The sequence below is a fragment of the Eschrichtius robustus genome, chromosome 15 (assembly GCF_028021215.1).
Source record: "Eschrichtius robustus isolate mEscRob2 chromosome 15, mEscRob2.pri, whole genome shotgun sequence".
Classification (NCBI taxonomy): Eukaryota; Metazoa; Chordata; class Mammalia; order Artiodactyla; family Eschrichtiidae; genus Eschrichtius; species Eschrichtius robustus.
In genome coordinates this window covers 35,426,238-35,647,178 of record NC_090838.1, presented here as the reverse complement: position 1 = coordinate 35,647,178, position 220,941 = coordinate 35,426,238, and the positions used below count along the sequence as shown (strand labels likewise).

At 49.1% G+C, this 220,941-nt stretch overlaps 1 long non-coding RNA gene and 1 other non-coding gene across 4 annotated transcripts; both read right to left on the bottom strand.

The window, feature by feature from the left end:
- Positions 1–620: 620 nt before the first annotated feature.
- On the bottom strand, positions 621–208,549 carry LOC137777737 (uncharacterized). 3 transcript variants are annotated; one of them, XR_011076607.1, is made up of 4 exons: positions 208,186–208,549; positions 205,461–205,522; positions 125,233–125,413; positions 621–1,096 (listed from the first exon to the last, which is right to left on the bottom strand). It is a non-coding gene; the product is annotated as an uncharacterized lncRNA (long non-coding RNA). The 3 variants fall into 3 exon arrangements; XR_011076606.1 differs by lacking the exon at positions 621–1,096 and adding an exon at positions 25,543–25,647; XR_011076604.1 differs by lacking the exons at positions 621–1,096; positions 125,233–125,413 and adding an exon at positions 173,035–173,206.
- TRNAI-UAU (transfer RNA isoleucine (anticodon UAU)) lies at positions 208,084–208,176 on the bottom strand. Its single transcript is given in 2 exon segments — positions 208,084–208,119; positions 208,139–208,176. It is a non-coding gene; the product is annotated as a tRNA-Ile (tRNA).
- Positions 208,550–220,941: the final 12,392 nt, after the last annotated feature.

Here is a 220,941-nt window from a genome sequence, read left to right as displayed (position 1 = left end):
TTTTTTTTGGCCGCACCTCGTGGCATGTGGAAGTTCCCCAACCAGATCAGGGATCGAACCCGCGCCCCCTGCAGTGGAAGAGCAGAGTCTTAACCACTGGACCATCAGGGAAGCCCATCTCAATTTTACATTGATGAGGAAACCAAATTTTATAGCTCTCAGTACCACATTTTGAAGGACTGAAAATATATCCTGTGTCTAGTGGGCCATGATAAAGAAGGAGTATCTGTAAATTATATAAAATGGAAACAGATGAAGAAATTTGGAGTATTTTTTTCCTTCTCTTTCTTCCTCCTCCTTCTCTTCCTCATCCTCCTCCTGCCAGTTCTAGCAGGGAAACCTCTTTTTTTTTTTTTTTTTTTTGGCTGCATTGGGTCTCCCTGTCTGTGCGCGGGCTTTCTCTAGTTGCGGCGAGCAGGGGATACTCTTTTTTTTTTTTTTTTTTTAAACATCTTTATTGACGTATAATTGCTTCACAATGGTGTGTTAGCTTCTGCTTTATAACCAAGTGAAACAGCTACACATATACACACGTTCCCATATCTCCTCCCTCCCGCATCTCCCTCCCTCCCACCCTCCCCATCCCACCCCCCCAGGCGGTCACAAAGCACTCTTCATTGCAGTGCTCGGGCTTCTCAATGCGGTGGCTTCTCTTGTTGCAGAGCAAAGGCTCTAGACACACGGGCTTCAGTAGTTGCAGCACACGGGCTTCAGTAGTTGCAGCACGTGGACTCAGTAGTTGCAGCACACAGGCTCTAGGGCGCACGGGCTTCAGTAGTTGTGGCTCGCAAGCTCTAGAGTGCAGGCTCAGTAGTTGTGGCGCACGAGCTTAGTTGCTCCGTGGCATGTGGAATCTTCCGGGCCAGGACTCGAACCCGTGTCCCCTGCATTGGCAGGCAGATTCTTAACCACGGCGCCACCGGGGAAGCCCCCAGCAGGGAAACCTCTTGTTCTCTCTTCTGTGGATGAGAATCTTGGCAGCAGGAAGAAGTGTGTGACTTAAACTCAGGCTGGGGCCCTGGTCCTGATGCTGCCACTTCCTGGAAGGGTGACCTTGGGATGATCACTTGTCCTCTCTGAGTCTCAGTTTCATCACCTGTAAAATGGGGATAATAATGCACATCATGCTGGGTGGCTGGCAGAATCAAGGGAGCAAACGATTGAAGACGTGTTAATAAATTGCCAAAGAATCCCGACACCTCTAAAGTAGGATTGTCATTGCCGGGCTGGAGGAGGCACAGAACAGACTTTCATGGCAGGTGGCCCTGGGTTCATGTCCCAAGTACATCACTTACTGTGTGGCCTCAGGCGTGGGGTTTAAGCTTTATGAGCCTTGGTGACTTGGTCTTTGAAACACTGAGGAAGACAGTGTCTCTAACACAGAGTTGTTCTGATGATACAGGAGATCACGTTTGTAACATAAGTAGTATAGGGAGAGCCTGGATAGAGGAAATATTCAGAAAACAAAGCAACAGCAAACAGATGTTCACAAGCTGCTCCTAGATCATCGTTATCCTGTTATCATTTCCCGCACTACAGCATCGAGTCCCCCAGGGTAGAAACATGGAGCCAACTGGACCCTCCCTGAGGGTGGGAGCTCATCTCCCCCCTCTGGTGTGGGAATGGTGGCCACCGGTGCCACTCTGCTGCCTCCACACTGGTCCTGGCTCTGCAATGATTCCGCCTGTGTAGCCGAGCCTCATCCAGATGTGGTTGGGTCCTGACAGAGAGGACAGTGCCCATCAAGTAATTCACTCAGGTCGAGGCCCCTGTAGGGCCAAGCATACCAGAAGGGTCTCTGGAACCTAAGCACGAGCCTGAACCATACTCAGGGCCCCAGGGAGACTGGTCCAGGAGACGGGGCCTGGAGTGGTCCCACCACCCCTGACTTGCTCATGGGAAGACCGGTCTAGGAGAGGGGGGATCTGCAGTGGTCCCATCATCCGTGACTTGTCCACAAGGAATGCAACAGGGAGTGGTGAGTGGTGAGAAGGGGGCACCCCAGATAAGAAGCCATGCACAGAAGGGGCTTGCAAAGGAAGAGGCCCAGCAGCCTGGAAGCCTCCCTCAGGACCCCTCCCCCAAAGCACGTCTCCAGGCCAGCCCCCAACAGGAAGTTCAGTCTACTACCTACTGTCTGCCCAGCACTGCGGCATTTAAGGTAGAGCAGTGGACAAAACAGCTGCTGTCCTCACCTCAGGAAATAGCCTTGGATGGGACAGACAAGTCCCTGGAAATACAAGAGAGCCGTTCACTAATAGGTGTAAGGAATCACCTATGAGGGTGCCAACGTTACTGTGCCGGGTGCACACCTAAGCCCTTTTCCATATTATCTCACCGAATCATTGTCACAGAGTCTGGTTCTCAGACGGGGGCATGCCTGCTGAGGGCACTGATGGGGCGGCTCACCCAGGATGGGCTTGTGAGTGTGGAGGTGGAGAAGGCTTGCCATAGGAAGTGGCCTCTCAACCCAGTGGCGGGAGGGCCTGCTCTCTTCTTTCTCTAAGAAGATTTCCAGGGGCAACCTAGGATGTGCTCCACATTCCCAGACTTGACAGAGGGTTTCCCTTTCTAAGTTCTCACCCCTCACTGCCCCCTCGTCTCACCCTGCCCCTCCGCCTTTTACAAAATTTCCAAGCTGAAAGGACATCGGAGCTGCCCTTTGCACAGAGACCAGGAAGCGGAAACGTCAAGGGACTCATCCGAGGTCGCCCAGCTGGTCCTGGCTGAGCCTGGAGACCCAGACCTCCTGGGTCCCACTCCAACATTTTTCCGCCATGTGCTTCGTGGGGCTGCTGGTGAGGCTAGCTAGGCCAAGCTCCGGGCTTTGGGCTCTGGGGTAGAGACGATAGAGACAGTCCTTAAAGTCCCGGCTTTGAGCTGGGCTGGATGCAATAGGATCTGAGGCTTTTCCCACTGGTAAAGGCAGAGTTTTTCCTCTTCTGCCTTTGGTTGCTCTATTTTCTTCCTTCATTGTCTGAAACCATTTTAGCCTCTCTCAGTGTTGGTTTTGCCCAAACTCCTGGGGGAGGTGACTGTGCCCTGTGCGGTTTGTAATTGGGTGAGGGTATCCGTGTGGGTGTGTGATGAGCACATGTGATGGCACATCTGCCTCTGTCAGCATCTGTCTGTGTGGGTGTGACGTGACTCAAATGCTGAGGCTTACACTCTCCCCCTGCCACTCTCGAAGCAGCTGTATCTTGCCCCCAGGGAAAGAATGTCCCTGGCAGCTGCAAGGCCCACCCCAGGCTGGAATGGCAGCACAGGTGGGGCACCGTGTCCAGCTGGCCCTGTGACAGGGCCGCCCAGGAGGAGAAGCTGCCCCTCCAGTGTCCCCCATTAGTGCTGCCCGATGCAGCTGTTGCCCAGAGCGACCGACTGCCCTGAGAGGAAGTGCCTGGAGGCCGGGCAACCAGTCGACAGGAGCCCTCCTGTGTCCAGCCTGGAGCCTAGTCTGGGGCAGTGCGGCTGGCCAGGAACCCCTGGAGGGCAGGGCCCTGTAACATATGCATCCCATGGCGCCGCATCCGCAGATACGTCCCAGCACCTACAATGCGCCAGGAGCAGGGGCCTGGCCAGGGAGCTTTCAGTGAGGACAAGTAGAAGTTCCCACACTAGTCCTGAGTTGCCTGGCAGTCGTCTCTGGAGGGAGGGGATTGCCCCTTGGAGAGGAGTACTGTAGCTACTGCAGGTCCAAAATCACTGCATCGAGGGGATGGAACCCAGACACCATTCATTCACTCTCGTGACAACAGCAGGCAACCTGATCAGGGCTGTGAGAAAAGCCCAGGAACACAGTTTTGGTGATTTTGAGCGAGGCCCGTATGTGCTTTGGGGAAGGCAGGGTGACATCTGCGATGGGTGTTAAAGGGTGGGTGGGAAGCAGGGGAAGGTGGAAAGGGCAGAGGCACCGCAGTGGCAAAGCTGTGGCACTCAGGAGGGGCACTTCCGGCTTAGCAGAGGGACCAAACCTGGTGCCCAGCTAAGAGGCCAATAGGTGCCAGTGTATGGACAAACATCTCTTTGTGAGGGGCGGCAATTCTGGGGAGAGACACTTGGTGAGAACTGGTGGGGTCGGAAGGGCTTAGGGGAGGAGGGAAGAGCACTGCGGGGGGATGACATCCACGAACCCTGAAAGGCTCCCTACTCCCTGCCTTGACCTTAAAGGTCAGAGGCCCCGGGATGGAGGGCCAGGGGCACTGTATCCAAGAGCAGGGGCCCTCAGCTTGTCCCAGTGAGGGGTGGGCAGGGCTTAGAGCAGGGAAACAGGGGCTCAGTGTGTCTAAGGAGACCCAGCCTGGCTTCACCTCCCTCTGGCCCCTCTCCTTCAGCCCCCAGCAAGGTCCCTGCCCCGCACCGGCCACACCTGTGGAGCACAGAGCTGAGCAGATTGAATGGTGCTGTGTGACCTCACACAAGGCACTCCGCCTCTTTGGGCCTCAGTTTCCTCACCCCTAAACCCAGGGCGTTGGGCTCTGTGGGATCTCAAATAGTTCCCATGTCACCTGCCAGCCCTGACTAACTGGTAAGGCTAGGTGGAGGATTGTGATGCCAAGTCCAGGCTGGGAGGGACAGATGCTGTGATCCATTAGTGATGTCTGCTGTGGCCTCCTGAGAGGGCGGTGGTACACATGCCTTCTTCCTCCAGTCTTCATAACACCCTACGTTCTAACAGTGGGCAGAGGGGCAGGGGGTGGACCAACCTTCTATGAAGAAAGGTTCTCCCAGTCCTCGTGACAAATCTTCTGTGTATTCCCCAGGGCCAAACATCCAGATGGAAAGCAGGTGTCTCCAAGCACCCACCACTTGGCCTTGTCTAAACAAAGGCATAGGCACAGTTTCACGCGGAAGAAAAGGCAGGGTGAACGCTCCCACATCTGAGTTCTTGGTCTATTTGTTTTCCTGGCATTTTGAAAAATGTATGCCCAGCTGCATTTATTTATAGCTAATAAGAAGGAAAATTTTCTTGTTGTTGTTGCTTTGTTTGTTTTTTGCTGAAACAGAAAAAAAATCCATAAAAATTGTCAAGAAAGAAAAGGACAGGCCCAAGGAAGTTGATGAGTCATATAATTGGGTTTAAATGGAAACTAGAATCTTGAGAACTTGAATCAGAAAATAGGATGTGTTTGGGAAATGCATGTGTACCTGTGTGTGTTTGTGAATGTTGTGTATGTTTGTGAATATGTTGTATGTGTATAATGCATGTTAATGCACGAGGCATGTTCGTGTAGTGTAGGTGTGGCATGAACGTGTGTGTATATTTAGTGTGTTCTATGCAGCAGGTGTGTCTGTAGAGCATAGCAGTAGTTTGTGTTCTTTGTCAGTGGTGTGTGGGGTGTGTGCAGCGTGCCTGTTGTATATAGTGGACATCAGAATAAGTAGGTGTGGTGAGTGTGCAGGACGTGTGTGCATCACGTATGTTTGCGTGACCCATGACGTGTTCATTCTGGGTAGACCCGTGGCGTCCTTGCCCTGTGACTCACTGGCCTTGAGCAGGGCCTGGAGATGACGTGGAGTATCATCAGAGCTTGAGAACAAAAAGCCCTGAGTCTTTTATGGGGCTTGCTCTTCCAAGAAGAAATCAGGAATTTCTGGGGTCTGCTTTCCACACCCTGTGAAGTTCAGGCAAGCAGAAAGAGACTGGATCCAGTGGAAACCCAGCTGCCAGCTCGTGAAGGCTGATTAAAAAGCTTGCAGCTTGGCGTTTCCAAGAAAAATTGTTCATCAAACTTTTCAGAACTTTTCCCCACTTTGGCAAAGGTGGAAAAGGTTCCTGATGGCTTTCTACTGGAAAGTCGAGCAATTTCCATGATGGATTTGGGGCACATGTTTTTAGAAAGTGACCATGTGGTAGGGAAGAAGGTTGCCAGACAGCTGGAGCTCCCAGCACAAGTGTTCACAGTAAGAATTGTTTCCCCCAGCATAGAGGAGGCCACAAAATGTGGCAAATCAATCTCTTTTAGCTGCCCTCAGGCAAGATGTCCAGAGGATTTCATTCTCCCAGGCCAGGGGGCAGAAGGTGGAGTGAAGGCTGCTCTGCTGTGCACACTTGCAGAACTCATGGCACCTTCTTGGGCCTCTGACTTGTCAAAAAGCGTTGTCCATCGGAGCCCTTCCTGCTACTCAGGACTGTGGTGTGAGCCCAGAAGCCACAGTCGTGAATATTTTTGCCAAGTCGAAGGGACAGTCCCGAGGGGCAAAATTGTTCCTGGCACGGGGCCTGCCACTTAGTAGGTGTCCAGTAAATAGCCGTTGAATGAATGAGTAGCCCAGGAGGGACCATCCAAGAGAAACAGGCTGGTTTCCACCCACCGCCAAGCAGAGCTTCCAGGGCAAGGCTGGGGCGGACGTGTCTGCCTGTCCAGCTGTTGGGTTTCCCCTCCCCTTTTCCTGTCCCTCTCCCCATAACCTCGGCTGGTTCCCACGCCCTCGCTCAGGGGCTTCTGCTGTCATTGTTCCACTGTTATCAGGACCCAGGCCTCTGCCAGCCTAGACCCTTCACTGGACCAGGAAAAGGAGAGGGAGAAAGATTATGGGGAATGGGAGCTTCAGGGACCGATGAAGAAAGGAATCAAGTGTCAAATGCAGCTGATTAGCGCAGCCTCAGGTGAGGAAACCAAGGTTTAGCGAGGAATAGGGAAACATTCCCAAGGTTAGGTGGAAAGGGGGTAGACTAATAATGATCATTGTAATTATGGCAATAGTAGTATCTACCACATAGGATGGGATACACGGTGAGATAATATTTTAAAAAATATTAGCCAGTCTTTTCCCCCAATATTTTCTTGCACTCCCTAGCTTCGCCCACTTCCTGTAGTTAGTTTGTTTTGAGGTACGCATAGAGAATGTGAGTGCTCGCGTGGGCCCTGGGATAACTGGAGGGGACCTAGAGAGGCAGCTGGGGGCTGGAAGCGTCAGTCCCAGCATGCTAGGTGGGAAGCGGGAGCTTGACCGCTCCAGCATTTGTTGGCTCAGAGAATAGGCTAGAATTCTTGGATTTTGAGTTTCAAAAGCCAGACTGTAGAACTTCTAAAATAAAAAGAATAATCATTGAAATTTCAAACTCAGTGGGAGAAACAGAGCTAGAAAAGGAGATCTCAGAATTCACCCAAAATACAGCACAAAGAAGTAAGTAAGTGGAAAATAGGGAAGAGTGAGAGGTGTGAAGAATAGAATGAGATGGTCCAACCTATGTCACGCAGAATTTCAGAAAGAGAGGTTGGAAGGAACGAGAGGCAATCTTCAGAGAGACAACGGCTAAGAAATCTCTAGAATTGAAGACACGTAAGTTTTCACGTAGCAGAATCATGCCAGGTTCTGGGCCATCATGGTGCAATTCCAGACCTCAAAGAGAAGGCTTCTGGATCCCCTTGCTCTTAAAATCTTTCTCTTCTGATCACCTCAGCGCTAACCACAGGACCTTGGCTTGTGCCCTGGACTTTAGACTGCTTCCATTCGCCATTCTTTGGTGAGCAAATTTTGCCTCCTTCGTGAAACTGGGAGCTTCCTGAGGATAGGAGCCCTTCTCCCAGCCCCTGGTACTGGGGAAGGATAACAAGATACCTGGTCAGAGATCTGGCTAGAGTCCTGGGCAGGTAGCTCAATTCCTCATGTCCCATTTTCTCCACTTCTAAAATGGAATCAGAAATACCTGGTCAGGGCACTCTGAGATTATACACTAGACACCCTGTTCCAGTTCTGTTTAATCCATTGCTCTTTAAATTTCACTGACTATTTATATTTCTAGATTCCCTCCCCTCTCCCCCGGACCAATTTTGCCTATTTCTTTCTCTTTCTTCTTATATTCATGAAGAACCGTTAAAACAGTAGGTTTCGAACTTAGTTTTAGCAGCAGAGCCCATTCATCAAATAAAAGTGTATTGTTGGAAAACCAATTCAAGCAGAATACAGGACCTGCTGGTTGAATTGGGTTTGGATGGAGACCCAGAGTCCTGCTGGCTCATTTCCCCCTTTTGCCTTAGATCACCCTTGGGGCACCTTGGCTGGAACAAAGTTAGAAAACCCTCCCCATCAGAAGCTTTAATGAAGCTTTCCCCAGAATGTGCTTCTGGGAACTCTGCTTCATGGTGTTTCATGAAAAAAAGTGTTCCATGGTCAAATAAGCTGGAGAAACACTGAATTAACCAAAGTTAATTGGATCTCTTCAGGATTTTTTTTGAGACTTCAGTATTCACATTGTGCAGTAGGAGTCTTTGAGAGGGTAGCTGATGTGCCGAGTTCTATAAACCTACCTGCTTTATTAAGGATTACTCCTATAAGCAGAACACACTAGGGAAATGCTATGCTGGAGAATAATAACAAGAACAACAATAATAATAATTTTTCCTTTGTCTCCCCATCAAGATCTAGTATAGGGCTAGACACTGAAATGGGAGGGGAGGCAATAACTACTCTGGATTGAATATAAGCTTTGATCTCCCCCAACCCCAGAATCTAAAAAGGCCTGTGGGAAGCCCAGTGATTTCCAGGCTTTCTTTTTTCCTGCCTCTGTTCTGCAGCCACAAACACAGCCCAGCAGGCATGCCCATGGAGAGCTGAGGTTCCATTGGTCAGTTCTTCTGACACCTCTGGCTGGGACCCAGCCTCTGTCTCAGGGCTGAAACGGCCCTTTGGCCCAGGCAAGAGGCCCCAGTGCTCCAGCCTGGCCCGTGAGAGCTCTGGGAACCCTGGTTCCCACTTGCCCATCCCTTTCCCGGCAGCCCAAGAGGCTATCCCGGCTTCTCTTTCCTCTTCTAACTGGAGGAAAGAATTTCTGGAAATGCGGCTGGGCCAGTGACAATGAGGCAGGATGCCCCCCCTTCCTGCCTTGACCAGGCCAACCCCGCCAGCAGAACCCAGCGCCTCTCGGGGGCTGGGGCCCACAGAGGTAACCCTCTGCAGCCTGTCGGTGCCTCTGCAGAGGCAGGGGAGGGCCAGCTGAGCCCAACCCCTCCCTGGCTGCCCTTCCCCAACTCAGGCTCCGAGAACAGGACAGGCCCTCGCAGCAAGGCCAGAAAAGAGAGGCAGGTGCCCTGGAGCCTCTCCCAAGAGACCACACCCCATGGTGGGTCTGCAGGGTCTCCTACCCACAGTCTTTCCCTCTTTCCTTCATACGTTGAACAGACACTGAGGGGAGTGGCTGCTCCTACCCCAGGTGCTGAGATGCAACAGTGAACAAGGCTGGGGGTCCAGAGTAGAGTGGGGTGGTCCAACAGGCAACTCGAGCACGTTAATATAATGTTTTAGGGCTTTGACAGACATGCGCACGGCAGAAGCATTCAGTCCAGGCTGGATGAAGAATGTCTTCCGGGGCTGGTGGGGCTTTGCGGGGGCACAGTCTATTAAACAGCTTCCCCGGCTTCATGGCTAAGGATACACGAACTGAGTGAGAACCAGTCCTTGCTTTCAAGGAATTTCCTCTCTGGGTCACTCTGCCTCTCCCTGTCTTTTCCTCTTTTTTTCTGGTTCCCCTGGCTGGCTCTGTCCCGTCTTTCTCTTTGTCTTTAACCCCACATCTTCCTGACTCCCCACCATGCCCTAGGACTTGTATTCCCAGGAAAGGTAAATAAATACTAGAAATTCAGCAGCCCCCCTTCCCACAGCCCCCTGGCTTGGCGTCCCATCCCCGGGGTCTGGGGGGCTCAGAAAATCTTCCCCATTGATGCACCCCTTGGGTCCCCTAGCTTACTTTGTTTCTCTCCTCGGTGACTCTGTTACTATGGCTACACCCACATCAGCCAGCCATCCTTCCTGTGGGGGGAAGCTGGGCAGGAATTTCTGTACTTTAAAAAGTTGTTATTGGGGCTTCCCTGGTGGCGCAAGGGTTAAGAATCCGCCTGCCAACGCAGCAGACACGTTTTCGAGTCCTGGTCCAGGAAGATTCCACATGCCGCGGAGCAACTAAGCCCGTGCGCCACAGCTACTGAGCCTGCGCTCTAGAGCCCGTGAGCCACAACTACTGAAGCCCACGCGCCTAGAGCCCGTGCTTTGCAACAAGAGAGGCCACCGCAATGAGAAGCCCGTGTGCCACAACGAAGAGTAGCCCCCGCCCTCCGTAACTAGAGAAAGCCCGTACGCAGCAATGAAGACCCAACGCAGCCAAAAAAAAAAAAAAAAAAAAAAAAAAAGTTGTTATTGTCTGAGGGGAAGTAGCCAAAAAAAAAAAAGGTGTTTTTTTTTTTTTTTTGTTTGTTTATAAATTTATTTTTCACTGCATTGGCTACTCTTCGTTATGGTGCATGGGCTTCTCATTGCAGTGGCTTCTCTTGTTGCAGAGCATGGGCTCTAGGCGCGCAGGCTTCAGTAGTTGTGGAGCACAGGCTTCAGTAGTTGTGGCTCGCGGGCTCTAGAGTGCAGGCTCAGTAGTTGTGGCGCACGGGCTTAGTTGCTCCGCGGCATGTGGGGTCTTCCCGGACCAGGCAACGAACCCGTGTCCCCTGCGTTGGCAGGCGGCTTCTTAACCACTGTGCCACCTGGGAGGTCCCTAGGAGGTGTTTTACCTACAGACTGGACTTGGCTTTTCCTCACAAACTAATGGGATTTCCAAGGAAGGGATTCAAGGGTGTACTTGGGTCCAGAGGAGTGAGCAAGGGCCTGGGATGTCTGTCCCTCCCTTAGACTGACAGCTCTCTGATGCCACAGCCATGTCCCTCAGTCTGGGTTCCTTGAGGGCAGGAGCCCTGCCTCTGCCATCTGACTGGATGTGTGACGACGCAGAGGCCCTGCCCCACTCCCCAGGTCTGAGCAAGCACTGGGAGCCCAAGGAGGCCCCTGGATGTTGCAGAAACCAGTGTTCCTTGGGGCTTGCTGGTCAAGATCCACCTCTTCCCAGACTCATCTCTTCACCCATGGCTGGGCTACCCCATCCCCTTTCCTACTCTCCGGAGCCCCGGAGACTCTCAGGCCTTGGCTTTGGAGAGCCACTGCGAATCCCTCAGCCTGGCCCTGGCCCTGGCCCTTCGGCCTCATCAGCCCAGGCTCCCCTGCTCAGCCACGCCTTCAGCCTGCTTGCTCTCCAGCCCCCTCCCCATCCCACGTACAGACTGGGCTGCTTCCCACCTCCGTGCCTTTGCTCGGGCCATTCCCTGGGCCTGGAGCTCCCTTCCCATCTCTCCACTTCTCAGTTTCACCATCCTTCCTGGCCCAGGACTGGTCCCACCTCCCAGCAGCCTGCCCTGAGTGCCCCACCCCACGCTGGCCTCTCCTCCCCACTCTGCGGTCCCTCCACGGCCAGGTGCCTGTCACTTTACGGAGACCGACACCTCCACGCTCAGCCCCACAAAAACACACAAGCTGGGGGAGCTGGGGGAGGAGGGCCGGGGCCACAGGATGATGGATGAGGCTGCAGTGGCTCCCTTCCCTGCTGCGGCTGTGGTCAGGAGATCTCCCCTTGAAGAAGCCTGATATTTTCCAGGAATTTCCTGAGGGGAGGAGACCAAGCATTCTGGAATGAGAGCCAGCTGTGGGGTTGAGGCCTGGGGATGGGGAGGAGGGCGCTCCGGGCTTCCTGGCTGAGTCAGCGACCATCCCCAGGTAATTTATGGGCTGAGTCAGGGCCGGGGTGGAGGTGGGGAGGGTCGGGGGGGTGCCTTCTAGGAAGTCTGTCAAGGGGAGAGCAGCCTGACTGGCTGGAAGTGAGGCTGGCCGAGTCCAGCACAGACCCTCCCCTCCCCTCCAGCGCTCGCTCTCCTGCCTGGAGACTAGAGAGGCCACGGCCAAGAGAGGGAGGGAACTGCAGGGGGATGGACGCGAGGCAGCAGAAACAGGAAGCCTCTGGCAGGCCCTGGGGGCTCATGAAGACAGAGGGGGCACGGCTGGCAGGGAGCGGACCTGAGCAGGCCTCAGGGCTAAGTTGGAGGTGAGGAGAGCTGCTGCTTCCAGCACCCCAGCCTGAGAGCTGCCCATTCTTCCTTCCTTCCTTGCCCGACCCCTCTCCCAGCAGGCCTGGCTTGTGCTGAATAGCGGTTCTGGCTTCTGATCCCCCTTCTACCGTGGACCTGCTGGGCCACGCGGGCTCGGGGGCCTCCTCCTCTCTGAGCCTCAAGTCCTCACCTGGGCAGAATGGCCAGGCTCCTCCGAGCCCCCTGATATGGGGCTACTCAGCTACAGCCAGGGAGTCCAGTCCAATGGCGGTGGCTTGGAAAACAAGGCTGAGCAAAAGCAAGCCTGGGAGAGCTGCCCTCTGAGGGCCGCTGCAGGGCTCGGCCTTGAAGAGAGGTGGGGCTGGGGGTAGGAAGGCCAGCGGGGAGAGGCTGAGCCTGGTCACTGTCACCTCCTGATGGGAGGAGCTGCAGGGGATGCAGGGCAGGGTGTGTCATCACATGCAGGTACACACCCACACCCCCCAGAGTCCCAGGAAAAACCCGTTTCTGCCCACATCACCCAACATGGAGGCTTGGGTCCCACAGAAAGATGAGTCCTGATTTAAGCTCCTAGGAGGAGCTCCCTCCTGCTGACAGTGTGGTGGAAGCGTCCCTTAGGGCGAAGGGGCCCAGCTTTCCCATGTCATTCATGCACAGCTGTTGCATCGTCACATCTGTTGCGGAATCATCCCACGGCAGATTCCAAGCCCTGCAGTCTTGGGGCTCCACGGCCCTGGTCTCAGCATCTTGGAGAGGCCCCTGGATTGCTGAGTTTCTTGCTTTGGCTCATGGCTCAAAGTCCTCAAGCCAGAGAGGAGTCCCTATGAGGATGGTAGATTTCGTAAACCCTGAATTAGGACGTAAGATCTGAAGAAAAATTTGGGGCATTGTGATATTTTGTAAAGATATAAAAGGAATCTCATTTGTCCATGACTAATGAACGGTTTTTCTTGGTAAGACCAGCCAAGATGCAATCAAATCTGGACAGGAGGGTCCTGAACACACATGGGGGTCAGTGGCAGAGCCCCCATCACCACCCAGCTTTGTTCCCTGGCTGCTCTGTGGAGCAGGGGTACCACGTAGAAGGGTGTTGAAATTATCTGGGCAAGAAATGCCAGAACAGAAATGGTGAGAGGTGGCTGGGGTCTGGAATATGTTGGAATCCAGCTGACAGGATTCCTGATGGACTGAACATGGAGTCTAAGAGAAAAGATTCAAGGACAATTCCAAGGTTTTGGCCCGAGCAACTGAAGGCATGGAGTTGCCATGAACTCAAATAGAGAATGAGTTTTGTTGAACATTTAATAAATTTCTTTAATTGTCAAAAATCCAGAAATCAGGAATGGCTGGAACCAAGCAGGCCATCTGTGGGGTCCCCACTGCCCGCAGGGACCTCTGGCTCATCACACCACCCACCGCAGCCCTAGGGGGTCCCAAGGGGCCCTGGTAGAGAAAGAAGGAGGTTCACCTTCCTGCCTCGGGGCAGGGGAGGGGCAGCAGCCTGAAGGGGCTTGGCCTCCCTGAGTCCCCCGGGCTGACACAGGAGACCCGGTGCCCATGCAGGGGGTGGTATTAGAACAGGAAGGGAGGTGTGCGGGCCTCTGTCTGCAGAGACTCACCTCTGGCTCACAGAGGCCCTTTCTCCTCAAACCCGGTGTGCTGTTTCCAGAGCCTTCTGGAGGAGGTGTCCACAGGAGCTGAGGATGGCTGCTTTGGTTCTCCAGGCCACAAACCCCTGTAGGCCCGGCTGACAGAGGCGTGCCTGTGCATCCAGGGCAAGCAAGCGCCTCGGGACTCACGGCCAGAGAGCCTGTGAGGATGGCTTTGTGCGGCTCTCCGGTTGCCCGTGGCCAAGTCCCCCGGCCAGCAGAAGCCCTTTTGGCTGCCAAAGCTCCTGAATTAGGTTACCTGAGGAAGCAGACTTGTAGCCCATCTGTTTGTCATTGCTTCCCCTGCCTTGGGCCTGCTTGACCTGGGGGCCAAATTCCCTGTCCCCCCATATCTGCCGAGATGAGGGACAGGAAGCCAGTTCTGTGCAAAGAGCCAGGAGGACCACACTTGGTGAAGATACGGGTTCCAGGGCACCTCTCCAGACCTGCAAGGTCTGTGTCTCTGGGGGAGACACCTTGAACCCTGCGTATTTACAGAGTTCCCCGGGTGATCTGATGGGGGTCGGGAGCCGCACGCTCCCCATACTACATGAAGAGACACCAAACTCAGAGAGTCAAAGCTGTGACCTTCAGGACAGGTGGCAGGTGGCATTAGGAGGGGTGTTCTGGTTGTCTGAGCACAAGAGAACCCTGGATCTTTGAGGGGTCTCAAGGGGGAACTGGCAGAGTTTGAGCCTAAAACAAGGATAAAGCCCCAGAGAGGGGATTGCCGTACGGGCTCAGACAAGCCAGAAACCTGAGCAGGACTCCAGAAGCCAGTGCCAGAGAGGCCTCGCAGAGGCATCCAGCGCCCGGAATAGGGGTCAGGGAGACTCTGCTTCTCACGGCATGAGAGACTGAGGCATATCGCTCGGAACCCAGCTCCGTCTCTGAAGAGCAGAATCCTTGCTGCCAGCTCAGCTATGTGAATGGCTCTTGATGTTTCCTGTGCCCCAGGTTGGGAGGGAGGACTTGGGAGGCTGGAACTGGGGCTAGGGTCGGCCTGGGACAGGGGGAAGTGGGACCCCCTTTGGCCTTCATGGGGTGAGCTGGCTGCCATGACCTGCCCCTCCTCCCCGTAAACTCTTAACCCCGATCTGGAGAAAGGCGATCTCCAAGGGCGGGGGCTTGCCCGCCCAGAAATACATTAAATAAAGAAATGTGCTCTGCCCAGATTTTACCTCATCAGGATCCCAGAGCATAAGACAAACGGCCCCATGTCTGGCTGGGAGGTGTACTTCATTCTCTCAGGTGAGCCCACAGCCTGGGGGTGAGTTTGGGAGAAGGGAGGAGGATGGTTTGGACCACATGGATCATGCAGACTTGGGGGCTGGGTGGGCCCTGGAGCTTGGCGCAAGGCTCAGTGCCAAGACCTCAGAAACGCCCAGCCCTCCCTGGGGCCTGCTCAGGGACGGAGACAAAACGTAGCACCCTTTAATTGAGGGAGTTTAGTCCTGAGATTTGTTCTGGGGGGTACACATATGTGTAAAGACTTAGCTATAGGGTTGCTCTTTACTGTTATTTGTAAGCCTGAAAAATTGAAAACAACCTAAATATCCAATAAGAGGGGATTGTTTAATAAATTATGAACCATCCAGAACATAAAACACAATGCAGCCTTTAAAAGATGATGCTGTAGAAGAACATAGAAATAAGCCTAAAGCATAGTAAGCAGGAAAATAAAAAGCTGATAAATATAGAAAATAATCTGATTTATAAAATTTGTCAATTCATTAAGAACGTTGGAAGGATATACACTAAAACATTGACAGGTTGTAAGATAAGGAGTAATTTTAGATTTCTTCTTTTTCCCTTGTTTTGATTTTGATTTTGGTTATCTGAATTTGCATCTTTTTCTAGAATTGCCATGCATTTATTTATACACAGAGTACAAAAATGATTTAAAAATTATTATCAGTGTTATTATTTTACAAACCAGAACTTCTAAGGTTTGGCTCAGGAAGGAGAATTTCCAGGCAGGAGGGCCAGCTGGATCAAATAGCCCTAACTCTATCTCCCTCTGCTCACTCGCCCTTTTGGGTCACTCGCTTCATTCCCACTGCCTCTCCCTGCTTGCCCCTCAGGATGCCACTGTCCTTTCCATTCTCGGAACCAAGCATAGCTAGAAACCCAGTCTTTGGCTTCTTTAAGCAGAACACAGCTAAGAAACCTGTGATGATTACACTAGGTAGAGTTAATAAGCCCTACGGGGAGACAACAGGAACAGAAACACAGCACCCAGAAGAACTATAAAACTAATCAGGCTTCCTGCAGTGAGGGTTCAGGCTCCCTCCAGAGGCACCCAGGTCCTTCCCATCCTCTGTGAAGATCCATGAGGGGACAGGCTACACACCCAGTCCTCTGTCTCATCTTAATCTTTAGCATCTTCTTCCCAGGTTCACTTTCCACTTTGAAAAACCCATTCTTCCTCAGGTACTGGCTCTTGAGAATGACCTCCCTTCTCAGGAGGGACCCATCATGATGTATTGGGAGAGGGCACTAGACTTCAGTCCAGACTCCTGATAAAAATATCCCAGGGCACCACTAAACCACAGCACTCATTGCAGAGGACATACACCTTACAAGCATCAAAAGACTCTTGGGACTCGAGAAACTTCCAGACCCAAAGGGTAAATGCATGCTTGATATCCCCAAGCCTTTGTTAACACCACTCCATCCACATTCTGCCCCAGTGAAGCCGTGATAGGTAATCAGTGAATTATTTTTCTCCATCAAAAAAACTAATAGCATTTAGCTGGAGAGGGTGTGGAGAAAAGGGGACCCACCTACACTGTTAGTGGGAATGTAAGTTGGTGCAGCCACTGTGGAAAACAGTATGGAGGTTCCTCAGAAAGCTAAAAATAGAATTACCATATGAACCAGCAGTACAACTCCTGGGCATGTACTCGGACGAAACTATAATTTAAGAAGATACATGCACCCCTATGTTCATAGCAGCACTATTCACAATAGCAAAGACATGGAAACAACCTAAATGTCCATCGACAGAGGAATGGATGAAGAAGATGTGGTACATATATACAATGGAATATTACTCAGCCATAAAAAAAGACCAAAATAATGCCATTTGCAGCAACATGGATGCAACTAGAGATTATCAAACTAAATGAAGTAAGTCAGAAAGAGAAAGACAAATACCATATGATATCACTTATATGTGGAATCCAAAATATGGCACAAATGAACATATCTACAAAACAGAAATAAACTCACAGGCATAGAGATCAGACTTGTGGTTGCCAAGGGGGAGGCGGGAGGGAGCGAGATGGACTGGGAGCTTGGGGTTAGTAGATGCAAACTATTACATTTAGAATGGACAAACAACAAGGTCCTACTGTATAGCACAGGGGACTATGTTCAATATCCTGTGATAAACCATAAAGGCAAAGAATGTGTATATGTGTATAACTGAGTCACTTTGTTGTACAGCAGAGATTGGCACAGCATTGTAAATCAACTATACTTCAATAAAAAAAAAATGTGGCCAAAAAAACTAATAGGGACTTCCCTGGTGGCGCAGTGGTTAAGAATCCACCTGCCAATGCAGGGGACACGGGTTTGATCCCTGGTCTGGGAAGATCCCACATGCTGCAGAGCAACTAAGCCCGTGCGCTTCAACTACTGAGCTTGCGAGCCACAACTACTGAGCCCGCGAGCCACAACTACTGAGCCCGCGAGCCACAACTACTGAGCCCATGTGCCACAACTACTGAAGCCTGCACGCCTAAAGCCCGCGCTCCGCAACAGGAGCAGCCACTGCAATGAGAAGCCCGCGCACCGCAATGAAGGGTAGCTCCCGCTCGCCACAATTAGAGAAAAGCCCATGTGCAGCAACGAAGACCCAACACAGCCAAAAACAAACAAACAAACAAAAAAACCAATAGCATTTAAAAATTGTGATATGAACATAGGTTCATCGTAAAAAATATTTTAAAATTTAGAAAGGTGTAAAGAGTAAAATAAAAATACCCTATAATCATTACACTAAATGGAGATAAGCATTATTGGCATATTTACACACACATACACTTTTAAATAAAATCGAGATAATGTGTGTAGGTGTGTGTTTACGTACAAACACACGCACACAAAATCATGATTTTATAAATGGATATAAAATTATTCACACACACATATATAAAATTCTGATTTTTTCCCATATAAATTACATCATAAGAATTTTCATGGGTCATTAAAATAGTCTTTAAAAATGTAATTTTAAATGGCTTTGTAGTATCCCATTGTATAGCACACTAATTATTAAACCAATCTCCTATTATCAGACATTTAAGCGATTCCCAAATTGGTTGTGATCATAAATAATAATTTAGCAAACATCCTGATACACACACCTTTGCATACATCTCTGGTTATTTCTTTAGGATAAATTCCTAGAAATAGAATTACCACATCAAAGGATGTGAACGCCTGCAAAGCTTTTGGTGTCTCCCATCAATGCATACTCATCAAATTGTATGAATGAGAACAAAAGTAACAGGGAACCCCAGAGCAGTGCTTTACCATATTTGCTGCACATTCTGAGACCCATAGAAAGTTCCAGGGGTTCGGGTGCGCCCCCTCCACCCACCCTATGTGACTGCCTTTTGGAGCCTGGCTGGAGGCTGAAGCCAGCAGCCCCCAGTGCTCCCAGGCTGGGCCTGGCCCTTCCTGCCACCACACAGCTGCCCCCCCTCAACTTCTCAGAAATGCCCCAGAGTCCAGGGGGAGCTGTGGCCAGCCGAGCAGAGGGAGGTCGGGAGGGGCAGTTGCTGTGCTGGGCTTGGTGGTCAGTGCACAACTTGTTCAGGTCCCGCTGGGTCTCCCAGCCCCTGGTGTGGGGCACCAAGCCCTCTCGGAAGCTCCTCTATGGAGGTTTCCTTCCAGCCCATCCTTGTGGCCTTCCGGGGAGGATACAGGGCAGGGACCACGCTCTTCTTCTTCACACGGGGCATCCAAGGCTCAGAGGGGTAAAGAGGCCTGCCTGAGGCCGGCAAGGTGTGAAAGATGGGACAGGACCTGGGACTCCAAGACACGACTCTAGTTCTCTCTCCACCACCCAGCGTTGCCAAAGCACAGAGGGGTGCGTCCCATGGGAAAGTGAACCGGTACAACCTGAGGTAGAGGTCCTGTGAGGAGCATGGACTCACGCCTGTCATTTCCCACAAATAGTTACTCGGCGCCTTCTATGGGCCAATCACTGAGGAAAGAGGGGTGACCCAAAGAGGCAGGGCTCCTGCCCTCAAGAAACAACATTCTAGTGAGGGAACCAGGTAATAAACCCCAAAACATGGCCAATGGTGTTCAGAGCTGTGAAGAAAACAAAGCAGGGTAAAGTGGATGGGAAGTGATATGGAGAGGTGGGTAACTTACAGATAGGGTAATCCAGGAAGGCCTCTCTAGGTTGATATTTGAGCAAAGGCCTGAAGGAAGGGAAGGAGCAAGTCCTGTGGGTATCTGGAGGAAGACCACTGAGGCAAAGGGAATAGCAAGTGAAGGTCCTGAGGCAGGAGCAAGACTGGCATGCTTGAGTAGAAGTCAGGAAGCCAGTATGGCTGGAATGCAGTGACAAGTGGAGAATATAGGGAATGACGTCACAGAGCTAGCAGCATCCCCGTCAGAGGAGGGAGGGTACTATTTGTGAGCTTCCTCTGGGCCTCAGGTACCATACAGGACACTTGACATCGGTTGTCATGAAACTTTGAGGTTAAGGGGACCTTGCTGTGGCAGCCTGCTCTGGGGCAGAAGACATGAGAATGGCAGAGGGGCTGGGGTAGGGTTCTACCTCCTGGTCAGGTGTTGATACCAAGGCTGTGGGGAGGGAGAATGTTCTAGAGCTCCAGCCATCCCGCTGTGCTGGGTGCTGAGTGTCCACGGTTGATCAGGCCATAACTCTGCTTCTAAGGGTCTCACAGTCCCTGGGAGACAACAGATGGACACAGTCAACAAGTATATGGCAAGGAAATCCTGTCATTTGGGACAACATGGATGAACCTGGAGGACATTATGCTAAGTGAAATCAGCCAGACCCAGAAAGACAAATACTGCATGATCTCACTTACATGTGGAAGCTTAAAAAGTACAGCTCACAGAACCAGAGAGTAGAAGGGTGGTTACCAGGGGCTGGGAGGTGGTAGAAATGGGGAGATGTTGATCAAAGGGTTCAAAGTTTCAGATACGCAGTATGAATAAATTCTGGAGATCTAATGTATCGCACTAGACTATAGTTAATATATTATATACTTGAAATTTGCTAAAGCATAGCTCTTAATTGTTTCCACAAAGGAAGAAAAGGTAATATGTGAAGTAATAGATTGTTAATTAGCTTGGTTGTGGTAATCATTTCACAGTGTATATGTATATCAAAACATCATGTCGTACACCTTAAATATATGCAATTTTTACTTGTCAATTATACCTCAAAAAACCTGGATGAAAGAAAGAAGGAAAGAAAGAGAGGGAGAGAAAGGAAGGGAGGGAAGGAGGGGGAGAGAGAGAGAGAGAAAGAAAGAAAGAGAAAAAGAAAGAAAGAAAGGAAGGAAGGAAGGAAGGAAGGAAGAAAGAAAAAGAAAGAAAAAGAAAGGAAGGAAGAAAGGAAGGAAGAAAGAAAGAAAGAAAGGGAAAACGCATCTCTACCACATAGATTTGTTAAGTGAAACAAATAAGTTAATGTCAATAAAAGCTGGTCACACAATAGCCTATGAAAAATAAGTGCTGCTCGGGAACTTTCTGTATTTTCTGTTCAATTTTTCTGCGACCCTAAAACTGCTCTAAAAAATAAAGTGGGTTTTTTTTGGTGGGGGGGGGGGGCCGCACTGCATGGCGTGTAGGATCTTAGTTCCCCGAACAGGGATCGAACCCGAGCCCCCTGCAGTGGAACTGCAGCATCCTAACCACTGCACCGCCAGGGAAGTCCCAATTATAAAGTTTATAAATGAAAAAAATTTTTTTTTTAAAAAACAAGCATATGGCATGACAGGGAAGACTTCCTGGAGAAAGTGACGTTTGAGCTGGACCTTGAGGAATGAACAGGTGAACCAGATTTCAAACAGGTGGGGAAGGTGGAAAATGCACTTCAGATACTTGTTTACTGAGGAGGAAACAGGAGGGCCATTCAGCCATTGGCTATTAGGGTGTGGAGAACAGGACCTTGATTTAGGGTCATCACTGGGATGTGGCACCCCTAGAAAGCAGACAGTAAGAAGACAAGTGGATTGAGAAGAGAACCCTGGGGTACATGGCCATGTTGGAAGTGGGGAAGGAGAGCACTAGGACGGGCCTGAGGAAGAGGACCCAAGAGGCAGGAGGACCACCAGGGCAGTGGGCTGACACAAGATTTAAGAAAGAGCAATGTGGAAAATGTCAAACATTGCCAAGAGCAAGAGAGAGAAGTGCTGAGAAGGGCCCAAGGGTTGGCAAGAGTTTGGTCCCTGGAGACCTCGGTGAGGGCTCAGTGGAGGGGTGGACAGGGCAGAGGTCAGGAGGTGTACGACTTTCTTATTGCTGTGTAACAAAGCACCACAAACTGAATGACTTAAATAGTACAACTTTATTCTCTTCCAGTTCTAGCAGTCCAAAATCCAAAATCAGTCTCACTGGGCTAAAGTCAAGGTGCCAGAGGGCTGGCTCCTTACGTAGGCTCCAGGGGAGAACCCATCTCCTCGCCTCTTCAGCCTCTCGTGGCCGCCTCTATTCCTTGGCTTGTGGCCCCTTCCTCCATCTTCAAAGGGCATCACTCTAATCTCTGCTTCTGTCATCCCCATCGTCTTCTGCTCTTTGATCTCCTGCCTCCCTCTTAAAGGATCCTTGCGATTACATTAGACCAACCCAAATAACCCAAGATAATCTCCCCATCTCAAGGTCGTTCATTTAATCACACAGGCAAAGTCCTACATAAGGTAACAGGGACAGATTCCAGGGATTGGGACATGGACATTTTGCAGCAGGAGGCATTATTCAGTCTTCCACTATTCAGGTGGCAGGGGCGAAGAGGGAATGGAGAAGGTGAGTGGAGACAATTCACTGGAAAACGAGTGAGAAGGGAAGGAGGGATGGGACAGAGTCATCCAGACAAAGACCCAGCCTGGTTGGAGAGAAGTGGCTTTTAGGATTTTTTTTTTTTTTTTCCCATCCTGTTGTGTCTCCTTCTCTCCCTCCTTCCCAAAGCCTAATGGGAAAATTAGAAACATAACCCATGAGGAATCAACCGCTTCCCCTCACTCAGGATACCCACCCACCCAGGGGTCTTCCGAGCTCCATGAGCTGAAATCTGCATTTTGAAAAGATTGATTCTCATTTTATTTCCAATGGCAGGTTCTCCTTAATAAAAAAAAAAAAAAAAAAAAAAAAAGCTGATTATACTATTAATTTTCCAAGTTCAGATATTGATGTCCAGCTTAGAAAGGTGATGATTTAATTCACGTTCCTCAACTTCCACGTCCACTCAATACCTTCTGAAAAATTTTTCTCGTTGTGCAACTGGTTTTCATTCTCCAACTGATTTTATATGTAGCTTAATTTTTTTCCCCAGCTTTAGTGAGATACAAGTGACAAGGGATCTACATTTTTAAACCACAAGGAAAAGAAACCCAGAGCTACCAAGAATAATATTTTATTGACTTGGAACGGGTTTTGGAAGCTGTATTTTTAAACCAACTAGGTGATTTTGATGATCAGACAGTTTGAGGTGGTTTCCCCCCCCCGCCCCCTTTCCTCTTTCTCTTCCCTTCAGTAAACTGTTTTTCAACTTTGTTTTTCAGTGAAACCCATTTCCTCCTCACCGTGGACTTGATCCAGAGGCTGCGCCCATCTCTCCCACGTCAACAGTCCTGTGTCCTTGGCAGAGGACAGTGCTATCATTCTGGGCCTTTCCCTCCTCCTCAGCCAAACCCCTGCTTCTGCACCTCTGTGCAGCTAATAAAAAGGCTGAGTTCCCGGCTGCAGGGAAAGCTCCCACCTGCTGCCATTCTCAGGGATGAGGGGGATGTGCAGCTTTCTTTGCATTTTCCCAGAGCAGCTAGCTCTGTCCCAGGCCTCAGGCGTCCCCGGGTTGGAGTAGAATCTAGCCACAACCAATTTCCAGAGCCAAACAGTCCTGAGTGAACCTGCAGAAATGCAAGATCTGGGTGCTTCCTGAGTAAAGTTTTCCCGTGAGAGGGCATGAATTGATTTGGGACAAAAAGCACTTGATGGCCCAGGAACATAGGATTTGGGGGAGCCCTGTGCTGAGTGGAGGTGGGTGGGTATATTTCCTTGGGCCGCAGAGCCTCTTGTCGGGTGGGATCAGCCACTCCAGCCAGTCGCCACCTGGCCCAGCTTTGGAAGATGAGGAGAATGAATTTCACAGTGGTTTCCACGGGGCCATGGCACTGAAACAGCTGCAGGAGGGGACACAGCTGGCGCGGTCCCCACCCCTTCCCACAGAGCTGCTCTGGAGGAATGCCACCCTCCCCGTGGGGCGTGAGAGGGTCCTCCTTGCTGTGGTTCCAGGGGCCGTGGGAAGGTACCTCTCAGCTAAACCCCCATTTTTGAGGGCACAAGTTGGCCTTTATTAAAATAAAACCCCATCGTCACTTATTCCAGTAGCTCCCCAACCTAGATAAACATCAGGATCACCCAGGATGTTTATTAAAAAATAAAGATTAATAAAATTAGTGAGTTTGGGGGGGCTTCACTGGTGGCACAGTGGTTGAGAATCTGCTTGCTAATGCAGGGGACATGGGTTCGAGCCCTGGTCTGGGAAGATCCCACTTGCCGCGGAGCAACTAGGCCCGTGAGCCACAACTACTGAGCCTGCGCGTCTGGAGCCTGTGCTCCACAACAAGAGACGCCGCGATAGTGAGAGGCCCGCGCACCGCGATGAAGAGTGGCCCCCGCTTGCCGCAACTAGAGAAAGCCCTCGCACAGCAACGAAGACCCAACACAGCCAAAAATAAGTAAATAAATTTATTAAAAAAAAAGTAGTGAGTTTGGGAACCCATCCCAGACCTAATGAATGAGAATCTCTTTGAGGAGGGCTGAGGCTGGAATCGGTGTGATTCAGTTTTATCAGACTGCTTTCCTGGTTCCAGAAGTTTGAGCCCCTAGAATGAAGAGGGAATGGTGGGGTCCCGGTTGAGAGAAAATATTTAGAGTCACCGTTCAGAGGCATATCTATGTGCCAGAGAATTGCAAATTTCAGTTAAATAGGACATTATCTTATTTAGTCATCAAAACAAAGGTATGGCCAATGATTACCTCCATTTTGCTGATGAGGACATGGGAGCTCAAAAAGGTCACATGGCTCAGAAGAGGCAGAGCTGAAACTCAGATCCAGATCTTTCTCTTAGCATCTCTGCCATGGAAAGGATAATGTGAACCCTGGGCACCGCCTTAGGAGGTAGGGCAGCACATGACCAAACTGTGGCATCAACGCCAGTGAGGCTGATTTTGGACTTCTGACTTCCAGAACTGTAAGAGAATAAATTTGCATTGTTTTAAGTCACTTAGCTTGTGGTGATTTGTTACAGCGGCAACAAGAAACTCATCCACTAGCCTAGACATAGAGAACTAGCAAGCAGTCGAGCCTCTTCTGGACCCGCAGGCCCAGCTCTATGGAATCCCTGTCCCACACTGCTTGGGGTTCGGCTAGAAGTGCAGGTGAGGCCCTGAAGGGCCCCAGACAACATGGTTGGTGAGATACGGGCCTGTGGGAGGTGTGTGCACGTGCCTGTGTGTTAGAGCGAAGGGAAGAGCACACCTTCATGCATCGGGAATTTCTGGGTAGACGATCCACCAAAGCCATGTCAACATTTTTCTCTCCAGGAAAAAAATAACTCAGTCCCTATCAAAGAAGTCACGGTTTCACATGCACATACCTGGACGGACTTGTGGGTCCTAGGGAGAAGCAAAATAACCCTCCTGCTCCAGGCGTCTTTAATTTTCACAGGGCAGGGAGCACAGCTGAGGGAGGCTGGGGGAGCCATCAGCCAAGGGCTGTGGACACATTGTGACATCTGGATTTCCCCAAAGCTCTGGGGTCCCGTGGAGTGAGCATTCCACCCCTACCCCCATCCCCGCAGGGCTTCCCATTTCCACAAAATCTCTGGGAAAATTTGACACATTTTTTTCAGCAGCAGAGAGCAATTGGAATTTCCAGCTTAATTCCAGATGTGGTGCTGACTGTGCTGGGGAGTTTGGCCTTATAAAGCATCCGGGAGGCCCATCATCCCATCGGACACCCCCAGCACTGGCCTGTACAATTGTGCGCGTTCCCCTTCTTCAACTCCGGGTCTTGCAGTTGGACTTTTCTCTGGAGAGCTGGAGAGAGCCCATGCATGTGGTTTTCACACGTGTGGAGAGGGCTGGGTGGCGGCTGGGCCTGAGCCGGCAGGCTGGAGCCCAGAGTGCCTCTGGGGCAGGTAGTGGGGGCCATGACAGAGAAGGAACCAAGTCGTGAGGAGCGCTCTGGGAATGTGGACGAGGCCAGAGACTGGATCTGGAGCAGGCTGGGGAGGGGGCGGGGGGGCGGCGCTCAGGCAACCAAGGGGCCAGTCTGAACTGAGGTCATAGCTGGTGCCTGGCCAGGGGCTGCTGAGAGGGCAGGCAGAATGGAAAGGCCCTTAACCCAGCCAGCGTACCCTGGTTCCTGGGGCTCAGTGCCCCAGACAAGACGTCAGGACCAGACGGCTCCTCGGCAGGAGTGAGGGTCCCACTCGATGCTTCAGTGATACCGCGAGAGGATTAAGAATGTCACTGCCCCCCCACAAAAAAATGTCACCCCCCCCTTTTCACCTAAATGGGAAGGAAATCCAAAAAAGAGGGGAAGTATGTATACATATAGCTGAATCACTTTGCTGAACAGCGGAAACTAACACAACATTGTAAAACAACTATACTCCAATAAAAATTAATTGAAAACAAAATGTCACCCCCTTTTGGCAGCTTATCTATGATTGCCCTAGTTAGCAGATAGAATAATGCACCACCCCCCAAGATGGCCACATCCTAATTCCCAGAACCTATGAATATGTTACCTCACAGGCAAAGGACTCGGCTGATGTGATCATGTTACGGATCTTGAGATGAGGAGATTGTCCTGGAGTATCTGAGAGGGTCCAATGTAATCACAAGACTTCCTCCTAAGAGGGAGGCAAGAAGGTCAAAGTAATGGAAAGGCGATGCGACAGCATGATGGAGGAAGGGGCCACAGGGCAAGGAATGCAGGCGGCTTCTAGGATCTGGAAAAGGCAAGGAGATGGAGTTTCCCCTACAGCCTCCAGAAAGAACACAGCATTGCCAGTACTTTGACTTTAGCCTGGTGAGGCTGATTTTGGACTTCTGACCTCCAGTAATGTAAAATAAATTTGTGTGTTTTAAACCACTAAGTTTGTGGTGATCTGTTACAGCAGCGATAGGAAATGAATACACCCTCCCATCGTGTGGTGGGTGTCATGCTCTGCCCCGTTCCCTTAGACAAGTGTCTTTTCAACATGACACAGGGTGAGGGGAGTATCCCACTTGTCCTCCCCTAACGGCCCTGGCTGAGCACCAGCACAGACCACCACGAGGAGGCCGGGAGGGGCTGCTTCTCGCCAGCCAGGACTTCCAGCTGGTAGCAGAGCTGGGCCCTGTCCAGGACCCCAGGCTCCTGGGCCAAGATCTTCCCCCTCAGCCACTGCCTTCCTTCACGCCGTGGATGAGACAGCCACGGGCCTGCTGTTTTCTCCAGCCCTCTACCTTCCCCCCATTCTCTGGGGCTCTGCTCCCCACTGCCAACAAGGAGAACAACATTTTCAAGCTGCAAAAGAGGGAACCAGAACACACACACACACACACACACACACACAGCTCTGGAAGTACTTGCTTCCTGGGAACTAGACGTCAGCTACACCTGCTGTAAACAGGGTTCTAACAAACTCAGGTGCTGTGTTGAGCCAGGGCAGGAGGTGGTCCGGCAGGGTCAGTGTGTGTGGACGTGGGACAGTACAGAGGGACAGAGGGCCCCGCATCCCTGCCCCTGAGAATGTTGAGATTCCACAGCACCACCTGTCACTTATTTCTCTCCCCTCTCCTTACAAGGCCAAGCATAGACACCTATGCACGAGTCACACAGGCACCCGCATGCACAGAAACATACACAGGGACACAAGCGGTGCTGGCGTGTGCAAAGAGAAAATGGGCAAACACATGTGCATAGACACCACCCAACACACTTAAAAACAGGCAGTTGTCCCTCAGCAGGGCAGACATTGACACGCCCAGATACACAGATACCGTACACACTTGCACACACCCACAGGGGTGCACACACATACAGACACACCCATGCCCGAGTAAAGAGCACCTGTGCAGATGGACACCTGGACACCTGTGAGCAGAGAGGACTGTCCAGTGCTTCCCACACCTCCCTGCAGGGAGGGAGGTGGAGATTCCCTCCCCGACCCACCCTCCTGAGCTCTGCTCTGGAGCCCTCTGCTGGGGAGGCCAGGAACAGGCTGTCAGGCCCTCCTTGGCCCTGGAGCTGAGCTGGCCTGGATGGGGGGGTTTGGAGGGAAGGGGCATGAGGAGAGAAAGGGAACCAACCAGAGCCAGCCCCTGGGCCCTCAGCATCCTGCCCCCACGTGGTCCAAATGACTTTCTGCAGCCTCCAATCTGGGGCTGAAGGAGAGATTTCCCTCGCAAAGATTCCTCTTGGACCCCAGCCTCTTTTTGCCAGACTCCAGGCCCACCGTGCCCTTTCAGTGGGCACTGCTAGTATGGCTGCGTGCAGAGGAAGGGGCCCTGGCCTGGCAGCACCACACACCCCTCTCTCCAGGACGAGGCGGCTTTCCCCTCCCACACTCCAGGAGCCCAAGCTGACTCCACCCTACTCCCCTCACCCCACCTGGGCCACCTTGCAGTGGCACTGCTGGGCACCCAGCCCCCTTGCCACCCACAGGGTCTCTGACTCTGCTTGTTACAGCTGCCTGTTCAAACCTCCACCTCCTGTACTTCTTCATAGATACCACCCTCCTGCTCTCCACAGCTTTTTCTTTCCATTTTCTCCTGGGGGAGAGGGAGGAAGTGAAGAAGATCTGGGCTTTGGAATAAGATGGATGAACCCGAATTCAGATCTCAGCCCAAAGGTGGGATTTACTCACCAGCTATGGGCCTCTTGGGCAGCTAACCTAACTGCCCTCAGCCTCAGCTTCACCAGGTAGAATGGAGATCATGTTACTTAGGTGGCAGGGTGAGAACATTCTCAGTGCCCAGGACCAGAGCTGGTGTAAGGGGTGAGCCAGCCAGGCAGCTGGCTAGGGTGCCGTCTTTATGAGGTACTCAGTCATCACTGGACATATAAGGAGATGAAAAAACCACGTCTGGAACTCTTTTAAGGGTCAGTTGGACACTCTGCTTTAATGAGCTACTTGCAGTGGGGTGGTGGGGGGACCCCAAAAGAAGAGGCCAGAATAACAATAGTTGGTCTCTAAGCTGTTCCGTAAGGAGGGCGGGGCAAGGTCTCTAGAGAGTTTTTGTGTGTCTAATTGCAGCATGCAAGTTCAGCGTCAGAGCTGAACTGCTCAGAGGAGATGGAGTATTGCAGCAGGGGTCCCCTCCTCTGCCCACTCCCCCCTTTCTCCAAGCAGAGATCAGTTCCACTATATTAAAGTTGAACTGATAGTAAAGGAATACCAGTTTGATGGGACATAAAATGATTAGCCTGCTTGGGGGACCCACATGCTTCCCAATTGGGCCCTTCCTGACACGTGGAAGGTGATTAATAAATGTTAGTCAGGTCTGTCTCTCCAGTGCTTGGCCCGAAGACTTCTCTGCAGCCCCCTCCACTCAGCCTAGCCCTTCTCGAATCCTCTCTGCCTGGTCCTTGGGTCTACAGCATCACTTAGTTCTTCACCACACCCTTTCCCCCCAACCTTAGCCCACTGGCCCAGCCCATCCTGCAAGCCTCAAGGCTTCTAGCAGGCATCAAGATTTCCATTTCTTGGGAAGTCAGATAGCTCTTATACATTATCCTGTTTAAAACAACAAAAGGCAGCTGCTATCTTGCCCCGGAGGAAAGTATCTCCGTATCTTAAATGTCTACCATCAGGCAGTCCCCGCTTGCCAGTGAGTAACATTTCAAAACTTGGTTTCTGGGAAGTGGACTGGGGTTCCAGACAATGAGCCAAGAGAAAATCGAGGACTCAGCGTTATGAATGGGGCTCAGTTTTCCAGGTTGAGCCATAAATGCTCACTTAACGCATCACAAAGCTGGGCTGCCACACACCCACACAGGGGAAAAAAGAAAAACCCTACTGTTTCAAGACCTACAGGTAGAAATGGAAAATAACAATGTGGGTGTAGAAAATTGTTTATTTTTTCTTGAAAGCTGGTGCTTGAGGGAAAGCAGGTTTCTTAACAGGAGTATGAGGCGATGGGTGGGACATTCTGAAGGAAACTTTGAGGTGTTTTCAAGTGCTTTAGAGGCTGAAAGCTTTTGTTCTTCAACATTCTGATGACTCTTTCTGGCGTTCAGTCTGCCTTTTTTTTTTTGACACGGGGCAGTCCTGGCTCTATCCTGACATGCAGTCAGCCAGGATTGTTTGGGTTGAAAGAATAAACTGGGGAAAGGAACTCATGAGGTAACTTGGGTCAGGTTGTTAGAAAGGAGATGAAGGAAGTGGATTCAAGGGTGTGTAATGTGGGTTTTAAAGATGCCCTGAGGGGAATTCCCTGGCAGTCCAGTGGTTAGGATTCCACGCTCTCACTGCTGAGGGCCTGGGTTCAATCCCTGGTCTTGGAACTAAGATCCCACAAGCTAAAAAAAAAAAAAGGCCTGAGGAAGAATGAGCTGAACTGAACTGATTGTGGTAAAAAAACAAAGAACAAAAACAGAAAGAAAAGGGAAATTATGGTACATATGTGACCCCATCCTTCCAATCTCAAAAGAAACAAAAGGAGGTGGAAGCTGGACTGTTCCAAGGCTGGCCACCAGGTGACACCACAGGCCCAGGACAGCTTGGTTGCAGTCATGGCAGGTAGAGGGGACTCAGGAGGTCCCAGGGGACTGGGGGAGTCACAGATTTGGAAGCACAGGACATTCTCAGATTCCATCCTCCTTCGACTGAGTTGGAGAGAGAACGCTTATGCACATTCCCTTCCTTCCCCAGCTCCCATCCCATCTCCCCTGAGGGCTTTATGCTGGTATACTAGGTGGCATGGGGATGGATGGTGCCCAGAGGGATGGGGGCCCAGGACGGCAGGTGAGTGAAGAGACTAGGAAGATGGGGCTCAGGAAGGTCTTGGACAGAACCTTGATAGCGTGAGGGGGCAGAAGACCATGAACCTTTATTGAAAGTCCGCCTCCACTCACAGGTCCTGACACAGGGAAGCCCAGAGGGGAATCAAGCCACCCCACCTACAGGGCTGCCCACGGATGCAGGTGATTCAGAGTGTAGGTTTGGCTGATAACAGCCCCAGAAAAGCTGAGAATGAGCCCTTTGTGAGGGTGGCTGATCCTCAGGCCCCCTCCTCACAGCTGGGCCGGCTACAACAGGCCTGTGAGGGGAGCTGCCTTGCAGGAAACAGGACTGACTGGAAAAATGCAAAGAAACTGAACGTTCTCTACAGTGAGATGCTGTGTGAGAACTTTAGGATGCCTCGGGGCAAATGTGCAGGAGACAGATGCACCTTGGCTGGAGCCCACTTTATTTCCATCCAGGTTTTCAATCTCATCTGTGTCCCCTCCCTCCCACCCCCAAGTCCCCCAGAGAAAACGTTACTTTCAGTACTGTGTAAGTCAGGACTCTGGGTTGCAAATGGCCAAAACTCAGCTTGAATCAACTTGGTGAAAAGGGGGCATTGACTAACTGGATCAATCAGGGCAAGAATGGAGCTCACCCTGCTGGGACTCCCTCTCTGCATCTCTCAGAGGCTGGTGTCATCCTATCTTCTGCAGACAGGCTTTACCCTGCCTTGGCAGGGAAAACGACCATGGTCAGTTCAGGGTTTATGACCAGAAAGAAAATTATACCGTCTGCCACTTGGTTAGGGAAAAGTCCTGAGGAAGAACTCTGATTGGCTCGCCTTGAGTCATGTGCTCAGTTCTGGACCAATTGCTGTGGCCAGAGGGATGCATTACTGTGGTTTTCCCAGACTGAGTCACTTGCCCAACCCTGTGGGAATGAGGTACTGAACAGACACATACAATACAAGAACCTCCTTGCTGTGTACTTGGGGTCTCTTGAGGCAGAACTGTTAGTTGTTCCCCTAATAACAATCTCCCCTTTTCTCTAACAGAACAAAAGGTGCTTACTGGGATACATGGCTGCCTGGAATAAAAACTACATTTCCCAGGCTCCCTTGCAGCTAAGGATGCTCAGGCTGCTAAGAGTTCTGGACAATGGGATGTGAGCACAGCCAGGTGTGAAACTTCCAGATGGGGAGCATACTCTTGGCCCTCTTTCCCCCACTTTGTGCAGTCTGGAAGCCTATGTGATGGTGAACCACTTTGGATCCTATGGGTGAGAACAAGACCACAGAGATGGCAGAGTAACAAGTCAGTTAGAAGTCTGAGTCCCTGAAACCACTGTGGCCCCAAACTGTTTACGCCTGGACTGTTACACAGACATCTCTCTTGTTTAAGCCACTCTTATTTTGGGTCTCTGTTACATCAGCCAAGTCAATATCCTAAGTAATACATCTTGGGACCTTCTCTTGGTACCCACTGCTGTGGGCTGAAAATGCCATCTCTTGTATCCAGGACAGAATTTGTTCTCTGACCATGTATATATACCTCCATCCAAATCCAGAAAAGTCCTCCCAGTAACCAACCTATCGTTCGCTGGGAGTGTGACCAGACACATCACAGAGACAGATCTGTTCTCTCTAACCTGAGAAGTTATTTTCATTTCTCCCTGCACCCTGACTCCATCTCACTGGGCATGTTCCAAAGTGTTTTGTATGTGGGTTAGACCAGACTCTGTGTCAGCCCAGGGCTCCTATAGAGTGGAGGCCATGCTCCCTCATCAGACCGGGACTCCTGAGTGCTGGAGCCACAGAGAAGTATAAAGCCCAGGCCCTGCCCCCGGGATGCTAGCTGTGCCCCTCTCTTTAGGGTAAGGGCAGCACACAGATGGCCCATCTGCCTCTGAGGCAGGAAACTTGGGGCACAGAGTTACTGAGAGCCGAGCAGTGGAGGACTCAGGAGAAACTGCTGATTCCTGCCTCTTCTGCTGCCACCTGGGAGTGTTCTGACCTCGGGCTTCTCCTCAGATCTTCGAGGCCCATGGTCCTGAGGGAGGGAAGAGAAAGCACCAGCGGGGTAGGGGCTGGGTTTCTGGGATGGGGGAGAGGCAGTGGCTAGGTCATATCTGAGGTCAGTGTAGGAGATGAGGCACAGAAAATAATCCAGGGGCTTTGAGTCTAATGATCCCAGACCCTCATTCCAAGCTTTCATGGTTTAAGAAAGCTAATTGAGCTAATCCTAGGTGGGAAATCCAGAAGGAAAACTTGCCTCAGACCACAGAAACACAGGCTGGGCTGGGCTGGGCTCTTCCTTTCTTTCTGTACTGATTGTGTTGAGGAACAATGGTGGGCAGGCCCGCAGCTTTCTGAGAGCTGTCCTTGGCTCCCAAGCGGCTGGCTTCACCTCTTCTTCTTTCCCTCTGATCATCCTCCCGCAGAGCGGCCCCCCCTAAGAGCCAAGACGGTGTCTCTACACTCAGACTGGGGTCTGAAGACTTCTCATAGGGCAAGTTGGACTATCCCAGGGCCATAGGAGCCGGCAGGCCCCACCTGAACCAACAGGAAGGTGACATCAGGTGTCCAGGCTGCATCCCTGGATCTCCTTAGAGATGGAGGCAAGACCTCCAGCCCCACCTCTCTAACCAAGGCAGTTCTCTGCACTGGTTTCCCCTGACCCCAGCACTGGATCTAAGGGAAGAGTACTGACTTCCTGGCTCCCCTTCCCATGAGGTACATCAACCCTGAGAGACAAACAGGGCTGATGACACAATGGCATGGAAGCAAGATGCGGAGTGATGACCCTTCCACGCACGTGCCACAGCAAGGAGCACGCAGCGCTCCTAGCTGGTGAGAGAGAGCCAAGGCTGGCCTCCCCTCCCACCACAGCACGGCTTCCTCGCCTGCCTCGGCTGAGCCCTGATATGCTTGCCTGCCCTCCCCTGCAATCTGCCCTCCCTCTGCTCTCACACGATGCGCCCTGGAGCTCCTGCACCACAGGCAGCGCTCTCTCCTAGATCTTCAGCCTCTTCTTGGAATACATCCTCCTCCTCCTGGCCCTGAGCTACCACCTCCCAGCAGCCCTCTCAGGTGGAGGATATTTAGTCTCACATTCTCTGCACCTCAGGGTTAAAAGGTAGAGCTTGTCCTTATTATTCCTCGTGGTCACTTCCAGCCCATCACTCCCATCCTCTTGTAAAGCCCTGAACCATTGACACTGCTGCTTCCAGCTATGCCATCCTCCCTCCTCAGCCCTGTCATCTCCCAGCCTCCCAGGCCTGCTCCCTCCCCCACTGAAGACCCATGTTCCAGCCTCCTCATCTTCTCCCATACCCCCTCCTGCCACTATCCTAGACAAATAGAATAACCTATATCCACACTCTGACCTCTTGCTTCCATCACCTACATCTCCAATAATTCCCGCCTTAGCTATCCATTGCCACATTTAGCCCTGAAGACCTTATGGCCACCCAAAGCCTTACTTCTGAAATCAGAACTTCTCACCTTCCACTATCCATCCATCCATCCATTGCCTCCAAGCCTTTCTGCTCCCTGGCCCAGGTGGCCCTGCCACAGCTCTCTGGCCTCATAGAACTCCCCAGTCCACTGAGTCCTTCACTTTCTCTCTATCCATCAGCCCCCTCCTGCCTTCACGTCTCTCCTCTCCCAGCTTAGAGTCCATGGTTTGTGGATGAATAAACTGTGGGATATTCACACAATGGACTATCACAAAGCAGGTTAAATAAATGAGCCACAGCAAAGTAAATAAATAAATCTTAGCCATATACAATTAGGTAAAAAATGTAAGTCCCCAAAGATTGCATGGAGAACGATACCCTTTTAACGAGGTTAAAAACAATTAATATAAAATATATAATTTTTGGAAATATATGTAGATGCAATAAAACTATATGAAAAGGATATCAAGGGAATGTGGTACACAGGCTTCAGGATGATAGTTACTGTGGGTTGGGGGAGGTAGGGGGTTGGGATGGCGAGGAGGAATCATATGGAAAGATGTGGGTCATTGTCAAGGCTTTGGTTTGGGTGGTGGTTTTGCAGGAGCCTATTTAATCATTACAAATAACTAATTAAAAATATAGCACGAGTGGATCAACGATGAGTGCGTCAGGGAACAAAGGATGTGTGGAGGAGTCCAATGAAATCAAGATTCCATGGGTTATCATGGCACTACTCTCTTGCAATTATATTGAACCTCCCTCATCTTCCCACCACTAAATTCACAGATATCCCCGTGTCTGCCTCATTACAATGGAAGAAGCGTCCCAGTTTCTTCAGTGAAAGAAAAATTCCATCTCTTGTTCCCTGAATCCCATTCCTTCTCATCTTCTCAAGGGCTTTTTTCCTTCGGCTATCTCCCCACTCTCTTTCCTCATCAATCTCTCCCTCCTTAATGGGTTATTTCCACGAGCACACAACATGCTCTAGTCTCTCCCATTTTAAAAACAAATAAACTGGGAATTCCCTGGTGGTCCAGTGGTTAGGATCCAGCACTTTCACTGCCGCGGCCCGGGTTCAAACCCTGGTCGGGGAACTGAGATCCCGCAAGTCATGCGGCGCAGCCGGATAAAAAAAGGAAAAAACAGATAAACTTTCTGTGTTAGGATAACGTTAGGCTGCTGTAACAGAGAAATCCCCAAAGACTGTATCAAAGGTAGAAGTTGACTCTCACATGAAAAGCCTAGGAAGGCAGTGTAGGGGTGATATGGTAACTTCTTCTATCTGTTGCTCTGTCATCCTTAACTTGCAGCTTCTCTCCAAGATGGATGCCCCAGCCCTTGCCAGCACTTCAACCTCCCAGCCAGAAGGAAAGGGGAAAAGAGGAAGGAGGAGATAAAGCTACTTCCTTTGAAGGGCACGGCCTGGAAGTTGCATACATGTCCAATCACAAGGTACTGCCCTCAGACTTGGTCAAAACACACACCTAGTTGCAAAGGAACTTAAGAAATATGGTCTTTCGTTGGGCAGCAATGTGTCCACTTAAAGATTCCATCACTATTGAAGAAGAGGAGAATGGCTATTGAGGGAAAGCTGGCGATCTCTACCACCCTCTGCACCTTTGACCGCCCAAATAAATGCACGCTCTCTTCTCACACATGCAACATGCTAATCCCCTTCCCAAGCCCAAACCCACAAGGTTTCATCCATTACTGCAACCAGCTCAGAGCCCAGGCCTTCCTGACAATTGTCAGATCTTTATATGAAGTTCAGATGTTGGTCTGGTGACATACAAACTAAAAACCAAGTTATCTATTTGCTCCCCTTTACCAACCAGCAACACATACACATATGCTATACAAGGTAGAACAGGATAACCACAATTAATCTGCCATTTGGAGAGGGAAAAATAGAAAACACATAGCAGGAACATAGCAATTAACAGATCCCACTGGGCAGGAATTCCAAAGGTTCCCTATCTCAGAAAGGAGAATGTTCTTTGGTATCGAGTACCTGAAAACATTCTCTGTGGCTCTTGGCTCTGCCTTCTGGGCAGTACTTCTTTGTCTACCTGTCGTCCTCCAGGGCCACATCTGAAAAGGGCATTGGAGAATATACCCTTCTGGGTGGTGACGGTGCAGTGTTCACAGCCTGTTTCCTGGTGGTGCAGGTTTGGGAGCTCACAGCTTGCTTTAGGAGTTGAGCCATTCTAGAGTTGTACTGGCCAGCCTTGTAGACTTTTGCCAGTGACTTTCCCTCAAAAACTTAGCATAACATTAAAAAGTTAAATACAAAAAATAATTCAATTTACCATCATATAGAAAAGGATTAAATAGGAATAAATCGAACAAGGCTTATACATTGAAAACTATAAAACATCATTAAAATAAATTGAAGAGAAACTAAATAAATGGAAAGTCATCCTGTGTCCATGGATTAGAACGCAATATTGTTAAGATGGTAATATTCCCCCAAATGACCTACAGACTAAATGAAATCCCTATTAAAATTGCACCTGCCTTTTTTGCAGAAATTGAAAATGTATCTTAAGATTCATAAAAAATTGCAAGCATTGCATATGCTTGGTCCAGCTTAGCCAAGACAGTCTTGAAAAAGAAGAACAAAGTTGGAAGACTCACACCACCCTATTTCAAAACTTACTGCAAAACTATATTAATCAACACAGCCTGGTACTGGCATAAGAATAGACACATAAGTCGATGGAACAGAATTGAGACTCTGGACATGGAGACTTTGACACATGGTGAAAAAATAGTCTTTTTCAACAAATGGTCCTGGGACAACTAGATCTCCCTATTCAAAAGAATGTAATCAGATCCCTGCTTCACACCACATATAAAAATTAACTCAAAGTTGATTATAGCCCTAAATGTAAGAAAGAAAACTATAAAACTGCATGATCTTGGATTAAACGTTGGCTTTTTAATGTATGACACCCAAAGCACAAGAGAAAAGGGAAAAAATAGATAAATCAGGTTTCATCTAAATTAAAATCCCTTGTGCTTCCAAAAACACCGTCAAGAAACTTAAAAGACAACCCACAAAACGGAAGAAAATACTGGCAAATTCTATATCTGATAAGGAATTTGAATTCAGAATATATATAGAACTCTGGCAACTCAACAATAAGGAGACACATAACCTGATCTGAAAGATGGGCACAGAATTTGAATAGACATTTCTTCAAAGAAGATATACAAATGACCAGTAAACACATGAAAAGAGCCCAACATCATTAGCCAACAAAGAAATTCAAATAAAAGCCACAATGACATACTGCTCCGCAACCACTAGGATGGCTATCAATAAAAAAGGCAGATAGTAAGTGCTGGAGAGCACGTGGAAAATCTGGAACCCTCATATATTACTGGTGGGAATGTAAAATGGTGCAGCCACTTTGGAAAACAGTTTGACATTTCCTGAATAAGTTAAACACAGGACTACACTGTGGCCTAGCAATTCCACTCCTAGGTATACAGCCAAGAAAACTGAAAATAGACATTCACATAAAAATGTGTTCATGAACGTTCATACCAAAATTAGTCATAGTAATCAAAAGCGTAAAAAACCCAAAAGGCTATTAGTTGACGAATGGATAAACAAAATAGGATCTATCCGTAACAATGGAATATCATTCAGCCATAGAAAGGAATGAAATACTGGTGCATGCGACTACATGGATGAATCTTGAAAACATTATATGCCAAGTAAAAGAAGCCAGACACAAAAGATCATACATTGTATGATTTCCACTTCTATGAAATGTCCAGAATAGGCAGATCTATAGAGACAGAAAGTAGATTAGTGGTTGCCAGGGGCTGGGGGCACGGAGGTAGTAATGGGGATTGACTGCTAACGGGTACGGGGTTCTTTGGGAGGCGATGAAAGTGTTCGAGAATGAAGATAATGGTGCTAGTTGCACAACTCTGTGAATACACTAAAAACCACTGAACTGTGTAATTTAAAGGGTGAACTTTATCATAGGTGAACTATATCTCAATAAAACTATTTTTTAAAATTTATTTATTTTATTTATGGCTGCATTGGGTCTTCGTTGCTGCGTGCGGGCTTCCTCTAGTTACTGTGAGCAGGGGCCACTCTTTTGTTGCGGTGCGCAGGCTTCTTATCGTGGTAGCTTCTCTTGTTGCGGAGCATGCGGGCTTCAGTAGTTGCGGCACGTGGGCTCAGTAGTTGTGGCTCACAGGCTCTAGAGCGCAGGCTCGGTAGTTGAGGCGCACGGGCTTAGTTGCTCCGCAGCATGTGGGATCTTCCCGGACCAGGGCTCGAACCCGTGTCCCCTGCGTTGGCAGTCGGATTCTTAACCACTGCGCCACCAAGGAAGTCCCTAAAATTATTTTTAAAAAATTAGTATGACTACAGTCGATTTGTTTCTAATCTGTTCCATAAGCAAGTAACCCAGCCAAAAAAGCTGGTGCAGACATAGTTCTTAAACCTGAAGACACATTTATGCATATTTATTTCCCAGCCTCTATACTCTGCCCATCCTACCCTCTCTTAACTTTACAATAGTTTATCAGGTTACTTAACCTAGTAGGCCTGGGTGGAAAGGCAACACCCTGAATCTGCTCTGGGCTGTTGAACTGACTCCCATTGTCTGGCAGGGTGTTCTTTTTTTTTTTTTTTTTTTTTTTAATTAATTAATTAATTTATTTTTGGCTGTGTTGGGTCTTCATTTGTGTATGAGGGCTTTCTCTAGTTGCAGCGAGCGGGGGCCACTCTTCATCGCGGTGCGCGGGCCTCTCACTATCGCAGCCTCTTTGTTGCAGAGCACAGGCTCCAGACGCGCAGGCTCAGTAGTTGTGGCTCACGGGCCTAGTCGCTCCGCGGCATGTGGGATCTTCCCAGACCAGGGCTCGAACCCGTGTCCCCTGCATTGGCAGGCAGATTCTCAACCACTGCGCCACCAGGGAAGCCCTGGCAGGGTGTTCTTATCTGGAGCTAACTGGGAAAGGCTCGGGCCACAGTCTTGTCTCCTGGGAAAGCTGCCCCTTCAGGGCTCCTTCATGTCACTTCCTCAGTTTGGGGTACAAAAGCAGTTGACTTTCTCAGCACCTTTCCAAATACTGGATTCTTAGTCAGCTTACCTTATTGGCCGCAGGCAGGAAGAATCTCCATGAACAGAGCTCTGTTTATTTTCATCTGTGCTTGCAAACTGCTGTCTCTCTTCTGAGTTTTTCTCTCTTCCAGGACCTTGCTAAATGTGGGGAGAAGACTACCCACCAGCACTTGCACCTTTTCTAACCACTTCCTCTAGAACTAGAGGCTCTGTAGGCATGTGAACTGTCTTCCAAGATATCAGAGGAGATAGTGTTACCAACTGTTTTGCATAGCATGGGTCACCAGCGTTCCAACCTGACATACCTGCTCACTGTCTGACAATAGCACAACGCCTCATGTTTAAAATTTTGCCACGTCCAACATTCCACTTCTGGATATCAAATTCTATGTTAATCAGAATATGGTTTAGACTCCTGTAACAAAGGCCTCAAACTACACTGGCTTACACAAAATAGAAGGGGTTTTTTTTTTTTTTTTTTTTTTTTTTTGGTTTGTTTTTCTCTCATGTACCTTGATGGTTCAGGGCTGATATGGGGGTTTAGTGGTTTTGGAGGACTCAGGTTTCTTGTATCTTTTTACTTCACTACTTTCAACATGCTGCTTCCAGCACACAGTCTGAGACAGCTTCTGTCAGAGGTTGGATTACTCAGGAAACAGACTCTGAGACAGATTTGCAGCCAGGTGTTCTACTGGGGAGTGAACCCTGATGGCGGGGGGAGTGATGGAGGTAAAACTGGGCAAAGGGCAGAGCTGAGCTGTGATGCAGTCACAACAGAGGACTCAGCCAATCCCGGAGGAGCTCTGGAGCTGGGGTGGCCTTCATAGTTGTCTCAGTTAAAGCAAGGAACTAGGCTTGTTACCCCACAAGTCATTGGATACGGGCCCCCTTTTGATACCCCCAGGGAGGAAGCATAACTTTGCGCAAAGCAGTTTCTGGGGAAAGATTCAGCTGAGCTGTGAGTGGACAGTGCTCCTGGCAGCTGGGGGAAGGAGGGCCTCGGTTTTAGATGGGGCATCAGGCAGTGTCCACTGGTGTCCAAGGCTACAGAGTCCACGAGAGCTCCCAAGGTTCTCACCACCAGGTTTGCCCATCCAGTGGGAAATGGAAAAGCCCACACAGTACTTCCACTCACATCCCTTTAACTAGACTTAGCCACACGGTTGCACCTGCCTGGAAGGTAAAAACTCGAGAAAGAAAGCAAAAGTCAAGTCATTTGGAGTCATTTGGGAGTCTCTGCCACGTGTCCCTTGATTCCGTGTCCTTCTCTAGCCACTGTCTCATTCGTCTGTCCCTCCTCAGAACCTGGCTTCCTCCATTTCTGCATCTGTCTTTGCTCCAGAAGGCCCACCTGACATCTCTTGGATGCTGTGTTAGTCTTATTGGATTGTCTCTTTCAGTCACCTGCAAAAGTATTCAAACAAGCTCCTAGGGGAAAAAAAGATTTTATGAGGTCATGTATTGGATCAAAGAGAGGATCTACCTTCAGGCATGGATGGACCCAGAGGTTCCAATGATGTTACCAGAGCTGTCTCTCTCCATTTCCTGATCTGTCTACCCTCTGTGTTGGTTTCATTCTCTGGCTGAATGATGCCACTAACAGTGCCAGCCCTACATTTCCTTACAGCTCACAAGCTCAGAGAAGAGTGTAATCCTCTCTACTTCAGTGTCCCCGACGTGGGCTCACCCAAGGACCAATCTTTGTGTCCAGGGGGGTGAGTGCTCTGATTGGCCAGCCTGAGTCATGCCCTTCGGCATGCTTGGGGAAGTGAGGCCGTGTACGTGATAGCCCAACCAGAAACACTTGCTGGGGCGGAGGGATAGGCAGGGGGCTTCTACTGCTAAAAAGGAGGGAAGGGACGCTGATGCTGTTATAGCCTGGGCATCTCAAACTTAACATGTCTACAGCTGAACTCTTGGTTCCCCTCCCAGCTCCAAATAGGTGCTGTCTCCACTCTTCCCATATGGTAAATGGCACCTCCATCTACCTAGCTGCTTAGGCAAGATGACTGGAAGCCATCTTTATACCTCCTTCCTTCTTCACCCCACATCCCAACGTTCACTTACAGATTCTACCACTCAGATGCTCTTCAACCAGTCCCATTGTCCATCTTCTCCATCGCCAATATGTTGCACAGCCTCCATCACCTCATCCTGTGCTATTCTGATGGGTTCCCCTGTCTCTGTGTGCTCACTCTCTCTTGTTGCTGGTTGTTACATGGCAACCAGAGGCATCCTCCTGAAACCTGCACATGAGACTGAATATAACATGATGACTAGGGGTGTACCTGGAACAAATGGGCACCAGTGTAAAGTATCCAATTCTTATTTTCCACTGGAGAAGTCCCAGATTAGAATTCACTGTCACTCATCACAGCACTTGGCACCTGAAGACTGGTTCAGTACCCATTTCCTCCCCCAGACTGGAAGTTCTGGGAGGGCAGGGTTTTTGCCAATCCCATAGTCCACCTCATCTCAGGCACTGCTTGGAGCACACAGCCCTGGGGGCTCGGTGAAGCCAGGAAGATGTTCTTGGTACGAGTGGGAGGGGGTCTTGGAGCCAACTGCTTCCCCCAAGACACCTTAGATTTTCCAAAGAGGTCAGAGTCCTGGGGTGGGTTGGGGACCGCAGAGCTGCCATCCGAGCTCCCTCTATGGGAGAAGACCCAGGGAGAAGGAGGAAGATGGGAAGAGAGGCTGGGCCTAAGGAGGAGGAGAGCCTAAGAAAAAAGGCAGGAGAAAGCCAAAGATAAGAAGGGCACAAAACACTGAGCTGATCTCCCAGTGTTATGCAGCTGCTTCCCACTAGCTATCTATTTTGGGATAGGGAGGGTGGGAGGGAGACACAAGAGGGAGGAGATATGGGGCTATATGTATACGTATAGCTGATTCACTTTGTTATACAGCAGAAACTAACACATCATTGTAAAGCAATTATACTCCAATAAAGATGTTAAAAAATAAAAGAAGGGCAAGCAGAATGAGGGGGGTGGAGGATTCCAGAGAAAGGGGCAGCTAGGATCAGCAGGAGGTAGGCTGGGGGTGGGAGGTTTGCAGAGGAAAGAGAAACCATTCTTTTTGAATGGGTCAGGGTGTGTGTGTGTGGGGTCTCCCAACACACTGATTCCAAGATGTGGGAAGCTGAGATCGCCTGCCTTGTGCTGTGGTTTTCTCAGTCAGCCCAAGACCCCTGGGGAGGAGAGTGGGGGACACCCAGCCAGAGGCTACCCCAATCAGGAGCACCCACAGTCTATGGTGACTGTCCCCAGCACCTTAACTCACTGTTGAGCAGTGGCCCAAGCCCAGCAATGCTCTATCGGGACATGCAATTACAGGGGTTGGGTTACAGCTCCAACATTGGCAAGGGCTCGGTGGCCGGAGATAGGAAGGTGGCACCCGGAAGGGTTGTGTGTGTGCTGAACTGCAGGCTCCAAGCACCACCCCCAAGGCCGGCTCACAAGGCCTCCATTGTTGGGGGCTGGCTCCCAGCCCATCACCGGCCAGATAGGAGCTGCTGTTCTGACAAGGCAACAAAAGCACACCCCAAGTTCATACAGATGCCGTTACCCCATCCTTATCAGGCGGAGGGAAGGGAGCTAGCAAAGCTAATGTTGATTCAGAGAGAAAAAGAAAAAAGGCATATTAACAATCATGGCGAAAGTGAGTTCCGTCAGCAGGGGTGAGGATCATGGGTGCTAGTCTGGGGTTTTTATAACGAGCAGCTGGAGGCAGGGGTGGGACGGTGAGGAGTGTCCAGTGGGTGGGGGAGGAGCCCCCCCAGTGTGCCCGGCCCTGTGCCGGGGACAGAAGCCAAGCAGGTGCATTCTGCTGCTTAGAACTTGAAGTCTAGTTAGGAAAACAGGGCTCTTTTCTTCACCCAATATAATCAAGGGTCCACCGCTTGCAGGATCTGTTTATAAATGCCGGGGGTTCCCAGGGCTGGCATTCTAGTGGATTGTACCGGAAAATAAAGAGTCCTGAAGACTAGCACCTAGGGGCTCAGACAGAGAGAAGGGGTCTCTGAGATGGCAGGTCAGGAAAGGCACTGAGGGCTGGCCCTGGGCTGGGGGATGAGGGAGCAGAGCTCCTACTCCTGCTGCCTGCTTCTAGGCAAGGAACCTTGTCTCAATGAGCCAGTTTCTTCTTCTGTAAAATGGGGACAAGAGAAACTACCCAAGGGGATTAACATTGAGAATGGAAAGAGAACCCAGGTAAGCACGGAGCATGGTGGTAAATCACGATGAGCACTTGGTCAGTCAGATTCACAAAGGTGAGAGAGACGCAGTCACCACGTGCAGGGGGCCGACAGTCAAAAAAGGGAGGCAAGACATGGGAAAGGTGGGGTGGACCCGAGTCAGGGTGGTGGGCTAGGATTGGGTTAGCTGGTGAGGAGTGGGGAAGGCAGCTCTGAGGACAGGAAGAGCAGCAGCAAAGGAATGGCAGCCCAAAGGAGCCCAGCCCGTTTGGGGGTGGAGGTGGTAAGGGTGGGACCATTCACATACCATTGTCCCCTCCCCCATCCCATCCCCAGAGACCCCAGAGTCAGCACACCAAAGACGGTCACTCGTTGGGATCACCATTTAAAAATTCTGCTGTGCCCTTTGGGTATGCTTTAAAATATAGATTTGGGAAAAAAGCACTTTAAAGATGAAAAGTCCCTAGAAAATATCAGTCTGTAGAATCTGCTGCACTCGAAATAGAGACACAGATGCAGAGGACAAACGTATGGACACCAAGGCGGGGAAAGTGGCCGGGGGGTGGGGTGGGTGGTGGTGGGATGAATTGGGAGATTGGGATTGACATATACACACTAATAAGTATAAAATAGATAACTAATAAGAACCTGCTGTATAAAAAAATAAATAAAATAAAATTTAAAAAAAATAAAAAACAAAAAAGAATCTGCTTCCCTGAAGGCAGTGAGTAAAGAAGCCCATTCAATGGAGAATGGACTTGATTAAGAGGAAAGGGAATGGACTGCCTGGAAAGTTGGTTGCTGGGGAAACCTGCTATTAGAAAGGAGCCAGGGTTGTGGGGGGTGGGGGTGGGGGGGAAAGCATGTCCTGTGCATGTGTGTCATACACTAGCAGGAGTCTGAGACCAGGCTGCCATGGGCAGACGCGGCATGGGAGGAACAGAGAGGCTTATTTGTCCACTCGGGCTGCCAGAACAAAGTACTGCAGACTGGGTGTCTTCAACAACAGACATTTATTTCTCACAGTTCTGGAGGCTGGAAGTTCAAGGTTAAGGTGCCAGCTGATTTGCTTCCTGGTGAGGACTCTCATGGCTTGTAGATGGCTGCCTTCTCTCTGTGTCGTCACATGGCTTTTCCTCTGTGCAGGTGCAGAGCGAGAGAAATCTCTTGTGTCTCTTCCTCTTCTTATAAGGACATCAGTCCTATTGGATTCGGGCACCACCCTCATGACCTCGTTTAACCCTAATTACTTCCTTAGGGGCCCCATTTACAAATACAGTCACACTGGGTGGTGAGGGCTTCAGTATATGAATTTGCAGGGGGGGTCACAAACATTTAATCCATAACAGAGATCTCCTTTAGTCTGCAAGAGGCAAGAGAAAGTAGTGTGCTAGAAAATAAAGTTTTCCCTGGGATTAGCAGAACAGATCACAGATTTAGTCCTCCTCTTGGGGCAATTAATGCTGACAGCACAGGAAGAGCTACAGATGGCCCACTACTCCCTGGGAGTACTGAGAACACTTTCCAGAGAAATTCTTAAATTGGAATCAGGAAAACAGTTTTTGCATTCATTTGCGAACAGGAGAAACTTAATGATGGAAATACCTGACTGTACCCAGATATTAGTTTTTCTTTAGATCTTAACCATCGGTGAGTAACAAGTCTTTATGATTCTTAGTTTAAGAAAGGTTGTAAATACAGGAAATCTCACTGGGTTATTAAAAGAGTACGATGTTCCATCTCTTAATTATGAATACCTTAGAAAATCTTGGGACTTCCCTGGCGGTCCAGTGGTTAAGATTCCGCTTTTCCACTGCAGGGGGCAATGGGTTCAATCCCTGGTCAGGGAACTAAGATCCGGCATGCCACGCTGCGTGGCCAAAAATAAAAAAAAAGACTTAACTGGTTGGTTCACTTTATATAAATGTTGTTGCTCTTATTATTCATGTGATGACTGCTGTGTGAATAGCAGGTGTGGTGCTTGCAGGGAAAGAAAAATAAACCTTTACACAGCCAATTATGTGTCTGTTATTTTATTTACATCATCTCATTTAATCCTCCCAACAATCCTGCAAAATTAGCATTAGTTCCACTAATTTGTTGGTTTGTTTGTTTTAAGGTAAGGCTAGGTGGAATTTTCCCCATTTGGCAAAGAGGGAAACAGGCTCAGAGAGGTTACGTTAACTCAGTAGAGATTAACCAGCTAGTAAGTGATAGAGTCAGGATTCGAACTCGGGTGTTTCTAAAGCTGATGCTCACGCTCTATACATCCTTTGCTGCCCTAGTCTTGCAAACCCAAACCAATGAGACAATAAGAGATGTCATGCACTCAGGCACCCGGCCACTTCACCCAGCCGTACATGCTCACATGCATGTACATTCAGGTCTGTGTCTGGCCATAGCCCCCTCCCTCACATCCAGCCATGGGTTGGCTACCTAAGTCCCAGCTGGGGAGTCATACAGTGGAAGGGAGGATATCACGGTGGTTCCTGACACAAGGTCAAGGTGACACCTGCCATTTCCCCTTCTGAATGCCAAGCATTCAATCTGTAATTGATTCTGGGTCCTTCTTGGCCTCAGCCTTTTATAGAAAGCATAGGCTACCCATACAGTTGGAGTTTCCTATGTCTCTGTCTGCCCTGTCTGCATGCTAGCCTTGACTGTGGCTCCTCCAAATGCCTTCAGTCCTGTCCCAGTTGACCCCCCACCCCGGAAGAGAGCCATTTAAATGTGGGGCTGCCTGTGCCAACGCACAGAATTGCAGCCCGTCTCTCCCGTCCCAGTGCTCACTGTGGCTCCCCACCCCCGCTGAGTTTTTAAGACTCATTGTGGACTGAATTTTTGTGTGCCCTCAAAGTTCACATGTCAAAATCCTAACCCTGACAGGATATTATTAGGAGGTGGGGACTTTGGAGGTGATTAAGTCATAAGGGTGGAACGCTCATGAATGGGATTAATGCCCTTATAAAAGAGACCCCAGAGGGCTCCCTCACCCTTCCCACCATGTGAAGACACAGCAAAAAGATGGTCATCTGTGAACCAGGAAGCAGGCTCTCACCAGACACTGAATCTGATGGTGCATTGACCTTGGACTTCCCACCTCCAAAACTGTGAGAAATAAATTTCTGTTGTTTATAAGTCACCCAGTCTATGGTATTCTGTTACAGCAGCCTGAACGGACTAAGACAAGTCTTAACTCAAGTACCCTTCCTCCCGGAAGCCTTCTCTGACCTCCCAAGACCAGGGTGGCTTTCCCTTCCCTGGGCACCCATGGTAACCTGAAATTCCCCTATAAGAGCCCCAGCCCTCCTTGTGGTAGGGCTGTATTTACTTGTCAGTCTCGCCCACTACACTGGAAGCTTCCTGAGGGCAGACACTGGCTCTGTCGTCACTGTATCTCCCAAGCACAGCTCACTGTAGGTGCTCAGTTAGGTCCCCACATTTAGCAAATAAAAATTCAGAATGCCCAGTTAGATTTGAATTTTGGATAAACAATGAATACTACTACGAAGAAATACTACTAATAATGAATAAAAATACTGTATTATTGTGTCTGGTAACCCTATGCTCGATAAGTGTTTATTGTACTCCTTACTCTGTGAAAGAGCAAAAAGCACAGAGAAAGGAAAAGGCCTTGTATTTGGAAGAAAGCAAGAAACATCAGTTTGCCTGGAACATAGCACTGGTGCAAATCTGTCACAGAGTGAAATGAGAGGAGCCCAGCACGCCTGTGCTCAGAGCAGCACCCGTACCTAGTAAGAAATCCATCACCAGTGATGGAGGGACACGACAGAACGAACACGTTGCGGGGGGGTGGGGGGGGGGTTAAGTGCCAGAAAAAAGTAGTGAAGATATCAAAGCAGAAATGGAGGGCGTGATGATGGCAGTGGCTGCGGTCATGGAGGCTTTTGAGGGGGTCAAGTGACCAGCAGGCTGCAGCCTCCACACCCTGACGATTCAGACTCACAGAGTGGTCATGTCCTGAGTCCACGAGCAGCCGAAACTCTCCTCCCAGACATTGTAGGGGTCTGTGCCCATCTCGAGCAGGACAAGTGCAAACCCTGATTCTCCTCTCCCCACCCAAAGAGCGGAGGGGGTCCCCTGTCCCCCTGGGGTTCCTGAGGCAGGAGTTACATCCCCCACCCCCCGCCCAGGCTGGGGTTTTCCACGAGCCCCTCATGCAGAACCTGGCCTCTTGGGGAGTCTCCCTTAACCCTCTGCAACAGGCGGCTGGGCTCCCAGGCCCCAGGGTGGAGGACTGAGGGGAGAGGGAGGAAATAGGCCCCCTTTGTCCCCTGGGCCTGGCAGCACAATGGGAGCCTGTGTCACGCCAGCTGCTCTAATGCGGCTCTGACTCTGGTGGACACCAGCCTTGGAGGAGCACGTAGCCTGGGGGACCCCATCTGCTTCACGTCCCTCCGAGTGGGACCTGTGGGCTGGCTGGCTGTGCCTGAGGGATGACGCGTGTCTGGGGGCCGCTGGCTGTCTCTAGGAGTGCGTATACGTGTGTTCACACCGGAAGGTCTGACGGAGGGCAGGCAAGTGCGTGTGCTTGTGTGTCTGCCTGTGGGACACATGTGTGCCTTGGGCTGGCCGGGTGAGTCTGCAAGTAGGCACAGACGCGGGTCTGTGTGTGTGCATTGAGGACAGGTAATGCTTCTGAGCACGTGGGGGACACGTGCCGAGGTCTTCTCCCGTTGCCAGAATAGGGAGCCTTTCCCAAGCACCAGGCCAAGGAGGGCAGAACTGGCTGAGAAGCTTCCTTGGGAGAGAAGTCCTAGAAGATGGGGACCAAGACTCTGTCCCATTGAAACCTGTGTTCTGCACACACATCCCCTGGGGCTCTAGGTTTGGCTGTTCCCTTCACTTGGCCCCTTCCAGCCTCTCCCTCCTCCTGCTTCCCTGCGTGCTGGACCATCAGGGACCCTCATCTGGGATGCAGACCCTCAGCCAAGTAGCGGCTGGAAGGATGAGAATGGCTGAAGGTCTTCGGAGCTCAGGATGTTCCCCTAAGGGCTGAGCTGCCCAATTTGGCCTTGCTTCCCTCCCACTCCACCCCCCACGAATCAGAGCCCGGCCCACCCAGCCTTCCCTTCCAAGCTGGCTGGAATCAGGAAATGAGATTTCAACTCCATTCAACTAAATCCAACAAATATTTACAGAAGAGGTTCTAAGCACAGGGCTCTGTAAAGCTGGGAGCAGTGGGGAGAGGCCCTTGTACCAGGGCCTGCCTCCCAGATGACAACAGGTTTAGGGTGATAAGGTCCCACTTTAGGGCCTTGCTCCCTACCAGCACCCACACACAGCTGCTGCCTCAACCGTCCCCTCAACCGGCAATTGATGGAGGCCCTGCCTGGTGAGGGTGCACCCGGGAGCCTCCCAGAGAAAACGTCCGCAGCACTGGCAGCCCCTCCCCTGCCCCCGGGGGCCCTCTCCCCACCCTCCAGGATTAAAGGACCCCTCCGAGAGGCAGCCAGAGGAGTAGGTGGCAGAGGAGTGGCGGTCCCCTGCCCACTTCAGGAGATAGTACCAGGGACTCAGGAACTTGGGAGTCTGGGTTTTCCATCTGGTTAAAGGGAAAAGTTATTACTCCCCCAAAGGGGGCCCTCCAGCCTTCAGGGTCCAACCTGCAGGCAGGCCTCTCTCAGCTGATGCCCCAGAAGTCCCTCCCTATATCTTGGTCTCCAAAGTGAAAACTGCAATATGATCCTTGGGGTGAGGCATAAAAATACTGAGTCGCGGTTTTCTTAATCTAGAAATTTAAGACTTACCAAATATTTAATAAATGGGTTGACACTGTGCCCTCCCTCAGTCCCAGTTTCAGATTATCCTGAGTCCCAGAAGGTTCTCTGGGAATCCTAGAGGTGAGGGCCAGCTCCTCTGTGTGGGGTATTTAGGGGGCGCCTTCCTACTTTGGCTCCCTGTCAGCACAAGGCTTCATTTGTTCCTAAGTGCTCCAGTGTGCCACCAGCGTGGTTGGTTTTATAAAAGCGATGCCTTATCCTATGATAAACCATAATGGAAAAGAATATATATATGTGTGTATAACTGAGTCATTTTGCTGTACAGCAGAGATTGGCACATTGTAAATCAGCTATACTTCAATAAAAATAAAATAAAATAAAAGCGATGCCTTAAACAGAAGTATATTTTCATACTTTGTAAAAGAGAACGGTATAACAGGAAACTCTTTCTGAACCTGCAGGTCTTCTGGGAATCAAATCTAAGGACAATTTGTGCATTTTTCTTTTACAGAAAGACAAGTATATTCTAGACTCTCTGACCTTTTCTGTGACAAGTGTTTATTGGTAGTGTGTGACCCCAGCCAATATTTCACACAAAAAAATGTCCTTCTTATCAACCTGTAGGGAACATTTCAACAGTGAGTGAGAGAGGAACATCTTTTCAACTAAAATATAGGCTAAGGAGAGAGCATTTTGAAACTGGTTATTTGGAAATGTTTCCATCATAAGGTGATGTTATTCCTGAAAACTATGTAAATATGTCACCTATTAAAAATTCTATCTACACAATTAAAGAAATAAGCTTGGACAATTTTCCAGAGAGTTTAGGAGAATGTTGAATTGGTTGGCTAAAAATATAAAAACACAAAACCTTCCAATTATTTTGCAAGAACAACCAGGAAAGGTGGACATTTACTAGCTAAATGTCAAATTAAATTGCACAATGGATGGATGGGAGCGAAATACAAATGCCGTGATTTAATGGGCCCAGCGAATGATGCATGTCTATCATTTGGTGACGTATCTCTTACAGCTGTGGCCATCATGAATACCAAGACTCAAAATGTATAAAGTTAAACATTCACTTAGCAGATGATTCGGCAATCCTACTTCTAGGTATTTATTCAAGAGTAAACACATGTGCACATAAATACCTGTATGCAAATGTTTATAGCAGCTTTATTCACAACTGCCCTAAACTGGATACAACCCAAATGTCCATCAACTGGTGAATGGATAAACAAACTGGTATGTCCATACAACGGAATACTACTTAGCAATAAAAGGAAGAAATCACTCATATATACAACATGCATGAAACTCAAAAGCAATACGCTAAGTGACAGAAGATTACATACTGTGATTCCAAATACGTGATATTCTAGAAAAAAGGCAAAAGTATAGGGACAGAAATCAGGCCAGTGATTCCCTGGGGTGGGAAGAGAGGAGTGACTGTAAAAGGGCATAGGGGAACTTTTTGGGTGATGAAAATATTCTGCATCTTGACTGTGATGGTGGTTACATGCCTCTATATATTTGTCAACACTCATCAAACCATACACTTGTAAAGTGAATTTCACCATACATATATTTCGATAAACCTAATGTTAAAAAAAACCAGTGCTTAGCATATAATGCTACATAAACATTTAAAAAAGCAAATATTTTAAAGTATAGAAAAAAATCTACAACCAAAGGGAATTTCCTGGCGGTCCAGTGATTAGGACTTGGTGCTTTCACTGCCCTGACCCGGGTTCAGCTCCTGCTCAGGGAACGGAGATCCCGCAAGCCGTGTGGCCAAAAATAAATAAAACAGGGACTTAAAAAAAAAGAAGTATACAACCAAAATATTATCAGGGATAGTCTCTAAGTGGTAAGATTATTGTGATTTTTACTTTTTTCTCTGTGTTTTTTGTATATAAAAGTAAACAGAGGTTTGAAAACTGACTCTTAACATTCATACGGAAGTGCCAGGGACCGAGAATCATCAAAACAACTTTTGGGGCTTCCCTGGTGGCGCAGTGGTTGAGAATCTGCCTGCCAATGCAGGGGACACGGGTTCGAGCCCTGGTCTGGGAAGATCCCACATGCCGCGGAGCAACTGGGCCCGCGAGCCACAACTACTGAGCCTGCGCGTCTGGAGCCTGTGCCCCGCAACAAGAGAGGCCGCGATAGTGAGAGGCCCGCGCACCGCGATGAAGAGTGGCCCCCGCTCGCCGCAACTAGAGAAAGCCCTCGCACAGAAACGAAGACCCAACACAGCCAAAAATAAATAAACAAATACTTAAAAAAAAAAAAAGTTAAGGTCTATTAATTTAAAAACAAATAAATTAATTAATTAATTTAACAAACAAACAAAAACAACTTTTGAAGAGCAAAGTTGGAAAACATTACCTGATTTCAAAATTTATTAAAAGGTTACAATAAATCAAGACAGTTTGATATTGGCATAAAAATAGACATCAATGGAACCGAATCAAGAGACCAGAAATAGACACTATACTTTTTTTAAAAAACAGCTTTATTGAGGTGAAATTGACCTATAAGTATTATCCTATACTTATAGGACAAGTGATTTTCAACAAAGGCACAAAGGCAATGCAGCCCAAAAAAGATGGTGTTTTAAACAAATACTGCTGGAACAATTACACACCCATAAGCAAAAAAGTCTCTATCTATACTTTGCACCATATACAAAATATAACTCAAAATGGACTATAGACTTAACTGTAAGTAAAACATCTAGAAGAAAACCTTTGCAACCATGGAGAAGGCAAAAATTTCTTAGATATAGCACCAAAAGTATGATCCATAAAAGAGTAAATTGATCAATTGGACTTTATCCAAATTAAAAATGTCTGCTCTTAACAGACACTTTTTTTTTTTTGCTTTTTTAAAAATTAATTAATTTATTTATTTATTTATTTACTTTTGGCTGTGCTGGTTCTTCGTTTCTGTGTGAGGGCTTTCTCCAGTTGTGGCGAGCGGGGTCCACTCTTCATCGCGGTGCGCGGGCCTCTCACTGTCGCGGCCTCTCGTTGCAGAGCACAGCTCCAGAGGCGCAGGCTCAGTAGTTGTGGCGCACGGGCTTAGTTGCTCCGCGGCATGTGGGAACTTCCCGGACCAGGGCTCAAACCCGTGTCCCCTGCATCGGCAGGCAGACTCTCAACCACTGCGCCACCAGGGAAGCCCCAGACACTATTAAGAGAACGAAAAGAGGAACCACAGACTTGGAGAAAGTATTTGCAAATCATGTATCTGATACAGGACTTGTATCCAGAATATATAAAGAACTCTCCAAACATAATAGTAAGAAAATAATCTAATCAATAACAGATAAAAGATTTGAGATACCACTAAAAACCTATTGGAATGGCTAAAATAAAGGGACTGACCCTATCAAGTTTTGGCAAGTACATGGAGGAACTGGAACTTGCATACATAGCTGGCGAAAATGTAAAATGGTACAACCACCAACCACTTTGGAAAACTTTTTGGCAGTTTCTTAAAAAGTTAAACATATACCTATCGTGATCCAGCCATTCCACTCCTAGGTATTTACCCAGAGGAATGAAAGCATATGTTTCTACAAAGACTTACTCATGAATGCACATAGTAGCTTTATTTGTAATAACCAAATACTGGAAACAACCAAAGGTCCATCAACAGGTGACTGGATACATAAACTGTGGTATATCTGTACAATGGAATATTACTCAATATTAAAAAAGAATTAACTATATGTGCTGCAACATGGATGCATCTCAAAAATAATTATGCTGAGAGAAAGAAGTCAGATTAAAAAGAGTACATATGATATGATTCCATTTATATAAAATTCTAGAATATTAAAAAAAAAAGCAGATCAGTGATTGCCTGGGAATTGGTAGATGGGGAAGGGGTGGGAGAAGAATTACGTAAGAGGAAACTTTTAGGGTGATGGAAATGTTCATTTTCTTGTCTGTGGTGATGGTTTCAAGGGTGTATAAATATGTCAAACCTTATCACATTGTATACTTTAAATATGTGCAGTTCACTATAGGTCAATTATAGTTCAATAAAGCTATTAAAAATAAACAGATTACTTTTGTAACAATAAATTCCTTAAAGGGCAGAAATAAGAGACTAAAGTCATTATATGATATTATACATATCTTTTTGTGGTTAGTTGCCGTGTGGCCCTATTTAATTATTCATATACTGTTTAGAAACTTTGTAATGTAGAGATTATGGGTATACCATTATAGCTCCTTGAGTTTCGTTTTGTGGTCAGTTCTATAAAAATCTGTATGTCAGGCCCATGGCCAGGAGCATAATCCTCTCTTATAACATTGTTTCTGTGGGAAAGTCAAAATTGACTTGCATTACGTTTACATAGTGCCTTTCCTCTGCCCCCAGGCTGTCTCTTCTCAAATCCATCTTAAACCCAGTTGCAGACCTACTTTAAAAAAAAAAAATTAGATCATGTTACCTCCCTGTTAAACCCCTCTGTGGTTCCAAATGATAAAGTCTAAACTCCATGGCATGACATTCAAGGTACTTCCCAACTGACTCCATCTATGTCACCAATCCCGTCTCCCAGAACTGCCTCTCCCTTTATGCATCTTGAGCCGTTTGACAGGTGCTTTCACCACTTTGAGCCTTTGCTCGTACTGTCCAACGTCCAGGTATGTCCTTCCCTTTCGCCTCACTTGTGCATCTCAAAAGTCTCTCACCCTTCAAGATGCATTTTAAATATCATCCCCTCCTGGAAGTCTTCCCAGATTTCCCCAAAACAGAATTAATCACTCTTTTCACTTCAGTCCCATAGCACCTTACACATATGTCTACTAGAGCTCTTATTCCACGGTATTGCAGTAATTGAGGTGCTGTATTGCGTAGGTTAGAGGCCCAGACGCTACAACAAAAACAAATAAAACCTCCAAATACCAGTGATTTGATCAAGTTTATTTCTGTCTCATTTAAAAGTCCCAACTGGCATGCTGCCTCAGCTCTGCAACGTTGGGATCCAGGCTCCTTCAATCTTGTTGCTCCACCATCCTTAGGGTTTGCATTCGTATGCGTGGACCAACATGACTCTCCAACATGTCTGCCTTCCAGCCATCAAGACAGGGAAAGGGGATGGAGAGAGTGTCTCCTGACTTTCTATGATATCATCCAGAACTTGTACCATCACTTTATTCACATCCCACTGGCCAGAACTTAGATTTATGGCCACATAAAACTTCAAAGGGTCAGGGAAATGCAGTTTTATCCTGGGTGGCCACTTGCTTCACTCTACTTCAGGTGTTATATTATTAGAGAGACAAGGGAAAAATGGATCTTGGGGCAAATTAGCAGTCTCTGCCACAGTCCACGCCTTTGGCCACCTTACTACCTGTGATCATGCTTCTTTTCACACATAAAACACTAACATTGTCTTCCAAGACAGACAACCTCAAACACCAGGCCATCTTGCACCCAACACCTCAATCAGATCTGGATGTGGTTACCTGTGGCCTGGAGACCAACACACTTAAAAGACACATCTGGGACTTCCCTGGTGGTGTAGTGGTTAAGAATCCGCCTGCCAGTGCAGGGGACATGGGTTCGAGCCCTGGTCCGGGAAGATCCCACATGCCACGGAGCAACTAAGCCCGTGAGCCACAACTACTGAGCCTGCACTCTAGAGCCCGCGAGCCACAACTACTGAGCCCACGCGCCACAACTACTGAAGCCCATGAGGCTAGAGCCTGTGCTCTGCAACCGGGAAAGCCACCACGATGAGAAGCCCGCGGCACCGCAACGAAGAGTAGCCCCCGCTCTCAGCAACTAGAGAAAGCCCGCGTGCAGCAGCAAAGACCCAATGCAGCCAAAAATTAAATAAATGAATAAATAAATAAATTTATTAAAAAAAAAAGACACATCTGCACCCCACCCTCCTCCAACAGACAATGATGGAACAAGAACCACATATCACATTTTAAAAACAATTCTTACTCAGAAAATAAAACAATGGGAACTACACAGATGGCCCCAGTCCACAGCAATTACCAAATCATGCTAGTTAGAAGTTATAAAGACTCCGTCCTGTCCTTCTGTTTTCTAGAAGTAACTCCCTTGTCCACCGTCCTCCTTGGCTCTTGGCTTTGCGCTCTGGGAGACTCTTACTAGGTCACTGACCTCCATAACCATATCTGAAGTGGGCATCAAAGAATATGCCTCTCTCGGGCTCCTGGCCTATTTGCTTTGAGTCAGTTCCATGTGCAGGTAACTCAGCCAAAGGTCTTGTCCTGACAGAGTTTGTCAGGCTGTATTTTTACTGTCTTCCGAGCTCTGCCCAGACCCCTCTCTCAGCTTCATGGTTGCTATCTTCAGGCCATCTGAGACAATAGGCCAGGGTGGAAAGGGAACACCCTTAATCTGATCTTGGCTGCTGGGCTGGCTCCCACAGTCTGGCAGAGAATTCTCACCTGGGAAAGCTTGAGAAAGGCTCAGGGCCATAGTCTTAACTCCTACTAAGGCTGTCTGTTCAGAGCCAACTTTGGTCACTCCTTCCATCTGGGGTACAGAAGCAGTTGGCATTGACAACTCTTCAAGGCTCCAAAATTCCAGACTCTCAGTCAATTTAGATTGCAGGCAGCAGGCATAGGTGCCCTTAGCAGAACTGTATTCCCTTCCGTCTCTGCTTGAAAACTGGCTAGGTCTAACCCGAGTTCATCTCTCTTTTCTAGGAATCTGCCAAACGCAGCAAGTAGTCAGGACCTCCCCAGTTCTCAAGTTCTCTACAGGCTCAGAGAGCATGTGGTCTTCCTGTCAAGGTACTGATCAAGATGACAGTTTACTAAATCTTCTGCCAGAGCATAACAAGGGTCACCAACTCTCCCGTCTGCATATCTGTGTCTGCCCTACCTGACTGTAGTAGCCAGTACCACATAAGTGAGTATTTTTTATGACAGTCCTCTTACTTCCAAGTAGTCGAAATCAAATACGGAAAAGATTTTGGCAGCTATAACTGGGAGACCAAACATAACAGCAGCTTCGACAAGATGGAAGTTTATTTCTCTCTCATGAGAGAATCAAAGCTGGTCTGATGGTTTTGTTCTGTGACGTCATGAGGACTCTGGGCTTCTTTTGCCTTTTTGCTTTCCCATCCCAGGAGGGTGTCCCCGCCTACAGGGTCCAACATGGTCACCCCCAATTTTCAATTCCAGTGAACAGGAAGGGGGAAAGGGGCTGGGGAGTATGCAATTCATAAGTTGTACACATCACTCCTGTTCACCTCCCTTTGGCCATGTGGCTACACTTAGTTGCAAGGGAGACCGTGAAAGGCAGTCTTTACTCTGGGTTGATGTGCCCAGCTGAAAATGAGGGGGTTCTATCACAATGAGAAAGAAGGGGAGGCAGTGACGTAGGGGACAATTAGTCATGTTGGTCACAGCCTGTCCTCTCTTAAGAGAACTCTTTGAGGGGCAGAGACCTGTCTCACCATCATCATCTGTAGGCACAGCCAAGTGCCCAGCAGGGGGTCAGGGACTACATGTATTCAACCTCAAATTTCCCAGACCATAACCCAATCCCATGACGGCAGCCATCTGTGGCATGATCGTGTTTAAAAGGCATCTTCACTGATGTAACCAGGTGCCCCTGGTCTGTGTGTCTTCAAGTCCTCCAGCCTTATGGAGTCATCGCTCATGCCCCATATTCCTGAGGGCTTTCTGAGGCGGGTGGTTTGTTTCTCCTGATGCAGCATGCCTCTGCCAGGGTGCTTCTCCTCATCGTGGCCCTCAACCCTGCGCCTGGCGTCCCGTTTGAGAACTGCCTCTTGCTAAGCTGATGCCAGTCTCCTCCTTCATCCCTCCGCAATGTACCAGGAACCCAAGGCTCATGGGTGCAGCAGATATTTAATCACATTTAGGAATAATGGACAGTGATTTTAGCATCAGGTGGAAACGACTTCAAATTCAAGGTCACATACTACATTCTCAAAATGTGTTGGTCATTCCCCACCCCTCTCCTGAGCTTCCCCTTGGCAGTATTCCTCTGTTGGCCCCTCCTCTGCCCCACAAGGTATTTTTCAAGCCTTCTCTCCAGACGCCCAACATCGCTCTATTCTCCCCTATTTCTGGGTCCCTTGAGCGCTCCCAGGAACGGTCCTTACAGCATCACAGCTCTGCCCGCTTGCTTCAGCTCAGCCTCACCCCTCCAGGCTGCGCTCACAGGCACTCTGTTTTCTAAACTCTAAACTTTAAAGGCCGATCACTGTTTAAGTAAGAGGATCATTAACCCAGAGGTGAATCATGCCCTTCCCATAGAAGGCAGAGGAGGCTACAATCCGTGTGAACTTTAGTCACTTTATTTCCTCCCCACTCTAAGTACAAGATCTCATTCGACCCTTGAAACCCCCCTGCGAGGAGAGGTGAGGGCCCTGAGGCCCAGAGGTGTTAAGCCACCATCCAAGGCCACAGAGCGGGTGAGAGGCAGGGCTGGCCCACACACTGGGCGCCAACGCCCCTGCCTGGGAAGCGGCCAGCATCATCTTGGGTCAACTCGAGTGCTCTGTGACATGAGTCTCATCTCGTCTGTGTGCGGCTCCCAGGGGACAGTGCTCCCTCTTTCTCCCAGACACCTAGCCAGGCTGGGCCCACAGCAGCCCCATGCGGGCCCGCCTGTCCTGCCAACTGAACGAAACAGTCGTTGTGGTGAAAGCCGCAGGGCAAACTGCCTCAAGGATGCTCTCCTTGCGGCATCCCACTAAGTCCCCCAAACACACCCATTCGGACTCCAGCCTCGCACTCCCTAATGCCCTGTCCCCGCTCACTGGCAGGGCCAGGTCAGTCCCCACTGGGATGGGGAGGTGGAGGCAGCAGGTGGGAGGAGGAGGGAAGGGGAGAGGCTGGGGCAGGGGACTGATCTGAATAGCTGCTTTCTTCTCAGTGGCTCCCCCCACCCCCAGTGGTCATTGATTAACCCTCCAGACCAGATAACCCCTGTATGGGAGGAAAAAAATGTGTGTTTATCTTGGGTCATAAAACATCAATATTGACTTCTCACAGGTGAAGCCGAAGGGGAAGGGGAGAGGTGGGGTTGAGGAGGGTGGGGGGGTGAGGCTCGCTGCCCCTCCCTCTCAAGGCCTGAGACACACTTGTCTGACACCCAGGGGCCAGCCCACCTGGTCTCCTTCCCTAAGGAGAATACTGGGTGATCAAACTGCAGTAGCTGAACAAGCTGGATCCCACCCCCTTCCACCTCCAAGGCATCCCCAGGCAGCACCCTCCTCAATTATTCTCCACTCTCTGCCACTCAGGGGGCCCGTTCCCCTTCCTGCAGCCCTCCCCCCTGCCCTGACCCCAGGAGATAAGGGAGTGGTACAGGTCACAGGGCTGGAGTCAGACTGCCTCTGCTCTGCTGTTTCCCAACTCCGGGGCTTGGACAGATGACCGGCTTGTGCCCCGGTTTCCTCAACTGTCAAACGGGGGTAGTCACAGCACCCGGCTCAAAGGGCTCTTTAAGATGATTGACCGAGATCACTTACTCTTATAAAGAAGCCCTAGGAGTTGGTGCTGCTGTCAATAGCATTGCCCTCCCCTTCTCGTTCTCTCTCTGCTCTCCTCCTCTCCCTCCTGCGGCTTGAGAGGCACATCACAAGGTACCTTCCTCCATGCTCCCGGCTGAGGCCTCCCCGACGTGGCTTTGGGGTGAACAGTGCCTGACTCACCCAGGGCCAGAGACCACAGGTGGTCTGACCAGGGCTGGGGGTCCTTAACCCTCTTCCCTCTGGCCCAGAAGGAGTCAACCCAAACATTCTCTCTCTGGCTGGCATTTTCCATCAGGGGGCCTGAGGAAGGGGCCTGTGGCCACGTGCTGTTTGGGATGGGGCCACTGGGTCTAAGAGTCCAGCTCTGTCGTGAGGGAACCACACCTGCCTTCCAGGGTCTTCTCTCCGTCCTCCATCTCCTGTCTTCTTGGGGTAGAGGTGCTCCTCCCGCCCCGCCCTGTCCTTCTGGAGGGTCACAACTGGGAGGCTTCCAGCCACCGTGGGCTGGGCCCTTTCTGCACCTCACGTAATTCTGGGCTTGGAGAGCAGTGGGGGAGGCATCGGGCTTCTTTGATCCTCACCCAAGGCCAGGATTCTCTCCTCCCCGGGCCCCAGGTGAGTCTCACCTGATGCTGTGGGAGGCCAAGGCCCCAGCCCCGAGTGCCCTCCATCCAGCTGGCCGGAGGGGGCCCTGTCCCTGGGCACCTGGTCAATTATTAACACTGAGCAAACTCAGGCCGGCGGGCCTCCCAGCAGGGTCAGGACCAGACAAAGGCCCTGCTGTCTCCCTAAGCTGCCAACTTGGTGGGGGGTTCCGGGCCGGTCGGTCACCCCACGGTGGCAACACCCCTGCCTCTCCAGCAGGGCGCTGGAGAGGCTGCCACTCTGCAAGGAACTGGCTAGAGACAGGCCCTGGAAGAAGAAGGCGATGGGCTGGGGTTTGGCCACAAGCCTGTTTTTAAGCCTCAGCTTCATATTTTCGAGCAAGCCCGGGATGGGAGCTGGGGAAACGAGGGCCTGCCATGCGGCTCCCCAAGGGGGGTGCTTCTGCAGCTGTCTGCCCCAGGGCTAATGGGGGGGGGAGTGACCTGCCTCTGAGAGCAGCTCTCTGCCCTCTCCTCTCTCCCGCCTTCCCCTCGCCCCCCCCTTCCTTCCTTAGGAAATCTGTTGAGTGTCTTCTGTGTGCCAAGTCCTTCCTTAGTGTCCCCCACCACCTCTCCCCACCCCCCCAAACTTCCACTCCTTCCTGATGCCTTTGCTTGCACCGTTCCATAATCTTGGAAAACCTTCCTCTTTCTCCATCTGCATCTCCTTCCTCTCTCAAGAAGTCCTCCTTGCCCACCCTGATCCCATCCCCCTGGTTCCTCCTACACTGAAGCTCTTACCTCATCGTGCCCGTGCTGTTTCCCCAGGTGCACCGTAAGCTCCTTCAGGGCTGGGAGCCGTGACTCCCCCCCTCTCCCCACCATGGGCAACGAGTACCATTAGTAGGTTTATCAGCAATGTCACCCTCAGCCATAAATCAAGCAAGAAGCTACTTTCTTGCAGAACAGCAACTCAGAAGACAACTTTTACATGGGTCAGAAAATTCCAGATATACAGCAGAGTCCCAGAATCGGCCTTGCCAGCCCAGACCTCCCTCCAGCTGGCTGCCCAAGATGTCTGAGGACTCTTTATCATCATCCCCTTCCTCCCTCCCTTCCAGCCCAGCCTGCGTGCTCTCTGGATTGGGAATAGACGAGGACACTCCTGGCTGACCCTTATGACTGCCCATCGATCCCGTCCTGAGTGCAGGCCCACCGCTCCTGGCCCCTTCCTCCCTGCGGCAACCCCACGCCCACTGCTGGATGCCGGCATCCTTTCCTGAGCAGCGACAGAGCAGTTGCCAGTGACACCCTCTTCTTGCCTCGTTGTTCTCGTCCCCCTTCCTCTGGTATCCTCTCATCTCTCCCCCTCTGTTCACACTTCCTCCCTCCCAGCCGCCTCAGCACCGACCCACCTGCCCCTGCCCAGGTGCACGTTGAAACAAGAGTTCACATTTAACCCACAGACTCACCACTGCCTACGATACACTGACCACCTAAAAATTCAAGGTGAGCCAGAGCTATTAGAGAGAGGGCAGCCCATCCTTAGGAAGACTGAGCGTGACAATTGGCTGCTTATTTAAGGCTGAAATACAACGCAGCACCCCACCCACCTCCAGCTGAGGTAAGGAAACGGATGGCAGCTTGGGGACAGGTGGTATGGGCGCCAGGGAGTGGGCACTTCTTGCTACCAGGCAGCCCTTCTGTAAAATATTCTGCCCTATTGTCTCATAGATGGCCTAGTTCTTATCAAACCAATGGCACCAATTTAAAGGCTAAAAAACATGGCAGCTATCCTTAAGGAATCCCGGATCAGGGGAGTGGCAGGCGGGGCACTGTGCATCCCAGGCGGAGATCAGCCAACACACACACCTCTTACCCCTGCTCTTTTCCCCAGGAGCCCTCATGCCCCTGAGACCCCGTGCTAGGGACTCTGAGGTTCCTTTGGAAGTTTCCCTGGAGGTCTCCCCTTGGTCCTCCTGCCCCGGGCATCCTTGCTTCCCCATCCCATTGCCCTCCTGGGCCCACCCCCAACTCCGTGTACCGCCAGCACCAGCTGACACCCACTCTTTGCCTCGAGTGGGCTGCCCCACCCCAAGCACAGGAAAGGAAGAAGTGGGGAGATAAAGGGCTCTTCAGGTTTTCCTTCTTAACTAAAGACCTAGAGATTGGGAGATACAAGGCACTGTCATCAGCGGAAGGTTCCTCGCCATACTGAAAGCTGCTGTAATTTATTTTGTCATTCGTTCACTCAGAGCAAACGCTCTCTCTACCCTGCCTCTCCTGCCACCATCCTGGTAACCCCCGCCCCTAGTTAGGGGCACTGAGCACCTCCTGAGGACATAAGACGTGAGCAAGCCCTTGGGAGCTGCTCAGGGAAGACCCCACGGGGACATTCCCACTGGCAAATGCATCCCCCCTGGCTGGGCCTGGAGTTCCCTTATCCTGTGATTATGCCTCCAAGTGAACCAGCTGCCAGACGCTGCCCCAGCTGAAGGCAGAAACGGAGGGTGGGGGGCAGCGAGGGAAGCAGGGACAGACGGGAGAGGCAGCAAGAGGCTGGCGATGAGGCTCGGCCAGTGGGGAGGAGTGAATGGAGCGGGCAGGCACGAGGTGAGGGGCCCAGGGAGCGGCAGACCCTCCGGGAGGGAGGCAGGACTGGGGTGCCGTGCCCCCTCCCACCCCCTCCAGCAGCTCCCAGCGCGGGCTCCCGGCCCCTCCCACTCCCAGGCAGGGTTTCCGGGCGGGATCCCTCAGGCCCCTCGGTCACCAATCCCAGCACGACGGCGCCATCTGCTGTGAGGAGGGAACAGCACAGCTTACTCCTTTAAAGGGTTTGAGGATTTGGGGTGGCAGTAACTCCCATCTCGGGGATCGCAGCCTTGGTTCTGGGCTATAGGAAATAGCCTTCAGTATGGGGTCATCTCCAATCACCCCCAGGCACCTCTCAGGTGGCCAGTGCTCTGGGCGCCCAGAGTCTTTCTTTCTCCTCACTTTCCAGGTGCCCACACCGCTACTCAGGCCCACTTGGATGGGGCTGGAACCCTGCCCCGGTCTCTCGTCTTTGGCTGGACCTCTCCTGACTCACTGACCCCAGCCCAGTGCCTCCTTTCTTCGGGCTGCCCTGTGGCCACAGCCCCCGAGCTGCCTCCCCACCCCAGCACTTCCCAACTCACAGGTCCTCACCAGCTTCCAGCTAAAGGCCGGCTTCTACGAGACTGAGCATCCCCCTGGCAGGAGGGCAGCAGGCTGGCGTAGGGGGTTGGCTGGGTCCATGTGCGGCCAGGCTGTTGGGGCCATGAGATCTTCTAAAAAGCAGAGGGTTGGGTTTGTGCTCGACCTGAATTAGACAGTTTCTCCGAGATGAGCTGGGACGGCTCAGTCTGTGGTCTGGGCTGCCACTCAGCCTCTAGGCAGGAGTGGATGCTGCTGAGCCTTCTAAAGGCCTCTTGGGCTCCTTCTCTCCTTTCCACCCCTGCTTCTTCCCCCGCAGGCATAGCCCGGGTGAGTGCCCTCTCCTCCTGGACTCTCCCTCTCCAGATCCTCATCCCCACTGCCCAGACACTCCTTCCAAGTTTCTAAGCAGATCCCTTCATGCCTCTGCTTAAATTCCTGCATAATCTCCCTGTTGTCTTCTGGAAGAACTCCAAACCACCCCATCCGGCGGCGGGCAGGGCCACATCTCTTCTGGTCCCTCCGGGTTCATCTCCCGACACCCTCCCAGCCGTCCCGCTGAGGCAGTGCCAGGGATGCCTCGTGCTCTGCCACACCTGGGCCTGTAAATGTGCTGGTTTCCCAGCCTAAGAACACCCTCCCTTGCTTGGCTTAATCCTCCTCCCCTTCAAGAAGCAGCTCAGACCTCACCTCCAGTGAGAAGCCTTCCCTGACAGCCCCCCAACCCTCCCTAAGAAGGTATGCTCCTCGTACACAAACAACCCTCCAACTCTGACCTCACCAAGAGCAGGGACGAGGACTTTGTAGCAAACAGGCATGCAGGAATGAATGAATGGACGAATGAACGAATGCATCTGTGTAGCGATGACAGCCAGGAAAATGGCATGCTGACCAACAGAGGACCACGTGGCCCTCTGGGTTTTCTGCCCTCCCCCACCCGCTGAGCCCTGTCTCTCACCTGACCATCCCGTTCCTTGTCTCACTTTTAAGTCCCTCCGGGGCCCTACCCTCCCTCGCCCCCAGAAGCCCCCTGGCAGCCTCTCTCCAGTCTCAGAGTGCCCCCTTCTACACACCCTTGGTTGTCCAGTGAGCAGGAATCAGTCCTCTCACTCGGCCAGGCTGCTGCAGGTTTCCCCATCTGACCAGTCTGCAGGTACCAGGCCTCCTTCCACAAGGAAGAGCCACTTGGGGCAGGACAAGGGGGCAGGGTTTTTCTGCCCCTTCCCGGGAAGCCTCCTGCTGCCTGACTGGTCAGCTCATTTTGTCCTCAGAGAGCCCATATCACTTCTCTTGGACCTCAGACATCGCATTTTGCAGTAGGGACGTTTCATCTAGCCTGCAGTACCATAACATTTTTGAGAGCAGGGACCATTTGGGAAAGTGCGACTTCTGGGGCAAAGTTGTCGTGAAAGACATTGCTCGTTCACATGACTTATTCTGGAGGAAGTAAGTCATCATGTCCTGAAGACATCCAAGCAGCCCTAGAAAGAGATCCATGAGTTGAGGAGCTGAGACCCCCTGTCAATAGCCAGCACCAGCTTGGCAGGTGGGTCTTAGGATCAGATCCTCCAGCCCCAGTTGAGCCTTTAGATGACCACATCTTGATTGTAACCTCATCAGAGACCCTGAGCCAGAAACCCCTGCTCCTGATCCCCAGGAAGCATGTGTGATAATACATGTTTATTGCAGCTGAATTTTGGAATAATTTATTATGCAGAAATAGATAATTAATACAGATTTGATGATTTTATGATTCTCAGCTCCTCAAGGAAAGGTCTGATGGATAGAATTAAAAGTACAGGGGACTTCCCTGGAGGTTCGATCCCTGGTTGGGGAACTAAGATCCCACATGCTGTGCGGCAAATAAGCTCACATGCCACAACTACTGAGCTCGCGCGCCTCAACTAGAGCCCGCGTGCCGCAAACTGCAGAGCCCATGCACTCTGGAACCCTCGCGCCACAACTAGAGACAGAAAACCCGCATGCCACAACTAGAGAGAAGCCCGCATGCCTCAGCGAAGAGGCCCGCGTGCCGCAACTAAGACCCAAGGCAGCCAAAAATAAATAAATAAATCAAGAAATAATCTTAAAAAAAAAAAGTACACTGTTGCCCCAGCAAACTTGTACAGACATGATTGTGGCAGGGCTGAAAATCACACACTCCTACCCAGATGGGTCAAACCAGAATCATTCTTAACTTTTCTTGTACTCTTCTCATCTTGATCTGATGATTCCTACTATTGACAAGAGGGAAAAAAAGAAAAAGAAAAGAAAACAAACAAAAAGAAACCTTTAGACTGCCCCTTAGATGTACCTCCGTTTCTGTATGTTTATATCAGTCTCCTTTGAGTAAAATTGCTCAGTTTTCCAAGGTTTTCTCACCCCTCCCTCTTCTCCTAGCCAAGATAATTTCCTGGTGCAAAGAGACGTTTATGGACCTCATGGTAGTGGGAAGAGGAGGAGGTAGTGGGAAGAGGACTTCTGAGCGGAGTCCTCTGCATTCTTACAAACACACGCAGGTGGGACAGGGCTGGTCCCGCCTGGTCCCTGGGGCTCGCTGGTGGGGGTGGGGAGGGGTGATGCTGAAGTGTGTGGTCCCCACATGTGGCTGGTGGTACGGATCTTGCCTCTATGGCCGCCGGGACCTAGGACCACCTGGCCACATTCTTCCCAACCACACCGGAACAAGCAGCGTTCCATGAAGCCACTTCCCAGACCCCTTTCCTCAGCCATTTCAAACCACCTCCTGGTTGGCACCATACTGCTTTGGCACCATCTTGAATCTCTGCTTTGCAAAGGGGAGTGTCATTAAAATTTCCTCCCCACTGCAATCTGAGTCAAGCCCCACCCATCCCTTGCAGCGAGATTTTCCCTCAAAGCTGACTGGGGTCTCTCCCACACCAGCCTCTGAGGTTGAAGGATGGTGCTGCCTTTTTGTTTCTCATGTTCCCTCTTCCTTGGATCCCCCTTTCTGGTCCCATTGCCATCAGCAGCAGCTTGTCTATATCATGTCTGCTTCACCCACCCCTGCTTGAAGCCTTACTTTGAATCCTCCCTCCACTTCACTGGGCAATAAGCCTCATTGAGAAGGGCTACAGGAAAACAGTAATCACGGGGAGATAAAAACACATCACTTGGGCTTCCGTGGTGGCGCAGTGGTTAAGAATCCGCCTGCCAATGCAGGGGACATGGGTTCGAGCCCTGGTCCGGGAAGATCCCACATGCCGCGGAGCAACTAAGCCCGTGTGTCACAACTACTGAGCCTGCGCTCTAGAGCCCACGAGCCACAACTACTGAGCCCGCATGCTGCAACTATTGAAGCCCGCGTGCCTAGAACCCGTGCTCTGCAACGAGAAGCCACCGCAATGAGAAGCCCACACACCACAACGAAGAGTGGCCCCTGCTCGCCGCAATTTGAGAAAGCCCTTGTGCAGCAACAAAGACCCAACACAGACAAAAATAAATAAATAAAATAAATAAATTTATACATAAAAAAAACAAAACACATCACTTTACATATCTGCATGCAGAGATCCATAGACACGGATACCAAGACCCTTGCCCATCTAGACCCCCACCACAGACACCCTGGGGTGAAGTGGGACCAGTTCAGGGATTTCTCAGTGGTACCCCAGGAGACCCACTCCTGGATCCTTCCTCTTCACTCTCAAGAATGTTTTTCTCTCCCCATCTCTCAAAGGCCTTGGGAGGGAGGCAAAGAAGAGGCAACGATACCTCTGTTCAGATCTTCCTAAAGATAAAAATCTGGAGGGGCCCTCTAGCTGGCGGACTTCCACAGCTTAAATGCCTCCTGCCCCTCGAGGCTTCTGGACGCATCCCCTCCGCTGAGCTCCAAACCCCTCCATTGGCTGCTCTGAGACTTTGCTAGCTGATCACCCAGCGGCTCCTCCAATTCAGCCTGTCCCAGACTGACTCATCCTCTTCCTCAAAAGCACCTGCTCCTCTCTCCCCAAACCCACACGCATCTGGTCCTCTCTTCTCCCTAAACAGTTCTCATCCCTCCCTCCCTCTCCCACTGCACTGGGTCAGCCCTCATTTTCTGCTTCCCATCTGGGTCTCCTCTCGCCACCTCCCTCCCAGCCCTTCATGGTGACCACAGGACTTTTCTTAATGGGAAATTAGGTCTTAAGCCCTCAAGCTTAAAATTCTTCCCAAACTCCCCAGTGTCTACAGGATAACACCCTTGGCAGAGTGGCAAGCTCCTTCCCAACCCGGCCTCCCCTGGCCCTTCTGCTCTGACGTTGACAAGCTACTTCATGGGTCCCCAAACAGACCTGGCTCTCTCTTGATTTGGCCCCTGTCACACCTGGTGTTGGAACGCTCACTCTCTTGAGTGACCGCTGAACTGCTCATTTTTCAAGATCCTGCTTGAGTCACATCCCCTGGGAAAGCGTCCTTAGTCAGACTTAATCACTCCCTTCTCCCGTTACCGTGGAACCTTATTCAGGTTTCTCCCAGGGTGCCTCTCCCATCCTCCACCGTGCAGCCTGGCCACAGCACCGTCGCCTCCCACCTGGACTGTTGTAGATATCTCCTGACCGGTCCCCCTGCCCTTTGCCCTAACCCCTTCCAGGCTACTGCAGACACAACAGCCCAAGCGGTCCTCTGAAAAAGCCAGTCAACACACATCTCCCGGCTTAAAACCCTCCAGCACCTCCCATCTCACCCACCATAAAAGCTAGAACCCTACAGTGGCCTCTGAGATCCTCCTGGCCTGGTCCTCCTTCCCTCTGGACCTCCATCCCTGCTCCCCTTTCCCTCTCCATCCCAGACGCACTGGCTTCCTTGCTGCTCCTGAACGCCCGAGGCCGCCTCCTGTCCCCGGGGCCTTTGCACACCCCCCAGAAGCCCATTCTCATCTCCCCTATCAGCTTCAAGTCTTTGTTCCAGTCTCACCTTCTCAGGAAAGTGCACCCTCCCAGCCCTGTGAATACCACAACCAGCCTGTACCTCCCGATCCCCCTCACCTGCTCCATTTTCTTTTCTTATAGCACTTTTCACCTTCTAAACATATGATTTAACTTATTTTTTATTTTTATAGTCTGTCTCCCCTTCCGTAGATGCTATGAGCCTAGAATACTGCTGACACATGGTATACACTCGATAATCGATCAGTCAATCAAAGCTATTTGTTGGTGGGCTCCCTCAGCAGTCAGTGAAACCCTAGAGATGAAATCCATGCTCAGTCACCTTTGGATCCTCAGGGCTTAGCCCACTGCCCTGGCCACAGTGGGTAGACAAGAACCATTTATTTATGGAATGAATGAATGATTGAATGAATGGGGCCCTGCCCCTTTGGCTGAGGGAGAAGAGCAGGGGCCTGAGCAGAGACCCCTCCACACAAACCATGCCATTGCCAAGCTGTTCCTGGGCCCCTCCTGTGCCAGGATCTCCAGCCTCTTCCTCCAGAGCCTTGCCTCCGCCCTTTCCCATTGGGTCCAGGCCCCACTGGCTGTTTGTTTAGAAGGAGGTGATAAATTAATCTCCACTCAGGTAAGGTTGCCTGAATACTGCCTAAGACCGGATGCTTTCCCAGAAAGGTTATGCATTGCAACCAGGGACAATCCCTTAACACAAAGGATTGGAGCAAAGCGGTGAAACACCAGGTGTTTCAGGCTATAAAGGGCGTCTGGGGCCTGGGCCGAGCCTCAAGCCAGCCCTGGGGGGAGCCTGCTGTGGCCTCTGTACAGGGTGCCTTGGCCTTCCTGGGTGTCCTCCAGAGGACAGGGACTTGCTGCTGGGGTCAGCCCTGAGCTGAGGAGCAGTAACTACACCCCCCGCCCCCTTACAGAGTGAGTGTGAGAAGGCATGGCAGCCAAGGCCCCAGTCACCCTCAGCCCCTCCTGTCTCACGTTCCCTCCAGGGTCTCAGGGGCTACCCAGGAGGTAAGGGGTGGGGATGAGGCTTGGCTCCCCAGGCCTGGGGTGGACCCCCAACGATGTGGGCCTTGGGGGTTTCAGGCTGTTTTTGTAACCACAGTCACGTGTTCCTTCGTGTAACCTGAGCCCCCTGACATGGCATGAGCCTGCACCCCAGCTCCCGAGCCACATCTGCTTCTCATTTCCGCCCAGAGAAAATGGCCCAATTTCCATGAGTCGCTGGCCCAAGCCAAGCCTGGCGCCTCTCAGCGGCCAACCCCACTCAGCTGGGTTCCATTACTGGGGTAGGGGGTGGAGGCTGAGAGCATTAGAGGCAGCGGGTGTATCATGGCGCTGGACAGGAGGCCAGGAGGCCAGAGTGCTTGCGGTGGCTCTGTCAAGACCTCGCTGTGTGTCCTTGGGAGAGTCCCTAACCTCTCTGAGCCTCAGCTTTCTCATGAGTAACACATGCGTTACTCTACTGATAGACGTATTATTAGGACTTGGGGACCAAGGTGGCTCTTTAGGGATTAAAAACAACCGAATTTCCCGAAAAACAGAACTAAGAAGGAATTGGCCTGGAAACAGAACCACTGGAGTTGGCCCATGTCAGGAAGCTGGTGGGGCCCAGAGTCACTTTCCTACCTGAGCAGTGGATTGGGCGACCCACTTGGTAGTTTGGTAGAGTTTGGGCCTAAGTCCTCGTGCTGGCAGGCTAACCCCAGTTCTCAGTTCTCGGTCTAACAGCATTTATTAAGCACCTAGGATGTGTCAGGCCCTGGGCAGGGGTTGGGAGACCAAAGTGATAAATACAACTTCAGCTCCTTGTGGGGAGGGTGCCTACCAGTAAATAAATAAATACAGTCCAGCCCAGCAGAATGGAAGAGATGGAGTGAGGCCAGAGCTGGAAGTAACACATTCTATTTCTAGACTTTCAGTGGAGACTCTTAACTTTTAAGACGTTCTTAAGCTGATATTTTTTCTAATAAAATCTACAGCAAACTCCATCCTCCTTCCAACAAAGACCAGAAGGACCTTAGCAAGCGCCCTCCAGACACCTCCCATCCTCCACGTTCTAAATCCCAAATCAATTCCCTCTGTGGGAGCTTGTCAGTGACTCCACAAAGGGAGGTCCCCTCCTCCCATGCCGCCCTGGAGAGCCCCGGTGTCACCCTGCCACCTTCGCCCTGCATGGGCCATGTCCCTGCTTCCCAGTCACTGGGTAGCACCTGAGCCGAAAGCCACAGAGGGTCTGGTGGAGGCAGAGGAGGGTGCCGCATGAGAGCCTCAGCTTTGCCCCCAGTGCAGAGAGGCACGAACAGCAAGACAAGAGCACTGAGTACAGCTTCTGGGGACATTGTGGGGTTCTCACCCTGTGAACATGTCCCTGACAGCACCCTAAACCACCCCCTTGGGAGGCCCATTTTGTAGATGAGGAGCCTGAGGCTCAGAGAGGCTCTGTAATTTGCTCAAGAACAAGAAGTCGGTAGGTCTGGAAGCTCATCTTTCTGACCCCAGGACCGGGGCTCTTTGCACCAGCTTGGTACTCCTCTTTAACCTAAGTTAAAAATCCTAGTTCCGTCACTTACTAGGAATGCAACCTTGGGCAAGTTCTCAAAGTCTCAGTTTTCAAAATATGTTTTTTAATAAATCAACTTTATCGAGGGATAATTTACAGTAAACGTGCAGATTAAGTGTACAGCTTGATGAATTTTGACGAACATATACATGCATGTCACAAACCACACAATCAAGATAAAGAATATTTCCCTCACCGCAGAAGGTCCCTCCTTCTGGGCTTAGTTTTCCCATCCATAAAAGGGGCAGACAAGAGTACTTCTCTCCTGGCGTGTTAGGAAGATCAAATGAGGTGATACCGGCAAGATACTTAGCAAGGCACCTGGCATGAAGTAAGCACTCACTAAAGCTTTTATGACCTCGTGCTGCATCTTGCCTCCCTGGTCCCCCCCTGGCGGCTCTGGCAGGGATCAGGGCAGGTGCTGAGATGGTGTCTCAAGCCTCCCCCTTCCCAGTGTGAAGGCATCAGCCCACCTAAGACAAGACTTGGGGTGGATGTCCTGGAAGAAACTCAAAACTTCTGTCTGCCCCCAGGAGCCCCGCGGGGCTGAGGACAGAGGAACGGGCCAGCTTTTGCCCTCAGGCTGGCCAAGAAGATAGGTATTCTGTTCTTCTGAGACCTTCCCACGTCTGTCTCAGGCACTGGGGGCAGGGCCAGCTTCATGAGTTTGCAACCTGTCGGTCACTCAGGACTACGTGCTCAGAAGGCCCTGCACTTAGTTTAATGCTCTGATGTCACCTTCTTGCAATCTTTAATAATTTTTGAACAAGGGGCCTTGCGTCTCTATTCTACACGGGGCCCTGCAAATTACGGAGCACGGGATGATGGCAGTGAAGGCAGGGTGAGCTGGCTGGTTTCCTCCCTAGAGAAGCTGGCGCACACCCCCTACACATGCACGCACGCACGCGCACACACACACTCACCACACACAGTCACCACTTTCACTGTCCTTTCTCAGCTGCTCCCCACGGCGGGGCAACTGGAGGGCCTGGGTCACACAGAGCCCTCAGCCACCAGGAGGCACCCACAGAATCTGGCAGCCTGCTCGGCCTGGAAACCCCCTTGGGGACAGCTCCTGCTCACAGGGCCTGTTGGCCAGGCCACCCGAATTCCCATCCTCTGACAGTCCTCTCCACCCGCCTCCGCCCGACTCCGCGGCTCAAGTGTGAAACCACAGCTGGGCACCAGCCAAGGGGGCTTGGGTTTCATCACACTCGACTTCCCACACCTCGGCCAGAGGCCAGGGTCTGACGGGGCCGCTGGCCCGAGGCCTGGGCTTGAAGGCAGAGTAGGGGTAGTTGGTGGGTCCCAGTCCCCTCAGCTTCCTATGCATCCCAGAGTGCCCTCTCTCTCGGGCCTCAGTTTCCCCTCCATGCAATGGGACAGGATTCCATAGGACTGGAGCAGATGTCAAGGGGCCAGGGAAGGTAGACCTCAGAGACGAAGGCATTGAGGGAGATTCTAGAAGGTCACTATGCAGTGCAGTAGTCACCATGAGCCGCATGTGGCTATTTGAATTTAACTTAAATGAAACCAAATTTAAATTTCAGTTCCTCAGCCACTCTAGCCACATTGCAAGTGCTCGACAGTGACATGGGGCTTGTGGCTGCCATGTTGGACAGCACAGACACGGAACATTTTCATCAACACAGGAAGTTCTATTGAGATGTGTCTGCCAGTTGGGAAAACCAAGGTGCAGGGAATCCCGGTAGCTTTACTTACCCTAGGGGTGGGTGGGCAGAGGGCTATGGGTGGGATACACTTGAGAAATGCTCTCAGTCGTCTCTGGACCTCAAGAGTGAGGAGATGGACACACCATAATGGGGAGTCAGAAGTCAACCACCAAGGGGCACAGAAACTCCCAAAGGCAGCTTCAATTGCCCACTGCTGGAGTGGAGAGTGGGTTTCTGGGTCCTTACTGAGTGACCAGAGGCCCCAGAGAAGAAGGAGGTGGCCAAAGCTGGTGTCCTTCCTAGCGAAGGGCTCCCGGAGCCATCTCCAAGTAAGAAATGTCACCGCTCCCTCCTGCCTCTCCTCTGGGCTTGGGAGCACTTACACACTCTAGACAGTGGTCTCAAACTTTAGCCTGCCTCCGAATCACCTGGAAGCTTGCTAAAGCACAGCTAACTAACTGAAAACTCGGAACACATACACTTTTACTTTGCTTATGAGTCACGTTGAAATACAGGTATTTGGGTTCTGTTCACCTGAGAGTTCATTCTCATTTGGCTGTCTGGGTAAATCACTGAAAGATATTGGATTGGTTTAACCTGGGTCCCTTTTATAACTATAAACGTTTGCAACGGAGGGGTGAGGTGGAGACCTCAGGAGAGAATGGAGGGGGTCCTCAAAAGGGGAGGGAGAGGGAGGAGGGAGGGGGAGGAGGAGGGCTGGGGGGAGCACTCTTTGTGCCTCCCCTGCTGAAGTTGCTCTTCCTATGCATTATCTCACCTACTCCTCACAACATCCTTAATAGTTGGCAAATGTGCAGCTCTGAGAGGTTACACAACCCCCGAGCAGACGCAGGGTCACTGAGGAATCAGGCTGGACTCTGTTTCTTTTTCCTCCTCTCTCTCCAGCTCTGAATATTTTCAAATGAAATAAGCCTGGGAAGCGGGGAAGGCTGAGCGCTGTGAATACATTTTTTTGTTTTCTGGGCGCATTCGGCTTTGACAGGAAGCTTGGCTGAGTGCAGGCGTCTGAGCCCTTGCTCTCAATGGTGCTTTTTAGGCATGCCTTACACAGAATGTAAAGAGTCGCCGTTAAAAACATCGGCAGGCCTTGGTGGCCCACTCAGTCCCCGAGGCCCACGCAACAGCCGGGACAAGGTGGGACTTCCCGCCTGCCCTTCCCAGCGCCACGTTCCAAGCATCTGGGGAGGGTGGGGAACCATGGATCCCGAGTCGGGAAACCAAGGCTCAGGGACACCCGAAAGCTGGCCTCTCATTTCAGCAGAAGGACTGTCTTCAGCATCGGGGGAACTACAATCATATAGCCAACCGTGAAGATTCTAGAATGCCCCTCATTTGCAGGTGAGGGAATAGAGGTCCCTCCAGAAAATTTTTTAACGTCCTCTCCCCAGACCCTCCCTCCCAAGTGGGAATGAAAGTCCCACCTCCTACTTTGCCTCTCCTCCGTCCTCTCGCCACAGCTGACCTGTGAGGAAGGCAGGGCAAGGCATGGTCCCATTTTATAGATGGCCAAGGAGATGAAGTGACCACACAACTCATCACTGGGAGGGCTGTCTGCACCCACCTCCTGATCACACGGGCGAGCTTTGGCAGACTGCCACCCCCCACTGCCTCCCAACATACCTCCTGTCTCCTCACCAAGGCCCAGGAGCACCGCTGATTTAGAATTTCCGGCCCTTCTGACAATCTGTGTGCACAAGATGGGCTTTATTTAAACCACTTTGGAGGGCATCTCCTCTACCCCTTCCTCTGCTTCATTAAGCCACTAATCTGAAGCAGGATAAATCATCGGCAAGTAACAACCTGATTACAAACACGTTCCTGATTCCTGTCCCTTCCCTGATGGGAAGCTCATTTCTCAAAGGGTTAATTAACAGCCTTCACACAGGCCGCATTTAGCAACGAGTACAAAGCCGCACACATAAATAACGTCTGGAGCGGAAGAAGAGGGTGCAGATGGTCTGTGACTTCGCTGTCCAGAGTTTTTTAAACCGGTGTGAACCACGTCCTGTCGGGACCCAGGACCGTGAGTCAGGGTCAGGCTTCGAGGTGGGCCAGGCCAGAGACACTGGTGGCCAACTCTGGGCTCTGTTTGAAAGAAAGTCTTAAAGCAAAACAGAGCGCTGAGCCAAGATGTGGGAGAGAGAGGGCGGGCCTGGGCTGGGGAACGGGCCTGCTGACTGACCCGGATGGAGAGGAGCCAGGGGAGAAACCGCACCAGAGACCCAGCTCCCTGCACTTGATGCCGGATTTACCAAGGGGGGCTCCACCCAGAAAGGCAGACCCCGGGGCACAGAGTCCCGCGCAGGCCCTGCAGCCTGGGATGCCAAGAGGGCCCAGGCTAAGAGGAATTGCATGGGGCTGGGAAAAGGGCAGCCGAAAGGACAGCCCTGAGGAAGCTGGGGAAGTTCTGGAAGTGGTACAAACTGGCAGTTTTCTGCCTCCTTTGTCGGTAAGCGGAGGTTCTGTTCCTCTGCAGAGCCTTCAGTTCTCAACTCCCATGGCCATGGGGACACAACTGCGATTTTATCATGGATCACACTGATTTTATCAGCAGCAACCTAGGAATCACTTTACAGAAATCAGCACTGTTGCAAGGGACCTGAAGCCAAAAAAGAGGAAAACAAAAGCCAAGAAACAGAGGGAACAATGTAAATACACACTGGACATCAATGAAAATGAGAAACAGGAAAAGGCAGAGGGAAGAAGAGGTCAGAACACAGGCTTTCGACATTCTGTCTTTTCCCATTTTCTTTGTTTCTCTGGTTCCTTATGTTCGTCCTCTCAGCCCTTAAGTGGATCCCCCTCAGCTTGGAGAGCCCCCCACCATCCTCACTCAAACCCTCGCCTCCTGGGAGCCATCTCGGGAGGCGGACAGGGGGCACCCAGAGGCTTTCCACCCTGGAGATGAGGGCGCCCCCTGGTGGCAGAGAAGAGCCCTGTCTCAGCGGTAACCAGGCTGATCCTCCTGACCCAGGGCTGAACCTGCCCTGCTCGGGCCAGGGGCTGTTTCCCAGTGCCAGGCTCAGCGCCCTGGGGGCGAGGGAGCACAGAAGGAGATGGGGGCCAGTGGACACTGGCCTAACAGCAGGGCTCTGTGTCCAGGAGTGGCGGTGTCTCCCTGAGTAATTTTCCACAGTTCGCCCTTCTCTCCATACAGAGTCGCGCTCACGGCGCTCCTGTGATGGCTGCCATCCTCCAGAGGGTTATTCTGGGCCAGTCACCTGCTCAGTGACCCTACCTGCTTCGATTTCTGCCCCCATCACTCATCCGGCTTTGCTTCTCAAAGCTCCCCACACCCACCTCCAGGATATGGTCCCTCTGGATCCCAAGATCCCCATCCCACCCCTCAAGGCCTAGCTCTCCGGTAGTTCTGGGAAATCCCAAAGGCATCACTGTTGCCAGGCTGAGGCCAACATTTCTGTTTTCTCAGAAGGATCAAAGCCCCGTCCCAACCCTGCCAGGAGGAAGCAGTTTTGACTCGTGCAAATATCTGCAGTCCATTTGGGATTTTACTCTGGTGAGAAATAAATACACAGCCATCTGAAGATGATGGAAATATGACTTAAGTAACTTTTTGGTCAAGGCTGTTGGGCCAGAGCCCAGATGGAAATAAGACCTTGTATCTCAGTCTCCCCCTGCACACTTTTGAAAAAAAGAAAAAGCAGAGGAGAAGAGAAAAAAAGTTGGTGGAAACCGAAGTTCAAAATGGAGAGCGCTCTATTTCTTGGCCTGGGAAAGGAAAAGTAAACACCTAACAGCTACTCCATTCACGTGTGTGTTATCTGGCTCATCCTCGCCAAGAACTCCCTCTCCTCCCTTCTCTGACCGGGAAGTACTGCGCCTAGAAACAGCGCCCACGCCCACTCCTAACCCGGGGGCAGGCAGACAATGGGCCAGAAAACCCGGCTGGGCCAAGGCCTCTCCCTGCAGCCCCCAGAGGCTGTAAGATTGGGAAACACAAAGCTATTTTTAATGTCCTATTTGTCTACCAACTGCGGCTCCATGAGCCTGAGAAATGGTATCATTTGTGGGAGATGGCATTGATTTCTTTTTCAACTTGCTCAAAGCCACATTTTCGCAACTTTCAGAAAAGCCAAAAATGCAGCTTTCCAAGAGTGACCTCTTCCCTGGCTTGCCCTCCTGCCCTAGGGGAAGGGCTCTCTCAGGTGTACCTGGGAAAGCAGCCCCCTGCTGCTATGCGCTGGTCAGCAGCAGGCAGAGATCCAGGGCCGAGGAAATGGAATTAAAGGCCCAGACCTCCTGCAGGAGAGCCAGTGAATGAGGAAGGAGCAAGGCAGTGAGAGAGATGTAGGATCAGAGAGGGGTAGGGTCCTCCACCTGTGAGGGAGGCACAGCTCTGCCCTGGGAGGGCCCATTTGATAGAGAGGATAAGCAACCACCTGCCCTGGGGCGCCCCAAAGAGAAAAGGGTGAGAGGTCACACACAGGAAATGGCTTCCCAATAGCCATCCAGCTCCTCATACCCATGGGTGGAAGCTTTGCGTGGTGGATGTGTCCGGGGGCCAAGAAGATGCTCCCAGGTGTGTCTACTAAGCTGAGGCGGACCTTGGACTCTGGGCCGAAAGAATCCAACTGCAATAACAAGAGCCTCTCTGTTCTTAAGACTGCTAAAGGCTTTGGCTGTGAGGGCACAACCCCACCTGGGCTCCAGAGGCCTCCCCCTATCCCCTGCCAGGACAAAGAGATAGAGAAAGATGGATGGATGGAGAGAAAGAAAGAGAGTTGAGTGAGACAGAGAAACAGAGGAAACAGAAGCATCAAGATGCAGAGAGATGGAAAGACAAAGTGAGGAAGAGAGAGGAGGTTTTTCTTTGTTGGTACCCACCCCCAGCTCACAACTCAGGACAGATGGAAGGGTGGCCACTCACGAGCACTAGAATAGAGGGACACGCACAGTGGACCATTTCCTTTCTCCATTGGGCCCATGGCCCATGGCCTAGAGGCGTAGTGAGGGCATGGAGTCTCCAGCCGCTGCCTGGGCACCAGCCCTACTGACCCACAAGAAGCTTCTTTCCCGGCTCCTTCCCCGCACCTGGGACGCCCACTCAGCCCACACGCACTCAGACCTTCCCTCTGCGCACTGGCTGCATGACCTTGAATGGGTCTCTTCACTTCTCCGTTCTCTCATATGCAAAAAAATGATAACACTCCCTTCCTCCCTTGGGCGTTTCGAGTATTAATTGACTTAGCACACATGTGCGTGTGAATGTGTGTGAATGCTTCACACGTGCCTGGCACACAGTGAGGGCTTGATAAATGGCAGCTTTAATGCATGTGGCATGTGGTCAATAAATGGTGGCTGTTATTGCTGGGATTCCCGGGAGACAGGCAGGGCTGGGAATGTTGGGGAGGAGAGAGGAGGGCAGGCAGGAGGGAGGGAGAGGCAGAGGAGCCGGGCGAGAAGGGGCCAGAGGAAGGCAGTGCAGAGTTAGCGGAACCATATGTCCCAAAGCTGGATGGGCCTTGAGACCACCCCTGACCCCCCTGTGGCACCCCGGGTGCTGACCCTAACATGGACACTACAAAGGGCCTGAGGGTGTGGGGAGCAGGGCCCCCCTGCTGATGGCTACACGTCCCTGGTTCTGTGGCTCCCCAGGCTGGGAGCGCAGGTCAGCCTCCCACCAAGCCCTGAGCCTCTCCATCCTGGGGAGGTCTTCCCTTTGGTGGGACAGTTTGGATAGCCGAGTGCCCAGAGGAGCAGAACAAGAGCCAGATAGTCCAGCAGGCGACTCAGGGCTTACCCCCACCCCCCAAGTGCATTTGGGAAGATCAAGAAACCAAGCAGAGTCCATCATCCTGGCTGATCCGAGAAGCCAATTCTTTGTGAAAAAGGGCTCCCAGCAGCCACTTTAGCTGCCCTGGCATCACTATAAGGAGTCTGGTCCTTCTGTCCCAGGAAGCCCAGTTCTGGGGAGGGGACAGATCTTCATCCCCCTTTATAACCTTCAAGAAGCACCTCCCCACCACCCACCTAAGATGACCCAGAGCCTGCTCTGCCTCCACAGCTGCCCGTTGGGGACGCAGGTGCAGCCCTCACCTCCCAGAGAGGGACCCCAGCAGCAACACTGCCCTGTCCCAGGAGGCAAGTAGAGGAAGGGGAGTCAGACTGTGCGGGCTGCCAGGAGGAAGTCTGGAGACCTGAGTCCTGAGTCGGAATCCCTTTGAAAAGAAGTCGCTCACCCTCTCAGAGCTTTATTTTCCTCCTCCAGAAAATGGGAATAATAATCTTTACATGTTGGGGGTTCGGTGAGACAATGGCACATGTCTAACCACTTACATAACATTCTGACCCATTCCTTTCGTGGGTGGGGAAATAGAGCAAGTGGGTGTGTGTTAGTTGGCAGCCTAAAGACTGTGGCTTTCAGCACAGCTGGGTGTTTGCATTCAAACCACTCACTGGGAGGTGGGTAAAATCAAGAGGTGGGTCCTTCCAGAACCTTGAGGCTGCACGGCGGATGAGAGCGCTGTTTCTGGAACCAGGTGGCACGTCCCCTGGACTAGGTTAACTCTCCACACCTCAATTTTCTCGTCTGTAAAGTGGGATGATAAGAGCGCCCCAGGCATTTAGGTTGATGTGATGATATCCACATGGATCCTTCAGCACAGCACCTGGCAGCAGCAAATACTCAATGCAGGTGGTCAGTGATGGTAAAGGAACAGAGACACCTTCTAGGAACTGACGGGGAGAGATTGCCAAGATGGATGTTGAGTGGAAAGCATGGTGGGTGGGATGCTACCATCTGGGCAGGGAGTGGGGAAATCAGACCACATGCCCTATTTGCTTGGATTTACAGAAGGATATTCTGGAAGGATACCTAAGAAACTAGCAAATGGGGTTACCTTGTGTTGGGAAGGTGAAAGGGGATGGGGTGGGAGCAGGGCTTTTGACTGTACACGTCTTCATAGAGTTCTGATCCATCAACCATGTGAGCGAATTACCTATTGCAAAATGTTTTGAGCTAACAAAAGCATGACCTACTGGTGTTACTCTGTCTGAGCTTCAGTTTCTTCCCTAAATGAGGAAGGTTGATTTATGCCTCACCCACCTAACTAGGGTTTCGTAGCGATTCAGACAGAAAGTGAATACACAAGTGCCCTGAGAAAGAGGCTGGGATAATGCCGTTGAGGAGGAGGAGGAGGAGAAGGAGGGCAGGGATGGGAGGCAACCAGTGGGAGAATCACTGAGCCATTGTCCCAGGAGCTGAGCCTCAGTAAAGTTGACACGCCAGCTGGACACATTTTGCTCTGGCCTCAGCCCTTGGCCTCTTTCCTCAAACATCCATGGTCCAAAGGAGGCCCCTCATCCTGCCAAACATTCCAGGGGAGGTGGCTGCAGGTGGGTGGGGCCAGGGGTAGGGCTCATGGGCACCTGCACGTGACCCTTGACAGCTGGCCAGAGCTGTTGGGAGTAGGAAGGGGTCCTGGGAATGGAGTCGTGAGATGGAGGAGCCATTGCGAAGGAAAAAGAGAGATTCTGCCCAGCAACAGCACAGAGTGGCTGGACCTCACCAAGGGTGTGGCTTGCGTTGCCTGGTCCTGGGCTCGGTGAAAGGAGATGGGGAGAGCCATCTCATTTATCACACCCTCTCAGCCATTCTATGCCATAGACTCGATTACCATTCAGATGAGGAAACTGAGGCTCGGAGCCCTGCAGGTATGTTTACAGCCAGCCACTAAGTAGCTCGGATCGAGACCCAGGCAGTGTGGCCCCATCTCAGCACCACCCCATCCTACCTCATCACCCCAGGCTAGGGCCGCCCACCTTCCAGGGGACCCCGTTTATAGCAGCAGAACAGAAATTACCAGAGCTTCGCTCAGAAATTGCAGCGGCAGCATCGTCTGTGGCCAGAGTCCCTCCTCCAGGAGGTTTCCACACTAGTTAGATACCCAGAGCCCACAGGCAAAGCCTGGGAGGGGACAGGCTTGGGAATCCCTCCGGACCCCATGCCCCTGAAACTTCAGGAGCACGAGGCGGAGAGAATGAAAGCGCTTTTCATGGAATTCCAACAGGAAACCCACGAGAACATTCCTGCCCCGAGGATTCCAACAGGAAAACCACCAGAACATTCCTGCTCGCGGGATTCCAACAGGAAAACCAAAAGAACATTTCTCCTCGTGGGGTTCCAGCTGGGAGCCAGAGTCCATGTTCCCTGCTAAGGAGGCTGGCCAAGGGGTGGAGGAGAGGGCTTGCCCCGCCCTCATCAGCGGTCCCCAGCCCCTCAGACACATTGAAAGATTCCTCTGGCCTCTCCGGGATTGGATGGGCCATTCGGGAACTGGCTTGCCTGGCTCCCAGCCGTCCTGCCTTTGCTCCTGCCACCCAGCTTCCAGGCAGAACTCACAGCCCCCTGCCCCTCCAAGGGTCTTCGTAATCAGGGTGAGACTTGCAAGCATGTAACTAAAAACTATCTTAAACTTAATTGCTTCTTGAGATGCCTCAGTCAACAGTCACTTGCACCTGAGGACATATGGCACACACACCTGATTCTGCCCACCCTCCCCCAAGTAGCTATGGTGCCCCAGCATCAGGAAGCTGCCTGAAGCTACATACTGGGAAGGGCCCTGAGGAACAGGACAGGTTCTTGGCCTCAAGAGACTTCCACTCTAGTGGAGGAGCTGAGAGGCACTCCAACAGGAAGTGCTTTTAGCGTGCTGCAAGGGAAATGACCATTAACTCCAGGCGTCATCAAAGTAAACCATGTTTATGAAGTATCTACCTCGTGCCAGGCGCTGTGTTAGGCTTCAAGGCAGAGTGACATAGTTTGTCCTCCAAAAAAGCTATGGCCTAATGGGAGAGACCCCCAAATAAATGGCTATATCACAATGAGAGAAGAGTTACAATCAAGGTTCACTCAGGATGCAGAGAGAGGGGGGTGATCAGGGAAGGCTTCCTGGAGGAAGTGATGCTCAAGCGTGCTGAAGAGCTCAGCTGGAAGTGCAGTGGGACTTCAGGGGTGGGTTGGGAGGTGGCAGGTTTGATGGAAACCTCAGTAATGATGGTTAGGATCTGGGTCATGAAACAGTGATAAGGCCTTAGTAAAGGCAGGGAGGGAGCACGCAAGAGTAGGTTTTGGACACAGGAAAGCAGACGCAGACACCAGATGGGTGGATCCGAAGGGGAGGGTTGGAAAGGACAGAGGTCCCGGAGAGCCAGAGGGGCTGTGGGTCAAGTTGAGACGTGTTCCTTCACTCAGTGAGGGAGAGAGAGTCAGCGAATGAGGGCAGGGGAGAGGGTTGCCCTCAGGAAGACAGGAGGGAATCCAGGCTTTGAGGGGGTCTCAGAGCACTGGGAAGGAAGAGTGTGACATTTGGAAAATGAAAGAAATTCAGAGTGAGATCCCTGGGCCTCTTCATCTGCAACTATCCAGACACCCCAGTCCCACGTCATGGGGTGGAATGTTACGTCCCACACGAGGCCCCGGGGCCCATCCAGGCAGGCTGGCAGGGACACGGAGCAGCTGTGGCCAAGGTAGGAGGGGATGGGTCCTCCAACAAGCCATCCAGCCCGTTACCAGGAGAGGCCAGGGGCAGGAATCTGGGGTCAGGATTAAGGGAAAGCAGAGGTGGCGAACCAGGGATGAGGGTAGGAACACACATGGCAGCATCAAGGTGGGGAGCCACGAGCTGAAAGCCCACAACCAGGGTCGGGGTGGGAGAGGGACAGACCTGCCAGCAGAAGGCAGGAGGGGCCTGCGGGCCTGAACTAAGTCAGGATGGGGGGCCGGGGGCGGGGGGCCGCGGTGGGCGGCGTCTATAGCAGGGGCGTGCTGGAGTAGGCTCCTATGGGCTCCAAGAGCCGATTGTCAAATGCCAGTGATCCTGCAAGAAAGTGGTTTAAATGTTGGCAAGATCGGCCACGGAGCATTTACACCGTGGAAATCAGCAAACGCTACAAATCTGGCCTACTTTTTTTCCACTCCCAGAAAGATGGCTGAGACCCGCGTTCTGGTCCGTGTGGTTCCTCCACCGTGTGGTTTTGTGCTGCTGTGGCCTCATCTGTAAATGACAGTTCTCAGCCCTGCCGACCATGAAGGACTGCTGGAGGGTCATATAAGATAAGTGTAGCTGGATGTGCTCTGTAGGCCAAAGCGCTGCAGAGAGACAGGGAGAGAATCGCAAGTGGATTTCCTAGCCTCTCCCTGGATGTCTGATCTAAATTCAGGTCCTTTTAGTCTAGGTTGAATCCCAGCCACTGCCTTTCCTTCCTTCCTGCAGGCTCTCTGGAGACAGCCATAAGGAAGTCCCTGCTGGAAGGCGGCTGCCCTTTGTTGTTCCACCTGCGAGTTTGCATGTGTGCTTTCTGGTCAAAGTCCCCCCAAACCTTCCCTGTGCCTCCTCCAACTACCCCTTCCCTCGTGCTCAGAAACTTGCAGTGGCTTCCTACTCCTCTCCTGGTGTTCCAGAGGCCCCACCCCTGCCCCAGGTCCACCCCCTGAGAGAACATGTCCTTTCACATCAGGACACCTCAGGCAAGTCCTTAACCTCTCCAGGTCTCATCTGTACTTTTAAGGGTAATGTCTATAACAGAGCCTGTGTGTTTTTCTGCAAGTAACAGAAACTGACTACCAGGGACTTCAACCATAAGAGAGCTGCTTACTAAGAAGTCTACAGGTAGGCAGTTATCAAGCTGGCTTTGCAACTTCAGGATGCCAGGGCTCTGGGTCAGGGTCCAAATTCTCTCTATATTCTCCCTTACAGTTGCAAGACGGCTGCCACAGCTCCAGATATCACATCTTAAGACTTCCTCCAAAGTCAGGATGCAGGGTGATGGTCAAAGTGGAAAGAGCTCTCTTCATGTGCTTTTCTTATTTGATTAAGGATGAAAAATCTTTCTCAGAAGATTTTCCATTGCCATTCCCCACAACTCCCGGCAAATTTTTCTTACATCTTGTTAGCCAGAACTGGGTTTTGTGACCATTTCATGCCACAAAAGAGGCTGGGAAAGTGTCACTTTTTCAGCCTCTAAGGTTGGAAGAGGGCAGGGGAGGGGGGGCGGGAAGAAGTTGAGAATGGCCTTTGGGTGGTCAATTAGCGTGGTGTTTAGAGGGTAGCTGAAGATCAGACACAATGGCCATGAATGTCCTCCCTGTTGTTAGGAGGGCTCACAACCTCCCAGACCCCTGCTCTGTCCCCCATCTGGTCAGAGCAGAGGGGGCTATTCATCCTCCTCTGAAACAACAGTGAGTGAACAGGCTCAACTCCAACTAAGCAGTCGCAGGGCCAATTGTATTGATGATTCCAGGAGAAGAAGGGAGGTCTGAGTCTTGTCACAGACAATCAACAAGTCTGTATTGGCCTCTCTGTGTGCCCAGCCCAGGGCGGCAAGAACCTGTCCATTGTGTGCTAATCATCTGGGTCATGTGTAATGTATACATTCAAGCCTGCACTGCAGACCAATGACATCAAACCACTGCTGGGGGCGGCCTCTGGGCTTCCCCGTTCAGGTTTCAGTTCCCCAGCTTCTCAGCATCTCAGAGACTCTTGGATTCCCCGTCACTCCCGAGGCTGTCTTACCTTCCATTCCTCCCCAGCGGATGGCGCAGCAACAACCTGCCTGGTCTCTAGGCTTTTCCTTCCCTGGCACGACACTGGCAATAATCCTGGGGTCCCAACGGGATCTTCCCCCAAAGAGTCTCCAGCAGGAATCGGGCTCCCAGATGGGGATCACAGTGAGGGGCAGAGACTGGTTGGAGGAGAGCGGGAGAGAAGAGCCACTCATACCCATGTCAGGTGTGCTGGCTGCTTCTGAAGGCAAGTCCCTTGTATTTTGTCAAATTTCAATTGATGAGGACGAGGAGAAACGTGGCTACACAGGAAGCGTATGAAAGCTGAGGGAGAAAGCTGCATCCCTTGGAGATCAAAACTCACAGAGATTACACGGAACACTAGAGTTAGGAGAACTGCAAATTTTGCAAAAGATACCTCCCAAAGAATGGTGGAAATTTAGAGGAATAGCTATGAACACAGGCTTTGGGGCCTGACACGTTTTGGTTCAAATTCTAGTTCTGCTACTTATTAGCTGAGTGATGTTTACATCGATCAGGATAGGCTAAGTTATGCTGCAGGAACAAATAACCCCCAAATCTCAGTGGCTTAAAACAAGAAAGGTCTGCTCACTGACACAAAGCCTTGCTACATGTCTAGGTGGCTCTGTGAAGCTGCCTTCCATGTGAAGACCCTGTGGTGCCCCTCCAGATTGACACGGCCTTCTTCGACCACTGTGGAGAGGGGAGAAAATTGGGGGTCAAGCACAAGCGATTCAGTGCTGCCACTGGGAAGTGACATATCAGGTCCATCCACATGAAAGTCACACGACCTCATTTAACTTCAAGAGGACTGGGAAGCACCATCCTCCCATGTTCCGGGAAGGAGAGGGGAACTAGGTGCTGGTGAGCAATAATAATGTCCTCCACATCTTCGGACAAGTAAATTAACCTGTTTCCACATCAGTTTGCTCACCTGTAAAATGGAGATAATGATACTTACCGTAGAAGGTTGTTGTGAGGATTGAATAAGATCATCTAGGCTGGCTATTCCAAGTACACAGTCCTCTTGACAAATTGATTGGTTCGGGGATGGACACATCCCCGTGATACCAATCAGAGTTTTGCTTAAGATTTCCTGATGGATGCCGGAGAGAGTTTCTCTACCTCTGAGATACTGAGCGATGAGGATCTAGAGGGCCTGAAGCTCTTGCACATAATAAGCGATTGTTATAATTTGTCTTGATAGAAAATAAATTCCAAGAACTGTGAGAGTCCCTGAACTCCATCTAACCGTGAGACTAAACTGCACCTAAGGAGGTTTCCTAAAGCAGCTCCCTCATTCAGTAAAAAATATCATTTACTCCCACGGAATTGATGCGATTCAGTGAAATGGATTCATGGAGCCCCGTAATTTCCCTTCATAATTTGTAACAATTTGTAATTAAATGTAGACGTTAATCACGCCACAAAATTTACAGTGCAAGAAACATTGCATTTTTAAATTTCCCCAAATAGGTTACATCTAGCTAAAACCTGCATTTGTCATGATGATAGATAGTTGATGAAAAAAGTTATATCGAAGGACCCCAGGCTATGCCTGGCCCATGAAGATTGATGGCGGGGGCTTAATCGTCAATCCATGGTTGTCCCTGCTGTCGCCCACATGGTCCGTGCAGAGGAGGTACCTTGATTCTGAGGCAGACTTGGCCTGGAGACCTTTCTCAAGGTCCCTGAGCCTCAGCACCTGGGGTCCAGTTCTCGTAGGCACAGAACAGCCCCTCTCCCATCCAGCAATTCTTGGGGGCCGATCTCCGGTGTTCACGCCCCACAGAACCTCCAACTCTTCTCTTCTGCAGTCCAAGAAGGCCCACGCTCCCCAAAAGCCATGCCCCTCTCCTGGCCCTACCGACAGATTCCCCATTTAACCACCCGATGGGCACAGGCCCTCCAAATCACAGGGCAGCCCACCCCAGCCTGGCAACTTCTCCATTTGGCCGGAAGCACAGACCAAAGACTGTTACTTCCCTCATGCTGATAAGGAAAGCTCAAACCTCAAGAACTCAAAAGCTGGGCTTTCCAGAAGTGTGAAGGAAAAGGCACACGCTCCCTCCTCTATCCTGATAAGCCAGCAACCTAAAAAGTAGAAAAATGAGACCCCATTTCTCGACAGGTTGTTCTCCTACTTTACACTGGCATCAGGCCCACCTGCCAAATATATCTGTGTATGGGGACAGGAGGTCCTAGCAGCTCGTGTCTAATTTGCTCACCATTTACCCCAGTCTCTGGCTCACAACATGAGCTGCAGGTCTCAATACATATTGGCTCAATAATTACTTATTAATCAGAACTCTTTCAGTGCTAAGTGACAGAAATTCAAACTGAATCAATTTTTTAAAAAAGGTCGTCGGCTCTTGCAACTGGGAAAACTGAAGGCAGGCCTGGCTTCTGGGAAGACTGGAATGATGCAGAGTTGAATCTTCTCTCTGGCCCTTTGGTCTACTTTCCTCGATGTGTTGGCTTCATTCTGCCAACAGCTTCTTCTTGTGTCCTTGGGCAATGGCTCCAGCAGCCTCAGGCCCTCATCAGGCCCTCAGACCTCCTCAACACTCAGGATCTCAGGGGAGGAGAGACTCTCTTTCCAGCATCCAAAGCCTGAATCTTAAGTGAGACTCTGATTGCATTATGTATCTACCCCTGAACCAATCACTTGGCCAAGAGGATGGTGTACGCCAATGGCCACTGGACCACACGCCCCATAAGAAATAGCTTCACCAAGAAGAGGGGTGGCTCCTCTAATAAAAATGGGAGCTATGACCAAGAAAAGAGAGAATGGTGCTGCACAGGCAGACAGAAACAGCAGGCATCCCCTACATGTAGTGTTGGGAGCTGAAGCTGGTGGGACATGCATTCAGTTAGGTTCAGTCATGGTGAGTGTATCAATTAGGGTGAGTTAGCTGCTGTAACAAACAACCTCCAAATCTCAATGATTTAACACACCAGACTCGCTCACATCACAGTCCAAAGCAGGGTGTTGAGGTGCTCTTCATGCAGTCATCTAGGGGCCCTTGTTTTATTGCCTTCCTCATCCTCCAGGGCTCTAGAGTCCTCTAGAGTTCTAGTTGCACAGATGGGGAAAAGGGGAGTGCACAGAAGTACATACAAGAAATTTTTAGGGGTTAGGCCTGGAATTAGTATACAACACTCTGGTCCGATATCCATTGGCCGGAACTTGGTAACTGCACATACTAATTGCAAAAGAGGCTGGGAAATGTGCTCAGGAAGAAAAGTACACCGCATTTGGTGAGTTCATAGTCTCTGCCAAATTGAGAGAGGGCCCCTCACAGGACCAAGGTGGGGTTTGGGAGGAGGTGGGGCAGGAGGGAAGGGTGAGTTGGGCCTGGAACTGAAGGCTGCCAGCCTGTGCCCTCCAGATTTTTCACCCTGGGCAGGTCACTCTCCCTCTCTGAGCCTCAGTCTCCCCATCTGTCAAATATAACCCCCTTTAAAACCCTATGCAAGCATTTTTTTGCTTCTATGATTTACCCCCTGCCTAAAGCCTCCATAGCCTTTCCCAGCAGAGTTTCTAAGATCTTATAACTCTGACCTCCCCTTTAACTTCACTACATCCCCCCATCCAAGTCCTTCTTTTCCCCCTTCTCTGCTTTATTTTTCTCCATAGCACCTATTATCACCTGATATACCAAGTGTTTTTCTCATTCATTCACCATCCCCCTGCACAAGAATATAAGCTCCAAGAGGGCACAAATTTCTGTGTTTAGTTCACTGCTGTATCCCAAGTACCTAGAAAGTGCTTGACATATTGTACGTGCTTAGTAAATATGTGCTGAATGAATGAATGAATGAAATTTAAAACCTTTCTCAGAAGAGTGTTTTCTAAAATTCATAACAGAGCAACACTGCCATCTGGTGCCAGACACTTGAATTGCAAGCACATAGTCTGGGTGGTTGTGGGGTGGGGGACAGAATCCAGGGACAAGACTTGTCAAGTCAACTCTACTTCATTGCTTCAAACACCACGGTCTGACTTTGGGTGTTTGGATGGCTCAACAGGCCCATAGGGTCTGATTTTCTGTCCCATGCGTGCTTCCCTCCCCATCACTAGATGTGACCTCACTAACCATTCATAAGGTCCTCAGATGCACCAGGCACTCAATGCTTGCTCTGACACTGCTAAAATCTGGGCAGTGCTATCTCTTCAGAAGATGAAAGATCAGAAAAAAAGACTCCAGTCCTGAGAGAGGATGAGAGAATACATGAGGTGAGACCAGTAAGAAGGACCAAAGCAAGAAGAAAAAGCCATTGGGAGAAGCCAGGACACTAGGCCCTACCTCAAACCTGACCTTGAATTCACTTTGGTTTCCTCATTTGTAAGATGATGGCGATGGACTAGATGAGCTCTAGCGCATACAGGTAGCCCAGCCCTAAAGTCCTTGAGAAGGCACAGAGAGGGTCATGGGTGGCTCCAATCTCTAGAGTTAACATCTAGAAAGAGAGGTAAGTGACTCGTCCCCTGGTCAGAAGCTGGTGTCCTTAGTTGGACACCAACTGGGGGTCTCCTCATTACTAGGCAATTGTCTAAGTGCTGTGGAGGGCCTCTCCTCTCCAGGGGAGGACTTGGCTGTTTAACCCAGTTTCCATCTCAGAACCTCACCCAGGCTTTGGCCCAGCCTTTGTGGGTGTGGTCCAGTGCCCTTAGTGCCATGGCAACCAGAAGCCCACTCCCTGCTCCCCCCGACCCCAACACACACACACCATGTTTTGTTTGCATTACTCCTTTCAACAGCCTGAGGACTCATTCCAGTTGATCTCTGATTTCCTTCAGCAAGGTTTGCTCCTCCAGTTCCCTCATTTGGGTTGGCTGCCTTGGGGGATGAAGGGAAGCGGCTCTAGATGGACTTCTGTCCCTCCTTCCAGAGCTTTGCCCATCAGCGCGGAGCAGCCTAGGTGACTCTGCTGATATCCACGGACCTTTCCTTCTGGCCTCTGCCACAGCTCAGTCCAGCCCAGATATACGGAGTACCTTCCAGGAGTGTGTGGGATTTTGAGATAGCTTGGGCCTCTGATGCCAAAGGGCTGCATAGGGGACACAGCACACGCAGAACAGCAAGCAAGCCATGACAGTGCATGTGTGAGCAAGTGTCAAAGCAGGGGGCTCAGGCTGAAGGAAGAGTGGACTGGGAAGTCTTCCTGGAGGAGGTAGGACTCCTATGGCCTTTTTTTTTTTTTTAATAATTTTTAAAAATTTTATTTATTTATTTATTCGCCTATTTATTTATTTGGCTGCGTTGGGTCTTTGTTCCTGCACACGGGCTTTCTCTAGCTGCAGCGAGCGGGGGCTACTCCTCGTCACAGTGTGCGGGCTTCTCATTGTGGTGGCTTCTCTTGTTGTGGAGCGTGGGCTCTAGGCACGCGGGCTTCAGTAGTTGTGGCACGCATGCTCAGTAGTTGTGGCTCACGGGCTCCAGAGTGCAGGCTCGGTTGTGGCGCACGGGCTTAGTTGCTCCGCGGCATGTGGGATCTTCCCAGACCAGGGCTCAAACCTGTGTCCCCTGCATTGGCAGGTGGATTCTTAACCACTGCGCCACCAGGGAAGTCCCTCCTATGGCCTTTAAGTTCAGAGAGTATCTGAGACCTTGGGAGCAACCACCCTGTCCCAACAAACCTTAGCACCTAGAGTCAGGGGGAGGGACAACTGTGAGCACCCTCCCCCCTCCCCCACATGGGTGTTATTGAGATATAGGCCTGGCCACCTCATGACACTGGGGCATCTGGAGGCCTGGAACAATTTAGGGGCCCCACCATTCTCCTCCCTCCCTCCTCCTCCTCCTCTGCTTCCCCTGCCACCACCAGAGACCTCCTCTCCTCTTGGTTTATTCAGGGTCCCTGCTCTACCTACTGCCTTCTCTCCTTGTCTGTGCTCTGTTTCTGCTGCCCCTCCCATCTGGCAAGTCCTCCTACTTACTCCTAGGAGCTAATGGAATAATAGGCAGATCATCTGTAGTCAGCTCAGCATCACTACCACCCCACCTTAGGTCTCCTCTGTGGCACTGAGAGAGGCTGGGAACTACAATTCCCAGAATCCCCTTGATTGTATGGTTCCATCTAGGAAACACTAAGGAGAAGCTCTGGTCCAATATTTGTCATATTTGTAAGAAAAGGAGAGGTCATGATTAAATCTAAATGCAGATCAAGAGTTTTCTATGAAAATTTAGCAGCCAAATTGACATGTGCTATAAGTGTAAAATACATTCCAGATTTTGAAGATTTTGTACCCCAAAATGTAAAATACCTCATTAATAATTCGTATATTGGTTCCATGTATTTTTGATATATTGAGTTAAATAAAATACTAATTTTGCCTGTTTCTTTGTACTTTGTTAATGTGACTACTGGAAATTCTTAAATTACGTATGTAGCTCACATTATATTTCTATTGGGAACAGCTGGTTTAAAATGTGTGGAAAGTGGATGGAAAATAAACACACAAAACACTGCATAGATGCATGAGACAATGAACAATGTCACAATGTTGAATGTGGATTAATGTCACACGAGAGAGATGCAGATGTCAAGAGTTAAGAGCTCAAAGGAGAAAAAGAGGTCCTTGAGGACTGCAGGGCAGGGAAGGGAGGTGGTGATGGCAGGACTGAGCCACACCCTAAAGTACAGGGAGGATGTGGGCCAGGCAAGGGCGTTGAGGCCATTCCAGGCAGTGGATTCAACATGCTAAGGGAGGAATAACTCAGGTATAGCAAGATTCAAAGGCCTTGGGGTCTCAAGCAAATGTGAAGGAAGGGTCATTGTTTCCACCTGTGTCTTCAGTCACCCCTCCATTCATTCCACCCTGTGGCTAGAGTGCTGGGGAGGGAGAGAGGCAGGCAGGAGGGTCCTGAGCTGTGTGCTGGGAACACGGGTACCATCACCTAGGGCACCAAAAGGGTCTCTGAACACCAGGTCACAGTGCAAACTCAAACCCAGATCCAAACACCTCCTCGGCTTTGTCTAGAGTGGGTTCCCTGAGGGACCAGGTTTTTCAGGGGTGCTGGGGTCAGGGTCCAGGCTCCAGCAGGGCAGGATGCTCTACCCAGGTCCCAACCCAAGCAGCCCCATGCCAAGCAGGTTCCTGGGGCGAGTCAGAGGGGAAACACGTGCTCCAGTCTGAGATGAACTTACTTCATCTAGGCAACATGGAGTTTGGTGGAATGAGGCCATGGGGACAGAAACACGAAGCCCACGGCCTGAAAGTGCTTGCATTTGCACTTTGCAGAATTTCTGGCATGGCTGTCCCTGATCAGCAGCAAGATCTTTCTGAGAAAAGCTGGGACCTCTGTGGTCCTGCTCTGGTCCTGAGGGACTGGCCGCCTGCAGCCGGGGGAGGAGCTGGAGCTGAGTCCAAGCTGAGTCATTTCACGAAGGGCTGCTGTGGTTTCCAGCCCAGGTCAGAAGATAGGCCCAGAGACCGGACCCAGAGGAGCGGCAAGGCCAGCCAGACCAGAGGGGGCGCCAGAGCGTCCATTGCAGCACAACCAAGATCAGGTAGCACGGTGGCCTCAGAAAAGCCCTGATCCCCAAACCCTGAAAGTGCACTGCCTTGGACAGGCCTCCTTGTTGGGAGATCTTTGAAAACAGGAGAACTTTCCCACCATTGCCTCAAGGGACCTTCACTCTTGGTTCCAGAAAGAGGAAGCCTTAGCAGCTCAATAAACCCTTCCTAAGCACCTATCTGTTCCCCAACACTGAAGCAGGCACCACGGGGGAAATGAGAGGAACAGGAGAAAAACTTTAAATCTCAGCGCAGAAAGAGCCTTAAGAGGTCACTTTAAAACGACTTTCCAGGGACTTCCCTGATGGTCCAGTGGTCAAGAATCCAGGCTTTCACTGCAGGGGGCACAGGTTCAATCCCTGGTCGGGGTGGGCGGTGGGGACTAAGATCCCGCATGCTATGCGGCATGGCAAAAAAAAAAAAAAAAAAGTGACTTCCTAAAGTAGAAATTCTTGCAACAGCATCCAGGGCAGTTCCATGTGGCCTTGGTGCTCTGAGAGCAAACGGTTTAACAAAATCGAGGACTTTGTAAGCAACCTTTGGAGGACTGGCCCAGTATAGGAAGGGGCACTAAAGCATGCAGCCCAGGCTGCAGGTGCCACAGAACCCTGAGCTGGGATGGCCAGGGTGATGGGGATGGCCAGGGTGCATGGGAATAGGTAGAGAAGGCCTCCTGGACAAGGGGACTGGAAGTGGGCCTTGAAGGACATGCAGGCTCTGGGGGTGGGAAGAAGAAAAGGGGATGCAAAATGGTTTAAAAAATAAAAAAGAGGAGGAGAAGGAGGAAGAAGAAGGGAAGGGACAGGAGAAGAAGTTGACAATAGTGATTTGAGAGGCAGCAGGAAGTTTTCCAGCCCCCAAATCTCTGTTGACTAAACTCTCACTATGAAATTTTCATTTGGGGCAGAGGGGTTAGGGATGACTAAGTTTTTCATTCTTTATTTTCATCTTTGAAAATGAAGCTTTCCTTGCTGAGATGACATGCGAAATCCCTAACAGGGCATAAGATGGTGACAATCAAATAACAGGCAGATAGGAACGAGATAAAGACAAACGCTGCCACTGTTTTGCCACCAATTAGCCAGTTGGACCAGCGGCTAGTCATGGCCACAAACACGCTATGGCAGTACGGAGGGGAGAGAGATTGGGTTGGTCCAGGGGGCAGGGTCGGTGTGGATCTCCACCTCACTGACTCAAGAAAACCCCGACTTTCTCCTTTCAGTCTCTATGAAGCTCAGCCCTCCAACCAAATCTCGAAGTGTAAAGAGAAGCAAGGTCTCTCCGAAGCGATGTGTTCTTGTTGGCCTGAACAGCTTCTGTGTGATCTCAATCTCCTTTCCAAAGGGCTCATAGGACAAAAGCCCTGAGAAAGTTTCACAGCAAACTTGTTAAGTTCCTGGGCTCTGGAGTCAGGCTGCCTGAGTCTGAGTCCTGGCTCTCCTGGCTGGATCTAAGACCTTGACCTCCATCTCTCTGAAGCCAAGTTTCCTCATTTGCAGCATGAGGCTGATAAGAGTACTTATTTCACAGGGTTGCCATGAAGGTTAAAATATATAATGCACTCAAAGTATGTGGAACAGCAGGCATTATGCTGGATAAATGTTGCTCTTAATATTCTCACAGATTTTCTGCAACCAACCAATACAAAGAATCCTTTGGGTGTTTCAAACAAAGACAGAGTCTACCCAACCAGGACAACAATTTTTAGCATCATTCTTCCATTTATTCACTTCTTACTTACTGAATACCTGCGATGAGCAGGATTTTTTTTTTTTTTATTAATTTTTTTTTTTTTTTTTTAATTTTTGGCTGTGTTGGGTCTTTGTTTCTGTGCGAGGGCTTTCTCTAGTTGTGGCAAGCGGGGGCCACTCTTCATCGCGGTGCGCGGGCCTCTCACTATCGCGGCCTCTCTTGTGGAGCACAGGCTCCAGACGCGCAGGCTCAGTAGTTGTGGCACATGGGCTTAGTTGCTCTGTGGCATGTGGGATCTTCCCAGACCAGGGCTCGAACCCGTGTCCCCTGCAGATTCTCAACCACTGCGCCACCAGGGAAGCCCCAAGCAGGATTTTATAAAGAGTATAAAGACACAAAGATAGTGTGGAGAGCTACCCTGTCTTGAAGGAATGTATAACCTAAGTAGGCACAATAAGACATGGTCTCAAGGCAACACAATATGACACAGTGAACAGGGCTGTATGCTGAACTTACAAGGTCCCATATCATTTAGGATTGGGTTAGGCTGCAAGTAACTGAAAACCCCAGATGATGGTGGCTTAACCAAGGTGAAAATTTATTTTTCCTTGCTATAATTAAAGTCAGGAGGCAAGCAGTCTGGGCTGGTGTTTGTGGCTCAACAAATGTTAGGGTCCAGGCCACCCTCAACATACAGCTCTACCCCATCATCTGACCTGTCATTCAAGCTCCAGCCTGCTCATCCCCTTCTTCATCCTCATCACCATCTTCCTCACCAGAGCCACACTTGCAGAGCACATACTATGTGCTAGGAACCATTCTAATCACGCTTCAAATTTCAATTCATGGAATCCTCACCATAGCCCTATTATAGCAATATTATTTTTACTCCTGTTTTACTGCTAAGAAAACTGTGGCACAAAAGGGTTTAAGTAACTTGCCCAAGGTCAGGCCCCTAGATGGCAGGGCTAGGATTTCAACTCAGTCTGGCTCCAGAGTCCAGCTACTAGGAAGAAGCTAAGAAGGGCATTCCCTGCCCTTTAATGGCATTTTGGCCAGACCTTGGTCACACGGCTATAGCCAACCACAAGGGAGGCAGGGAAATGTAGTCGTCATTCAGGGCAGCAAAAACGGGGAGTTCTTTTACTAAGAAAGACAGGGACCAATTGCAGTCTGTGGTACGGATCCCCATAAATTCATCCCCTCTCCCACAGTGGGGCACCCCCAGCAATAATCCTGTATCACATGACCCCTTCCCCTGCCCTTATCCAAGAGAGGCTGGTCAGAGCTCCTGAACTGGGACCAAGAGAGAGGTTCTATCTTGCTGTATTGGGCAGTGGCATGTGCCCTCCAGGGCAGTGGGCAGCAGCTTTCAGCCAGCTCTTCAAGGCTACAGTCTATAAAGAAAACACTTAAGTGGATGTTCTCAGAGAGAATGTTGTCCAAGCAATATTTCCAGCTGCCAATGCCAGGGCCCTCTGAGGTGCCACAGCATTCCTGCCATTGGGTGCTATAAGACCCACCATATGCTTGTGATAAAAAATCTCCTTGTTTGTTCCAGTGGATTTCTGACAATTTCCCAACTGTCATCAAAGAATTCTAACTCCATAACCAGGCAAGTGTGGTGAGTGCTACCAGCAGTGTCAACAAAAATGCTATGGAAGTATGGAGATTTGGCCCTAGGGGATCAGAGGAGGCTTCATAATCTGGGTTATCTTCACTGACTCATAAAGTGCTGACCACGTGCCAGACACTGTTGCACGTTACACAGTCTCACTCTTCAAATACCCAGTGAGGCAGGTGTTACTATTATTATTATCCTCATTTTACAGGTGAGTAAACCAAGGCACAGAAGGGTTAAGTAACCAAAAGCTCAAACAATACAAGTAGTAGAACTGGGTCTTGTACCCGGTCAGTCTGGCTCTAGCTTCCTTGTTCTACCTTTTGGGTTTGGATGTTTGGTGCCTAGGCTGGGTCTTAAACAAAGGGTAGGACTGTGATTGGCAGAGGCAGGACTGTCCCTGCCAAGCAGGAGGCACGTGGGGGCCACATCACAGAGTCAGTAAGAGCAAGGCTGACTCAGGAAGTCTGGAAGAGTTGCAACACATGGGTTCTAATACGCAAGAGTGGGCAACCAGGGGGGGAAGTGGGGTTGGGAGTTGATTCAAGGTGGGGACTGTGAATCTATGCTAAAGTTTTTTTTTTTAAATTTTTATTTATTTATTTATTTATTTTTGGCTGTGTTGGGTCTTCGTTTCTGTGCGAGGGCTTTCTCTAGTTGTGGCAAGCGGGGGCCACTCTTCATCGCGGTGCGCGGGCCTCTCACTATCGCGGCCTCTCGTGTTGCGGAGCACAGGCTCCAGACGCGCAGGCTCAGTAGTTGTGGCTCACGGGCCTAGTTGCTCCGCGGCATGTGGGATCTTCCCAGACCAGGGCTCGAACCCGTGTCCCCTGCATTGGCAGGCAGATTCTCAACCACTGCGCCACCAGGGAAGCCCCTATGCTAAAGATTTTTGAGGGTATTCTAGAGGTACTGGGGAGCCATCAGGAGTGTTGACATTGGGAAGTAACACACTCTGGACCCGGCTTGGGGATGACTGCCCAGGGGCTATGTGACTGGAAGACTTTCAGGAGGCTCTTGCAAAAAATGATTCCGTCAATGGGATTTTGAGAGGGATGGAGAAGGGATGATGGAGACGTGACCTCTGGGGTCTAGAAGCAGGACTTGGGGCCACCTGGGAGACTAGGGAGAGGGAGGTGCCAAAGGTAATTCCAGAGAGGTTCTGGGCCCACTGGTGGGGTGGGGGACAAGGGGAGGATGAATTCGGGTTAGACAGCACGAGTTTGAGGTGCCTGTGGGACACCCTTGTGGAGAATCTTACAGGCAGACACGGAAGAGAAGTCAGGACTGGAGGACTTCCCTGGTGGCGCACTGGTTAAGAATCTGCCTGCCAATGCAGGGGACACGGGTTTGAGCCCTGGTCTGGGAAGATCCCACATGCCACGGAGCAACTAAGCAACTACTGAGCCTGGGCCCTAGAGCCCGCGAGCCACAACTACTGAGTCCGCCCGCCACAACTACGGAAGCCCGCGCGCCTAGAGCCCATGCTCTGCAACAAGAGAAGCCACTGCAATGAGAAGCCCGCGCACCGCAATGAAGAGTAGCCCCTGCTCGCCTCAACTAGAGAAAGCCCGTGCGCAGCAACGAAGACCCAACACAGCCAATAAATTAATTAATTAGTTTATTTATTAATTAATTAAAATAAAAAAGAAGTCAGGACTGGAGACACAGCTCTGAGGTTATCCACAGAGCGTGATTCCTGAAGCTGTAGGCACAGACGATACCCCAGGACAGAGACGCTTGACTAGAACCTGGCGAGAGGCAGCAGAATAAAGAGGCAGAAGGAGGTAAGAAGCAGCCGGCTCAGCGGTCTGCGGATAGTCAGGAAAGCGCGTGCCCTCGACGCCCAGAACAGGCTCTCAGGGAGGAAGGCAGGACCCTCGGCGCCAAGCACGCTGGGGGTAGGAGGGCGGGAGGTGGCCCAGAGCTACGGCCTCCCCTGGGGCCCAGGCTTCAGCTTCCTGCAGGCCCAGCCCTGTTAGAGCTCCCGCAAGCCTTCCTGTTGCCCTGGAAATGGCTCCAGCACTGGGGCTCTGCAGAGCCCAGTTGTTCAGATTTATGATGGAAAATGGCCTCAGGGACTGGGGCAATTTACTGGTCACGAACGAATTCCAACTTGTCCATGAAAGTGCCTCATTCCGGTCCCCACACCCAGGCCTGTTCACACCTCTGGTGAGGAGTCAAGCCTGCCCGGAATATTAGCGTGTGGGCTGGGCTCTGCGGGGAGCAGCACCACGTCTAAAGGAGGCCGGGACAGCCCTCAGTGCCAGGCCTCCCTCCCCAGAGCACGACAGGGGGACGGGGGCTCCGGAGGGTGGGACCCCAGCACGAGAACCACTGAGCCATGTCCCCACTGCTTACATCCGTCTCCTTCCCAGAGGAAGCGCCCTCATTCCCCCGTCCCTCCCCCGCTTACCTCTGGGCCGCAGCCTCTATTCTCAGGCAGGCCTCCCTTCCAGGAAATGGGGCGTAGTGAGGGCCCAGCCCAGGGGAAAGCACCTGCTCGCAGCCCAAACCTCCAGGCTGCCCAGGCGGAGGGGGAGACAGGCAGGCCGGGCCAGCAGGCTTTGGAGGGACCGGGGCAGGACGGGAGGGGTGCCCTCAACTCCTTAAGCCGCTGGCCTCGCAGGCTAATGGGCAGCCCAAAGTATCCTCCCCAGGTTTACATTGTGTTTTGCTGTTTCTTCTCTCCTCTCTCATTAAAATCCCATTTCCTGGGCCATGCTGTCTTTACCAGTCCATACGAATATGGAAGCAAGTAACCAGTTTCAAAACAACGCAGAATTCTTCACGCTCTTGCCTGACGTTCACCTCCCTGGACTGCTGACTTCCCCCACCCTTGGCTCAGCCCCAGGCGGGCTTCTTTTCTTTGCTGGGCTCTTTTTTTGAAAATTGGGATTGGAGCCAGGATGAAGAAACAGATTGGGGATTCGACTGTTTCCATCGAGATGCCCGCCCTCCACCCCCTTCGCTGGAATCCACACCGGGCAGAGTGCGGAAAGGCGCTTCCCCAAGGGAGACATCACCCTCTTGCCTCCCAGCCCTCCGCCCTTGCACCCATCCCCAGTGTGTGTGTGGGGCTGCATCCCAAGATAGCTGATGAGGCAGATAAAGAAAGGTTAGATGTGTTACAGTGCCCTCACCTGCCAGCCCTCACACAGACACCCTGGGACAAGGGTCCTTAGCCACCGTGGTGAAGGCCAAAATCACTCATCAGCCCCAACCCAGACCCCAGGTGGGTCGTGGGAGCAAAGCGGGTGGTGACCGGGGCTTGTGATGGGCAGGAAACCCAGTTCCTGCCCCAAGAAGGTTTTACAATGTGCAGCTAAAGAGATGAGATTGACAAATGTGAATCATTTAGAAACAGAATAAGATGTAGGATTGTAAAAGCTGAGGTTCTAGAGACAAGTCCTATCAGTGTTCGCAGGGACCCGGTGGGCTCCAGGTAGGGCCCTGGAGGGTTTGAGAGCAGGGCAGGCCTGCACTGCTGCCGTAGCGGGCAGTGAATGAGGGAGGGCGGCTCGGGGAGGGAAGCTGTCATGACCACCCCGCACAGAGCCCCCAAGCACCCAGTTATGAGACTGTGTCTCAACACAGTGGCCAACCGTGACCCGCTATGGCTGAGGTGGGCCGGCTCCTCTCAGAGCCACTGGGGGAGGCTGAGGTTTGGGTTTTGTCTGGGGAGAAGCTTAAACTTCAAGGAGGGTTATAAGCAGACACCTGACTTACCTATCCATGAGCCCCTCAACATGGTAGAGGCCCAGGAACGCCCAGAGGGGCGAGGACTAAAGGGGGACCGAATGCTGCCAGCGCCAAGGGCCCCCTGGTGTCCCGGAGTGGGGATGGGTGATGTGAGCTTTCTTGGCTGGAGGAGGACGAGGAGGTAAGTGGAGACAATGATCTCTGGGGTGGCGGAAGATGGCCCAGCAGATACTGAGTCCCACAGCCAACTGCAGAAAAAACCCCAACCTCACTTCAAGCGACCCCAGAGGCCCTAGCATCCCTGATTAAAGAGCTCGGGTCCCCTCCTAACACCCCATTGTCATCCCAAAATCAGCACAAAGGGCGACCAAGATGGCTTGCTCCTGACACCCTTGACTGATCTCTCCAGAGCGGAGGCCAGAGCCCCTGGAATCACCCAGATGCACCCTGTCCAATGTGGCCCCACTCTGCAAGCCTGCAAGGGCAGGAGCGGAAACCAAGAACGTGCCACCCAAGATAAAGGTTTCCTTCTGATTTGCGGTTCAGCTGAAGTCGTGTTCCTAACTGTCCAAATAAACAGTTTTCAGCCTGGAGGCCAGGACGTGCCAAAACATGCCACTTCCATTTCCAGCACCAACTGGGTGCTACGGGCACAAACCCATTTTCTAAGTCACCGCCAGCACTAAACAGTGCCCAGTGGGCCGTGGTCGCCAGCAGGGAGGGCTGGCTACCAGCTGTGTGACCCTGCGTGTAAGGACATGAGGCAGGGCTGGGCAGTAGAACGTCCGCTGACAGGGAGGTGAGAATCCTGCCCTCCCAGCTGCACCATCACCCCCTGCTGACCTTGCTCAAGATGCTTTGTCCCACCAGGTCTTGGTTTCTACATCCATAAAATGGGAGAGGAGGGCTAGTACCATGGTTCTCAAAGTGTGTCCCCTTCAGCACAATCATCACTTGAGAACTTGTTAGAAATACAGATCCTCAGACCTCACTCCTACTGAATCAGAACCTCTCAGGCAGGGCCCAGAAATCTGTGTGGGTTTTTTTGTTTTGTTTTTAAATTTTATTTATTTATTTATTTTTGGCTGCGTTGGGTCTTCGTTGCTGCGTGCGGGCTTTCTCTAGCTGCGGTGAGCGGGGGCTACTCTCCGTTGCGGTGCGCGGGCCTCTCACTGCGGCAGCTTCTCTTGTTGCAGAGCAGGGGCTCCAGGTGCGGGGGCCCCAGCAGTTGAGGTGTGCGGGCTCAGTAGTTGTGGCTCGCGGGCTCTAGAGTGCAGGCTCAGCAGCCGTGGTGCACGGGCCCAGCTGCTCCGCGGCATGTGGGATCCTCCCGGACCAGGGCTCAAACCCGTGTCCCCTGCATTGGCAGGCAGACTCCCAACCACGGCGCCACCAGGGAAGTCCCCAGAAATCTGTGTTTTAACAAGCCTTCTAGGTGACTCTGATGCCAGCTAAAGTTAGGAGATCTATACATTTCTGTCCAGCTCTAATACCTAATGAGCTGTTTTCTTTTACCCAGAAGAACTATTTACCTCCCAGGTTATGTTATACCCTTGAAAGAAGGACCAGCCCTTCTCTTGAGAGAGACTGAGCACTCAGCCTTGTCCCCAGTTCCAGCCTAGTCTGAAGTTGGCATCACCAGAGCTCTGGGCTCTGCCTGAACTCAGACCTTGGTCCTACTGTGCTCTGGGATCTGGCCTGGGCTCAGGACTCTGGATTCTGGGTGTGGCCTGAGATATAATAGCCCAGAGGAACCAAGTTCAGCCCCTGTGGCTGTCACAGGGCAGCAGAATCTCATTTCCAGACAGACTAGCAAGTCAGCTCCATCAGGCGAGTTGGAGGAGGCCAAGAGCTAAAAGGAGGGCTGTGCTAGCTCTAGGGATCACAGGCGTTATGGTGAGAAACAAATTTTATTTCCTTGCCACCAGCCTTCACTCAGAAAAAAACTCCAAGGAGAGCACCCCGCTATAGAGACACCAGCTATGTGTGTATGCTTTCTCTGCAAGGAACTTCTAAATGCAAACAAGGCCTCTAGGCCCATGAAGGGTATTAAGAGGCATCCCTTCCTGGCTTAGATCCAAGCCCTAGATCTGTCCACAGGGACCTCCTCAGCCATCTGACTGTCCCAGCATGGTGGCCTTAGCTGAGTGGTCTTCAGGAGCTGGATTCCTGGGAAACACCAGCTCTGGGACTGCTGCAGGCCAGCTCACAGACTGATTGAGATTGAAGGGCAGACCCAGGAGGGCCAGGGGCCCAGCCTGGACTGTAGGGGAACCCTGGGAGCCGGGCCCAGAAACAGAGGGCACAGTGAGAAGGGAGGGGAATCTGAGACAGGAGCTGGACGGGCTACAGACTATCATGGCCTAATAGGCCCCCTCGGCCTCTCTAGTACAGGAAGAATTCGGGGGGTGGGGGGGATTGGTGGCGTGGGGCAGGTGATGGGGCTGCTGTCTGGTGAGGATGCAGAGAGCCTGGCAAAGCCAGACCCTTGGTCCAGTCAGTAATGTCTTCCTCCTTGGGCCCTGGGCCACTGAACCATAGGGCCCATTCCCACTGAAACACATTTCCCCCAAATTTCTGGGGCCTGTGATGAAGGTAACACAGTGAGTTACTAGCACTGAAGGAAGAGGCAAGGCTGGGAGAGGGAGGAGGGTGGGCCCGACTGCCACATCTGTCACTAATCACAGGCCAAGGCTCAGACCAAAACTCATTTCGGACCCACAGGCTCTGGGCCTGTTTTGGGAAAATTGACTAATCCCATAATCCTGCCCATCAGGCAATTTTTCTGCCTGGCTTCCAAGTGGGAGTGGGAGAGCGCCCTGGGGGCAACTGTCCTGCTGAGGAATGTATTCTCTTAAAGGGGAAAAGCCACCTTAGTTAGGTTTTGTTTGTTCCACAGAGGCCTATGGTTTAGGAGTGTCAGTAGTTGGGCCTTGTTGGCAGTGCCAGTGCCGGGTGGAGGCCAGCCCTCAATGCAGGGGACGAGGAAAGGGCGTGGGGAGCCCTGCAGGACCACTGCCGCCTCTCTGGGCCTGCTACTCAGATGTGGGCCGGGACTAACAGCTCAGCCTGGCCAGGAAGCTGTTACGAACCCAGACTCCCAGCCCCTCCAAGCCTGCTGCACTGGTCCTGGAGCAGACACCTTCCTCCCTGGCCCAGGGCCACTCGGGGGATGGAAACAGCACAGCACCGTCCTCCAAGAACTGCCCTCTTTCCAGTCCAGACAACTCAGGTGGGAAATGACAAGTGTCCTCAGCTTGTCCACATCCCCCGTGCTGAGGAGACCCCCGTTCAGGGCAGAGCCCCTCAAGGCAGCCATCTGGCACCCGTGCAGACTCGAGCACACACAAGCACACGTACATGCACATACCCTCACCCCTGCCCCACGGTGAGTCCATCGCAGCAAACCAGCAATACACAAACGATACAATTTAAGACCACAGCCTCCTCAAGTCACAAAGTAGCCAAGTTCCAGGCAGGTTGTGTGCAAACTAGATTTGTCCCCCGATCGTATTTTCCCTTCAACTGATGTGATCACTTCAGAGATGTGTTCGCTTGGTGGCGGTGGGCGGGAGGTTTGAGATGAAAATATACATTTTTTAAAAATCACACTTGAAAAGGAAGGAATCCTTTTCAGATCATATAGACAAAAGAAAATAGTAGTCTCATGGTCATACCTCACCAGTACCTCAAGGCAGGGATCGGGGAGACCTCTGCTACTGCGAAACCCCAAACTATTTCCTCCTGCTCTGTGTCCTCCAGCGAGGTGTGGGAAAGGAGAGGCGTCTCCTTGGACACTTTTTTGGTAAACCGCTTAAAGTCAACTTCTTCCTGTGAGTGTCCCGTAGTGATCCCTCGACACCCCTGGACCATCACACCTGGGTCTCTCACAGAGTGAGCAGGAATGAGCAACCAGCTGGCAATAAGCATGCACTGTCTCTTTAAGAGTGTGGCCTGAGAGTTTATTTACCAGGAGGTTTGTTTGGGTCTCAGTGGGAGGAAAGGAAGAAGATAAAATGGGTTGGGATACTAGAAAGACAGAAGACAAAAAAAAAATAAAAAAAAGAATGCAGAGAAAGCAAGATTAGAAAAACTAGGTCTAGAGGGAAGATTTATTTTTGCAACAAGGATTCCAGTTCCCCAGGGGCTGTTTGCACCAAGCAACTTAATCACCAAATGTGTAGGTTGGTCAAACACAAGTCACCCGGTGAGTCTGACTGAGGCAGCCTGAGCCTGGCTACTGGGAGCCACCTGCCCAGCTCAGGCTCTGGGCCCAGGGGCTGGCACTGCAGGTTGGAAGGAGGAAAGGGTGCGGGTAGCCTGGAGACAAACCCAGCAGCTGGGCCTGTGGGAGGGACAGAAGTTCCCAGCCTGGGCTCTGGTGCACCCAGGATCCCTGTTTGCATCTTTGTGTGGTGGACACACATGTGCTCTTGAGAGCCCACAGCTTTCACAGCATCTCACAGGCTCCCCTGATCTTTGGGACCAGCGAGAAGAGTCCAGTTGGGGTCAGACCTGACTCAAGCCCCTTGCGATGTGAGGTAGGCCACTGGGACACTCTGCTTTAGGTGTGCTGGTAAATCTGTTTCCCCAGGAGCTGGGGAGCCGCTGAGGATGACCAGGCAGAGAAGTGGTAAAATGAGAGCTGTCATTCCAGGCGGAAAAGAGGGAGATTTTGAGGTGGCTTTGCCAGAGGCCAGAGTCCAAAGATGGTTGACACTGAGTGAGCTTGTGGCACAGGGGGAACCCTGTAGGCTTGGACCCAGTCTCTGGTGAGACATTCTGGGTACAAAATAAGACTATCCACACACAGGTTGGACACACAGCGCGCACACGTGCACGCACGCACAGATGCCGTCCCCTTCCTCGCCCAGCCCTCCTGGACAGCAGGCTCTCTGCAGAAACGGATCTGCCCATGCTGGCTCTTTGAGGCCGTGCCTCTGCAGGGAAGACAGCTGAGGGCTGTGGGTCATGCTGAGGACACTATCCAGCCCCGCTTGGAGGGCCAGAGGCCACCAGGCCCTTCTCAGGGGACAGCTGGGCCCTGATGTTCCAGGAGAACTCCCAGAATTTGTCTTCATGTCATATTCTGAGGATTGGGGAACAGCCTCTAAGTGGGATTATACCATCAAGGCTGCTTTAAATTAGCTGCACCAGCTCCAAAGCATGTCCCATCTCCTGGCAGTGGAGATGAGGAGGAGGGCGGTGCAGGGCAGAGACTGGGTCACGCCCAGGTCATGGGACTGAGCGGCCAACACCTCTGCCCCTTCACACCCCCCAGTCCCCCACGGACTCTAGCGCCTAGAGTCCTGGCCCTGGGATGTCAGGGCACCTCTGTCCCCACTGCCACGTGTCACAGGCATAACTCCTTAGGTAGGGAAAAGTTGTAATTTGGGAACTCAAACCTCACTCACCAGGAAACTGGGTGATTACACTGCCTCAAAAACTCAGTGTTTTGATTTCTCCTGGGGAAGCCAAGGGCAGTTTGCATAAAAGGTCACTAGACTGCGCTTCTTGAGGGCAGAGGCCGTGCCACACCCCCCCGACAGAGCCCCATCGGCGCTGATGTCGAGCACACAGGCAAATTAATACGTGTGTTGGCTAAAAGGATGGGACGATGGGCAGGTGGACAGGCTATATCCAGTCTTCCATTTTGAGCCCTCCATGCCAGCCAGTTCAGAGGGAAGAGGCCAAAAGAGAGTGAAGCTGTCAGAGGGAGGCAGGGAACCCTCGGGTGGGTGCCCCTGGGGGAAGGAGAAGGAAACATCGACTGGTCAAATCAAAATCCCTACAGCCCCAGAAATCCCTGCAGGGCCTGGCAGGGATTGGGCTGCAGTGTCCACTTGCTCAAAAGCTGCCTCAGGCTCCCATCCTCCTGCCCAGCTTTCAGGGTGCCCCTGTCAAGCCACCTCTTGCTAAATAAACCTGCCTTTGTGTGTGTGTCCCCGAGGAGAGAGAATGGACTGGGGGAGGGGAAGAGGATCTGTTTGTCAAAATAGACCTCCTGAATGCTTTAAGGGCCTGCAGTTTGGATGAGTAAATATTTTCCCTTTCGGATGAAAGGTGCAATCATCACCGTTTTTTAATTACTTTAATTAGAAAAGATTGCCTTAATCTTTTACTTATCTGTACTATTGTGGGAACTGCCGGAAAATGAAGCGCAGGGAAAACAGGTGGAGTTTGACCTTTGCTCTAAGCATCTTGAATTTCTTCTAGGCTGGTAATTATGAAGAATCAGGGGAAGTTCCTTGCAGAATCTAGGAAACGCAAACACACACACAATCGTGGATACCAGGGCACGCTGGCTCCCTCTCTCCCCTCCCCCCACACACAGGCACACTCTCACGCACGTGTGTGTACATGAGTGGAAGGGAAAATGGACCCCAATGGGGGAGACCAGAAAGTTCCAACTTTGAGAGCAGCGTTCCTCTCCCAGCCCTGAGACGTGGCTTAATGAGTTTCCCAGGGTGGCCTAAAATGATTAATTAAGCAGAAAGCTCCTCACCCCCTCCCCAAACAACGGAAACCCAGTAACGGTCTGTTTGGGGAGGGAGCGGCAGGGGCCCCCTGACCCCAGGGGTGGCTGGGGACGTGGTGTAAGAGCCAGGAGCCCCAGATAAGGGGCGATAGCAACCGCCTATAACGGCCACCGAGGCTCACCCTGCCCAAGCCCTGACTAAAGGGCCTCTCTCTGCTCCTGGCCTCTGGCCTCCTGCCCTATGTCTGGGCACTGCCCACGCCCAAGGGGACCCTTGGCCAAATGGCAGATTGGGGACAGTTGTCTCTGGCCTCTGTCCCTCCCGCTCAGGAGCCTTCCTCCTGCCCATTTCTATCATGCACCGTTCCTGGGCTCATAGCTGAACACTGGGAAGGGATTCTAGAGTCTGGCTGGGAGTCCAGACCCACAGGCGTGGAGCATGAGGGGACGGCAAAGAGGAGAAGTGGATGGGAGGTTCCTTGCGGGCTTCCCTCTCAGACCACCCGTGTGTGTGGGGAAACTACTCTGTCCTTCAGAGCTGTCAGAGGCCCCCAGAGCCCAGCATCAGCCATTCACTGACTCAGCAAACACGTACTGAGCACTTCCGGTGTCGAGGATACAAGGGGTGAGCGGTGGTATAAAATGCAGACTCCCAGGCCCTAGCCACGGGGATCCAGATTTTGTTGCCTGAAGGGAGTCCTGGGATCCAGGTGATGCTTGTACACAAGCAGAGCTAGGCACTCAGGTGTCCAGCGGCACCTCCATTTTCTGCATCTATCACCAGGACAGGCTGCCTCCAGAACCTGGATGTTTCTCTTGGAAGGTGCCCCAAGGATTCAGCTCTGGTGCTGACGTTGTATCCTAACCTCTTTTCCACAGACAAGGGCATGGCCTTCCTTCCCAGACAGTCACAGCCCCTGGGGACTGGGACAAGAGCAGGACAAAGGCTTCTCTGGCATAAGGAACACCCAGCTGGGGGTTTGCAGTCTGCCTTTGTAAACAGGCCTTGCAAAGGGGACAGGGGCTCCGAAGCAGGCCCAGACCCGGCCAGCCTGCAGGGTGGGAGGAGATGGAGGTGGAGGTGTGGATCGGGCGGAGCCAGGAACAATGTTTTCGTTTCTAAAACGCTCCGGGTGCTTGGATCGGATTTCCAGCCTTGTGTTTACAGCATCTGCAGCCGCGTCCATGACCACGTCTGTCTGTACCTGTGTCTTTCTCTCCAGGTGTCTGTCTGCGTGTTTGCCTGTTCTGAGTATCTGATCACACCTGTGGGCGTTGGTCCCTCTGTGTCTGTAGGAGGCCTTCTGAGAAAAATGGCTCTGGCTTCCACTTGTGTGAGCTCTTCCGCCTCAAAACATGGCTAAAATAAACCTTGCTGAAAAAGCTTTAACAACAATTTTTTTCCTGTCCCTGGCAGGGGCAATAACACCAGCGGGTCTCCACGGTCAATTTAGGAAGCTTGGGAAAACACTGCTTATAATTAAAAGTCCAGAAGGGCCTCAATTAGGGCAGTGTTTGCCCTGCCGGGCCCGTTCCCAAACCCCGCTCGGCAGCATTCCTCTCCTGCCTGGAAAAAGCCTTTGATTCGCACCAAATGTTCAGCGGTCACACTGGACCGGGCCTTGGCACTGCATCCCCTGCCAGCTGCTCAGGGCACAGGCAGGCCTCTGCCCCAAGGCTGCTACCTGAGACCCCAGCCCACCCCCCGCCCCCCGACTTCCTAGCCCCTCCGTCATCCCGAGCTCCTGAGGTCTGGAGGTGCGGACCCCCTGGAGATGGAGCAGCCCGGCCCACACCGGCGCCTATTCCCTACCCAGGGCGGCAGTGCTCATGCTAAGAATTGAAAGCCGAACGTCAGGCCTATCTGAGGATGAGGCAGCTGTGTCAATGTGGAGCGAGGTGGTGCTGAGGCGCAGCAAGGGACACCCCGGTGCCTCTCCTTACTCCGCAGAGGCTGCCTGCATCTGAGCAGAAGCCGGCCTTGAGTGACAGCCACCTCAGGAAATGCAGCCAGAGGGCTCCAGACGGTTCTTCCAGGACCAGAAAATACAGGGCTTGGCGGAGAGGGTCAGGAAATAGCACAAGCCACTGACCTCTTGAGTCCCTAAGGATTAAAGACAAGGATCTAACTGGGACAGGGCCCAGGATGCCATGCCTGCCCCCTCCTTTTGGTGGAGGTGGGGCCTCCAAAGACAGAAACAAGGGGGCCCAGGGGGTTGCCTCCTCCCTGGGGAAAGGTTCAGCCCCTCAGCTGGGTGGGCGGGAAAGAGAAGTGCTGAGTCAGCTCCGGAGCAAGCCTCTTCTCCCTCCCAGGACACACACACACACACACACACACACACACACACTCTGAGGCCACAAGTGGGCCCTTGGTGTCCCAGATCACAGCCACCCACACAAACTCACATTTCTGCACAGGCTCATACTGACACCCATTCACAATCACAGGCACGGCAACAGTCGGACACACAGCCACCGTAACAAAGGCTGGCAGGCCCCGGGCAGGACCAGGCTGCCTTCCGAGGTCCCTGAGTCCTTGGCAGCCCCCAGCACCTCTTGCGAGAGCAGAGGAATCATTGTGCAGGCAGATGGTCTGTGATGCAACGCCAAGGTCAGGTCCTCAACCCACTGGCCACGCCCTGGGGGGCGGGGGGGGGGGCGGGAGAGTTTGGGGAAATCTTGAAGAGGGCAGCCTAGGTGTCCGCCCCAGATCTGCTGATGCCCCAGAGGGAGGGCCTGGCCCCAGCGACAGGGAATGGCAGGGGAAGGGTTACTGGCTAACCAGAAAAAACAATTACTAACGGGAAAGGCAGCACATTCCAGCCCTGCTTAGCAGGGCCGCCAGGGCCGTGGGTGGTTCTTGGATTATGCATTTCCTTGAAAACAAAAAGGAAAGTTCAGGGCAGTTCAGCTGTGCCCTGAATCTCACTCTGGGGCCTTTGTCTCCAGCCCCCTCATAGCCCGCGTGACCGCAGACACACACACACACACACACACACACACACACACACACACACACACACACACGATCCCACTGGCCCAGCCAAATGTCCACTGGGAAAGTGGGAACATTAGTGCCACTGAAAGCTTGCAAGAAAAGTGGGGAAAGACTGGAAAGAAGAACTGAAGCAAGAAAGGGGAAAGGGTAGGGAATGGGGACCCCAGAGAACTCTCATCGCCCGGAAGTCTCCATTCTGTGGGTACGGTTGTGGGGAATGTCTGTTGCTTCACTCAGCAAACCTATCTGGAGCCCCTGCTCTGTTCCAGACACCGTGCCAGGCACTGGGGTTATCCTCGAGGGCTTCCTATCAGGAAGACCTGCTCTCCCATTTTCCCCACAGTGGTCTCTTCTACCCTACCTGTTTCTATCTCAGATCCCAGCTCTCTCATCTATGAAATCTGGTCTCCTGATAGATTCTGATGATCGAATTCAGACTGAGAACTGCGCAGCTGATAAGGCTGAGAGGAGACCCTCCCAGGGTGGTTTACTTTTTAAGGAGGATGAAGATGGTGCACCTCCCTGTGCAAGAACAGGAGGGGGCAGCCGTCTTGCCATAAACATGGGAACAGATTCAAATGGCCGCTGAGTCTGACTGGACATGTCCTTTCTCCCCGTCCTTCACCAAAGCCCTGTGAGGACACAGCTTCCCCACCATAAACGGGGAAACGGAGGCATGAAGAGGGATCAAGCACCTCGCTCAAGCCACAGCACAGGCTGCCTCCCCCCCTGCTCCCTGGGATCTCTCTCCCTCCTCGGCTCTCTGAGTGGCATCTTTGAGGTCTTAGCTTAAACACTGTCGCTCTGAGAAGGCCTGTCTGACCACCCGTCTGAAGAAGTCTGCTCCGCATTGCCTCTTGTTCCCTTCCCCTTGGGAGCATGCTGATTTTGTATGTGTTTATCTGAGGTCTGTCTTCCTGGCCAGACTCTCACCTCCTGGAGGGAAGGGCTTGCGTCCGTTTTGTTCACCACCTATATCCAAGCTCCTGGGATAGTGCCGAGCACACAGTAGGTGCTCAATAAATGTTTGTGGAATGAATAAAGAAATGAGTGGCTACATAGCTTGGGTAGGTGGAACCAGGTCAACTTCCAGGCCTCCCCGCAGATTTATGCCGCTCTCCTCCATCGAACTCCCTCCAGAATGACAAAGTGAGCAGGAAGCTTGGGGCCTCTCCATTCCAGCCCCGGGCTGGATCTAAAACAGCCCAAACTTAAAAAAATAAAATCAGATTCCATAGCTGGGCTACCGTGTTGCTTCTGTTAGGCCCAGATGCCTGGCATGTAGGGGTCCTGATGGGACCTCGCCCAGAGGGAGGGCGGGGGGCACTGACCCATGGGTTCCACCTGGACAAGCTCATTCATGTCTCTGCCCCACAGGCACTGACCAGGTGCTGAGCTGGGGTCTCACGTGTGGTGCCTGCCCTCAAGCTGCACCCAGGCTTTCCAGAAAGACAATCAAAGAACCATACTAGTGAACTGTGCTCAGACCCTGTGGAGAGTGAGAGGATCTGGGGGCCACAGCTCTACTGCGGACGTCAGGGACAAGGAGGTCGGGCGTGGGCTGAGAGAGGGGCTGACCAGCATGGGCGTGCCAGGGAGCAGCATGTGCCAAGGCACAGAGGGAAGAGAGCGCCTACATGGGCCTGGGTCACACCGGGAGTTCACTGGGCCTGCATCAGAAAGTTCAGGGAGGGGAGATGCCGGAGAAGGGGCTGGAGGAGGGATGGACCAGGTCACTGGGGGGCAAGGTCACTGGGGGGCAAGCCCTGGCTCCTCAGGCGGACCCGAGGAGCCAGGGCCTTATTGGGTAGGCAGTGGGGAGCCCGCCAGGGCTTTTAAAAGGGAAAGGGAAAAGACATAGGCAGCTTTGCATTTTAGAAAGCTCAAACTACCAGAAATTTGCAAAAGCCCTGGTGGGAGGTAAGCGTGGACAAGTTGGGAGCCTGTGGCTGTCACCCAGGCGAGCACTGATGGCTGGGACTTGGGGCTACAGGGTTAGAGGTGAAAGGGCAGATGTGAGAGGCATTTAGCAGGGAGTGGGAGAGCCTTGCGACGAACTGACATGAGGGAACGAGGGCAAGGGTGCTGTCGAGGATGACCCCAGGGTTCTGGTCTGCTCAGCTGAGTGCAGGTGGGCAGGCAGGAATCCAGGGGGAGAGGATGATATATCAGCCTTAGCCATGTATCTGGGGGCTGTTAGGGATGTGGGTCTGGAGGGGAAGGTGCTGGCCTGGAGCTCTGGAATTGTCTAAACCCAGACCTGGGTGTTGCCCAAGGAGAGGACCAGGAAGGAAGATTGAGCTGAGGGACAGAGGAGGGAGAAAGGCAGAGCTGCCCCTCCCTCTCGGCCAAATCAAATCCTAGCATCCTCTGAGATCCACTTCATGTCCTCCCACCCCATCCTATGTGTGGGAGACAGCATGTGGCAAAGACAGGAGGGAGGAAAGGAACTTGCACCAAGCCCGAGGGGCGGGATTAGGATGGGTGGAGGGCCTTGGATGGGGGAGCAAAGGTGCAGAGGTAGGATAAGGGGCCATGTTCCAGAACTGTAGGGGTCTCCCCAGCCCGGGCCTGGCCAAGGCTCCTGGGAGCCAGATGCTTAGAATGACCTCCCTTTGTTGGGGGGACAGACCCCAGCCCACTCAGATGCAGTGGCCAGATGCTATGGGGGGCAGCCCTTCCTCGGGGGGCTGTTAGCCCAAGGCCTGCTGGGTCCAAGCCAGGGAGCTGGATCTCTGGTCTCTTGTTTCTCTCCAAGTGGAGTCTCCAGGGGCCGGGCACAGAGGTGACAGGGAGAAGTACGTGTCCGGAAACAGGGACCTTGAGCTGAGCATCGTTTCCCACTCCTTGTCCTTTCTGTGGTGTCGAAGAGAGGATTTTACTTCTTTGCATTCTACAGGCTGCACCCTAGCTTGTCCCAGCCAAGGGGGCCGTGGTCCTCAGGGATCTGTCACCAGCCCTCAGCTTCTCTCCCTGAGCCACTCCAGAGAGGTCAGGCGAGGCCTAGGACCCCAGCTGGCTCCCCACTCCCTCTCTCCTCCCAGACCCCAGTGCAATCCCACCTTTTATCTGGTCTCCCCCTCTTCAGCCAGGCACTCCCGGAAGAAGGCCCTGAGGCCAGGGCTGTAAAGAATCCACATGGCAGCTGACACGGCCAGCTCACCTCCCTTGGCTCTCCTCACGATGCCGCTGTTGCCAGTGGCCGGCTGCTAGCGGTCCACCCGGTCCCACAGGCCTGTGCCCAGCCAACCTCAGATGCCAGCAGATGGCCCATCCTCTTTGGTACCCTTGCCCATCCCCATCCATCTCTCCCTCATGTCTCTTTCTGATATTCCTTCCCCCTCCCCGCTCCTCAGCCTGTGTGTGTATATGGGGCAGGGGGAGTGCCCCGAGCCTCGATTCTGGCCAGTGAGACCTGCCCATCGAGGTGGAAATCATTGCAGTAATTAACAAGCCTCCCGGGCGGCGCTGGTGGGGGTGGAGAGGCGAGGAGACAACTAGGGCCGCTGAATCGTCTGGTGAGCCCCCTGCCTCCCACCCCTGACAAAGGCCAGTGCTCCCCAAGCCATGCTTGGGGCCAGAACAGAGAACGAGCCCCTTGTCCTTTGGAGGTGTCACAAGGCCTGGGATCCAGCGCATCCCTTGGGGCAAGAGAAATGGAGGCTCAGGGGGTCCAGTGGGGAGGGCCCACTCCCAGGCCAGAAATGGGTTTAGCCAGGGAGGTGGGTGCTCCAGAGATGCCCCTAGGGGCCTGCTGAGTCACCACCATCCCTTTCAAGGCACTGGTCTCCCACCCAAGATCCTCCCTTGGACAGCTGGGTGGGGGGGCCTGAAAGGGCCTAAACCACACAGTCTGAAGGAGCTGGAGATGGGAAACCAGCTGGCCCCCATCCTGCTTCCTCTGGAGCCACTCTGTCCTCAGCCCAGGCCTCCAGGTGTGGCCTGTCTCCCCCTTCTTAAGGCTCTAGCAACAGATTTCAAAAGTGGGAGCTCCCCGCACCCAACTCAACTGCCCCCTCCCAGCAGTGGAATTAAGCACAGGAGAGTCATCTTCAAAACCTCTTCGTCACCATGAGGCTGGCACCAAGGTCGCGTGGGCTCTGCCACCCACCACACCAAGCAGGACTTTGGGCTGGGCCAGGAGAAAGGGGAGGGGGCAGTACATATTTATTGCTTTCGATTGAGGTAAGCTAAAGTGATGTGCGTGACAGCTTTTCCTCTGGCTCTGCTGGTGTGCCGTGGGGTCTTCCTGCTTTGGGCCTCAGTTTCCTTCTCTGTAAAATGAGGATTTGGGGTGAGATCTGTGGTTTTCAAACTCTGCTCTCACAGCCCAAGCATTCTATAGGAAAGAATCAGGGCTAGAGCAACTCTGGTCTTATCAGTTGCGGACTGGGCTTCACCCCTAAGATTTCACGTGCGGAATGAGCTCACAGCTGAGAAACGTTTGATCGCCTCTGGGCCAGGTGATACCTGTTTCTGTCCCAGCTTGAAGCTTCCAGGGACCGGCAGCACCACATCCACTGCAGGAGGGCCCGGGCTGCCTGGGGAGAGAGGAAGGACCCCAGAAGGATGAACCAAAGGGACTTACTCCTCAAACCTTAGGTTGGGTACAGTACTGGACACATAAATACATATATATGTCCAGGACACAGAGGGACGAGGCTGGCTCAGGAGGGTCAGGGCAGACCCAGAGGACAATGTGTACCCATGTTCACTCATACATGCTTATGTGCACACACACAGGCCTACACACAGTTGACCCCTGCAGCCCTGCCTCCACGGCAAGGCTCCAGCTGGAGGAATTTCCTTCTGTCTCCCTCTGAGCCCCGCCCCACTCCCACTCACCTCCTCTTTGGACTCTTCAAGCTGACCTGGCTGAGCTCTGTCTGGAGATGAGGAAAATGTCTCTATCTGTTTTTCAAATATTTGGGGCTTGCTAAAGACCCACACATTTTTTTTTTAAAGTGTGTATAATTTGAGGGCAATCTGATCCATATGTTTCTGATTCTCTTGCACTTAAATCATCAAAATATTGATTTTTAAGAGCCATTTGATGTCTAAGGAACCTTTTTAATAAGCTTTTAAAACTCTTTAAACCCAGAGACTGGAGCCGGTGCCAGGGCCCGGGCTGGCTGCTGGCTGGTCGCAGCCCCTCCCCTGGGTTGTGATTACTTGGAGCCGAGTCTCACGCCCCCGCTGCAGGCCTCACCTCTGCCTGGACTCCCTGCCTCCCCCAGAACTAGCCAGGGGTTCCAGCTCCAGCTTCTTGCTATCCTGACAGAGGGGCTCGCCCCCCTTTCTTTTCACAGACCTCACTAATATTTCCTCAAAGCACCATTAAGACACAAACCAAGAGGAGCAAATAGGATTTTTAATTTTTAAAGCCTGCATAATATTTTGCTGCAGAACTATGCTACAATTTATTTAACCAATCCCTATTGAAGAACATTTAGGTCATTTCCAGTTGTACACCTTACTGCACATTTCTGATTATTTCCTTTGGATACGTTTCTAGAAGTAAAAATACTGGGTCAAAGAGTATGCACGCCCTTAATGCTCTTTCCGCACATGTTGCCACATCATTTTTCCGAAAGATCACACCAATTTATGCTTCCACAGGTCTCCCCTCCTGTGCTCTTGAGAGGAACGCTCATTTTTATTCAAACAATGCTGTCCCATTTGAACACAGAGAAGCTCTCTCACACAGCACAGGTCCAAGGAGGCTCTAAAACCAGAAAGCCTGCGTTTGAATTCCAGTTCTGCTATTTACTAATTGGAAAAGTTACTTATTCTGTCTGTGCCTGTTTTCCCAACTATAATTTGGGGATACTAATGGCACCACCACATATGTTTATCATGGGGATTAAATGAAATAATGTATATAAACTTAAATAACTTAGTGTCTGATGCATAGTTGGTGGTGAATAAATGATGGCTAATATTATTACTATACCTTAGCTATTCCTTCAACCCAGAATGCCCTTCTCTTTCTCACCTGTATTTTTTTTTGAATTTTTGAATTTGATTTTATTTATTTTTTTATACAGCAGGTTCTTATTAGTTATCTATTCTATACATATTAGTGTACATATGGCAATCCCAATCTCCCAATTCATCACACCACCCCACCACCCCACCACTTTCCCCCCCGGGTGTCCATACATTTGTTCTCTACATCTGTGTCTCTATTTCTGCCCTGCAAACCGGTTCATCTGTACCATTTTTCTAGGTCCCACATATATGCGTTAATATGCGATATTTGTTTTTCTCTTTCTGACTTACTTCACTCTGTATGACAGTCTCTAGATCCATCCACGTCTCTACAAATGACCCAATATCGTTCCTTTTTATGGCTGAGTAATATTCCATCGTATATATGTACCACATCTTCCTTATCCATTTGTCTGTTGATGGGCATTTAGGTTGCTTCCATGACCTGGCTATTGTAAATAGTGCTGCAATGAACATTGGGGTGCATGTGTCTTTTTGAATTACGGTTTTCTCTGGGTATATGCCCAGTAGTGGGATTGCTGGGTCGTATGGTAGTTCTATTTTTAGTTTTTTAAGGAAACTCCATACTGTTCTCCATAGTGGCTGTATCACTTTACATTCCCACCAACAGTGCAAGAGGGTTCCCTTTTCTCCACACCCTCTCCAGCATCTGTTGTTTGTAGATTTTCTGATGATGCCCATTCTAACTGGTGTGTCTTTCTCACCTTTTTGATGCCCCTTTTTCCCCCACTCACCTTTTTGATTCACTCACTACCCGGGTCATTACTTATCTCTACAGTTAGCTAAGTTCCATTTCAATTCAAATCAATTCAATTCCATCCCAAGAATTCTGGCATTGTGCAAGCCAGGGCCTGGGGAGCTGGGCAGACACATAAAATAGACCATCTCTGAGGTACAGGCAAAGATGTACTCTTTGAGATTTAGAGTGGTCCCCACCGCAGCACACTCCATTACTCATGCTTTGATCTCCTATAACACTTTGTGTCCATAAGGTCATTATGGAAGAGACTATGTACCGCTCTCCATCACAACTTAACTGTGTGTGTGTTTGCATGTGCATGCATGTTCTTGTACACACGTGTTTGCATGTGTGTGTTTCTGTGGGCACGTGTGTGGGTGTGCATGCTTGTGTGTGCTTAGAGTTTAAGTTTCTGAGGTGCAAAGATAACATGGTGAGTTTCCTCTGACTTTTCCACAGATCTTACCCAAGGCAAGGCACAAAGCAGCTATTCAAGAAACACACGAATGAATGAATGAATGAACAAACGAACGAACGAACTAACGAAGGAACGAACCATAAACCCTAAGCTGGCGCTCAGGCTGAGGATCTGGGAAGAGGGTTCCATTGGGAGTCAGGAGTTCTGCATTTGAAACGCAACAGGTCCTGTGTGACGTGGGCAGGACTTGCCTCTCCTGTTCCTCCGTGTTCATCCCTGACAATTGCAGGGATTGGATTAGATGGTTCTTCCCAGTTCTGAGGACACTCTGAAGCCTCCATTCCCCAACAGGCTCTGTTCCCAATTGCCAGCCGCACTCAGTCCCTCCAGACGCAGACTTCATCAGACCCATGAAGGCCCCAGTCCAGCTTGGGGAGGGCATCCTGCTCCCCTGCCTCATGGGGCTCAAGGATATTTTGTCTAAATTCTCCAGGAACAGAGAAAAAGCACAGAGGCTTTTGCTAAAACCCAATGAGCAGGTCTCTCTGAGGACAGGGATTAAGTCTGTCTCTGCTGATCTCCCCTCTAGTCGACTCCCCTGTCTGGGAGCCAGCTTCGGATTCTCTGGGGTTTATCCTCCCTCATATGGTTCCACTCCCCTTGTGTCACCCTTGTGCCATTTTCAACCATCCCTTTGGAGCACCTCTGCAAAGAATAGATCCCCAAAGAACAAAGCAAATTTTGGTCCAGGCTGGTTCGAAATGAAGTCCCTCTTCCTTCAATAATTGCAGTTTGGGAAAGAAACGAGACCCTCCTGACTCCCTGGCCTGGGGTAACTCTGCCAGACCTCTCACCAGACCTAAAAGACCATCTCTACTGGCGAGGAAGGGGACAGTCTCAAGGGGCCCAGCTTCCCTTCATCCCAGACCAGGACATTTCAGGCTCTGACGGAGCTGCTGGTGATGGGCTGGTGGGTTGACTCTTACAGGATTATCTGGATTTGGAAGGGTCTCTCAGGGGTCAGCAAGTCTGGGAGGATCGAGCCTAACTCCACACAGAAGAGGTAGGCAGAGGGGTCTCTGTCTCTGAGTGACCCCTTCTGTCTCAGAACTGCCTCTGCTCAGGGAAAGAGGCCTGATGCCTCTCAAGGGTCTTACTCCCCCCCACCCACCCTTACCTCCCAGATATCACTTTTGGGCTATAAGGTGCTACTTCTGTTGACAACACAACAGGAATGTGAGCTTTATGTAAAGAGTGGAGGATGCTTTTGAATAATTTATGTGATATTTTTAATCCAAGTTTTAAAAATCCTAATGTTCCAAAAAAGAGGAAACACTGATGCTTCAATATTCAAACTGAACAATCTTTTACTTAAAAAAAATAAAGCCTTGGAAATATGTATGGAAATATGTTAATATAAATGTTTCAGACATTACATGAAATTTCTAAAAATCTTATATTTGTATTTGTATGGAAATATGTATGGAAATATGTTAATATAAATGTTTCAGACATTACATGAAATTTCTAAAAATCTTATATGTTCTGGTATAATGTTATAAGTAATAATCCTAGTTATTACTTTAAAATGTATATCTCAGAAATAACTAATTTTCTTGTCAACTGCATTATTATGAACTTTCATCAAATCTTTAACCGTGGTCATTTTTAAGTCTTTTGTCATTTACAGACAGTTCTGGGTGTACTCTGATGATTTTGCAAATATGTTCCTATAAAAGGGTTTCATCTTCAAGAAATTCATGGAAAAGACTCTGACAAGTACAGGTTTCTGGTAACTGACTGTACTGCTGAACTGAATGAATAAGCATTTTCAGAACTCTAATGAAAAACTGATGAACTCATAAAAGTGCTAACAAAAGATCAAGATGAAAAAAAAAATTAATTACATGGGACTGAGTGAACTGATGAGGATGAGTATAATTTTTGTGACTTTCTGTCTGAATTTAAAAAAAAAAAAATCCCACAAGGACTCAGAGGCAAAGAATATACAAATCAATTTTCACTGCAAAGTAAAGGAGCTGTTACAGTGGAGGATTACTGGGCTGAATGTCAATATTATGACATAGTATGAGTGTGTTTCATGTTTGGTAATTGCAATCATTGTTGCTTTTGTTGTGGTCATCCATGTACAATGCTTGGTGTCAGTCTATTTATCCCTTGTAAAAATAAAATACAGTGTGTGTGTGTGAAAAAAAATAAAAATAAAAAAAAAAAAATAAAAACATTCAGGTTCCAAATTGAACATAAATCTCTAAAAAAAAAAAAAATACTCCATTTATATAAAATTACATGTATTTGTTCACTGTCCCCGAGAACTATGAAAAAAAGGCCAAATTACCCAGGGCTGCCGATCAGAACTTTCTATGATGATGGAAACGTGTTCTATTCATGCTGTGCTATCCAAACCAGTAGCCAGGAGACGCATGTGGCTACTGAGCGCATGAAATGTGGTTAGTGTGACCGAGGAACCAGATCTTTAATTTATTTAATTTTAAACTTAAGTAGCTAGTACAGCCATAGACAATGGTTTACTATAAGCAGTACTGTTGCTTTATTTTCTTTTTTCTACTCTTTATAGTGTTTGAATGGTTCTGTGATGAGCAGTTATTATGTAATCAGTAAAATAAATAAATAAATAAAATTTAAAACCTGAAAAAAAATAAAAATAAAAAAATAAAGCCTTGGAGTTCATAACCAATTGGCAGTCTCTCAGAAAGCCCCTTTAAAAAAATTTTTTTTTGGCCACGCAGTATGCAGGATCTTAGTTCCCCGATCAGGGATTGAACCCAGGCCCACGGCAGTGGACGTGCCAAGTCCTAACCACTGGACCGCCAGGGAATTCCCAGAAAGCCCATTTTTAATGACCTTGATTCTGACTCACCTTACTTAGAATATATGACTTTTATGCCCCTCTTTTGTGTACACACACACACACACACACACACACGCAACACACTTGCTCTGTGATCCTGGGCAAGTTTCTCAATATCTCTGGGTCTCAGTTTACTAATTTATAAAATAAACATAATTTACATAATAAAAGATTGGATAACTATGTCCAAGTTCCCTACCAACTCTTGAATTCTGTGATATCAAGGGAATTCTGAGCATGCAAACTTACTGCAGCAGCTGTATAGCAAGCAAACAATTTTGCCCTGGATAATCCTCAGGGCATCCCTCCAGCCATGGGCTATGGATGGGGCAGAGCTGGCTGAACTAGTGAGGGAGACAAAATACTGCTCATGCTTTCAAGAAACACCTCTGTGAGCTACCCGAGGGCAACACCACATCTGCCTTGCTCACTGCTGAACTGCTGTCACCTAGCACAGGCTCCTGTACATAACAGCTACCCAAAACAGTCATTGAATAAACAAGGGAATTAACTAACTAATTAATTAAGGCATGCATGCTGTGTCTCTTCCAGGATTCAAATAACTCTTTTCCCCCAAATGCAAAAGTTTTTGTCACTAGAACACCTAACATGAATTTTTTTCAGAGGATTCTAGACCAGATATTGGTAAATGTGTAAGATATTAAAACAGATCCAAAATAATTCCTATGAAAAGCCTCCTCCCCCAAATGTAGCCTGTGATGATACAAGCAAACTGAGTTTTATTGACCCACTGCACCCAGGTAGAATGTTGCAGAGAGAATCCTGAAACGATGTCTCATTAGGAGAAGTGAGGCCATGGTTTTCATTTTTCCAGTAGAAGGTGGATATCAGAAGTGGAACCAGTATTTGGACTGATTATTTTCTTAAGGCAAAGGTCGGTTCAAGTGAGGTGAGGTGATGAGTGAAGAACAAAGTGTTACAGAAATCCAGACATGCTGTGGTGATAATTGCATAATTGATGGGAGAAGGGTACTGGTTCTTATCCTCCAGACCCTCCCCTTTATGGCCATTCTCTGGCCAAACCACAGGGTCAGCCACAAAAGCAGCCTCTACATCACTGTCAGGATGCTAGGTGACATTATCATCTCAGAAACAACAGTTTGGAGTTGGACAAATCTGGCCTCCCTGTTCCATTCATCAGGTGATGAGTTGTTGGATCATATGATGTGATTATACTTGTTCACCCACAGTCAAGGCTCCGGAGAGTCTACACTTGGCAACCACCATGGACATGGAGATGAAAAGGGTGATGTTTAGGCTTTGTGGAATCCCAGGTTAAAAATCATGTCCTAGAGTCCATTTGGGTTTACCTCAGAGAGAAAGGTGGCCATCTCCTTCAGTTTCAAAATAGATTGTTATACCTAGTCAGTAATATTTATCCAGGTGTAACACAAAATGTTGGCAATGGCACAGCTAGCTAATAGAAAATATAAAGCTATTTGATTGTCCATTTCCACTGGACCAAAGAATTCAGATTTGTCCAATGAACCTCAAAAGCTATGGAAGGGCTTCCCTGGTGGCACAGTGGTTGAGAATCTGCCTGCTAATGCAGGGAACATGGGTTCGAGCCCTGGTCTGGGAAGATCCCACATGCCGCGGAGCAACTAGGCCCGTGAGCCACAACTACTGAGCCTGCGCGTCTGGAGCCTGTGCTCCGCAACAGGAGAGGCCGCGACAGTGAGAGGCCCGCGCACCGTGATGAAGAGTGGCCCCCGCTCGCCGCAACTAGAGAAAGCCCTCACACAGAAACGAAGACCCAACACAGCCAAAAATAAATAAATAAATTAATTAATTAAAAAAAAAAAAAGCTATGGAAAATTATTTATAACATCAACTAAGGTTACTAGTACATTTCTGTCTTTCTTTTTCAGTGATATAGCCCTCATTATAGAAATCACCATTTGGATGGTACACATAAAAAGTGAATCAATATTTCTTCCAGGTAGTCTTCTAGAATAGCTTATGTGACTTCATTTTGTAAGTTCCTGGAGGCATGCTTCAGTGAGACATGTTCCACAGAAGGTGTTGGGATCTTAAATACCTAAGCATTTCTAAGAAGTTAAGGCTTGATTTCCACACACAAAAATAGTCCTCTAGTGGGGCATAGACTGTGTTGAGGATGTAGGTGCCTAATGATAGAGCTGGATAATCTCTTGACACCTCTTATGGGTAGAACCAAAATAATAATAATAATAGGACTTCCCTGGTGGTGCAGTGGTTAAGAATCCGCCTGCCAATGCAGGGGACACAGGTTCGATCCCTGGTCCGGGAAGATCCCACATGCCGTGGAGCAACTAAACCCGTGTGCCACAACTACTGAGCCCGCGTGCCACAACTACTGAAGCCCGTACACACCTAGAGCCCATGCTCCGCAATAAGAGAAGCTGCCGCAATGAGAAGCCCACGCACTGCAACGAAGAGTAGCTCCCGCTCGCTGCAACTAGAGAAATCCCGTGCGCAGCAATGAAGACCCAACGCAGCCAAAAATAAATAAATAAATTTATAAAAATGATAATAACAATAATAAACATGATAATGACCAAAGACATTTTCTAAATAAAACTTATGCTATGGAGAAGCAGCTATACTATCAGCAAACTATTGCCACAAAATAGCAAAGTAGAAAGAAATAGGCAAAAATTAAAGGAAGAGTGTTAGACAAAGGAGAGTGTGTTAATTTGTGACTTCCCGCATCTGAGCCATCTTATTCTGAAGATCTGGAAGCACGTCTGTTTCTTGCTGTCTTCTGCTTACCATGAAGGTCTCAGGTTAGAGTCTCCTTCTGAAGATCTTCTGCTTCTGGGGGATCCTTAAGCATCCCCACTGGGAAATTATTGTTCGTGATGGCCTTCCAGTTGCCAGGGGTGATTTGTGTTTCTTTAATTGGGAAGCATACATCCAAAAATCAAACCCTTGGAGTTTTACTGCTCTCCTAGGTATTAGCAGTAACTGATAATGTCTTTTTCCATCAGGGTCCAAGGGCTGCGTTTCTATGATGTTTCTTCCAAAAACGAAGTTTTAGTTTGTGCAGGCATGGAGTAGGAGGACGTTAATAATAAAACTGGCCTATTGTATTGACCCCTTGCAGTATTTGGCTATTGCTGCTCCTAGCAGGGTAGAGTCAAGGATTGGAGGTGATAGTCCTAGATGCTTGGGGAGGCCTGTTACTAACTTATTAGGAGACAGTTGATGTACTCTCAAAGCAGTTCATCTTACTGTCATTAAGGCCAAGGGCAGGACTTTGGACCAGGGAAATTCAGTTGTTTCTGAAAGCTGGGCTAAGTTTAATTTGAAAATTCCATTCATCCTTCTACTTTGCCTGAAGACTGGGGGTGGTATGGACAGAGGAATTTTAAGTAAGCAGCACTGTCTTCTTGCAGAACTCTTTAATGATCATCTTAGTAATATGAGGATACTCATTACTACAGCAGTAGACGGGACCCCTCCAGTAGGAAACGCAAAACTGAATGGCTTGTTCTGATGCTCTTCAACACAAGGAAAGGTTTCAACAAATCTAAATACAAACATACCCCCAAAGCCAACAACAAACAAAAACAAAAACAGCAGGACATATTCATATTCCATTAAAAGGGATAATTGTATGACATTCATTTGGAAGTTTTCTAATGGGCCTTGAGGTCTTGATTCCCAGGCATGCCCCACCTTTACTGTTTTGCCAAGATTATGTTGTTGGCAGGTGAGGTATGCACTAGAGCAGGGTTCAATAAACTATAGCCCACAGGCCAATTCTGGCCCATGGACTTTTTTTGTAAATAAGGTTTTGCTGGGACACAGTCATGCCTATCTGGACCATCTATCACTGCTTTTGCACCCCAATGGCAGAACTGAAGAGTTGCAACAGAAACCGTGTGTCCCACAGAGCCTAAAACATTGACTATTTGGCCCTTTACAGAAGAAGTTTCTTGATTCCTGGTCTAAGGCACCATTATGATGGGCCATTTGGGTCATATTGTAAGTAAGTTCCCCAACCTGGCCACTGTAATTCCAGACTGTTCTTGGAGGGGTTCTGCCATATTGTAAAATATGCACAAGAATTTGGGTTACAATGAGAATCCTACAAAGAGTGGGCCTCCAGCCTAGTGGAGAAGCAGACTTGGACTGAGATGACCCCATGTAAGTTAATAACAGTTGGACAAATGAGTTGCTTCTGCACCTCCTGTCTCGGGCTCCCAACCAGAGGGGAGCTATCTCCAGCTGCAGTCCCTCAGCAAAAGAGGTTTTTGGAAATTTTGTCTCACACATCTACCCTCTGGGACACAAACTCAGGATGGAGGCAAACATTTTCAGACGGAGAGCCAAGCTGAAGTTCATCCTCTGAAGGTCACCAACCAAGCAAGACCTTAAACTGGTTGGTCCTTGGGGCTGGTTTTGGCCATCGACTTATTGGTACTCATCTGCTGACAATGCTATGGCCATTTTTTCCCCTTAGAGACAAAGAAAGTTTAGGACTAAACAGGACAAGACAAAGGTGAGATCAGATGAATAATGTCTAAATTGGAGAAAACCCTTGTTCAGTTAGAGAAAGTTGTTCTGATAGAAGGAAAACTGACTTTTATTGACTTAGTGCAGCACGGGAGAACACTATACTGACAATTCTTAAATGACATCTTGTTAGGAGAAATGAATGCATTTTATTTTACTCCTCCTTGTGGGGCTCAGAAGCTCCTAGAGCAGGTTATCAGAATAGGACACACACTTAGACTGGTTAATTTCTTAAGGCGAGGGTCAGTGTATAAAAGGCAAGGTTCTAAGCAAAAAAAGGAAGTCTTGTATTAGTCACCAGGTCTTCTGATGTTGCTACTGCACAACTGATGCGAACTTCTGGTTCTTACCAGAAGTTTGGGCAATGCCCAAATGGGGAAAAAAGCAAGCTGAGGATGGGGATAGGAATCGAATTGGCCCAGAGACGTGGTTTGCAACTTGATCAGAAGACCTTAAATACTAAGCCAAAGAATGTGGACTGCATCCTATGGGCAAAGGGACATTTCAGGCCAGGAAGTAATGTGACAGACCCAGTGCTGTGGGAAGATTACTTTGACATCTGTGATGGAGATGATTAAGAGGGAGGAGACCCTGGAAGCAGCAAACTGAGGCCTGAGCAGCTTCAGAGCTTTCAGAGAGAGGCTCACACCCTCTGGGTTTGATTCCTGGCTCAGTTGCTCTGCTAAGACTGAGCAAATCCTGCTGTGGAAGACTGCTGGTTGCCTCCCAATATCCACTTCCCCCTTTCTCCTTTCTAAAAAAATCTTGAGTTTGTCTGGGGCAGCAAAATTCCCTGTTAAAAATATTCACCTCCTCCAAATCTAGCTGAAGATGTCCATATTTCTGGCCAATGAGGCATACAAAGAATTTTATAGTGGGGCTTCTGGATAAAAAGACATTGATCCAGCCAGCACAAATTTTTTCCTTACCCACTTCTTCCAGCCTGGAACTCAGTTGTGAAGCCTGGAAGTAGTGCAGCCATTTGTGACCATGAGGATAAAAGCTACAAGCCAAGGATGGCAGAGCAGGAAGATAGCAGAAGTCTTGATTCTTAATGACTTTCTTGAACAGCTGTACCAACCTGGACTGCCTATCTCTAGACTTCCTATTATGTAAGAAAAATAACTGTGTAACTTGTTTAAGGTTTATCTTAAGCAGCCAAATGTAATTCCTAACTGATATACATGGCTACCCTGAATGCCTCACTTTCTCCCTCTTTTCATGATCTCACAGCCTGGCACAGGAATGGATTATCCATCTACCATGTGCTTTTCAGAAGCTGCCCACAAGAACAGCTGAAGAGGCCCTCAGTCTTATACTGCCCCCTTGGTCCCAACTCTCTCAGCCTTGCAGGGCCTCCCTAGGTTGCCTGGATCCTCCAGAGACCAGAAGGCAATGCCAGCTGGGACAGCCCCAGGAGACCAGATCTCCAGCTGTGAATCCAAGGCAAGAGTCCTAGACCAGCAGTCAGAAGTCCTGGGATGCCGGACCACCTCTGCTACTAATCAGGACATGACCTTGACCCAGTCACTCCCAATTCCCTTGGGCCTCAGTCACCCTATCTTTGGAATGTGGGGACCGAGCTAGGTCAAAGTTTTCAAAGTATGCATCCATTAGTTTGCATTTAACTGTAAATAATAAAAGCAAGCAAAAAACGAACGGCAAAAATCAAAAACAGAAAGATAGTGTATTCAAACAGGCTTAAACAATAAAGAAAGTTATCATCTGATAAAGTCCAGAGACAGGACCACTCCAGGGCTGGTATGGTCAGCTGCCCACCAATGTCGTCAGGCACTCTGCAGTTCTCCATGGATTAGCTTTGTCCTTGATCTGGCTTCCTTCAGGGGCACAGGATGGCTACCACAGTACCAGGCAGCACAACCAACGCACACCCCTAGCCAAGAATGAAGTGAATCCATCTTTCTTGTGTTTGAGTTTTAGGAGCAAGAAGTTTTTCCCACAAGGCCCTATCAGACTTCCTTTTACCGCTCATTGGCCAGAAGTGCCTCTTTCCAACCAATCACAGAAAAGGAAAGATGGGATCGCCATCTGGTCTGAACATATTCTGGAGAGCCAACCATGACCAGTACAGAAAGGGAGCCCTCCCCTCTAAAGAAATACCACATGACCCCATGATACAGAGCAGATAAAAGCAGAGGCCCTTGGAATGAAGTTAGGAATGGGAAGAAGGCTAGCCCCACTCCTACTGTCCTCAAAGTCCCAGTCACAGAACCCTGGAGCCTTTAACACCAGTTTGAAAGCCACTGGGCTTGATCTCTAAGGCAGCTTCTCACTCCAACACCCCATGGGTCTCTGCTTCTATGATCAATGGCTCTAGCAGAATGGGGTCAATAAGAAAGGGGAAACTACCCACATCCCCTGAGGTCACCCTGAAGATGGGGCCAGTCAAAGGGCCTGGGGCTTCTTCTAGCCTGGCTACAGCTAGGAAAACTCTATGGAGTGTGTTGTACACTCATCATAGTGACACACATTCATACAACCTTTTCCAGTTTGCAGGCACACATAATCTCATCCAGTCTAAGAAGCCGCCCTATAAGTAGTGTATGGCACAGATGGCTCTAAACTAGAGCCACAGAGGTGGGGAAACCGAGGCATAAAACAAGGAGGCCTTGGCTCACAAAGCCAGGGTCTGGAAGAGCCTAGCTGGAACCATAGGCTGCCAGTTTGGCCTAAGGGTGAGTGACGCTCCTGGGAAATTGAGGATACAAGGAAAAAAGACATAGGCATGACAGCAAGGCCCCAGATCACGGAGGCACAGGCTTGCTGGCTGGGTGATGGGGTCTCTCAGTCTCCCTGAGCCCCACTCCCCTCAGGGTCACTGGGAGGACGGGGGGAGCCCTGTGAAGGGTTGTTTAAAAGAGCTGTGGGCTCTTCCAGGCTGAGGCTGCAGACAGCTTGGGGAGGACAAGCTCTGTTTCCTTACTTCAGACTATACCTGAAGGAAGACTGGGCCCAAACCACAGACTGCCACCCTGAGCCTGGCCACCACCTCCTCCCGGGCCCAGCACCTCCCCCACTCCCTGGAGGCAGGCGGCTGCTAAGGGCGCTCCCCACAAGCTGGTTCATTAAAGATTTGCTCTGTCGAGCAGCAATCAAAATAAACAGACCAGCCTGAAAGCCAGGGAACTAAAAACCAATTAAGAGGGAATGGAGATGGAAGGAGGGGTGGGAGCAGGGGGGGAAAAGAGGCCGGGGCTTTCCAAAGACTCAGTTCCCATGGCAGCCAGCTTCCAAAATAGTCTGGGAATGAAAAATAATGAAAACCACAGCGGAGAGAAAAGCGATCCTGGCAGGAGAGTCCCGACCTCGGGATTGGCTAAATCCCCTTGCTCCTGGCTCCCGGAGGGCGCCTCGGTGGGTCAGAGCACCGGTGACCTGTCCCTCCCCCCCCACCGCCCACCCGTTCCTCTTTCCCTCTCAAGGCTGTGAATGGTGCAGACCCTCGCAGGCCCTGCTGCCAAGGCCCCAGGGTGAGGGAGCCACAGTCAACACCTGCCTCACGGGGAAACGACGATGGAGGCGGGGAAGGCTAGGGACAAGACCGGAAGGGGAAGTTCAGGGCACCAGGAGGTCTGCCAGCCTGGTTTCAGAGGGCTTCCTGGAGGAAGTGACATTCAGACTGAGATCTGAAGTAAGAGCTGGCCAAGAAATGAACAGAAGGAAGAGCGCCTCAGGAAGAGAGAAGAGGAACAGAAAAGGCCCGGGAGTGGAGGAGCGGGAGAGAGAAACACCAGAAGTTGGGTAGGGCTGACAATTACTGAGCTGGGCATGCTCTGTGGCAAGCTGAGTGCTTTTTATGCACTGAATCCTGAGTGGTAAGAACCCCAGCAGGCTGTGACTCCCTGATTTTGTAAAGGTGGTGGAGCCGGGATCCCAGCCCACATCTGTGGACACTACACCTGCCCTCTTTCCCCTCTGCCTGGAGCCGGGCCTTCCGGGGAGCCCCCAGTTCCCTGCCCCTTCCCCTACCCGGGTGACAGGGGAGCCCTGCGTGGCGTTTCTAGTGTCACTTCCTAATGAGATCTCCGAGGAGGCCCCTCAGCCCACCAGGAGGCATCACCGGGGGCATCACCGTGTAACCAGCTCCAGACCCCCTTGTGGTCTGGTTTCTGTTTCATTGGTGAGGCAACAGGAAAGCTGAGATCCTATTAAGCTGACTTGCAGTTGCCAAAAAGGAATAACGGCCAAAATTAAGTTAACCCTTTCACACCCCCTCGCTTCCTGAGCCACAGAAATAAGAGCCCTGAACCATATTACCATCAAGGGAAGCAACACCTCAGCCCCAGGGGAATGGGTTCCCAGGCCCAGAGGGACACCTGGCCTCCCCAGGAGGCCGGACCAGCCGGGATCCTGTTCTGCACCAGCGTAAGCAACGGTGTGATAACGGGCAGTGCCCTGCCCACCAGCACTTACTCAGCGGATGGGCTCCTAGTTGGGAAGCAGGACTGCGCTAACTGGATCTGGGTCCTCCAAACAGGAAGAGGCAAGGTGAAGGCTGTGGAGTTCAGTGGCAGCTCTGAGGCTCTGACTTTTCACTCTCTTTCCAAGAAGCCAAGCCAGCACCAAGTGGGAGCCCACTGGAAACGCGGTGCACCTGAGAAGGCAAAAGCACAGCTGTCAGATCCCAACTTAGTGTCCTCTGAAGTCTCTGAGCGGGACAAGGGGAACGTGGGCCAAGGAAAGAGCACTGGACTCAATGTCCAGAAAGCTGGCTTTGAGCACAGTACCTGTCCTGTCCTCGTGGTGAATGAAGCATAGACTTTGTAATCAGGGGCCCCCAGGCATCAACCTTAGTTCCACCATCTGGTAGCTGTGTGATCATGGGCAAATGACTCCTCCTGAGCCTTGGTCTCCTCAACAGTAAATGGGCACAATAATACTGACCCCGTAGGGAGGGTCTCTATAAGGGTGACAAAAGGTGCCAGAGTGCCCAGTGTAAGCTGGGGGTGGAGTAGGAACTCACGAGCATTCCTTCCTCCCCTAAGCCTCAGCTTCACCAACTGTAAAATGGGGTACCAACTCTCCTAGGTTAAGTGTGCAAAGCACTCGGAAAACTGCAAAGGCCTATGGATTCGTGCAAGGGGCCTCTGGCTGGGGAAGATGCTGAATTACTCCCTTTCCAGCCCACACTACCCTCAGCATTTCTCTCACCTGCCATCAGCCGTAAGGCCTTCCTTACCCTGCACAGACCCTTCCTGGGTGGCCTTGAGGAGTCTCTGCGGCCACAGAGTTAAAAGAACATTTATGGGGCAAACATGAGAAACTCACAGCAAGTATAAGAAATTGGGATTATGATGCACCCCCACTCTCTGGCTTCCCACTTATTGTTGAAGGAGATGAGGCCCAGGCACAGAAGGTGGCCCTCCTGAAGTCACAGCTTGTAAGTGCCTGGGTTTGGAACCCCAGGGCTGTCCCACTCCGAGGCCAGTGCTCCTGCCCCATCCACACCCCCAGTTCACTGGCTCAATGACTCCCAGGCCTGAGGGGCCCGTCCAGGGCCAGCACAAGGAGCCTCCTGAGACCTGGGGTGGGTCCCTCCTCCTGTGGGTGCTGAGAGTGGTCACCCTTCCGCCAACGGGAGAGAGTGACATGCTGAGTTACCGCCGGCTTCCTCGCTGGCCGAGGGCTGCCCGGAAGGAGCCCACAACGTGATGGGAAGGACAGCCTGCCCGGGAGGTGGTGACACTCAGCCCTGGGTTTGAATCTGCACTCAGCTGTGCACACTTGCACAACCCTGAACCTCTCTGGCTCTCAGTCACCTCAGCAGTACATCTGCAAATCCAGGAAAAACGCGCCCCATCTCACAGGCTGTGGGAAGATTGGAATGAGATGACTGACAGGTGTTGAAAGCCGGCAAACCTTGTTGTCTTTCGTAATTAGCACATTCATTATTTGTTTGTGTTTCTAAGCAGCAGATTCACTAAGTGGGTTAAACAGCTTCTCACTCCCCACTCCTTGGGCCTCCCCATCCTGTTGACACTAGCCCTGATTTGTGCGCCAACAGTGAGAAGATGAACCCATGCCCGAGTCAGAACAGCCTGGGGGAGCAGAGTCGACTGCTTATCTCAAGTGCTGGCTGTGCTGACCCTGAGACAAACTGAGCCGCGAGAAGCCAAGTGTGGTTCCTCCATCTGACTCTCATAAATTAATAAGACGACGCGTCAGGTCCATAGCCACCTGACACATTTGTGTGGGGCACGGGGCTCGCCCTTTACAGATAGAATCCTAGGAGCATCACGTCACAGCCCTGTGATGGAGCAGTGACTGACTTATTTCCTCCCTTCCTCCCTCCCTCCCCCGCTTCCTTCCTTCCCTCAGATTTCCACCTTTGATCCCTAAAGCCACATTTCCAGGCAGTCCCAGGGCTGTGCCAGGGGAGGAGGGACTGCTGGCCTCAGGGCCCCCATCCCGGGCAGGCAGGAAGGGCCCAGCCATCTGAGAGGACCCAGGGGAACTGACCAGTCAGAGCAGCAAAGCGAACAGAGCAGGGGCAGAGATCTGGGGCTCAGAGAAGGCGTTTGCTTGGAGATTTGGGGCACCAGGCCAAGCAGGGAAGCCCTTCTGCCTGGATGTCCCTGAAGGAACGTTTCCCAACCAGCCCCACAGATCCACACCTCTAAAGCTAATGCCAGAGGCTCCCACAGCAAGGCCTGGGCACCAGAGGCGCACAGTCAGGGAGTATCAAACCAAACCAACCAGGCAGTCAGATGAAAAGGCAGCCTCCTCCAACATCAGAGGAAAGCAGGGGAAGCCCCCAGACAGCTGGGCCAGGTCTTGAGGAAGAAGCAGGGAGTCAGAGAGAGCCCAGAGCAGCTGAGAGGGGGGCTCTGGCCCCGAGAAGCTGGATTCAGGGGCTGAGGGGAAGCCCCTCATCCTGGGGGGCTCTGAGGAACGCATGTCCCCTAGGCTCTAGGTGGCTGCACTCCCATGTCCCCGGGGGCCACAGAGAGATATGCTCAGCTCCCCTGGGCTCAAGGGGACCCTGTGTTTCTCACGGGTCATCCATTCAACCCTCACAGCCAACCCCATGAGGCAGGAATCATCATGCCCAGTTAAATCTAAAGAATCTGCAGCTCAGAGAGGTTAAGTAACTCACTCTGAGTCACACAGTGTCCTTGTCAGGTTCATCTGGCCGCAAAGACCCTACATACTTACTGTTTGACGGGATAAAATCATTAACCAGTGATTGTTCCCAGCCTCCCTCTTCCCCTCTCCTGCTAAAGGGACTCCAACTGACCCACCTCCTGGCCTCTCCTTCCCACCCTTGAAGTCATCCCTGCCGGGGAAGGTGGTACCCTGGGCCTTTGAAAAGCAGAAATTGGAAGAAAAGGGGAAAGGAGAGAAAGGTCCGAGAGGCACTGCGTGGCTTTGAGGTGGAATTATGGGGAGAGGAGAAAGCTGTGTCCTGGCAAGGCGCAGAGGTGGAGAGATGTGTGGGCTCAGAAGTATCCGCTTTCATCACTGAGAAATCCAAGGACAGAACTGAAGTTCTAGTGACATCATGTTTGGCTTCTGAACTCTGTTCTCTTGAACCAACACCACTGAGGCTGGCCCCCATGAATCACAGATGTGGAAGCATCTCATTTGTAAGGAGAGAGGAGGAAAGGAAAGGGAATTGGGACTGAGGCAAGGCAGAGACCAGCCTCCTCTCACAGCATCTTTGCTTTCCTTTGTGTGGTGTTCTCCTCTGTGCACTCACCACTTGCTTTGTTCACTTTTAGTTTCTGCTCCGGTATGACTTCGGTTAGCACACAGCCCACCATGGCCACCTGCAGCATCTCCTCAGTGCTTTTCTAGAATGATGACAATTCTGTTTGCGTTCCCACTGTGAACTATTTCATTGTACTCATGTTTCCTGGTTCAAAAATCATTTTCCCACAATTAGGTTTCTTTTTGAAGGTTTTATTTATCTTTAAAGCTTAACCTTCAGCTGTTCTTTTTTTAAAAAATTTATTTATTTTATTTATTTATTTTTGGCTGTGTTGGGTCTTCATTGCTGTGCGCGGGCTTTCTCTAGTTGCGGTGAACGAGGTGCCACTCCTTGCTGCGGTGCACGGGTTTCTCATTGTGGTGGCTTCTCTTGTTGCAGAGCGGCTCTAGGCACACAGACTTCAGTAGTTGTGGCTCGCGGGCTCTAGAGCACAGGCTCAGTAGTTGTGGCGCACGGGCTTAGTTGCTCCACGGCATGTGGGATCTTCCCAGACCAGGGCTCGAACCCGTGTCCCCTACATTGGCAGGCGGATTCTTAACCACTGCGCCACCAGGGAAGCCCTTTTCAGCGGTTCTTGATGCTTCATTGTGGTCTCATGTTTTGTAGCTCCATTGTCTAGTCTAGGGCTTGTGAATCTACTGAACTGTATGTTGATCCTTCAAGAATTCACAAATATAACTGGTTTATTGAAGAGTCTCAACTTAGTGGGAAATAAACACAAAAATGGTTTTATGTCTTCTATCCACCCCTATCTATACTATGACAAATTCCTTTTCTCATTGGTTAAAGGCTCCCTTAACTATAACTTGGTCCAACCCAACTATAACTTGGTCCAACCCATACATTTTAGTCTCCTTGAGTTTCCAGGACAATCTGGTTCTGTTCATCAAGACGCATTTCTGCTTATTGGTTTGTTTCTTCTCCTCCCTTTCCCAGGAGAGGCCAGAGCTGTAGCCCCAGTTAGTTGCAATGGAGAAGGGATCTGATCTGATCTTCACACACTTTCCCCCACCTCCTCCTAGGTCCAGGTCATCCAGTGTTTGGGACAAAGAGAAGGAGGTGGAAAAGGGCACACATCTTCTAACTCAGTCAGGCTGAAGTCCTCTCCAGGTTGGTTGCCTCTGCTAATTATTTAGTGAAGCCAAATGACCTCGGGTGCCCCCAGTGCGGCAGGCATCCACGGGCTGGCTCTCCCATGGGATGCATGTCTGGGCTCTTCAGAAGGGCAGGCAAGAAGCAAAGGGCCATTTGCTGCTGGTACTTCTCACTCAGCAGGCAGCCTGCTGTGGGGGAAGGAGGGGGCAGGCGGTGGTGGTGAGGGGGGGTGGTTGGTGGGGAGGAGATAGGAGGAAGGGAGAAAGGGGAAGACAGGAGGGGGTAACAGTAAAGAACTCAAGACCAGCTGCCTTATCCCTATCCAGCATCCACTAAACCCACAGGAAGCTCGGGAACCCTGGCTTTGCCAAATAGCGGGAGAGCCGCTACTCCCTCTCCACTCTGCCAGCCAGCCCTCTCTCCTGCTCGCGTCACGCAGGGGCAGACCAGAAATTCCCTTCTCCCATTCTGTGGGCCCCTTCAACATATAAAAAGCCTTTTGCAAGCACCTCCAAAAGATTTTTTTTTTTAACTTTCTGAAAAGAGATTTAAATGTGGGCAAATGATTTTTGAACCATTTTGAACCATCCAGGAGACATAGATAATGGGTCCTTGAAGAAAGGATCTCTTGCATAGAGAACAGACTTGTGGCCGCCAAGGGGGGGTGGGTGAGGGATGGACTGGGAGTTTGGGATTAGAAGATGCAAACTATTATATATAGAATGAATAAACAACAAAGTCCTACTGTATAGCACAGGGAACTATATTCGATATCCTGTGATAAACCATAATGGAAAAGAATGTATATATATGTATAACTGAATCACTTTGCTGTGCAGCAGAAATTAACACAACATTGTAAATCAACTATACTTCAATTAAAAAAAAAAAAGTAATGGGCCTCTTGGTGTCCCCCTATTTTGGCTTTAAGAAAGAGAAAGATTGATACAGCCACTATGGAGAACAGTATGGAGGTTCCTTAAAAAACTACAAATAGAACTACCATACGACCCAGCAATCCCACTACTGGGCATATACCCTGAGAAAACCATAATTCAAAAAGAGTCATGTACCAAAATGTTCATTGCAGCTCTATTTACAATAGCCAGGACATGGAAGCAACCTAAGTGTCCATCATCGGATGAATGGATAAAGCAGATGTGGCACATATATACAATGGAATATTACTCAGCCATAAAAAGAAATGAAATGGAGGTATTTGTAATGAGGTGGATGGAGTTAGAGTCTGTCATACAGAGTGAAGTAAGTCAGAAAGAGAAAAACAAATACAGTATGCTAACACAGATATATGGAATCTAAGGGAAAAAAACCAAAAAGGCCATGAAGAACCTAGTGGCAGGATGGGAATAAAGACACAGACCTACTAGAGAATGGACTTGAGGATATGGGGAGGGGGAGGGGTGAGATGTGACAGGATGAGAGAGTGTCATGGACGTGTGTACACTACCAAGTGTGAAATAGATGGCTAGTGGGAAGCAGCCGCATAGCACAGGGAGATCAGCACGGTGCTTTGTGACCGCCTGGGGGGGTGGGATGGGGAGGGTGGGAGGGAGGGAGATGCGGGAGGGAGGAGATATGGGAACGTGTGTATATCTGTAGCTGATTCACTTTGTTATGGAGCAGAAGCTAACACACCATTGTGAAGCAATTATACTTCAATAAAGATGTTTAAAAAAAAAAACATAAAAAAAAAAAAAGAAAGAGAAAGGACTCCCTTTCCCTCTCCATTGGAAGGGGAAGAATAGCCTCTCCCTTTATGAGAGCTGCGTAGTTCCCCCAAAGCCACCAACTCCCAGCTTTCTCCCAGTCCTCTTCTACCAATCGAGCAGTTGGGACTTCCACCCAGGGGCCCAGGCAACTGCAGGAGTTCCATCTGTACCAGGTGAATGTGCCTGCACACAGGAAATGGTGCGCGAGACAAGACTGCCAACCAAGTTGCAGAGCGGATGGCTTTGCCCAAGGAGGTATGCGCTGAATCCCGTTGGCATTTTAAACTGGCAGGCCAATTATTTGTTTCTGTCTGGACAGAATGTGCCTTCATGAGGGGCTGTGGATAACTGTGATCACATGAAACTGTCAGACAAGCTCATCTGGACAACCTAGGGGCAGGTCAGAGTGAATTATCGTGCTTCACAGTACTTTTGAAGAAAGGCAGCTTTACTGCTTTTATGTAGATACAGTAATGGGAACCAGGTGTGACCAGGAGAGGTCCTTGGGAAACTGCTTCAAGGACCAGCTAAGAATGAGTTGTAGCCAGCAAAGCAGTTGTCTATATGTGAATGATGTGACTTTAAATGTCTTGTTTGAATGTCTCTCCTAACATCGTTGTCTATCATTTTGTACTTCCACGAAGAAAGGCTGGCTAAGCAAAGGTTAACTTCTTCCCAGCAACATCCAAATTATTCCAAACCTCAGATGACCACCTCCCCAAAATCAAAGATGTTTGCCTGACTTGGCAGCTCATGAGGAAGCCTGCGTTTCACAGCAGGAAGAGGAGTTTAGCCAAAATTTCCACATGAGACAACCTTGATCCCAGCCCTAACCCATCTCAAAACGAGTATCTCCAGACTTGAATGCTTAGTAATACGAGATGAACTTAGCTGAGTTGAAATATCAAGAGGAGAAAGAGGGAAAGCTGAAGGCTCCCCTATGGGACCGGACCTGGACCAGATCCAGAAAAAGTTATTGAAATCGTGAATCATTCGATTCAGTGACTACTGTGTATCTGATTCTTTTTGGGGGGATGCTCTGATGAACAAGCCATGGTCCATGTCCTCCAGGAAAATTGCATCTTGTAGTTGAGAAGGGACATCCGTAATAACAGTGGCACAAGGCAAAGTGAAGGAAACGCAACAGGACAGAAATAAACAGCATTCCACAGTGGCACAGAAGAACCACAAGAGGCCCTATGAAGGAGAAAACTTTTGAGGTCAGCTTTAAAGCTAAGTTTTTATTTTAAAAAAACTAAACTGATAATGGACACATAAATGAGTATAATTAGAGCACAATTATTTGAAGAACAGTTTGGCAATATCTCCTACAGTTGAGGATATGCATTCCATCACCCAGCAATTACGCATCCAGGTATATATGGTAGAAAACTCTCACATGTGGGCTAGAGGAGACACACACAAAGATATTCAATGCCACTTTCTATGTAATGTCAAAAAACTAGAAATGACCTAAATGTCCACTAATAGATACAAGGATGAATAAATGGAGGTATATTCATACAATGGAAAACTATACAGAGGTTGAAGTGAATGTTCTAGAGCTTCATGTATCAATATGGAAAAATCAGAAAATTTTGTTCAAAGCATTTAAGGATATCTCTGATCAATCATTAGTCGGTCACTAGGCTGACCCAGCAGAGACTTCAATGGCTGCATATACAGGAAATACAGCTTTTATAGAATTAGTCCAGCAAAGTCACTAAGCAAGCCAATGGCAACAGCAAACAACAAACCCTTCAAGGAAAGGAGAATCTGATTTCCAGACTTGCCATGTTACATCATCTACGCCTAGACACATCATAGCCAAACTGTCAAAAGATAAGAGAATCTTGAACACAGCAAGAGAAAAAACAAACAAACAAAATTCATCATATACAAGAGACTGTCAATCAAGAATTTTCTATCCAGCAGGACTATCCTTCAGAACTGAAGGAGAAATTAAGACATTCCCAGATAAACAAATACAACAGAAGTCACAATAAATGTACATGAGCCAACCTAGCCAGAGATTGTTAAATTGGAAGTTTTTAATCTAGCTATACACTATGTACAAGAGACACAATAAAATATATGGACCCAGAAAGTGTGAAGTAAAGGGATGAAATTAAAATATAACAAAAAATAATCACTGAAAGAAAGCTGGTATAGTAATATCAATATCAGATAAAATAGATTTTAAGGCAAAAGGCATAATTAGGAATAAAGAGGATCAATATATAATAATGAAAGGGAATTCACTGGGAAAGATATAAGATTTTTTAATGTGTAGACACCTAACAACATGACTTCAAAATATATAAAGTTTGACAGAATTACAAAAAAGGAACCAACGTTTCTACAATCATAGCAGATCTCTCTATAACTGAGAGAGCAAAGAGATACTATTAGTAATGATTTAAATTAACAACCTTAACCTAATGGACAAATATAGAACACTTCACTCAGTCATTATATTATTCATTTTTTCTTGGAATACTTATAAAGACTGACCGTGTATTATGCACAAACTAGAAATTAGAAATTGACAGCAAGAAATAACTTTTAAGACATTATTTTGTAAATTGATAAACACATTCCTAAATATCTCAAGTGCTAAAGAAGAAATTATAATGGAAATGAGAAAATCTTTAGAACCTAGCAATAATGAAAATAACGACATTTCTAAATTTCTTGATGCATCTACAGGGATGTTAGAGAGAAAATCTGCATTTTCACTTATGGCTTATGTAAGAAAAGTAAAGGCTACGACTTAGAGTTAATTGTCCAGCTCAAGTAAAGGTGGAGGGAAGCAACAAAGTAAACCCAAATAATGTAGAAGGAAAGAAATAATAAGGATGAGGACAGAGATTAATGAAATAGAAAATGGACATAGCAAGCATCAATAAAACCAAAAACCTGGTTCTCTGAAAAGACTGATAAAGTAGACAAATCTCTGGCAAAGCCGATCAATGTAAAAAGAGTGAAGGTACAAATGAACACTGGTGGAGCCAAGCTGCCACACCAACCATGAACACCCATCTTGAGAATGTTACGTACTTTCTGTTAAAATAGCTTTCTATCTTGTTTAAGCCATTGTCACTTTGAATGTCTGTTTCTTGCAATCAAACCTAATCCTAACCAACACAGAGGGCTCATCCAGGCCTGGGCTGAATCTGGGTATCCCAACTAGGCTGGGCAGGATGGAGGATGGTGGGAGACAGTGACCAGGCAAAGGAGAGGTGGCAGGTGAGGCGGTAGCCAAGTTGGGTTGAGGTGGCAGCTGGGACAGTGGCCGGCAGGACAAGTGGTAACCACAGTATGTGGCAGACTGCCAAGCCTGCTTCCAATAGCCTCCTGGCTTCCCAGGTGAGCTCACCCCTGAGCTGACTCTTGGGGCCCAGACCTACTGGGCAGGTCTGGTTCCTCTGGAACAGGGGCCATATACCAGACTTTTACTTGCAAGTCTCAGGAAGCCCGACTCAAATTGGTTTAAACAATAAAGACAATGTATTCACTCATTTAGCTTAGTTCAAGTCAATGGCTCAAACTACGATTCCAAAGACCCACCACGCTGGCCCCACATGGTCCCACGCTACCCACCCTCCAACAGCTCCAGATTCTTCTCTGCTGAGAGAAAAATAGCTTCAGCAGTCTCAGACCTCCCATCCATACCCCACACCATCCAGGGAGAAAGATTTCCTTTCCTAGGACCTCCCTTAGTCTAGTGATTAGTGCTCTCTCATTGGCCAAAATTAGGTCACGTGCCTTTCTCTAAGCCAATCAACTTGCCGATTGACTTCAGCCAGTCAGGACCCAGCACTGGAGCTGCTGCTAAGCTGAGTGACCAGGACAATTTACTGAGCCTTGCTCTGCTCCTGTTTCATAGAGGATGTTAATAATACCTAACTTGTAGTGTTTTCAGACATTATACATAAAATCAGAATTTAGCCAGCACAGTGCACGGTACTCTCTGCATTTGATCAATGGTAGCCATTAATAGATATTAGCACTGGGACTTCCCTGGTGGTCCAGAGGTCAAGACTCTGTGCTCCCAATGCAGGGGGCCCGGGTTCAATTCCTGGTCAGGGAACTAGATCCTGCATGCCGCAACTAAAGGTCCCACACTCGGCAGTGAAGATCCCGTGTGCCGCAACTAAGACCCAGCACAGCCAAATAAATAAATTAATTTAAAAAAACCAAAAAGCTATTAGCACTAATACTAAAAACTGGGGCTCCATTCTCAAACCTGGGGTGAGAAAGTTGGACTGGGGCTTTCAGTTTGAAATAAATGTCAGTCTGGGGCTTGTTCCTGAGAAGAGGGAGTGGTACCAACACTAAACTTGACCCCCAGCCCTAGAAGGTAAACTGAGGCAGTATGCCCATAGTACAGCTGAAAGCGCAGGGATCCAGGGAGGTCCACAGTTCCCCCTGACCCTCAGCAACCCCAAGAATAAAGAAGCAGAGGTAACTCTGCCCAAACAGGACTCTCCTCCCATTTTGTGACCTCCCTGGGGATCATGCAGGCCCCTGGGGTGGGGCTGTCCCATTAAATGGCCACATTCAAAGTAAGAGGAGCAGAAAGGCTGCAGATTCCCCCTCTGGCTCAGCTCATGGTGGGTGACAGGGTCATATGCCCTGACAGGCCTTTACCCAGGGAGAAAAATCTTTCTAATAGCCCAGAAGAATGCCCTAATCTGACATCTCGTTTAGCAGATTATTGGGCCTGGCTTTGATCTCTACTGGGTATAATGAGTGCACCTCTTGGGCCAATCAGCAGTCACTAATTAGCAGAGTGGCCTGCAGCTGGGCCTGCCCAGGAATGGGGCCCTCGGCTTGCGAATTGGGAGTTGAGGGTGATGTTTGTGAGCAAGTCAGACCCAGTTTGAAGCTATGGGATAGATCTGGGTCACCAGGACCGGCCCCAGGGTCTCTCTGGGAAAGTGCTCTAAGCTGGGCCTTCACATGACACATGTGATACACCAGGGACTGGGCAGCGAGCAACCGCCCCCACTCCCTGCAGTGCATCACCCGACAGTGAGAATACAGCACCGACTCAGCACATAATCGATGTGTGTGACACCACAGCACAGCACCAGGATGTGCAGGCAGACAGCAGAAACCACCTGGTTCTGCATCTGGCCCTCTCCTAGAAGGTCAGACCCTGCCTCTCTGACTTATTGACTCTAGACTCCCATTTCTCTCTCTTCTTGGGTCCCCAGCATCCACGCATGTGGATGGGAGCTGACAGGCAAGAGAGTTGGTTTTGGGTCCTGTGGTTTCATCGTCTCTAAGAGTAGCGGGACTCAGTCCTGCATTAGGGCTGGGGTTTCAACAGGGACGTGACTGGGAACACAGATGAGGAGGAACCACACTGGTGTTCCTGGGTCAGAGGGCCTGGAGGCAGTACAGGGCGGGGGCCACATGCTATAGGCTTAGCATAGGAAGAGCTGGATTTATATGCCATTCTCTGCCATTCACTAAATAGCCACGTGACATTCGGGTAAGTCCCCTTAACTTCTCTGCGCTTTGTCCTTTGTGTCAGGACAAGGTTATTTTTCCACATGGTGGTTGCAATATGGGCTATACTTAGTTTTTTAATAAAACCAAGCCTTGCTCTGAACACATAATTCTGAACACTTAAAATACATGTATTAAGTAATTCTGTACTTAATACATGTATTTTAAGTGTTCAGAATTATTAATAAATTTCTAAATCAGTCAAACTAAACATTAAATTTATTTTAATTTCAAAATTAATAAACAGATAAAACATTAAGTAAAACATTCATTTATAGACATATAAACATTAAACTTAATATTAATTCAGAATAAATCATTAGGAGACAAACATTTTAAAATAAATAATTATTCAAAGAATTATTATTCAAAGGATAAACAAGAAATGTAATTAACTATGAAAATTAAATATTATTTGATCTTTTTAATACAATCCTGAAAAAAAAAATTGTGTCATTGTTAAGTCAAGCTCATTTGTGTGCAAATTTTCCCCATTGCTGTGAAAGCTCTTTCTGATTCTACACCATTCAGGGGAACAGTGGGGAGAGAGTTATAACTAACACCAAATTCTTCTTTTGATATCATCATAATGGGAAAAAAAATCTATCTCTTGTTTAATAAATTTTTAATTTTTAATTTGTTAATAGCTTTTTGTTTCTTTCTGGCAGAAGTGGGCAGAGACTGAGGCCTTTTTATTGATAGTAAGCATTCACTTTCAGTTTTTTTAACAAAAGCCTGCTTTACTCTCATCAGGTATAGAAGGAGACTCCCACACCATCGGCTGTATCCCTTTCAATGCTCTTGTGCTCTCTGAAGTAGAACTAGAGCTTCAGAAGAAGCTTTGCTGTGTTGATTAGCGTTTTCTTTCTCCTCTTGAGAATTATGGAAATGTAAAAAAAAAAAAAAGCTTTCTAAATGAGTGTCCCTTTGTTCTATTTGGAATTTTAATGTAGCATAGAACTCTCTGGGTGGTTTCAAGACAAATTACTCTGATTTTAGATTTTTTAAAAAATATGAACTAATAGTATTACACTAAAAAACAATTGATGTGTGAGACATTAAAAACCCCCACAGAGAGACTAATAAAAACTGGCTTTGTCCCGCGCACAGCAACAAAGACACAATGCAGCCAAAAATAAATAAATTTAATAAATAAATTTAAAAAAAACCAAAAACCTGGCTTTGCAATGGCTTGTTCCAAATAGGTTGTTTCCAAATCTTTTCTACTGTCAGGATCCTTTATTGAGGGACCTGAATGTAGAAAACCAGCAAAAGCAGGTGTCCTGGAACCAAGTGGATGCAAGGGCTCAGAGCCGCTCCTCCTCCCTCACACCCCCTACACACACCCACACACACTAGCATGACGAGGGGGATAACGGCCAAAACGCCCCAGCGGACAGTAGCCCAACATTTTCGGGGGTCTTTAGACTTCTATCTAGGACCTTTTCACCCCTGAACCTTGATGACAGGCATGTCCTGTGTCATTCACTCCAGCCAGATGGCTGGTGTCATCTTCTTCCAGGCCTCACAGCCCTTCCTGGTTTCCAGGGTTTGGGTTCAGATTTTATGAGAATTGCTAGTTCTCTCATCATCCTCATCACCTGATCCTCTCCTCCTTCCTCTATCATTGTCATCACCTCAATCACTCCTTGCTCCTTGCCCCACACCCTGCAGCCTTCCAGCTCCTCGATGGCACAGATGGCCCTAAGAAGGCGCATCCATGGACACACACACACACACACACACACACATACACACACCATCCACAAGTCTGCAAAGGACCTCCTGGAGCTCCTGACTTAGAGATGAGAGAAGGGCTTGGCAGCCCTGCCTGGCTCCCTCCATCTGCCCTTGTGCATTTATTTATTTATTCAACTCATTCTTTTGATAAAAGTTTATTAAGCACCACTCTATACCGGCTGCTGTGCTAGGTTCTGGGATTACAGTGGTGAGAGAGACAAACAAGGTTCCTGTCCTCACGGAGCTTACAGTCTACTCAGGGAGATGAACATTAAAGAAATAATCATTCAACAGAAATACTTGGTGACAATGGTGTAAGAATGTCTTCCACTCCCTGTGGTCCTCCTGCACTGCCTGCAGACACACATGGAGAGAGATCTAAGGGCCTTTAGGGTACCAGCTCACTCAGCTCCCACCTTCAGGAAGTTCTGACAGCCTGAGAAGCCTTGCAAAGGAGTCCAGCTGTTCCAGCAGGTCCTCCTGGGCCACAGGAAAGACGTGGACAGTGGCCAAGTCCACTAGGCCCCTCCCCAGCCCTGCTTCCTGACTCAGGGCATCCTCAGGGCCAGGGGGAGACAGGGCCTCTCCCTCCCCCCATACCCACAGACAAATGTCAGCAGCACCAAAATGGATCCAAGTTTTGTGGGGCCTGAAACTTATACAACTTAGAGAGCCGTCTTTAAGAAACCAAAAGCAAAATACAAAAGTAGGGTAAAAGTGAAAATTTATTACTTTAAAATGCTTCTCATTCTTTTCTAGAAGTCCCATCACTCACTCATTTTTTAAAAAGCTGCCAAATACACAAAAAACAAAAATAATATTTTAATAAATTCACTCACTGACATCCTCTACATTTTGGGCTATATGTTCTCTTTGACTGCCTCATCATATGGCAGTGATTTCATGATTTGGCACTTTCTATACAGAGTATAGAATGGTCTTTCCTCCTAATACAGTTGCTCGAACTATGCACTTTGTTATTCAGAATTTAGAAACATTTATTTCAGCTTCTCAACCAATGTCATGTGAATTTTTAGGACTGTTGTCAGTTGGGTAAATTCTTAACAAGTTTCATATATGAGCTGTAAGATTAAAAGAACTTTCCACAGACTAGCCTCTGGCTCTGTACATTTCAAATCTTATTTCCCTACCACTTCCCACAGCTTCCTGTCCTGAGAGCCATAGGACACGTTCTCACTGCATCACACCAGGTGAGTCAACACCACGGGAAGTAGGTGAATTCCTGGAAACCATTCCTCCCCCAATAACTGTAACGAGACACAGAAGTGACCAAGAGCCACATTCATGAAACACTATATACATATACTGCATCCCACATAAACACCCGCCCATTCGCCCACACTAAACGCATCCCCAACTCAAGTTTCCCTAAGCTGGATCCCAAAAATGCCCACAGCTATTCCAACACCACCTGACAGGAGGGAAAATGTGACAGAGGGCAAGTCAGGGGGAAAAGAAACAGCAGCCTTCAATGACTGTGGTAGAAATAACACACTTCTGCAAGTTTTTACAAAAATATGAGACCATGTGAAAGCATCGCCAGGGCCCCTCCCGAGGCCTTGGAAGGACCCAACAAATGAGGGGCCCAGTAAGGCTCTGCAAAGGGGGGGCCGCCCTTGGAGATGAAAGAAGTGAGGGGAAGGATAATTACTGAGGCGGGGGCCCCGGGCTGCGGCCGCTGGCACAATTATCTTAACAAGTTAAATTAGCCCCAGATAAACCTGTACCTAATAAACCTGGGCTGCTCGTGCCTGGAGCCTCCAGAAGGAAGGAGGACTTCAAAGCCCAAGGCCGGGTCATCAGAGGCAGTTGTCTCCCACAGGCCCCAGGCCCCAGGCCTGTCCATGGGCTGCAGGCCAAGGCAGGGCCTGAATCCCGTCCTCACATGCCCAGCACCCAGCTCACACAGGAGCACCCCACAGACTTCTGTACCCAGATACACCTTTGCTGCCCCTCCCCACAACGTTTTCATACCCAGCACCTCATCAGACAGGCTTCCTGGACTGTCAGGAAGCCCAGGACTGGGGTCCCCTCAGGGCCTCCTTGTCGGGGGTGGGATGGGGCAGGTGAGGAAATGCAGAAGGTCCTTCCTTCCTATTCTCTACTCACAGGGTGGGAGTCACAGTGTGTGTAGGGGGCACTGGCTGCCACCTTCCTTTTTTTTCTTTTAACTTCATTGAGGAATAATGGACACATAATTGTATATATTTAAAGTGCACAATGGGATGATTTGATATACATATACATTGTGGAATGATTATTAAGATCAAGATAATTAACACATCCATCATTTCACAGTTAACATAGTTAACTTTTTGTGTGTGTGGTGAGAATGCTTAAGATCTACTCTCTGCAACGTTCAAGTCTCTAATACCGTACTATTAACTCTAGTCACCAGGCTGTACGTTAGATCCTCAGAACTTACTCTTCTTACAACTGAAAGTTTGTACTCTTTGACCTTCATCACCCCATTTCCCCCTCCCCCAACAGAATGGCAACCACCATTCCATTCTTGCTCCTGTGAAATCCAGCCTTTCTTCTTTAATGCCCACGCCAGCACCGGGGTCCGAGGCTCTGCAGACCTGGAATGCTCTCCTGCCCTTCCTCTTCTTTTAGCCCATGTACCTCTTCCATCCAAGGAGCAGGGACCAGACAGTGGACAAGATGCTGGCTCCGTGGTTCAGAGAAGAGTTATGTACTGAGCCCAAGATCATGCCAACCTCACAAGATACAGGATGGAGAAGGGGGTGATGTCACCCACTGGCCCCAGCCTCCACCCCAGGACAAGTGGGAAACCATGGGGGTGACAGGCTCGGAACCTTCCAGGGCTGAAGGGCTGGCCAAAGTCCTGACTTGCCTCACGCAGGCCCTGGGGCCCAGAGACCTGCCCCATAGCCCTGGCTCCTAGGCTTCAGGGCAGCACAAAGCCCCAGGTTTTGCCAAGGAGCTTGGCTGATCAGCAAAGGGTCTTCAAAGAACACCAAGTTGGGAGTCAAGGCCATGGGCTCGAATTCCAGGTTTCAGGAGTTTGGGGAAAGTAAGGGGAAATAATGGCCGCAAAGATCCTTGGATGGTTGGGTGAGGGGGTTCATCATCCTGAGTAACAAGAGCCATGAGCAGGCGGACCGGCCAGAACTAGCTGGGAGAGGGCCAGGTCTTTGAGGCCCTTCCGCTCAGGAAAACCCTGTTCTTCATCCTGAGCCAGAGGGGGAAGGAAAACAGGAAACACATGTTCTGTAGGGGAGGCTGAGCACCCAGCCCCGAGAAGCCTGCAGGGAGGACCTGCCCCCTGGATGAGAGTTTCCCAGCCCCACCTGGGGACCCAGCCCTGACCAGCCTTGAGGAAGAAACGTGCTCATCAAGCTTATATCGACACAAAGAGCCCAGAGCTGCTAGGCCGACATCTGCGTTCTCACTCACAAACCTCTGTGCAGCCTTGGGCCAGGAGCTCGACCACTCTGGTCCTCACCTTCTTCCGCTATCAAATGGAAGCGATTGACCCTGCCTCCCTCTCTGCCTTGCCTGCCTAGCTGGCTTTGGAAATGACAAAGCGCCACACCACACACATGGGAATACTGTTGGGAATCCCAGAGGGCTTCCTCCCTACCTATCCTTCAAGTCTCAGCCTCCAGGCCTCAGCCTCCAGGAAGCCTTCCCTGGTTGCCCCAAAGGGAAGGACTGACTCGCTCATGTGATCCCCTCTGGCCTTCACCGTTTGCCCCTCTTTGAAAGGCCTGACACATACTCTGCATCAGACAAAAGTAGTGACATCTGGCCATCCTATGCATAGATCATGAGCAGCATGAAGCCCAGCCAGCCCTGTTATCCTTCGTGTCGTCCTTGGGAGCCAGCAGGTGTGTAAGAAGCCCTGGTTGGAGGCACAAGGCCTGGGTCAGATGATAAGTCATCCCTGCCCTCCATCCCACCCACACCGCTCCCCCTTGATCCAGTCTTGACCAGCGGGGACTTGGGATTTTACCAGCACAGTCACCAGGGTACCCAGGGAGAGCAGCCCAGAAGATCCCAGGGGATGCCTGTGAGATCCCTCCTGGCTGCCTTTGGCCTGGACAGGAAGCCATCTGCCCACGCCCTCCTCAGACCCGCTGCAGGCCCGGCTCACGGCGCTCTGTGTCTCTAAAGGCCAGAGCCTGGTGTGGTTTGAGCGGCTCTGAGAAGGAGGAGGCTGCCTGAAGTGTGAGGCCACGGCGTGAGCATGGAGTGCGTCTGCCTGTGTTGTTCCCTAGCGAGTGTCCGCGTGTGTTCCCTCTGTTCCTCTTCAGCAGCCCCCTCAGAACCTGGCCCGGCCACGGTGACCAGCAGGTGGCTTGGGGAAGGGTGGGGCCTGGTAGGGAGAAAGGAGGCCAGGTTGCTGGGTCAGCTCTCCCTAGAGAGTGGGAGCAGGCAGGGACGGCCACCGCAAACCAGTGCTCTCCCTTGCGCCGTGCAGAGTCGTCATCTCCCGGCCACCCTTGCATCTGGGGAGACCGTAAGACTGGTTCTCATGGCAGGAAGGTGAGCTATCGCGTCCTGGCCAAGGTGGTTAAGAGAGTTGCCTTCTCTATTTCTTCCCTGTCTGCCTGCAGGAGGCAGAGAACCCCGAGGCCATGAGGGAGGGCGGAGCATTGATGCAAGGAGCCTGGATCCCTGAATCACCACACGGAAGGCCCCCTGCTGGCCAGGAACATCCACCTTGAATGGTTATGATTGAGAATTAAAGTCTGTTGTGCTCAGCTATTGACATTTGGGGATTTATTCGTTTCATCAACAAACATTATCCTAATTCAGTTGCCTTAGAGGAGCAAGATTGCAAAGAAAACAATGAGCTCGACACCCCAGATCTGCCTCCCTAGACCCCATTTTGAACTTGGGACATGACCTGAGCCCACCCCCTCAGTCTTACCCATTGGTTTGGCTCCAGCTGGGGGGAATGCTTTGAGTTCAAAAACTGAGAGCAGAACTGTCCATTTCTCACTCATCTTCTGGCTACCCATCATCAATCCGGCCTCTCTCAAGCCCCACCTATCCCAGGCCCTCCAATTTGGCATCCTGACTGGACCCTCTCTGCATTCCAACCTCTGGCGTTGTGTCCTGGCTAGTACAAGGTCTCTCCACTCACCTTGGACCCTCCCCAGGGTCACAGTTCCTACACTTACTTGGTGCCCTCAGTCTGGCCCCTTCCTTCCTCAGAGGCTGCTATGAAAGTCCAGAGGCCAGATCGGGCCCATGATGTCTACAGCAGGCTCGCAGTACGGTGAATGCCTCTGTGCTAAGGGCTTTCTGTGCCTCGACCTAATCAATATTCATAACAACCCTGTGAGGTAGGTAGACACCTAGATCACCATCCTGATTCTGCACTAGGGTATTACAATTCCCATTTCACAGATGAGAAAACCAAGGCATGAAGTGGTAAGTCACTCATTCTAGGGTATGTAGCTCATACATGGTAGAGCCAGGCCTAGAATCCAAGTCATCTAGACTCTGGAGCCCACACTCTGACATCACCAAAGGCCAAACTAAGGCCCCTGGGTTGGTAATATGAGGTGGCCCTGGGACATTCTACGGAGTCTTCCTAGAGAAGGTGGCATTTGGGGTCGAGTCACACAAGCTCACTGCACCTGGTTGTCCTTCCAAGGTTCTGCCAGTTGCTCAGGGGTGTGTGTGTGTGTGTGTGTGTGTGTGTGTGTAAAATCTACATAGGCTTGGACATGGAAATACAACAAAGAAGGGCTTTAGAGCAGTGCTAGCCAATAGAAATGACACAAGCCACAGGTGCAAGCCGTGTGTATCATTTAAAATTTTCTAATTGCTACATTATAAACATGAAATTAACTTTAATTATTTTATCCACTATAGAATATTGTCATTTCAATATGTAATCAACGTGGAAAATTATGAATGAGATCTCTTGCACTCTTCTGTGCTAAGCCTTCAAAGTCCAGTTTGTATTCACCATGAAGAACACATCTCAGCTCAGTGTAGCTACATCTCAAGTGGTCAAGAGCCACAAGTGGCTGGTGGCCGCTGTCTTGGACAGCACAGCTCTGGAGAGGGTCTGGGCTTGGGAGGTCAAGCTGACCCTAGGTACAAGGCTCTAGGACATGGTGGGCCTCCCAGGCCCTGAAGGGCACACATGCTTAGGCCCAGCTTAGCAGAGAGCTACACAAGTCTGGAAGTAGCACGCAAGGCAGTAACTCCTGCAAAAACACAAACCGCTATGTGTTAGCATTCAGGGAAGGCAGCGGATGGTTTTAATTTGCTGCAAAATCGGCATGTGTTTGTACTGTCCTATTTACAGTAGGCCCTCTAAGGAGGCTTGTAAACAACTCAAGGAGCGTCAAGGAGTCCAGCACTCCATGCAGCCGTTCTGCGTTCCCTGATTACCCCAGATCCCCGCCTTACAAGCAAGCGCAGATTAAACCCAGAATGTTTTCACGACCAAGGAGCATGGTCTACGAAATGTGACAGGAAAGAAATCTGAGCGAAAAGCCAGGCTGGGAAATTGTTGCCAGCTGTGGTATGTGGGAGCCAGGGATGGGGATGGGACCCCAGAAGGAAGCCCTGAGTCCCGCCCTGTATCATCTGGGGTCTGTGTCTAGCCCCGGAGGTATCACCCAAGAGAGAAGTTTCAAAAACTCAAGTTAGCCTGCAGAATGACTGTGAAATTATCTGTCAGAATCAGTGGTGGTCTGGCCTGGGACTTGTGTGGTCATACAGGTTCCCTCACTTACAAGGGCCCGTGCCCAGAAGGGCCCCATGCTTGGTTTAATGCTCTGCTGTCGCCATCTCGAAATTCTTATTAGTTTTGGAACCAGGGTATTTTCATTTTGCACTGGGCCCACAAATTATGGAGCTGGTCCTAAATGGAGGCCGCTGCAGGAAACAAGAAGTCCCTTCTGCCCGAGGCCCCCTGCTGGGGAGGGGCTCAGCATTCTCGTGACCTTTCCAGGGACCAGTCCCCTGGTCCAGCCCCTTCAACTGTGCATAGAGAGACCATCTGGAGGAAAGGCAGAGCCGGCCTGACAAGGGCTGCCTAAGACGGCCCTGGAGAACAGCACCAGGATGTTGTGTATTTTCCAAAGTTCGATTCACAATGGTCTCTTTTCATTTAAAGAAAATACCGCAACCATTTCCTAGCAAAGGTTAAGTCTTTACACTTAAAAAAAAAAATGTTTTTTAACCTGCCAAGGAATGTGCTTTTTTAAGCTTGCTTCCTGCCTTTCCTGAAGTTGAGGTTCCCTCCCCCTCACAGGGGGAGAGCCCAGGGGTCCTATGAGAGCAGTGAACGGCCGAGCAGTCACTGCCCCTAAAAGCAGGTCAGGGAAGGGGCAGAGGGCAGGGGCACTGGGAGCCAGTGTTGGGTGGCCATCCCCTGATTTACCCAGAGCCAGCCAATCAGGACAGGAGCCCCTGATGCCCAAAGTCCATCAAAGTCTCTTATTGTAGAATCTGTAGGATCTGTATTAAAGTCTCCTTTCTCATTGTTGACATTAGTTTCTCTCTCTCTCTCCCTGATTAATTTGACCAGAGGCTTATTAATTTTACTGGTCTTTTCATAAGATCAACTTTGTGGATTCTTTCTGTTGTTTACTTGTTTTAAATTTCATTAATTTATGCTCACATCTTCATTATTTCTATCATCCTACTTTCTTTGGATTTAGTTTGCTTTGGGTGTAGTTTATTTTTCTAACTTCTTGAGCTGGATATTTAAATCATTGATTTTCAGGGGCTTCCCTGGTGGCCCAGTGGTTAAGAATCCGCCTGCCAATGCAGGAGACACGGGTTCGAGCCTTGGTCCGGGAAGATCCCACATGCCGCAGAGCAACTAAGCCTGTGCGCCACAACTGCTGAGCCTGCGCTCTAGAGCTCGTGAGCCACAACTACTGAAGCCCGCACGCCTAGAGCCCATGCTCCACAATAACAGAAGCCACCGCAATGAGAAACCCACGCACCCCAACAAAGAGTAGCCCTCGCTCGCGGCAACTAGAGAAAGCCGCGCACAGCAACAAAGACCCAACGCAGCCAAAAATAAATAAATAAATAAATTTATAAGAAATAAATAAATAAATCACTGATTTTCAGCCTTACTTTTCTACTATAAGCATTTGAGGCTACACATCTTCGAAGTCTGGCTTTAACTGCATCCTTCACGTTTTGCAATGTAGTCTTTTTATCAGCATTCAGTTCAAAGTTCTTTCTCATTTCTATTGTGTTTTCTTCTTTAACCATCAGTTATATAAAAAAAATACTGTTTAATTTCCAAACATTTGAGGATTTTCTAACTGTCTTTTCTGTTGCTGGTTTTTAAGCTTAATTCCAGTGTAGTCAGTGAGTATATTCATTTCAGTCGTTTGAAACTTGTTGAGATGTGCTTTATGGCCTCACATAGGGTCAATTTTTGTAAATGTTCCATCTGCACTTGCAAAAAATGTATATTTGAAGTTGTTGGAAACTATGTTCTACATATATCAATTAATTCAAGTTTGTTAGTCATCTTGTTCAAATCTGTATCCTTACTGGGTACTTTTTCTGCTTGATTTATATATACCTCTCACTGAAGGAGGTATATAAAGTCTCCCACATATATGACTGTGGATTTTCTATTTCTCCTTTTAGTTCTGTCATTTTTGCTTTGTTTACTTTGACGTAATATTATTAGATTAATACAACTTTACAATTGTTTTAGCTTCCTGGTTAATTGAACCTTGTATTATTGTGGAGTATCACTAACTCTAGCAGTGGTTTTTTTGTCTTGAAATCTATTTCATTTGATATAACTATAGCTACCCCAACTCTCTTTGTACAGTTTATTTTATCATTTTTTTCTTCCAATCTTTCTGTATACTTATATTTAAAACCTATCTCTTGTAAGCAGGATATAGTTATGTTTTGTTTTGTCATTTGCTCTGACAATTACATATTTTAAGTGGAGTATTTAATCCTTCTATGTTTATTTTAATTACTGTTATGTTGGGCTTTAATCTACCATCTTATTTGCTTTATACTCATCCTGCCTGTTGTGATCCTTTCTTGCCTCCTTTTGAATTGATTCAGTGTTTTTATAGTGCCATTTGACTCACTCTTTTCAGAGCAATACACTTTGCTGTTTTTGCTATTTTTTTTTTTTTAATGCGATATGGTTGCAACACCTGTCTTTGACTAATCAAAGTCTGCTACAAATAAGTATGCCTACCACTTCTTGGACAATGCAAGGACCTCAGAGTGCTTTAACCCTACCACCATCCTGCAACAGATGCTATCATCGTATGTTATTTCAGATATTTTAATTCATCATACATTTAAAACCCCACAAGATATCATCATTGTTGTAACTCTAGTCAATATTCATTTACATTCACACACGTATTCACCTTTCCTATTGTTCTTCCTTCCTTCCTGCATCTCCCAGATTACATTTGAGTTTATTTTCCATCTGCCTAAAGAACACCCTTTAGTATTTCCTTTGGTGTGGGTCAGCAGGTGATGAGATTTACCAAGTGTTGTTTTTCTAAAAGTATATTTACTTCCTCTTTATTTTGGAAGGATCTCTGTGCTTCCACAGACTTCCACTTGGTAGTTATTCTCTTTCAGGGCTTTGAAGGTATTACAGTATTGTCTTTTGGCTTCCATTGTTTCACTTGAGAAGTCAATTGTCAGTCTTCTGTGTCTTTTCTCGCTGCCTGCTTTTAAGATTGTGTCTTTGTTGTTTGCTCTTCAGCATACAGTCAATGTCCCTGGAAGGGGTGAGAAGAAATCTGGGAGGTGGGTAGGAAGGGGTGCTTCTGTGACCTCAGATCCTTCATACAGGCCAAGGGAAGCCCTAAGAGATAGTCACCACATACCTGGAGGCCCTAGGATGGTGGCCCCCAGAACTTGGGTCTTCCCCGAGAAGGGTCTTGGGTCTGATCACTGAAGAGCAGGATAATAACTCCAGGGTTGTATAGAAGAGGATGGAAAAAAAGGAGAGAGTAGGGGAGGGAAGATGCCACCTGAGCCATTTTAAACCAACCACAGTGTTGAGTGAGGACCTTGACACCTAAACCCCACAGACAATGAATGAAGTCACATCACAACACTAGAAAATCAGTCCCATGAGGGCAGTGATTTTTAGCCCTCAAACAAAACCCCCAGGACTTCCCTGGTGGTGCAGTGGTTAAGAATCCACCTGCCAATGCAGGGGACACGGGTTCGACCTCTGGTCCGGGAAGATCCCACATGCCACGGAGCAACTAAGCCCGTGCGCCACAACTACTGAGCCCACGCTCTAGAGCCCGCACGCCACAACTACTGAAGCCCGCGCACCTAGAGCCCGTGCTCTGCAACAAGAGAAGCCACTGCAATGAGAAGCCCGTGCACCACAACCAAGAGTAGCCCCTGCTCACCGCAACTACAGAAAGCCTGTGTGCAGCAACAAAGGTCCAACGCATCCAAAAATAAAAATAAATAAATACCTTAAAAAATTTTTTTTAATAAAATAAAATAAAAAGATGTATCAAAAAAAGTGTAAATAAAAAAAAATATATGTTAAAAAAAAAACCCTAACTACACGATCAGCCTTCCTGGATCCTCCCTGGTAACCCCCTACCCAGCCCTTATAACACACATTAGGAGAGAAGCCTGTAGCCTCTAATTTCACCTCATGCCTGGCCTCTGGGTGAGTACGTTGCAGTAACACATGTGGGTATGTATACAGATAGCTAATAGTGACTAGCCATACAGTAATTAGTTTAGAAAGTGTTTTTATTGTAAAGGAGAGGAAAACTCTTTGATACAATATTCAGAAGCTGTGCCTTTCCTGCCGTGTCAAATCCCAAGGCTGCCAGTAGAATGACACCAACCACAGCAGTGGCAGATAAAAGGCTCTTAGCACAGCCAGCTTCTTCAGCAGAATGTACACTGGCTGAGGCTCCCACACACTATTTCCAGTCTCCAGACAAGCCTGTGCTCTAGCAAACAGCAAAGAAATAGAGCTACGAAACCATGCCTACTAAGCAATGTATTCTAAGTCTAACCTTGGGAAATTAGAGAAACTAAGAGTTCCTAGGCTGCAGGCCCTAAGAAGAAAGGGAGTAGCTGGTATGGAACCACATGGGACTGAAAATGGTTTGGAACAAGAGGAGGACCAGAAGGAAGATACTGCCTGAAACCTGGGCTAGAACAGGGACTGGAACATTCCTTTCTCAATCCCTCATTGGGGAGGAACTGGAAATTAACATCAGACACATACCCTTATATTGTCTGAGATTGCAGTGCCCCGCTGTTTAGGAAACCATATACAGTTTATCTGTACTATAGGTTAGGTTTTTCTCAACAAGTCCCTTCTGCTACCATTACTAAGTTGTGAGTAAAGACCCCCTTTCCCCCAGACATGGTTTAGGAGACACAGGTGGGCCTGCCTAACCATCTCAGGTGAAGACCCTAGGTCTGGAGTGGGAAGCTATGTCAGCAGCCACCAGCTCAGGGCAGAGGGCCAGGACCCGGCCCGCTCCCATCTGGGGTCCCCGGGCTGTGCCACACAACATGTGGGCCATAGGTTTTGTTTCTTCTCTTAAACTGGTCTTTCCTTGTTTCCAGAAAAAGATAAACACACCCTGAAAGCTCATCTGCTGATCATTAAAGGGGAAAAAAGAGACTCAAAGGATCCTGATCTCCATTTTGCAAATGGCCAGAAAGGTATCAGTTGAAATGAATAATTATTTCTGGTTTAGAGGGGAGGCTACGTTTCTCTGGCTTGTCCAGGCAGTTCCGGTGCTCTCAGGCCATGATAGCCTGGCCTGGAAAAGCTGGACTCTTCTCCTCCCTGCCCCGTGTCCCGAGGAAGATCAGGGTCCCACACCTCAGAGTACTACCAGCGTTGGCTTCTAAATGCATGACAGATGCCATCCAGACCTCTCCTGGTGGCCCTTGCAGGGCAGTGAGGACTCTGAAAGGCCCCCAGCCGAACCCTGGCCTCTGGCAACATCCTCTCCTCTTGGCCCCAAAGAGCAGAAGGGCAGCCGAGGGGAAGCAGAAACGAACCGTCGGTTTTTCTGCAACTGCTTTGATTTTTTGTTTTTCCAAGAAGAAAACACTCAGCCCCGATCCCGGGGGAAGCAGGGAGGACAGAAGTGAAGGCTATTTCTGAGCCTTCTACCTCCCCCAAAGGAAGGGTGGGAACAGTGCAAAGAGTCCAGCCCTGGCTTCCTGGAATCAAGCATGTGGGCAGCCTTTTGCAGTTTGCAACTATGCTTCAATCACTTTATCTCCTTTGGGGGCCTTGCAGTAACCCTGGTAGGTGAGAGTGGAAAGGAGTTGTTATCCCCACTTGGCTAGTGAGGAAATCAAGGCTCTGGGGTGGTAACTAACTTCTGAGAAAGAGATGAAGTTCGAATCCAAAGGCAGGTCCTCTGCTTGCAAAGCTCCTGCCTCATCCACCACCTGAGTGTGCCTCTCTGGACTTTGCCCCTTCCACACCCCTGTGCCCAGGCCCTGAAGGCCAGCATCCCGGAAAAGACCTCACTTAGAGAGAAAAGAATCAATTCCCTGTTCCAGCCCTGCTGCCATCTGGCTGTGCAGCCTTGGACACATCCCTGAGCCCTCTGGGCCCCAGTTTCTTCATCTGCAAGTGGTGATAACAGTCCTCTCCTTGCCCACCTCTATCAAGTGATGAGAGGATTAAAAAACGTACCTATGTGAAATGGCTTTGCAAATTCTAGCATATTCTATCAATATGGGGCTGATGAGTATAACCTTCGTGATAGGAAAGAGCAGAAAGGCTCCTGGCCTCAAATTATCTCCCTCTCCTCCCTTAATGGGCAATCCAGCTTCCAGTGAGTCTCTTCTCATATTAAAGGGCAGATCCACCTGGGAAGGCACACACTGCTAACCATTATCAGTCATGAGTTTCGCGGAGTAACTGAGTTTATCAGCCATCCAGGGCTCGGGGGAAAGCTACAGCAGATGGTGTCCAGTGCCTACCTTGGTAAAAACCACATGGGAGATGGTCACAATGGTGTCTCCAGGCCTGGGGGGCTTTTTTTCAGTTCTGCACACTGAGGGTTCTGAGAAAGGGGCAGACTGAGAATAGGAAAGATCTCGCCTCCTCCTCAAATCCCCACCCCACTCACATACCCCACGCAGAGATGCCCAGGCCTCAGCCGGGGCAGGAAGTGTTCCTGGGACCAGGGCCCTCCTCCCTGACCACCCAGCCTCCAACAAACACACCCTATGGGGGCAGGGCAGCGTGTGACCCCTCAGACCCACCCTTCCACAGGAGCCCAGCTGGGAGCAAGGAGACTCAGCTTATCCCTCCAGGTGCTCCCATTCCTGTCCTCCACCTGCCCAGGGACACAAGCCAGACGGACTCATCCCTGTGCCCATTCTGGGCTGCACCCTTTTCTGCTGCAACTGTAGGGGGTGGCCCAGGCCTGCCAGAGACAGAAGCAGCAGAGGGCAGGGTTGGACACCCACCTGGGTCACTCTCCCCACCCCTTTCTGTGCCCCCGTCCCACCTCCAGGAACCTCTCCTCGCTTCCCAAAGTCCCCAGTGCCTTCCTGCAGCCCTGGCTCTAGTGATCACAAGAGACTCATTATACCGAGGTCTTCTCAGCTTAATGTGGGACCTTCCCAACATCAATGTTCAGCCAAAAGGCGTGGGGTTCTAATGGTGGGATATCAGGCATCTTGAAAGCGGGGTGAGATGAAGTGATGGGAAAGAGGCCTTCCCACTCCCTGCACGTCCACTGGGTGTGACAACCTGCACCTGTTGTAAAATCAGCCCAGCCTGGTGGCCCCATCACCCGAGAACTGAGTGCTCTGCAGCCTATAAATGAACAAAACGTGGCCGAGCAAGAATGTGCCCGAAGGGTTGGGGGAGGGGGTGCCCCAGCTCCTTTAGATGTAGGGTGGATGCGGGCACCTTGTCAGATGGCCCCTCACTAATTCACAGCTCCTTTGCCCAGGATCATCCACTGAGACCCCACCGAGCCCCACCCATCTGAAAGAGGAAGAAATAAAAGAAGGCAAGGGTGAGGAAACCACTTTATAGCTCTTTAATAACTGTTTTGCTAGGTTCTGTTTATTCTGTTCAAAGTATGTTATAAAAATATTCTGTAATTAAGGAAAGAAAAAAAAAACAGGAAAGTCCTTTTAAAAACAGGTTTGAGGTAAAGAACAGGTTGATCCTATCAGCTTGGGGAAAACACCTCCTGCAGAGACATCCATGAGTGTCTGTGTGCGCTCACTGGGAGAGGGCCGGTGATGGTGAGGCCAAGGGGACACAGAGCCCCGGGTCTGCTTCAGTGCTGGAGCAGGAAGACAGAGTGGCTCACACCAAGGTCAACCTACAACACAGCTTTTCTCCCTGGGGAACTGGTCTTCACAAGCACTTCACCCGACAGCTCATCCAGCCCTGCAAACGGAGCCTGGGTCAGTGACCCAAGCTGTCCTTTCAGCCTCTGCAGGAAACCCTCAGTCTTTCAGCTCCCACCGCTCTCTTCATGATGTCTGGGGATTCAAGGTGAGGGGAGGGGACTACTGATGTGAATTTGTGTTGATGGAAAAGCAGCCTAGTCCTGTGGTAGATTCTATTCTTATCTTCAACTCCTCTCTCTCCCTTCCTGAAAGAGGGTGATACATCCCTGCTCGTGGCCATGCGACTTGCAGCGACTTCTGTGGGAGGACCATCCTTTCCCACCCCACTGATATGGCCACCGTGTGACTCGCCTTGGCCAGTGGCACATGAGGGCAGATGACATGTGCCATGTCCAAGCAGATGCGTTAAGAAACCAGTGTTGGTTTCCACCAACCGCTTACTCTTTTCCCCTGCCCTGAGAAGGGCATGTCCCACATTGGGGTCCCAAACTAAGAAGACATGGGGGGCAGAGCCCAGCCAACTGCAGCCATTAACAAGTAATATGAATGCAAAATAAAATGCTATGTTTTAAGATGTGGAGATGCAGGCTGTTTGTTACTGAGGTCTTACCTAGCCATAGCTGACTGATACAAACCTTGTCTTCCTCCAAATCCTCCAAAGTAGTATCTCTGGTCCACTTGCATAAAGTCCATGGCCAGAGAATCCCACTCTGCTTTCTTTGTCTCAGGTAGGGTCCTCACCTCACCCATGATCCCCTAAGGTCCAACTGTGACTCTCATCTGATGCCCAGCACAGGTGGTCTGCCCTGTGACCCTCAGCTATAGGGCACTTTACTCTTGTTGCCACAACCCCTCTGGTAAGCTTCCCAGTCACACTCTCAGCTAATTTCCAGGCTCCTTTGGGCTCGCGTGGACACTTCCACAGCCCATGCAACACAGCACAGACACCAAGGCAGCTGGAGAAAGCTGACCTCGGGCCCTCCCTCTGTCTAACCACACTGTGCCTCCACATTTACTCTGATGTGGCCACCCACAACTTGGTGCAGGGGGAAGACCTCCTTTAACACCCCATGAGGCAGAGTAATGCCCCTCTACCCTCAGCATCCCCTAAGCCAGACCTGAATTGGGCCAGGGTAGAAGAAAGCAGAGCACACACTTCTCACCGCCGCCCCCCCCAACACACACACACACTCTTACAAAGATTCCTCCATAATCCCTGGGCTTGGAAGGAGGGGCTCTCCACTTCCTCTTTGTCCTCACCTGAGCCTTCCCCACCTGGGGAGAGGTAAAGTCTGTTATCTAATCCACCAAGCCTGACCTGAACATGCTAAAGGAGGATCTGTTAGCCATCCCTCTGTTTCCACAAAGCCCGGATTTCCACCTCATTGTTTCAATAATGAGGTCAAGAAAGTCAGCTTGAGCCCCAAAGATGACCGTTTCTCCCACCCCTTCCCTGTGGCAATGTCTGATGGCTCATCTTCTGAGGTGAAAGATGCAAGAAAATATGACTGAAAGGGTGATATTTAAAAGAGATCAGTTTTTGTACTATGTGTTTTAACCAAAAATAAATTTTTTTTAAGAAATCAGTTCAAACTCAATATATTTTGCCAATTACGTTTCCCCCTTACATCACCTAGACCCATTTGCAGAGGAGATAAGAAGTAAGGTCAGTACCTAAATATCCACTTCTCTTAAATGTTACTCCTTGTGGTATTCCTGTTTTCTCCTTCTTTGGGATTCTTAGAGCTATCACTATCTACATTCTTCTGAGGAAGTGTCCACTGCGTAGACACTTCACCACCAGCCAGCCTGCTGGGTTAGCACTTAAGAGTGGCCCATGGGCTTCCCTGGTGGCGCAGTGGTTGAGAATCTGCCTGCCAATGCAGGGGACACGGGTTCGAGCCCTGGTCTGGGAAGATCCCACATGCCGCGGAGCAGCTGGGCCCGTGAGCCACAATTACTGAGCCTGCGCGTCTGGAGCCTGTGCTCCGCAAGAAGAGAGGCCGCGATAGTGAGAGGCCCGCGCACCGCGATGAAGAGTGGCCCCCGCTTGCCACAACTAGAGAAAGCCCTCGCACAGAAACGAAGACCCAACACAGCCATAAATAAATAAAATAAAAATTTAAAAAAAAAAAAAAAGAATTCTCTAAAAAAAAAAAAAAGAGTGGCCTTATCCATCTCATGTGACTCTCTGGCCCCAGACCCCAATAAAATCCCCTAGAGTCTCCTTGCCACAGACACATGGAACTCAAGAGACTTGACAGATACACTAATATGCTCGGTGTCATTCAGGAATTGGGTTGGCTGCATAGAACAGAAAACCCAAATAACAGTGGCTTAAACAAAATAGGGCTCATTTTTCTCTCACATAATGAGAAGATCAAAGGTTGGAAAGTCAGGACAGTCTAGCATCCCCACGATGTTGTCCAGGTCCCAGGCTCATTCCAGCTTTCTCCTCTGCTACCGCAGGGTGTGACTTTTACATTAATGATTACAAAATGGTTGCTGGAGTCACTACCATCACACCCACCCTCCAGGCAAGAGGGAGGGTCAAGGGCTCTTGTGTGCACACTGGCTGAATGTCCCCCACCTTTAAAGGAGATTTCATGGAAGCCCAATCCAACTTCTGCTTCTATCTCATTGTTCAGCACTGCATACATGGCTACCCCTAGCTTCAAATGATGCTGAAAAATGTAGTATTTTAGCTGGGCTAATTGCCAACTCCTCAAAGAGTCCAGATGCTATATAGTAAGGAAGAGGAGGAAAGGGGAGAGTTGGTCAGGAACTGGCAGCCCCTGTCACTCATTCCGAATACCAATGTTCCGTTGAGAGCTCCTGAGGCTGGCGTATCATTTGCGTCTCCTTTCTGCCCCCTTAGATGATAAACCTCTTTGGAAACAGAGACTAAATGTTATTCTTTTTTGGTACTTTCCCTTCCCCCACTCCAACCTTTCAATCCTATTGTCCCAGCTCAATAAATGCAAATTTTTAAAAAGAAAAAGAAATGACTCACTATTAACTATATACACCTTGTGGCATTTCCTATTACTTACTTGAATCACTATTCTTTCGTCATTTTACATTTCCTAAGTGTATGTAGTAACTCCTTAACTCAGTTGTAAACTCCTAAGAGTGGGGAAGTGCCCCAATCCATTGACCTTCGTGCCAGGAGTGCTTTCAAGGACTGTGAGACTATAGGACCAGGGTTTTAGTGGTTATCAGTAACCACAACAATAGTAATTTGATCTCTTTGTGACGCTTCAGAGTTTACACAAGCTCCTTCGGCCACACTATCTCATAGGTCTTTTACATAACTCTTTTAAGTGAGTAGGGTTGCTGTAATTATGCCTTCTTTACAGATGATGAAACGGAGGCTAAGTGAAGGTACACGACTTGCCCAAGAGCATGCAGTGAGTATTTAGTCTAGAACTTAAGTGGAGGTCTTTTGACTTCAAGTCTGGCACTCTTCCATCAAACTTTTGGCCTTAATTCCCTCACTTTCAAAATGAAGAAATTAAGTGATTTCTCATACACTGCTGTCCAACAGAAATAGAATGTGTGCCACATATGTAATTTTACACTTTCTAGTATTTTTTTTTTAAGGAAAAAGCAATGGGGACTTCCCTGGTTGTCCAGTGGTTAAGACTCTATGCTTCCACTGCAGGGAGCACGGGTTCAATCCCTGGTTGGGGAACTAAGATCCCACATGCTGCAAGTTGGGGCCAAAAAAAAAAAGTAAAAAGAAATGATGAAATTAATTTTAATAATAAAACTTTAATCCCAAATATTATAATTTCAATATGAAATCATGATAAAATTATTAACTAGATATTTTACATTCCTTTTTTTTTTTTAGTCTTTGAAATTCAGTGTGTTTATTATACTTTCAGCACATCTCAGTTTAGACTAAGCACATTTCAGGTGCTCAAAAAGCCACACATGTCCAGTGGCCACCGTGTTGGAAAGTTCAGCTTTAATGTTTGAAGGGTAAATTTAAAATTAAGCTCTGAAATTTCATATTTCATTACCAATAATTTTATAATTATTTTCTATACATTCTTGCCATAAAGAACTGTGTCTCCGGCAAACATGGGGGGGTGTGGGGGGGGGAGAACCTCTCTGCTTAGATCCATCACAAAGCACCACTGCCATCTGGTGGCAGCCTCCTGAATTGCAAGCAAATTCCCCAAGACAACGAAATAGTTAATTCAGGTTTAGGAATGTGCTTTTCAAAGCATGTTCTACTGACCGAATATGATTTACCATGGAAGCTTCTTAAAAATGTACATTGCTGGACCCCACTGACTCAGAATCTCCAGGACAGATCCCAAACACCATATGCATACTGAAATTTGAGAATCGTTGATCTAAAGAACATGCCTACTTAATGCAACCATAGAAAATTCAGTGGCAACAAATGTTAGAGGGAGAGCTCATTTTTCCATGATGCTGCTCTTATATTTTGAAGACCACTGCTTTCCCTTTGTAGTCTGCTGGGTTCTAAGGAGTTGTGTTGTTGTTTCTAAACAGAAAAAACACCCTACTCACCCAACACACACAGAAAGTTGATGAGAATCCATAATCTAATCACATTAAAAAGACTTAAGGAAAGAGGTTTATATACCACCCCCCTCTCATGCAACCCTGTTAACATACATATATATATATATATATATATATATATATATATATATATATATATATATATATATATATATATATATATATATATCTCAAGGCTGCACACAAGCCAGCCTCTGCCTCTCCTCCTGCCCCTGCTCCGCTCACACCCTGTGATCCAGCTCAAGGCCCTCCCCTGCCTGAGACTTTGCAAATGCTGTTCCCTCTATCTGGAACAGCATTTCCCCATCCCCCAGTCTCAATGACAACTCACCCCTCAGGATGCAGCCTGGGTGGGCATCACCTACTGAGAAGCCCCCCAAGCCCCGGGCTAGGTGCCCCCCACTTTTCCTCCCAAAGTTTCCTGCACAGTCATTGTCTGCAGTGTTTGACTTCCCCACAGAACTGTCAGCTCCTAGAGGGTGACGGCATGTCTCTTTTCTCTGTATCTCTACAACTAGCAAAAACTCTGTCACAAAGCAGCATTTAAAAATATTTGCCAAGTAAATAAATGTTTTCTATGGCAACAAGTAGTTAGTCTGATTTTTAAAATAATAACCATGGTGCTAATGTGTCTGGAAGAGACTAACAAGGTGGCCCTCCCTCGGTAAATGCATTTCACAGGCATCTTCTGAAGGCATCATGGTGATCAGTGACCACAGTGGACCTTGGGGCCTGTAACTAACTGAGCAGGAGACTGTGTTTGGGGGGGTGGAGGTGGACACCCATGAGGCAGTGAGACAGGGAGGGGTGTGGGGAGAGGGCAAGAACAGAGTAACCTGGGAATGTCCTCACCACCTCCCAGGAAGGGAGCCATTTCCCCAGAGGACAGAGGCCTGTCACATCTCGCCCAGTTAATCTGACAGAAGCCAGCTGCAGCGCTGGCTGGGCCTGCCCCTGCAAAGGCGTGCTCAGGCTGGGAACCACAGACCGCTGTTTGCCCCCAGGGACAGGGGCACAGAGAGAGGGTAATTGACTTGTCTCCCAAACTTATTTATTAATTCCTAGCTGCACCATTTGATGTGGTTTCCAAGAGGCATGCCGTTGAAATCTGCCCCCTCCCTCTGCCTCCCCACCCCCTCCCCCCAAACCTCACTAAGCTTGCGATGCTTCATCCCCCAGGCAGGTGGGTGAGGCTCAAAGCCAGCCCCACAGGGAAGACTGCGTGCAGGCAGGGGGCTGGAAAGGGTGTCCACTGTGCAAAGGGGCTCACAGCCCCCAGCTCAGGCTTATGAGCAGGTTTGAGAAGCCGGTAGGACAGCATGCTCAGGAGGCCTGGGTGGGACGAGGTAGGGTACACATCGGGACAAGTCTTACTTTTCTGCTTCAACTTCCCAGCTACGAAAAGGAGAAAACGGGGACTGCTGATGGCCCTTCATAAGGCTGTGCGAGAAGATCGAATGTGACAAGAACAGGAAGGTGATGTGACAAGTAAAGGGCACCCACAGCTGACGGGAACTCAAACGTGGTGGGCATTCCGAATGGACAATGGTGTGGGTCTCCAAGAGCCGGGTTTAAGCCACTACGATGTTCTACTTTATGCTTTCCCAATTTTCCATGTTTCCTACAATTAGTATAAATGAGGTTTATGACCAGGGAAACACCAGAATAAACAAAAGATGGGACGTTTTACCTGCCCAATACAGTTCTGCCTCTCGGCACTGGCTTCCGCTGAAAAGTTCAGCAGGCAGATTGCATCCCTGCCCCACGTTCTCAGCCCCACTTCCACACGGACAGGCTCGAGGCCCGGGATCCACCCCTTTCCTTTACTCCCCCAGCAAAAACTCACTCGCACAAGGCCAGTGTATATGGAGCGAACCCCACTGAAGGTCGGGGTGGTGGAGGGCTTCACGACCCTCTGTGGCTCTGTAAAGGCCTCCCAGCCTTTACATTTTCTAGTCTCATCCCCTCAAGCCCACCTCCATAGAAATGAATTCTTTTCACTTCATTTCACAGGCTTTTTTTTTTTCCCCTCCATCCCAACCCTGCTCCCTGCTTCTCTTTCCACTGCAAAGACCCACCCTCCTGCTTGGCGGAACCCTGGGCTGGGCCCCTTCCCCGAGGCCCTGCCCCTCAGCTCCATGGAAACATTAGCAGAAGCTCTGAAATCTGTCAGCCGTTTTCTCTCCCTCCTTCCCCCACCCGCTCACACACACCCACACGCTCCGGGCTCTACAAGCCACTCCTAGAAAGGAAGAGTTCCAGTCAACTCCCAGTCCTGGACGTTCCAGGGCCCAGACCAAGGAATCCTTTCTCTTTGCATTCTCCTCAGGTGCAAACTCTTAGGGACACCAAAAAAGTCAGTAGGCAAGACAAAACATATTTTAATGCAATACTTTCAAAAACCAAAACTAATGCAAAATATCCACGATGGATGAATGAAATACCAGATTTTTCAATAAAGACAGGATCCATATTACTGATTTTTCCTTTTGCCTCAGGCTCCAACACAGTGGAGCGCAGCACTGCGTTGACTGTACGTCGAGATGAGACCGTCGCAAACAGAAAGGTACTCCTCAAAGGGGCCAAGAGGATGACAGAACACACAGCTCAGAGCAGATTTAAGGAGACTCTGCAACCAGCCAGATGATGAGTTTTGCAGAGGCTGGAGCAGTCTGTGCAGCAACACCCATGAAGGAAAAGAGCCCCCAGAGCAGCTAGAACCTGAAAAGGCCAGCTGGCCGGACGAGGGCTACACCCTCCAGCTTCCTGGGAAGGGAGAGGCAGAGGGGTAAAGGGACAGACATGAGGCTGAGGAAGGGGACAGGGAAGGAGAGAAGCAGGAAGCAGGGCAGAACCTCCTCTTTCCTCCCTGCAGTACCTGAGCCTGCTCAGGCCTGCCTGCATAACTCGGGCTGGGCTGGGCCTGATAAGACACTAAGTGCTCCTGTCAAACACCAGGGCCACCTCCATATCCCCCAGGGCCACCAGGACGCCTCCAGGAAAGAACACCTGGCTCTGGAGACCCCTTTACAGAAGGAGTAGGCACCAGAGGCTGGGCAGGCCATGAGTCCAGGGGACCCTGACCTAGGAGCCCATGTGGTAGGCCAGGGCCCAGGAGTGTAGGAGCCTCAGGGTCCTGCATGCACAGGGATCCCATCATCATGCCTTCCAGAGAGGTTCACTTGTCCCAGCTTGGAAAAAAATTCACACCAGCTCATGACTCTGCCTCTTGAAGACTGAACTCATCTTCGTCTCCAGAAGGGAAGCCTGTGTCTGCTCAGCCAGACCACAGAAGAGAGTGGACTCCTGCCCCCATCACCCCAGGACCTTCCCAAGGACAGGAGCTGCCCCAAGCCCCAGGCTAGGGCCAGTTTCCAGGATGTTCTCGCTGCTTTACCACACAATTACAGGAAGCACTAGGCTCAGAATGGCTGAAGGAGGCCGTAGTTCCAGCCTGCAGAGGCAGGGGAACAGAGGGGAGGGACAGGTGGAGTCACGGCCCCGGCCCGACCGCGCCACCAAGCCTGCGTCAAGCCTGGGGGGCCGGGGTAGGGGCAGCTGAGCCAGTGTCCACCCGCTGAGGAGCCCAGGCAGCCCTGCCCAGGTGATGCAGTGAGGACAGTTCCAGCTGCTGCTTCTGGAGTGCTGTCTGCCCCAGGGGTCTGGGCTGTGCCTACATTCACACTTATTCACTCAACAAACATAGGTACCCACTATGTGCTAGGCACCGGGCCCACGCAGGCTAGGCTGTGTGTGCACTCATGCTGAGTTGTACACATACAAACTCAGGCTGGACGGTGCCCCACACCCCCTCTAGTGACTGGATGGAGCTCACACTCATGTCCACACCCAGCCTGGGCCACACAGACATTCACGTGGCCGTGTTCATGCTCAAGGGCTCCCCTGGACTTGCCTCTGACCCCCTGGGGTGACACCTGTCCCCAGCGACAGAGGCCACTTTTCGGTTCCAGGAGGATGAGACAGCCAGAGGCCCGTTGCAGGGGTCAGGACAACAATGGGCAGGGTGGTGAAGGAGGGGCTGGGGCCTGGGTTAGGTCGGGGCCTGGCCTCTGTCTCCCAGGCCCATTTGGTTCCGTTGGCCGGCTGGGGAGGACAGGCTGACAGTGTTCTCCGGTCAGGGGAATCCAAACACAGCAACAAGACCTGAAGAGTGTCCAAGAGTCACAAAATGTGAAGTAGAGTTAGTTCTGCCACCTTTGACCCCACTCATCCGCAGGCTTCGTCACCCCGAACACCCACTGCCTCCACTCTCCTCTGCTCTCGCAGCCTCCATCCCCACCTACTGTGTGACCTGACCATCTGGCCAGTCTTTCAGCAGGTCACTGTCTGCCTCAAGAATCTTCAATAGCTCCCCACTGCCTAAGGATGAACTCTGGCTGGCATTCAAAGCCCTCTGTGGACAGGAGTTTTAACTCCCTCTTCTCTCTTCCCAGACTCCCTCTGGACCAGTGTCAGCACTTTCACACCATAAAGGCCTTGCCCTTTCCCATCTCTGCCTCTTTTGCAAAGCCCTCTCCTCTTCCTGAAATGACCTCTTTCCCTCTACATCCTCCCCACCCTTCACGGCCCAGGTAAGCCCGCACCCCGAGAAGACCTCCCTGATGACCACAGTCCCCAGGGACCACTCCTCTGCCGCTTCTGTGTACCATATGCTACCCCCCAAGCACTGCAGGCCTCCCTCACCCTTAGCCCACTCTAGCCACACAAGTCTGTGTGACTGACCGCCCCTGGAAGGTGTGTCCCTGGCCAGCCAAGCTCCCTCCCCCAAGGGCAGCCACTGCAGCCGGTGCTCCGCTCTCCCAGTCCGGCCACGGCCTGCTCTGCTGGGCAGGAACCCGCACACATTCCTTCAGAATTAAACAAGGTCTTGCTGGCTCCAGGCTCCCCAGCATGACATTGATCCTGTTTGCTTTTGGAAGTAGCTTTTTGCCCTCCCCAGGCAGTGAGGCCTGCTGGGTTCCAAAGGAAAGTTCTCTGGTCTCCAGGGGCAGAGAGCTCAACGGCCACAGGGGAGGGTGAAGGGTTACAATGGAAACCTGAGTCAAGACCTAAGACTCAACCCTCAGCCAGCTAGTGCCTGGTGTACATCCTGCCATTCATCTGGAGAGCACACACGTGTGCAGACACACACAGATGCACACACAAACACACAGGTGAGCAAGCACACGGTCTCAGACACAGGCATACATATCACCATACACCCACACACACAAACATGCACGTATGTACACATATGCACAGACAGGAGCACATGTGTAAACACAGAGAGACGTGTGCACACAAACACACAAGTAAATGCAGACCTGCACAGACACACGCATACACAAGCACACACACACATACACACACACACGCACACACACACCACACACCCTGCTGCTGGTGGGCTGGGTGGTCCAGCCACCTCTGATGGGGCTGAATCTCCGGCAAAAAGCCCATCCCTCCTCTCCCCAGAGCAGGTCAGGAAGGGCCACGACCTGATTTGAAGCATGGCCAGATCATTTCTCACAGCTCATCTTCAAACAGACTCAGCCCCAAGAGATAGCACACTTTTCAGCAGAGGCAAAATACAAGCGTTCCAATCATCCTGCCCCCACCTGTGGCCCAGCGTAGGGACAGAAACAGACCCTACAGGGAGGGAGAGAAGGAGTGGACAGGCCACATGCCACACATCTCTGGGCTTCTGGAACACGGCGGCCGCAGCGGCCCACGTCTGCCCATTGCATAGCAACATGGGAAGGGCCTCACTGTCCCCTCGGAAAGGTCTGCTCAGTACTTGGGTGCTGTCTGCCTGCCAGTCTTGGAACTGAGAACGCGGGGGTCCTGCCTTCTGGAACAGCGGGAGGGGGAAGAAGCAGAGGAGAAGTTGGGGGGAGTGCTCATCCACGATCCCACAGCCCAGCAGGGCCAGCCAGCGGCCAGGGCACCAGGCAAGTAGCCGCAGGGCAGCAGTGACACGTGTAGTACAGGCTCTGATGGTGCAGAGCCAAGCAAACAGCCGCACTCTCAGCTGGGGAGTCACACGGGCCTGGGTCCCAATGTCGCTCTGCCGATAACTGGACGTGGGACTTGAGGCAGGCCACCTGACCTCGGTCTATGTTTGCACATTTGTGAAATGAGGATGATAGTATCCACCTTACAGGGTGGCTGTGGGATGGAGCGTGGCGGGCTAGGGGAGAGAGTGCAGCGCAAGCATTGGTTTGAACCGCAATTTGATTGAGTCAGACCTTTGGCATTTGGGGAGCCAAGACTTAGGAGTTGAAAACTCAGCCTGGAGAGAATGCAGGGGAGTGGTGGTCTCTCTGTCTCCGGGATATGGACCCTAAACGATTCGTGCACTTCTCTGGTAGAATCTGAGGTGGCTGAGAAGCTTCACCCCCTCTACTCTCCCCACCACAAGCCTAGTTCTCAGAAGCCCCCAAGGGTCTCTCACAGGGGAAGCCGGCAGAGAGGAGGACAGGCAAGCCATGAGGACACCGCCGTGCTCCTAGCTCACAGAGCTCACCCGAGGGCTGCAGGTCCCCTTCCCTCAGCCCCCAGACAGCCGCCCTGCCCTCCACTGGCCCCCATTGGCGCCCCTATGACTCTGGGCTTCCCTTGACTCCTTTCCCTCTTCCTTCTCTTCTCGCAACCTCCCCTGCAAAAGCCAGCCCCTGAATGGGGATATCGGGAACCAGATGCCCTGTGCACAAGGCAATGAGATGTGCAACGAGATAGAGCTTTCTAGCAGAGGTGGGTGGGCTCCAGAAGCCCCTGGGGCAGTGAGGAGGATCGTGTGGTCATGCCAGCTTTGGTCACCAGGCTCCCAGACAGTTCCTGGATGGTCAGAACAGAGATAATTCAAGACCACCACTCATATTTCCCTCTATAGATTGGAGAGGCTTTGAAAGTAGATTCTATCAATGTTAGAAGGAATATGGTCGTTACAAGACCAAGAGAAGCCATAGCCACATGACCAGCCCAGTCTAAAAGGTTGTTGGAGTCACATGACCTGCCCCCCCCCCCTTCAACTTAATCCATGAAAGTGTGACAATCACATGACTTGGCTCAGACTCAGTCAATATGGTTAACTGGGCTTCCCCGGTGGCGCAGTGGTTAAGAATCTGCCTGCCAATGCAGGGGACACAGGTTCGAGCCCTGGTCTGGGAAGATCCCACATGCCGCGGAGCAACCAAGCCCGTGCGCCACAACTACTGAGCTTGCGCTCTAGGGCCTGTGAGCCACAACTACTGAGCCCGAGTGCCACAACTACTGAAGCCTGCGCGCCTAGAGCCTGTGCTCTGCAACAAGAGAAGCCACTGCAATGAGAAGCCACTGCAATGAGAAGCTCACGCGCCGCAACGAAGAGTAGCCCCCGCTCGCCGCAACGAGAGAAAGCCCGCGCGCAGCAACAAAGACCCAACGCAGCCAAAAATTTTTAAATTTTTAAAAAAAGAGGTGACTAAGTGAAAATGAGGCTCTTAGGGTGAGCCCTAATCCAATCTGACTGGTGTCATTATAAGAGGAGATCTGGACACACAGAGGGACACCAGGGGTGCCTGCACAGAGAAAAGGCCGTGGGAAGAGGCCACAAGAGGGGTGGCCACCTGCAAGACAAGGAGAGAGGCCTCAAAGGAAACATAACCTGTTGACACCTTGCTCTTGGACTTCTAGCCTCCAGAGCCATGAAAAAATACATTTCTGTTGTTTAAGCCACCCGGTCAGTGGTATTTTGTTATGGCAACCTGAGCTAACACATCCTGTTCCTTAGTTACTGTAACCATCCCATTGCCTCATCCCCAAGATAGAATCAGGGCTTCCCTCAAGATAAACCCCTTGGGATGGGGAACCATCCAATGGCCCTGATAATGCAGACTAACACACCCTTGACCTGTACACAGAAGATCCCACCTTCACCTTGGACAGGCCCTAGGGTGGATTCCCCACCACAGGCTACAGTCCTTTAACAATCCCAGTACAGGGTGATGTGGAAATGCCACCCACCCAACACCAAACAAAGGCACTGAGGAGGACCTGCCCCGTGGCCCTGTGTAGAGAACTCAGGCTGCCCCCTGCCCCCATGAGGCGGGCCACGCACAAAGCCCTCTGTTCACGTGGCACCCAAGCCCCCATGATGAGAGAAGAGGCCTGGGGAGATTGGGGCTTAGGGAAGCCACGTCCACCTCCCCTCCAGCCACGCAGGGAAAGTGTCCTGGAGAAGAGAGGGGTCACAGTCTCCATGGAGGGAGGGTGTTGGAGGCTCCGTAGCAGCCATCAGGGTCGACTTCTCCCCTGGCAGGCCCAGGACCCATGATTCTTTTAGGGGCCCCCCAAAATGTTTTCATTTCTTTTAAAATCAGGAATTAAAATATATATATAATAATAATGAATATATAATAATGAATCCAGCCCCGATTATATTCACCTTTATACCAGCACAGTCTGAATATTATTTATTTAGAATAAAGCATAATTTTAGATATTTTTTTATGGAGGAAGAATCCCACAAAAGCAAAGGAGCTCTGGGTGCGGCGGGTGTTGAGTGCTGGGGTCTGGACAAGCGTGGAGGCTTGCTGCTTCTCTCCTCCTCCTTTTCTATTGCTACTGTAACAAGTCACTATACACTTAGTGACTTAAAGCCACACAGATTTATTATTTTACAGGTCTGGAGGTCAGAAGTCCAAAATGCATTTCACGGGGCTAAAATCAAGGTGTTGGCAAGAATGTGCTCCTTCTGGAGACTCTCGGGAGAACCTGTTTCGTTGCCTCTTCCAGCTTCTAGAGGCTGCCGCCACTGCTTGATTCCAAGATCTCTTCCTCCACCTTCCAAGCCAGCAAAGGGTGGGCTGAGTCCTCACATGTACCCACTCTGACTCTGAATTTCCTGCACCCTCTTCCACTTATGAAGACCCTATAATCACATTAGGCCCCCCCAGATAGTCCGGAATGATCCTCCATCTCAAGATCCTTAACTTAATCACCTCTGCAATGTAAGGTGACATATTCACAGGTTCCAGGGAGTAGGACATAGACATCTTTGAGAGCCATGATCGTGCCTACCGTAGTCTTTATAGCAAGACAATCATAAAATATAATTTATAATACTCTTTTATGGAGGAAAGGGTCCACGGAGGCAGAATTACGTAGACGCACGGAAGTCATCGTGTGGCTTTGGGAGCTCTGGGAGCAGCGGGGGTCGGGGGTCGCGGTCTGAACTAGTGTGGGGACTTGCTGCCTCTGTCCTTCTCAAGGGTCTAAAATGTAAGCCCATCAGGACAGGCTGCCCCGAGCAGGTCCCAGAACCTCACTCCCCCTCCCCCAAAGCTGATACAACAACATCCATCCTCACATCCATGTGGCCAAACCCACCCTGGATGCCACTGGGCAAAGCAAGAGTGGTCAGCGCAGAGAGGAGGGTGGGCCTCCAGCCAGGGTCACCACAGGGGCTCTGCCGGGGGCTGCGGCTGCACCGGTGTCTCCCCATGCACTGGAGAAGGGCTTGCCAGCACGTCCCGGTCAAAGACCCTGTCCATGTGGAGCACACAGCTCCTTCCATCCAGGTTTGAATCAGCCTGCCTGGCTGCACTCAGCTGGTTGCAATTGCAACCTCATTGGGCTGGGGTTTCACTTTAAACATTGATTTATGGCAAACACAAGGTTGCCTGAAATCCACTCAAATTCCTCCTCCGTGAAGCAACAGTTCTGGGAGGGGAAGAAGGGCTCTGGCACCCTAACGTGGGGTGGGGGAGATGGAGGTGGGGAGTATCCACAGAGCTGGAGCTCCCTGCACAAGGAAGCATCCCCAGGGAGCAGAGCCACCCCTCAGCGGGCTGGGAGGAGGCTTCCTTGGAGAAATGATGTAGTCACGCAGTGGAATTCTACATAGCGTAGAAAATAAGTGAGCCAGAGTCACACATGTCCCATGTCCGCGTGCTGGAATCCCTAAACATATTTAGAGGCAAAAACTGATTGCACAAGAATACATATTAGAATGATATTATTTATACAGAGTTTCAAAGCATGCAAAACAATTCTGTAAATACTTCAAGAAAACATGCATATGTGGTAAAAAGTTAAAGAAATTTGTGATGCCAAATACTGGATAGTAATTACTTCTTGGGGAGGAGGGGAGTGCAGCGGAAGGGAGCTGTGTTTGGGAGGTGCTCATGGAGGCCTTCGACTGGATTTGTAATTGTATTTCTGAAACCGGTTTGTGGCTACATGAGTGTGCATTATATCACTATTCATTCTGGTATTTTCAGGAGAATGAGGCCTGAAGAGGGTGGAGGATGAAAGAAAAATGTCCAGTTTCACATCCACTATCCCCCAGATCCAAAGACCCAAGGAGCTTTCCCGATGACTCACCCTCACAGCTCAGCCTGGGTCCCTCGCTTCACTCCTCTGCCGCCCAGGGATGAGGGCGGGAGGGGCTGGTGAGGTACTAAGAAGAGACCCCTGGCTGCCCCGAAGTGGGGTGCGGGCACTCAGTGGGGGTGACAGCGAGCTCCTTGAAGCCCCCAGGGTGCTCGAGGCCGGCGTGAGGAAGTGCACCCCAGGACCCCTGCCTGAGGTCCCAGAGCCCCACTGTCGCCCTGTAAGCTGATTCTCCCAGACGGCCCAACCCTCACACCCCTAGGCCTTCCCATCCCTCCACACAGGCCTTGTAGGAAAAGCGGGGGCCCCTGTAGCTGTTCTGGCCCAGAACCCAGGCCGGGGCCACAGCTGCAGCCGCAAAGCCCAAAGCTACCCAGAGGCCCCAGGGTATGGCCGTCTCTTCCTCCTGCTCCTCCAAGAGCTCGGAGACCGGGCCTGGGCCTGCTCCCTCCTGCCTGCAGCAGAGAACTGGCGACTCAGTGTGTCCTAGCTAAAGGCTCGCCCTCCGACATGCCAGCCTGGCCCGGCCCGGGGCCCCGCTGCTCCCTGTGATGTCGCCAAAAGGCTGCATTTTAAAACCTTCAACATTCAGAGACAGTGAAAGGACTTGGAAAAGTGGTCACTGTGGGGCAGTTCCGGGGGAGGGTGGGGCAGGGCAGGGCTGTAGAAGATGCTGGGCTGGGACCCGGGCTCCAGCCTCCAGGCCCCAGCAGCCCTCAGCCTGCAGGCGCCCTCGCTCCCAGGATGAAGCCGCAGCAAGAGTGTTCCCTTGCCCCAGGGCTCTCCTGCCTGCCTTGTTCTCTGCTTGTGGCCTGCTCCCCGCTGCCAGGGAGCTGGTCTTGCTCATTTATTCAACGAAGACATGCTAAGCACCTACGATGTGCCTTGTGCCTTGCTGGACACTCGGGAGTCAGGGGTGAAGCAACAGTCCCATCCGTGCTCTGACAGACGCGTCAAATGGAGCTACGGCGGCAGCTGGCAGCAGTCATTGTCAGAGAACTTGGAGGCTGGATGGAGGCTACAGACCAACAAGACAGACCCATCTACAGGCAAGGGACTAACTCCCAGGAGGTGACATCACTGCCCAAGGCGACAAGCTAATAAAGTGCAGAGCTGGGACCCAAGCCCTTTCCCGGCCACTAGGTGATCCCAGAAGCCTCAGTGACCCTGGAACCAACATGAGTGTCCCTCTCAAGTTTGGTGTGACTGCCGGGCTGTCCCTGGGGACTCAGGCTGAGCCCAAGAACAGCTTCTGGGGACAAGACAGGGGCTCTGGGTCCTGCTTCCCCCTCCCCCCGGAGGCTACACAGGGGGTGAAGCAGAGGCCACAATCGCAATGCCCCATCTCAGGCCAAAAGCTGCCCCCTCCCCCTTCCTTACAACCTAGGAAAATGGGGCAAAACCTAGAGATGTCCAGCTGTTTCCCCCAAACCCATTGATTCTCCAGTATTCTCCCTCTCTGGAGGAGGTACCACATCCCCCCGTTGCACAAACCAGAACCCTGGAAGCCGTCCTTGACATCCATCTGTCACCTGCATGGATAAGGCCTCCTGACCCAGGATGGCCACTGCCTGCCCTCCCTGCCCAGGCTCCCCAGAGGGGCCTTCCACAGGACAACTCTCAGCAAAAAAACAGGGGTCTGCATCCCTCCCTGGAGACCAAGCAAACCTATGCTACCCCAGGACAGTGTAGGCTAAACATCCGGCTCCCAGGAAACGGGCTGTGTCCAGCTTTTAATTTTATTTATTTATTTATTTTTGGCTGTGTTGGGTCTTCGTTTCTGTGCGAGGGCTTTCTCTAGTTGTGGCAAGCGGGGGCCACTCTTCATCGCGGTGCGCGGGCCTCTCACTATCGCGGCCTCTCTTGTTGCGGAGCACAGGCTCCAGACGCACAGCCTCAGTAGTTGTGGCTCACGGGCCTAGTTGCTCCGCGGCATGTGGGATCTTCCCAGACCGGGGCTCGAACCCGTGTCTCCTGCATTGGCAGGCAGACTGTCAACCACTGCGCCACCAGGGAAGCCCTGTGTCCAGCTTTTAGCAAAGAGCGTGAGCCCTCACGGCACCTGATGGAGGGATTCCCCAGTTAGCTGAGGGCCGAGGGCCTGGACATCGCCATGTACATCCCCGAACAACCACCACACAAGCTCCCCGGCATTTCACACCAGCAGAGGGGCAACCGAGCCATGACTGGCCAGCAGACGTGTTTTGCTTGGCCCACACCATGTTTTAGGCTGGACTTGGTTGCCAACATGTAACATTAGGAGAGTCCACATAGAAGTCCAGATTTGAAAATAGAAGAACTGGCTTCACTGGGCTGGCATTCCAAAATTGTAACCCTTTCCTGCTGTGAAGGGGTCACCCCTGTGGACAAAGCATGTGCTCCTGGGAGCCTCAGGGCCACCCCTCCCCACTGCCCCCAACCCTGGGGCTCTCCCCTCCTCTCCTTACATTACCTCCTGGGTCCCTGTGGGCAGTGGGGCTTGTGGATCCTCAGTTTAGGACCTGAGAACAATTTTGCTGATGGGAAAATATGGCTTTGTGATGCATATGTTCAGCGGGATGGCCCTTTCCCTGGCCTGCAGCGGCCAAGGTGGGAGGTGAGCACGCCGGACAGGGAAGAGAGCCTGGGTGGGGGGCAACCCCAAAGGCCACAGCGAGAGAGGACGGCCTTGCCACACAGCCTACAGTCAAGCAGGGAGGAGAGGCTGGTGAGCCCAACCATCAGACAGCTGTGCTGGTTAGAGCCAGAAAGGCGATGGATGGTTGAACCTGGTGAGGGCCGTGAGCTGGTGCTTTTCTTCTTAGGTTCTAAAGTAGGCCCCTTTCCAGAGTACACCCCTCGGTCCTTCTGCCCCCAACCCCCAGACTCAAAGCTCCCCACTTCTCCCTAGTCACAGGCCCACAGGAGAGGGAAGGAAGGGCTGGGACTTAAGACCCACGCGAGGCCTGAGCCTGCTCCAGAGACTTCCAAGACAGAGGTGCCTGGGAGGCTCACTTACCACCGAGGGACGGCCACCGGCCTAGGAACGAATTCAGCTGCAAGAAGGAGTTTAAAACCCCAGGGTGACCGGAAGGAGGGACGAAAGCAGAAGCAGGAGGAAGGGAGGGGCTCTGAGGGTGGGGGCCAAGAAAACACACACTCCCAGGGCACGAGGAAGGGGCAGAGAGGCCTACTCTGAGGACAGGGAATTCCACGGAGACCTTAAGATCAAAAGGGCAAATTCCAACTTTCCAAGTGCCTCCCCACTGCCCTGCCCTCAAGTCTGTCCAAGTTGAATTGTTACTGGAAACCAGAGTACTGAGTTGATTGACATCCTTCTGGTCCTCGCCTTCCTCCTCTGTGAATACACCCCTGCCAAGGGGAAGAGCGGGCCCCGAAGTCAGATTTGCTTGGGTCACGGGGAGACACAGGGATGACCGTGAACGTCACCTGGCCAGAGAAACCATGAGACAGACGGACGGCTTCCCCTGACCACCCCAATTCACAGTCAGGTTATGGATGCCAGACAAAATCACCATTGGAAAGCCCAGGTCCATAAAAACAAGCTTTCAGGCAGAGCACAATTGTACATTTCTCTCTGTTTATACAAATATCGACTGACGTATCATTCGACAGGCACCAGAGATTTAATGAAATCTTATTGGCGGAAAACTCAAGAGGGAAGAACTCCAATATTTTCCTGCAGATTGGGACAAAGCAGCCAAGATTTGGTCTGAGCTGTGGGAAGACATCTGTTTCGAGTAATGAGTGTGAGGGTTCCTCGAGCACGTGGTTTGGGAACCACTGTCCTAATTAATATGCCATTACTACTGCTGGGTCATTTAGGGGTGACATAAAAGACATCTGCCATCAGGGCCACCTCCTCCATGCCAGTTGGCCATGGGCATCCATGGATGCTTTCCCAGCAGTGGGAGGGGTCTACGTGGCGACTTCTGGACTCTCCTGCCCAACGCACACTGGTTCATTGACTGGCCAGGGTCAGAGTGACAAACTATGGGATGAGATTGAGGACCACAGAGTCCACCGGGCCCTTCCCCAGCCCAAGTCAGCACCTCCTTTCCCTTCCCTTCTGGCAGACCCCGAGCACTCAGCCTGACTCCTGACCCCCACCCTGGTGGGGACATGCCCCTCACATCCTCCCACCACTGTTTGGTTCCTTTTCCCAGGAATCTGCTTGTGCAGCAGGAAATGACTTCTCAAGCTCCCTCCTTTCTTACAGCGCCCCCCAAACAAGCCCACAGAGCATCCTTTTCACTCTGAAGGTTTACTGTCAATACTGAAGAAAAACAGAGTGGGAATGATAAAATTAACAACCACGGGGAAGGGATGCCTAGGCCTTCCTCTGCAGCTTTATAGTTACAGCCCTTGGCCGGACAGGGTTAATGTTCCTTTTGCCCTGAAGCCAATCATCCTCCCTTTTAACCTTGGTCCTCCTCCCCTCCTTCCTCCAAACTCCTCCTCCAGGCGTTTTAACTGCCAACAACTTACTTTCCCAACTTTGATTTATCTCTACCATAGGGAATGCAAAGTTACATCCAACCCCACCCCCAATACCTTTTAAAAAAGTAACCCAAACACACTGGGGCAGAACTCTTAGATTCAGGGGTAAACACTCAAAGCCACTCAGTCCCAGACAGACAGAGGCACAAAGACACACATCCATATACTCAGAGACAAAGCACGGGCCCACACACTCCCTCACACTCAGGACAGACCCACAGACACGGTCAGGCACACACACCAGAAGCCTGCCCTGCCCTGTGAGCCATTTGGAATGTCTTTTGAGGAAAAACACTGTTCCAAAGAAGGCTCCTGACACGGCCTTTTTTTTTTTTTTTTCCCCAGAGCGGCTGGATAAATTGCTTTTGTGCAAAAATAAACACAAGTGAACTGCATTAGCTGAGTGAGTGACACATTAGTTACAGATGCGGGGCCTGTCAGAACATTGAGGGAACAGCTTTTATTGGGGAAGAGCTGAGAGACTCATAAATAACCGGTTGGCAATCTCGCATAAACATTTGTGCATTCACATAAACACCGCCTACCACAAACGCTGGCCTGGCTGCCAGCTCGGCCTGGAAGAGCCCTCCCTCCCCCCCCCACCCCCCACCGCCCCACGGTCCTCAGAGCAAAACCAGGCCGGAAGATGGGGGAAGGGTCACAGGCGCCTTTTCTCCAATAGTCCCAAGTCGGAGGGAGGGATCCCAGCTCCGTCCTAAAAGTCTGCCAGAGAATGAGGGTCGAGGCCCAGCCGCAATAAGACAAGAGGTCTGCTTTCTTCCATCTACATAGAAAACAGGACAGAATAGGGGACGTTATTGCACTGGGGACTGCGTTATTAAATAAAGCCAAGTAAGGAATTTAAAAAGAAAATGCCTTGGAAATGACTCCCGGATGCAACTCTAGTGGTTCCCATTGGAATCATGGAGAAAGTGGAATGAGGGCAGCGCCACCCTTGCTCCAAGGACAAAGTCCGCAGAGGTTGGCACCAGCCTTGTCCAACCATCAGGGCTTCCTCCCATTGGCTCTGGGGGATGCCCTTGCCTTGGGCCCTGGGGTTCTCTACTCTGAGTCGAACACCTCAGAGCCACATGGAGCTGATCCCTTAAGGAAGGCAAAGCAGGCAGTGTGAGCTGACAGGAGGCTGTCCCCTCTGCTTCTCCTGTGGTACCCTCATATGCCACACTTGCCGCAAGCAAAATCCACTCTCTAGAAAGCATCTGATATACTTATTTACCCAGAGGTATGAGTAATAGTCAATGGCTGTGTGTTTCATTCTTACCCCTCTCCCTCCTCTCTGTCACAAATGCTTAGGGGACAAAGTATGAAGTGGTAGGATTTAAAGCATATGGCTAACACTCAACATTTTTGTTAAATTTTTGAATCGGCCAAGAGGGGAGAAGAGTTGGGATCTTTTCAGGGAAGAGAAAGGAGAGAATGCTCACTGGCCCCAAGATCACATCACAGTGATTAGCTCCAAAACCAGCTCCATCCTCCCACAGCTCAATAACTTTCCATTGGTCGTCCACTTCCCACAATATAAAAGGCCCAAATCCTTGGACTGAGTGGCCTTTTCCTTTATCCATCACATTTCTTGATCTACTCCCACTCCACCCTTCAACCTGGTTTCCCTCACTGCCCCTCAGACACCTTGGGGTCCAGCCCAACTGAATTCATTCCTCTCCTCTTCATCCACGCATTACAATTTTGCACTTTCCCTTACATCAATCCCTCTTCCAAGAAGGCCTTTTCCTTCCAGTTCTGGGGGTCTAGATCCAACCCATCCTTCCAGACTCAACTCAAAAGCTGCTTCATCTCTCCCTCCTTTGAACTCTGGGAGAACTTTTCGGTACCTTGTTGTTGACTTTCCTTCTTGTTCTAAGTTATTTGTACATCTGGCCCATCTCCCTGGAGACTTTTAAATCTCAGATCTGTGTCATATTAATTTCCCAGGCGTCCCTCCCTCCCAAACCCTAGCCAATGCCTGGGAAATGGTAGGTGTGTTGCATCCATGAAGGGTGATCATGATGGTGTCTGGATTCATGGTCATGATGGTGGTGGGGGTGCGATGGTGGGTTGGAAGGAGGGAGATGGTAGGGGTGATGGAAACTAGCCAACAAATCTTCCTCTGGGCAGCCTCCCTTTGGGCTTTCATTTTGCAGTTCCACAACAAGCAGAGCTGTTGTTGCTTCGGAAGAGAAATTCAGATGCCAGGCAGGTACAGACAGCCAAGCACCATAGCTCTATCGAGTCAACCTCAGCCGTCTAGGCCTTTTCTTGCCATCAACAAATGGAATGCTTTATAAGAAGAGACAAAGCACAGCCCTAGATAGAAATATTGAAGGCTCTTTGGCCAGGACATCCCTCAGGAGAGAACACAGTGTAGTCATAATTTATTGCATTCAATATTTTTGCTTCCAATCTTATTTTTATAAACATTATTTCTTAGGCTGCAGCTTAAACACAGATGGAAAAGATTCCGGCTTTGTAATAAGAGAAGGTTTATGGCGCACCAGCCCACTGCTCTGTGTTTTTGTGTGGGTAAATGCAGATTATCATGTCCTTAGGTAGGGCAGGGAGATGCCTTTATTATGTGTTTGGACTTTGATCCAGCAATTCTGCCTTCATCGCTCCCCTTGGCCAGGGCCTCCAGATGCTCCCAAGGGGAGGAAGTGACAAACACCATAGTGGGGCAAGGGGGAGGAGGTATGGACCAGCCTTTGAAATGTATGCCTGTCTCTGGCTGGATCTGCCATTCCTTGGGTCTTCAAAGGGCCTTGACCCAGGGACAGGGCTTAGACCCCAATGGGTAGAGTAGAAAGGAAGCGAACACTATTGTGCTATATATATGACTGTGTTGTGTGATTTGCATTGTCTTTGGGTGTGGGGAGGGGCATTTAGAAAACTGAACTCATACTGCCGGTAATGCCTTGTGAGCCCCTCTTCCCTCCGCAGGATATTCACGGGTAGGTTCATGTCAACGAACATTCTTAAAAACACGATTTGGCTTACGATGTTCATAGTCTGGATGTACTAAGGTTTGTTTAACCAACCTCATTTGGGTGGGGAAGAGGGAGAGAGAGCAGAAGAGGAGGGAAGGGGGAGGGCTATGGCGAGATCTAAGGAGGAAAAAGGAGAAAGGGAGAGGGAGTCAGAGAAGAAGGGTGAGAGGAAGCATTGCGCAGAACAGAGCAGGGGGTCAGGCATGTCTTGGCCCAATGTGTGGCCTCCACACATCCACAGATGCACTGCCGGTGGGCAGTGGGCCTAACGGAGCTTGGGCAGGCAGCCGGGAAGACGTGCCATCCTGCGCCTCCTTTCTTTCCTCCCAGGGTTAGTTTTCAGCCGACTCTGAGGAACCTTGGGAGTGTGTGTCAGGAAACACTGGGGACTTTGGGCTGATGGGGGAGAGGGGAGGAAGGAGCAATGGCTACATTCAGCTGGGAGGGTCAGTGGAAAGTGAATCGAGGGAGGGGAGAACTGGGGAGGGACCTGTGGGGCCTTGGGAAGGGTAATCGGTCCTACCTGCCAGGCTTCTCAGGGAGTCCATGTGGAGGAGCACGTGTGAAGTGAAATGTTACGAGAGGCCGTCCACAAAGGTCTCCGTCCACAGACGGCCTGTCGGTAGAGCTCTGGGGGAGGGGAACGACCCCCTAGTTGCCTGGCAGAAATGGTGTCTTCGCTGTTTACCGTACAGACAATTCTACTGCGCACAGGTACCGTGGTATGATGCTGGGAGAGCCATCCTTGGAGGATCCCCGAGTGTTCAAACAGGCCAGAGGAAATGGTAACCCACACCTAGAAAGCCTTCTGCCTTCACTGGGCTCAGTCATTTCTGCCCTGCTGGTGACTGTCACACCTGCCCCAGGGGCTTGGCCAGGGATTGAGAGCTTTGAAACAGGAGTGGGTGAAGAATCTGCCTCAGGCAGCCACCAGCTTTAGGAAGATAGTGCCTACTACCTGGGCTGCTTGAGAAACCTGGCCCAGGTGCCCAGGACAACAGACCAAGAAACTGAATTTGGCAAACAGTTACAAGCAGGCGTGGAGGGCATGCTGGGTTCTGGCTGCCTCCCTTCCTGGGGGGAACTAAGCGCACTTGCCCGCCCCCTAACTCTAGGAGTTTTGGTGAGCCGTCTGTCACTCACATGGCTTCCCAAACCCCACCCCTAAAAACAAAGTGTGAGCACTGTATCTCTCTGCCCTTGGACTCCCCAGTTGTGAGAGCTAATGCGTTCTCTTTCTGCTTAAGCCTGTTTGAATTGGTCCTTTGTCACCTACAGCTAACAATGTCTCAACGGATACACCAGGCTAATGACTATGAAATATGTTTCAAACCGAGAAACTAAGTCAGAGTGAGAATGAGTCTTCCAAGGGTCAGGGTTCCGCAGAAGTTCAGGAGAGAGGCACACCTCTGCCAGACCTGTACCGGATGGTCGGAAGCAGCAATCACACATGTACGCACACACACAATTAAAGAACACACGGATGCCCCTGCCCTTGGGATCCAGCACTCAGCACGAGCACAGGTGATCTCTAACCCTGGACATCCACTCTCCTGGGTAACACCGTTCAGGACCCAGGGAAATGCTTCTCCACATCATTCGTGTTATGTCCTTGAATCAAAAGGAGACTGTCTAATTGCTATAACAATGTGTGGGTCGTGCTGCTACTGACATCAGAGACGGACCCTGCTCTGGAGTGTAGGGAGGACTGAATGGTAGAAGCACTTAGGTAAGAGAAAAGACAGACTGATTTATCGAATCCTTCCTCTCAGATAGCAAGAATGCAGTAGAAGTAGCTTGTCTCAATAGCGGCAAACATGCATTTTCTTGCTTCTCTTTGTGGTTCCAGAGGTACTCATAAATTAGCACAGCAGTTGTTACAATTGTACGGGCAGCTGAGGAACATTTTCCAGTATAAATAATTCATATTTCTCCTACAGTTGTACATATGCAGGTCAAGATGTAACATGCAGTGCGATACTCTTCACGCTGGCAACTAGACAGACATGGAACAACCCTAGAACCGTGAATGATTTTATTTTTATAAAACTATTTACTAAGATTTAACTAAATTTTCAAAACTTAAATCAAAATTCAGCTTTAAATATTTCATTAAAATTTTTGCATGTATTAGATAAAATGTAATAGCTATACTATTAGTTATATTTGCCTTTTAATTTTAATAGATAAATTTGAATATTAAAAAAAGTTTAAAACTTATGCAGAAAGGAATTTGAACCTTTGATCTCACAATTTAATTTGCATTTTTTAATTAAAATAGCAGGAATTTTTTTTTACAGTTTCAGTTATCTATTGCTGTATAGCAAGTCCTAAAACTTAGTAGCTTAAAATAAATTATTTTTCTCTCTCACAGTTCTGAGGATTCGCTGGCTCAGTGGTCACTTGGAGCGGGGGGGCATCTCTTGTGTGGTTGCAGTTGGTGACAAGGTCTAAAGTCAAATGCAGGTTCAGCTGGACTGCACGTCCAAGATGGCAGCATCTTTACTCTCATATCCAGTGCTCAGCTGGGGTGGCTGGAACAAGCGGAGTCTGGCTGACTCTACTGCTTTCTACTGTGACCTGTCCACATGGCTAGCTTGGCCTCCTCAGAGTGTGGTAGTCTCAGAGGAATCAGACTTCTTACAAGATGGCTGGCTTATCCCAGAATGAGCATCCTAAGAGACCCAGGCAGAGAAGCCAAAAGGCTTCCTGTGACCTGTCCTCAGAAATCACGCAGCACCACTGTCGCTGCTTTCTACCGGCCAACAGTGAGTCACAGGGACAGCCCAGATTCAAGACAGAGGACTACACAAGGTCATGCATACCGGAGATATGGCTCACTGGGAGTTAGCTCTCGAGACCACCACAGTCTGCCCTCCGGGCCCTAATGACTCACGCCCCTCACACTTACAAAAGACACTCACTGTCCGAGACCCCCGAAGTCTCATCCATGAACGAGATTCATCAGGCTTAGGCTCCAGACCCAGGGTCTCAACATCTACTTCAGGTCCGCTGCAGAGGAGGGCCCTCGGGTGTGGGTGCTTAGGGATGCTTCCTCTTGATTTGAGGATCTGTGAGCTGAAGAGACACATTGTCTTCCTCCCCAAACCCAACACACAACAAGGAGGTCAGCACAGGTCAACTGCAACAGACGCTCTCATTCAGAAAGGATGAGAAAGTTGCACAGAGCAATTCTGCCATCAAGCCGGTTCCTTTATTAGGGCCTGGTCCTGCTCTCTGGGGGTGGTTGTCTGTGGCTCTCGGCTCCACACTCTGAATTATCCTTCCTTTTCCAGAAGAAATGGTCAGTGTCTGCAACCAAATGCACTTCTCAGCCTGCTTCCTGCCCATAAAAAAGGTCTCTTCATTTGGAACTGTCTCTGTCCCTTTCAATCCAAGCTGAAAAAATTCTGTTAAAGATCTGTGGGTTTCTTACATATCAAATTATAACCTACTCCTTTAGACAAAAGGCACACCCTCAATTATCTCCAAAAAGGCCCTTCCTACCTTAAGCCACCTGTGAGGTCACTGTGGGATTCTTAGTCCTGCTCTACAGCGGAGAAGACCCAAGAGGTACACCTTTGGCCTTCTTAGAAGCCCTTTTGTCTATCCAAGGGATCTAAAGACACACCCTTAAATATTTCTAAAGGGTCTTACAGCCACATTCATGACTCTGCATGAAATCACATTTTTCTGGCAGCACCCTGGATGTTCTCTTTGCCCTGAGACCATTTCTTACTTTTCCAGCCTTTTGTTGGCTGGGACAATAGACCTGGCTCCTTAGATTTCCTATATTCTGCTCCAAAGCTTCTTTAGTTCATCTCTACCTTTTCCTGTTTTATCAGAGTCAGCTGGAAGAAGCCAATGAGCACTTTCAACATTCTGCTTGGAAATCACCTCAGCCAGATCACAAGGTCATTAGGCACCCTTTCTATTTTGCCCATTCTCACATAATCCTGAGTGACTATCTCAGATCCCCTCTTCTCCAGCCTCCAATAAGTTTCCCTACTGTTTCGAGCCGTTAGGAACTCCTCAACACTCTTCAGCTTCTGCTCTCCAACTGTCCCAAAGGAAACCACAGGCTTTAGGGTTTTTGTTACATCGCTCACTTAACAGCACTCAGGTACCTAAGTCTCCAAAGAAGGCCCCAATGAACAAGACCTCCTGAAATGTATGCCCTGTGTGGTCCCCCCCGTCACTGAATCTGACCTGACCTGTGACTCATGCTAACACATGAAATGCATTGGATATACATGGCATAAGTTTTGGATGTGGCCTTTAAGGGGACTGGCAATTTCCTCTTCCTCTTTTTTGAAATACTCCCTCCTGGGAGTCCTGAGTTGCCATCTGGGAAGTCCAGCTACCCTACTGGAGAAACCACATGGAGAGAGAGAGGCACAGAGATTATATGGAAAGAAGGAAAGGACCAGATGTCCCAGCATCCCAGTTGAGCCTCTTGATGACTCTAGCCCCACCCACCACCCAGGCACAAGCACATGAGAATTCCCAAGCAAAGCAGCAGAAGAGATGTCGAGCTAAGCCCAAGCAACCCACAGAACCATGAAAGATAATAAAACAGTGATTGTTATAAACCACCAAGCTTTGGAGTGTTTTGTTACACAGCAATAGGTAACTGAAACCACTCTGAATACAAGCACATTTTATATTTAATCCTTTAGGTCATTACTGTCACTAGACCACAAATTATGAGTTCTCTATTATAAAAGCATGATTACTAATTTTGCTGAAATTAAGGAAGGTCAGAAAACAAATTTTAAAGAATAAATATATACTAATTTATGAATCATAAATGTTGTTATAAATGTCTTTATTATTCATTCAAACATCACTGGTCCATCAACAGAACCCCTGATGTGCTCAAAAATAATTCAATTCAGTAGTCTTCAATGTTTTGCAAACTTCCAGTCATATAAAAATCATAACTTTACGTGCCTTTTCAGTTTTATCATTTTGAAGGTAAACTTCTCAAGGTTGAAGGATAAAACAGATTTTAATTAACAGTTTGTTAGTTGGACTTACAACTTTGAAATATTTAGACATATGGTCTGTGGGCCTCCATTTTACCTTTCCCCAGGAGTGGATATCACTAGAACCAATGAAATAGGTGCCTGACCAAGGTGGGGGCCAGAAGAGATGCTGGGCTAGAAGGGACACCTGAGCCAACACAGCAGCAAAGACCAGAGAGGAGCATTGAGGTGGGCTGGGATGTTGAGAAGCCCGCTTGCCCCACCACTGCTCCACTGGCCATACCCAAACGGCATGGCCTGGCCTGGGACCAGGTGGGAGAACATCCCCAGAGTCATCCTAAAACCTGACTTGCGCTGAAGAGCATCCCATCCTTCTGAGGCCCCCAGGCCTGCGCCCAGGGCCTAACGCTCCGCTCAGAGGAGGCTGTAGTCAAACAGAGTCAGAGTCTCCTACTGATGAGTAACTGAGATCCATGTCTTCCACACTGACCTACTTCTACAGTTTCGAATGTGCTTCTTTTCCCTCAGAGTCTTCTTCCAAGTATAAGTTCTGAAAAGCCCTAATCTTTTCTTTGCAAAATTAGGGTGAAAAGGATTTGTCCCTATTTAGTCAAAAGTGTAGAGTGGGGGAGAAGAGAAAGGGGGATGGGGAGCTTGGATTGAGATGGCAACAGCCACAGCTTTTTTTCCTTTTTTTTTTTTTTAATCTTTATGAGGACTTTTTTTTATTTAACATCTTTATTGCAGTATAATTACTTTACAATGGTGTGTTAGTTTCTGCTGTATAACAAAGTGAATCAGCTATACATATACATATATCCCCATATCTCCTCCCTCTTGCGTCTCCCTCCCTTCCACCCTCCCTATCCCACTCCTCTAGGAGGTCACAAAGCACCGAGCTGATCTCCTTGTGCTATGCGGCTGCTTCCCACTAGCTATCTATTTTACATTTGGTAGTGTATATATGTCCATGCCACTCTCTCACTTCGTCCCAGCTTACCCTTCCCTCTCCCCGTGTCCTCAAGTCCATTTTCTACGTCTGCATCTTTATTCCTGTCCTGCCCCTAGGTTCTTCAGAACCTTTTTTTTTTTTTTTAGATTCCATATATATGTGTTAGCATACGGTATTTGTTTATCTCTTTCTGACTTACTTTACTCTGTATGACAGACTCTAGGTCCATCCACCTCACTATAAATAACTCAATTTCGTTTCTTTTTATGGCTGAGTAATATTCCATTGTATATATGCGCCACATCTTCTTTATCCATTCATCTGTCAATGGACACTTAGGTTGTTTCTGTGTCCTGGCTATTGTAAATAGTGCTGCAATGAACATTGTGGTACATGACTCTTTTTGAATTATGGTTTTCTCAGGGTATATGCCCAGTAGTGGGATTGCTGGGTCCTATGGTGGTTCTATTTTTAGTTTTTTAAGGAACCTCCATACTGTTCTCCATAGTGGCTATATTAATTTACATTCCCACCAACAGTGCAAGAGGGTTCCCTTTTCTCCACACCCTCTCCAGCATTTATTGTTTGTTGATTTTTTTGATGATGGCCATTCTGACCAGTGTGAGGTGATACCTCATTGTGGTTTTGATTTGCATTTCTCTAATGATTAGTGATGTTGAGCATCCTTTCATGTGTTTGTTGGCAATCTGTATATCTTCTCTGGAGAAATGTCTATTTAGGTCGTCTGCCCATTTTTGGATTGGGTCGTTTGTTTTTTTTGATATTGAGCTGCACAAGCTGCTTGTATATTTTGGAGATTAATCCTTCGTCAGTTGCTTCATTTGCAAATATCTTCTCCCATTCTGAGGGTTGTCTTTTCATCTTGTTTATTGTTTCCTTTGCTGTGCAAAAGCTTTTAAGTTTCATCAGCCACAGCTTCTTGAAGGCCAGGAAAGCTGGGACGTGTGCGTAGCCAGGCTCACGTGTAGGTCTCAGTTCTGCAAGGCTATGCAGGTCGATGATCTGGATCTTAAGATGGCACAATGTCTGGGGCTCGTGTGCAGCTCTCTGCCTGCCTGAGCTTTCTTCTTACTGGACCAGGGGGTCACTGGGAGTGAGACTCTCAGAACTGTCTAGGGGAGCAGCTGGCGGTGATGGCTGACCATTCTACTGGAGGTCCAGGCTCACAGCTCTGGTGTGGAAGGGGCACTGCCTGGGATTGGGCCCTCACTCTGCCCCTTTCTAACCTGGGGGCCTCAGGCAAATTACTTAATCCCTTTGCACCACAGTCTCCTAATGGATAAAATAGGGAGGATGATGATGATGAAGATGAAGATGATGATAGTTGCTGGGAGGATTAAATGAGTAACAGGTAAAGTGCTAAGGACAGAGCCTGCCTCACAGGAAGTGCCTATGTTAACATTTGCCAATAGAGAGAACAGTCCAGGAGAAAAATGGTGTAAACGCAGATTTGCATGAGGGTTGTTTCTCAGTTAAATGCAAATTCATTAAGGAGGGGTGTTCAGATCTTTTCAGGCCAGAAGTCTTCATGTGGCTCAGAGCTGGGGCCCTGACCGGGAGCAGAGGTGTCTTCCAAGTCACAGCCACTCAACTGCCAAAGTTTTTTCAAAAAGGTGTCCTTGGGTCTGGATTAAAATTGTAGTCAGTCACCCAGAGCAAGGACGCCTGCATCTCTGGTTTGTCCTGAATTCCCATAACGTGTGCACTTAGGGAGCTTTAGTCTTCCCCCGACAGAGGCTCATCCTGTGACACACTGAAATTAGAGTCGGAGTTAAGACTTGAGGTTGAAGACTCACAGGGTGACCTCAGGCACATCCCTTCCCATCTCAGAGACTCAAGTTTTCTAGCTTATAAAATGAAGTGGCTGGACTAGATAATTTCAAAGCCCCCAGTTCACTCTAACATTCTGGGACAATGGAGCCTCACTACCCGCCCAAGCCTGGCCCTGGGTCAAAGCCCACGTTGGGAGCAGTGTCCACTCAGCTAGGGGCTGTAGAAGGGCATTGAGGTGGCCCCTTGGGCTTGGTTGAGCCACCTTGCCCTCCCCTTCATGCAGAGACCTCTCCCCCAGGTCCCAGGTTGCCCAAGGGACTTCCCGGTTGGGCCCACCTCAAAGCTGGGTCCAACTAGGGGACACCTGGCCCTGGGGATGGAGATGAGGAACAAGAGCCAGTCTTGGGCAAACACAGGGAAGTTGAGACCATCACCCAGGGGCAGTATCCTGCACTCACAAAGGACAGGGGGATGGGAAGAGGCCAGGGGTCCTAAAATCTCAGGCAATGCCAAAACTTGATTTAGCTCCTGGAGATGAAGGCAAGTCTGGCCTCCTCCCCAAAACCATGCTGAGCCCCCAAAAGAGTGGGAGTTGTGAACCCAACATTCACTACAGCAGATGGCAAGATTGGAGCCATATGAAAGTCCACTCAGGAGAATAAACACTATCACGTTAGGCCAGTTAGTCAGAAAGCTAGACAGTCCTGCAAGGTTCAGCACGCATGTGGTGGGGATTCCATGCCTCGTGATGTGTCTTGTGGAAGTGCATCTACCTGTATGTAGGAGGTTTCTTCACATCTGTAGGAAAGTCTGTGATGGGCCTGGGGTGTCTGTGAGAAAAACAACAGAATAGCTGGTGGTTACCTATGTAGCCTCTGAGGCCGGAATGACTGGGCTTGAATCCCAAGTTTACCAATCATTAGCTTTGTGACCTTGAGCTGTCACCTCTACGTAACTCAATTCACCCATCTGTTAATTGGGATAAATAACAATACCTACTTCATGAAGTTGTTGTAATCCTCTTGTATAGCGTTAGAACAATGCCTACTGTGTAGGAAATTTCCAGTAGGTTATAATTACCATGCATGACTGTATATCCACATCGACAAATATAGATTCAACTGTTTCTACATAAAGGTTTAAGGGTGTCTGTATGTCTTTGAGTATGAATATGTACACATCTGTGTCTCTCTATATTTGCTTAGGTGTCCGAGACCTTTCTGTGCGTCCAGTGATAATAACGGCTGGCATTTATTTCGTGCTCACTATGTCAGGCACTACCCCCAAGAGTTCTACAGGTATTCACGTGGAAACACATGTGAATGTGAACGGCTGAGCACGTTTCCAGACACATGCCAGTGAGGACCTGTGAGTGTGGGCTGTCAGCCCTGCCCGATGAGACCCCCTTCCTGAGTGAGCTGTGTTGAGAGATGAAGACACGCACCGTGGCCTGCCTGCCCACAGCACTGAGTTGGGGGCAGTAAATTACACCCCCTTTCCCAGGCTCCGAGTTAGTTTGAATCGCCTGCATCTTCTTTCTTCCAATAGGAAAGGGCAAACAAGGAGCCTGGAGAGAAGCCCACCAATCACAGCCTTCCTTTCATCCTATGCCTGCCTTGGTCTTGCCTTGGCCCCAGGGAGCTCAGGAAGTATTCCCGCTTGGCTGGGCCATCTTTTCACAGTATGTACCGTTTTTATGCTGAGTGGCATCTACTTCTGACTCACTGTGTATCCTGCCCAAAAGGGCAGAGTCCAACACGACCAAGATAGTGAATTATCCTCGTGAAGAAAGTCTTCACATTTTACGTGTTATGTTTCCTTTGCTTCCATTATCCAATGCTGGTAACATTCAAGCATAAAAGGATATTTGAAAATTTATGAATGTGCTTTCCTTTCTTGCCTTTATGAATACATGACTTTCATCTTCCTTGGCCCGAGGCATCCATCTCTGCCTGGGGAGAGACTAGGATGGAGGTTTGACATAGAAAGCACAAAAGAAAAATGCTGTAATGTTTGGCATCTGACATGCAAAATATGATTATGCAGTAGGTCAGAAGTCTTCTAAACCAGGCTATTCTCTTGAGAGCATATTTTCTGGATGCCTTCATCTCTCTCCTTGGGTGTGATCATGGCATTTTATGTAATGGATGCCCAGGCAAGAAGAGGAAGTCCCATCTGCTTTGCTCCAGAAAGGGAACCCTGGTGGGGCCCCTGTCCCAGTCTCCCAGGCTGCTCTGAACCCACCTGGCCTCTGCCTCTGACGCCAAGGCTCCGGGTAAGGCAGAGGAGGCTCGGGAGTTCAGCTTCACAGGCCAACTGCAGCTCCCACACGGCTGGCTACCAAGCTCTGAGCCCGCAGTGTGGCCAGGGTCACGGCTGCACAACAAGGAGATGCCACAGGAAGGGAGGGGGCACTGCTGGGTCAGTGGGAGGCCCTGTGGGAGTTTAGCCAGGAGAATCCAGTGGGCTGGGCAGCTGGGGGCACCACAGGGGCTCTGGCCAGACCAGGAGGGACCAGACCACGAGTTACAAACTCAGCTTCAAGTACAATCCGTGGCCAGCAGGCAGAAGGGACCTTGCCGGGAAACCAGAGGACGCCACACCACAGGATTCCAACACCTCGCTCCTACCAGATGTCACATAAGCTGCCCTTGTCCATCCACACACCTCGACCTCATCTTCGTGGGAGGAGCTTAGGAAGGCAATCTGAAAACTGAACACTTTTCTCGAAGAGGAACAAACATCACTTAACAGGACAGGCTAAACTGTTGGGTCCCCTGACATTTAAATCAAGTTGAATATTTCATTGTTTTTCTCACTACTCATCAGATAGGGGTTGGGGGAAAGGCCAGATTAGTTACATAATAAAGAAATTACTTTTTATTTTGCACAGATGAAGTGTGAGTGAAATTTTCAACCCTACTGCACACACAAAAATAGACGACCCTCCCCTGCCCCCAGTGAAGTGCCAGCTGGCCTGTCCAACTAAAGACAACAATCCTGGCAGAGGACAAGTCCTGGCCTCCTCCAGGTGGTGTGGGACAGGTCCTGGCAGAGGCATCCCTCCCGCCCAAGTGCTCACATCAACCTTCTTGGGCTCACACACAACGGGTCCCTTCCCCCTGCCCTATCTGTGCTTTATTGAGGGAAAGAACAAGGTTTTAATTCTCTTTCCAGGCCCTTCCCGTCCAGGCATTTGGGCTCCTAGCCCTGGCCGCTGTCTCAGAGGCCTTTCCGATCCCTCCTCCTTCCCCCGGGAGGTGGGAATGTGGGGTGTGAATTGAGTGAGGTCCAAGGTGTCTGGGAGGAGGGGCGGGGGTGGAGAGCAGCCCATGCAGAGGGCGATGCTGCCACCTACTGGAGCCCTGGGGAGAGACAGCCCAGCTGGGGAACCACGTTCCACTGGCCCAGGGTGGACCACCTCAGAATCCTGCCCTCGAATGATTCGTTTTCCTTTTTCCAGAACAGTGTCTCACCTATTCCTCCATTTGGTCATCTGGTTTGCTGGTTGGAGCAATATCATTCGTCCCATTTCATGGATGAGTAAACTGATACTCAAGAAAGAGCAGAATGTTCTCTGACATCACATGACTGAGGATGGCTTGAAGGCAACATTTAATCTCAAGCCTCCTGGCCAAGATCTGAGTCCCCAACTCCGTGGTCAGACGAGGGTGTCCTGGGAAACGAGAGGGGCCCCCTTAGGAACAAGGTTGATAGGGTCACCCCCAACATCCAGGGAGATGGTGTGAGGGAAGGGGGGCATCTACATCTTGCTGCTGGGACTAAGGCACCAGGCAGTAATAATGACCCTGTAGTAGCTCAGGGCCTGATATATGTCCACAGTGATATGTTTTCTAAGGATTCACACACACATTAGCACACAGATCATTTCAGCTGCTCTGGTACCATCTTCTGAAATGCCACAGAGCAGGCTGGCTGCCGGGACCAATGCCTGTCCTGACTAATTGGGCTCCTCCATATCTCAGAGGGCCCATCCCACCTGCATGGTCCTCTTCAGAGTTCTCAGTCTTATGGCCTCCCTGGTTCCCCAGTCTCTAGGATCTGGATCCCAGCTCTGCCCTGTGGCTGGTGGGCAGGACTCCCCAAGTCACAGGCTGTCCACCAGAATCACCCACACTTGGCCTCCCTAGGCCCTGGGACACTTGTATCTCAGACCAGCTGACAAAGGCACCCAGACTGTGAACAGAGTTGGCCCTACCACGTCCCAGGTCCCCACGGCAGGGTCAGTTTCCCCAGGCCCTCTTTTCCAGCAAGAAGGACACTAGCCCCTCTCAGCCTTGTCCTGCTGTGAATAACTGTCATGTGGGGAGAGGGTGTATGGTTCAGAGCCAGGGCTGGAGTCTGAGCCCAAATGGCCTTCAAAGGCACCACCCTCAGGTAGCCACACCAGCCCCTGGCTCCATCTCAAAACCACAGCACTAATAGAAACTTCTCTGAGGTGGCTTAGAGGGCAAATTATGAAGCCATGAAAACACAATTGAAGAAAAAGAGTATTGAACTGATCTCAGGATAGGCAATGACTTTCCGGGCAAAGAAGAGATCGTACAGGGAAAGACATGGCTTAAAACGTTGGAACTTCTGTACATCAAAAACATCTCAAAATAAAAGGCCTCAGAGGGGCTTCCCTGGTGGCGCAGTGGTTAAGAATCCACCTGCCGGGCTTCCCTGGTGGCACAGCGGTTGAGAATCTGCCTGCCAATGCAGGGGACACGGGTTCGAGCCCTGGTCTGGGAGGATCCCACATGCCGCGGAGCGACTAGGCCCGTGGGCCACAATTGCTGAGCCTGCGCGTCTGGAGCCTGTGATCCGCAACAAGACAGGCCGCGATAGTGAGAGGCCCGCGCACCGCGATGAAGAGTGGCCCCCACTCGCCGCAACTAGAGAAAGCTCTCGCACAGAAACGAAGACCCAACACAGCCATAAATAAATAAATAAATAAATAAAATTTTTTAAAAAGGCCTCAGAGGAAGTTTTCTATACCCTTAACATATTTCTTCCACCTACGTCTCTTAATGTCCTTGCTGTTTTTTGTTGGGAACATTAGGTTGTGCTTTTATATATTAAAGGAAAAGTTTACTTATTTTGAACTCTTTGAATTTTGAAACTTTGAGTGTATTACCTACTGACTAAAAAAGAAACAGATGGCATTTTAAAGATAAATCAGACAAAATATTTTAATTGAGTCTATGTGAACAGTTGATGAATGAAAATTTAATATTAAAAAAAAATCCTGGGAATTCCCTGGCGGTCCAGTGGTTAGGACTCTCTGCTTTCACTGTCGGGGCCTGGGCTCAATCCCTGGTCAGGGAACTAAAATCCCACAAGCTGTGCAGCATGGCCAAAAAAAAAAAAAAAATTCCTAAGGGCACTTCTGTCCCAGCCCTCAGCCCAGACAGCACGGAAAGGCAGAACTGTGAAAGTGACTAAGTTTGTCTCTAGCAGCCTCACCCTCTGCTTTCTGCTGCCCTGTCCCGCTCCGAGCACCCCTCTTTCCCAAAGCCCCCCTGCACCCTCCCTCCCTCTCTTTCCCCACCCTCACAATCTGCTCTCAGATGGGCTTTGCTTGACTCAGGCATGCTGAGGGGCTGAGGAGGGCCTGACAGGCCACCCACTCGGGGAAGCATTAAGGAGCAGGAGGAAAGCTGTAGCCATTGAGGGCGGACATTATTTTAGGTTCTGACATCAACCCTGCAGGCCAAGCCCACTGTTAAGCAGCTGATACATAGCAAATCACAGCTTTCTGGCACTGGTATGGGAGTTAAGGAAGAGTTAAGGGGCTTCTCTGGTGGCACAGTGGTTAAGAATCGGCCTGCCAATGCAGGGAACACGGGTTCGATCCCTGGTCCGGGAAGATCCCACATGCCACGGAGCAACTAAGCCCGCGAGCCACAACTACTGAGCCCACGTGCCCCAGCTACTGAAGCCTGTGCACCTAGAGCCCGTGCTCTGCAACAAGAGAAGCCACTGCAATGAGAAGCCCGCGCACCACGACGAAGAGTAGCCCCCGCTCGCCACAACTGGAGAAAGCCCGTGTGCAGCAACAAAGACCCAACTCAGCCAATAAATAAATAAATTTATATAAAAAAAAAAGAGTTAAAAGTTTGTCGCGGTGATGTTGTTTTTTGACGACAATCTCGAAAAGGCCTGAGCCCTGGGGTAGAGCCCTGGATGAGTCCTTATATAGGAAACAGGTGATAAGAGATCCAGCTCCCAAAGGCCAGCATCCTAGGAGTCGTTTTCCCAAATGGCAGGTGCAGCCAGAGGGCGGATGGGGACCTTTTCTGTGCCCTGGCTACAACACGGGGCTGACAGGCAGATGACTGGAGGCCATCCCTCCCCACGAGCCCAGACCTTCACTGGACAAAACAATCTATAGGATAGGAAAAGCACCTCTTCTCTGCCCAAGCCCCAAACCCCGCACCCACCATGAGGGAGCAAGTCCACTTTTCCCTATGTGTCTCGTGCACACTGGGAGATGATTTGCGCCAGTGTCCCATTAGTCCTGGGACAGAAGTCCCTGCCCCTCCTCCTGACAGCGGCACTCAACTGTCACCCTCACTGCCAGGACTCTGCATTGGCCCAAGCCTCCTCCTCTCCAGACCTCCTGCCCCTCTCTCCCCTCTCTCTTCTTGGCCTGCCAGAGTCTGGGAAAGGCAGAAAGCTCTGGACAGGCCCCAGGTTGCCCTGCAGGCTGCAGATAAAACAAGGCTCAGTGGCTGGACCTGTGGCTGGTCCTGTGGCTGGTCTTGTGGCTGGCCCTGCTTGTGCTCCACTCCTAGGGGGAGCCCCCTACGGCAGAGCCACAGCGCCACCTGGTGTACAGGGCCATCTGAGCAACTAGGCCAGAGCCTGCCCAAAGACAGACACCTCCTGGATGCCTCTTCCTTAACTATTTCACTGTCTAGTCACTGGGGGTCTTTCCTAGATCCCAGGAGAGCCCCATCCTGAGGGCTGATGGATGACTGTCAAGCTGAGGTCCCAGCCACATCTCTGACACACACAGCCCCATACACATAACAAAACACAAAGAAAGGGCCTGGGCTTCTGTGTCAGGTGGAGTGGATCACTCCCTTCTCCTCTGGTTGGTGTATGTCTGAGCTCAGGCAATTACATAACCTCATGAGCCTCAGTGCCCTGCCTCTAAAATGGGAGCAATAAAAAGGCTGCTGAGGAATAGATTAGGTAATAAAGGTCCTACAGCAACCACTGGCTCATTGCAAGTGTTCAAGAAATAATGGTTTCCTTTCCCTTCTGTCTGAGCTCGGTGCCTGGGAAACCTAGACTTACCCAAAGGCAGGGCCAAGGGGATAGCCAACACCCAAAGTCTATGATGGGAAATGTTTCTATCTCATCTCCTCCAAGAAGCCATTCCAAGCTACTCCACTAACTGCTGTTTGCCTCCCTGAACACCTTCAGTTGAGGGTGACCAACCCACCTTGTTCGCCAGGGACTGAGGGATTTTCAGGAAGTAAGAGACCTTTGGTGCTAAAACTGGGGTGTCCCAGGCCAGCTTGGATGCATTGGTCACCTAGTCCTTATCTTTCTACACAGTCCGGTTCTAGGGCTTCACAGAATTGCTGGCTGTAGCCCAGGAATCTGCGTTGTAACATTCCCTAGGTGATTATTATAAACACCAAGTCACTGCCCCTACTCTCTGTGCTTTCTCTTCAGCTTCTGGTGGGAACACTACTATTCAACTAGATGGGAAGCCACCTGAGGCACGGCACACACCTTGGAAAGACTCCAGAGAACTCTGTAAAAACCAGGCTCCAGACCAGAATCTGCAAAGTAAACCAGCAGCAACGAGGCCCACGTTCTCCACTCAGCTTTAGCGTTTGCACCCATGTGTTGCTCCTCTGTTATCTTCCGCTCATTCATTCATTATTTGTTGAGTGCCTATTAGCTCAGCACAGGAGGAATTAATATTCTAATGGTGGGAGATAAGCAACTGCCACTTATATAAACACAGTAAATTTTTTTTAATTTTTTAATTAAATTTTATTTTTTTATACAACAGGTCCTTATTAGTCATCAGTTTTATACACATCAGTGTATACATGTCAATCCCAATCTCCCAATTCATCACACCACCCCACCGCCCCGCCGCTTTCCCCCCTTGGTGTCCACACGTTTGTTCTCTACTTCTGTCTCTCAATTTCTGCCCTGCAAACCAGTTCATCTGTACCATTTTTCTAGGTTCCACATATATGCGTTAATATACGAAATTTGTTTTTCTCTTTCTGACATACTTCACTCTGTATCCATCCACGTCTTTATTAATGACCCAGTTTCGTTCCTTTTTATGGCTGAGTAATATTCCACTGTATGTATGTACCACATCTTCTTTATCCATTTGTCTGTCGATGGGCATTTAGGTTGCTTCCATGACCTGGCTATTGTAAATAGTGCTGCAGTGAACATTGGGGTGCGTGTGTCTTTTTGAATTATGGTTTTCTCTGGGTATATGCCCAGTAGTGGGATTGCTGGATCATATGGTAATTCTATTTTTAGTTTTTTAAGGAACCTCCATACTGCTCTCCATAGTGGCTGTATCAATTTACATTCCCACCAACAGTGCAAGAGGGTTCCCCTTTCTCCACACCCTCTCCAGCATTTATTGTTTGTTGATTTTCTGATGATGCCCATTCTAACTGGTGTGAGGTGATACCTCACTGTAGTTTTGATTTGCATTTCTCTAATAATTAGTGATGTTGAGCAGCTTTTCATGTGCTTCTTGGCCATCTGTATGTCTTCTTTGGAGAAATGTCTGTTTAGGTCTTCTGCCCATCTTTGGGTTGGGTTGTTTGTTTTTTAATATTGAGCTGCATGAGCTGTTTATATATTTTGGAGATTAATCCTTTGTCCGTTGATTCGTTTGCAAATACTTTCTCCCATTCTGAGGGTTGTCTTTTCGTCTTGTTGATGGTTTCCTCTGCTGTGCAAAAGCTTTGAAGTTTCATTAGGTCCCATTTGTTTATTTTTGTTTTTATTTCCATTACTCTAGGAGGTGGATCAAAAAAGATCTTGCGGTGGTTTATGTCAAACAGTGTTCTTCCTATGTTTTCCTCTAAGAGTTTTATAGTGTCCAGTCTTACATTTAGGTCTCTAATCCATTTTGAGTTTATTTTTGTGTATGGTGTTAGGGAGTTTTCTAATTTCATTCGTTTACATGTAGCTGTCCAGTTTTCCCAGCACCACTTATTGAAGAGACTGTCTTTTCTCCATTGTATATCCTTGCCTCCTTTGTCATAGATTAGTTGACCATAGGTGCGTGGGTTTATCTCTGGGCTTTCTATCTTGTTCCATTGATCTATGTTTCTGTTTTTGTGCCACTACCATATTGTCTTGATTACTGTAGCTTTGTAGTATAGTCTGAAGTCAGGGAGTCTGATTCCTCCAGCTCCGTTTTTTTCCCTCAAGACTGCTTTGGCTATTCAGGGTCTTTTGTGTCTCCATATAAATTTTAAGATTTTTTTGTTCTAGTTCCATAAAAAATGCCATTGGTAATTTGATAGGGATTGCACTGAATCTGTAGATTGCTTTGCATAGTATAGTCATTTTCACTATATTGATTCTTCTATTCCAAGAACATGGTATATCTCTCCATCTGTTTCTATCATCTTTAATTTCTTTCATCAGTGTCTTATAGTTTTCTGCATACAGGTCTTTTGTCTCCCTAGCTAGGTTTATTCCTAGGTATTTTATTCTTCTTTTTGCAATGGTAAATGGGAGTGTTTCCTTAATTTCTCTTTCAGATTTTTCATCATTAGTGTATAGGAATGCAAGAGATTTCTGTGCATTAATTTTGTGTCCTGCAACTTTACCAAATTCATTGGTTAGCTCTAGTAGTTTTCTGGTGGCATCTTTAGGATTCTCTATGTATAGTGTCATGTCATCTGCAAACACTGACAGTTTTACTTCTTCTTTTCCAATTTGTATTCATTTTATTTCTTTTTCTTCTCTGATTGCCATAGCTAGGACTTCCAAAACTATGTTGAATGATAGTGTTGAGAGTGGACATCCTTGTCTTGTTCCTGATCTTAGAGGAAATGGTTTCAGTTTTCCACCATTGAGAATGATGTTTGCTGTGAGCTTGTCGTATATGGCCTTTATTATGTTGAGGTGGGTTCCCTCTATGCCCACTTTCTGGAGAGTTTTTATCATAAATGGGTGTTAAATTTTGTCAAAAGTTTTTTCTGCATCTATTGAGATGATCATATGGTTTTTATTCTTCAATTTGTTAATATGGTGTATCACATTGATTGATTTACGTATATTGAAGAATCCTTGCATTCCTGGGATAAATCCCACTTGATCATGGTGTAAGATCCTTTTAATGTGCTGTTGGATTCTGTTTGCTAGTATCTTGTTGAGGATTTGTGCATCTATATTCATCAGTGATATTGGTCTGTAATTTTCTTTTTTTGTAGTATCTTTCTGTGGTTTTGGTATCAGGGTGATGGTGGCCTCATGGAATGAGTTTGGGAATGTTCCTTCCTCCGTAATTTTTTGGAAGAGTTTGAGAAGGATGGGCGGTATCTCTTCTCTAAATGTTTGATAGAATTCACCTGTGAAGTCAGCTGGTCCTGGACTTTTGTTGGAAGATTTTTAATCACAGTTTCAATTTCATTACTTGTGATTGGTCTGTTCATATTTTCTATTTCTTCCTGGTTCAGTCTTGGAAGGTTATACCTTTCTAAGAATTTGTCCATTTCTTCCAGGTCGTCCATTTTATTGGCATAGAGTTGCTTGTAGTAGTCTCTTAGGATGCTTTGTATTTCTGCAGTGTCTGTTGTAACTTCTCCTTTTTCATTTCTAATTTTATTGATTTGAGTCCTCTCCCTCTTTTTCTTGATAACTCTGGCTACTGGTTTATCAATTTTGTTTATCCTCTCAAAGAACCAGCTTTTAGTTTTATTGATCTTTGCTATTGTTTTCTTTGTTTCTATTTCATTTATTTCTGCTCTGATCTTTGATTTCTTTCCTTCTGCTAACTTTGGGTTTTGTTTGTTCTTTCTCTAGTTCCTTTAGGTGTAAGGTTAGATTGTTTATTTGAGATTTTTCTTGTTTCTTGAGGCAGGCTTGTATAGCTATAAACTTCCCTCTTAGAACTGCTTTTGCTGCATCCCATAGGTTTTGGATCATCATGTTTTCATTGTCATTTGTCTCTAGGTATTTTTTGATTTCCTCTTTGATTTCTTCAGTGATCTCTTGGTTATTTAGTAACGTATTGTTTAGCCTCCACGTGTTTGTGATTTTTACGTTTTTTTCCCTGTAATTCATTTCTAATCTCATAGCGTTGTGGTCACAAAAGATGCTTGATATGATTTCAATTTTCTTAAATTTACTGAGGCTTGATTTGTGACCCAAGATGTGATCTATCCTGGAGGATGTTCCGTGTGCACTTGAGAAGAAAGTGTAATCTGCTGTTTTCGGATGGAATGTCCTATAAATATCAATTAAATCTACCTGGTCTATTGTGTCATTTAAAGCTTGTGTTTCCTTATATATTTTCATTTTGGATGATCTGTCCATTGGTGTAAGTGAGGTGTTAAAGTCCCCCACTATTATTGTGTTACTGTCAATTTCCTCTTTTAGAGCTGTTAGCAGTTGCCTTATGTATTGAGGTGCTCCTATGTTGGGTGCATATATATTTATAATTGTTATATCTTCTTCTTGGATTGATCCCTTGATCATTATGTAGTGTCCTTCCTTGACTCTTGTAACATTCTTTATTTTAAAGTCTATTTTATCTGATATGAGTATTGCTACTCCAGCTTTCGATTTCCATTTGCATGGAATATCTTTTCCCATCCCCTCACTTTCAGTCTGTATGTGTCCCTAGGTCTGAAGTGGGTCTCTTGTAGACAGCATATATATGGGTCTTGTGTTTGTATCCATTCAGCAAGCCTGTGTCTTTTGGTTGGAGCATTTAATCCATTCACATTTAAGGTAATTATCAATATGTATGTTCCTATGACCATTTTCTTAATTGTTTTGGGTTTGTTTTTGTAGGTCCTTTTCTTCTCTTGTGTTTCCCACTTAGAGAAGTTCCTTTAGCATTTGTTGTAGAGCTGGTTTGGTGGTGCTGAATTCTCTTAGCTTTTGCTTGTCTGTAAAGCTTTTGATTTCTCCATCGAATCTGAATGAGATCCTTGCCAGGTAGAGTAATCTGGGTTGTAGGTTCTTCCCTTTCATCACTTTAAGTATATCATGCCACTCCCTTCTGGCTTGTAGAGCTTCTGCTGAGAAATCAGCTGTTAACCTTATGGGAGTTCCCTTGTATGTTATTTGTCGTTTTTCCCTTGCTGCTTTCAATAATTTTTCTTTGTCTTTAGTTTTTGCCAGTTTGATTACTATGTGTCTCAGCGTGTTTCTCCTTGGTTTATCCTGTATGGGACTCTCTGCACTTCCTGGACTTGGGTGGCTATTTCCTTTCCCATGTTAGGGAAGTTTTCGAGTATAATCTCTTCAAATATTTTCTTGGGTCCTTTCTCTGTCTCTTCTCCTTCTGGGACCCCTATAATGCGAATGTTGTTGCGTTTAATGTTGTCCCAGAGGTCTCTTAGGCTGTCTTCATTTCTTTTCATTCTTTTCTCTTTATTCTGTTCTGCAGCAGTGAATTCCACCACTCTGTCTTCCAGGTCACTTATCTGTTCTTCTGCCTCAGTTATTCTGTTGTTGATTCTTTCTAGTGTAGTTTTCATTTCAGTTATTGTATTGTTAATCTCTGTTTGTTTGTTCTTTAATTCTTCTAGGTCTTTGTTAAACATTTCTTGCATCTTCTCGATCTTTGCCTCCATTCTTTTTCCAAGGTCCTGGATCATCTTCACTATCATTATTCTGAATTCTTTTTCTGGAAGGTTGCCTATCTCCACTTCATTTAGTTGTTTTTCTCGGGTTTTATCTTGTTCCTTCATCTGGTACGTAGCCCTCTGCCTTTTCATCTTGTCTATCTTTCTGTGAATGTGGTTTTTGTTCCACAGGCTGCAGGATTGTAGTTCTTCTTGCTTCTGCTGTCTGCCCTCTGGTGGATGAGGCTATCTAACCAGTAATTTTTGATAGTAGTAAATACTACTAAACTATATCCAAAGGTACGCCTGAGGAGGTGATATCTGACTGAGCCCTGAAAATTAAGGAGCCAGCCCCCTAAGATTTGGGCAAAGATGTTCCAGGAGAAGGAATGGCTGTTACAAAGGGCCTGAGGCAGAAACAAGGAATAGAAAGACTAGGGTGGCTGGAGCATAGTAAGCAGGGGTAGAGTGACAGGAGCTGAGGTTGGAGAAGCGGGCAGGGGCTGGTGAAGACACCTAGGGTCTTCTGGACCACACTGTAGGCCTGTGCATTTTATTCTGTAAGCAATGGAAAGCTGTCAGTGGTTTTAAGCAAGGAAATGACAGGATCTGATTTGTGTTATTAAAGGCCCATTTGGGCTTCTGTGTGAAGAAGAGACAAGAGAGGGATGAGAAGTGGGGACAGGGAGTCAGTTCAGAGGCTCCTGCAGAGTCCAAGCAGGAGATGACAGAAACTGTGGATGGAGAGAAGGGCAGGGTCCAGGATACATACTGGAGGGAGACTCGGGACTTGATGATGGATTAGATCTAGGGGGGAGCAAAAGGGGACCATGAAAGCTGCCACCTAAGCTTTTCACTTAGAATCCAGGTGAATGGACGAAAGGACCATTTGTGGGATGGGAAAGACGAGGGGAGAAGCAGGTTTGGGAGGGGAAAAAAAATCAAGTGTTGTGCTTTGGACGAGTCACTCAAGTGGAGATGGCAAGTGTGCTGATGGAGAGGGCTGGGCTTTGTACAAAGGCATGGGGAAGTATCTATTAACTTTATCCCCAGGCCAGTTTGATAGTTTAAATGATTGGATACTGCCTTTTCCTTCTTAAAGGAATTCTCATTAAGAAATTTGAAAAATCAGTCATCAATGTAAAATGATATTTTGTACAATAACAGTTGCACAAGTCAAGACCCCTTTTGGTTACAAGTGAGAAACCCTTATCTGGCCAAATGCAAAGGGGCACTTTTTTATATATATAAATTTATTCATTTTATTTATTTATTTTTGGCTGCATTGGGTCTTCGTTGCTGTGCACGGGAGTTGCGGCTAGCGGGGGCTACCCTTTGTTGCAGCGCACTGGCTTCTCGTTGTGGTGGCTTCTCTTGTTGCGGAGCACAGGCTCTAGGCGCACGGGCTTCAGTAGTTGTGGCTTGCAGGCTCAGTAGTTGTGGCTCGCGGGCTCAGTAGTTGTGGCGAATGGGCTCTAGAGCGCAGGCTCAGTAGTTGTGGCGAACGGGCTTAGTTGCTCCACAGCATGTGGGATCTTCCCGTACCAGGGCTTGAACCCAGCTTGAACCCGTGTCCCCTGCATTGGCAGGCGGATTCTTAACCACTGCGCCACCAGGGAAGCCCCAAAGGGACACTTTTTTAGCTTGAACATTCAAACCACAGAAAGAGAACTGATGAAACTAGACTTTCAGAATCAGAGACTCAAACACTTGCCGACCTCTTTATCTCCCTGCTTCACATTAAATGTAGGCTTCGTTCTCCCAGGCCAAATAGCTCAACTAGAAAGATATCTGGGAGCTGCAGGAAGCTCTGGATTTATATTCTTTATGTTTCTAAACAGAAAGAAAAAAAGACTTCCCAGATAGCTCAAGATAGAAACATCCCATGGAAGGACTCTGGTAGGTTTTGAGTCACATGCCCATCTCTGAAAGGGGAAATAGGAGCTGGGAAGATAATAACAAAATCTACTGCACAATGTCTCTTTTCTGAAAACAGAACTAAGAATCGTAGAGTTAAAAGAGAGCTTAGAAGCCTCACCAACCCCCCAACCAATGCAAGATTCTCTTCTATTACATTACAGCTTCGGCTCAATCACTTTTAAAGTTGGGAAACACACTCCTTCACCAGTCAACCCATCCCATTTCTCAACACTGCTAGTCATTTTAAAAGTAAATTTGCTTCCCTGTCATCATCACCCATGGGCTATAGTTTTGGGGGGTTTTTTGGGTTTGTTTTTTAATATTTACTTATTTATTAATTTGGCTGCCCCAGGTCTTCGTTGCGGCATGCAGGATCTAGTTCCCTGACCAGGGATGGAACCCAGGCCCCCTGCATAGGGAGCATGGAGTCTTAACCACTGGGCCACCAGGGAAGTCGCCATGGGCTGTAGTTCTAAGTTCATGTTCTTCCCTCTAGGTCAAGACTGAATATGTCTACTCCTTTCAAGAATATCTGAAAGCCAGTCATATAACCCTCTTCAGCCCGCTCTTCTCTGGGATCCATATTCCTTGGAGTTTCAACTGTAGTCATCACGGATGGCTTAGTGTTATGGGAAGTAAGAGGGGCATCTGGATCATTAAGGTCAGGGGTTGTCAAGGACTCTATGGGGAAAGGCAGGAAACCAACAGAAGAGGGGAACGATCCTCACCCCACCAGGCTCCTCCCACAGCATGAACTCAACCCCAGCTCCCTGCCTCTGCTCCCAAGGGGCCCACCAGACAGCAAGGAGCATAGAAACACTTAAAGAGAATTCAGTTTTACAGTTTATGTTAAAAAGAAGAAAAAAATAGATAGGAGAAGATAAAAATAAATTTAGAAGAAAAAAGGGAAAGAAGGCTAAGAGGAAATGAATGAAAAGACTAGGTATGGAGGGAAGGGTGTAATGAAAGTTTTAAAGAGAAGGAATCAACTCATTAACCAGAGTATTTAAAAGAATGTAACAGTTAAGGGGCTTCCCTGGTGGCGCAGTGGTTAAGAATCTGCCTGCCAATGCAAGGGACACGGGTTCAAGCCCTGGTCCAGGAAGATGCCACATGCCGCAGAGCAACTAAGCCCATGCGCCACAACTGCTGAGCTTGCGCTCTGGAGCCTGCAAGCCACAACTACTGAGCCTGCTCTCTAGGAGCCACCAGCCACAACTACTGAAGCCCACATGCCTAGAGCCTGTGCTCCGCACCAAGAGAAGCCACTGCAATGAGAAGCTGCACACTGCAATGAAGAGGAGCCCCCGCTCGCCGCAACTAGAGAAAAGCCTGCACACAGCAACAAAGACCCAATGCAGCCAAAAATTAATTAATTAATTAAAATAAATAAAATAAAAGAATGTAATGGTTAAGACAGAACAAAATATTTTTAAAGATAAGAATAATTAGGACATATGCAGATAATAAAATAATAATCAGTTAAATAAAAACAAGATTTTTTATTATGACTTCAAACATTACAATACGAAAAGATAAAACAGAAATGGGTTAAGCTGAAGGCGGCAGGACAGAGACCAAGGGCCAGAAGCACCAGGAAGGGCTGAGTGTGGAATCTCGTGGGCCTTTTCTAAGCCTGGGTTCTCTTCAGGGAACCCCTGTGAGCCGAGCTCCTCGGCCAGCCATGCCTTATGTCAGAGCCTCCAGTAAGTGCCCCTTCCTTAAATATCCACTGGGGAAAGCTATTCAGTGGTGCCTCCCTGGAACTGGAAGACATGGACACGCCCCACCTAGCATCAGTCAGCCGAGGCCCTTCAACCATTGCTCCTGTGACGTGAATTCTAGAGGCCTCACACTCATGGACCATCACATCAGAAACCCTCTTTAAAGATGGTTTTGCACATCTGGAAAATTTTGGATATATAATTATATATTATATATTTGATGTATATGTTATATATAACATTACATTTTATATATAATATAAATTACTATATACAAAATTATATATAATTATATATATTTAAATTTTATAGCTATCCATCCGTCAGACCAGTAATCCCACATATAGAATCTATCTCAAAGATATAATAGCAAAATATTCAAAACAGTGTGACCAAATAAATCTCTTCATTGCAGCACCATCTACAAAACCAGAAGACTGAAAACAATCCAACTGTTCATCAGCAGAGGACTGGCTGAATAAACAGTGGCACATCCACAAGAACAGAATACTATGCAGCTGCGATAAGGAGTGAGGAAGAGTCCTATCTACAACATTGAAATAATCAGAATATTCTGTTAGTTAAATCAGCAAGGAATAGAAGAGCTTTTGAAAATGAAGGAGAGGAAGTGGAATACAAACATAAGTGTATCTTTGCTTATATTTTTTAAGACAAAACAATGGAAAGATAAGTCAAGAAAGTAATTTTTAAATCATTACCTATGTAGAGAAAGAGGAAATAGGATTAGGGGACAAGTATAGAAGCTGGACTTCTAGGAATAAACCTTGTTTTATAGTTTTGACTTGGGAAGCATGTAAATATTTTAGATAAATAAATCAAAAAGGAATTCCTAAAAATGTAAAACAAGCTTAACCAAATGGCATTCACTGTGTATCAAGTTGATAGCACAGCCATACACAGAAAAATTACTTTGACTTTAAAACACAATACTTCAAATACTGCATTTTGAATATAAACTAAGGACAAAAGAAATCACAAAGAAATCTTAAACTGTAATCAATAATCTTATTAGAAATAATATTGATAATATGATTTTTAAACTATTATGTATATAGTAGGATAAAGCAAATAAATAATTAAGTAATTATGTAAGAGTTGTAAAGAACTAATATTTTTAGAGCAAGAGAAAAGAAATCCAAATATAAAATTGAAGGTTATAAATTCTGTAATCTTACACTTGAATTGGAAATATCACTACAAACTCAGGCTTTATTTTTTCTCTTTATGTTTTCTCTTTTTAAAAAAAATATGCATTTCCTAGTTCAGTCCACTGAAAAGGCTTGAAAATATGACAACCATAGAGTAGCAGTAAGGAACTCTAGCACACAGATTGTGGTCTCCTAAATAACATTTCCCACCAAAAAGAACCAGCTGGGAGAAATGGCCAACTCTGGGATTAAAGGAAGACAAGTACAAAATACATTTTGAAATATCCTGTCATGCCAGGAGCATATCATATTTCAGATTTAAGATTACGTCAAAAATACCCAGGAGCCAACTTAATGGGACTTCCCCTGGCCAAACATGGGACAAATCAAGCACCAACAATGGTAACAGGGTCAGTGAATCAAGAGAACATAACAGTCCTGGACTTCCCTGGTGGCGCAGTGGTTAAGAATCCACCTGCCAATGCAGAGGACACAGGTTAGAGCCCTGGTCTGGGAAGATCCCACATGCCGCAGAGCAACTAAGCCCGTGTGCCACAACTACTGAAGCCCACACGCCTAGAGCTCGTGCTCTGCAACAAAAGAAGCCACTGCAATGAGAAGCCCACACACCACAACGAAGAGTAGCCCCTGCTCGCCGCAACTAGAGGAAGCCCACCCGCAGCAACGAAGACCCAACACAGCCAAAAATAAATAAATAAATAAAAATAAATAAATTTTTTTAAAAAAGAGAACATAACAGTCCTAAACATGTATACAGCCAATAACAGAGCTTCCAGCAACATGAAGGAGGAAAAGATAGAACTAAAAGATAGAAAAACCTATCATTGCAGTTGGTTATTTTCATGCCCTTCTCTCAGTGACAGACAGAACAAGCAGGCAGAAAAATCAAAGGTATAGAAGGCTTGAAGAGCCCTATAAACCAACTTGACATAATTGACATTGACAGAACACACTGCCCAGCAACAGCACAGTATACATTCTCTTCCAGTGCATCAGAATCAGATGAAAAGCAGGAAGACAATAAAGAAAAACCAATGAAACCCAAAACTGGATATTTGAAAAGATAAATAAAAGTGGAAAACATCTTCTGAGACTGATGGGGGGGGCAGGGAAACCATAAATTACCAATATCAGAAATTAGAAGGGACAGCACTACAGATCCTAAAGACAAGAAGGGAACATTATGAATAACTTTATGCCAATAAATTCAACAACTTTAATGAAATACACAAATTTCTTGAAAGACACAAAATACCAAAGCTCACTCAAGAATAAATATGTAACTTGCATAACACCCAAATCTATTAAAGAAATTGAATTTGTAGGGTTTTAAAGAGAAAACGTCCTACAAAGAAAACTGCAGGCCCACAGTGCTTCACCAGTGAATCCTGCCAAATATTTAAGGAAGAAATAATACAGCATTTCAATACTGAAAACAACAAAACATTGCTTAAAGAAATTAAAGCCCTAAATAAGTGGAGACATGTATAACTTGCTTATAGAATCAGAAGAGTCAATATTGTTAAGGAGGCAATTCTCCTCAAATTGATCAATACATTCAACAGAATTCTTGTAAAAATCCCAGGATATTTTCATAGAAATTGGCAAACTGACCCCAAAGTTTATTTATATATATACATATATATATAGCGTTATGTGTGGATGACTATAATCATATAACTGAATCATGATTCATATAAATTATATGATTATAGTAATCCACACATAACACCACACTGACATATAGCTCAATAGAATAGAATGAGAGTCCAACAAAAGACCAACACAGCTAAGGTCAATTCATTTTTGACAATGTGTCAAGGCAATTCAATCAGGAAAGGATAAGCTTTTCAACAAATAGTGCCAAAAAAAAAAAAAAAAAAAAAATAGTGCCAGAATTGGATATCCATATACAAAAAAAGAAAAATTTAGACCTCTAACTCACATCATATACAAAAGTTAACTCCTAAATGTAAGAGCTAAAACATAGAATAAAATCTTGGTGAATTTGGGTTAGGCAAAAATTTCTTAGATATAACACCAAAAGTACCATCCATAATGGAAAAAAATTGTATAAATTGAACTTTATCAAAATTTAAAAGTTTGCTTTTCAACAGACACCATTAAGAAAATGAAAATTCAAACCACAAACTGGGAGAAATTATTTACAAAACATATATCCAACAAAGGAATTATATCTAGAATAGACAAAAACTCTTATAACTCAATAACGAAAAGACAAACAACCCAATAAAAAACAGACAAAAGATTTGAATGGACAATTCACCAAAGAAGATATCTGAATATCTAACAGCACTAGAAAAGCTACTCAGCATCATTCAGGCAGTTCATTGTATGTCAAATACTTTTTTTAAAAAGCTGTAAAATAAACAAAAACTAACTGGTCACCTTTGGGAGTTGTTAGAGCATCAGTTCATTATTCTAAAGACTAGTAGAAAAAGGAAAAGAGTCCAGGAATATTACCTGGTCTTTTCTAGTGAATTGTGCTTTAGGAAAACCAAACAGTCGATGGAAAAAGGGGGTTTTAAAGAATGACAGTTATAAATACAGAAGGAATAATTGAATTAGAAAACCATTGTTGAGTAATCCTTAATACAATAATAAATCTAGACAAGGAACATCAACAGATGCTAAAACCATTAGGTTAGAGGCTGATGTGGCATTTTATAATGGATGGACCAGGCTGACCACATCTGAAATCACCAATAAAATTAACCTCAGTAAAAGTGGAACAACCAGACATTATGTACTTTCTCTCTTGTGATAACAATAGTATATAGTACCACCTACAATCTATTTTTGCAAAAAGAAAAAAATTGAATCTTAATACTACCAACCTTCTAGATCTAACTGTCAGGGGGGACTGAAGAACTTATGAAAGGATTCCTTGAGGATGGAATTAGCCAAATTCTGTGGGAAATTCTATAGATCAATAAATATCAAAAAAGGGAGTGGGTAATTGGTAAGAAATTTAAAAGAAATATTGATCGAATGTATGGACCTTGTTTGGATCTGGATTCAAACCAACCAACCATAAAAATATCTTTCAGAGATAAGTGTGGACATTTGAACACAGACGAGGTGTTAGATGATGCAGAGTTTCTATTATTACTCTTGTTAGGTGTACTAATGGTACGATGGTTATGCTCTTTTTAAAAGTGGTTACCTGTTGGGTATACATACTGAGGTATTTACAAGTTAAATTAAACCATAGCTGGGGTTTCCTTTAAAATATTCTGGTGACAGTGCTAGGGTAGGGGAGAATGTTGTGGGAACGAGATAGATGAAATAACGTTGACAATTCTTGAAAGTAGTGATGGATGGATACAGTGTGGTTAAATATACTATTTTCTCTACTTCGGGTATGTTTGAAATTTTCCATAACAAAGAACTGGGGTTTTGTTTTGTTGAATTTTAAGTGGGCTGTGTTCACACAGATCACAGCCCTCAGGCTGACTTCAACATGAGTATTCCCTACCTTGATCCACAGTCAACGTAGGTCACAAATGAGAGAAATGAGTCAGGGGTTAAGAAAACAGCAAAGCAAGCAGCTGGTACCCACCTCTGCGAGGATTAATGGAGAGTGGTAGGACCACAGCAAACGAAAGACCACCTGCCCATCCAAAGGGGGCAGCCAATGTTGCCATGTGGGAATAAGGGCCCGAGATGGCCAAGTCTTCTAATTTTTCATTAGAAACTTGAAATCTAGGCATTTCAGTAAAACCTCCCAATATGCAGGCAAATGATTGAAAAAATTTTGAACACTTGCAAGTCAGTGCTAGAAAGCCAAACAAAACCTGTCTGGAGGCTAGATTTGTTCCACAGACTGTTGTTTTGTGATCTCTGACACCACACCATGTAATGCATTATATAGTAATGCATTAATAATTGGCTGACATTCTTAACAGTTGAATCACACGGCCAGGACAACTGAGGTTGTGCATATCTGAAATGCCCAGATCCTTTATATGCAAACAGCTGTCAAGCCAGGCACGCCCCACACTGAACTCAGAACTGAACACAGGTTTACAGTTATCTCTATCAAATTGCATCTTGTCATTTGTCAGAAACATTTGTCCCTGCATTGGCTCAACTCTTCCTCCAAATTCTACTGAATTTGCACTCCCTTCCAGCTTTGTATCACACACAGTTTTAATAAGCCCATCCAAAGCCATCTACAAAGCTAATGTCAACCTTTGTGTATAGTTCAATAGAGTTCAACGGATTTCAACGGGTAGGTTAGGCTTGTCTCCTGCTAGACGTCTACAGCTGTTTAGCTATAACTTCAACCTACCTTCTGGGTTCATCCACCTCATATTTACCCGTCTTCCTCCTTGAAGCCACCATACATTGCATATAGGCCTAATCCACTAGTTTTGTGGTGACAGGAATGCCACCTCCTTACATCTGTATATGGAGTACTTTATGGTTTTTATAGCATGTTCCCATAATTTTCTGACTTGATCTTTATCACCCATCACAACCTTTAAAAATCCTATCAACCTCACATTAAGACATTGATCTACAAATCTGCCAGTGGTCTATTTGTTTGTTTATAATCCACTAATAATCTATCTGGTGATTTCCAGATTAAATAGAGCAAGGGCAACTATTGATAATTTAGCTTCTTACCTTCCCACTTCACCATCTCACCAAAAAAGAGTTCCCCAAACCACCACCATTCCAGCAATAACCTATAGGGACAGAAACAATATTTCAGAGGAAGAATGTTCTAACCATGAGAGTTGACAGAAAGTGGAGTGCATCACCTTGTGAAGAAATGACATTTTGATGCTAGAACTTTTCAAATAGGAGCTAGGGTTTTGCAGAAGGGATTCCAACATGGATAGGGAGTTGGGCAGAATGATCTTTCATTCATGCATCTCTGTCCACGTGAGGAAACTGCTCCGTGCTCAGCTCTTGGCTGAGCTCTTGGAAGTGTCTTACCAGTTCTTGCAGTGATAACCTCTGAAGGTTAAAAACATACACTTGGCAAGTGTGACTGTTTTTATGCTTTGTACATTTTAAAATTAATTCCCTTTTAAAAAGCAGTTTTCAGCAAATGTTTTTAAAATGCCAACCTTTTCCCCATTGTTCAAAGTTGGGAAGAATCCATACAATGGAATATTACTCAGCCATAAAAAAGGAAGTGAAGCACCGATACAAGGTAGGATGTGGATGAATCTTGAAAACATTAGGGTAACTGAAAGAAGCCAGTCACAAAAGACCACATGTTATATGATTCCATTCATATGAAAGTCCAGAATAGGTAAATGTAGAGACAGAAAGTAGATTAGTGGTTATTTAGGGGTTGGGTGGGGTGATAGCTAAAGGATACAGGATTTCCTATCGAGTTGATGAAAATGTTCTAAAATTGACTGTGGTGATGGTTGCACGTATCTGTGAATGTACTAAAATCCGTTGAATTGTACATTTTAAATGGGTGAATTGTAGGGTAGATGAATTATATCTCGCTAAACCTGTTTTTTTTTAAATTAATTTGTTTATTATTTATTTATTTTTGGCTGTGTTGGGTCTTCGTTTCTGTGCGAGGGCTTTCTCTAGTTGCGGCAAGCGGGGGCCACTCTTCATTGCAGTGCGTGGGCCTCCCACTATTGCGGCCTCTCTTGTTGCGGAGCACAGGCTCCAGACGCGCAGGCTCAGTAGTTGTGGCTCACGGGCCTAGGTGCACCGCGGCATGTGGACTCCTCCCAGACCAGGGCTCGAACCCGTGTCCCCTGCATTGGCAGGCAGACTCTCAACCACTGCGCCACCAGGGAAGCCCCCTAAACCTGTTTTTTTTGTTTGTTTGTTTGTTTGTTTTTGTTTTTTTTAATTAAGCAAACTTTTTGGGGGGATTGGGGGATAGATGTTTGCTTCCAGGCTGGCTAGATTTCTAAAGGGGAGCACCCACCACCTGCTGAGGATGAGCCTGTGAGCGAAAATATCTGGTTCAGCGAGGACCTGGCAGCCAGGTTGGGTGAGGTGGAAGGATTTTCTCACATTTCAGGAGGCATGGGGCTCCCCTTTCGGAATCTGGGGCTGGGATTAGCAGCCGAGGAGACCGACAAGAGCTCCACCTTCCACCCACTTCCTCTGAGCTTTCTAGGTCTTGCTTCTCACCGCTCTTGGTCGTATTTCCGTCCCAGGAGTTAACTCCTAGCACGCCCATAAAAACAGCTGAAACCACTCTTTTGGGAGAACGCGTCTGGGAGGCCTCTCATCCCAACTAAGCTTGCTCCCTACTTCGCCCCACCTCCTGAGGATGTGGGGCACCCGTCCACCCCCTGACAAAGCGGCCCCCGTGCCTCAGAATGCTCGCGTGCTGGAACATTTCAAAACCCAGCTGGCAGATTTCCTGCTCCCCGGGGGGGACTTCTGAACCTGGGGTGTACGGCAGGCAGGAAAGGATATCCCTAGAAAACGTCTGTTCTCCCGTCTGCCAGCGAATTCCACCACTGCTGACTGACACCGGGGAGCAGGGGCACAGATGGGGGGAGGGAAACGCCCAGGCACTTTTCCCAAACTCTGCAAATCCGTCCAGGGAGGTCTGGAGGCCTGGGTAAGGGAGAAGGGCCCGCGGTCTAGGGGTTCTGCAGATCGGGGGAGGTGGCAACGACCAGTTATTAGCATTTGGGTTGGCCAAAAAGTTCTTTCGGGTTTTTGGTAACGTTGCGGCAGGAACCGACCGAACTTTTTGGCCAACCCATAGTCAAAAAGGAGGAGAGCGACTGCTGCACTTGAGGCCCTGCTCTGGGCCTCGGGCCCCAGCTCGCGGGAGTGGTCGCCCCGCTCGGGCCCCGACAGCCAGCGCGCACCACGCCGCTCCCGGCCCTGGGTGAGGGGCAGCAGCAGGGAACCGGCGCCGGGAACGCGGGCACGCCCCGTAGAGAGGGCGCCTGGAATTTTCGATGACGAGGCCCAGGTAGGGCCCCATCACCGGTGCAGCGCCCCGGCACTTCCCGTCCGCATCCCCGGTACCGGTACCCGGGACTGGGTGCCGTTAAAGGAAATGCCTAGGAAGAGGGCGCAGCAGGTAAACGTCCGGGTTCGGGCGGCCGGATGGTGCGGTGCGCGGGGGCAACAAGTAGCTTGGAAAGCGAGTGAGGCGCCGAAGAGAGCAGCTTCCTGCCTGCAGAGAAGCAGAACGTGCAAGCAGAGAAGTGAGAGACAGGAACTGAGGAGACTAAAGAGAGACTGACTCGTTCCCTTGAGCAAGGGGGTAAAAGGGGGGTGCCGGTATCCAAAAGACTCGTGCTCCAGGTGAGGCTCGAACTCACAACCTCGGCATTGCTCTGCATGTACTGCTGTATAAGTACCGCGCGCTAACCGATTGCGCCACTGGAGCTCCGCTTACCCCGCCTCGTGATGGCTCTATCAGGGTTCACCCGGGCTCTGTGCGGGCCTTCGCGGAGCATGCGCACCCGCGGCTTGCTGCTAGGCGAGAACGAGCCGGGGCCCCGGGACCCCGCAGCTTCCGGTCTGGCGGTTCCCGGCCTAGTGTAGGAGGGAAGGCTGTGAAGGTCTCCCTCCGCGATGGCGGGACCCTTTGGCGGGACCTTGAAAAGAGCACAGCCCGCCTCCCTGGGTAGCGCGGGAGGAGGAGTCCCGGGCTCTGCGGTCTGAAACCACCTCCGCGTCCTCAGTGTGGCGCTTCGCCTCCCAGGAGCAGGCCCCGCGAGAAGCAGGCCTAGAACAGGAGCCGGGCTGCGGCCGGCGGGCGGGCCTTGTTCCGAGGGGTGGGGCCGAGCGGGTTGGCCTCCGCTCCTGGGCAGCAGATGCCCCGGGCTGCCGCCTCTGCCCCGCGCCCCCGCGTGACCGGTGAGCTGGAGGAGCCCACCCCCCCCTTTCCCCCGCGCCGCCCTGGAAGTCGGCAGGAGCGGGAAAACCCGTGAATGAGCAAAGCCCGCGCCTGCCGGTGGGGCAGCCAGGGAGCGCCTGGGCCGGGGTGGCGACCGAGTTTCCAAGACCGGACCGGGCAGAGATTTAACCGTCAGACCCTTGTCCTGCCCCGAAGGCTTTCTGCTGCCCCTTCTGACATCCTGAGCGGGGTGCTCGGATCGTGTCAAACCACGGGCATTCCGGGGACACGGTGATAGCCCAGGCCTTCGAGAGGGTGCAGGCTAAGCTCCACGTGTTTTGTTGGGCCACAACGTGTATGTTTGGTTTAATTTTAAAGCGAGTTCCTAATATTTAAAATCAAGAGGTCCCCTACAAATATCTGGATATCCATTTCTTTTTTAAAAAACAAAGTGTAAACCGTACCCAGGGCCGAATTATGACTGTCCTGTTCCTTACGCACTTTTGTCTTCGTGGGCTCCTTTGTCCATCAAAACAACAACAAAATTTTTTTTTAATTATATTTTGCTACTACAAACCACAAATATAATCCAGGCTGGATTTATTGTTACATTCATTATTATCTTTTTTCTGATTTCAAAAAAAAATTAAAATGTAAACATTTGGGGGGGCTCTAGGCACTGTGCCTACGGCCCTTGACGGATAACTCTGCTGCATCCCTCTGGGAGGGTAGCTGCAGCCTCCTCCACAAAATGCCCCCCTCCCCCCTGCCTCTCTTCCTCTGGGGTTGCATCAGTCGATTGTCTCCTGGGCCTCTGTTGGCATGTTGGTCACCCTGTTCGGTGACCTCTGCTTTCCTGGGAGAGCCAGAAGAGCAAACAACAGCGCACCATGTCAATAGATTTCGGAACCAGCATGAGCAAGTGATGGGGGCAGAATAAAGATCATGCATGATCACCTTGATAGCCCACATTAACAGGTTGTGTTCGGGTGATGAGGTCGAGAGTACGATTGTAGAAGAGCCTTGAAATTGGAGCAGAAGAGATTAGAGTGATCAGGCAGATGATAAGGAGACAGGCACAGGTTCTGTTTAAGGCAGAGGCCTCCTGAAGGTGGTGTTTTCAGGAAGTTCATTGCTTTGTGCAGACTGGGTTGTGCACCCAGAGAAAGGAGATAGGCGAGCCTCTCCTGGTGGTTTGTAAACTGTGAGAGACACACATCCAGAGCAAGAGCTCAGAAGGGGGATGGTCAGCACCCCTGCAAGATCCCATCAGGTACCAGGCAGATGGTGGGATGCAGAGCTGTTTACAACACGCCAGGATTAGGGCTCCTTGGAGCATGCTGTGGCAAGTCCTTGGTAAATCAAGGGCAGCAGAGAGTGAGCCTTTGAAATAAGTCCCTCCCAAAAGATGGAACAAGCTCTAAAAGTAAATGCATGATTTGCCCCCAGGTGGGAATACTTTTTCCCCCTAAATTGAAAGGGGTTAATTTCCTGAAAGACAAGAAAGTAAGTCGTGGACTCAGACACAGCGTCTTCTCAAATCCAGTAGCATCTGCCGCGTCTGCTCTTTCTCCCTCCTGAGTCCCTCAGGTAGAATCTGCCTGGTGAACTATAAGCAGGAAGAATGGCCCCTGGTGGTCCAGCTTCCCTTCCCACTCTCCGCTTTCATGGATCTACTCCTTAACAGTATTGGTTCAGCAGATACTGACTGACCCTGGTTGCATGGGAAGGGAAGGCAGCACCTGATACAGCCTTTGGGAACTAAAATAGCTTAGTCCTCAGGGAAATTGGGGCTCTAAGGGAGGAGTGAGGGCAATGTTGAACCTAGAGGGGGCAGTGTCAGAATCTGTGCCACCAGAGAGATTTTTCAGCAAGAACAAGTATACTGAGACCTTCAAATCACTTAACCTCATACTCACCCTGAAGAGCAATGAACTAAGAGTCTGAGGCCCTCCCTGGCTCTGTGACCTTAAGTAAATCTCTTACCCTTTCTGGGCCTCAGTTTCCTCATTTATAAACTGAGGGATCTAGACCAGATAAGAGCTTTCTAGCTTAACTGGAGAATGCCTTTTACCATGTATACTCTTGATAACTTGCAGTTATTTAAGCATTTAATAATTTGTGTGATGTGTAATAAAGAAGTGATTTTTAAAATAAAACTTATTTTAGATATATGTATAATGTTAAAATAATCTTGAGTAATACCCATACTGTAATGAGACTAGTCTCAACCTTCTTCCATTTACCATGTAATGCAAAATGTTTAATTTACTTTAATTATGTAAGGGAAAAGCATGCTTTGTTAACAATAACTTTTAAAAGAACATATATCATATTGGTCTTAGGACAAATGTATATTAAAATGTATGAAATTTAATGACTCACTGTAGCATCAGAAATAGACACAAACTGCTTTCCTAAACGAATGTTTAGAATTTGTGCTTTTTGCACTTTAGAAAACTGGTTTATTTTTATTCCTTTCATGGTTTTGTGTCTAAATGATGAGCTAAAACAGAAGGGTTCTGGCTGCTGTATGTAAGCACCATTCTGCAAATAACATGAAGCAGGTATGGCTGGTCTTCATGCCTAATAACGAAAGACCAAATTGGATATAATGATCACTATATTTTCTCTTTTTGGCTTTTGTTTCTGACATACAAGATATTTTGATCAGCAGAATGCAATTTGCACATTTAGTAAATGAATATCATCTTGAACCAAATTTGTAGAATTTTCAGTATATGGTCTTCTTTTACTTTATTTCAGCAAACTTTTTATGTGTTTAGCCAGCATTCTATTATGGTTATATATGAAGCAGTATATGACTTTTAAAAGTTGCTGTAGAAGAGTCAAAGCTCATCTAGGACCCACCTCTTCAGCTGAGTCATACGCACACTTCTTGTATGCAGGGACCACTGCAGGTGCTGGTCAACAGGCATTGAGACGCTCCCAAAGTGATCCCATGTTGATGGGGCAAGAGGTTGTCTGAAGAATTATTTTAATTATTACTTTTCTAAGTAGAAATTGAAGATACTCTGCCACCTGTAACAGTGCAGACCGTCTGGAATGTCCTTCAGAACTCCTAGGATTTGTCAGTGTCTAAGACCCCTTCCTACCCTAATAGTCCATGACCCTCACCAGCACCACGTGGAGAAATGACCCTTTATTTTCCCTCAGGAGGAGAAAGATGCGTAGGTCTTAAGGCCCCAGCTCTAGGAAAGTATGATGCAGATTTGAACGAATTACACATAGGAGTGGAACATGGTGATACTTTGGGGAATCACAGATTCCCTTCACTCTGGACTGAAGCTGAAATGAAGACATGGTGAGAGCCTGTCAGAGGAGAAAAAGTCTTAAAGATTGGTAACATTCAGTGTTGAGGAGAGTGTGAGGAAATGGACACTGTTCAGGGTTTTTTGTTTGTTTGTTCTTAAGTCAGTTTAGTAGATCCATCACATATATGACCGTTGACCCAGCAGTTCCACTTCTAGGAGTCTCTCCTATAGAGACACTGTACGTGGGAACAAGTATACCATAGGAACAAATAGACTGTATTTCATCAAACCTAAGTTGCCATAACCTGTAAAATGTGCCATTAACTTTATGTAGCGTTCAGAAAGATGCTGCCATTTTAACGACACTGTGCTTGCATGTCAGACTTACTTTATACTTATTAAAAGAGCTCTTTTAGACAGACTCAGACGTACATTTTAAAAATCATATATTACCCTTGAGAACTATTGCTTTTGGTTCAGCTTTTCAGCCTCTTAGTTTCTCCCACCTACAAACCGGCCAGCGCTTCAAGGGGGAATCAGGCTGCCACGCTCACCCCAGTGCCCTTGTCGTCTCCCTGAATCTTGGTCCTTCTACACCTGGGCTGTCTTCAAGCAGGTTTGTTTGTGTGTATTTATTGTGTCTCTGGCTACTATCCGTGGGAATACTATCGTCTACGTGACCACACACTTTATCCTCCGAACAGGGACATTTCTGAGAGCGAGGGGCGCAGGGGTGGGCGGCTGTAATAATACTGGCTCAACGGGCATGAGTAGTGACTACAGCGGACCGCCAGGAGCACGGGACTACCCTAACCTCAGCCCCCTTCGTACCGCTACGAGTGCATGAAACATAAACAGGAAGCACTCCCCGTTAAACGTCGTTTAATTATGAGGACGTTGACGGGGTGTGCGCTCCTTCAGCTCCAAGTACGCCGTCTCTGCCCTGCCCTGCGATCGTGCCAGCCAGCACCACGCTCGCGCCGCGTCCGGGGAAGGCGTCCGCAGAACACTGAAGGGCCTTCTCTCCCTCTTGCCAGGGCTTTTCTTCCGGCTTCTACTGCACAGCTGCCGGCGGGCGGCTTCCGGGCAGGTTCCGCCATCACGGTTTCCTGCTCGCCAGCCGCAGGCTGCAGCTCCTCAGCAAACTTACGTCCCCACCCGTGAGTTCTGAGCCTCAGCTGCGGCAGGGAGCGAGGGCCCTTTCCAGGTTTATCCTTCCGTGGGTTTTCTGTGTCATCTCTGGAGGTAGTGGCTGCTCCCTTTATCCGTTATTCCTGTGTCCCTTAGAGTCCCGTTGACCCCTCTTCGTAGGTAGTCCCCGTTAACTGGTTGTTAACAGTTCTTCATATTGAATTGTCCCTGTTCAAAGTACTGGTGTGGTTTCCGCCTCCTGACGGGATCCTGGCTGCATCCTAATTACTTCATTCACTTGTCATATGAGAACAAAATCTTTCAAAGAATATGGAGAACATGGGGGTAGGTGGGTAAAAAATAACGCACTTACACAGCGCTTACCATGTGCCAGGCACTGTTCTAAGAACTTTGCACCTTATTAACTAATTTAATCCTCATGCCAACCCTATGAAGTAAGTAGTAGTAGTAGTATTTTCTTTTACAGATGAGGAAACTGAGGCACAGTGAGGTTACCTAAGTAAGTGGTAGGGCCAGTTTTCAAATACAGATTGTAAGACTCAGGAGTCCCTGCCCTCAACACTCTACAGAGAGTACAGGGCTCAGTTTGCCTTGGAGAAAGAGACCCATGAGGGGTCACCCTCAAGAGAGGCACTAATCAGGGCTCACAGAGACCCCACGTGATGGTGGCCAAAGTGTTCTAACTTGAAATATGGGAAAGACCAGATAGAACTACGACCCCTGGAGAGATGAAAACCGGGATCCAGGTATGCTGGGGCACCCAAATAAATGCCCAAAGCCCTCCTGCTGAGAAGATGGGGTAGTTCCTCTGTCAGTTCTGGCGACAGTTGAATCCAAACCTACTGGACCAGGTACAGGATGACAGGTCTTAGAGACTAAGCACAGATAATGATGGGGTCTTCCCTTTGAGGGGAGGAAGGAAGAGTCTTAGCAGAGGCACCTATGGAACTCTGGAGTTTCAGTAACATTCATGGCTGTCCTTAGGTCAAAATTTTGGAGTAGGAAAACTCACCCTGTGCGGTTGAAGAAAGATAAGGAACTGGAGTGAAACAACCTTTGTTCATATCTCTATATATGATATCTCTGTATACCCACTTTAGCCAACAACTGACTGAGTGGCTTCAATAATATTTCTTTACATGTATACACCATGGTTGCTTAGCCGTTCTCCTATCAATGGACATCTTGGGTTATTTCCTGTTTGGAGCTATTATAAACAAAGCTGCTAGGAGCACTCTTGTACAAGTCCTTTTGTTTTAATTTCTTTTCAGTAAATACAGGAGTGGGACTGCTGGGTCATAAGATAGGTTTTTGTATAGCTTTTTAAAAGCATTTTTAAATTGTGATAAAATATACATAACATAAAATTTGCCATTTTAACCATTTTAAGTGTACAATTCAGGGAGTTCCCTGGCGGTCCAGTGGTTAGGACTCAGCGCTTTCACTGATGTGGCCCAGGTTCCATCCCTAGTTGGGGATCACGCAAGCCCTGTGGTGCAGCCAAAGAAAAAAGTGTACAATTCAGTGGCATTAAGTACATTAATATTGTTGTGCAACTGTTAACCACTATCCATCTCCAGAACTTTTTCATCATCCCAAACTGAAAATCGGTACCAATTAAACAATAAACTCTCCATCCCCCTTCCCTCAGCCCCTGGTAACCTTTATTCTACTTTCTGTCTCTACAAGTTTGACTATTCTAGGTATCTCATATAAGTGGAATCATCCAGCATTTATCCTTTTGTGTCTGGCTTATTTCAGGTAGCATAATGTTTTCAAGGTTTATCCATGTTGCAGCATGTGTCAAAATTTCATTCCTTTTCTATTGTATGTATATACCACATTTTTTTATCCATTCATCAGTCAATAGACACTTAGGTTGCTTCCATCTTTTGGCTATTGTGAATTATGCTGCTATGAAGATGGGTGCACAAATATCTGTTCAAGGTCCTGCTTTCACTTCTTTTGGATATATACCCAAGTGTGGATTGCCGGATCATATGGTGATTCTGTTTAATTTTTTGAGGAACCATCATACTGTGTTTCACAGCAGCTGCACCGTTTTACACTCCCACCAGTAATGCGCAAGGATTCCAATTTGTCCACATCTTTACCAACACTTATTTTCTGTTTGTTTGGGGTTCTTTTTAGTAATAGTCATCCTAACAGGTGTGAAGTACTATCTCATTGTGGTTTTTATCTTCATTTTCTTAATAATTAGTGATGTTGAGCATCTTTTCATGTGCTTATCGATCATTCGTGTATCTTCTTTGGGTAAATGTCTATTCAGAATCTTTTGCCCAATTTTAATTAGGTTGCTTGTTTTTTTGTTGTTGAATTTTATGAGTTCTTTGTATATTCTGAGTACGAATCCCTTACTAGATACATTATTTACAAATATTTGGCCCATTTTGTGGGTTGCCTTTTCAGTCTCTTGACAGTGTCCTTTGATGCACAGAAGTTTTTAATTTTGATGAAGTTCTATGTTTAGTTTTATAAGAAACTGCCAGACCCTTATTTCCAAAGTAGTTGTGCCATTTTATACTCCCACCAAGCAATGTTGATCATTCCAATTGCTCTGCATCCTTTTCAACACTTGGTGTTGGCAGTCTTTTTAATTTTAGCCATTGTACTGGGTGTAGAATAGTATCTCATTGTAGATTTAATTTATATATCCCTGATGACTAATGGTGTTGAGCATTTTTTGACGTGTTTGTTGGCTATTTGTGAATCTTTGTGAAATGTTTGTTCAAATCTTTCACCCATCATTTTGTTGTTTTGTTTTTTTATTTTTGTTTTTTGGGTTTTGATCATTTTTTAAATTAAGTTGTAGGAGTGGCCGATATTTCTCAGTTTCCTCATCTGAAGGTAGCAGGTAAGAATTCCGCCATGACACCTGGGCTACAAGAAATGCCAAGCTTAGCCACTGTCCACAGAGCCCTGGACTCATAAGAGCCCACATATGTCCACTCCTGTCCAAGGCATGTGGGATCCATGCTAGGAAGAATGAGGGGGATGCCGCAGGATGTTGGGGGGTGGGGTAATAGGGCAGTGGAAGTGTCTAACAGAGTGATTTGAAGGGAAGTAGCATTCATGGCCCCTGGCAAAGAGGGAAAAGAAGACCAGCAAGCTGAAGAATATTATCTCCACAGGAGGAAGGAGGGAGGAAAGGGAGGGGGGAGAGCTCACTGGCCCTGGAGCCAGAAAAAAATGGAAATGTAGCAGATATATAAGCCAAACTGAAAGCTCATAGCAGAGCTGGCCTGTGAATGTCTCCCTGAGGACTTTCCACCTGTGAGGTGACAGAGAGACATAAACTTCCTGCTCTATTTGCAGAGAGCCCTGAAAAGCTGACAGTGACCAGCATGCAGATGAAGGGCGTTCTCCTCAGCTGCCCTGCCCTGCCCTGTCCAGTGGGGTCTTAGCTGCAGTTACTGGCTCCATCCCAGGGCCAACAGCCAACTATGATCACATTAGAGAAGTAGTATATTGGAGCGTCAATCCATTTTATTATTTGATGCCCCGATTTTAGAACCTAACCCTCCCTGAGTTGCAAATCACAACCATAAAGAAATCTTTTAATACAGAGAATTAAGCGTATAAAAGTATATTAGTCAGGAGACAGAAATCCTGACAGTTATTTAACAAAGAGAATGTAATACAGAGAACTGTTAACTAGGTTTAAAGTTGTTAACTAGTAACTGAAAAGTCAAAAAAAAAATCTGCAGTATCACAGAAGTAGCAACTGTAAGAAGCAGTTACTACCCCCTAGGGCTGAGGGAACCAAAGAAGAAGGGGAATTACTAAACCTTGGAAAGTGGAGGAAGACTTCTGCGGAACTGAAACTCAGACCTCTGACAGGGCATGCCAGCTTCTGGAACTGGTAACTCTGATGGGGTCACTTTAAAGCTGATTCTGCGAGAACTGGAAAAATTGCAAATTGGATTTAGAAACTGCCGAGGGAAGAAGGCAAGGTGATGAGCCCAGGAGCCACAGGCAGACAGGAGAGAGGAAGCAATCAGGAAAGAGCAAGTCCCCTCTCCTTCCTCCATCCCTGCAGTCTCCCTCTATTATCTCCACTTTGCAGGGGCTAACAGAACCAGCTGGCAAAGCATAAATGGAGTTTGCAGAATCCCAGCCCCTGCATTATAATGCAGAGTATAGAAAGTGAGTTTGGAGCTGAGAGGCAGTAGCTTAATAATTGGTTAATACATTAGAAAAACATATAAAAACATCTAACTCTTGCCTGTATAAAACTTTTAAATAATAATCTAAACAATATCAACATAGAAGTTGCCAGTAGGGAATTCCAGCAGGAAGTTAAATCTTGCCCAGATTCTTTTGTCCTTGACTTGTTGTAGGGGTGGATACAGATGCTTATTAACAATATACATCAGAAATTACAAGTTTACAGACATGCATGTATTTAAAAAATAACCACTAGGGCTTTCCTGGTGGTGCAGTGGTTAAGAATCCACCTGCCAATTCAGGGGACATGGGTTCAATCCCTGGTCGGGGAAGATCCCACATGCCGCAGAGCAACTAAGCCCGTGCGCCACAAGTACTGAGCCTGCGCTCTAGAGCCCGCGAGCCACAACTATTGAGCCCGCGCGCTCTAGGGCCCTTGTGCCACAACTACTGAGCCCGTGTGCTGCAACTACTGAAGCCTGCGCACCTACAGCCCATGCTCTGCAACAAGAGAAGCCACCACAATGAGAAGCCCGCGCATCGCAACGAAGACCCAGCACAGCCAAAAATAAATAAAATTAAAAATAAATTTAAAAAGTAAATATATATATAAAAAAATAACCACTAGACATATAGGACTAGAAGGTAGAGGGGGGAATGGGTCAAAGAAAACTTAGTCAAAAGTCAGGTGTAGTGGACATGGTTCACTACCTTCCAAGCATCATTTCCCACCTCCCAGTCATGAGCCAGAGTTTTATGTGAATATCTCACACCACCCCCCATGGCCACAGACTTTGGGGGAAGCCAACTCTGCCTCCAGCTTCAAGCACAAATCTTAATTTGAATAAGTCAATCAGATTATCACTCCCTTCACTCCAGTAATTGGTTCAGGTTGGGGCACGTGAAACTTGTATTGCCAGTAAACACACCTGGTTCTCACTTGGGGGCAATTTTGCCCCCCAGGGACATTTGGCAATGTCTGGAGACATTTTTCGTTGTCCCAACTGGGGGAGAGATACTGGCATCTAGTGGGGAGAAGCCATGAATGTGCTAAACATCCTACAATGCAAAGGACAGCCCCCTACAAAAATTATCCACCCAAAATGTCAATGGTGCCAAGGTTGAGAACCCCTCATCTAAAAGAAAAGCTATGGATAGTTTCTATCTCTTGACCCCTCAGGGAATCAGCCTTGGGATGAAGCTCATGCTGCAGTTAGCAGATCTGAGGAACAGAAAGAACCAGGGTCTTTTATGACACCACTAGTTCACAAGCTCATTCTTCCTCTGGGTATCCAGTTATATAAGTCTTTAACTTTCTCTTGGTTAAGCCATTGTTTAACTGGGGTCTCTGTTATTTACACCCATGAGCACCTTGATAAACTAGAACAGAGATAATTTATGTAACAGCAGGTTAGGCTAACAGAAACCTTTAGAACTACATTCTAAGCAGAGAATACACATTCACAAAAACTGACCACAGACTAAGCTGCAAAGGAAATCTTAACACATCCCCACCCAAAAATAATACACAGACCATCTTCACTCACCACAGTGCAATAAAATTAGAAACAATAAACAAAACAAAATGATAGCCGAACAAAAATCAAAACAAAAAGACCCCTCAAACCAACCATATGTCTAGAAAATTTAAAACAAACTTGTAAATAATACAAGTTAAAGAGATAGCAGGGCCAGAACCCAGATTTCCAAATAACCAGTACAGTTCATGATCTAGCCCTTTTATTCATGTTTGTTCTTAAACATTTGCTTAATTATATGAAAGGGAGGGAAAATGGGACAGAGAGACAGAGACAGACCAAGGTGAGCTGGGATAGGGATCGGCTGGAGAAACTAGTTCTGTCCATTGACAGATTGAAGAGATCAGACTGTTAGCAGCCAGACTCAGCAAAACCTGGGAGTATCTACTGGCTTTAGTGACCTGGGCAGGCAACCACCATCTAGGGCAGACCAGAGCCAGGCACCAGCAACCAGGACAGGCTCTGATGAGCTCTGGTCCTAGGGCAGAGACTGCTTCTTGCTCCACGTTGCAAATGAGCTCCTGTGTGCAGAGGGGAGAGCTGGCTGCTGTGAGCTGGTAAGAGCCAGAAACTAGAAGGAACCCATGGATCAATAACTGGGAGGAGTCCAGATGGCTGTGACTAAACAATGCCTGAACACCCAGATAGAATTCGAATTGTTGATTTTCTGAACATTGGAGTCAATGGTGCCCAGCATCTTTTCATATGTCTCTTGGCCATCTTGTATGTCTTCTTTGGAGAAATGTCTATTTAGGTCTTCTGCCCATTTTTTGATTGGGTTGTTTGTTTTGATGATATTAAGCTGCATGTGCTGTTTGTAAATTTTGGAGATGGTTAGCAGGGTGGAAGGGTGGGGGGCAGGGATAGTTAGGGAGTTTGGGATTGACATGTACACACTGCTGTATTTAAAATGGATAACCAAATAACCCAATCAAAAAGGGGGGGAAGATCTAAATAGACATTTCTCCAAAGAAGACATACAAATGGCCAACAAACACACGAAAAGACGCTCAACATCTCTAATTATTAGAGAAATGCAAATCAAAACTGCAATGAGGTACCACCTCACACTGGTCAGAATGGCCATCATCAAAAGATCTACAAACAGTAAACACTGGAGAGGGTGTGGAGAAAAGGGAACCTTCCTACACTGTTGGTGGGAATGTAAATTGGTACAGCCACTGTGGAGAACAGTAGGGAGGTTCCTTATAAAACTGAAAATAGAGCTACCATATGCCCCAGCAATCCCACTCCTAGGCAAATATCCGGAGAAAACCATAATTCGAAAAGATGCATGCACCTGTTGTTCATTGCAGCACTGATTACAATACCAGGATGTGGAAGCAACCTAAATGTCCATTGACAGAGGAACGGATAAAGAAAATGTGGTACATATATACAATGGAACATTACTCAGCCATAAAAAGGAATGAAGCAGTGCCATTTTCAGAGACGTGGATGGGCCTAGAGATTGTCATACAGAGTGAAGTAAGTCAGAAAGAGAAAAAGATCGTATAATATTGCTTATATGTGGAATCTAGAAAAATGGTACAGATGAACTTATTGGCAAAGGAGAAATAGAGTCACAGATGTAGAGAACAAACTTATGGTTATCAAGGGGGGAAGGTGGAGGGGTGGGACAATTTGGGAGATTGGGATTGACATATACACACTACTATGTATAAAACAGATAACTAATGAGAACCTATTGTTTAGCACAGGGAACCCTACTCAATGATCTGTGGTGACCTAAATGGGAAGGAAATCTAAAAAAGAGTGGATATCTGTATACGTATAACTGATTCACTTTGCTATACAGCAGAAACTAACATAACATTGTAAAGCAACTATACTCCAATAAAAATTAATTTAAAAAAATAAAATGGATAACCAACAAGGACCTACAGTATAGCACAGGGAACTCTGCTCAATATTATGCAACAACCTAAATGGGAAAAGAATTTAAAAAAGAAGAGATACATGTATGTGTAGCTGAATTGCTTTGCTGTACACCTGAAACTAACACAACATTGTTAATCAACTATACTCCAATATAAAATAAAAAGTTAAAAAAAATAAAAAATAAAATGCAGAGTAACTGTCATTCTTTTCTTTGAACTACATATCAGAACATCTGTTGGGCTGAAATCATGGAGGTT